At 38.8% G+C, this 208,452-nt stretch overlaps 3 protein-coding genes and 1 non-coding gene across 5 annotated transcripts; 2 read left to right on the top strand and 2 right to left on the bottom strand.

Annotated features, from left to right (window-relative positions):
- Window positions 1–23,272: 23,272 nt before the first annotated feature.
- On the bottom strand, window positions 23,273–136,135 carry LOC121895956 (vitamin D3 receptor A). Of its 2 annotated transcripts, none has more exons than XM_042409523.1 (10): window positions 135,561–136,135; window positions 133,711–133,741; window positions 51,383–51,530; window positions 49,858–49,988; window positions 34,110–34,294; window positions 31,209–31,308; window positions 28,980–29,157; window positions 26,533–26,684; window positions 25,770–25,886; window positions 23,273–24,566 (listed from the first exon to the last, which is right to left on the bottom strand). In XM_042409523.1, the coding sequence occupies exons 3-10, from the start codon at window positions 51,526–51,528 to the stop codon at window positions 24,313–24,315; spliced, it is 1,263 nt and encodes a 420-aa protein (XP_042265457.1). In that variant the 5' UTR covers window positions 51,529–51,530; window positions 133,711–133,741; window positions 135,561–136,135; the 3' UTR covers window positions 23,273–24,312. The 2 variants fall into 2 exon arrangements, with proteins under 2 accessions (XP_042265457.1, XP_042265456.1); XM_042409522.1 differs by lacking the exons at window positions 133,711–133,741; window positions 135,561–136,135 and adding exons at window positions 110,104–110,263; window positions 111,199–111,654.
- Window positions 136,036–136,107, top strand: trnaq-uug. The gene has a single exon. It is a non-coding gene; the product is annotated as a tRNA-Gln (tRNA).
- Window positions 136,136–137,337: 1,202 nt separating the features above from the next.
- On the bottom strand, window positions 137,338–171,537 carry calcrl2 (calcitonin receptor-like 2). Its single transcript, XM_042410314.1, has 13 exons — window positions 171,426–171,537; window positions 149,761–149,818; window positions 149,422–149,596; window positions 147,080–147,187; window positions 146,781–146,893; window positions 144,909–145,000; window positions 144,237–144,366; window positions 143,892–144,045; window positions 142,671–142,731; window positions 141,518–141,584; window positions 140,841–141,059; window positions 140,203–140,244; window positions 137,338–140,053 (listed from the first exon to the last, which is right to left on the bottom strand). The coding sequence occupies exons 1-13, from the start codon at window positions 171,473–171,475 to the stop codon at window positions 139,757–139,759; spliced, it is 1,566 nt and encodes a 521-aa protein (XP_042266248.1). The 5' UTR covers window positions 171,476–171,537; the 3' UTR covers window positions 137,338–139,756.
- A 1,713-nt stretch (window positions 171,538–173,250) lies between these two features.
- On the top strand, window positions 173,251–197,104 carry LOC121895924 (E3 ubiquitin-protein ligase Itchy-like). The gene is made up of 24 exons (XM_042409473.1): window positions 173,251–173,418; window positions 176,805–176,896; window positions 177,478–177,619; window positions 179,355–179,479; window positions 180,580–180,714; window positions 181,573–181,618; window positions 181,723–181,904; window positions 182,217–182,454; window positions 183,463–183,558; window positions 184,971–185,145; window positions 185,285–185,354; window positions 186,091–186,175; window positions 186,354–186,482; window positions 187,958–188,030; window positions 188,887–188,958; window positions 189,534–189,622; window positions 190,078–190,237; window positions 190,367–190,500; window positions 191,895–192,035; window positions 192,275–192,395; window positions 192,574–192,678; window positions 192,822–192,918; window positions 193,559–193,631; window positions 193,989–197,104. Exons 2-24 carry the CDS (start codon window positions 176,827–176,829, stop codon window positions 194,086–194,088), a joined length of 2,658 nt encoding a protein of 885 aa, XP_042265407.1. The 5' UTR covers window positions 173,251–173,418; window positions 176,805–176,826; the 3' UTR covers window positions 194,089–197,104.
- The last annotated feature ends 11,348 nt before the right edge of the window (window positions 197,105–208,452 follow it).

Raw genomic sequence — 208,452 nt, 5'->3', positions numbered from 1 at the left:
AGCTTATACTTTGTTGTTGGAAACACCTGTAATTTCAGTCAGCCAGAAGTCAACATGTTACAGCGCAGAGATGTAATCAGCTCTCATCTGCAGCAGCTCACCTCTCTTTGCAAAAGTTTATGTTTTCACTGTCAGCAGAATGTCTGAAAAACTTGTGAGTGAATTGGACAGAAGACTGCGAGGATTTTGCCAAAGCACACATGATTAGACATCTGGATCCGGGATTTCTGCCATTAGATGATTATCTGTTTTTAATCATAACTATGGAACAAATAGAGATAATGGATTGATTACAAATCTTACACAAAGGAGGTTTGCATGGGTAATAAATCTCACTGTGTAAGAAATATGTCATTTCATGTAACTGCAAGCTGAGAAACTGTTACACTCTGGTTTTGTACTGTTGTTGTTGCATAAAACAAAAAGATAATATATAGTATGCTGTTGAGAAATCAATCTCACCACAAGGTCCATTTAGTAGCTATTCTGGAGTTTTGAGTTCTATCACATCAGCTGTCATTAGGGAGTTTGCCCACTTGTCATAGAATTGTAAATATTACATTTTTAATTTTTATGAAACTGCTATTTTCATGGTCATGAAATAACTTTGAACCTCAACTTTTAAGCCAACATGGACAAGAATTCCTTAAAGTGATCACCCCTTTAGTGTTGTTTTATTGACTCAATTGGGTGCCCAGCAGGAGAGGCACCAGCAGCCCAAATGTGGGTCCTGACTTGTGGTTTGAAAAATATAATCCAGGAAAAACTGAATGTATTATTTTAAGATCATTTGTAGAACCTAAATGCAGCCCAGCACCATAAATGTGTCTGTCCTGAGGTGTACTCCAAATGAAGCACAGTGCTTTCTCCCTGTTCTTCTGTGTGATAACACACATGCACACACACAAAGTGTAGGCAGACATGCAGCCATGCCACGCAAACATAAAAAACATCTGTACACACAAGCGAGCAGACTGGTGGGGAAAATGTGCAATAACACATACATGAAGAGGATAACCATGAGCGAATCTACGCGGTTTATTTAGACACAAACACACACATTTTTTCCTGTGTGTCATTATGTGGTGCTCTGGGACTATTTAGCTGAGGGAACAGCTCAGTGAGGGAGTCGTCAAAACAGGAAGTGTTTTATGTAGCTGAAACATTCCATTTTTAACTCTCACACAGGCTTGCTAAAATAAATAACACACTCAGCACCCAACCTGGGAGGGTGACAGGCTGGTGTGTGTGTGTGTGTGTGTGTGTGTGTGTGTGTGTGTGTTTAAATTACCTATATGTATGTGTGCATGTGTGTATTCCTGCAGTGTGTGTGTTTTCACTTGCAATTTGTGCATTTGTGTGTGGCAGCCTGCTGTGCACGTTCATGCATGCTTGCATGTGTTTGCAAGTGTGTGTGTGTGTGTGTGTCTGTGTGTGTGTGTGTGTGTGTGTGTGCATACCAGCCCTCCCCCCAGGCACTGCAGAGGCCTCTGAGTCTCGTGAAGTCATTTCCTCTTTGATGGGGGACCTTGACTCTGTGGCTGCACACACAGAGAATTACAATCGTCTAGACCAGGACTCACTGTGGATAGTTTTAGACCAAACCTGTGGAGCCCAAAATCACATCTGGTCTAGCCTGTCATCCACCTCTGAAAATGATGGATGTGAAGCAGTTAGACTGATAACAAACTGATTGTGGAATCGATCTCCAGTGGCTGTTTGAAAGGCCGAAATCTGAGTTGATCCAGAGGCTTTTCCACTTAAAAATGAAAGGATCAGAATTATCTTAAGAATTAAGAATTACTTAAATTGTAAGATTTTCACCTTTAGAAATTAAAACCCCCAGTCCAGCAGTATGTTTAACCACTTTTTTAAAATTTTTTAACTTTTTTAAAAACACATCAATCCTCTGACCAGGTCGGAGGCCAAAGACCAGGCTCTCGACTTGCAAAAAAGGAACTCCAAGAATGCAGTTCACTTTGTTTTGAGGTTTAAAGGGCAAGTAAGTATGGATGGATGATGAAAACAGCGAGACAGATAATCCAGTGTTTGGAGAAACTGCAACTACACATTAAACTTACAAGACATACACAGTACCTGTAAAGATCGGGTGAGATAATCTCGCAAGATTTCCTAACCCAGCGATTCAAGCATCACATCATTTCTTGATTGAGCAAAGTCACAAATGAGGAGTAAACAACACAATAAAAATTGTATGTATATTAATCAAGAATGAACGAACACAGGTGTTACTAATAGCATTAACAATGGCTCTGTTCTATTCAAGTGTCCCAGTGAGCCATGACAGTGTGACAGTGAGCCAGCATGCACGATACACTGAAACTGAAGCAGCTAAATGGAATTCAGCCATCATTCATTTCATTATTTACACCTGTGCTTTTACTACAGTGTCAAAATGTCTTCCACGAAAAGGAAAATTTGTGACGACTCCTGGTGGAAAAGGTTACCTACTTCATGCATGGATAGAGCAGGTCATTCAGGCCATGGACCTCTATGGGTGAGATTTTGTCACATGACTTCCTGTCTACGGATGACCGCTGTGAGTGATTGTTGTCCACCATGTTGCTGCAGCAAGGTTCTCTTGCTCGCTTCTACCATTTAGCTTGCTCTTGGTTACATTTGGTTAGTTTTCACTTTGGCTTTTAGTTTATTTTCTCATGTACTTGGATAAAAATAAACCTTTACAAGATACAACTCAATGTGTGATGTCCTTCCCTTTTTTGGGTTGTGAAAGACTCAATTGCGGTCATATTTTCATTTAACACAGTCTGGCTGGTTCCAGTATTTGGTCCATGTTTGCTCAACTTCTGCATTAAAGGAATAGTTTGACATTTTGAGGAAAAAAATGTTTATTTGCTTTCTTGCAAAGAGTTAGATGAGGAGATTGATACCACTCACAGTGCACCATGGAGCTAGAACTTTGAGTCTGTTAGCTTAGAAACAGCTAGTTCTGTCCAAAGCTCAAAATTTTGCCAAACAGCACCTGTAAAGCTCAATAATTAACATGTTATATGTACTTTGTTTTATCCATATGAAAATCAAAGTGTAAAAACAACAAGTTGTGGCTTTGTGTGCCAGACTATTTCTTGGCAGGGAACAGTAACTTCCTGAAGTCTCCATGGTGACCTGGACTGAGCCGGGCTAGCTGTTCCTCCCTGCTTCCAGTCTTCATGCTAAGCTAAACTTAACACAAGTTCCTCCATGTATTATGTTTTCAACCACCATTGATTCTTTTCTTGTCTGGACTTTTTTCAAACTGTGTCTCAAAAAGTGTTACAGTTACATAAGATGTCAGAGACTATACCATTGCCCTTTTTTAACAAGTAAGCCTATTCATATATTACTCATATTGTGCTTACAATGGTCTTATGATGGCATATAAAGCCTTATGAGCAGCACTTTAAGTCTTTAATGCCCTCTGTTAAATCTGTGTCTTCATTCTGGGTGTTTTGATTCTATGCTCTCCTGGTTTCTGGTTCCAATCACTGCTGCAGCCTTCACACAACCACTTTGTATATCAAACAGAATCCAAACTATGTTTTGAATATGAATTTCTCCTGCAAACGAATGCAATGCACAGTCTCCTCTTAAGTTGTTTTGCACGTGTGCATGCTAGCATGTGTATTCCTGCAGTATAAAATAGTCTGTACATCTGTTTATATTTGTGTATGTGCACATGTTTCTTATTAGTCTCAGTGACAGCAGCCTGCTGATTCCCAGCCACACCCGAGTGACCGGCTGAGTGATGAAAGCTGTGGTCAGTGCTGACGTGGACATAAAGCTGCTTTTAGGCAATTTACTATAAGAAAGTGAGCAAGAATAGACATCATATCACACTTGACACAATAATTCAATAACTTATACAGTACCATACTCAGGTCAAGTATTGAGTTATGTGTTGTTTGCCTCAAATGTTATGTTATTACACTTTTTTTTCCCCAGAGTTTACCCGACATCACACCTCCCTCCCTCAGTTCACCACATATCTCCACTCTGTATCATACTAATATCTGCTGATGCCGACAAAACAACAGCAGCCAACCACAGACTAACATCCCCTTTTAGTTTCCAGCAAAATTCCTGTTCACAGTACTTACACATCTGCCCACGCAATTATGAGCAGAGATTACAGAACAACGCAGGGTGAGACGGGAAATGACCATTTCATAACTGACTGGTTTGATGCTGAGAACTGAAATAAAATTTGGCCATTTAGATTCACTTAAAATAAATTAACTGAACTTTTTTTTAAAACTTTCTTTTTTTTTTTAAAGGGGCACTCCAGAAATTTAGTACTACTTTAGAACTTCCAGCTCTAGGACTTCTGAGAGTATAAATTGGTCAAAAAGCAGCAGAGGTCAAAACATGCCGAATCCTACATTCCCCATAATGCAACTTGATGGCAGCTTTTTATTAGAATCTCCTTGCCTAATAAATACCAATTCATTCCAAAACCCAAAGTCACCAGTTTATAACTGCTTTTCTGGTGAGATAACCTGACATAACCATGATGTCATATGACATCATCACATTTATTTATAATATAACCATAGAAGACATTTACTGACAAATCTATGTAAAATCAGTGGAGTGACTGATATAAATCCAAAAAGAACGCACTTGAAAGATATGTGCTTATCTTTGAGCTGCGATATTCTGTATGGCCAGAATTGATAGTGCATGTTTTATATTTCTGTAGGAATGGTATGCAATATATTTACCTGAGGAAGACCTGTAGTCAGTGAAACTGTCAGAAATAAAACTAAAGGGAACTTTAATACAGTGTGCGGATTCTTATCCAGCACCCATCCCACTGAGGTTTTGTGAATGTGAACAGGACTACTCTGACTTATGCAACATCTAAGCACAATGAATATAAAGAGTTATAGGCTACTTACTGTTCAATACACTAAAGACATGAAGTAAAGGCATAGATCATGATAAGAAAAAGATATAGGAGACAGGGTTGTAATTTGATTTTTAAGTTGGAAAAAATTGCAAATATTCAGTGTTTAGCGGCAGGATTTAGACCAACACGGGACACTAAAACTCTCCACTGTAAGCTGGAGTAATAAAATTCTTTTTTGGTGTGTTGACAGCTTCATGGCAAAGCGAGCCTCCACATTCATTCACTGGAAAACTCACATCACTGCCTTTAAGAATGAAGAATGAATTATCAAAGGTCAGAGGTTTTGCGGGGAGGAATCTCAATCATATCAATGACAGTTGCTGGATGAGGTCCAGTGTCCACAAAGTGTGATAACAAAGGCAAACAAAGGCTTCCGCAGGTTAGCTGCAGCAAAATCCGAGTGAGCAAAACAGTTCGAATACTCGCCCACCATTCCCCTTGATGCAATCTGAGCAGGTCGCCCACCCTGCAGAGGAACAATTTCCATGAATGCAGCAGCAGAAGTAGTAGTAGTCTAGTAGACTGCCGTAGCAGACTGCATGTTAAACACAGGTCAAACCAAGAAGTCAGAGCAGAGGAGGTTTTTTCCTATCCCAGAATTCCTATCAACCCACACACACATCCTACAATGACAGCCATCGGGTTCAGCTGGAAGAAGACGCATGAGGAGAAGTGCAGAAGAGTTTTTGAGAGGGATGACAGAGATGAATCTTCCCCTCGGATTAGATTTACATACAGAACCAGAGAGAGAAAAGATGAGACAAGGAGAAGAGGAAACAGGGAATGATTTGTTTAATCTGTAAAAAAAAAAAACCCAACAAAAATTCAATTTTTGTGTTTGGTAATTATGTGATGTTTTGGTGCTAATTGTTCAAGGAAATTACAGTGCCATTAAAATGCTGAGTGACTGCTGTGGTGCTTTTCTATTGTGTCTAAAACAAGAACCAAATTGCTGTTTTCACATGCTCTGTGGAATGGAAAGGAGGAACAGAAAAAACAAACAAACAAAAAGAATAAATGAGTGATGATCTCTCTTGTCAGCTGGTTCTGTCCCAGCTTTGAGACAGTGAGACCCTCGGGAGGCGCTCACCAATCTTTAATTCCATTTCCCAAAAAAAGACTTTCCTATTTTTACCCGAGCCGCGATGATCCCCAGAGGGAAAGCACCCGCTTCGGGCCGTTTGGTTTTCCCGCAGATATGTCGTCCCTCAAGAAAACCCAAAATAAACATGTGGAAAACCACAAGGATAAATTTGGCTGCTTGTGCGGAAAAGCTTGGAGTCTCTGTGATTGCGCTCTCACATACTTTCTTAAAAAAAAAAAAAAAAAAGAAAGATAGCTGAGAGGCAGCGAGTCGGAGATGAGGGGAACAAACAGAGGAATGGAGAGAGGTGGGAACAGATGGAATTGGGTGACATAAAAAGGAAAACGGGCTGATAGGGGAATGTGAGGACTCTTGTTGAAAGTTTGAAGCACAAGTCTACACTGGAAAAACATAAGAAAAGTATACTTGAGACTGCAATATAAAAATTACCGATGCACCATATAACATGTGGGTCAATAACTGGCCTTTTCAAAATGCTCTACTCTGAGCCTGAAGCACTTCCTGAATGTGCTGCAACTGTCTTGATATTAATAAGAATTTTTTAGATGAAAAAAAGCTTGACATAGAAAGAAAAATATACTAGTGGACTGTACAATGACACAGAGAGCCCCCTACAAAAGCTAAAAATACATCTTTCGATAAGATTAACTGTGCCAGAACAAGAAAGGTTACTTCATGTCACGGGAAGATTTCCATCAGCCATTTCTGTAAAACAGAAGAAAAATGTAAGTCCTCATATTAAATTAAAAATAGGCCCTCCTGCAGTGTATTTCTGAATTCTTATTTATGCAACCTCTCATCTGCTCTATATCTCTCTATATCTGTCTTGACGGGAAACAAACACATCATGCTTTCCTACAAGGACAGAAACATCAACTGCTCTGGACGAGAGAGAGAGAGAGAGAGAGAGAGAGAGAGAGAGAGAGAGAGAGAGAGAGAGAGAGAGAGAGAGAGAGAGAGAGGCAGAGAGAGAGAGAGAAAGAGAGTTGGTTTGAATGTGTGATATGTTATTCAAACTGTAGATGAAACCACAGAAACAAAAGGAATTGCATTGAGATGGTGTGAGAGGCACTCTGCTGAGGAAAAGAGAAAATAACAAGTTCTGCAATTGGTAAGTAAAGAAAGATGTTTACTGTATGGTATGAATCCCTCCATCTGTCAGCTCCACCCAAAACTTGACCTTCTCTTCCCTAACAAGAGAGCATAACGTAGCTTAATGCCAAACAACTCAAACTGTAGTCAGAGGAATGAAGTTCTGCAGTAAATTGAGGCAGCAGAACTCTTAAATTACGCCATAGTTGATAAGATGTTGAACCTCTTGAGGAAGTATTTTGGTTTATCTTGATCTTGTAGACAGATCAGATAAACATTCCAACTGCTCACTCTGCTCATCACTGTGAAGACTAATCTGACTGTTCTAAATGCTCCTTTTTAGACTACAACTGGACCAACGCATCATCACACTTTGCGGTTTCTCAACTGACTTTAACTCCCACTGTGATTCACAGGACTGAAGTTAGTCCAACTTGATGAAACTTGGGAAAAAAATGTATTAAGTCACCTGATATTTGGGTTTTTTGCATAGCTAGGAAGCTTAATGTTATGCTCACATAACATGGTACTGTATGGTTTAATGGCCAATAAATTGTGAATATCTTAGTTAACGTAAATAATAGTGGATTTATGTGCTTAAAGGACAGGTTCACAATTTTTTAAGTCTGTCTTAAAACAACAGTCAGGAGCCCAAATATAATCATTCCTCTTGTTCATACTGGCTGTTAAAAGATCCCTTCACATACAATGTAAGTGATGGGGGCCAAAATCCACAGTCTAATATGAAAGCTGTGTGTACGAAGCTAATATGAAACTCCAGCTGTCCAAATGAGTCAAATCAAGTAGATATCTTTCAACATTCGAAGCTATTGAGCAGAGTTTCAGGAGCAGGACCACACCTCAACCACGCCAACTTCCAGCACTCCTATAAATACCACCTAAGCCTCTCCTATCATCCAAACGCATTTTGTTGATGGTGTGGTCCTTGCTAGTGAATACAGTCTTTTTAGTGCCAAAGTCGCTCTTTTTCTTACTGTACTTCCACCGCACCTCAACAGGGAAACACTGTCTGAGGAAACACAAAGAGGGAATTTGATGCTAAAAAGACTGTAAATGGGGCAGATGTCCAATTGATATGACTAATCCAGACTGCTGAAGCCTCATATAAGCTTCAGATCTACTTTTAAATGCATTTTTGCACTAAATGACTGTGTGGACATACCGTGGATTTTGTCCCCCATCACTTATATTGTGAGTACATTGAAGGTGCATTCTTTTAATAGCCAGTATGAACGGGAGGAATGATTACAGCAAGGAAAACCTCTTTCACTGTTGATATGGACACCTGACTTATGTTTTAAGACAGACTTAAAAAAGTGTGAAACTGTCCTTTAAAAGAAATTGTATCCTAGCTGGAGTAAGGAGCAAGGTAAGTAGGTTAGTGCCTCTACACTGCACGAACAAGGACTTATAGTTGCTACTTACTACATGACTGGACACTGTGAAGCTCAAGCTCTGCGCGAGGCAAATGAGGCGGTATGTGTTGATGACAGTGAATGCATCTCACCCTTCCTTGTTGAAATGAAGGTGGAGAGAATTCTGATGAGAACTGCAATGCCAAACGAAGTGTGACGGCAGTCAAAGCAGGACTGACCAGTGATGCAAAAAAGGGAGGAAGTCTGAAGTTGATTGCAAAATTCAGTTAAAAACTTCATCTTGACTTGCTGAAAAAGGGATGTAGTGGTGAGCCTCTTTACCAGGCGTGACCAAATATTTGTGGAAGAGAGAATATTTATTTTTTGGGATTCCTCTTTTGTATGCTCTTTTCCTGCAAGATTACAGAAATTAAGAAAAATAAAGTGCAGCTTGGCACAAGGTCACGTAAACCGTTGGAGAAAGCAGTTTCTCATTTAGACGTTTGCTGACGAACAAGCTTCTTGCTAGCTTGTGAGCATTGACCCACAGCGACAGGTAAGTAGAGAAGGTAACAGAGTTGCATGCAACATGGTTCTGGGTGATTTTTTTCCCCACTCTGTGTTCCCGTTTTTTCTTTTTATGATATCCTCAATGTTATATAAAAACTCAGGACCCTCCTAGATTACACAATCCTACAGGCTTGTGTTAGGACCACCAGTTTTAATTACTTCAACTTCCTTTCTGAGAAATCTGTGTGAATGGTTGCCTTACCGATGATTTCGCAGGTGACTTGATAACTAACAAGCAATACAAGTTCTTTTGTTTGCAAACAAGCTCCTTATTTCAAGAATGGCTGGAAACTGGACACATCTGGACACATCTTCCGCCGTGTACACGTACATCCAGCCGTGCCCCATCTTCTTCTTCTTCTGTTGACTTTTATGGCAGTTGACATCCATAAGTGCTGTATTACTGCCATCTGCTGGACTGTTCCTTGCCCCATCTATTCCAGAATTGCCATGGCATGTGTGAAAAGACACAAGATGGAAATATTCCTGAATGTAGCTGCATGTTTGAATAGTGAGAATCACTAGCGATGCCAGAAAGGTTTTCCCAGTAATTTACCAGGAACTATGTGTAAAAGAGGCTATTTTCTACTTGGAAAATGAGCCAGGAGCATGAGAAGACACCTGTCATGACATGGCTCCCTTTACCTCTCCTTTACACCTTTAATGAGTTGAACTGTTCATCATTGCCATACTAATGTCTCCACCTGCTGCTGTTTTCCATAGTTTTGCATTACTTTTATGCAAGGTTGCCTTCCTTTGTTACTCTGGTTATTTTGAGTTTAGTTTGGTTTTGACTTGTTTGGCCTTTTCCTTAAGCATCAGGTTTGTTTAAACCAACTGGTGAGTCTTTTTCATCTCATTGTTATTTGAAGAGGAGGGGGAGAGAAAGGAGGAGGATGAGGAGGAGCAGAGGAGGAGTGTCTGGGGTTTGGTCGTGGTCCCTTGTGGTAATATTTAATAACAAACATTAAAAATACCACAGAAATCCTTCACCACATTCCCACGCTCTGACTGGCCAGAACACACACACACATGTTCACATGAGCATGCAACCGCACACACATACATACCCTGTATACATACCGATGAGACTCTCTATCTGTTTCGCTTGCACGCAAACACACGCATGCATTCATTCACATTTACTGTGCAAAAATAAAAACACTTGTACGGTCATGCAAGCATTCACAGACACGGAGAGGCACAGCCACACATACATGTGCTCACTTGCATTTGCACATGTGCATGTACGCTGTTGCACAAATCAGAAAACATATACAACATAAAACAGTGTGTGTGTGTGTGTGACATGTATGGTGAAAAGCTGCACAATAGAAACCCTCGGCAGAACTGTCAAACACAGCTACACAAACAGTCAAAACATAAACCATTCAACACACTGGCAAATGTCAGAATGCATGTACATGCCCCCCTCTCCCACACACACACACACACACACACACACACACAGGAAATGAACAGGGACAAAAGAGTGGTGACAGAGGGCTGCCCCCAGATTAAGAAACCAAAGTTCTACTTTTTGACGCAGCATGCCTTTGAAGAGGAAAAGTGTGTGTGTGTGTGTGTGTGTGTGTGTGTGTGTGTGTGTGAGAGAGAGAGAGAGAGAGAGAGAGAGAGAGAGAGAGAGAGAAAGGTTTTGGGTTCACCACTCCGTTCCCTCGCTCCTTGCGGTTTTCACGATTATAACCCCATCGATGATTATCACCTATTAAACTACTATTATTACTGTTATTATTACTACCGCGACTCCAGTGTGTGTGTGTGTGTGTGTGTATGCGTGTGTGGGTGTGTGTGCTCGTCATGTCGCCAGTGGCTTTCTGACCTCGTCTCGAGGTTTGGTGATCCCAGTTAGAGATTCCTTTCCATCCCTCCCTCCCCTCCATGTTTCACATGTGCGTCAGCAATGTTACCGCAACCTCTCTCGTCCTCTTGCTCTCTCTCTGTAGCCCCATGATCCTCCATGTTTCAAACACCCCACCCTCTCGTTTTCACCCGACACCTCCCTCCTATTCCTCTCACTATCTCTCTTTGTCCCTCTGTGATCCCCCCTCGCTGTATGTTTGTACACTATGTTACATTTACTGTGTATAGATGGCAGGCTCTCTGAGTACAGGCCTGATTAACTGTGAGAAACAGGAGGCATAAATATAAAATGTAAAACTGAAGACTCGACTCCTCCATTTGTCTGCAGCAACAGCTGTGGATGCCGGACACTTGGCTGGAGAAACAAGAATCTTATTCACTAAAACACTCCTCCGCTGGGAAATGCAGCGCAGCACTGGGAAATGCTGATGTGAAAATGAGACAAGTAAGAAATACTGGAGGTGACTCCCTTCTGTGAACGGACCGATACATGAAGCCAATATTGGACTTTTGTTTTGTTTTGTAACATACAGCAATATTGTCTTTTTTCTTTTATTCTCTGTATTAGATATCAGATATCATCAGTGTGATGCATCTATTATGTAGCAAATGTGAGTCAGTCATAGTTTATTGTGGATTCATGTTATATTTGAAATTATTTTTAATGTAAAATTATGGTCAGAAAGTATAAGTCTGGTGGTATTCTGTATCTTCTTTTTGCAACAAATTCTGATGAAAACACCAAAGCAACAATGAATTTATCCCACTAACAAATATTGTCTGTGAATCCAAATCATGATTTATTTCATTTCTCTGTGCTATAGACCTCCGTTGTTGTCCAAAAACTATTTGGCCACACTGCTGCACTGTGTGACATGTTCCTTTATCACCATGAGCACACACACACTGTATTATATGTATATTTATATTTAGTGTTTGTTAGAGACCACAGTGCAAAAACAGAATTATGGAGGAAATACTGTTTTTTGGCATAAAAATGTTAAAGAAAAAAAAGTCCTGAATCTCAGGACAATATTTCAACATCCTCTTTCCAAAAAGTTTGGTTGATGTAAACAACACTCATGTCCAGTATACAATGGTTTTTTTTTAAATAATTTCAGGGGCGTAAGCTGAATTTCAAATTTCCCAGAGTGGTCATCATATTTCCAAGTTCATTGCAGTGTCACTGTAACATTCCAGTAAAAGAGCATCTGAACACGTCACCGTGAGCAGGATGTGACTAAGGAAGGCGAGCGGGGATATCAATAACATTTTGTGTAGTGTATATGTGAATGTGAGTGTGTTCACGCCTTGGCATGTCTATATGTGTCAGAGCTGTTTCCCAACACCACTGCGCGTAGTAATTATGCAGGAATGTGACCGTAGAGACACTTCAGACGCCTGGCTTTTCTGTCTCATCCATAATTGTGACTCTTTTTATATGAGCCGTGAAAGCCAGTGAGATAATAGTCAATCAACACACTGCGGTGAGCACCATTAGCATCTGGTTGGCGGTCGGAGGAGAACTCAATATGGGAGAAGCAGTTATTATGAAAACCACAACGAGTGCAATATAGTGGAAGTGTTGATGGCAGCTTTGCTGTAGTTTATTTCAAGCTTGAGAACACATTTATCCAACCATGAGGAGCTGTGTTATTAAAATAAACAAAAGAGAAGGAAAATACTTCATTAACTATGTGATATTAGACAGAAATGTTGTAATTTTCATCATGGGATTGGTCAAATCAAAAAATATAGAATCAAAACTTCTGCTCTCTCCTCTTCTTCTCTCTTTCCAAAAAGTCTACAGCTCTGCGTGCGAGGCGTCTTCTGCAGGGTCATATGGAGGAGATTGTCCTAATGATGTTTGGATGACTCTCATCACAGACAGGCCAAGCACTCTGTCATCCTCCTCTTGCTCACCAGACTTGGGTCATGTAGGGTTTGCAAATACCTCTTAAGCATTTGTTTCATCCATGCTCGGCGGGCCAGTCGGGTGGAGTTTGTCATAATAAAGGAAAATTAAGAAAATGTCACATTTATCTGCAATCAAAGAGATGTCTAAAATGATTATTTGACTTTAAGGCGTCTAAGCTTTCCAGCTCTGCTGAATTATTCTGTGTTTATCCTCATCTATCTGGGATTGTCCTTCTCTTTCCTTTCATGGTGCCGCAACTGCTGTCTTATCACTAGAGCAGGGGAAGTGAATGTAACATAAACAGTGATTTGTACAGCACTATTGAGTCAGCTCTAGGTGGGCATTTTTGAGTTGAAATATTGGAAACATTGCTAAAACATGTTTACTTCCTTACTGTATGTGGTCCCACAGGTCCCACTTTTGTATGTGTAAAAAAAATGACAACAATTGCAAAATCAAACTATTCTTTAGTTGATTTTTTTCCTCTCTTCACACAAATGAAGGTTGTTTAATAAGGAAATGACCATAAAACATTGTTGCCACAGCGTTTATAGGATGATTTGATGTTTTGTATGTTATATAGGCATGAACAAATGTGTTCCTTTTGTTTTCCAAAACAAAAGGAACACAGATATTCATAGACAAAAATGTACAGTATGTCATCTTACAAGTAAAATATACAGCAATGACATACCCTACATGTATAAACGTCCAATTACAGATATTCAAATGGACTCAAATGGACTACATTAAAAGAAACAACAGCAATTGTAGATACGCAACATATGAAAATCCAACGTATTTTTTACAGCTGACACCAGATAGAAGTAATGTGTCGTTTTCTGTAGCCAACAAGTAATCAGTTCAAAATCAGGTTCAAAAGCAATTTTCATAAAATTTGGAAAATCATTACATATCAAGGTGATAAAAAAAAATGTTACGAATGTTTTTTGAGCTGTTGAAGAAAACTGAAATTCTGCAGCATTTGAAGTTGGTAGAGGGAAAGCTTTGGGTGAGATTTACTGCAATTCAGACAGCATGAGTTTAGTTAATGACACAAGCTCATTATTTGGATGTTTTAATCATTTTTTTCATCTTGTTACATAATTTTACATACCATAATATATACTTTCAGTATTTGCAATTTAAACTACTTTTTGTATATATTTGCATAGAAGTTCTGTTTCTTCCTGCTAGACGGTATATTTTTGAGCAACTTTGTTGAATACAGCTGCTGCTGTCTCTTTAAGTCTAAAGTTTCATTGGTTTACTTTCATCATCATCTGGTTTAAAGGAGAAAGAATCAAATCATAGAAATATCCTCTCTCAAGACTTAAAAGAAGCCATAAAATTGGCTATACTTTTGTATGCATACTGACAAACGCGTGTGCGCACACACACACACACACACAGGCATTATGCCTACAACAGCATCTTAGCGCCCTCTGCTGACCAAAGACATGTATGTGCACCATGTACCACCATTTAAAAACTCAATGTATGTGTTCAAAATGAGTCCAAATAGCTTGCCACTGACCGCCACATATAATCCAAATCACATGATAATATGTAAAGTGACAGTGTCTGTGTGATCATGTGTGTAACAGCACAAAATAGCTTTCATGTTTGCTTCTTATTTCCTTCATAAATATCCTGCCAACAAATTGCAGATTGGCTTGAAGAAAACAACAGTTTTTGAATCTTGTTTTTTTTTAAATATTTTTTTCTGTAATTCCTGGACAAACCATGTGTTGTGTCTTTTTCTGCATGGATCTTAAAAAAAATCCTACTTTGAACTTTGAGGTGAATGGAATTTCATTTGTGGAGCACAGAAAAATTACATTGAAATATTTGAAGTATGTGTCTTTCAGTAAAAACTGTCCTCATTGTTAAGAGTTTTCATTGGAGTTACTTTCTACCAGGGAAATAATCCTAAAAACAGTTTACAGTGTGATCTGTGGATTATATTGATGAACGGGGACATACTTTCTGGAAAGAGAGATTGTCACTACTGTTGGGGTGGCACCAAAAATCTTGGAGACCGATATCTCTAAAATTAAACCAGGGGGAAATTAAACCAGGTTTTGAGCTATACAACTAGAGGTAGATGTTAATAATCTGGATAAACTGTCCTTTAAACCTGACTGTCATCCGCTTGTCTCCTTTACAGAAACACACCTCAAAACAAAACAGGAACAGACACAAGGGATGTTTTGCATCATTATGTACAGCTGTTTTATTTGTGATTTCCCCAAAACATTATCAGTATTTTACTACATACAATGCATGTAATCAAAGTACAATGGATCAACTTCAAAGAGAAGAAGAGCAAAAAGAAAACAGCAACACAAAAACAGGCGGTGATTTGACCACGAAGAGACATTGATTAAGGTCCTGTATGTATAATACTATTTCTTGTTATATAGGGCTATTGATGGTACCATCAACAGCGATGCCATGGCAACTGTATATTTTGAAAAGACAAGTTTCTGCTAGAAGCACTGAGGTCTGGTGAGTTTTACTGCATGGTGGTGTGCATGTGTGAAGGTAAAAGTACTTATCTTGGGACTCAACTACAACTTGAAAAACTTTTTTCTCTTTTGTTTTAATAATGATGAGAATAGCTCATGCTATGAGAGGTCGCAGTCTGCTGGGCATTCTTATTAAATCAAATCTGTAAACCTCTTTTTAAGAAGTTTCACTGGACTGTTGCATCAACACAGCAAATGAGAGGATTTTACTTGATAACACTGATGTAAATAAGAAAGAACAGTTGAGCTGCAGCTGGTTTAATTAAATGATTCATTTATGACCTCCAATTCCTTTATCTAAACCAGGCAGACTTTACAAGAACCAACTGTCACTGACAAATCAACCAAGGGGAATAAATATTAGCACTGAATAAAACAAAAGAACAACCAGCAGACGTACACTGACGTAGCACATCCTAGTCAGGATATGCACCTCCCACGAGCAAGCTACTGACTCATAAAACCAATACAAAAACTGAAGGAACTAACAAATGTGTGGATATGAAGAGAGGAAAAAACAGCTACTGAAACTCAATGAAACTGTCTTAACATCAGCAATACAAAGACAGATCGTCCTGCATTAAAACCCCTGATATTGTCCCAAAATAAGGCTGTGGGTTCTAGGCACACCAAGGTACAACTGAGCTGAGCAATATGTGCATTTATGTTTTTTTTTTTTTTGTAAAGACATGAAACCTTCTGTATGCACTGGATGAATTATTATTCAATGTATGTCTAGTCTATCCACCTGGCTAGCCCAGGTCTTACTATAGAGATTAGAGGTTTTTTTTTTTTTAAAAGAAAAGCAAGATGATGACAACAAATCATTTTTAGACGTCACACGTTTTGCAGAGCATTTAGAGACAAAAACACAAGTGCATCATTGGCAAAAACTGCTGGTGAGGGAGAAAGACGTGCACACAAGTGTGCGTCGTGTGTGGTGTATGTGTGTGTGTGTGTCCATCTGAGTGTGTGTGTGTTGTGATCAGTGTCTGTCTTTTTCAGTCAGTCAGTATGAGTGTGTGTGGTGTGTGTGGTGTGTGTGTGTATGTGTGCATGTGTGTTTGCCTGTGAGTGCAGTTGTTTAAGTTTGTGTGTATGAGCAAGCGCATATTTAAAGAGGTAGCAGAGAAATGCAGTCAGAGCAACAGATGACAATCTGTCTTGAATGACAACCATCCATCTGTGGCGACGGTAGAGAAGCCGACTTTATACCTACAAGCTCTCCTCAGGTTCAAACATGGGCGACGATATTTCAGTATGAGCCACAGACCTCCACTGAGGTCACTGAGATTTACTCAATAATCTGTCCACCTAAATATTCAATAATCAGTCTGTTTGTTTTCATTTCATTTTTAAGGATGCAGCTTATTTAAGTGTAAACATTTAATCGACAAATAAGCTTCCTAATATTCGTTTCAAAGGGCTTTTTGTGCTATCAATTCATAGACAAATTGGGTGTCAATTTATTCGTCCTTTCCCCAAAGGCCATGCAACAGATAACATGTTGAGGCAATTAAATAGTTGCATCATTACATATCAAATACTTTGAAGTATTTTCAATGTTAAATATATCCTTAGCTGCTGATAATTTTGTGAGTTTATATATATCTGCCCAAGATCTTCCATCAACAGCAGCTGATAGTAATAAATGAACCTTAGAAGAGCGTTTAAGTCCACATGCTGCGAGCTGAGATGTGATTCATTTGTCTCTGTAATACAAGAGTGATCACTAAAGGCTTGGTGTGTCATTCACAGCATATAGTTTGAAGGCCTGGTTTCCTGAAAGCTGAGTGCGAGCAGCAAATAAACAAAGGAGTAAGATCCAGAGTTAGGGAGAGTTAGAAGAAGGCAGAGTGCTGAGGTTGGACTGGAGCAGGTGTGTGAGACTTGGCTGGCTACTGAGCAGAAAGAATGACACACTATTTGTATCTAGGATATCTAAAATGGGATCCCAATGTTACAACCCTTTTGAGGAAAGCTACAACTAGAGACGAAATACACAGGAAACCTGCGATGCGAAAGAGAAGCTGACTGAGAGACACCATGGTGTTGGGTGGTAAAACCAGGCCACAGCCACTACTTTTTTTTTATATATATATATATTTTGGATGTTAGAAAAAGAGTGGTTATCAAATTCTAACTACCACTCCCTTTATCTGAGTCGGTATGAATCAATGCAGAGACCTCCATCCCTTATCTTTGGACACGTGTGTGAAGTTGAAAGTGTTTGCAGGGGCCTGATCGAGAGGTTTCTCGTCTGTGTGGCACCAATCCAACACTTTCAACTCTACAAAAGAACCCAGAGAAAAATTGGCAGTTTGTCCCATCAGACAACACAACACAAACACGACCTCTGGCCAAATCAGGAGGCATTTTACTACATCACTACCTGTCATTAAGTAGCTCTAAAGTTTTGAAGGCGTCGCTAAACTCAAGAAGGAGTGACCTTAAGCACAACCACTGCCTCCAGTTATCCAGATTCTCTTTGTGCATCATTTGCCTCTGAAGTGTGTGCTGATGATTAGATGCACATCTACTCATAGCCTTCAAGTTTTTAAACTATGTTCACAATGCAGACTGTCAGGTTCAATTCAAAATTGCTGACCACGTGTGAAATTCTTGGATTATTTCTATTCTAGGACGTTCTGAATTAGCCTGATTAATAAACTAAAGCTAACAGTCTGTTATGCTTTAAACCACTTATGTTTTTCTTGAATAAGAAACTTTTTTTATTCCACTGTCTCTTTTGGTCCAATCTCTACATTTTCTCTCTTTTTTTCTTTCTTTCTTTTTTTTTTTAAAGTCCGTTTAGATACAGATTTTGCTTCTCCAGCTTGTTTTGTCTTTCACTGACTGGTGCAACCTTCAGTTATGTTGTAGTTTTAACTGCTTTACTATTTAAAGGAAGTTAAGTATTTTGGGAAATACGCTTATTCACTTTTGAGAGTTATATGAGAAGATCTTTACCATTCTTTTCTCTGTATGTTAAATATGAAGCTACAGCCCAGAGACTGTTAGGTTAGCATAAAAACTGAGACCTGGGGGGAAACAGCTAGCTTGGCTCTATCACAAAATATCTGCTTTCCAGCAGCTCTAAAACGCATTAATTAACACATTATCTTTCTTGTTTAAACTGTAAAAAACAAAAAACTAAGAGTAAAACCACCAAGTTGTGTTTTTTGTGGGGTTATATGCTGGACAGTTTTTTTTGCTAGGTGCAGCGACTTCCTGAAGTTTGACTGACACGTTGAAGCTGACAAACTAAAAGAGAGTCAAACAAACGGCAAGAAAGCAAATAAAGTGTATTTCCCAAAGATGTTAAACTATTCCTTTCCCTTTTCTGTTACAAGATGCTTCTTCCAGTTTTAAGTGTATCACAAAATCACCCCAAACACCACTCAGTTAAGCTTTCTGGCTTTCTTTCTGTTGACTCTAACTGTCCTGCATGCTACAGCTAACTCAACCAATTTTCACCAGAATCATGTACCATGTGAATGAAACGATAATTTGATCCATTTGAACTCACTGATCTATGTTGCCCAGATGGAAACTGAACAAATACTGCATGATGCTTTTAGCTGTTCAAAATAATTGGAAAATATCAGATTTGTGTCACATGTAAAAGTAGAGTTTGGGCCCTTTCAGCTGCAATGTGAACATAGCTTTACTTCATGCGTATGCACACTTCAGTGGTGAAATGATGCCGAAGAGGCCTCTGATTTACTGACTTAAGATTTGTAGGCTTATCTTGAGATTTGTTGAGGTAAAAATCATCCAGCATTTGAAAAGAGAAAAGAGATAAAAAGGAATATACTGTACAAATACACAAAAACCCTTCTAAATTAGTGTTAAAATAAAAACTGATGCTTTATAATAAACACAATCATGCTGCGACAAAAAAAATATATATATGTGCGGAAGGGAGAGGTAGTATGTTTGGTTAAACGCAGCGCCAAAGCTTAGCGGCACGTCATCTGTTTGTAGAGACAGAGACAACAAAGAGACAGTACAGATAGAGAATAGAGAATGAGGCAGAGATGAGGATAAAGTGAGTAAAGCAGAAAAAACAGACAGAGTGACAGTTAACATTTAGAAACATTGGGATCCACTCATATACTGACTGGTCTACTGGCAACAGGATTCTACTGGACAACCTTCTTTATACAACAACTGGCAACTAGTTTCTGTATGTTTGAAGTCAAAACACTGCAAAAGGTTGCTGAGGTGAGAGTTTGCTTGTAGTGTGTCTGTGTGAGTGTTTTTGTGTGTTTATGTTTGGTTCCCTTAAAGGCTATTGTGAAAAGTCATCCTGTAAATTATTGAGGTATCTGTTAAATGTTTCCAGCTGAGTGAGGTTTCTGTAAGTAAGGCTACTGAGGTGGAGCTGCTGAACCTGGGTTGAGGGGAGGAGGGTTGAGGCGTGTGAGACTGCGGCCTTGTTTGGGTTCATTTGAGCACTGAGGAAAATCAGCTTCGTTGCCCAACAGAAACAAATAGTTAAAACAATTGATCTTTAACCGTCAGAACCCTTAAAACCAAGCAGAATCTCACCCCATCACCCTGTCCTGCATTCCTTTTGAAACCGATGATGTAGATGCTGATGTTGCATGTAAAAAGTCCACTTTTTTATGTCTTTCAACAACTATTCTTTAACAAACAATTGTTTTTAAAAATCTGAATATTAAGAGCTGCGATGGGAGACACAGAGTAGTGAGAAAAGGTAATGTCACACTTTGGGTTTAGGAGGCGACATCTTGTCAGTCACTGCACACACTGCCTGTACAGCACTACGTCTGCCTGTGGCAATTGAAAAATACTTTCTCTCCTAAGATCTTCTTTACAGATTCTACACAGTCTTCTGGAGGTCCGATCCAAAGGTTTTCTGGGTCAAACAGGACAAAGGAGCCATTTCTGCATTGTCTTTTTCACAGTAAAGTGACACGTCCAATTCCACAGCAGCTGTCCCACTAAATCTCAGAATGCCATCAGCCCTTGGTGCACCACAGTTTTTCCGAAAGCAGAGCCAGACTGGCTGCCAAGTTAAAGCTATGAAGAGTAATCCTGCTGTAATTGGCTAATGTAGAAGAAGAGGCGGTTAGATGGTTGTTGGTTGATGAATGAAGAGGCACGCCCATGCTGTTGCTGTGACAGTTTGCCATTGGCTAATTCCTGTGTCAGTCAGTTGAGGCAGTGTTAGTTCACGATCACTTCATTGTGTTTGACATCCTGCTTCTGGCAAAGCAGATGTAGCTTTTTTTTTTTTTTTTTTTAATTTTTTTTTTTTTTTTACACAGAGCTCAGGGACTGCCTTTTCCACTGACAATGAAAAGATTTTGCTCCACTGTGTTCCTTCCCCTCAGGTTACAGCTCCAGGTGTGACATTGCTGGACTGACAAGTCTTTTCCATTAGAAAAGGGAAGGAAAGTAGAACTGTGTCCCTTCCCTGTCCAAGCAAGAAACTGAAGCCACATACATTAGATAAAAGGGCTCCGTATTCAGTTAGTTGAAATCAAGGTGACAAGGGAAGGGGAGCTTATTCATTTGCACTGGAAAAGCCTCTAGGACTCCACTTTGCTCATCTCTGCTTCATTAAAACGATGTCCCAGCGCAGTAAGCCAAGCGCTTGCTAGACAGCGAACTCTGACACACATTAACATTGACAATCTTGAAAAGAACAAAAGAAAATAGAGAAAAAACAAAACAGATTTTCACCAAAATGAAAATATTATGGATATACTGTATAATTGTCAAAAGCTTATCGATTGACTTACTATGAGAAAGAGAGAGAGAGAGAGAGAGAGAGAGAGAGAGAGAGAGAGAGAGAGCGAGAGAAAGAGAGAGGGGGAGAGAAAAGACGTACATCCATAAGCTTGGAATGGAAAGAGAGGACATTTCCTGGTGACAACATACTGAGTTGTTGGGTGCCTAAAAACGGCTGCCAGGGAGTTGAGGATGTTCACACCGATGTTTTATGTGTAGATCGTGCATGAGACTCAGCCAGTTGGAATGCTCAACACAACCACCACTGGGAATGTTCAGTGACATGAAGCCTTTGCAATTTTAACACATCAGATCTCTGAATCCCATCACTGCACTAATGCTCGTTTCAGTAAGAGCATCATCCAAAACAAGGTTGGACCGATGCTGGCCCGTTAATAGGTGCTATGTTGGCCAGTTTTTTATGATCAAGGTTCTTTCTTGATGTTCGGTGAAACCTGCTACTTTCAGTAGAAAACACATCAAATCAGGATTTTGTTGTCATGAAATTGGTAAAATTTGAATTTGCCAAATACTGAGTATCAACACTTTCAGTCAAAAATATCAGCTTTCATAAAGCTGAACTGGCCAAACCAGAATCCGATAGTCTTCTTCAGCCTTCCCTAACACAACTCAGTAATGTTAACTTGACCAGGAATCGCAAACTCTTTCCATTCTAGTTGAATACAACATAAGAGTCCATCTCCTAATTGCATATAGTGCTGCATCTCCAGAGCATCTTGCCATCAACATTTGAATTCTCTTAGTATTTTGCCTACATTAACCTCTAACTATGTACAGACTTAGCAAGTGGTATTTACAAAGTTTGTCCACAAGGGGGTGATCCAGGCCTGCATGAGGGGTGAGCATGCACTGTGTTGACAGAAAAGTGATATGATATGTAGTGATGTTGGAAAAGTAACATCCTAAACCTCGCTTATGTGGCTGGTGTTGAAATGATATAAATGTGATAAAAAGGTATGAGGCTTGAGTTTTATAGTTAATATAAAAAAGTTCTTTCTCATGTTTTAGCATTCTGCCCCGCTGTTTAGAGCATCTGAAGGATTTCATACCAAAAACACTATAGGCTATACATTGTTTATCTATATTGCTACCATCTGTAGAATATTCACTTTGCCCTGAAAAAAAACCTTAAGGCTGATAAAAATCAATCAGTATGTTAACACAGCGATGATTCTGTCTTTCAAAATGTAGCCATTTTATGGGTATGTTAACTTTAACAATGATCTCTAATGGATTGTACGATCATGCAAACTATTTCATAAGAGGAGTTTTTAATTGAACAGATACGCTTAGGAATGAAAATCTTGTAGTAATCATTATTTCAAAAAGTTTCACTTTTAGCTTACTTATACTGTTACTGTATTTAGTATGATTAGAAATCACAGTGATGCCTAGAGCTTCAAAAACAATCTCCGTCTTATGATTGTAAGCTTACGCCACACACACCATAAACACCAAGTACACAATATCATCAGACAAACGTTTCCCTGAGGCAACAGCAGGTAGTTGGCTTCTGTCCAACTATCTAGCTCTAACTGTCTTAGCAGCAATCTAACCAGCCGAACAAATATTTTGGATAATCACTATCCATGAAACATGACGTTGTGTTTGCTTATGTAAGTCTACAAACTTCACAGGTCCAAAAAACGAGAAAATCCAACAGAGAAGTGCTTCCCTGCACTAAACCCTCAGTCAGAGCCTGTACACACACCCCCTTGTGGTCCATCAATATTCTCATATACTGTACACACATCACAAAAATAGAAGGGCTCCTCACACACTTGTCAGCGCTTTCTTGTGTGTGTGTATCCGCATTTGTCTTTTGAAAGATGACACATACACACACAACTGAGGAGGAGCCTTCAAATCCTCTACATTATACAACACTCAGAACTATTTGCTTCCATGGAAGCAACCATGTTTCGCTCTCTTAAATATGTGTATGTGTATATGTGTGTGTGTGTGTGTGTGTGTGTGTGTAAACACACACACATACATACATATATACACACATATATACATATATGTGTATATATATGTTTATATATATATATATATATATACACATATATATATCTCAGCTTATACATATCATTTAATATTTATATAGCATTATACATACATTCTTGATTTGTGAAATACCCTTTTGTCTTGTGAATGAACAAGGAATTTCAACCGTAGCGACTCTCACCATCAATCCAACCTCCTTTTCTTACTCCACCAGAGGTATTTCTTCCCACCATTCGCAAACTGAAACGTTTCCTACTTTAACTCGCTTTCCTAACTTCAGCTAACCATCTGAGACCTCTCCTTGAACATACACAGATACAGAGAGCTAAGCAGGAAAACACACCTGCTAGACTCTGATCTTATAAAGTATTTTTAAACCAGTAAGCCAAGTATTTCAGTTACATTATTGTAAGCTTAGCCATGTTGATGTTGAATATATTTGGATATCTTTGCTGTCAACAAACTGTAAATCAACAATAGCTTTTAGCTATTTAACACTAACAAAGTAGCTGTACCTCACAAGTGCCAGCATGGTTAATAAATGTAAATCTGTGTATCTATTCCAATCTGACATTGCAATGATGTGAACATGGAGCAATGTAATAAGGACCATGGTAAAAAGGATGTGGGAGTCACATCCATCCATCACACTGGGAAAACAATGTAAGGAATTTAGCAGTGATGCCCGGTAAGGTGGTGATGAGGAGTTTGTGGATGTGGAGAGATCCGTCTGTTCCAGATGTCAATGAGTCAGGATATCTGCGTGATAATGAAATGTAATACCGTACTGTGTTTGCAAATCCAGAGGTCAAAATATATATATCTGGTTATCCAAGTGCTGCAGAAATCCACAGCATATTCAGGTGTCATATCCATAAATCCAGAGGTCCAGGCATTTGAGTCTTGCTGCTTGAGGTGAGGAGGAAGAGAAGGAGTATGGCAGATGATAAAGAGGTGAAGGTTACTGTCTATCTATCTCATAATCCATCTTTCTCCCACATGTCCAGGGTTGTATCAAGGCTGGGGTTTTCTGGGGGAAAGGCGGTAAGGGTTGGTTAATCATCTTGTGTGTGTTGAGTGTGTGTATGTATGCACACATGCCTCCGCCTCTGCTATGACACCTCGCTGCCAAACACTTCCAGCACCAGAGGGGTGAGCTGCATGCTGTGCTCAGGCTGGAAGGAGAGCGAGCGGTACTGCTTGGAGTGCTCCTCGTTCAGGCTGCGCAGGTCGGCCAGCTTCTGGATCATCTTGGCGTAGAGGAGGCGTCCGCCTGGGTGGTTGACTCGGATGTAGGCCTGCAGCGCCTCTGACAGACGGTCCTGAAGCTGCTCGATGCGGGCGTGGTCCTGGACACCGGGACGATCTGTCATTGGAGGACGGATGGGATGGAGTGTAGGGTGTAGGCAGTGCGCGTATGACCATTATAAGTGAGGTCACAGTATAGAAAGGGTAGAAAAGGGTGAGGTTGAGGTGGGGAGGTGGACGGATGGAAAGAGAAAGAAAACGTCAGTCAGAAGTTTGTCTTCCAAACTGTTGTACAGACAGAATATTTAAAGTTTGCAAATTATAATTGTCGTCTGTAAACATGTTCACTGTTACACTTCATGTAAGAGAAGATACCTTGTCAAACACACTTTGATAATGAAAAAAGGTCATGTAACATGCACTTTATCATCATATTGACTTGTAATATAAATTTTCTAGAGCAGTTTTTAAGAACAAAAATAGGCACTTTGACATTGTTTTGAGTTTTGACTGTGTGTCCACCGTAGAGTGTCACCGTTTCAGGGATAAAGGTATCATGTTGTTGGCAACACTGAGCCTCAGTACAGTCATAAAATTATTGATATGGGAAAGCAAAAACAAAAAACAGGCCCAGCATTTTATGTATTCCATCACTGCTGTTGTTTTTCTTTTTCTTTATAGGATGATTATTTTGATCTTTAGCCAACAGGTTTCCTAACTTGCTTTGGGTGATTTAAACAGGTTGCTGTGTGAGTCATTGAGTGAGCTGTAGGCTACACAGCTGAATGATTTCATACTGAAGACAACGTCTAAACAAAATCGTATTACCAAGTTATAAGGAGGCATTTTGACAGTGGTCTGATTTGATACTGAGATTTACACAAATTGCTTAAATTGGGTTGAAATGGGTAAAGACACCAGTGTTCCAGTTGACGGTGTTTTTGCAAAGAGTCTCGCTTCTACCTTGGAACTACTCTTAATTTTATTCATTTCAGAGGTGCTTATAACTAAACAGCAGTGGAATAATGTTGTTAAGCACACAGTCTTTGAATGTTTTAGATAGTGAATGGGTCCGTATTATCTATTCTTGAGGTGGCCTTGTTGCTGGATGGCCTCATTCTGTGATTATGTTCATTCACTGTCACTGAAAACTGATAAACATTCATTTCTGACACTGTGCTGCAACTTAACACTTTATGTACTGAATGGAATACTTTGCCATGAAAAGCGTGGCTCAGCTGTTAATACACCTACAGTATGAAGACACAAACACACACACACACACACACACACACACACACAAACACATCGTTAGCAGTACCTGGGGAGAGCAGGCAGATGGCCATGAGCAGTACGTGTTCTTCCTCATGCAGGTTGAGTTTCTTGAGACCAACCTGGAACTTCACCAGTGGCTCCAACAGCTCCAGAGTGTGACCCGCTACACAGGACGACAGAAATGTACTGTTAATACTGCAGTCCGTTACATTTTCTTGTACTTAGGCTTGATTTATAAATGAAAACACCCTTTATACAGCAGTGGGCTTCAAAGAAAAATTGTTTTTCTCTATGTGTATTTATGCATTGCGGACAGAGAACATTACTTCCTGTCCTGCACGTGTGAGTGAATAAGCACTGAATGTGTGTTTGTGGCTGCTTTATTGCCTCCATGAAAATACCTGAAGTTGAAACCTCATAGTAATGTGCAAGTGTGCGTAGAAAAGCAGTGTGTGGGTGATCCTTGTTATATATAGTGGGGGGTGAAAGCTGCCACGATGAGCATTTTTCTGTCCTTGTGTGTGTGTGTGCTTGTGTTCACAGTCACATTTTTTTATCAGTGTGGCACTCTAAATTTAACGGAAACTTCCAGAGCATCGGGTATGCATGAGAGATGAGGAGTGTGTGAATTGAGAGCATGTGTAATCAATAAGCAAGGCCTCTTAAGTGCTGTGTGTGTAGTCATGTGTACCAGAGTCTAAACATGCTGCTCATGTGTTAATGTACAGCAGTTAAAATTCATGACACAGAGCCACTAATCCTGTTTCACTAGTTTCACTGTGGTACGAAGACAGTGAGATGCAACCGACCCTTTGTAACATCATTGATGCAGTATTTGAAGTCAGGTCCTCCACAGCTCCAGGACATGTCCTCAAGACTGAAGGACTGGTTAGAACGCAGCATAATGATCTCAATGGCACTCGACTTCAACAGAGCGATTTGGTCTTCTGCTGTCAGCTCTCTGGAACACACATACAGTCACAGATTCAGTATGAGTTGGTTGTACAGAGACAACAGCAAAGCAGATGGACACTGGAGAAAAAATGTGAGATCCAAAGGAGTTTGTGGTAAGTTCTGAAATCAATCTGGACTGTTACACATATGATGGTGGGTGTGTGCTGATAGCTTGCTACAGCAAATGTCTGTCAAGTTGTCTCCCTTGGCTGTGTGTGGCAAGTAAACACAATCTGTAAAAACACTTAGCAGTTGAAGTGGTGCAAAATAAGTGGGATGAAAATTCACTGAACACACCGGTAAAATGACCACTCCAGATAAAATGTCCCCAGAACATTCTCATTCTCAACACACACACATACCACATTGTTCCATCCTACAACAAGATCCATTTAACAGATAACAGGTATTTATCTGTCAGAAAGTTCTACTTACCCACCTACACATGCAAATGTGTGTGCCTGTGTGTGTGCGTGCGTTCATGAGGGAGCCTGATAAGCGCAGTGTGCACAAGGAATGTATTATTTGGTTACTGTAGCAACAGAGTTTCCAAACCCAGGCTTTGTGTGGCCACAAAAGCACACACACACACACACTGCACATGCAGACATCGTGTGTCTTCAGCAAACCCCACCTCAAACACTCAAGACCCCTATGTTACACCAAATGTTTACTGCACATACACACTGCAAGAAGTGGCGCCTCCTTTCAGTTATCCACCTGTTTGATCTCAATCATTTCTTAGCTATTGTGCTAAACAGAGTGCCCTATCAGTCATGATTTCTTCCGGACAAATTGCACCAGTTTTTCCAAGGAAAACATTTATATAGCTTGAATTACTGAAGTGTTACACTATATGAGTTATTGATTGAAAGTCGTGATACTTTCAAATAGAAAAGATTGTATTTTCCAAATACTCAGAACTAAGAAATTGTTTAGCAAATAGATAGAGGCAGTGTTGACAATTTTCTCTCAAGAAAATTTGTTGATGCCAAGATCTGAATTTCCTACTCAAAAGGCTGTTGAATGATGAAATTCCTACAGCTTTTATTCACTGAGAAAGTAAGGTGGAAATCAATGAGGGAGCACACATTCAGCTGAACAAGTTAAAGCCCAAGGGTACCGTGGGGGTTGGACATCAGAGCTCAGTTCATCTAAAGGTCCAGGATAAGAAAATGTCTAAAACCTTCTAGTCAATGCATAGATCTGTATAGAGCTCCAGGTTGTCATGTTTTTGCAGCATATTATAGATGAACAAAGAAATCTCAGACTCTCATATTCCCATAAAAGAACTAACAACACACATCTCTAAATATTTGAATAATATACCCATGACACACTGCAACAGGGCCAGCATAAGGAATAAATGTATATAAATATAAAGCTATCTGCACATCAACAGTTACTATGTGTTCATCTCTGTGTTTCACAGCATGAATCCAAACACACACATATGCATTATAGCCATATGGCAGATATGTCATCTCTATTCTTTTATTATGTTGTCTCTGTGTGTGCATACATTCATAAACTTATTTCTCAGCTCACTCAGCGTGTGTTTATGAAGCTACAGCCTGTTCCAGCGTATTCTTGGAAGAGCTTGTTTGTTTGGGAGTGATAATAGCATCTCGCCTTATCCAATAACATCCTGCATACACGTAGGCAGCAAAGGCAGCAAATCAATGTGCCCTGCATGTGGGTGGGGAGCTCATTCAGGCAGCTAGCCTTTGTGTACGTGCTACCGGTTGGACGCAGCAAAATTTTACCAGTCAACAAATCATTACCAGAACTCAGTAAAACAGCAGATAGCTGCAGGAGTAATAAAGTTTAATTTTCAACATGGCCAGTATTTCTGGCACCAAAGGATTATAACATATATTGTTATCCAAGTCAAAGGTCTTTCCACTGACCTACAGGTACAGGTCAGCCTCAGTAGTCTGCTGTGTGTCCAAAGAATTTCGATGTATAAGTACAATCACAGAATTAAACCAGGGCTGGAACTAACAATTATTTTCCTTATCCATCATCCATCTGCCAATATTCTGTCAAGTAATGGAACAATCCTTCTGTCTGAAAAATGTCAGAAATTTGTGAAAAATGTCCATAACCAAATGGCAAGAGCCAAATGTGATATTTAAATAGCTTGTTTTGTCTAATCAACATTGCAGAGCTAAAATTTATTACAGTTATTATCATACAAGACAAACAATAGCAGCCATACAGCAATGCATACTGCTACCCTGTTCTGATACCTCAAAATCTACCTATACTAAACTATTATTGCAGTGCATTTAGTTTGTACCTGAAGCCTGGGATCATCTTGGCAAACCCTATGACCTTCTGGATGCTGTAGGAGACCAGGTCAGCCAGGTGGGGCAGCATGGAAAGCTTTGTGTCCTCCTCACTGGAGTCTGGACTACTAGCACCGTCCTGGTACATCATTAACAGGTTGCTGAAGTTCATCTTGGTGTCCACCGACTCTGTTTGAGGAGGGGATTAGGAGACAAGAAAAGGACAGAGGAGGAAAGCAAGCAGAGGGGAGGGGCAGAGTAAGTAAGTGATTAAAAGGAAGCATTTTAAACACACAGAAATAGCAAAGAGCCGGTGAGAGGTTTACCCTATGAAAACGGGCCTCCCGTGGGCGGCCCTGAACTGGCTTGTTGTTTGCATAATCCTGTTTAAATTGATCTAAAATAAAAACCATAGTAGCTAGAGCATTCATTCTTTTGGCAGCTGAAAGCTAAGGCTTCTGTCTTTTGTATCATCATGTTGTATGCTTGTGTCGCAAGTTGATGACGATACTATGTTAAGTTATGTGCGGTGCGAAACATGGTAACAACTCCAGAGGAGCAGAGAGGCAGGTTGATAGTTCATGTCAGAGAGAGAATGAGAGAAACAGGACAGTAGTTTTGAGCATTCTTTCTGTCAGTTTATTTTTGAGCACATAAGCGTTTTGGTTTTTTTTGTCTTGACGGCGAGGAAAAGACTTGTTTGATGCTAATAGGTGAACTGTGATCCAACTTTTTTGTGGCTGTGGCGTGTGTGTGTGTGCAGAAGGCAGAAAGTTCCTGCTTGGGAAAGGATTATATTTTCAATTAGATGTTATTTCTATTCTATTTTTTTTTATATCATTTTCATTCATTTTTGTTTTAGCCCCACTGGAGATGAAGGAGTAACAGAGGACCACCCGGAGGCACAGCACCCGAGCACTTCACAACAGAGGATACAGCGTCTGCCACCATCTTTCACAACACCCTGTGAACATCAGCAGACAACACCACCCCTTTTCAAGGTCAGGGTAGGTTAGAGCTGTACAGATTTAAGGGATATGAAGCATTTTAAGATAATCTAGGATGAAGATGAAATGGTCAAAACGCCTTTGCACGTATGTGAGTGTTAAGAAATATTCTGTTCATGTTTTTTTACATTCATACTTTTTTGGATCAATATGATTTGTATGTTTATTTAGTAAAATTTGATGGGAAAAAAAATATACACGATTTCAATACTTTTATCAATTATGGTTTATGGACTTACATAACCTTTTAGCTTAGGTTGTATAGATTTTCAAGGATATGAAGCATTTGAAGACACTCAAAAAATGACAATAACAACAAGCAAAAATACCAGTGTAGGCATTGGCAGACCATTTCTATATATAGAAAAACAAGGTAAGACAGCAGGAAGAAACCACAGCCATGACTACTGAATATTGAGTGTATACAGTTTGTATGTAGTACTTTAAGAAAGCAAAACTAAACATTAAAAACACCCTATTTCAAATTTAACATCACTAATTTCTTTACTAGCATTCCCATTAGCTTCTACCTTGGTGACTACTCCTCCTTGGGTCGACTCACAACTGTTATTAAGCTGAAGTTTTGAATATAAAATAAGCAACATAAGAAAAAGGAAACTAAATCTACATTAAAACCAAATTTAGATGAGTACAAATATTAATAACATGGTGAAACTAACATGAAATTTTTTGGTATGAAACTCATTTTAAAAGCATTTAAATGACATTTTCAGACCTGAGGATATGATGCTCTGCTCCACATTAAACAGCATTTAAAGAAAGGAACAAATGTTTTTCCTATTTCAAATTGCACTCATCACTCCCCTCATCTTGGCATGTTGGTGCAAACTAACACTCAAGGTTGGATATCTGACTCAACCTTTTCAATACTAACTAAGAGCAGCAACAAGGATGTGCACTACTGTTACTTCTACTGTAGAAAGATAAATACACAAATATCTTAGCAATTCATACAAAATGAAGCAGCAATTTATTATTATGTCATGAGTTCCTGTATGCATGTTTCTGAATTGAGGAACCTTGCTGAGAAAAGAGTGGAAGAGTGAATGTTAAATGACAGCAGAGGCAAACAGTGGGTGTAGAGTTACTGCTTATTTTTGCTTGTGTTTTTAAATTAATAGATCTCTTCATGGTTATGTTCTTGGTCGAATTAACCTTGAAGCATGAAAGGGAACAAGGATGGTAGGAGAAGGTCTTGTTTGTGCAGCTCACCAGGTGAGTGGTTGAATGAGTCAGAGGAGGCATCAGACAAAGAGTGAAGGGAGGCGGCTCTGCTGGCACTGCGTGTTACTGGGCCTTCACGCACTGGAGGCTGCAAACACACAGAGAGAAATTCAGACATTAATATCCTCACTGTAGTAAATTCACAACTCAGTGCACTGCTAGGCTCCTTCAGGGTGGTGAAGAATCAAATAATGTACAAGTGCAAATAATCACCACACCAGGAGACTGTTTCAACAAGCAGAGTTAGCAAGTTACCAGGAAATCTCTGCTGAGTAAAACCTGGAAGTGTTCTTTTTTTACTCTACTACTCCTCTTTTTTTTTCTTTGAGTGATCCTGCTCTGTGAAACAAGCTCTAGAATTAAGAACTTCACATACTGTTTTAGTAGGTTACATAAAGGTTGTCAGCAAACCTAATGAAATGCACAAATGCACTATTTAAACATTTGTAACCTTCTAGCAAAATAAAATAAATTTTGTAATCCGAATGTGTGTGGGTTTATTTGTATGTTTAAACAAAGATCAATGTAATGTAGCTATGACAATAATATCATGTAGCTATATCAATGTCTGTTTTTAATGAAAATATCAATTTATCTCCTCTGCTAAGACCTTATTAAGTCTGCATCCATGTTATTTATCTTAAAGACAACCGTTACTGATCATTTACACAGCACATTTTTTTTAGTATTAATTGACTACCTAATTTTGTTAGGTTCACATTCAGTTCAAAGTGACAGCCACAACTTAATATCCGAGGGAAAAAAAAGCTGTATTTTGAGTGTGGTTGTGGCTGTCTGCACAGTGTGTGCTAGAATCCCACTTGACACCAATAAATCACAGAGAGAGGGAGAAGTGTTGGGAGACTTTCTCAGACGTTCCATTCCAATCTGTATCCTCCATCTCATTTACTGGAAGACCCAATTGTTGTGGTCGTTAGAGAGAACGCCGTCTAAAAGGATCAAGTTCGTGACGTGAAGGAAGAAAATATGACGCCTCTGGCGGGTGTTTAAATGCCTTTGGTGACTCGTGTTACTGGTGTCAAGTATATTGAAAACACACACAGGCAGTGGTAGCTGACGTGTTGGTCTGAAGTAAATATGACTGTGGTTACAGACATTATTTACAGCTATCTCAAGATCAAAGGGGTGGTGCTGACTCTCATTACTTGTACATACACATTGAAGTCCCTGCACTTCTCCACAAACGCACTACACATATGTTGAAATACCACTCATTCATAAATCTGGCTGTCACTACCAATTCTAGCAGTGTGTACAGTGTGTGATTCATGTGATCGGGGTAAAATTTACCCGTGGCGGTTTTTCAGTTGTACGTTACTATGTTTTAATAAAATATTCATGTCGCCTAGTCTGACTTTTCCTAAAATAATGTTGTACAGCACCCCCTATTGTTAAAAGTAGTGAAGATGAAACCACATTAAAAACACATGCATTCATACCTATAACCTCAACCGGGTAAAAGTTACCCGTATATGAAATGCATTTATTTACAAGTGGTTTATGTTTAGACCGTCTAAGTTGCTAGACAATGGCATTCGCTGGAGTGCGTGATCTGACAACTACGTCAAGTCATAATTAAATTATAAAAAGAGCAGAGGAGAATGACCTGTAATGACCTGTGTGGTAAAAATGCAAAGTCAAGATGCTGAATGTCTGCTCAAAGTGTGTTTTAGGGACACGTAGTGTTCAAATGAAGATGATTCAGCCTACTTACAAACATTCATTGTGTAAAACTTATTTTTAGTTCATTGATCATCCATTCATTTTTGTTTTGCCATTAACTGTTTATTGTTTATAGGCTATTTAGCCTAATTTGCCCGTTGTCTTACTCTGTTTTATTAATGGAACCAAAAATGAAATAAATATTTGCGCTATGATATTATAAATAAAAAATATCTAATGGTTACCTTAAGTTTCTTGGTGATGTTCTCTTATTCACACATTGTTGAAATACCTAAATTAATAATTGATTAGGTGAAATTGTGTGCTTGACTTTGTCATGGTGATTTTGTTGCAACATTAAATCACCCATAAGTGCGGTGGTTGTTTATTGTTATTGTGGCTCATTATTTAGCGGTTTTTAGGCTACTTTGGTAATTTAAATAACATGGTTTATCTCATTATGTGATGAATATTATTCTATAACAATGTCACACCACCCAAATATGCAGATATTTCCTTCTAATACACATTTTCAGTGTCATTTTAGACTGATTTATACTGACGGCCTGCAAAGCGATTAGTGCTCTTAAAGTTACTTATAAATTGTAAAACAAGAGGACCAAAACGCAGGTGATGATTAAACAAACTCATTTCCTGACTTTAATGCAATGACAGAGTAAATTTTTTAGTATTAGAAATGTGGTAGCCAGGCGCAGGGGTACATTTTTACCAGTTGGCGGTTTTAGGTATATAGCGATATAGCGACCCCTGGAGGTTCTAGTCTTCAGTGACATGAAGATACAAGAGGATACCACACTAAAGAACATAGTGAAGCCTTTTTTGGTGTTCTAGCTATAATTGTAGCCTACTTTAGCCAATTACAGTCATGGGTACAAACTTAAAGAGAGAATGCCAAGGCTTGTAGTGTTGTGGTAAACCACAGCAGATGTTATCCTATTATTAAGTTTTTTGTTTAAACATCAGTTGTTTAAGACACAGAAACCCATTTTAGTTTACACAGGTTTCTGTATCAGATTTTTACTGGACAATTTAGCGCTATTGCTTGATACCATGCATCAGGAGACCCTCCCTCTGTAACATCAAAACCTACTCCACCCATATTCATAATGAAGAACACAGTGATTTTGTGCCAATGATAATGAGAGCGTGGATTTGGTAAAGGAAGAAACTTTGTACTTGACTAACCCTAAAGCGGGAGAAGTCAGAATAGGAGGCATCGTAGGTCTTGTGGTGAGCTTCCACCAGGCTGGAGATGATGCGAGCCTGCTCATCATTCAGCCGTGGCCTCATTGCCTCCCTGGCTGCCTCCTCCTCCTTCCTCTTCAATATCATTTCCTTCTTTCTCTGAACCTCCTCATCTGTCAGGATGACTGGAATACAAAATAAGAGAGACAATATATTAAAATATCTTGACATAAATGGACAAAAAATCTCAGCAGCATAAACATTCACAAATACTAATAGAAACTGATGAAAGAATGAAAGATACAAACACAAGAAAATCATGTAATTTGTGTTTACAATCAACACAACAAACCACATGCCATAAACTGTTCATCCATCATGATGTGTTCAACATATGAATGACTTGTATTAGTATCAATGCAAACATTGAAAATCTGTATTTTGAAATGAGAATATTTACTAGTTTGAATCCATCAAAAAAGAACCAAAAGAAAGAAAGTTGAAAACAAGTCTTAGATTTAATCAAGAGGTAACTCCATTATCAGTCCAAGTATCACTCGATTGTAATTGATCTGGGCTCTGCTCACTGTTTCTAATTTAGTGAAAGTAAACACATGCACAGGTCCACACACTTAGTGCCACATAGTCTAGTGACACCACACTCACGGTACACACACAGAAAAACTTCAGGAGATAATTTTCATTTCATTTTAGCAGGTAATTTGGGCCAAAATAAATAAATGGATTGCATAATGAGGCCCAAGAATAAAAGAGTACAAAATGAAGTTGTGACCAAAAACAAAAGCTAAGTAGTTCTTCTGTTGTACCTCAATGACACTCAATTTTAAAAAGGGATGTTATAGTTTGCTTTCAACACTAAGTGAAGGAGCTGTAATGTAAGCTACATATATTTTTCCATCCCGGGTTACATGAACCATACATTTCTTCAGGTAGGCACACAGAAAAGACCTGTCATGTCTGCTGTCTTTTCATATGGCTGATGCGGCGGGTGTTGGATGTTTAAGTGCCTTTTGCCTTATTCATGCTGCAGGAGTAGAGACTGCATCATAGAGTGAGGACGGTAGAATGGATTAGACATACTGTTTATAGTGACTTTTTTTAGGTTTGACAACATGAGTGGATCTTTTAGGAATTGCATGCCACTTCCACACATCCTAGAGCATTAAATTGCTCCATAATCTTATATTCGCAACAGTTGTTCTTCATTACAGATTGCAACAGATTAACATAAATTTCTATTGTAAACTGACATAAAGAATGAATACTGTGCATTTAAGTACAGTACTTATATATTTGACTCTGACTCTGTTGGCCATAATGAAACATATTGTATTTTGAGATAAAATGTATTTTGTTCTTGCAATTTTTCAAACTGGCTCCCTAACAATGCTTAAAAATGTCTGCATCTTTTAAAAAAACAACAACAACAATAAAAATCAACTTTCTGCAACGTTAGCTAACCTCACTGGCATTTCCTGAAGTGGCATTACAGTAAAGGCCTACCACTGCCTCCACATAAAAACGCCTGTAATTGTGAGGTTTATCCAGGAGGTAGTGTCAACAAGTCCTATAGCTTCACACATCAATATTAGCTTGTTGCAGCAAATAACAGAACAGAACCCTGCTGTCAAAACACTGTGTGACTGACAGAATGACTGCAGCCAAGCGGTGATAAATAAGGCACTCTTATGCACTTGAGTTCTGGAAGTTCTGCTGCAGTGGAGCGCCATGCGTGAATGAATATAGCAGCACTCAGTCGCATTAGCAACAGCACCTCAGTCTATTGGCCTTTTAAAATTTTAATTTTGACTCATAGTGCAGAGTCTCTTTAATAGCTGGTATCTCAGAGCCCTCAGAGATCTACCCAACCCTTAACTGAGCAGCTGCCATTGCTCTGACTACTCCAAATCACACTGGTATGGGGAGGCTATTTTCAACAGTCAGACGGGCATTACACCATTGTATTCTGTATACTATTATGATTCAGTTAAATATGAGAACTACACACAATACCTGCAGCACAATATTTTTCTTTTAAAAGTTAGATATCTCTTAGTAGAAGAGAGGTTGAAGGACCAACATCTGGATGTTTGTTGCAGAGTGGCTATTGAAGGTGTGAAACAGGAAACCTTGGATTACAAGTAGAGCCTGAAGAGATTTTATAAAATGAAAAACAGGAGGCACAAATGTTCACTGTGAGGATGTGACATCTGTAATGAGGTGGTCTGGAAAAATCTTTTTGTGTTACATTTCTTACTACTACTCCTATTCTGTAAATAGAGCCAGTTTTACTTAGACTGAAACACATTTTAAAACTATATCACTGTCACTGTTTTAATGAAGTTATATAACATCATACATATCATAGCGTGGTTTCCTGGAGTATGCAGGTGGGGCCTCATGCATCTGCTTAGGACTTAAATCAAAAGAAAAAAAATGCAAATCATGTATGTACTATATGTGTCTGTAAATGCTCATTTTAAAAGAACAAACTGAACGAACACACCCACTAGCATACACTGTATATGTGAAAATTTCACGTACTGTTTGCACTAGTCACTAATGCATGCAGTACATTGTATTCAGGTGTGTTTGTTTACTATATGCTTTAGAGCATGACGTTTCTGTTAAGCCCGGAGAAAGAAGCAGTGAGTGTGTTATGTCATCAGCATTACACTGCTGACAACAATAGGAACACATTGCAAGCTTCCCAGCACACACAGAAAATTATACAGAGAATAAAGAGATAATAACACACCAGGCAAATGGCACAGAATACATTTAGAGCAAATATTTACTACTGAATCAAAAAAAAGATATTTGCTACACATTTCATATCATGACTGCAACAAGTTAATTACACATGGCTTTTCTTCTTCATAATGTGGCACCCTAATAATAGCACGCAGGGAACAAAGAAATGGCCCAATTCAATAACATTACAGACAATTAACTACTTCAGTGGTATTTTACAGTTATTCTTGTCATGCAGGTCTGGAACCTGGCTCTGTGGGTCACTGTAGTCACTGCTGGAGTAATGTGCTGACCCCTGAATGCCTCGGCCCATATTATCCTTTTGACTCTGCCACACTGACCGATTACCCATGAAGCGCTAAACTGTGCAGACCGACTGACAGACAGCACGACTGCCAGACAGACTGCGGTTGCCAAAAAGAGACAGGCCCAGAGCCATGAGGTCACAAAGCACGCAGATACGATGGTAAGTCTGACAGCCTGGCAGCTACAGAAAAACTGTCTCACTATTCATATTTTATAGACATCAAATTTAGCTTGATGATCAGATCAGATGATGCTATTTGTTTAGGTTTATGGGTCTGGGGTTTCCCATTTTACAGAGATAGAGACCTTGTTTATGTAGCCTAAATACGAGCTAAGTGCTCTCATATCCTTATACTGTTACTTTTTCAAAGTTTGAACAACCTGCTCTCAATTAGCCGTTTTTATGATACAGTAATATCTTAAACGGCAAATTCTAGTTTACCTGAAACCTCCTAGTACTCTTCGTCTGTGAATATGTTATCAAGTGGCAAGCAACATCTTTTAGCTAGTTTTTGTATGCAATGGTCAGCACATACTGTATTTGGATCAAAGGGATAAATAAACCAAATAAATACATACTTCCTTCACAGTAACTGTTCATTTAAGAGACCAATGAGTTAGCATGGATGACTAAATGAAATAGTGCTCAGATCATGCTCTTCATACTAAATACTGGTTGTTTTCCTGGAGGCTGTAGGCTGTAAACAACTATATTTGAAGTAGATTTTCAGTGATTGCACCCTGGATTGCAACCACAGAAGTGGCGTTACATAACCGCATGATGTGGTGATGCAGACAACAACAACAACAACAGTTTGGCTACACAGGCTTAAAAAGGCAGCTGAATGAATTGGACTGCTTAGCTAACCAAAGGATTTACTTGGCTTTCATCTCTTTTAACCCACCGTCATTAATTAGGCTTTGGCTGCTCTCCAATGTCCATCCAGTCCCATGCCAAGAGCAGACTGCCTAGAACCACTCCTTGTGGTGAGGACATCCAAGTATGCAGCACGAAAACCAATCATGAATAGGCACAGTTTGGTCAAAGTTTGGCACAGGCCGTCAAAGCAACTATTCTAAGTCCGGGACATGATTGAACCAGTCAGTCTCCAGCCAATTTTGAGCCCTGGATGGCATCATTAAGGCAGGAGTCCACAAAAAACAACAGACCATCAAAGGAACATCTTGACCACCCCACAGCACTTGGCAGACACAGAGTAGTTTACCAAAAGAAAGTTTGCTGTTTGGAAAGCGACTGATTGAATGTGGTGATGTGGTGCCCTGCATGGCAGAGAGGAGCAAAGAAAGAAAGAAAGAAAGGAAGAAACAGACAAACAGTGAAGGGGTGGTGAGAGGGTGTTGATAAAAAATAAGGGTTTGGTCAGCACCAGTAATGCCAGAGACACTGGCAAAGAGGGAAAGTTGTGGAGGCCCAAGGTTCACAGCGGGCTTACTCATTAAAAGGCCGGCCGACCAGCTAAACACATTGGAGGGTGCTTACTCAGATTTGGTGATTTGGTGTCTGGCTGGATTTGGTGTGTGGCCAATATTTTTCCACTATTGCTCCGGGGGTGTGATCTTCAAGAAGTAAATTTAGGTCAGTCAGGCGTCAGGGTGTCCACACATACTGAGTGTGATGCAAAATGGCTTATCAACAGATCACCATGGAAATGTGCGTGTTGCCAGGATGATGTGGGGTATAAACATTAGGTGAAACTAGATTGTGTCTATTCAGTTTTTTTGGTGTGATAAAATTGAAAAAACCTCTTTAATTTATGTAGGCTTTAGTCTAACCAGTAATGCACCTGCTTCTTATGAATAAATACTTCAGGATCCTTCTTCATGTGCAATTAATTTGCTGCTAAAAGCTTTGTTTTTGGATGCACATACACCTACCTCTGACATGTTTTGGTCCATCTAACTACAATTTGAACATCTGGCACTTCTGGTAATTCAGGTGTAAAGGTTGTTAGAGAGACAGAATACAAAAGACTCAGAGAGAATGAAGAATATGAATGAGGGAGGCAAATGGAGGGCAGCACTGCAGGAGACGCTTTGCCACTGAAAGACACTGAGTGCGGGAATTCAATCATCTAAAGGCTGAAACATTTCAGAAACCCTCCTGTGATTCTAATCCTGTTAGATACACACCCACACAAACATAGAAACATAGCAAGCATGCAAATACACTCACACACACAATTGGGGGGGTATTTTCCTGGCATCTCTCTAACCTTTGTCAAACAAGGACAGCGTAGGGGTGTTTACTCTGCACTCAGCTGGCACAACTCACAGAAGACACACACACACACACACACACACACACACACACACACACACACACACACACACACACACACACACACACACACAGCTCTAATCTGAATGCTTCTGAAGCTTAGACAATGCTGCAAATATAAAGAGAGGACAGCGTATGAGTACTACTAGAAATATTAGGTCCACTAATACTAGATATACTAGTATACTACTAATAGCAATGGATTATTTGTTTAGTCTTATCAACTGTACATTAGGAAATTTTAATGAAAATGTAATCTCTTTCAAGAAGCCACTCGGAAACAATGATATAAATCTTTTTCTAATTATTCTGTTTTAAGCAAAGTCTTTTAAAAAAAAGTTGCAGTATTTTAGTATGAGTACACATATGCCACCAGTGTCAAAAGATACCGTACTACAATTAAAATACAATATAGCCTACATTTCTTCAGGATACAGACAAAAGTCCCTTTCCAAGCTTGCTGCATCTGTCAGTGCAGTCAAAAGATTCATACCAAGACTGCTTTTATTAAACACACAAATAAGTGACTGTTTTCCATGAAAACAACATGTCAGTAGTCTGTCATATGAGCAACTTAAACCGGTCACAGGACCAAAGGCATACTCCCCAATGACAAACACAAACAACAACATATGCAAAGACATGTGTCTTATTTATCAGCATCACATGCTGGTATGTATGTGTATCAGGGGTGCGCAAAAAATAGATTCACATAAGAATCGCGATTCTATATCTGCCAATTCAGAATTGATTCAGAAATTCCAAGAATCGATTCACATTTTTCAGTCTTGCCACGACGCTGTTTTCCATTTTTTCCTGACATAAGTTAGCTCGCTAAATCCCATAGATGGCGCAATGATGTCATGCGGGTTTTCACCCAGGCCCAACTCTGGGGGCAAGAAGGAAGTGAAGTGTATGTCATGGAGAGACCACGAGCAATGGAGCACTTGACAGAAAACAAATACAACCTGCTCAATCAGCAATGAAGGCAATCATTTGAACATATTTTGGATTTTACTATCTCGAAGGAGAGAAGGAGCTTGACAAGACTAATGCCATTATCAGGTGTTGCAGTGCACCTCCGCAGGTTTGTGCGGTTGTGGGCTTATTTATTTGTAACAGTCAGAAAATAATGTTTTATTGATCTGATTCACCAGCTTCCTCACTAACGTTACCACCGCTCCCTCTCCTCATCCACTCTAGCTCGCTCGTCCACTGCTTCTCTCGCTCTCTCTCGTCTTTTTTAAAATGAGTCAGGAAGCTGTCAGCAAAGCCTAACTTTACTTTTTAATCAAACGAAAATAAATGTCCTCCCGTCTTTCTAGTACTGTTTTTGTCTTCCCTCATCGGAGGGTTGTACAGCATTACAGTTTGCATTTCTCCAAAAGTTGATTATGGTTCAACTTTCTCACTGCTGCCCCCACCCCCGCAGCTTAACGCACAACCATCTGCTGCTAGCTGGTTACCTGATGATTGGAATGAGAAAGTCATTTTCTCTCAGTAAAAAACCTAGTCTCCTTGGAGCTTATGACAAACTGCCAAAAACGAACCAACGAGATACAGCAGTGACACAAGTGTTTGAAACAACAGTTCTGTATATTGAAACAGTCAATAAAATTCAGTAAATAGCCAAACTACTTTATATTCATGTAATAAATATACAAATGTCAATAAGATAGTTCTCTGCATGAGAAATTAAGAAATAGAAACTAAATCGGTTATAATAATCATCTGCTTATAGTGATCAATTTGACCAATCTAATCAATTTTCTTGTTTGCACTTTGCAGCTAAATGTAACGGGCAGCTATTGCTTATTTGATTTTGTTATTTGAAGTATGAATTTAAGTTATTATTTGGTTTTGCACTAGGCAGTTTATCTTTGCAATCATTTTTATTTTTGTATTAAGTATTCATTTGACCCTTTGTCTCAGGGCCGCTTTGGTTTCCTGTTGACTAAGTGGACTGAAGGAAAATAAATCTTACTCAGGTTGACATTGAGCAGCAAATGTTAACATTTGATTCAGTGATCTTTTTTATTTGAGACCTATAAAAGTGTCTACTGCAGTCAAATGGAAAGAGTTACTCAAAACATCAATCTAGAATCAAATCTATGAATGTATTGAGAATTGATTTAGAATTGCGAATCAAATCTATTTTGAATCTCGAATCATTTTGAATCGCGAATTGATTGTGAATCGAATCGTGATCCCAAGAATCGGAATTGAATCGAATCATGAGATTTCCTGAGTTGTGCACCCCTAATGTGTATGTGCTCTATGTTCAGACCAAACTCCAGCTGAGAAAAAAAACACACTACAGTTATTGTGAGGCTTTCAGCTTCCCACCAATCAATGCTCACTGCCACACCTTCATCCTGGCCTAAGCATGTATTGTAGCATGTAGTATGTAGTAATTACTTGAGCACATTAGCTATGTTATTTTATCCACACAATCAAACTCACTCACAGAACAAAACAAGGATGCACATACACAAAGCAGACACAATGATATGGATACACAGGCTTTTTCCTGGCTCAACCATGACCTATTGAACCTAAACTTGATTTATATATGTTTCCTAGGAATAAAGAATGTCACCCGGGCCAGGTCACGAGCAAATGCACAAGACCTAATCTACACACAGTGAGTGGAAGTGAACTTTTAGTACTTAACTCACTTCAAATTAAATCCATGTGTCTATACATTCTAAAGGTTGACATGTTTTTTTGTGTCTAATGACACATGATTTATGTGGAATGATCCACGTGTTGTAAGTACAACATTTGCAGTTAACATTCTACAATAAATAACAAAAATAAACATTTTAGAAATAAAATTTGTTCAAGTCTAATTTTTTTTTTTACTTTATTTTTATTTAAAGTTTTCTGATTTTTGCAGACAGTAACACAACATATAGAAATATTTGAAAATTCATCACAAACAATGGTTTTATACAATAACAAACATGCCCATTTTTCATAAATCAAATCATACATTCTATACGGTAAGCCTATAGCTCTTTCTTGTGTTCGTTGTTGATTATATGTGACCACTGTTCATTTTGTCCAGTTGGAGGATATGAGCTGCTTGCTCTATTGCTACTAAATCTATATACTCTTAGAACCAGTTAGACACACTGTAACTGTTCATCTTCTGTATTTTACAGTTCATCAAGACTATCTTACAGCTACATGCAGATGTAATAATAATAATAATTTGATTTTACATTCTATAGTTGTTTTCATAGTAAACATACTGCTGGTTGAAGGGAATGTGTACATTTAATATGGATGAAAGTAAAAGAATTACATCTTTAATAACCACTTTACATCAGGGCAAAGCCATATCAAGTGCATGAGTCTGCCAAAATCACCACAGCCATGCCAGCAAATTTCTGAAATAATCTGATTAATTTCCTTTATTCTACATGGTGGTTTTACTAGAATGATTAACAAGATTGCATGCATCCAGTAGATACCACTGTCTCCAAAAGTGATATGCACTGCATAAACTGAAGCTGTTGAGAGAACCAGGATATAAATGACCAGTTTAATGCGAATGAGAGCACAGATGTATGCATGCTTATTTTAAAGCTGCCTTGTGCTTGTTGCACAAGATTTAATGAATGTAACCCGTGGATATGTAGCACGTAACATTTTGACTCAAATTAGACACCAAACACATACAGTACCTGCATTCTTCAGACGAGTGCAACAGGAGTTAATTATGTGTATTATGCTTTTAATGTCAAGCGCTAATTAGCTACTGTATCATTCTGCTACATTTCTTTTCAGCCTGATTCAACCTTTGCAATTACAGTGAGCACTGATGCAGGATTCTTTATTTTAAGTTTATTATTGCAGAAATGCTCAGCTTTTGTATAAGCTGTACAGAGTACATAGACAAAGTAGCGATATTAGGCAGGGCGCCTATAATTCTCTACAGTAAGTGCAGTGGCCTTCCTTCACCCCATGAACCTGTATACTGGCTGTGAGAAACAAAGAAACAAACTAATTTATACTGATAAGAGTCTCTCTCTCCTCCCGCTTGCTTTGCTCTCATCTTTTCTCAATGAAGTACAGACACTCCAGTGTCACGGGGCTATTTGTGGTTAACATGGTTGTTTTCAGTCTGAACCCATCATCTCTGTTTCACACACACACACCCATACATAAACACACACACACACACAAACACATACACTAACACACACACACACAAGCACACAGTCTATTTGTGAATGAAATGTGGGCCAGACCATTGTGTGTCTCTTTGAAGACAGAGAGCCATTGTTGAAAAGGACTTTAACCCACAGCTTCCTTCCCTCTCTCTCATTCCCTTCTTGTCATCTAAAACTTGACATGGCTAGGATGATGCAGTGCTCCCACTGGTGGGTTAGTTTGCTGAAACTGACTTGCAACCCTGCTATGAGAGAAAAATGGTACTTCCTCACTATTTTACAATGAAAAAAGAGGCATGCAGGGCTGCTTATGTAATAACTACTGGATAATGTGATTTGTCAACATACAAAAGAAAGTCCCCCCTCTATGTTAGTTATTATGAACCAGTTGTGACAACGTGTCATTTTGTGTTAACAAAGGGTGAAGTGATGTCTCATTCTCCCTTCAGAGGCCTTTCTACTCGTATTACTCCCTGGTACTGTATGAATAACCAACAGGATTAAGAGCAAAGGATTGTCAAACAGCCTTTCAAGCAAATAAGACAATGCAATTTCAACCAAATGTTTTCAATTAACAACATCTAAACTGCAGTGATAATAGACCCATCTTGTAGGATAAAAGCAGGATTACAACACACTACCTGTTATTTGCAGTTACTATTTGACCCAAGCCTCAGTGTGCCATATGGTTCAACCTTCCTTATGCATATTCAGTGCTGTCTGTCTCCTTGTTGCAAATCAGATCAATTTACAGCCTGCCATTGATTCTTTTGGCTCCTGTTCCTTCTGAATGTTGATAAATATTAGATTAAAAGCTATGCAAGCAGGAAACTAGTTTACTGCTAGCAACAGCCAACCTTACACTAATATCTCCAGGCAGTTCATTCATCTAAACATTACAGAGCTTTAGGTCACTTGTGCAACTCCGGTTCTCAAAGTAGTATGAGTGAGATGTCTCACAATGGGATAGGCCCCCCTGCGTATTCCTCAGAAATATGGGTGTAATAGCACATGTATTCGTCCTGAACCATTCGGTACAGGATGTTAGGTTCAGTACGTAACTTTCCTCAGTTTGGTATGCTCAGTGACCTAAACAATTATAAAATAGAAAATAGTTTAATAATACTCTTACTCCAACATGCGGAACAATAATTCTAGAGCATGAGTTCCACCTGAAATATTGTGGCAGCGCACCACTTAGCTGTAGCATGCTCATGTATGTATGCTAGCCAGCTTAGCCAATGTAGTCTGATTACCCTGGTTACTCTGTAGTGTCATTGCCGTCAGAATGACATAACACTGGCCGAGTACATCACTATTAGTAAAATATGCTCCATTTTCTCCGTAGTGAAACAATACCACGTCTCCCCGTTACCCTCCCCTCTCTGTGACGGCTCACTTTTCAATCTGTCTTTGAGTGAAGCTGTTCAGAACAAAGATAAAAATATTTGGTTTCTGATGTGGTCAGACAGCACGTCGTGAGAACCAGATCTAAGAGAGGAATATGTAGTTAAAAAGTATTAAAGTAAAAGTAGTGGTTTGGTCCCTCTGACTGATATATTATATATGACATCATTAGATTATTAATACTGAAGCATCAGTGTGTAAGCAGCATGTTACTGTTGTAGCTGCTGGAGGTGGAGCTAGTTTTAACTACTTTATATACAGTTAGACCATAAATCAGCATAAAACAGCTGTCAGCAGGTGTCCTGAATCCTTGCAAGATGTAGAATACTTGTTTTCCTTTTCCACTACAGCACAACTAATCTGTTTCAGTAATAGTTTTGGCCAATGAGCCAATTGTTGGATGTTTACATTTTTCAAAATAAAAAACAAAATGTTATTTTTTACCTTTTTCTGCTGTACCGAAAATGTACTGGATCGTGAATTTTGTGTACCGCTACATCCCTACTCAGAAGCACTTATCTCATTACACCAATGCTGACTAGCTGGTGATTGCAATGTCCATGTCAGGTGGTTCCACCTAGCTTTAAATAGCTTACACTACGACACATCCGTTATCCAAAATAAGCACCTCTTCTTGCTTCGCCCCAATAAGAGAGTTGTCTGGTGGGATATCTCACTCATACTACTCTGATGGAGGCTCCCGTATTGCCAGACAGGCTTATCTAAGCAACCACCAACACCCAAACAGTAGTACTCTGTTCCATCAAGGGCCCTGAGCACAGTATTGCGTGAGTCACACACAGAGCAGAGACATCCACTCTATAAAACCAGACAAAAGTGAGGGGCAAAGACCAGCTTGCCTCTGCACAAATGTCCTGAATGGAAACCCCTCAAACAAGGCCCAGGATGTGGCCAGACCACAAGTGGAATGAGCTTGCAGGCACCGGTGGGCCTGCAAGCTAGAGCAATCGCCCCCACAACCCAGTGGGAGAGCCGTTGCCTTGTAATAGGTTTTCGTATATGGGGATTGGTTCAGGATACAAAGAATTGGTCACTTCCCGAAATCCCTTAGCCTGGGACAACATGCAGGAGTTGCCCCAGCTGTTCGCACAACTGTTGATAAATCTCCACCAGCCAGTGGAGGAGGATTACGGGCAGCCATACATGAGTGAGCGTGTCCATGCCGAGAGGTATGCCTAACCCTCACATTGAGAAGAACAGCGGACACTGTGCATTTTGTCTTGATGCAAATAGAGTCCCTTCTCTGTATAAAGGCGTGCCCCTGGACAGCAGATCCACCACCAGGTTCAGGACTACTGAGACATGTGTTGCTCTCAGAGAGTTGCTTGCAACTCCATAATATCAGTCTGCATGTCAGCGTGTGTAACTGACGGGAACACAAACCCCCCTGAAAACTATATAAGCTCCCGTTGTCATGTTGTCTGTTCTCACCAGGACATGGTGCCCACTGAGAAATGGAAGAAAGAACTTCAGGCTGAGAAACACCAACAGGAGCTCTAATTTATATGGGACTGGCGGTAGTGGAGAGCCTTGTCCTCTTTCTTCTTGGTCTCACATCACTGCTGCATGGAGGCCAGGACAGTGCTGAAAATGCTGTTGGGCACCATCGGTTTGTCTGTCGGACAAGTTTGCCAAGTTGAGCCACCTGGCTCTTTTCTGCAGCACCCTCATCCCCATGGACCTGCCCATGGCCTCGACCACACAGCACTGCACACAGAGGCAAATGTCCAGTATGCCTGGTATGCCGCGAGCATAGAGGACACGTTCAGTACCCTTACTGCCAAAGCCGCCGCTCTGTAGGCCCTTTCAGTCATGGCAGACTGGAAGTGGTCTGCTTTCAACAGCAGTGTGGGGTTCCTGCAGGACGCTGTCGACAGCCATGAGTGGAGGTGGGCTGCGACAAGCAGCCATATGGAGCAAGGCATATGGAGAATACCGAGCTTCTCCATGCCCTCGAAGTCCAGGAAGAAGTGGCCCTTTCACAAGATAAGACCTCATCCAGCAGCTAAGGGAAGACTGGGAGCAGCTGTCTTGCTGCCCTCTTGCCCTGGGGCAATTTCTTCCCTTCGTAACGGGATCTGGTTACCTCCATCACTACTGAAAGCCAAGGGATGTTCAGCCTGGATGCTGCACATTTGCACATGTCCTGCATAGCCATGCTGGGGACAGGAGAAGCTGGTGTGCTCTAGTCCCCATCTCAGGAGACAGACCCAGCTCCAGGCTTTGCAGCCTGAGTGGGAGTGACAAACAATTCTTCTGATATGAGGAGTTCCGAGGTGTCCTCATAGTTCAGTTCCACCATGTCTTCCAGAGGCTGTAGCGCCGTGGCTAGGTCCCGCTGTGAGCCCCAGCTAGCGCTACTGCACGGCCTGGCATCCATGTCCTTCCCTCCCTGTCCCCATTGTCGACATGCATGTCGCCAGCAGGCAGGTGAAGGTCGTTACCTGACAAGCTAGCTTGGCGTGCAAACTGTTGTCTAAGACTCTGACAGTAAAGCAGGCATAGTGCCTGCATGAATGGGGATTTCGATGGCCAGCCAGGCAAGTTCAAGCCTGAGGCGGCACTAGCAGACCTGGTGTGTGTCTTTGCTCAAGATTTTGTTACTGCAGTGGCAGAGTCAAGTCCTGGAGTCTCTGTCTCCTCTGGTGTGAGGTAGGGTGACGTCCATCTTCACTAGCAGGTGTACTAACGGAGAGGAATGGGAAATCAGCTGGCGTGCTAATCCCATGGGAATCAAGCGTCTCCCCAGTCTGCTTGGTGTGCGAGGGTGAACGGAGCAAAGCACTCGAGCTACCGTCGAAAACCTAGCCGTGGTGTGGCTAGTTGAAGAGTACTTCGGTTTATGGTGAAGGCCAGAGAGTTGAAGCGTATCAAGGTAGCTAGCGTCCGGTGACAGAGTGTTTAGCCGAGATAGCTTTGTTCTGTGGACAGTTAAGCTACCTATATTAGAAAACAGAGTGCGATATTCTCTGAAGCGAGAAGAGGTGTTTGACTGATGCCTGCGTTGTAGCGTAAGCTATTTCAAGGTAGGTGGAACCACCTGACATGGGCGTTTCGATCACCAGCCAATCAGGGTTGGCATAATGAGTTAAATGCTTCTGAGGAATATGCGGGGGGTATATCCCAAAGTGAGACATCAAAATGATTACTATGAATGAGAACTTGCATTTATTGAGCTTTCTTTACTTACACAGAGCATTGAAAAAAAGATCATGTAATCAATGAATGTTACATATAATAATGTAGTAATGATGATGCCTAATAAAGAGCATCAATTAAACAATAGCAGTAAAATGTAACTAGTAAAGTAAAGTAACAAACAAAAGAATATCATTGTCTGAATGTCTGTAATACAGTATTTGGGTGAGACTTATGGAATTATATTTTGGGTTTCTTTTGAATATTGCATTGATTTTAATACTGAATTATAGTGGAAGATTTTTTTTTTACTTTGTTGTCTTAATTGGCAGCCAAAATGCCAGAAATATTTAAAAAAAGAAAAGCCCTTAGGTGAGCCAGGCTTTACATACTTATTAAATATGCTGCTATAACATCAGCTACATGTTTTCTATCTGCACTGTGAGCTGCCTTCCTCTAACTGGCTTTATGTGTAATAAATTCGAGAAAATGTTGTAATTTGGCATCAGCTAAAATACTGTCCTGTCAAGTGTAAAAAATAAAAATAAAAACAAGAAGTCAACTGTATTTCATTCAGCAATGGCTTGCTTTTCAAGCTTAGCAATTTTCCTGAAGCAGCATCAGAGGCAGCTGCTCTACCTCGGCTGCATAAATGAATATTACATCAAAGGAACATCAAGGGGAGGCAAAGATTTTACATCCTGCATTAATATCATCCTCAGTGTCAACCTTTAGTCTTATCTATGCTAATTTTATAATATTCTTATCTTCTTGATCTATTTTATAATGAAACTTAATTCTTCTACTGTTAAACATTTGTGTACATCAGAGCCTCCACAAACACAAGAACACAAATTGTTTTGCTTTAGCATGATCGCAATATGTTGATGATCAGCTGCAGTAATTCATTTCTTTCATAATCAAATATAAACAAAAAAGACTGATTGGTATGGAGAAAGACATTCAATCTGATTCTCTGGAGATTAAAAATCTAAAAGATTCTTCAAACACTTTTAAATATATTTCAATAGGGTAAGATGTGAATTTAAAGAATTTGTTTTCTGTTTCAAGAATTTTCATCATGTTCATCATGTGATATGACCTAGATAGTACTAGATCCGTCTCAAGTATTGTCACTTGCCTCAGAAAATGGTCAGAATGAAACTACATTGGAAATAAGTTAAATGAACTCATCAGTCTGGGTTCAAGCTAATTCTGTTTATCAGAACACAGTTAAAGCACAGCTGCCAACTCCTCACATTATAAGATCAAAACATTAAAGAGAATACACCAGCAAATTGTTGAAACTCAAATATTTGCAGTTAAACGTGTGTGTTACCATCTCAAGCTATACTACAATTAATCACAAGATTATTATATATACATGTATATGCATTAATTGCCTTGAATGCGAGAACCCAATGCAAACACAACATGCATGCACTTAGACGCAAACACAAAGCAAAACCCTTGTTATTTATTGTTTTTGCTTCATCATCCATGGAAATGAACTAAAAATCATTGCTCATGTTTTGCCACTCTTCATATATTTTCTCCAAACGTGCTTGCTGGCTGGAACATTGCTTCTGTAGAATATCAGAGGTCAGAAAGGTTAACTCACACTCTTTCATCATGCCGATGTCAATGCAGCGTTTGAGACGACAGGCCTGGCAGTGACGCCGGTTGTCCTTGGTGATGGTGCAGCTTCCATTAAACGGACAGGTGAAGGAGGCTTTACGCTTCATGCTGCGCCTACAGGAGTGAAAGATTAGATTGTTTAGATTCATTTTACACTCATTTAGAATAATTTTTCTCTGTCTGTGGTGGTTAAAATTGAAGGGTCAGAGGGAGATGGCTTTATGCTTACTGCTCCACATTAAAGGGATGTAATAAGCGATAGAAACACGTTATTGGTGATAATGCAACTTTCATGGAAAAAAAATTCAAATACAACATCTAGGTGCATTGTAACCACTTATTATAACCACTTTAATGTTAAGCAGTCGAGATAAAATGAATGCTCTTTTAAATTAATATTTAACTATAACCATAAGCAGTACTCTCAAATTTAAGAGCAAGCATCACAGCATGAGTAATACACTGCCCAATTTATATTTACACTTATTGCAGGTATATGGCAATAGTAATTATTAATTAACATCAGTTTGAACAAGCTCATTCCAGACATGATAAATATCACTGTTTGTTTGAAGTGATGGTGTCTTTATTCTTCTCCCTTCAGCTGATGGGATAAAAATGTATTACAGTATTTCATCAGTGAATCCAATTTAGAAACCCTGATGAGTCAAAGTAAGTATGTCTGTGTCTATATCTATGAACACCATTGAATAATGTATGTTGTTCTGAAAAGAACAATATAAAAGAATAATATACAGGAGCAGCAGAAGGTGGAGCAGCATCTTCACCACCCTAAGCAATGCATCTCCTAACAAAATTAACATTATTGCATACACTTTGCAGTGTGACCCCACTGACATCGGACAGTTTTTACATGGGTGTGCAATTAAAGGGTTAAAGGGTGTTCAAATTAATGTGAATAAATGAACTCTGGTTAGATCGCTGACTAGCTTGAACTATAGTTTAGCAGTTTACTAATGTTGCATAGCAACTGCAGGCAGCCGGGAGCTACTTTCAGTGTTTTGGGAAGTAAGAAAATAGTATGTGACTATGTGTTTAATAAGTTATGCATTATTGTTTTAAATTTATGTGAAACTGAGAAGCCTTCAGCAAAAAGTATCTGCAATATTTCTCACAGACAAGTTCAATTCCTTTCAGGTGCTGCCTGAAAGTAAAAATAAGCCTCGTTTTTTTAACTGAAAAACTGAACAAATACTGACTATTTGTAAGTAAAGACAGTCATGAAATATGAAATGTACAGATTCAGTTAAAGGTTGGAAGAAAAATCACTGTTAAAGCACATAATGCCCAAACTAAAGCAAATAGGATTGCATACTGAGAACAACCCTTCACATGGAAAGGCTGCTAATTACACCTCATCTCCCCACAGAAACACAGACACACTTTTCCTATTATCCCATCACCTGACACACTAACACACAGACTCCAAAGAACCTTGACAGCAAAATATATGGCATGAGCAAAAACAACGCTAGGATGACACTGACCTGAAGAACCCCTTGCAGCCCTCGCAGGTCATGGCGTTGAAGTGGAAGCCGGTGGCCTTGTCGCCGCACACGCCGCAGATCCGCGGGGCGTTGCGGTCGAACTCGTCCGGTCCGACCACCGACGTCGTCACCGTCATGGGCTCCATCACTGAAGAGAAAAAGAAAAAAGAGAGAAGATATTAGAGCCAGTTTCTGACACGCTGATGCCTAAAAAGTGTTACTGCTGGTCCGAGTGAAAGATATAAACACAAAAAAATTTAAAGATGTTCACTTTGTGCATCCATGGTTTTCACCACCCACGAACGAAGCTTAAAAATCAGTTTGTTTTCCTCTTGTCGTGTGTTGTGTGAAAGTGTTTGCTTAGAGTGTGTGCTTGTTGGGGAGGTGTGTGTTTTCCTCTTATACCAACAGGTGTTGGGCTATTAGCATATTTAGCAAAAGGCATTGACAGCCACACTCTGCATCTCGCAGCTATTGGCTGAGTGATTCAGCAGACACAGGCGCACACATATACACACATACAAATGCATACACATACACAGTTTTAAGAATTGTGAAATTACAATATTAATGGGAAAGAGAACTAATGGCAGAAAGAGGGCTATTTGCCAAAGGCTAAGAAATGACGGATACATTTAATACTGCCAAGATGAAATATTCTCTACAGTGCTCATTTTTCCACACACACTCACACACGCACCATCTGGCCGTCCCTTATGAAATAAACAGCAGTAGAGTAACACACACCGACAGGCCAACTGTGAGCAAACTAATCCATATTAATCTGTACAGAAAGTGCCTCTGTCTAAAGTCGGATTTAAGAGGTGAAGATACTTTAAGGAAGTCAAAAAAAGGAGAGGAGGGAGATGATGGAGGATGAAAGGAACACTGTACAGTATGTAGTAGGTTTATCAGTGGATTCAGGTGTTGACCTATGCAGCTTGTGTATAATATGTTCACATAGCACTGACAAACACACGGTGACTGAGTCTTCAATTATATCTTAATGCATATGCTGATGCGAACTGACAGGACTGCATAAACCCCTTTGTAAGACCTTAGAGTAGTAGTTATAGTTGCCTTAAGTCAGTTTTTGATCATACTGACAAATAACCTATTTGATATTTAGGTATGATGACTTAATCTTTCATTTAAAGGTGCTGTTTTTATCAGTTCTGACTGAATAAAGCTTCGGAAAGTTCTGAAAATGAATAATGAGGGAGCATATGAGGTGAGAGGATACCTAAATACAGAATGTGGAGTGAATCCTGTTTGGTAAGATTACATTAATATCAACTACAACTAACCCGGGTCCACATTTGTCTAAAAGTGTTAAAAACTATTAATATGATGTCATTTCTGTTAAGCAAGTTTTGTTTCAGGAAAAGGAAAACATGAGTAAAGCAGATTGATTTGATGAAAGAGGCAGAAGTATTAGTGATGGCTTTATTGGTTAGATTTGATGTTCATGCCTTCTAGTACCGGATGAGGTTGCCGTTAAAGATTCACTGTTTTCCAGGGAGATAATGTTCATTTCATCAAGTTTTTTAAGTTTAATTTGGACTTCGGTTTTATTTATCTTCACTCAGACAACACCAGGGAACGATGAACACAGTGTAATCATATATTAATACTACTCTTCTGTATTGGCTTATATGTCAAGCCAACACTTGAAACATGCTGAACAGAAATGTGTTAAAAGAGGTCTGAGGGAGAAATAAAGAGATAAAAGTCAAAATAAAAAACTGCAGAAGATACAAAGGAAATATTCAAATGTAACAGAGATGAAGAATAGGAAATGCAATCCTTAGTATGCTTTAGAGATCTAGGGCCTGTAGACAAACAACACTATGGAGAAACCGTATGTGCGAGAGAGGGAAAGGTCATGTGAGGGGAAGACGACCAAATGAAAGCAAAGAGGGGAGGGGGTTCACACAATGAACTTAGGCACAGCGGGGAAAGCTGTCACGTGGCTGCAGATGGTGAGTCGACGTGTGTAGAAGTAGGACTCCGATAATGTCAAACCAGGACAAAGTGATAGGAGGAACCGGTGCAGAGGATGGCGGGAGAAATAATGAAAGAGGGGAGAGGGGAGGCAGGTGAGAGCACAAGTGAAAGATGGAGACAAATATAGTCAGACTCCATTAGCTCTCATTACATCTTGGCTAGTTGAAGCTTCAGCACCGGTTCCCAGGAAAATACAGACACACATATGCACGAGCCAGGAAGCATCAGTGCCATTACCCAGTACACACAACACCAGGAGAGCAGGACATGCGGGAGTATCACCTTAATGCACGCTGACCATCTGTGTGTGTGTGTGTGTGTGTGTGTGTGTGTGTGTGTGTGTGTGTGAGGTTCACATGTAAGCAAAGGGGGCTGTCTCATTCACAAACATAGCAGTGATTTCAGGTTACAGTGTATGTCGGGGCGGGTGTTGAGTGCGTTGACAGGGCACACAAAAACAAGACACAGACCATTATTCATAATGTCACAAAAAAAAAACAAAAAAAAAAAAACAGCCTTTTGAATAATGAAAAAACTGGAGAGAGTGAAATGGAGTAACAGCATGTCGAACATCTCGACAGACCTGCACAACCAACAGCAAAACAACCTTTCATTAGTGGTGCTGATTAACAGCGGTACGATTAGGCTCCAGGTCTGTAATTAACAACTCTGATAATATTTCTGCTTTAATCACTTCTTTGTCACTCTTGTTTTCCTCTTTATGTGTTTTCTCCCACTTATTTCTCATTTGTAACACTGCTTAATAATTAGCACTTTTATTTATTCATAGTCAGCATGATTAATTGGTAGAGTAAAGGCAGAAGGGGTAGCTGCCAGGCTGATGGGTAATTCCATCTCTCTCTCGCTCTCTCTCTCTCTCTCTCTGTGTGTGTGTCTCTCTCTCTCTCTCTCTCCTAACCACATTTGTTTTGCTTTAAGAGAAGAAAGCCATTAGTATCTTCATAATCTCTGTCATCATCTTTTTCTCTTTAAAGGACAGCAGTCAGGTATAACAATATGTTAATGTTAAGACGCAGAGTGAGTGTGTAATTATAAGAGAGACAGATAATGTTCTGGTTATGTTGATGACTGATTTATATCACATATTTTTATTAACATTCCTGATTAGGCAATATAGAATAATAGAACAGTCAACCCAGTGCAAACTGTTATTTGAGATAAGGAGGTTAGTTTATCCAACTGATTCAATTTGACTAAATCCAGGCTGTTGCAGTTTATTTGTGTTAGTTTATTTAGTTTTTAAGTTTATTTAGATGCTTAGGCACCAGTTAATATGACATTTGTGCCAAAAAAAACAGATTCAATTGAACTAAATTGGAAGAGACATGATACACAATGTTGTTGGACAAAACAGAGCTCAGCTGTGGATAATGGATTCTTCGTGGATTCATTTTCATAAAATCAAAAGTGTTGGTGTCGACACTGGAAATTCAATGTGTTACAAAGCTAAGCTCAAACAGTATGTTATAGGGGTACAAAAAATCCACAGTTCAGTATATACCTCAATTGTAAGGTCACAGTTTGGTACAGTTTCGGTACAGCAGAAAAAAAAAGAAAGGTAGAAAATAACATTTTGGTCTTTTATTTTGAAAAGTGTCAACATCCAACAACGGCTTATTGGCTGTAACTATTACTGAAACAGTTTAGTTGCTGCAGTGGAAACTATTACTGAAACAGTTTAGTTGCTGCAGTGGAAAAGGAAAACAACATTTCTTTTTCTTGCAAGGAGTCACGACACCTGCTGACAGCTGTTTTATGCTGATTTATGGTCTAACTGTATATAAAGTAGTTCAAACTAGCTCCACCTCCGGCAGCTACAACAGTAACATGCTGCTTACACACTGATGCTTCAGTATTATTAATCTAGTGATGTCGTAATATATCAGTCAGAGGGACCAAACCAGGGATACGCCATATTGTTTCACTACAGAGATAACAGAGCATATTTTAATAATAGTGTTGCACTGGGTCAGCGTCATGGGTCTCTTGTTTGTCATTCTGATCGCAGCAAGGCTACCTTGGCTAAGCCAGCTAGCATACATCCATAATTATGCTACAGCTAAGCGGTGCGCTGTGAAACGTTCTGGGTGGAACTCGCTTTGACAGTAATTGTAGTATTTTACGGTACAAAACATACCAAACCGAACATCCTCTACTGAACAGTTCTGGACAAATACATGAACCATGGTATGTTACTGACTCACCCAAGAAGAACTTGGGGTCAGGGTTGGCCAGCTGACTATCCCAGGATGCCCTGTTGTACAACGTAGAAATGGAACTGTCATGTTTTGTCGAGCTTAACCCACCACTGTTTACCTTGTATTCCCTGTTACAGCCTTGTGACTCTTATCACTCACTGCACCTACAGTCCTTGCTGGTGTTGTCGCAATAACAAAATTCAATGTTCTGTCAATAATGTTGTACAACACTGAATACTGACTTTTGCAAACTTTCAGAGTTTTACCAGCTTTAACTAAATGTAATCAACAAGATAAATCCTACTTGTACTCTGGTATAAATAAGTAAAACACAAAAGGCTTAACTACACAATGTCCGGACTTTTGTTGTACTACAACATTGTGAATCAAATATCTCAAAACTTAACAAGAGCATCAAACAGTCCTTTACAGTAAACTAGTACAGGAGCAGCATTTTTTTTCTTGTTTACCAATGAGACTGCAGTCAATTTTGCACTATGAAATACTGGTATCCATGTCATATTTCTGGTGTCATGGCAACACCAGTCCTTTCATCCTCGCCTGTGTCTCATTCCACAGTTCTCTGTTTCACTCCTCTTTTTTTCTTCTCTTTAAGTTTCACTTTGCTGTTTGTCACTCCATTCCTTTTTCCTATCTTGCTCTCTATCCTCAGCTGTAAACACACTTGTCTGTGACGCTTCTGAGAGCTATGTGGAGCGGGCTACAAGACAAGTGACATCTAATGTCAACAGATGAAACATTTAGTGAGAGAGATAGTCAGGCTGGATTACGGCAGAGTCGCTCTGTCTGTTTTCGCTGATGCTGATGTTATTTTCCTCTCTGAAGCGGTGAGCAGTGCAGCTGAGTGCCATCTCATCAAGTTAAAATTCATAACCCCCCCCCCTATAGCATGTAAACAACAGGTCCCATGAGGCGGACTATTAAGACCCCATCACCATACAGTGTGTGAAAAAAAAAACATTCAGTGAAGGATATTTAGCATTCCTTATTGATTCACTGAGGAGAATAGTTTGCTTTTCTGTTTCCACACAAATGAAATAAGAATGTATTTCATAAAATGTATCAAAATATGGTTCTTAAAGCATGTTGAAAAGCAGCGAAGCCATTCAAGCACTCAAACATAATAACATCCACCAGTAATGGCCAAAACAACGCTGTGGTACACCTGTAAAAGTTATTGCAGGGGTGCTCGCTGCCCACCATAAAAACATGTTTTTAGTTCTTTTTTAAAATTGAGTAATGCATCATATACTTGAAAAATTACATGAAAAACAAGCTCTGCACTTACCCATTGCACATTAATGATAATAACAAAGGATTTTACTTTGTTGAAATATATTTGCATAATTAATGGCAGTAAAAAACTGTTGATACGAAGTATTTGGATAAGTAACTTCTTCAAAGTGCCAAATATGTCATATAATGCTTTTCATGCTCTTTGAAAGGATTTGAAAGGAAAATTCTTTATATTAGTTCATGACAACATATTTAAAGATATAAAAATGTTTTTAAAATACCAGTTACTATATTAGCAGCTCTCTTGAAACCAATAATTAATGTATTGATGCCCAATAAACACTCCCTCGGTAATCACTGCATTGGAAAGTTCTCTACCAACATAACAGAGCCCACCCAGTCCAGTTTACAATAAGCATAGAAGTTGTTGTACCTCCTCGAAAAGCTCCATGTAGTTCTCTTGTGGCTTTCTGTCTGCTTTACTTTTCTCTTTCACTCCAGCCCCTCCTGTGCCCCTTGGAGGCCAGTCAAACTACTGTGCTGCGTTTGTCTTCATGCTTTCCTGCTATCATAAATCTGATGTTCCAGTTTGCAAAACCTATACAGCCCAGGAGCTGCTAAAACAACATGACTGCCTGGCCGAGGAGGAGGACAGAGGAACATGCCACATGCTATGTAAGAAGAATCAGTATGTACTGTACATACTGTATGAAATAACTTTAGGTAGGCTTGGATTACCAGCTTGTGTGTGTGACTGTGTGAGAGGCTTTCCGTTAAGTGGAGCATGAGGTGGACTTATCAATGTATTGATTAACCTGTGCCAGTACCATCAAATATCATCATCATGATTGAGCATTTTGTCACTACATCACTGAGACCCACCTTGATGATTAATAGAGATCTGCTGGCTCTTAACCCGTATGTGCTGTTTTCACAATCAGAGGAATGCTTTTGGAAACAACAGGCCGACCAAATTGATTATAGTGGATTTTGTTGAGAATAAAAGCATCAAAGTCACTGAACAACAAATTGGATCAAATCAGTATGGTGTGGACCACACTTCAGTGGATAAAAGGTTTTTGACCATTTCTACTTTGTCTCGATAACTGCTCTAATAGAAGAAAATTGGCCATAATATAGAATGGAAGTATGTCAAGAGAAACATAAGCCCCAGGTTCCCTTTTTATAATATACTGTTATTAGTGCGCCATATAGGAAAATGTCCATCATTGATTTAGTATTGAACTGTATTTCAGTGCTGTGAAAACTACATGAGAAGACAACATTTTTTTGCTATGGAAATCTGACCAACCAGAATCCAAAACAGACTTATTTCAGTCATCTTGTGGCTGGCAAAGTCCTACATTGCTATTTAATTAAAATACTACTAGTACCCTGGTAGAATCATTTGGACTCTACCACTTAAATATCCTGTATCATAAAAGCAGTAAGGGAATGTTTGGCATTCTTGTTTGACTTGTCTTTCCTCTAATATCACATGTTTACAGAGTGGCCATGTGATGCTGAAGTGGTTTGAACTTGGCGGCAGGGCAGCCTAGAGGTTGGAGAGATTGTCCGTAAACTGAAGACCTGAGTGACACACCAGCAAGCATGTGCACTGCTGTAGTGTCCCACACTGCCAGCTGCAGGGCTGCTGCTCTGTGGATGACCTTGACCTCTGACCTCCCAGTGGAGGTGGCATTTCCCAACAAGGATCAATTAAATATTGCACTGTTGTTTGAAAGAGGCATGTCTAAGAGGAAAGAGGGATTAAGTCGCCTTCTGCTAAATTGTTGACTGTTATACCTACTGATTATGGAAATTTTGCGTTTTGGGAAGTTTACTGAGAAGATGAAAAACACATACTATACTTAGAGATGCTTAGTCCAGCAAAAACAGAATATACATCTCCTGAAACAACTCTCTGTTAAAGATCTTCATTCTATAGACAATTTGGTGAAATTCAACCATTGTAGTTGCAGTATGAACCAGATAGATGTCCTGAGTCCTGTAATATTCAAGTACAATGTAAGCTTAGTTGAAATTAGTAAGCAGTTTCAATGTTTGACAACTGAAAGCATGCTTGTATTGATTACATTTACAGTCTGTTGAATTTCAAGAATTATTTCTGCAGAAGTTCAGACATAGAAAAGTAGTGGAAGACAAGTCTCCTCATCCTCCCTACTCTCTTCATTACTACATTATATAAGTCAGGCTGAGTTGGTCAACACAATACTTTCCACTAACATTTCTTGCTCTCTGTTTCCACTCTCTTCAAAGCTCAGCAGTAATCCGGTACTGTCCAGTCCTGTATAAGGCTCAGTATAGGAGGGTACCACAGGAAATGGAATCTATTGCATACAGAGGGGTTCACTCTATAGGCAGCACAACAGGGAGCATGGCCTACTTTTACCACCAGCTGCCTCACAGTGGGCCTCACTAACAGCTAAGCACCATACACTCCAGTCCAGTACAATACAACAAAGCAGCAGCCGGGCCGGAGCTTAACACGCACACACACACACACACACACACACACACACACACACACACACAGAATCCCACCACTCAAAAAGCAAACAGCCGCTCCTTATGTTTCATCTAATGATGTTACACAGAGAGTTTTAGATCTGTCATCTTTGGTTTGACTTTTCTTCTTTACTCAATCATTCCAAATCACTGGACAGTCAAAAATCACAGGTAAAGTTTTGTTTCAAAGGGGTAGATTTTCTCCTTGAACTATAGTGAGTTCGTCCCTAAGTATTCGATTCCTGTTTGGCTCCATAAATCCTGGACATCAAAGGTAAGGTAAGAAATCACAGAGGAGTAGCAGCATGTGAACCCCAACAACCCACTCTGGGTCCAAACCTCAACATGGGACACAAAGATCAAAGCCAGAGGTTTTTTTCTGGCTCAGTTTGTACCCAACGGTGGGTTATGGGAGAGATTAAAGTGGGTCCACAGGTATGCTCTGAAAGCCATCCTAAATCCCTCTAATCTCAGGTAGGCTGAACAAAATACTCTAATTTGGATTTAGTGTAGTGGAAAGGTCACTGCAGCATACTGTAAACCAGGCCTTGTCAACTAGCGGCTCGCGGGCCGAGCACAGCCCTTTTGATTTTTTCTAAGGCCCGCAGGAGGGTGCATGCAAATCAGGCTGGCATGGTAAAAACATTTTTATTTTCTTGTGTTTGTTTGTTCAAGGGGACAGATAACTGTGGTTCACACTCCAACATAGTAGGTGGCGGTAAGGTGCCTTAACGCTGGTTGCCACCCGCCATATAACGGAAAAAAGAAGAAGTATCACACCTGCTCCGTACCTGCCATTTGGTCACTCGGTCAAGTTGCGCCCTGGGCTGGCGGGCTACAGAGAAACTCACGTTAGCCAACAGCAATCTTCAAAATGTCTCTGTTGAAGCTAAAGAGACGTAAAGTTGATTGTGAAAATCGCCAATTCCAAAGCGAATGGACTGACAAGTATTTATTCACTTTGCCAGCCGCAACAACTAATAAACCGGTGTGTTTATTGTGCAATGAATGCATTGCTGTAGTGAAAGAATATAACGTGAAGAGGCACTACAAGTCAAATCATGGCTTGTTTTCTGCCAGGCTCGGAGGAACAGAGAAGAAAAGTACAGGGACTGCTAGCATCTTTTCAGATGTCAGGTGGCCCTTGGTCGCTTTTGCACGGAACAAGAGCCATGATAGCATCCCTGCGTGTAGCCTGGACACAAACCAGACAGAAGAGCGTGAACTGGATTTACGAAAAGTTTGCGTGTTGGTTACTGATGGCACTCCGGCTATCATCGGTAGCGTGCAAAGGCTGGTGGCGAGGCTATCAACTACTCAACATATGCAGTTTTTACACTGTGTCATTCATCAGTCTTTGCTGTGTGCAAAGCTCAGTGGTGATCTGAAAAACACCATGGACACTGTTGTGAACATTGTCAATTTTTTTTGATCAACCTCCAGCCTGTAACATCGCCTTTTCCGTCAGCTACTTGCTGACACCTTTGCTGAGCACACTGACTTACTTGTACATAATGACGTCAGATGGCTCAGCAAAGGAAAGGTTCTGGATCGTTTCTGTCAACTCTGCCAGGAGATTGTGTCTTTCCTTTGCACATGTAAACACAAACGTGCATCAAACCTCTTGGAGCGCATGTTGGATGAACAGTTTATGGCAGAAGTCTACTTTCTGTGTGACATTTTTGGACACTTGAACACTTGAAGTGCAGGGGCGGGAAAAATCTATTGCTGATTTGGTTGAGAGGCTTTGTGCCTTCAAGACAAAGCTAATGATTTTCACAACTGACCTAATGGTAACAAAATTGCTGCACTTCCCAGAACTCCGTGCATTCATGAGCACAGCACCTGGGGCACACATAATGCTCGCCATGACAGACTTCATGACAAAATTGATTGAGGACTTTACTGAGAGATTCCAAGGCTTCAGCATTCCCACTGAGGTACTGCAGTTTGCTTGTGACCCGTTTTCCATCAAACCATAGGCAGACTTCTGTGTAAAAGCAAAAGAGGTAATGTCTTGTATTGATGAGAGCATCTTTCAGATGGAATTGGTTGATGTGCAGTCCTCCTTTGCTTTAAAACAGCACTTGCAGTCTGAGGGAGCAGTGGACTTTTGGTCTAAGCATGTTAGCCAATATCAGTACCCCACAGGGAAAGTGGCCTTGCTAATACTGACAATGTTTGGATTGGAGTGTCTCAGGATTGCCCTTACTACTTCTGAGCCAAACTATGTTGAAATAGCAAAATCAAGGCAGTGTCATTTCTCTCACTGACTCAAACAGGCTCAAAATGATAGAAATCTGATTTGTATGGTAGTTGTGTAGTAGTAAATCACCTGATTGAGGCATGTAATGCTCTCTTAGTGAAAATAGTCTGGATTCTGTTTTACTGTTTTGACCTTTAACAAATATGGACATGGACCTGCTATAAGCACCATATGTCTGCTTGGAATTGTTTTTGATAGTATCATGAACAGGCCCATTTATTGTTAGTCTGACGGCTACTGTTTTATTATGTTCATCTTGCATTTAGCATTTATGGATATGGACCTTTTTTAAAAGCTCCTTATGTATGTCAGTGTTGTTGAGGATATTATAAACAGGCCTACTTACTGTTAGTCTGATGGATACTGTTTTACTACATTCATCTTGTTTTCTATATTTGTGGATATCGACCTGTCAGAAAAACATCTCATCTCTCCTTAGATTTTTAGATGTTACTTTTTGCCCTTCTGTTTCAAGCCTTGTAACCATAGCTTTCCTACTTTCTGTATGGACTAGCTGCTGTCTGGAATTGATTGTAATGATACAATTAAAAAAGTGAGAGAAAAAGGACGCACATGACTAGTTTATTCCATGTGGTAGTATATCTATTAACATTATACTGTAAGTTATTTGTAGCCATTAATTGACAAAGTATTCTGTGTGGCCCACAGACCCCCAGTGATTTTCCTGTTTGGCCCACTTGCTATTGAAGTTGAATAGCCCTGCTGTAAACAATATAATATAAAGTAAGAGATATTTTAACATAAGGGCGTGTGTCCATATAGCGATTTTCTCTGGCAGAAAAGTGCTAGCACGGCCCTGGGGAGCACTGGGATGAAACACTTGTGCGATAAGAGAAAAAAAATGCTGACTTAAAGCTACGTTAACAGAGGGTTGACTACATAGCTAACAACAAGCTTACAACATGTAGGATGATAAAAGCACAACACTCACCAGCAACATTCAGTGTCCGGCCAATCTGCTCCCACAAATGGGCTTTTCTGTCTTTGTTATGGTGGTTTCTGTCTGACATATCATAAAGCTCAGGATAGACAGACACAGCCAGAACACAGTTCTCCTCCATTTTCTTGGTTACCAGGGTGACAAGTCCTGCCCTATTTAATATATGATTGGTTGCCTGAAAAGGAGCAACAGTGACGACACCAGCGCCGTTCTAACAAGTTCAGAGAATTTCATCTGGAAGTGCTCGGAGTGGTCGCACAAAAAAGTGCAGCACTTTTTCTCTAAGCAGCCGCATGCTGCTGCATACACTCTTTCCTCACTGGGAACCACTGAAAAAAAGATTCTGGCGCTCAGAAAAAAAATGCAATATGTATACAAGCCCTAAGGAAAACAACAATACAAAATAAAAATGTAAGGAATGTAAGGAGGACATGTACAAGAGTGAAACATGAGCATAATGAACTGTGAGAAATCATACATCCATTGTAGTTTAGTAGTGTATGAAGAAAAGACACAGACACATAATTGTAATCTGTGATTTGTAATCCAGGAAGCAGCAAAACAAGACTTCTATGAATGTCAGTATCAAAAGGCTACACTGTGCTTCAGCACAGTATGATACAATACATCAGGATCACAAGGCGTCAAACATGGACAAGAGAGAGCTAGCTCTGATTTTATCCAACCAGACCAGATGCCTGCAAATCCAACAAATGAGCCTGAGGCCATTAAAAGGAGGAGGGGGTTCCGAGTCCATTTATAGCGTGGTGGGATTTGTGTGAGTCTTTGTGCATGCATAGTGTGTGTGTATGTGTACGTGTGTGTATCAAGTCTGTTTGAAAGATACTAATGGGATGTCCCAATTGGCTACAGAAGCATGCTAAACAGATGGACTGATGTGATTGGTTGGTATGTGGCGCACCCCCTGACGCTTGAACACACACACACACACACACACGCAAACACACACACACACAGACACACACAATTCTTAACGATCACAAGTGTACTGTACCATATCAAACAAACATACACTATCCGCATGTAACTGAGCCCTGGAAATCAGTGAAATCTTTGTCAAAGCCAACACAAAATACTTCAAATCAAAGAGGGTGGTTTTATGTTGTTTTTTTCTAATCTATTCAAGATCACTACAGAAATATATCTTGCAAATTATCTAGAGAGTCATATCCTGACTTGTAGAAGCATGTTTGTGATTACAGCTTCCAGACTCTGAGTCATAAAACATCCAGATGGTTGAAAACATTTTTAAAGGTGCTGTTAATTCAGTCCATGCTAATTTGAAATTATTTCATTCATTTATCTTCTACTTGTGAACTTCTTCATATATTATTATAGCTGTGGCAACAAAGTCATAGCTTTGCTGACTCATCTGCTCTTATCAACAAACTAACAGTGTAATTGTGATATCAAGTAATGCTATACATATTTTAAAAATGCCCCATGTCTTCTTCTGTCCTGATGAACAGTCCACAATCAACACATAGTTACTGTATTTTCACTAATAGTGGCCGGGGCCTTTATTTACCTCAATTGCACAGGGTACCAGGCCTTTATTGGAAGCAGGCTTATATCAGAGAGAGGCCTTTATTCCTAATTCGCTATGTTTGATAAGTATATTTGCTCATATTTTAGTATGAAGCCTTCCTGTTTTCTGATCTGCTTCCGTTTGCTCTGTTAGATTTTTGTTACTGCATTATGCTATTGATAAAATTAAATGCTCATGGACATAATGCCTTCATTTCCTGACTTTTATTGTGAAACATTACACAAACATTTCAATTTAACTTGTGTGAAGTATGACCGGTCAAGTACCGGAGGGGGAATATGGCCAGTGTCACATAAAAACTTAACAAATCTGAGGTAACGTTACGCTGGATATAAACATTAATGGCCAGTTAACAGCACAGCCAAATATCAAATATCAATCAACTGTCTCTCTAGCTACAAGCTAACTTTCTTCCTCCCACCTCTAGCTAGCTGTGCTCTCCTCTTGTCAGCTAACAGCAGCTCATGCTTCTGTCTTTTCCAGTATCTGATTCTTATCGGGTCAGTGTCAAAATGTCTTGCAGCTTTCGCTCATTAATTTTCCTCCGCATATTGCAAAACTCTCTCTTTGAATTTGACCAGGCCGGCCTTTATTTGTTCATGTCAACCACACCCCCAGCCATTATTGGCTTTCAATTGAATACCGGCCACTGTTAGAGAAAATACGGTAATTTACTATCACAGAGGACTAAAGAAACCAGGGAATATTCACATCTGAGAAGCTGGAACCAGATAATTTGGACATTTTCCTTCCTAAAAAATGACTCCAAATGATTAATCGATTATCAAAATAATTGGTGATTAATTCAGTAGTTGGCAACTTATCGATTAATCAACTAACCATTGCAGCTCTAACTTACATACTTTAGTGTTAACAAAATATCTCAACAGTCAGAGGTGAGTATGCACATCTTTTGAAAACACAGATATGGATAAAAGTGATGTCACAGGAATATACACGTGAGGCCAACTTGACACACTTTCAGTAAATACATTTTCAATCTATCTAATTCCTAATCCCACTCATCCATATATGATTACCATCCTGACTAAACTCTAATGCACATGTAACATAATGCCCCTCAGAAGTTCATTAGCTATAAATACTCTTCTCTAAGGTGCGTACCTTCATTTTTCTCAAACATACAACCACACTCAACACGCAGCAAAACCAGAGCAGGTTTTTATCTTCTTCACACACACCCACTCACCAGCAGGAAAAGTGCTGAAGATGCTGCTAACTGTCTGTGTGGTGTGTCAGTGTAAGTTAGTGGGAGGGTGTTTTATACAGGCACTATAATGACAGGGGCTGAAGGAAGCTGAGCTGGGATAAATACAGGTGGACACTCTGGCTCACTCTCTCTCGTTTAATGGTGCAGGTGGAGGCACACAAACAGGCACGTACATGCACACACCTCTGTCTCAAACACACACAGGTTCTAACACAGGAACGGTCGGAATAACCCAGCTGTGCAAACGGATAATATGTTAATGAAATTAAATCACACAAACACATACACAGGCCTTGTGGGTGTACAGTAAGCACTGTCAGGACTTGGGAATATGAAAGTGACAAGCCCATCAAAATATATTTACCTCACTCATCAGATTAAAAGCACCAAGAAAAACAGTGTGTGGGCACACACACACACACACACACACGGGAAGAACTGTTATATTTTTGGCATCTCACAGGCATCCCCTTTTGAGGCTTTGGGCCAAAAGACATGTCAGACAAGCTCCCTTCTCCTTTAACATCACCTCCACCCACTCCTTTGCTATCTTCTATTTCCTCAGCCCAGTTCGTGTAGCATTTTTAACAACTTCTGAATTCATTACAATCACAGGACAAAGTGTCTACCATACATACACACAAATAAATATAACCTTAAGACATTTGAATTCCGTCCACTTACACTTTAGGGGCCAATAATCAAGAGTGATATTGAGGTTAGACAAATACACTGCTTGACAATACATCTGGCCAATACTGATTCCTAAAAAAAACCTGATCACTAACTCAAAATTGCTCACTAATGATCTAAGTAAGTAACTTTGTTCTTTGGGTGTACATCAGTGTCCAGTGATGGCTTTAAGGCACTGAAACAAAAATCACAAGTCATTTTGATCTTTTCTGTCATGAGGTAATCAATCCTGATTTTTTTTAATGTTATTCACAAGAGATTATGTGCACTGAATTTGAAGTGTGGCGTCTGATTAGATTGAAATTCCATCTATTTGAGATGATATTCAAATCTGTTTTGACCCAGGCCTGGCCTCCTTCTGTGTTCCCTCTCCTGCCGCCAATCCACAACAGCAGCTTTGAACTTTAGACCTTGTTTTCTAGGCAGAGGATGAAAACGAACAGGCCGTCGGGCTGTTGGCAGACTGACAGGGAGACGGGGAGGGAGGAGCGAGAGGGAGAGGGAGAGACAGAGAGTAGCTTGTAAAGAAAGGAATGAAGTAATGAAAAAAAAATTAAGGCGGGAAGGAAGGAATGAAAGGAGAGATGGGAAAAAGGGGAGAGAGAGAGAAGGATTGAAAGGGTGAAGAAGGAAAGAAAAGAAGGCGGATTGGGGGGAAAAAAAAAGTCAGGTGAAGAAAAAAACACAGAGCGAAACAAGGAATCTAAACAGAAAGATAGAAAGAAAACACGACTGAAGAAGAAAATTAAGAGGCAAGAAAGTGAGGAAGAAAATGAGAAAGTTTCCCAAGAGAATAAACTTTCCATTACACATTACATGAGCTTTCCTCAAGTGCCACCCTCAGGCCAAAGTGTCAGCTTTTGCACACAGCATACGATAGTTTTCCAAGTGTTTGTGAAACTGTCTTCCTAGCTTACAGCTGTTTCTTTATGATAGATTTGTACGGTAAAACGTCTCTCTGGACCCGAGGGTGTCACGTGATCTGCCCAGCGCTGGTCCTGGCATCTTAATTGTGATGGCTTACGGAGAACTGAAGCTGTAATATACCGAGTACAAAGTATATACACCAGAGAACAGACAACATATTTCTAGCACAGAGCCCATTCATCTTCTAAGTGCATTTTGTTTTTATCTTTTCAGTGTTAGAAGAACATAGAGGGATGTGAGGTTTACACACTAAAGTGGTCTGGGCAGAAACCCAACCAAAAGATAGTTTACATAATTCAGTATAGTACAGTTCTCACCTGTTTACATTATTTGTAGATCATACTTTCTTTATGTTTACACTATTCTGCTTCATGTAATACATCCGAATAGCTTGACAGCATTTTGCTTTAATTAAGGAGAAACAAAGCTCTCTTTCTCTCTCTCTCTCTCTCTCTCTACATGCACGCAGAGATCATGTATGATCGATACATTCTTGTCGATTGCTGACCTAGAATATGTGCATAAGGGCAATGGGACACCAGCTCATTGACTGGACATCACGTTAGTTGAAGCAGAGTCAAAGCAGCTTGCAGAAGCGAGCCAGATGCAAACAGACTGATAATGATGCAAGAGTCCAATGCAAAGTTAACACATTTCTGATTTCAATATTTACCATTGTTCAGCTGGTTACCCCAATTTAAGACTGAAATATTTCTGATATAAATTCAACACTCGCAATAAAAACGTCATCTTTTGCTTACAGTCGAGGTCTGACTGTTTTCAGCTGTTACTATTATACCCCTGTGTTTACTGCCAAAGGGTAATTTTGATGTGTAACCCCTTATGTCACAACGCCGCTCCACCAGACACCTCAAGTTAATATGCTAAATGTTGTACTCCCAAACCACACAGAGAAGCCACTGCCCTAGTGTCGAGTGAGTCTGAATGTTTGAAACCAGAGACGATATGCCGTTTAAAATGGCCTGATTAACACCATTATGTCTGTTAAATTCTATCATAAAAACAATGTTTGTCTAATTTTAAAGCTATCTCTACCCTCCCTCAGAGGTGGGCCGCATAAAACAAATAATACATAAATGCAGGCTGTTTTTCAGGCCAGATCTCTGATCACGTCAAACGTGATCTGGTGGACAGCAGACAGAGCTGCTGGTGGTGAGCATTAGAGACACAGAGCACGGTGATTATTTTCATGTACGATTACAAAAGCCTTAAAAACTCCACATTCAATGAGTTAATATTCATCTGTTTCCAGTTAAATATATAACAAACAGTATCAAATATGACCTTCTCCTACCTAAGAAGCCCACCCACTACTTCCTCTGAGAAACATTTCCATCACGTAAAATATGGCTCAAGCACACACTCAAACTGATTCAGAAGTCAAACTCCAGGATAAATATTTTCTAATAACGTTAAGATAAATTATTAGTTATTTTCTATGAGGATCTGTACAAGCCTTTCCCCAAAGGAAAGGTGAGGGTCGTGGCAGCCACATTCAGGCGAGAGGAGAAGCTGTCTGAGCATTCATCCAGTGAAGCTGTCCGGACAGAGAGCTTCTGTGTGGTCTGAGTGTGTGTGTGTGTGTGTGTGTTACAACAGCAGCCTGCAATGAGTGGCTCAGCAAAAGCAACTGGATGTGTGTATTCATCTTTTCATGAGGAACAACCAAATACCAAACCACCTAGAGTAATGAATATTACTCTAACTACACTCTATTACTCTAATTACACTTAGGGATAATCAGAGGAGGAAAACAGAAAAGCTTGTTTTCTACACAGCTAAACTCTCACAGCCATTTACAGATAAACACACTAAACTGCACAGAAAATGCTTTATATTACCATTTGATCTAGGCCCGATGAAACAAAAGAAAGCATTATGCAACGGCCACGTAATGTAACACTGCAAAACACACCGCGACAAAATAAAACAATGTTCAGTTATTTCCATTCACATTCAGTGTTACTCTAGCTCAAGTTCTAGCCCATACGTTGGCAGATTTGGCTTCTGTATTTGGTCTCATAGAGCCAAATGAGTTGCAGCTAATTTCAAAGTATTGTTTGTTATATACATACATTTGTGTTGCTTCTCTTAGTGTCTGCCAATTTATTATTATTTTCTAGTACAAGTTACCATTTGATTGAATTTTAATGTTACCCTCTGAGAAGGTATTTTATTGTTTTATTATTTAAAATAACAGTTATCAATGTCAACCTTACTATTGGAACATTATTTACTGCTTATATTTCCATTGCTGTTTACAGAATGGCAAAGTCCAAACCAGTAATGATTTCAGAAAAAGGTCAGTCTACTACCCACCATGTCTTGGACCTGCAGACTGAGTGACGCCCTAGTCCTGGCCAACACAGCCAATATGATGTAGGCCACGGACCTCGCTGGCTGGATCTGACTGCTTTTTCCTGCTGAAACCCTCTCGGCTCTGTCTATTGCTTTGAGGAGTAGAAATACTGTATGCAAAGATAAAGTTACTTTCTTGAATCCTTTTTTTTGTTGTTGTTGAAAGATGCCAACGTGTATCTTCTCAAATTAGTACATATTAGGTAAAAAGTGTACAACTAATGAATGCTTTGCTTGTTGGGGCTATTGATTGTTCTGTCAATGAATTCATCATCAACGGCATAAAAAAAATCCTTAAAAATTCCAAATATTGTACCATTACTCTAAAATAATGGCAGATGCACATCAAGTTAGCAGGAAGGTGTCTACAAATAGTTTGAAGTCCAACGTTTCAAATGAAATGAATTAGAGGAAAGAATAGAAAATGCTAAAATTGTGACAGTAAAGTTGCAGGTCTGATTGATGCTGCCCACATAAAGTCGAAAACTAAGTCAATTAGTTGTTTGTTTCAGTTCTGGTCTGGTTTGGTTTTGGTTAATTGTGTCTGTTTCATCAATATGCCTGCTGATTTAATTGCGAAACAAAGAAAGTAATCATAACAGACGATGCCCATTAAACTACTCTAAATTCCTTTGCTGGCATATCCTGTCATGAGTCATACATTACTCATGAAGCGCAGGTTTATTAGTCCGCTGTTAAAAACAAAACAACAACAATTCCATTTGCTATGATAAATTCTGAAAACACATACAGTGCATACATATCATTACCTCTTTATTTGGCATATTCAATATGTATTTGTTTTGCTGGTGACATCCCAATGTCCTTCCTAAAGCAAAATAACAATGCTGCTGATTGAGATTAAAACCTTTTGGGTCAAATCTCAGAGGAATAAACAGACTTAAATAACAAAGGCAAATAACATGTGATATAAAAGCAACAATATGACACATGACCCAATCCAGCAGCATTAGCAGCTACAACTGACCTTATACTACTATGAGAGCTCCCTCCATTTTCCTCCCAGCAGCCAAACACAGTAGCGTACAGTCAACATTCCTCCAGAAAAAATACTGCTGGGTCCAAAGGTATAAATCCCACTTCACGCTCTTCCTCTACCTTCCTTCCTCTGGTTTAAGTCTCGAACTGTTTCGATGATCCCTGCATTTATTGATACTCCCTACGCTCCCACACTTCGCCTCTTCCTTTACACCTTGACTATTTCCTCCCCACTACTCCCACATTACAAATAATTTCCCTTTATTTCTCTTCCGCTCTCCCCCACCAGAAGCTTGCATATTTGATGCAGCAAAAAGCAAATGTCGCCTGTAGCTATGTCAGTGCTGACATGGAGTGGGGGCAAAGGGCCAACAAGGTGAAACCTGAAGGTAAATGGTTAACCTGATAATTGGGGTCAGCGGGGTGAGGGCAAACTCCACAAATATAGCACGAGCCATCACTGACATGAGGAAAGAGTTTAAGGAAGGGAATGAGGGGAAAGGGGGAGAGAGGAGGGGAATGGAAGTGGTGACGGACGATGTAGGAGGTTAAGCACAAGAGAAGGATAAAGATGAAAATTTAATAAAAGAGAGGGAAGAACTCAAAGGCAGGGATGTGCAAAGGTAAAGAGCAAATAAGGACACGGAGTAAGCAAATGAAGGAGAGATGTGCATGAGGCTCAAAACTGGAAAAACTCACAAAACAAGCACCAGATTATAGTCAAACATCAAAGGGTAACCAGAAGGGAAAGAAGGACAGAGAAAAGACACAACTAAGGAAAGGAGGAAGGAATACAAGGAAAAGAGAGAGTGAGAGAAAGCAGAAATAAGGAAGAAAAATAAAATAAAAACAAAAGAAAGAAAGAAAGAAGGATTCCCTGAACTCAGCGGGAACCTGCCCAAAAAAAAAAAAAAAAAAAAGCTCTGGGCAAACATTCCTACACTTCCAACAGCACAATAGCCATAATCTCAGTGAATGTACCACAGCACTGTGTGATGTCATCAAGGGAGCGCGATAAAAGGTTATAAAAGTTCAATGAGACTGTTGGTAACTGTTTTATAACCTACAATTCAATTAATTTTCCAAGAATGTAAAATTAGAAAAATGTGGTAGACAGCAAAACAATGGCTTGATTCAGATGCTTAGAGGCAGACGTAGATCTTTGATGTAGCATTCATTACAGCCATTTTGAATAACTTTGAATACCACAACTCTTTTATTGAAGCACGGTAAAACGTGGCAAACGTGTTAACCTGTAGTTGCCTGTTTACACATTCAGCAGACACCAGTATTATCTAGACATAACCCAGCTCTGCTTCTTTGGAACACCAGTGCCATGCCAACGTTAGATCAAGCTGCTAATGAGCAATAAACTCATTAGAAACAATAATGATAACATGAGACAAATTTAGTAACAGATATCACTGTAAACATTTCCAAAAGTCACCTTTGGAGCCATATGACCTAAATAATAAAGTGGATGACAGGTCTGGTGACTCCTTAATGTTCATAAAATTGGCCTTATAAGCTAAGGGTGCAAGCCACATGACATTGGAATGCTGTAGGCCAGTGAGCTTTAGGTATTGGGAATTTCCTAAGCCTCAAATAGCCTGAGGAAGTAGCTGAGATTAGCCATTTTAAATTAAGACATACTGAAGATAAAAGGGCATATGAAATATGGCATGGTTGAAAGCTGTTCCTCTGTATAAAGTATGTACAACTTATCCCAATGGAAAAATTCCAACAGATTTGATAACTACCTAATTTACTCTGGTTGAATTGAATTTAAAATTCAATTCAAACATTTCAGTAACTGAACTGTTTAATATATCAGTGATGTGTGGTTTTCCAATTCCAAACATCCCATCTGACAGTGTTTTTAGCAGTATATTAGCAGTGTTTTCCATATAATGATAATATTTTGACATCTCGCTCAGGAACAGCCACAGCAAATTATTTTATGAATTAATGCTGGATGCAGTGATGCACTAAGTTAACAGTCAAACATTTCTTGTCAATCATGATTCATGAGAAATGATTCTAGAGAAATATTTTTAAAAAAATGCATTATCGTTTACTAAATATTGTCTATTAAATAGGTTACTGCAGAGTTTTTACACCAGCAGGTTATCTGTGAATAACCAAAGGCTATTGATTCAATTAATGAAAGGGTAAAGTATTCCAAAGCCTGACATAATGACAACTGCTACAGATTATATATTAATGTGGCTTTTGACAGAGAGAATGAGACTGCATCTAAGATAAAGTTTAATTAAAGGAAAGTCATTTTAATTATTAAGCCATGAACTAACCATTACTAGCCTTAAAGTAACAATTTTCCCTATATGGATGTACCATCATGCTGTTGTGAAATGAAACCCCATTTTCTGTCAAAACTTGCAGCAAAGTCCAAAAAGCAGAGTCCTTGTGATTTCATCACCTCTTTGCGGTCAAAAAAAGTGAAGCCTTTTCTGCCCTCTGCCAAAATCTCCATGTCGAAGTAAAAAAGGCAACAGGCCAAAACTAACATATTAGCTCATTGAAATGTAAAGTGCTTAATGTGGCCAGACAGCGCTCAGAGGGAACCTTCTCTCACTTTACTGGCAGAACAACCTTCTTTTTAGCATCCAAAACAAACTCATCAGAAAACAGTTTCCTTTGAGCAATATCAAATGGTTATTGGACAATTGCTCCATTAGCTAAGGTTTGTGTGGCATATCTAAAATATTTAGAATTGCAGCCTGTTGCTAAGATGAAGGCCTACAGCACATATGACATAAAGAGACATCTTGCTAAAAGCATCTCTTGCTACTAGTTTCCATTTAAAAACAAAACTGAAAGAGGTGTATGTAGGAGTGACTCAGACACTTCAATGAATTACAACACATACTCTCTGTTAACAGAGTATGTTAGAGCAGTTGCCAGTTACTTTAATTGACTGTAATGAGAAAGACTTTTGTCCAGAGCTAGCACATCTTATGACCACTCTCATTCTAGAGTGTGTTTTTTTTTTTTTTTTTGGCACAAAACAGATTTTATGCCGTCTTCTTTTACCTGCTTTTACATATTTGATGGCTCTACACTTTCCCCAAATACAAAGAGTATGTCATGAAAAGTATAGCTGTCATATTGTCTGAAGTTGTATTTTAAATTCTTAACGTTGAAAAAAATGATGATGCTGTGATGTGATAATAAACTGGAAGACTAGGTTGTTGACTGTAACCATCCGTAGATCCTATTAGTTTTCTGTGGTTGCGTTGAATGTTAATATCACCTTCATGAATTACAGTGAGGATGCCCTGGTCTGAAAAAATGAACTATCACCCTACACTTGTAATCAAAACAATAAAATCTCTATTGGAGCATTTTTTGCAAGTTTTAGATTACATTTTGTATTAAGACTTAATAATAGAAGGATCCTTTAATTTCCCACTTTTGAGTTGGACTTTGAAAGCTTAGTGCACTGTGCTTTTTTTGTGTGTGTGTGTATGTGTGGTGGGGGGCATTTGTGTAGAAACCACTAACAGCCAAAAGTACAGGATAAGCCCACCCGGTATGCAACACTAGTCCTTAGATGCCTTCATCCTCTCTAAAGGCAGAAAGGTGATTTCCTTTGTGTGTTATTTCTATGTGTTAGTGGGAATGGGTTGTGGGTTGAGGATAAAAGATACGCACGATGGTAAACATACTCACACATAACTATAATTCGTATCACTGATGTGCCAAAACCTGATTCTATAACTCTGTTTTAGGGGTAACGTTACATGTATTTGTCCTGAACCATCACCCTACAGACGTTACGGTTCGGTACATGCAGTTGAACAAAGAATACGCTCCATGACCTAGACAATTACTGTAGTTTAACAATCCACTTACTCCAATGTGCGGAACAATAATTCTAGAGTGCAAGTTCCACCAGGAACGTTTTGGCAGCACACCACTTAGCTGTACCATAATCATGGATGTATGCTAGCCGGATTAGCTAAGGTAGCCTTGTTACCCTGGTTACCCTGTAGTGTTGCTGCCATCAGAATGACAAACGAGAGACCCATCACGCTGACCGAGTGCAACACTATTATTAAAATATTCTCCATTGTCTCTGTAGTGAAATGATACCGCACCTCCCCGTTCCCCTCCCCCCTCTGTGACGGTCGGCTTTTCAGTCTGCCTTATAGTGAAGCCAATCAGAACAATGATAAATACATTTGATTTCTGATGTGGTCAGACAGCATGTTGTAAGAACCAGAGCTGAGAGAGAAAAATGTAGTGAAAAAGTATTAAAGTAAAAGTAGTGGTTTGGTCCCTCTGACTCTGACTGATATATTATGACATCATTAGATCATTAATACTGAAGCATCAGTGTGTAAGCAGCAGGTTACTGTTGTAGCTGCTGGAGGTGGAGCTAGTTTAAACTACTTTATATACAGTTAGTCCATAAATCAGCATAAAACAGCTGTCAGCAGGTGTCCTGACTCCTTGCAAGAAACAGAATACTTGTTTTCCTTTTCCACTGCAGCACAACTTAACTGTTTCATTAATGGTTTCCGCTGCAGCACAACTAAACTGTTTCAGTAATAGTTTCCGCTGCAGTACAACTAAACTGGTTCAGTAATAGTTTCCGCTGCAGTACAACTAAACTGTTTCAGTAATAGTTTCCGCTGCAGTACAACTAAACTGGTTCAGTAATAGTTTCCGCTGCAGTACAACTAAACTGTTTCAGTAATAGTTTCCGCTGCAGTACAACTAAACTGGTTCAGTAATAGTTTCCGCTGCAGTACAACTAAACTGTTTCAGTAATAGTTTCCGCTGCAGCAACTAAACTGTTTCAGTAATAGTTTCCGCTGCAGTACAACTAAACTGGTTCAGTAATAGTTTCCGCTGCAGTACAACTAAACTGTTTCAGTAATAGTTTCCGCTGCAGTACAACTAAACTGGTTCAGTAATAGTTTCCGCTGCAGTACAACTAAACTGTTTCAGTAATAGTTTCCGCTGCAGTACAACTAAACTGGTTCAGTAATAGTTTCCGCTGCAGTACAACTAAACTGTTTCAGTAATAGTTTCCGCTGCAGTACAACTAAACTGGTTCAGTAATAGTTTCCGCTGCAGTACAACTAAACTGTTTCAGTAATAGTTTCCGCTGCAGTACAACTAAACTGGTTCAGTAATAGTTTCCGCTGCAGTACAACTAAACTGTTTCAGTAATAGTTTCCGCTGCAGCAACTAAACTGTTTCAGTAATAGTTTCCGCTGCAGTACAACTAAACTGGTTCAGTAATAGTTTCCGCTGCAGTACAACTAAACTGTTTCAGTAATAGTTTCCGCTGCAGTACAACTAAACTGGTTCAGTAATAGTTTCCGCTGCAGTACAACTAAACTGTTTCATTAATAGTTTCCGCTGCAGTACAACTAAACTGTTTCAGTAATAGTTTCCGCTGCAGTACAACTAAACTGTTTCAGTAATAGTTTCCACTGCAGCAACTAAACTGTTTCAGTAATAGTTTCCGCTGCAGTACAACTAAACTGTTTCATTAATAGTTTCCACTGCAGCAACTAAACTGGTTCAGTAATAGTTTCCACTGCAGTACAATTAAACTGGTTCAGTAATAGTTTCCACTGCAGTACAATTAAACTGGTTCAGTAATAGTTTTGCCCAATGAGCCACTGATGGATGTTTACATTTTTCAAAATGAAAAACAAAATGTTATTTTCTACCTTTTTTTTCTGCTGTACCAAAATCATACTGAACCATGACCCCAAAACCCAGATACATACCGAACCATGAATTTTGTGTAATGTTACACACCTACTCTGTATTATGACACAACAATATAACAGAAAACCTCCCAAAAAACACACAACTCAGTGAAAAGACACATTCATTAAGACACGCGTACATGCTAAACCAATATATGCCTTCCTTATTTTTCCCTGCTGATTCCATTTTCCTGTCATTGACACACTGGACACGGTGATGGGCTTGTGTACAGCTGCCAGCACCTTTGTTGAGCAGGTAATAATAGTTATAATGGCAACATTAAGCCAAGTATCAGTTTATCTTCCACAGGCAGTATTGTGTGGGGGACTCCTCCCAGCTCGTCTAGACTGCCAAGTATGCAGGTGTAAATCAATACACTCCATCCGACCAAACACACACACACAAAGTTCACATTTAAACTTCGCTGGAATCTGAAGTGTATTCAACAGCATGCTCTCAGCACTCTTTACAACAGTTAAACAAACATGCGGTTCAACTAGAAAATAAACAAATAGATAACACGGGGCAGACAGAATCCTAACATATAAGAGCACTGCCTCATAAAAAGTAGGAGATTGTGATAGCGGACATGGGTCAGGGTCAGAGCAGGGGTTCGGATATAATAAACTCAAGTGATGGATCTTGAGTCTGTGCTTGAAAACAGACTCTTTCACATTCCCTGATGTGGCTTGGCAAGCTGTTAAAGGAGAGGAGCTCTGAAGGAGAAGGGCCTGGCACACAGTGAAGCAGAAGGGCCTCTTACTGAAGGAGAAGAGCCTGACTTTTTCAAGATAATAGGGAGTGTTAAAAATCCAGCTGCTGTTGCTCATAAATTTCAGTTCAAACTGCTGTATCAGACTCGATTTTTTTCCTAGTATTTGTTTCCAGTTTTACCATCACTGACTAAATTCTCATGTAGTGGGCGATTACTGTAGGCATGAATGATTAATAGTCCTTCAAAAAATATAAGCTCCAAAAAAACTGACATCATATGACATAGGAAGGCGGATATAAACATCAAATGTACAGTTACATATACAAAAGGGTGTATGACATACTTAAGCTTAATGCAGAAAGTAGGGCAAGGACAACAGAGGCTGTATATGAGATGTACGATAAAGGACAGTGGAATGTGGGATGTAGGACACAGCATTTGTGATGTAGTTCAGATAGAGGTGCACTGAAAGGTGGATACTATATTGATACAAGGGAGCGTCCTCACTATGTTGCAGACATCAAAGACAGCAGCTTTATCTTGGGAGAGGTCACAGTCATTTTCAGATTTACAACAACAATCCTGGAGTGTAACAACACAGGCTTTGATTTCTAATGCCTCTAATCCAAACATGTATCACAGCTGAGCACATGGATACCTGATCATTCACATATAGGCCCTATAGGGAATAAGAATCAACTATCCAAACCTTTTAGCCCAAAGTAGGTTAAAGGAGAAAGAAGCAGAGAGGAGGTGTCCAGTGTTTACTTAAATAAAAAATGTGTCAATCTCTCACTGATGGAATGAGTGACTTGTTAGGTGATAATACAATCCATGCAAATACCTGCTGTGCTCTTATTCTTTCTCTACATTGATGGCTAGGCTATAAACAGTATTTATAGATGTAATTCTGCACTTACCACAATACCACTTACTTAAGATTCTGCACAAAGAAGATGGATACGTTTGCTATCGGTAAAAGTCAAAGCATGCATTTTTCTTTAAGGATGTGATACTTTTTGGGTTATGCAAAACAAAATATATTTGTATTGGAGTTTTCTTTGGTTATCTCTGGAATCGGCAAATTCTTATTTCTCTTCCCCCTTGTTTGTAGTTTTTATGTATCAGAAAAAAAACTCAGTATTTCATTTTCCCAAGGTTTCTTATCTATTCATTTTTTATGTTTTACGATGTAATTGTTGTAGAACAAGGTAGTGAGTCATTGGGAGAGGACACAGAAAATGCAGCATGAGGTTCATAAGAGGACAAGGTAAATTGATCCAAAAATTACAAGCTGCCTTCCCTAAAGGAAAATACTTCAAAAATAGCATACAAAAGAAGCGGTTTCAATGAGTAGAAACTGAATAAAGAGGAGATGAGGAGCCAGCTTGTTTACAGTTGGAGTTAAGTGTGTTTGTGTTTCTTCACGGCGGTCTTGTCAAATAAGGCTTGTGTGTCATGTGACGGATGAGCATTAATGAACACAGAATCAGCTGATGAGTAATCTGCCAAGAAATAACATGCTCGTGTTCTGATGACACTTTGCTCATTTTGAGGATCCATGGTCACAAAATAGGTTGGCAAGAAAATTCATTGAAGTTATAAAAGGTTGTACAGTGCATGTACAAAAATCCACTTACTGAGTAGTGGATATCTATCTACCGACAAGTGACATATTAAAGGAAAAAACAACACGAAGTGTCTTAGTAAGATGTTGGGTGTTCTACAAGTCTCTGAACTCTTCTGGAGGGGTAAACACCATTCTTCCAAAAGATGTTCCCTCATTTGGTGTTTTGATGATGGTGGTGGAGAGCACTGTCTAACATGTCAGCCCAAAATCTCCCATAGGTGTTCAGTTGGGTTGAGATCTGGTGACAGTGAAGGCCATAGCATATGGTTCACATCATTTTCATACTCATCAAACCATTCAGTGACCCCTCATGCCCTATGGATGAGGGCATTGTCATCCTGGAGGAGACCACTCCTATCAGGATAGAAATGTTTCATCATAGGATAAAGGTGATCACTCAGAACAACTTTGTATTGATTTACAGTGACCCTTCCCTCTAAACGGACAAGTGGACCCAAACCATGTCATCAAAATGCCCCCCCCCCCAAAGCATAACAGAGCCATCAGATTCCTTCACTGTAGGGGTAAAGCATTCAGACCTGTACCGGTTTTTCCTTTAATTTGTCACCTGTATGTATGTACATATGTATATAGCAGTGGAGGCTGGTCCGTAGAGGCAGAGGAGGTTGATCCTCCTCTGTTTTTTGAGAGGCAAGAGGGAGATCAAAATATAAAAAAGAATATTTGGTTGAAATAAACCATTACCAATTCTCATATTTTTTCTCTCTTCTTTGGAAAAAATCCATTATTGAAACTATTGAAACTGTTTAAAATGCTTCAACAGCGACACATGCAAGGCAGGAGGAGAAAGAGCATTGTGTGTGAAGTGGTGGTGGGGGGCAGTGGGGGAGAGTGGGGGGCAGAGGAGGACAAGTGCCTGCTGTCCTCCGCAGGGCAGGATCTCTTACATCAATTTAATGTACTTCATTGTTTTTCATGCTAATCTATGATTGGCCAAGACACGTAAAATGACGCTCCAAGGGAGGACGTCCTCCCTAACCAATTAACAACCAGAATACAATATTGACATTGCGTTGGTCCAATGATAGTTTCCAGATTTCATCTTCAATTCTCTCCACTGTAAGGCAGAGTAGCAGCAGTAGATAATGAGCAGTAGATAGCTCCCTGCATAAGCAAAGTAACAGTTGGCTTGTTGTAGAAGCCTGGAGAACTCTTTATACATCCATGGAAGGACTGTTAAGGACTGTTGTTAAGCAAACGGGAGAATGGATTTGGACTGTGCGGCGCAGCAGTGGCAGGACGCCACTGGGGAGAGAGAAGCGACCGGAGAAGCAACTAGGAGAGTTAGCTTGTTTGTCATTGTTGCTAATGATAGCAGACTGCTTAAGCAGCAGCCATAAAGTTCTGTTAACTAACAAACAAGATGACCAACAGCCACAAATGGATGTTATGACATGAATACTTCATCACTAACATGGATTTTGAAGAGCGAAGATCAAACCAGCATCTAACTGGTCCAAAGTGACATTTGCAGGTACGTTTACCTGCTGTGCAGCTGAGCAGCTAATTAGCTAAGTAGCTGCTAACTGACGTTAGTGGTGTACTTTTCCCCAGTGAATGTTAGTTTTGTGGCTCATTAAACAAGCTGCAGGACAAGACGTGTGTTCATGTTTCTAAGTTATCATCAAGTTTTGATGATGTGGACAGAGGCTGTTTCATTCACTAACATGTTTAAAAGAGGAAGGTATCATGCTTCATATTGCAATTTAATTTAACAATAATTGAGCATTGAATATTTTATATATTTTAAGATTTTATTTAAACATTCGACATCTTAAATGTTGTTTTCATTTAAGACCATGGGCAAAAGTTCCTTGCTGTAAGTGTGTTATAGAATTTTTTTTTTTTGCTGATACTAAAAATGATCCGAACTGTGAGTTTTGTGATTCGTTGCACCCCTAGTGTTAACATGTCAGCTTTGTAGATTATATTTTGTATGTCGTGCACATAGATAAGAGTGTGTAAGTCATGTACTTGACACATGCATTCATACTTTCTGATTTGAACCTACACTTTTAGATAACAGTCATCAAATGTTTTTACAAGCAATCTTAAAGTTACAATATTGATAGCATATTGCATATCGGGGCAATTCAACACACTTACAACCTTCATATAAATACCAAGGACCACAATAAACTCCCAAAAATATAAATACACTCACCGGCCACTTCATTAGGAACACCTGTGCCATCTAATGCAATCCAATACAATAGCTCTGCCATAAATTCTACATTTACGAAGCTTATACATTTTCAGTTTTCAGCACATTGCCAGAGAGGTTATAATTCTACTTCTACTTTTGAGGTCATAATGGGTGGTGTCGGTGTACTGGGGTGCATTATATTGAATGGTGTTCCTAATATTTTGTCCAATCCACTAACATTTGTCCCAAGGGAGCAAAATATTAGGAACACTTTTCAATATAATGCACCTGCTCATAATTCTGCACTGTGGATGGCAGTGCTAAAATTTCACACGATCATTAATATCAGTGGGCTACTAATGATTTTCACTCATACACTGTGCGAGCACGATAACACCCTGTGTTATTGTAGAACTGTTTTGAGTTATCCTCCCTGTCCTTATTTTTCAAAGGACATCTAAGTGAAAGGTATTGTTATAAGAGTAGCAAAGCTGTTTTAAGGAATAGGGTAGTGCGTAATGTGTGTGTGTAGCAAGTGTGAGAGAGAAAGTGACGTGAATGTGAGTGGAGCAGAGGAAAAGGTTAGCACTAAGTTGTCAATACGGCAATAAATGTACAGTATAGGCTACTGTGTGTCAGTTAATAAATGCTGCAGCTTCTCAAAACCATGAAAAGTCTCGTCTATTGTTTCCCCAACTGCTGGAAAAGTGAAGGGGGTTAGCCCTGAAGTTAGCAACAATGGAATAGCCTAACCTGACCAGGCTCACTAAAGGTGGACTGACCTTTAAGGTGGTGCAGCTATTCTCATTTTAGTGTCAATCTCAGCCGCTCTTAAACAGAGAACGGAGAAATGTCCATCTACTCAGTCTCTTCCAAGTCTTTGCTTGGTGCCTGATCATGTTTATTTGTTTAAAAGTGTGTGTGTTTGCCCAGGTAATCCTGAATAATTGATAGTTGTAGTATGCTGCAATCAGAAATGTATTACTATAGATAAAAGATGAACATCGTCCTTCACAATGGCTCCCACTGTGAAATGCCGGCACATAATCTTGGATGAGTCATGACGGGAGAAAAGTGGTTACAGTGCAGCAGCCAGGCCAGAGATAAGCTACTGAGATAAAAGGAGAAACTCTCACAGGCAGCTTAACGGAGTGCAAATGGCCTCTTGAAAGAGCTCCTGCAGACCCAAACACAGACATAAGCTTCCATTCAATCCCTTATTATCCAATTCAATTCCGTTCCATCTGTCTTTTGATTCAGTTCAATACGATCTGCCGCTAATCTAATACTACTCCGTTTTTTCCTATTCAGTGTCATAGAGCACTATTCAAAAGAGGTTTGAAGGCTGGCATCTTCAACACCATAGTCTGTCGATCAAGCACAGACCCAGCAGGTTTCTTGTAAATGAAATATTCACTGCTTCCATGAGATCATTAAGTTAACTTTTCTGGTGTTACAGCTGAGCTCTGTTTTAACTGAATACTGTGAATTACATTCTAACAGCATCCTCAGGAGACATGTCACACCATTAAGCAGCACACTCAGTCCTGTCCACAGATTGATGGGCTTTCCTTTTCTAAATGTCATAAATTGTGAAGAGGTTTTGTGGACTCTAGGGTCATGAAATAAGCTGTAACTCTAAACTACTTTTTTTTAAAGATTATTTTTTGGGCATTTTCACCTTCTTTGGATAGAGAGATGGGCATGACATGTAGCAAAGGTCCCCAGCTGGAAAAGAACCAGGTATGTTGTAGTTATTCAGCTACCAGAGTACCCCAAATGTGTCAAACTTCAGCTGAAGTGAAGACATGGAACTTGCCCTTCATGCAGTTGCACACAACCTAACAACATAAATTACACATGGCCTGTCATAGCTGATACCAAATGGAAAAGGTTCTGTACTGTTTCGGCCAACACTTAAACACTGTGAAGTTCACCACAACATCACCACAACCTGCTGCTGTTTGATTATCAGCTTATAGAGATTCAGCATCATATGTATGGCATGCTGGCACAGGGAAATGAAGCACAGCCATTAGGTAACTCCCAGCAAAGCTCCACCCAACTTCAACAGAAGCAGAGGTTGAATTCCCTAGATTAACTGAAAACACTTGTATTTGTAGGGCCTTTGAAAATCTCTGATGCCTCTTCATCAGGATATGGAACCTGTGCATTTTTGCATTTCTACTTGTACAAAGTTCAAGAAGAAAATAAGTCATGAGGGGAGAGACAGGGAATTTGTCTTGTAAAACTATGAGCATTTCCGCAAACCAAATATTTTAATCTTGTGCCAAGTAATTTCACAATACATTTTTTGGTCTATATAAAGAGGGAGAGGAGGGTTAAACAGGGACAAGTCCATGCAAATGTTTCAAGTTTAACCACAGTCTGCCCCCATTATAAAATTACACCAAATGTGAAAACAAAAAAGAGACTCTTTTCCACCCACTACCTGGCATCCATTTATGAGAGAAAATAACAGGGCTTAGTGGAAAACAACAGTGTCTAACAGAGAAAATGACTCATCTCTCGCTCCATCCCTCCATCTCTCGCTCTCTCCCTTCCTCTTTTCTAGTTACCAGCTCCAGCACATCCTGTGCATAAAAACATAACTTAACTTGAATGAGAACATAGACACCAATACTGTGCACAACATGTTGCCCTCTGTTCCAAGAACTGGTGGGGCAGACTGACAAAAAGTTGAAGAAATAAACACAGTGTACAAATGTTAAAATATACATGTGGTGCAAACTAAATGTTCTTAATAATATTTTCAAGTTCTTTTAAAATTTGAAAAATGGAAAAAAGAGGAGCACAGAAAGAAATAAAAGACACCAATTTTCAAGCCTATGTCCATGTATTAGTCATAGGGGTGGGATCTATAATGTCCACATTACTTGCCAAGGTTGTCTATATAGCAGTAGCAGCCTACTTTGCTGACGTCAATAATGGATGGTAGAAGAACTACAGGGAGACTGATATAAGATTCCTTTTCCTCTTTCTTGTAGGAACCTTTGGGGTCACATCGGAGCCAAGCCAGCTAATGAAGTTCAACCGCATTTTGAACCGCAAAAATGATATGTGCACAGAGGATATTGTGGATTACTACATACATTTTATAACATGTTGTCAGTTGTCACTGCAGAGGAGTGGCAACAAATAGAGGGAGAGGCTCAGGCTGCTCTGGCTAATTTAGCCAAGGTAATAAAGCTTGGGCTCCAACTCTAAGCCGGTGCTACAGTGAATTTTACAGTGGATGTTTACAGATGGTTTTGTTGTTTTGTTGCGCTGAGGGCAAGTCAGTGTTTGTAACAGTGGGAAGCTTGAAACATTCTTAAATGTTAAAGTAAAAGAAACAAACAATGATGACTGGTAAAATAGATCAGTTCATTTATGGCCAGCAAAGTAATAATGCAGTAGTAGTAGTAATATGATTTATGTTGTGCTTATGCTGAGTGCTAAAAGTGTCTATCAGGTATCCGGTTAGAAGCACTATCATGGAGACATTAATTGGAACAGTTAATAACACCTGATCTGACTATTTCCATCAACATCACAAACACTCTACCGCTCACTGGTTGTTGTGTACATGTCTTGATAGACAAGCACAGATGCCTGCTTTCAGTAGGTAAATAAGAAAAGGGCTCAGGCTGACTGGACTGGGAACCTCTTCCACAATGCATACTGGTACATGCAGTCATGGTGGGAGAGTAGTGAACAGGAAACTAGCATAATTCTCTGTCACTCTGGCACCATACATCACCCATATATCAAAAGCAGTATTTACTAAGAAATAAGAGGAGACAATGAACATCATAAATATAACTAATTGTTTAAGCTGAATAATAATAATATCAGTTATTTGGCAAATGCTGTACCAGCTATTTTATGAGGAAACCTATAAACTGTACTATTTTACAATTAAAATATTTCCTTTAAGAATCATCATTTCCTCTCTGCCCCAAATGTCCCATCTTGTAAATCATGAAGAACAGACCTTGAAGGGAGTATACAGGCCACTCTAAGTCCGTAACTGGTATTTTCAAATCTCAACATGATAGTAACAGAGGGTCAACAGGCTGAAAAAATGTGTGTGTGAGTGTGTGCACCTGTGAGTGTGCATGCAAGCGTGTAAAAAAAGCACTCGCGAGATGCTTGTTTATCTCAATACTCTACTTATATTAGAGAAGTTCCTGCAGATTGCAAACAGCAGGACATCACTGCATGTGTGTGCATATGTGTTTACAAGTGCATGTATGTGTTAGAGGCCCCTGCAGAGAAAGCTGCTCAGCAACATGACTCCAGCCTCGGCTGGTTTGATAACTCCGACTTTGCCCTTGTCAGCATCCTCGCCTCTTGGACAACTAACATGCAGTATTTTGGGGGGAAGATTGTATTCTCTGTTTGAAAAGGAGGGAAATAATACTTTCCGTCATATTGAGAAAGAGAAAATCTGCAAAACAGAGCAGGAAGAAACAGGATTCGCTCCGTTTCCTGTAGGGTTACATGAATTTTGAGATGCAGGTTTTTCGATCACTCGAGCACCTCGTCATATTTTGTGTGACCAGGTTAAATCGAGGACATGATATAGGAGAAAGGAATGAAAACACAAGATGAAAAGGAATTGTTTTGCCAGATTAGAAAAGCACATCCTTGAGTAATTCTGTCATCCCTCAACCGGAGAAATAGAGGCCTCACAGTTAGCACACCGATAACTTGGTCCAGAGATAATCTGTTCAAATTATCATGTTCAAATTCAAATTTCAGACTGCAACTTTGTTTTCTAATATGCATTAAATATTCATAATTGTCTGACTTTGGCTCTAAATGCATACTTAGGATGATATGATGAGATCAGAGCAAATACGAAAAACTTCTGAAATCTTATAGGCTAATTTTATATCAGTAAACACCACCATGCTTTGCCAACCAGGTCAAAAAACATGCATGTGAGTGACAGAGAGTGATAATGTCCTTTAATTGCTCCTATTTCTATTCTAGTTCTCTATATTTCTCATTTATTTTTAAGACTGCCGAAAGAAATGCTAGTTTCAAATCATGCTATCCTGTGTGTGAAAAGTCTCTAGCATTACTGGTAACTAGAATTTATTCTGATCTTCAAATGACTTTCCTTTGATTGAAACGGCCATTCCCTTCCTGAAAACATAACTTTCTTTTTATAGGTCAACCGATTAATCAGTTTGGCTGATTAATCGGTGCTGATAGGATGTTTTACAAACTATCGGATTTGTTGGAACTCGGCTCCGTTAGTGGCCGATGGCTGCGCAGCCTCCACCGGTAACATGGGGATGTACATCACTGTTTTGCATGGAGGCTGCATATACAAAGTCAAGGTTATCAGGGGTTTCCCTACCATTATAAGACTTAGGCACAGCGCCCAAGTGTTTTTTCACAGCGCCTGAGACAAATGAAAAGAAAAAAAAACTATGCTGAGCGTTCTCTACCACGTTTCGCATTAGCTTCTGTCTTTCTCTCCTCTGCTCCTTGTGTTTCACTGAAGGCAGGGCTGAGCTCCTCACACGCACAAACACACACACACACACACACACACACACAGCGAACAGCAGAGCAGAGAGGCCGGTGGACACAGTGAACCAGTTGATGGCAACGACGCTTGTGTCTGTAACGTTAAGTGCAATAAAACCTTTGCAAGTAAAAAGCAAATAAGCGATTTAACAAACCACCTGTTCAACAAGCATGATCGTGCAGAAAAACAACATTTTCAACTGCTTTGTCCACAGTCTCCCATCCACCGACAGTATGTTTTATACAACCACAGCTCATTTGTTAAGCTAATAGTGAATTGTTATGAAAAAGCTCAAATGAAAGTTGTCTGTATGTAGTCTAACTGTTTAGCTTAGTTTGCCACGTATCTTAAAATGTGGCAAATTCTTGTAAACATAGCTGCTGGCTGAGACGGCAGCCCCCCCCTCCCAAACCAGCCCCTTCCTCAACCAGCAGCAGAGGGAGGAGGACAGAGGACAGGAGGAATGACTGATACTGACTGATGTCTGTGTTCTTCATTCTTTCTAAACTTCACAGTATTTTGATGTCAGGAATATTATTTATTTTGCTGACATTTTAGATTGTTTCCGGTGAGATATTTTTGAGTTTATATAGAGACTTTATTATTGTAAACATTACTGTTGCTGCCCTAGAAACAGTATTTAATTGTATTTAAAATGTAAATCAATTCTAATCCTGCTTTGAATGCATTCTTTTAAAAAAAAATTATAATTAAAAAAAACAACAAAAATTGTTTACTAATGAAAAAGAACCGGTGAAAGTATTGATACAGAAATGGGCTGAGAAGAGTATGGATGAGATCAAATTTCTAATAAAATTAAAGATTGTTCAGTAGGAAATGACTCAAGGTTAATCTGCTTTTTCCTGCTCCAAACTATCATTATTATCTCAGCCTTTAAAAGTCCGCTATCGGTCGACCTCTATTTTTTTTTTCAGGAGATGTCTTGAAGTTGTCCTGTCTGCCGCTGCCTTTGTGGAGTATTTTCCTTGACGTTCCTGCTACCTAAAAGCAGGCCGAGGAGAGAAAAACTACAGGGGAGAGATGACATTACAGATAAAGACAAACCCTTAAAGTTACACAATAGTCTCACCAGCCAAAACTTTAAAATTTTCGCTATTAGACCACAAATACATAATGACATGTACAAGCAACTGTCAAAATAGGATTTGTGAATCAAGTTTCTGGCAAAGCCATCAAGTACACATCTGTCAAACATGTGAGCTGTTTTTTAAACAGGCAGTCTGAATCACCACATATGAAAGCAGGATCTGATTCTGAGTGACAGCTTCAACTCCGCAGTGACCAGCACAACTGTAAACAACTGAAGTGTGACAGACAAAGACAAAGTGTATGTGTGCAGACGTTTAGTCGTGTTTCAATCTGTTTTCTTCATTCATGGACTTATGTCAGTCTATAATCACATGCTTGTGTACGTGCGCCTTGAAAGGAGCCGAACGCTCTGTATTTCCCAGCCAGGCATGAGATCTTCACCAAATCACTACATACAAACAGAATTGCAGAATGCAAAAACCACAACCGACCGACACCATATGGAGAGTAGGGAGAGAGGAAGAGGAGAGAAAAAAACAAGGGAGGAAACTGAAGGAGTACAAATCATTACTGTACCTCTGTTTAGACTTGTTGTGGCTGTTGTTTGTTGCCTGGTTTTTCCTCTCTGGGTAAACTAGCATACATCCTCGGAAAACAAAACCACTGTGTGTATACATACACACACACACAGACACACACACACACACACACTTTTGTTCATTGGAATGAAGCTGTACGTTTTCTTAGGCAGACAAACAAAACGCTAGGGCCGTACACACTCTGAGCTGTTCAATACCAAGATTCAACTGTTGGCTCCTTGTATTTTTTTCCATATAGACTACCTGGCAATCAGAAAATCCATTAGCCTTAGCTTCAGAGATGATTGAAATTAATGACATCTCTTCTTCAAGGTCTTCTAGGTCTATTTATGTATTTCTCTTTAAACATAAAAACTAATAGAGAGATCTCAACAAGAATAAGTTAACATATGAAATTGTTCAAGATTGGATTTATTTTAGATAAAAATAAATACAGTGGGCCTGAAAATTTTAAATAAATTCAGGCGATTGTCCGCTTTGAAATAATAACTTCTCGTCTTCAACAGAATAGGCTTATAAGACAACTGTATTTCTCTTTAAACATAATTAAGCACTTGCAATTTAAGATTTGACTGACAAAAAACAAAAAAAACAACTACTCAACTTGAAGAATCTCAGTCGACTGAGGGGTTCCATACAGATATTCGGCGAAGCCCTAAAAAACACCAGCTCTGCTGCTGTACAGCAAAATTCAATCGGATTCAGATGTTTTTGATCGAACACTTGAAAATATGTCAGTGTTTCGCCGCCAGGCCAACAAGAACCCCCCCCCCCAGGCCAAAAAATAATTTTTTTAATGTCAAAAATGACGCCAAATATCCATTCATTCGCCAATCAATAGCGTTTGGGAGCCTCTGAGCAGCGCTGTTTCGAAACGTGAGACAACCACTCACTGTCTCATTGCCTGGGAAACTCCAAGTAGCGTAACTCCTTTTAAGGAATAGGGCAGAGCGTAAGCGAGTGAGTGGTTAAGCGAGAGAGCGAGCTGCAGAAAAATAACGGTGAATGAGAGCGGATCAGAGGAAAAGGTTAGTAAATTGTCAGTCTGGCAGTAAATGTACAGTACAGACTACAGTGTGTCTGTTAATAAATGCTGCAGCTTGTCAAGACCATGTAAAGTCACGTCTGTTGTTTCCCCAACTGCTGGAAAAGTGAAGGAGTTAGCTCCAAATTTAGCAACAATGGATTAGCCTAACCTAATGACGATAAACAGATAAATAGAAAACGGTCCCCCCAAACCGATCGACAACACCCCACCCCCCCAGCCAGGCCAAACCACTGAACCTAGGGGGAACACTGCATGTCATTGCTAGCCAAAGTTACCAGGTTGGGACATGGAGTTGGGATCACTGTGGATTAAATGTATATTTTAAATGAGCCACATCATTGTTCAACAAAGTATTGTTTATCATATTACTCCTTATGTATGTAATTTGATGTAAAGTATGAAAGTTTGAACAATTCATGGCAGCAACAACCCCAAATGGAGCCACTGTCAAGGACAAGTCTCTTTGATTGATTGATTAATTGATTTTGACAAAGCCAAAAGCAAGGCTAACAATCCACGTTAACAGTCCATAACTTTTATACATTCAGATGAGGACCAAAGAGAACTGATCCTTATCTAAACAGCCAGTAGTGACGGCAACCCTATTCATTAGTGCATCAACACATTTAATGTCAAGAGAGACTCCTCAAAATAAAAGAATAAACACTCAATTCAAAGAAAAATGTGTAGGGAAAAAAAACCTGCTAAGTTACAAGGTATTCATGGAATGACAGTGTTATGTAACTGACGCTGAATCTAGTCAAAGCTGCCAGCAGGGAGGCTGGATAGAGAAGAAATGTGAGCCTGAGCGGAGTTTGGGTTCTTGAAAGGGTTTATTTTTTAATTCAGTTTACTTTATTTGTGACTGTGGGTCCATATTGAAAAAAAGTTAAATGAACTCATCAACATCTTAACTCATACATACGATACCTTTGATACTTGCACATTAAATCAAAAATATGGTCACAAGGAAAGCACTGCCATTGAAAAGAATTTCCACATTTTTCTACAGTAGAATACAGTAACGTGGTATTTTGTGTGTAGTTTTGGCGATATTCACCAAAGCATCAGTTATGATATTCTCTACCTTTTCCAATCTGACACATGGGTACATTTATGCTACATATGAGTGGAACAACAAAATCTTTAATCACAATAGTCTCTCTTTGTATCATTAAGTCTCTGCATACAGCTCTTTTCATTACCTATCTAACAGTACAGTAAAAATAAACCCTGAATGGCCTGACCTTCATATCATGTTTCTCTTCTTCTCATTGGAAGACCATTGTACAATCTACAGTTATGTCAGCAATTGATTATGGTGAGATATATATATATATATATATATATATATATATATATATATATATATATATATATATGTATGCTTCTCCCTCCACTATGAAGCCTCTTGACTGTGTGCATCACAGTGCACAGCGCGTCATCACAGCTTATAAATTCCTCACTTATCATTGCATCTTATACAAAAAGGTGGGATGGTCCTCTTTAACTAACAAAAGGGAGCAGCGTTGTATTCATGCTCTGCTGCAAAAACTGCCTTGTTACTTCTGCTCTCTGGTCACATATAAATAGAGTACTTATAGTGTCAGGGCACAGGACTTTTTAACATTAGCTGCAGACAAATGGCATGTGCTGCAAAAGAATTTGAAGTTACATTCTCTAGTTTCACTTGTCTTAATGTGAAAATAATGTTTAACGTGTGTCTGAATTATCTGTGCTATCTCTCTTGAAAAAGAGATCCCAATCTCAATGACACTATCAGTTTAAATAAAGGTTTAAAAAAAAGCTACACACGTCTTCTTGGGCTTTCACATCAAATGTGCAAGTGCGACAAAGTGCAGAGCAAGGCCAGTAGAGTGATCTAGAGATTTGGGGTCTCGTCTATTTTTTCCACGTTTTCAGCAAAAATAAACAGAGAAAATGATCTGTTGACAGTCATACTGACATAATACCAGCAACATTACACCTTTCACTATGGCGTCAGTGTCTATATCTGTGGAATATGTCACAGACGTGAAGTGTCACCACTGCAGGTCAGCCTGCACGGTGCCCGCCGGTGCAGGGAGCCTCTCTGGCGGGGGAACTCCAGTACAGAGAGTCGGTATATATTAGTTCAAACCGGAACTCCTGCCTGTTGTTGCACCTGCTTCCAGGCGGAGATTTGGTGTTGTTATTTTCCTTATTTGTTGTCAGTTTCCCTCCTGACAGTTTGAGAGTTTTGTTTGTTGGAGTGTGTTTGGCTCGTTTGGTGAACTTGGCATCATCTGGAGGGATTTTCTTCACTTGGAGCGGTGACAGCGGGGGTTTAACTGGCAGAATAGTCAGTTAAACCAATAATAAAAAATACCCGTCCTGTGTGAGGAGTGTTTGTGGCTGATACAGAAGTATCCCCCAACCAAACCCCATCATGCATGTCAGAAAGAAAGTAGCTTTCACTTCTTCATTTATTTATTTTTAATAATTGAGCACACGCTTCTTAATCTTTTTCTGACTACACTAAATATAAATTAAACTCATAATTAAATGATATGAAACACTATTGTCACCATTGTTTATGGCCATTATCAAAGCCAAACTCTATGTAGAAAGATAAGAGTTGGCAGTAGCAGCGCCAGAGGTAAGCTGTGTGGCCCAGGCATAAGGCTTTGATACTTCTCTGTCTTATGTGAGGGATACCAAAATTAACATTGTGATTGTGCTATCAATTGATTAAAATATTTAATCTTGATTAATCACACGCCTGTCCATAGTTAATCATGTAGGTAATCACACAAATTAATCGCACATTTTTTTTATCTGTTCGAAATTTACCAGACATTTTTCGATTGTTAATACTCTTATCAACATGGGAGTGGACAAGATATGCTTGCTTTATGCGAATATATATGTATTTATTGTTGAAAATCCATTAACCACACAAACCAATGACAAAGACTGTCAGAAACCCTCACAGGTACAGCATTTAGCTTTTAAAAATATTCTCAAATCATAACTTATGGCAAACTCAAGCTCAACAGGCAACAGATGGGCACATTGGCCAGCTAAATTTTCCATTACTTCAGTACTGATTAAAGATCACTCCCTGGATCCCTCACTTCAAAAGCAAATCACACAATGTAATTGTGTCCAACCTCACATGGGAAAAATAAAGGCTCACAAAAACATCCCCTTGTGCTATGGGATAAAAACAGGATAATACAAAATAAAACAAGCAATACATAAAGTGAGCAGGAAACAGTGGAAAGGGAGTATAAGAAAGAAAATGACTTTCGCGATCCCAATTATTTCACGCAGACCCTCCACAATGTTAACTGGCCTGCGAGCTGTAGCCATACATTAGGTATTGTTGTTGAAAGCTTGCTGCTTGTAGGTTTCTCCATGGGTTTCCCCACATCAGACGTGGTTTGCTGCAAGTGGGATGGTTTGGGGCTAACGAGGCTGTCTGCATTAGCATAAACTGTGTGCTGAGCCACAAAGCTTATGTGGCTTAGGCCGTATTCACACCAAATCAGGCAATACAGGAAAAACCCTCCCATTCATTTGAATAGAGGTTTTGCATTAAGGCTGTGGAAGTGGGGTCTGCACGGGGTGCAGAAAAAAAACACGGCAGCTGTGCAGGAATAAGTTGAACCAGAATCAACTTTTGGCGAAACGCAATCAGACATCACACTGCGGTGGCTAATTATATAAGCCAGCGATCAGACTGATTAATGAGGGAGTACAAAGACGTTACTAGGACAAGGGGAAGACATCTCTCTTCATTTAATAACGTTAAAAGTAAAGTTAGGCTTTGTTGTCAGCTTCCCGACTCATTTTAAAAAAGAAAAAGAGAGCGCGCGAGCAAGCTGAGAGGACCGACGAGAGAGAGAGAAGTGGTGGTCAAGCGAGCTAGAGAGTGAACGAACAGAGGGGGCGGCAAAGCCGGTGAATGAGAGAAATAAAATGTTATTTTCTGATTGTTTCACAGCAGTTACGTTCTAAAGCACAAATAAACAGGCCAACACCCCCACACAACCCTGTGGGAAGGTGCCGCGTTGCCGGATTTTTCCCTCTTCTTCTTCTTCTTGTTTTATGACAGTTGGTAAAGGGGTTGTTGTTGGTGCCTTACTGCCACCTTCTGCTCTGGAGTGCTGCTCAGACAATAGACTTACAACCTAAATCCCTGTAACAGAACCTGCGTTACTGGCATAAAAAAATGACTGGCATTGTAACAAATTTGCGTTAACGTGTCATTATCGTGTTAACTTTGATAGCCCTAGATTGTTTACATTACAATGTAGTACACAGCATCCTAATTAGCAGCTCAGCAGGATTATGTGCTGCACTTCATTCCATGCGCTACCTCGCACAAACTATGCACTCGTGTGTTTGGTGTGAAACCACTGCTGTCATGCAGCCACCTCATAGCGTCTGTTATTTCAGAATAAATGAAGTCAGCATCATCAACAGTAAACTTTTTCCTGTGCACAAAACTGAACAAGTCATAGTTCTGCTTCCGCCATAACAAAATGTGTGGTTTCTGTTACGGTGAAACTTCATATCTGTAGGTGTTCTTTGCAACTACTCAGGCCACAGGTTTTATTACACATCCTGACTGTTTTTGCTTTCCGCTGTTAGATTAGCTCTGTCCAATGGCATCCGTGTTGTCACAAAAGTTATTTTCATTGTTTGCTTCACTCTGGTGCAAACAATTTCCTTTCCTGGCTAAGGTGAATTAAAATACCTCACCTCCCTGCTGCCCCTGGCTCCCAGCCAGCTGAGGGGCCTCTCAGCCTGACTGATGGGGACTGAAAGCTTCTATCTTACTCTGGCTGAGTATCACTGGGTTTCCTTCAAAGGATCTTTGAGCAATTTCTGGTGAATCACAATAGAAAAACATTTTTATAAGCAATACGTGACAGCATTTTCATGCTTGATTAACGCTGATTATTGCTTTTTGTTAATAATGAACCAATCGTCAAGTTGTTTTTTGTAGTCTGTATAATACATCCTCTGAGAAATGCATTAATCCTTCCAGGTGATTTCTCTGCCAGGCATCCTCACTCCCTGCTTGCTTTAGGACTTTTTGTCTTCATTCTGTTTTTCAGTGAGTGAAAAACATGTTCAGTTGGACTGAGGTCAGATGACCTAACTTGACCAGTCAAAAACATTCCACTGTTTGGCCACAATAGAAAAAAACTCATTGGTTGTTTTTGCCGCGTGTTGAGTATCATTGTCCTGCTGCTTTGTCATAAAATTCAGAACTGTGCATAATTAAAGGGCTACAAGTAGGGCTGTGATGATAACCGCATTACTGCAATACCGCAGTCATGTGATGCCTACCGCCGGGTTGAGCTCATTACCACATGTCATTACCGCAATTTTTTTTTTTTTTTAAATGCCACAACCGGATGGAGATACGTTGGAGAATCTGCGTTGCTTCGGCTTGTTCCAGCCACCAGGCTGCGAGACCAAGACCCGAAATGCGGCAAGCATCCAAGCTAGGCTAAAGGCTAACCCCAGTTTACCAGCTCCCCTGTTTATCTTCCTCGCCAACATCCGCTCCACTAATATACTACACTGCCTAAGATTGTTTCTGACCTCCTGGGGAGAAATGACAAACTGCTGTGCCCTTATCTTCACCGAGACGTAGCTGCATGAGTGTATCTCGGCTATCCAGCTAGCCAGGCTAAACGCTCTCCAGTCGGACAGGATTGCTTCATTGCCTAGTAAGATCTGAGGTGGTGGCCCGTCTGTGAACAGTCTCACATTCATACGGTTCAAACTGAGGTTTCAGTTTCAACAGTGAATTAAAACTGCAAATGTGCTAGAACAAAAACCAAAACTATGAAAATGTGTCACCATGGATTCCATTCCACTGTTTTCATAGGAAGCTCATTTATCCTCATTGCCAGCTGACTGAAACAAATGCATTTCATTCTTGCTTTTGTAACATTTCAAATGTTTGCTAAAGAAACTCACAGTTGGATGGATTTTTTTAAGCCGACAGTATAATCTGGATTTGCTGTTTTTTCAGACTCAATATGATGTTTCACAGGGTAACAGCTCATCAGCACACTGGAGCTGATTACTTTTTTTTCTCTTCCATATCATTGTCACACCCACAGCGTCCTCACAATGTCCACTCTTTGTCTTGCCCGCCAGTTCAACCCTCTTGGTTTCAATGCTGCTTCGAATTATGAATGGTTGGAGAAAGACATTAGAAATGCATGGATTGTTGTTTTTTTTTTTTTTGTTTCCACCACAAAAAAAACAAAACAAAACAAAAAAAAACCCCTTCAGTTCTAAAACATAGATAAACAAGAAAATGGAGGTTTTGGCAAGAAATGGCTGCTGTCTTCCTGGGCAGTGACGTAACACGGTGAAATACTGGAAACAAGTTCTACAGGCTTTTCTCCTCATCATTACAACCCTTCAAACTTAACTATCCATAGGAAAAATACTGAAACAAACTGTGTCACTATACCCTACTCACTATGTTTGAAATTAATTTTGGTCACTGGGTCTCATGTGTTTACTGTGGCTTATGTTACCCATTTAAGCAACCCTCCTGACAGCAAGGCATCTGACATAGGCTAGGTGATATTTAATCCTGAGGCTATAATACCACAACTAATTTGCATGCTTTACATGCAGGAGGATTCATGCATAAAGAAACAGTAAAAACAAACTACTTGTGACTTTGTGAAAAATGCTGGGTAACCCTCTGAAGTAGCTAGGTTTGACAGTGTCTATCGAGCAGAGTTAAGAACAAAAGGAACCTTCCTGACCGAAAGGACACAATTATGGCCATATGCAAAAAAAAAAAAAAACACAACAAAACACGCTACAAACACACTCAAACAGTGAATCTGGCCAGAGAGAGTGGGAGGAAGGACAGAAAGAGAAAATCTGAGAAAGCGAGAGGGAGAAAAGCAGTGATAGAGGTAAGTGGCAGGAGTTGATTGGATGAAAGCCAGGGAGTGAAACTGTAGATAGTGTGGAGAAACAGTGCGGTTACTGTGAAACAGCTGTGTCAGCTTTCAGCGTACACACTGGACACCTCATGCACACACAGCATGGTCAAAGTCAAACACGTATGCATTCTCTGTAATGGCGTACACAAGTTATGGACACAGAACACACACACACACACACATACATGCTCGCAATGTAGCAAGGCTGCCAGATACAAGCATGTGACATCTTGCACACACCCACAACCACCAACATTGACATAAGTGTCATCCATCCACTTCCATCTTACTCCTGCTGCTCTGTTTTGACAGCTCCAAAAAATATGACACACACACACACACACCATCACATAGAGACAGGGACAGATTGCGCAATATTTTCACCCATCCATCCGAATTTGACAGAATACTCCCAATGTGCCATGTAAACAAAGGATGGATGGTGGATGAGTGAAAATGAGAGTCACCCTGGTAAATAGGCCATCTGCGCTGCTCCGGTCTAATTTTGGAAAGACAGGGAATGAGTTCAAACAACTGGTGTCAAACTCCCGTGAGTAGCCAGAGGGATGTCTGTACAGTAGAGATCTGACCTGACACAAATACTACGTGCACTATGTTACACTTATTTACATGATTAGAAAACTTCATAACAACAATAAATACAAAAAGGATACAGTTAATGTTAAGCGTTTACACACTCATTCAAATTTTCTTGATTTTATTGCCTTGTGGCCTGAAAGGTAAACCAATAATGTCACTGTGTTTGCCAAATAATGAAATAGTAACATCACTTTAGAGACGTGTGTGTTGATTCGATGATTGTAGGGCCTGTGGTTTTACCTGTTAGGCCTCTGGACACAGGTAAAAAAACAGGAAATGTAATCTTATTTGTGGGGTGGTAGCCAGGTTAACAAAGAGAAGAAAAAAAAAACTAGATATTTATAGATGATTAATAATCTGTGGTAGTGGCTTTTTTTTTTTTTCCTTCGTTTTTGTCTCCGTTTGTGTGGGCCAGGAGAGGATCCCTGCCTATGACCATGCTCAGTCGCAGCTGCAAGTAATAAGTAATTAGGAATGATGACAGTTTATTTCCTTTTAGTGTGGCTGGAGTCACAAGACTGCCAACTACACACACCAGCAAGCCTGTCAGGAAAGACAGCATTTCATAGAGTGCTCAGCAGAGGTGGGTCATATGGCCTTAAAATAGTATCACAACATTGCATCAATAATGAACTTTAAACTAGCTTTACTCTTTACTTAGTGCAGACGGGTGAAACGTGTGTCCAGCTGGTGATTATTAAACTAACTTCGGCGCTGTCGGCTCTCCTCTGAGCTCTCTAAATGAGAGTGATTGACTGCACAGTTAGTCTCTATTCTTCCCAACTTGTCAAGATCAAGAATGTTTTATTTTTTTATTATATTGCGACATGCTACTCTTATTACCGCAATATGAGCATACAGTGTCATGATTGATCAATCGTTGTCACCTGAGCTGAATTACAGCTTGTGGCGATTTGTCTCACAATGTAGTTACTAGATGACGCAGTATGTTGTGTACCACCTCTGCTCTTTTTCTCCCGAGGATCATGTATCAAACCGTTTCCACACTGCTGAAGTTGTCCATATTACTGACTCCACTGCAGGGCCAGCAGCTGCTGTACATAGCAATAACGTAAAAAAACAACAATATGGCACACCCCTAGCGCTCAGTTTTACGATGACGATATGCTCATGAGATCGGTCTTGACTGCCTGAGCTTTCTTTTACTCTTCATGTTAATAACACCTGTGTGCACTGCTCCCTGCCAACCCTGTGTATGTGTGTGTGCTTCTATGGCTGTGCTCTCTTCTTTTGTTTATTGTTTAATAAACAAAATATCCAATCAGATTCTTAATAATATATTGAAAGTTTTTACCAAACTTTCAATGTATTATTAAAAAAGCTTCATTTCTGTCCAGTTTTTTCAGTTGCTGTGTGAATGATCTAAAGAAAGGGAAGCATGTACACACACACACACACACACACACACTACAATACACAATGTAGTACAATGTAAAGTTGCGTCATTTTCCTGAATGATTCAGACAGAAAGGCAGGGCAGCGTGCGTTAGAAAGAGGGACTACCTATGTTTTTCTCATCTGCTGCAAACTCTGGGGCATATACGACAGCCACGATCAATGTAGCACTGAAAGCAAATCTGACCCAAGCAGACACCGGCTCCTGCCAAAGGCAAACAGTCTTAAATGCTACATGATACTGCGCACAGTAGGAAGGAAAAAAGGGAATGGGATAGAGCAGGACAGAAAAACCATAACAAGGAAAAAAAAACGCAGTACGCATTAAGAGGGACAGAGAGAGAGAGGGAGAGAGTGTGGCCGAAGAGAGAATAACAAGCGTAAAATGCTGGCAGTGGAGGAGAGAAAGAAGGGCAAATGACAACATGTGGAAATGAGGCAGAGACAGACTGTGAGGGGAAGAACGAGACGCAGCATGTTTAAAAGGAAACTGAGACGTTTACAGAGTTTTAATGCTACCAGGAATCTGATTTAAGACCAATTTAGGGGCTGAACCAAAAATACTAACAGGGAAAGCTGTGTTGCATTAACCCCATCCTGTATTCAAGTATGCAAGAAAAACTTACCAAGACCACCTGAGGTGAAGTAATAAAGACATCAGCATAACAAAATAAAACCAACATTGCTGCATGTCCGTTTGTCATGTTTTTGTTAAAAAAAAGTCTGTATTGCTTATTTGCTTTTATTCCCAAATAAATATTAATGTGTATCAAGAGTTTTCCAATGGCACTACTGAAGATTCATTGCAATATTTACAGTATAATTTATTTATATTTTATTATATATTACTGACTTTAACATCACCATGACCTTTATGTAACACTACTGTATGTACAGCATGTTCAGACAGTATTCAGCACAGAAACAAGTCATGGATCCAAACACCAAAACTCAAAGCAGGAAAATCAAATGATTAAAACCTTATATTCCCTTTTTTCATATTGTTCCTGTGTTGTCTGATGATGCAAAGTGGAGGGGGCATGACACTGAAAGCAAAAAGAGGAGCAGGTGGTTGAATTCTGTTTTAATGATCATACAGCCCACATACACAGAGCTCGGCTTTTAGGACTATACTTGAAGGACAGACGTAAAAATGAGTGAAGCAAGAATAGAGAAGAGACGGTGAAGTAAAGAGCAGGGAAAGAGAAGAAGAGAAAATTGAACGGACAGTTATTCAAAAAGATGGGTAGATCCAGCAGAGTAAAGGAGGTAAAAAAAAAAATACATAAACATATAAATTGAGATATGAAGAATGAGCCAAGCTTTCTCCTCGTTTAACAGATTTACAGAGAGGATAAAGAAACCAGGTTTCAGGAAGCCAATTTTAAGACTTTCCGAGACATTTGTAATTCTGCCGGGACCTGACTTTAAGACCAATTACAAATCTAAAACCGGACATAAAGCTGTCAAATCTAGCTTGTCTCTGGTAAATACAGAACATGATGAAACTATAAACAGAGAGGATAAGAAAGACCATAGGTTATAAACAGGCTTCCAGACTGCCACCATTTAGTCAAATTTATATGAATCCTAGAGACAGTTTTGAGTGTTTACAAGTGGCAAGGAGATAAAAACAAAACAAAACAAACATTTGTACATTAAGTACATGTAAATGTATTGGTATTGGTATTCAGGTACTTGTGACAGTTAGTCTGGAACCCAACGTTAAGAGACATGACATCCTGCAGTGTTTAATAACACAGACTGGAGACTCTGTTCTGGACTTATCTAATAAGTACAAGCAGTACAGTGATACTTGTGATTAAATGGTGAAAATGGGATAGCTAAAGTTTGTATATAATGCTTACAGACTTAAAAAAAGACCCACAGGAATGATAAATAGCAAGAGACAACTAAACCCAATTCTAAAAAGTCTATGTAGATCATAATATAACATGTAAACAATAAAGCCATGACAGAGTGTGTGTTAAAGGCTCAGACCCAGAGTGAAAGTGTTATAGCTCTAAGTCAAAACATGCTTCGTCCTATCCTGCTGGCTTTGGCCTGCTGCTCTGCATTTACACTGGATCTATGATGTGTATGTACACGTGTCAAAAGGATGTAAGCAGACGGAAGTGAGAGAAAGACAGTGAAGCATGAAATATACTCGCCAATCGTAATAAAGGATATTGACTTTAACCACATTAGAGTGTGTGTGTGTGTGTGTGTGTGTGTGTGTGTGTGTGTGTGTGTGTGTGTGTATGCGGCACTGTGCCCGGTCATCCACAACACTTTTGGGTGGCCAATAGTCCCAGAAAGAGATGGGTGGAGCCTTCTGTGGGGGGCCTGTTGAGTTACAACCAATCCCCCTCAGTGGGTTTGTCTCTCCCTCTCTGTGCTACAGTAGCATCAGGAAAGAGAAAATGAGGAATGGAAGAGGGGGGGGTGGAGGCTGGGAAGGAGGGTTAGCTTCTCACTGAAACCCCCTTTCACTGGGCCTCCACAGACAGACACAGAAAGAGTGAGTAAGAAGGAGACAGAAGCTGAATCTCATTTGCGAGTGTTTTATGTTTCCTGCTCACTCCGGGGCAATTCCCTGCAATATCCAGAAATGTTAAAACCCCCTTTTGGAGGATATAATCAAATGATGACCGTCACACAATAACGTTAATTTCTTCCCATATTATTATATATTGTTAAAATACCATCAACTCTCTGCATTTTGTCAAATTGCCTGTGAATTTAAAACTTCCAGCTAATTGTAGAAGGTTACAATTTATCATATACGTTATGATTTTTGTTAAACCTGCACTAGTTGATTTTTTTTGGCCACTCTGGGGTAGAGAAAGCAGCATAAACACGACTTTGACATATTATCGCCTTATAAAGTTGTTGCGGTGAACGTGTTAGCAAACAATTGCCTATTTGCCACATCCAGCAGACCAATTTTGCAGTACCAACTCCTGAGGGAAATATCTGGCTCTTTAGCTGCTAAATGCTCCACAATTTTCATTAGCTAGTCGCTAACTTTGTCTGGCGCATGGTGGGTTTATCAGAGAGTAAAGCTGAGGGCTGTAAAACTACAACAACAAGCTTGAAAGGCCCAACAATGAGTTGGTGAGTGCTCTCAGTGGCTTCCTCACTACGAGCAACACTTTTTTACATTAAACACAGACATCTGATCCATTGTTATATGTTATTGATTAGTGCAGCTTTAAGTCATGATCGCGGTGCAAAAATGCTGACTTTCTTGCAACTCAACATTACACAGCCCCTACCACTCACGCTGGACTTGATGCTCGGAGTTAAGGGCAGTCTGTCACTCACTATTCTCTCAGATCGTCTACAGAGCAAAGACATAAATACCTGCATGGGCAGACTTTGGTTACCTCTTGTTTAAGACCTGTGTTTTTGTTTTTTACAGTAACATATCAAGGCTTTTTCCCATGACTTTTATATCATGGCATACAGCAGAACTTCCATGAATAATGTCAGCCTGGGTTGTTCTTTAAATTTGCCAATGCTACTGAATATCTAGTTTGAAGATATGAAAGTTTGAAAGTCTTGCTTTTGGCAATTTTTTATATAATGAATAAATCTGCCAACCTGTAGCCAAACATTTCACGCCTCTGGCTTAGGCTTGCTGCGGTGGTCGATGTTACCGGTGTTACACGGTGTTGGGACATACACCAATTACATGACTTGCCCACCGCCCATACCATAGTTTTGCTTTTGTCTATAGAAACGAACACATTCTTTCATTTTCGCGTATCAGAGCCCATGTTCATCAACTGAAAAAACTCCAACTTGTAAAGTATCAAGTGTGTTATCGATACTTATTCGGATGAGAGACACAACAATTATAAACTGACTGTCTGCTCCGGGAGCGTCTGCAGCAGCAGCAGAGTCACAGCAAAAAGTGGCAGAGTGAGACGTCTGTTCTCCATCCTGCTGCTGTAAACAAACGTAACGCTAGCTGTTAGCGGGCAGCTACTCTCATGTCTCCAGGTCTCGGTGCTTGTTTTCGGCAACAACTCTCCCGCTGTCTGCCTGCTCAGCCTGCTCTCGGTGTGTCTGTCTCTGGATGGCAGGCGAGTTCTGGTTCTAAGTGGCGGTCGTTCTCTGGCTCGTCCCTGTCTGTGTGCGCCACAGCCCGGCTGTACACGGAGGATGACCTGTTGGCAGCAGCCAGAAGCCACTAACTCTTAAATAAGGGGAAGATCTAAACTAAAAATCTAATGTTCAAGATCAAATTAAGCGCTCTACGGATGAGTGTCATTGACGAATATCTTATTTTGTAAAATGTCATACCGGTGTTGTCACAAGTTTATTGGTCGGTGGGAAAATTTCCTCACCATGGCATCCCTACTCTGGCTGACTTTTTCAGGAGCTTTTAGAATTATTATTTTGTATTATACTTTTCAACTTCTCCTGGAGTAGGGTTGGGCAATCCATGTATGTTTTTTTCAGACAGTTTAAATAACTAAAATACATGCCTTTATATTTCAGCCTCATTAGCATTCTAAGCATCAAAGGTGATGCAAATAATTAAGCTCTAAAAGGGTAATTTGTGTGGCATGAGGGGTGGCAAGGGAACCACCAATGCGGGGCTTAATACTCTAACAATCTGTGCCAGCGCAATGTCCTACACTACATGAAAAAAAACCCACTTTCAGTGCTCCACTGTGGCTTTTCAAAAGAAATCACATCGGTTAGAATTAGAAACACAGTGTTCTGATTGCACAACATCTCTGGTTTTCACTTGTTGTCTTTCAGTCAGGAACAAGTTAAGCAGAGGTAAAAATAATAAAAAAAAAAAGGTATCTGGGGCAATGTGATATGTTTCTTGTATCAGGTCTTTACTGTGCTGCTTCCACTTATAATTTTAGGACTTGGCATATGTTGCTGTCACCTGAACACCAGTCCAGATCTGCTGTCTGAGTTACCTCTGCAAAGACAGACTGATGGTGATTTTGGTCTCTTGGTAAGCATTTAAGCTGTTCTCTGGCCACGTTAAGCCTCGCATGGACCTGCTAAAAAACAAAGCGGGCCTGTGCTTTATCTTGAGTCAGACTGGCAGGTTAAACAGATGCTAATGAACACAGTATACCGATACTAGAAAGGTTTTGCAATACCCTTCCATTAAAAACGGTACTATACCCCATTTTATTAGTACCAGTGCTTTAAGAACGACAGTTTTTCAATAAAAGCCATATTTCCTATGAGTTGCGTTGATGTACAACGGCGGGGCAGTGTGTGTGTGCAGCGCTCTGCTTCCGCTTCCTGCAGGCATAGTGGGCGTGTCAACCCTTTTTTTTTAAGCTTTCATAGTGACAGAACGAGAGGCATAGCTGCAAGTACAAGTGCTTTTTCCGACCGTCCACAGCTTGTTCACAAAGCAGACACACGGAGGAAAATATGGCAGACAAAGCCCGTCTGTAAAAGTTGTTTTAAGCCCACATAGACCACGGGAGAAAACACGTCCAACTTAGCAAAGCATCTCGCCGACAGACATGCTGACTTGTTTAACAAATTCAAAGAGCGACAGGTTAGCCAATGTGATAGATAACATAATTACATGCTTCAAATATAAGTCAAATGAGTGTGATTTATTTTGTGACAAGCAAACTTTTTTCACCATCTGAATTTGACAAGGCAATTGAAGGCATAATTTGGCTTTAGCTTGTTAGCCAACTTAGTATTGTGGCAAACCCAACGTTCACACTGGTAACGTTAACTTTTGCAAGCTGCTAAAAATCAGTTTTATTACTATACTTTTCCTGATGTTTTAGGCTTTTGCCAGTATCGTATCAAAGTCATAATTTTGGTAATGTGACAACACTAATGTGAAGGGCAGGCTGGTCTCAGATCTGTGCCTGTAGGGATAGCTTGGTAATCACGGCAAATATTCAGTAGACCTAGAACTGATTCAATTTGCATAGATTTGGTTGGAGTGATTATAGAGTGGAGTAGGGAAATAATTCAATTCATGCATTTTAATATTTCACTATCCCTGGGCACATCACATGGCCTAGAATGAATATGTGCATTAAAACACATTGTTCAAAGCTATAGTACATTACTTCTGCTTATCACATATTCGATCCATCTCATCCTGTAAATTACATAAAATTAAAATGGCCCTAAAAGAAACCTTTCATAATCAGACAGGCAATGAAATTCAATAAATAACAAACTGTATCAGTGCACTATATCATCAAAAGGCTTTATATTTACAATGGTGAATGTATTCTTGGCCTCATGAGAATTGAAACTCTGACCTCGGCAGTGTTCGTGTTGTGATAAGCTCCCCCAGACCACAACCTGTTGCATAAACCCTGCGATCTCTATGCCATTGTTTACCACCACCGAGTCATTCAGATGGTGAAGGCCAAGAATTTGCATTTCTGTAAGCACTACTTGTATGGTAGCCTGTGACCTTAAACTGTGAGTTGAGCCGCTATTGACGTTTATCTCGCCAAGCCCCTTAGGGGCTTCAAACAAGACCTAATCACACCAGCCACAACACCAGAGCCTCGACTACATTTATGTTGTAGCTACACAATTACCTCTCATAAGGAATCCATTAGCCCCTGTTTAGCACGTTCACATTAAGGAAGCAGGGAATAGGAGGAGAACGTGGCTGTAGGAATAAAGGAATAATAAAAAAGGAGTAATCTGTAACATGTGAATGTCACAATGTGAATTTGCTGATTTATTCTTTACAACCTCTGGCCAGTTCATGAAAGCTTTTACATTTTGCCATTGTAAACTCCTAGTGTCTGGTAGGTCTTTCCTAGGGGAAAAACCTCTGCCACACAGGGAGTTATGTGTTTTGTTTGTAATAAGCAGAAGAAGAACTGGTTAGTATGAACACCATGGTTTAACAGACAAAGGGAAAATTCAAGAGAAAAGACAACAGAGGGACTAAGCTGTTTGAATGACAGGAGAACTCAGAGAAGTGCGGAACAGAAATACTACAGCAATCAGCACTTACAACAAAGGACACAAGAGAGACTGCAACTAATGATTATTTTAATTATCAATTAATCTGCTGATTATTTTCACAATAAAATCGATTGTTTAGTCAATAAAACATCAGAGAACAGTGAAAATAACCGTCACAGTCATCAAATTTCTTTCTTCCAATAAATTTACTACCACGTCAGACCAAACGAAGCAGCAGATTGTCACATTTGGGAACCTAGAGCTATCAGATGTTAGGTGTTTTTGCTTGAAAAAATGACTTAAATGATTAATCGATTAACAAAACAGTTGCAGATTAATTTTCCTTTAAACTGAATCAACTAATTGATTCATCGACTAATCTTTGAAGTTCTAGTGAGATTATTGCTGGTCATTCCTTTTCAAATTCATCTCTACATATCTGTAATTGTGTGGCATATCATTTGTTCTACAAAAGATATAATAAAAAGCCGACGTGTGGGTCATGTCCTCTCGATTAAGAGGATATGTAGTTAAAAATCCTTGATAGCAGATGCTATTGCTCCCTGTTGAGATTATGGTGGAGAGGAGGGGAAAGTCAGGCAGGGAGGTACGACATGAAGCACTAGTGTTCTGCAAAAGACACATTTTTTCCTAAAACATCCTTCAGCTAAGCCTGAGCCTCCGTCTGTGACAATAGCTTGTGACAAGGAGGGACCATCTACATCTGAAGGCAGTACAGATTAAACTGGAATCAGTATCCAAATATTTGTCTGAACTTTGAAAAACCCCTAACTACGGTGTTGATTCAGGGCAGGACCTTGCCAAACCACCATCCCAGCCTGCTATGCCAAATATAAATAAATCACTGACTGACATCAATATGCCCTGAAACAATGACCAACTCTTGTCACATGTAGTTGACAGACAACCGTATCATCCATCTATCCAACCCTTGCATATACCCACCACTGCACTTGTCAATACTGGATCTCATGAAAAAGGCTGTATGCACTGACACTCCACCCCCAAACCCCACACCTGATGCTTCAAGGACAGGCTGAGCAGTAGCTAAATAGACTGTTTACCAGATGAAATGGTGGGATATATAATGCCTCTGTAGTTTTCAGCAATGGAACAAAATTATGATTTTAGTCTCTCGAGGTGAAATGATTAGTCTACTAATCAATTAGTCGATAGACAGAAAATTAATCGGTATTTAATAAATAATTAATCATTGTAATCATCTGTTTCAAGCTTCCCAATTGCGAGAGTTTGCTGCTGCTTTTTATCTAACGTGACAATAAACAATGAATCAACAATTAATCAAGAAAATCATCATTATCAATTGACAATAAAAATAACTGTTAGTTGCCCTACTAGTTTCCAGCTGAAAATAATCCTTGTACTCTAATTGCTTAGTGAGGTTTGGATAAAACCACAGTTTACAAAACCCAAAATGTCTATAAACATCAGGGCAAAGACTTGTTCTGAACATTTGCTCCTAAGATTACTTTCAACAAAATAGAAACTGTTCAAAAATGACGGTGTCCGTATTGTTATAAAATGTGACTGCAGAAATCACTCTGAAAGCAAATAAGAAGCAGTGCTGACTTTAAACTCCATGAACTGAACAAAGACACTGGAAACATTTTACTCATAGCAACAAAGTGTGTGGGTGTGTAGACCTGTAGGTATTTGTGTGAATGTGTTATGTGCGTCTATGCACACGTGCACTCCATATTGCCGGGAATTAGCTTACATTTCAAAATAGTGTGCTGCACCTTGAGGCCCCCATGCATCTGTTATCATTTTACAACCTGCCTGTAACTCAGCAGAGTACAAACCTCCTGAGCACAATGTGCTCCATGGAGCACTAGGTGTGGGTGAAAAAGAGAAAAAAAAGATTCACATTAGAATTGCGATTCTTATCTCCTACGATTCTGAATCAATTCACAAATGTCAAAAATCGATTTTCTAAATGTTAGTTAATAACGTGATGTTGACAGAGCGAAAAAGGTCGAACTCAACTGCAGTGCAGCACCCAGTCTACAGCATGCACACACTAGAGTTATCATCTTGTAGTTCATCTCCAAAAAAGGCAGCCGTTGCAAGCATTTTTTGATTTAATGACTAAACAATTACCTTTGCGAGATGAACGTGAAGTATATTGTGAAAACTTTCTACGCCATCACTCAGAGACTAATGTTAGCGGAGCAGAGCAGCGAAACTCCAGCAGTAACAAAAAAGACAAGCTGACCAACACACACTGCAGCATTGAACAACATAAACCAACTCTGCGGTGAAAAAAATAACTCAGTGCTCAGTCTGTTTCACCTCAAAAACCCTGCACCTGCTCAGCGTCTTGGACAGCGATGTCTTTTACCGAAGCTAACGGTGCAGCAGAGAGGCTGCTCTCCACTACTGGAGACATGACGTTAATAACAAAACAGTGGAGCACTCCGCCTCCCCCTCAGTTTGTTATTCTCATACAGGCAGGAGACTGTAAGATGCTTTCAAATTAATTCATTCATTAATTAAGGCAGTTAACGTTTTAAAATAAAAGGCTGTGGACCATTTATCTTATCTGCTAGTTATGTTTTATATTGTATTTCAGTTGACTAAGGACACCAGTGAATGGTTTGGCACACAGTGTCAAACTGAAAATAGTGCCCCTTTTTCTATTCATTCAGTCATGGATAGGTTTTCAATCGAGAATCAATTCTGAATTGAATTGGAAACCCAAGAATCCGAAATTGAATTGTGAGTTTCCCAAAGATTAAAACCCATACTAAGCACCTCATTACAGAAAAAGGTCCTTTGTATCCCACTGAGGTAATAGGTGGGTGTGAAGAACCTTTAGATGAAGGAATCGACTCAGCAAAGTAACAGAGTGGTTTTTCTTTTCATGACAAAACCTCTCAACCTCCAGCTCTTTGCAGATTAATATAACTGTGATATGCTATATGTTGACTCTCTCAGTGCACTATGTTCATCTCCTAGGTGGCAACAAGAGCAGGTGACACTGAGAAACATAAGTCTATATTCCAGACAGCATAATACCATACAATCTTGGCGATAAAAGGTTTTGGCCCAAGACAAGTGGGAGGTAAGTGACCAGTGAATCATGTTATTGCAGGGTGTAACATGGTGTGTTTACTCACAACAGCCCAGTAAAATCACAATGTGCCTAAACAAGGTGAAAACAAACATACAAATGAAACGAAACCACAAAGTGGCAAACAACATGTCCTTTAAAGCTGGAGTGCAGGACTTTTAGATATAAATGCCCTTGCCAAATGAGTTCACATAATGCTGATTAAGTCAATCACCACCAGGTACATCTCTCTGTATTTCACAGTATACCAGAGTTTTTAATCTGGTGTCTGTGGCGACATTCCCGTACTGGCGCACCGTGATGCGTTTTATGTTAACCAGCAATGATTGGTTTGCCAGAGCTGAAAGGCGCCCATAGAGCATGTGCGCCAGACACTTCCAGCAGCGAAGCCAGCTAACTTCCACTTTAGCCCTCCACTAAGTTGAGGGATAAAATCATTTAATTGTGCGGCTCTTCTAGACTTCCCAAATATTATTGGACCGAATGGATCAAATTTGGATAGTGAAACGAGTCATTATGTGGGGGTTCTGATGCTCAAACAATTTATCCACCATTTTACAGCCGCAACAGTAGCATCGGGGACCGGCTCGAGCATGTACTTATAGAACTTACATCCAGGTAACTACTATTTACTGTCACTGCCAGAGGGGGGAGACAAAAGTTCCACACTGCAGGTTTAAAGAATAAAACATTAACTTTCTAATCGTGTGGTTCTCACACACGGTACATAGTCTTTCATAATATTCAGCAGAGTCAACACTACAAAAAAAGAGACTGGAATAGTCCCTGTAATTCAAGTTCAGCACCACAAATAGATCATCATCTTCACAGACCAGTCCAGATATATTGTTTTTACAGTGCTGAAAAAGGGTTTAATACCTAGTTGTACAGCTGTGTAGTCTAGAAATTAAATATAAAATAGTGTTAAAGCAAATAAAAATTTTTGCTTTGGGTTATGTCCACCTAATGAATTTATATATTTTCAGGTTTAGGGTTTAATAAAGAAAATAGAGAAAGTTAGATCACTCCACTGGTACCAAAAATCTAAATCTAAAATCAATAAGATTAAACTACAAATAGGGAAAAAAAAATCTCATCACACAAAACTTCTACTACATAAAATAAAAAGCAGTTTAATTTCTCCTCAGCAAAGGGAAATGTGTTCAGCTTGGGTGAAAATAGGCTACTTAAAGAAAGAAGTCCATTATGTTCACACTTCAAAACAATGCTACTCTTTCAATCAGTTTAAAATAAAACAAATTCCTACCTAAAAATCAGGACAAATTGTTTTGTTTGATATTCAACCTCCGAGTGAAACACATAAACTGGAAACTCATTAAATAAATAACACTTAATGACAGGCAAACGCCAAGAGAAATGTGATTTAAAATGTCTTCACAAATTCGTGCAAAAATGTAGGAACAACAGAACAGAATAACTTTTCAACCCAATACAGTCTGTGGTTCCTAACAGTCACAATACAGCATTTTCAGTAAATTGTTGTGACTGACTGAAGTCTATCCGGATCTATTCTACTCCAATCATCTCCATGCTCATCTGTCCCTTTGTCTTCCCCGCCTGCAAAGAGGAGCACCCTCCTCCACATCAAGAGACTGACAACCTCCAGGAAGCAAGACATGCAACACCTCCGTACACTTCTAAAACCACATCACAGCACTCATCGGCCTTCCAGTGTTTCACATGAAATCGCGTTTGCAATCATGCATATTCATTTAATGCCATGTAATAATCTCCATTTCGGTTTGTTTCCCCTTCGGCGTTTGTGAATTTGCAGGGATTTGCGCACTGGCCCTGCTGCAGGCAGGCAGGCATACACATGTGGAATGTGGAGGGAAGCACCCGCCTATAACAATAACACCACACACAAAACATAACCGGGAGGGACACGGCCTGTGTAGAAGTTGTGCTGAAATGCGAAATGCCATGTGGCCTCTCCGCGCGTAAATAAGGTATAGCATGGAAACAAAGAGAAAAGCTGCATGATTTTTTTTTTTTTTTTTTTTTTTTTTTTTTTTGGCCCATGTGCAGCAGCTAGCTCATAACGCTAACCGAGTGCATTTCTGTCACATAATCTAGCCAGTCAGTCCTCTCTTACCTGATGTGGCATATCAACCTTCACTTTGTGCAGTAGTAGAGGCAGAGGGGGCCCCAAATGTTGGAGCCAGGTCGCCAAATTTTCCGAGCCAGTGGAGTTGAAGGGTGGCTTTTTAACAATTTCCCCACGCTGAAAAACTTTTCCTCGGTATAAAACAAAACTGTCAACAGAGAAGAAAGGAGGAGTGAATTAGGCAGGCCTATCTAACGGTCAGTCTCGGGGCTGGGAGCTGGGTAACGTTAGCCCCGATGACGTCCCGTTATTTCTTGCATGGACACACTGTTACGCCAAACGTCATTCAATAAATCTGGCAATTCAATAGTTGCTTTGCTAAAGCAGAGGTAAACACCAGAACAAGACTTCAAGACATTTCGCCAATCATTTCAGGTCTTCTAGGAAATTCGGCCAACAAGTTACACATGATGCAACACTTCATAAACAAAACTTTTTATAATTATAGCTAATTGTTCACACTTCTTGCCACTCTCCTGCGCTGCCTATTGAGATTGAAGTTAACATGTCGGTTAGGATATTGACCGAATAGAAGAAAAGAATCCGAACCATTAGTGAAATGTCTTAAGTCGTGTTACTAGATTTGTACATTTGCCAAAAGGCACGGCCATATTCAGTTGCCACATTTCTTAAAAGGAGTTTCGCCGTCCCCTTTCCCTACACATGAGAGGACATCACCGGGGCTCGGACACTGGCTAACAACAACGCCATCAGCCCCAGCAGTTGATATACGAACATGTCATTTAATGTTCACACACCGTGGACATTATTGCGTTACAGTAGCGGCGCGGCTGTGAAATGGCCTCTCTACAATGACATTACGCCGAGGCTGAATGGATACATTGTTTGTGTCAGCGGCATGTCAAAATACTGCAGCCCGCTAGAGAGCAATAACAGCAGCTAACGCTACGTTAACAGCAGCACACTTTACTGGCCTGAAAAGCGCGTGTGCCACTCGGCCTGAAAGCACTTCTCAGAAAAACGAAACGAAAAAGAGCAAAACTACAATGCTATTACACTGTTGCAACACCTTTCACTACAAGGGGAACACCGTAAGGAACTGAAAAGTGCAAAATAACTTACATTAGTCCATGCGAAGAGCAACGTAAGCAGACACTGTGTTAGTCCAGTTTTTTAGATCTGTATCAACATAGATGGACAGCGCTTCTCCATAGTCCCGCCCCCACATTTTAGCAGTCAGGCATATCTATACATATATATAATCCTCCCAGTGTCCAATCACAGCTCTCCACTCGGTAATAGTGTTGGTTCCCATTGGTCGAGACGCTTATCAGTCTCGAGCTGAGTCTCCAGCTGTCTCCCTACCATATAGGGGTGTGTCGTGACGTAGCAGACAGCCTGATATATAGTAAACAATTTCGTCCAAAATAACAGTTAATACAACAAAACAAATCACATAATTACACAGAAGAAAATAATTTATCATATATTCTGGCGCTCGGGATGTCCAGGGCGTTTTCTTGTCTGCAGAAATGGAGACAGAAGAGATGGTGAGAAATGTCACTGAAGTTATTATCATTTTTGGTATATTTGTGTGTGTGTACATTTGTGTTTAAGCATTAAATGAACTTTGTCACTCCACATATCTCATTGTAAATTATTTATGATTTACTTATACATAATATATGAAAGTTCCAGCATCCTCTCTCCTCTCTCTGATCTGTCTGTCCTGGAAACTGGTGGTAACTGATAGTATACACATACCGAGAACATAAAAGGTCAGTGAAAACATTTCCTCTAACCCACTAACTAACTTTGTCCATAGCGTATAGCGAGACATCAGAGCTAATTTGTCTGCTTGGTGGAACACTTTAGAGGGATGATGGGGTCCTGTGGTGCTATACTATGTCTCCCCTGGGGGGTATTATTATAGCTCTTCAATCACCACAACAACGACTCTGTAATTAGGAATGATTCTCTTCTTATATTAATTTCTTGTCATTTCCTTGGATGTGTCAGTGCATTGCACCAGCCTGGGGGAGCTGGACTTAGGAGTCTTTTTTCATCAAGGGTATGCCAACTGAACTTTAGGCCATTTGTATCTTACAAGGATCTAACTTATGACCTTTCAGTATCAAGAAGGTCTGTGTTGGCAACTAAGTAAATCCATAACTTGCCATTTCAGGCTATAGCCAATGATACATATGAGACAGGCAACATTAGCCCTCTCTCACAGATGGAAAAAAGGCAACTTGAAGCCTGCTCATTGGTGGCTTTGAGTTCTCGGTGAAAGGATTAGAGTGTTTCAAAGCTTGCTTTCTGTGCTTTGTGAAGGGAGTTTTAAAAGCTATTCTCACCATGTGATATATAGTATAGCTTGTTATTTTTACATATCGAATTAAAGTATGTTGTGACAGTAACAGATCAGAAACTACTTCATGTCATCACACAAGCCCAGCTCTTGGCTCTCTAAAGTAATGTGAATGAGTTCAGAACTAATGTTGTTTCATGTATAAGAATACTGTTTTACTTGCTTCTCTGACTGGATAAGGTTGTTGTCAGGCAGTGGAGATGTCTTCATCATGAGTGGAGTTTGTTACATCAATATGATTATCACATTTGGCTGCATGGGACATCTACTCTGGCTAAATGTTGTAATTTCTTAAAATGTATGTGTATTACTACACTTTAGTATACTATACTATATTCTGTTAAATTGTACTATACTATGCACTATACTCTTCTAAATTATTCTATATTACACTGTTATATACTATACTTACTATAACATTATACTGTTGTATTGTACTATACCCTATACTATACAAAACTTTACTATACTATACTATACTATACTATATATACTGTATATCATACTTTTTATACTTTATTATACTCTGTGCTCTGTGCTATACTATACTATACTTTATTATTATTATAGTTAATCTGCATACTGTTATAGCATACTACATATACTATACTCCATTATGCTCTTATATTGCCCTATACCCTACACTACATTATAATGTTAAACTAGTGTCTTTGAGTATCTTGAAAAGCATTCTTTAAATAAAATGTATTGTAATTATTATTTTATTATTATACTACACTATACATTACACTGTTATACTGTACTACAGTATACTTTACATAACAAACCACTAAAAGGTTGTAACTTGTTAAAGGGTCAGTTCACCCAGATCAAACAAACAAAACCCAACATATTGTATCACTTTTTCACTCACAAACAAAATGCCATTACCTCAATTGTATTGTGAGGCAGGTACCTCAAACCCTGGGCAAATAAAAATAAATTGATCACATGGCTAGATACTACTACTGGTAAATGCCAAATGTGTGTGTGTGTGTGTGTGTGCGTGTCAGAGAGAGAGAGAGAGCGATTTGGGTCAAGTGACCCTTTCTTTTCTTTTTTATTCTTTTGTCCAAGCTCTCTGCTTCTAACGTTAACGTCCTTGAGGCTAATTGGGACTAATCAACTGCTGCAATCATCATGATGTTAATCTTGTAAGATTGTGCTCTAAGTGCCTAAATATAAATGTCAAACATAAATGGTTACAGGCAAATATATTACAGTCATACAATGGTAAACATGTAGTTTAACCAAGAGCTGTCATGGCTTAAAAACCTTTCTAACTCCATTAAATGCACAGCGTGGTTCTGTATATCTCACACCTGCCCATCCCCTCAGGGTCCTGTAACATTTTTTTCTTTGTGCTAAAAGCCTCAAGTGTTAATGACCATCAAACACAACGATTTACCATTATGCACAACAAGACAACAGTGTTGACTAGGTTATTATAGACTGAATATACAAAACGAAAAAGTAACCATATGTGTATACACTGTTTATATACTCTATATTCAGATGTGTATGTGTGCATGATGTTTTTCCTTGCAGCCTGCCTGTGTGTGCATGTGCTGGAATCTAGGCCATCCCTTGTGGCTTTGTGTCTGAGAGGCGGATCAGTCTATATGAGGGGCAGCCAGGCATATGGGCGTGTTTGTGTGGGAGCATGCGCACACAGGACTACATCCCTCTGTGTGTGTGTGTGTATAAGAGAGAGAGAGAGAGAGTATATACTGTATGCGGTGTCTTGGTTGTCTCGGGGTGTTTCCACTGTGCAAACACACATCAACGTAACAGGAACAGGAGGCACTCTCACTTAAATTGTACATACACAGAGACACACACGTTCTCTGTAGCTCTCTCTTCCTCACTATCTTCCTTCCCGTTCCCATACTCCATCTCACTTCAACGCCCCCCCACTCCCCACCCTACCCCCCCCTCCCCCCCAAACCAACCCACACACACATACACACTACTCTCTCTCCCACTCACAGGGTGAGTCTAGGAAACAGCTGGAAAAGCAAATAGTCGCAGGCAGGCCGAGCCCTGGCCCACTGGCTCTCACACATGGCTGGACCTTTACTTGGATGAATGCAGTCCTCACACTGATTTTTCAGCTGCAGTCAAAAAGCACAAGGAGAGGCGCAATTGCACAAACCTAAAGGAATGCTGCAGCAGTTGGCAAACACACTCTTTGATCAACTCGCAGTGTGTGGCAAGAAGATTGGTAGCAGTGTCATCCTCGTGTGCCACAAGTCTCTCAGGGATATTTTAGCAGCTACAGCCACACAGAGGATCACACAGTCCAGGGAGGGAGTTGTCGCAGGAACAACCAGGCCCTTCCTCGTCCCCCTTTTATATTTTTATGCTCCTCAGCTCGGCCTCTTCTTCTAACTCCTCAACAATGTCATCATCATTTTCCAACATCAATAAACTTGACCCATATTCACAACAAATGTGCTGCATTCTTTCCAATCAGACATGAGTGAATTTGATAGCTGAGCAAAACTGGAACATGGGGTCAGTAAGTCAGCAAATACTGCACACCGCATACACTAAGCCCTGTTTTCGGCTGACAGTCTACTTTGATTAGAATCCATAAGATTTGAGGCCATGATATCACATGTTTTAAGTGTTTGAGTAAGGATTACTTGCACATTTTGTAATAGATTACATTAATATGAAACTGAATTAAATAAATAGCGGATTGTACGTCTTTATCACTTTTGTTGTTTTCACTTTATCCATTCAGGGGACGCAGTTAAAAAACAGTTTAACCTGACAGTGAATGTGTAGCATGTGTATGGGTGTGAGCTCCCAAAATCAAAAGGATAAACAGAGCAAAACAGAGCAGCATTCAAGATGTTGTCCATTTTGCCTGTAATGTACAGTACCAGTCACCAGCACTACAACCACTACTACAACCTGTCCCGACTACCTAATGATCATTTCATCTGTCAAACACTGACACGAAGCCACACATTGTGTCATTGCACTTTGACACATTACAAACCCAACGAGTATTTAGCTCATGTACAGCAGACATCACCTGTTGGACGCAAACCGCCATTGACTATCTGTCTCTCTTGTGGACACCGCTCTGTTCTAAATCCCAAGATCAACGGCACAATAAAACAGAAACTTTTGACCACCACGATCCCACTGACTCTGCAGTCCACTTCATGGAACATAAACACCAAACCACAGATTTTATTTGTTTGAAACCTTTGAGGCCAGTCTGTTTTACTTCATCATCACACTACTTTTATTTCATCTTTTGTGTTAGTTCCCGTACTTGTGCTTGTGGTGTGCTTGTTTTGTACGTATTTTTATTTTGATTATTCAGTTGGTTACATCTTATTACTATCATGCGGTTGGTTGGGTGCTCTTTAAAGTTCATTGTTATTCTTGTCTTGCACTGGCACTACTTTAGAGCTTTTTTTCTTTGATTTTCTATTTAATCTGTCAATATTTATCAAATGCCAAAGTCATTGTGCTGATGTCATTCTTCTGTCTTTCCTGTTTCTAGGGGCATGTAAGCAATTATGTGTTTGACATTTCCTGAGGAAGTGATGCAGCATAAATCACCTGTGTAGACCACACATTAAGCCTTTCTCGAAATTTCCTTTCACTTGTGCACCCTCGGAGCAATTAAACATGTTTCCATTTGTACTCAAGGGGATTCCACTTTTTTTTCCTTTGCTGCAGATCCAAAATAAAATCTGACTAAATACCAATACATGTTGCGTTATATCCACTTGGCCGAAGGGGGAAATATATTTGATGGATTATTTCCACTCATTTTAGCTCTTCAGGAAGCGTTTAATGTGAAGTGGCTGGGCTGAGGAGAGGATACACACCCTGCGCAGACGCTTCGAGTCTGACTGAATACAGCCCACTGCACAAAGCTACAGTCATAAATCAGCTCTATCATAACACACCACCTGTGTATAGCAAGTGTTAGCAAAAATAGTTTCCGTCAGTGTCCCTACCACTGAAAAGAACAAAACAGTTTTTCATGAAAAAAAGAAATGGAAGATTATAAACTCCTTTTTCTTTATCCGCAGAAAAAAGGAACACGTGGAAATACACTACTATTCTACACATTTTGGCTGTGGTTGGCAGTACTTAACCCAAACTGATTCTTATACTGTATCTCACTTATTTTGAGTTGGATGAGTATGCATGAGTGTTTCTATGTTTTTATTAGTTAATTCATACAAACATGTTAAATATCACCAAATTTTAGCCTCTTTAAAATACACACACACACACACACACACACACACACACACACACACACACACACACACACACACACACACACACACACACACATATATATATATATATATATATATATATATATATATATGTATGTAATTATCAGCCTTCCAGATTTAACCAAGCGGAACTCTTTCTTCATATGACCAAATGTATGCAGACAGTTAAATGAATTGTATATTGTATAATTGTATATCCTGGACAGAAACAGGAGACAATCGTCAATGTTCTCTATACACAACAATAAATCTGATAAAGAGCACATTTTCAAAGAAAAAAGTTGTGGAATTCCTCTAAATTGAGGGCTGATAACAAAACTATGAACCAAGTTCAGTCTATGCTCTTACAACAATGACACAATAGCTGTGAGATTTTTTACTAAAGCTGCATCTGAACAATGTTGAAGAATGGAAAAGGAAAGTGTCCGGGCAGTGGGAGAGTTGACAGAGAGGAAGAGAGAAAAGACAGAAAACAGAGGGAGAGGCTGCAGACTGCAAACGGATGAGACAATAGACTGCCGCGTCATCGTTCGACAACCCTGATCAATGTCAGGCTGTTGCACAACACCAAACCCCCCTCTCCTTTTGTCTCCCTTTCTTGCTTCATTTCTTACTGCCCTGCATGCTTTCTCTCTCTGTCTCGCTCTGCTCAGTCCACACGGCAAGAGTAATTCTTGCTGCAGCGAAAACAAGAATCATGGAAAACTGCTACAATGTGGCATTAATGATGACGAAAAGCTTAAATGATTCATGTTATCAGTATTCAAATTGTTTGCAGTTGCTTAAAGTTTGCCCGTCTAGCGTTTTATTTCATTTGGTCTTTTTCTCATTTGGGGAGAGATTTAAAGAAAAATGACAGGGTCAGGGTGACAGGGTCAGGGTCTGCCTCCTTTCTCTGCTTGCTGTTTTCATTCCTGCCACCCTTCCTTCTCCCTCTGGTCCCTCATGACCTCTGCCCTAGTGGGATTTGCCACAAGTGGTGAAGAGGAAGCCCAAATCACAGCTTCAAATTAATCTGTTGGTGATTGGAAACACTGAGGATCCCCCACCACAACAAACAGAAAGGAATTGCATGACTTTTGAAAACACAGTTGAAATTCCAGTTTAATTGGTGGGCTCTTCTACACAAAGATGTCTCAATTTTCCTCTTTATTTATCTAGTATCATCCTCTCAATACATCCCTCATCATGGAGTTGATCCCGTGTTTCATATGACGGTGTAATGTAATGCTCCTCAGGCATTGCGTCAGAACCCAAAATGGATCCTCACATGACAGGAGTGCCAGTGTTAGAGGCCCACGTCCCGAGACGACATGCTCAGCAACTGCTGCTATAATATAAACTTCATGTATAAAATATGAGGATTGCCTTTTTAGAACACAGAGCAAGCAGCGCTGCCTGGCAGGGTAAGACTTTTTTTTTTTCTGAATGCATTTCTGAGTGCCCCCTATTTTTGATTTTTCGTGGAATTTTTGTCCACTTTTGATTCAATTTCAGTGAACTATGAAATCATACACTTTGACTCCATACCGGCAATTTCCTACCACTGAGATTTCTGTTTTTGTGTCATGTACCACACATCCCACACTTGTTCCCCACAGCTGGAAACTGGGAGCAGGTCTCAAAGAAGAGAACGGTGCCATTCTCCTTTCAACCACTTCAACCATTCTGTCTTCAACCTACCATTGTGGAGGGTTTTTTTCACCATATTCGCTATTTTATTTTTTGTTGACACAGTGGTTTATGTTGGTCGGCATTTCCTACCACAGCTGGCTCTTCTTCTGTATTCTGTGTGCTTCTTGTTTTCTCTGCCATTTTTCATGCACTGAAAAGTATCACCGGTCACGTTCACATATCATTTAACAGTTGTCAAGTTTATGTTTTCATATTTGACATACGATCAAAGTTTAATATAACAAGAGACATTTTGCCTCTTTCATGTTAAGTTTCCACTGAAATGTTTTGGGCGTTTTATATTTCAAGGATATTTTTCTCCGTCTGATCACACCACAACACACACACACACAAATCAGCCACAGATCCTTATTTTCTAGGAATTAGTCCCAAACACTGCTATTTCCTATTTTACCATTTTCCAAAGCGCACAAACAAGTTCCTCTTGCCACTGTTAACAACAAGAGACAGTTTCAGTGCAACCACTATGGATTACATTTTAACGTTACATTTATTCATTTGCTAGACGAGGTACAATAGATGTCTCAATGCACAACTTTCCCTGGTCGTCATGCATAACTCAGTTTTCTAGCATGACCAGTAGTCCATTCATGAGCAGACGCATGTGACACAGATCACAACATCCCAAAGCACATGCTTAGCTGTAGGGGTTAAACCCTAGAGCACCGAGCATGTGACTGGACGATCATACATGTGGACAACAAAGCAAGGGCGGTGATATGGATTGTTATTGAATGTGTATTTATGATATATTACTGATACTTATTGCTCATTAGCATCTATTAATATTAATCATATCAATCCAGCTGGTACTGTTTAGCATTGGCAACATCGCTTTTGGTTCTATACCATTGAGTTTGAATTGAACTGATCTGACCTGATTTTTACTAAAGCTGACCTGAATTGAATTGAACTGAATCTCATTTGAGTTGAGATTCCACACTAATATCAACAAATATATCTGTCACATTATTTACATGTGACTTTGCTTTGAGCCTGTTTTGCTTTGTAAAAGAAAATCATTAATCTCCAATAGTGATTTTTATAGCTTGAAACAACAACAATTTTGATAATCAACTAATTATTTATATAGTTTTCAAGCCAAAATGTCATTCTCTTGCAACATTCTCTGGTTCCAACTTTTCTAATGTGAGGATTTGCTGCTTTTCTCTGTTTTATACAATTGTAAATTGTATAAAAAGTGTTTCAGACTGTCAGTCAGACAAAAGAAGGCAATTTGAAAACCTCACCTTGGTGTAGTTATTGGTATTTTATACAATTTTCTGCCATTTTGCAGATGAAAGGATTCATCATTTAATCAAAACAATAATCCATAATGAGAATAATCATAAGTTGCAGCATCCACCTTATTATACCTTATGACTTTGTTTAGCACTTCCCAAACACTCTGAAACTTTCTGATTGTCCAGCAAGAGGAATGAAAATGTCTTTTCTTCAGCCTATGCATGTGTGGGAGCAGATGGCAATTGTGTGTCTTTAAGTATACTGTTTGGATGGAAGGATGGATGCATGATTGCATGAGTTTGGTTTTGCATATCAGGACATCTGTGTGTGTTTGTTTATGGCTGAGTTGTTGGCATTTTTCTACAGGTTAGCCCTGGAGTGCTGAGGTTATTCCCCTGCTCTGCCTTTGGTAATACCCCAGTAAAATACAAGCTGTTTTAGATGTTTTGTTCTCCATCCAAAACAACAGGTGCAAATCTGTACAAGCTCAACTGCTTTCTGCATTATCCTGCATAATTTGCCCAGAGAGAGGGAAGACTTAAAAAAAAAAGTGCAGCTCTTCTCCAACTGCACAGCCAAACTGAAGACTGTATGTGTGTGTGCACAGCGTGTGTGTCCCCTGAAGTCACATGTGCATATACGTTTGCGTCCATATGTTTACAGTTTGTGAGAATCTGTGTATTTCTGCTTTGTGTGTGGTGTGTGTGTATGTGCATGTGTGTGTGTGTGTTTAGATCTCATTTAAAAAAAAAAAAAAAAAAGGAAAAACATAAACTGGCAACCCTGACCATACTGCCTCGGAGCCAGAGTTATACATAGAAAATTACACACTGGTGTGCCAACCCCTCCTGACTCAAGCCTGCAACAACAGGATACAAAGAGACACACAGACACTTATAGAAACAATTCTCCACACAGATGCATACATTAGACATAATATAGTACATGAAATGACAAAAACAAGATGCCTATTGATGCAATGTTCTCTCCTTATTTTGTCAATAAACAAACAGCACTTTGCCCTTTACATCCTGGCGTCATATTTACACCACCGATGAGGGTCTGCTGCTGCTGCTGCTACGTAACCACCAAACTGTTACGCAATGCAAGCCGACCCGATTTTAATTTTTTAAACTCTGACTTTTAAAAAGCTGTGAGGTAAAAAAAGGAGAGGCAGTATTGTTGGAACTCTCTGGGCAAAGCAGTAAGCTTCCTGACATGCCGGGCATGGGAGAGGGCAAAAGGGAGATGTTTGTGTGTGCGTGTAAGTGTACTTGAGTGACAGGGAGGGCAGACAAGCTCAGTCAGTCTGTGAATACATGTTTAAAGTGATCTTTAAATGGACAAGTTTTAGTAAAAGCAATTGAGAGCTGAGGGGAAGTAAACAATAAGCTCGTGTGTAAAAGTTTGACTAATTAACCTTCCTTTTGAAATGTGTGTTCTGACAATTTGACTGAGGAGAAAGAGTAGAAACAGGACTGGTGAGGGCCCCCTAGACAGCACTGTAAGCTCCCTGACCTGCCTTGGGTAAATGTTTGACTAAGAGAGTCCCTGCTTGCTGTATTTGTTGCACGCTAGTGTGCAGAGGAGGCCTGAGAAGGGGAGGAGACACTGATGTCACCAAGAAATCAGACACTGGGATAAGCACGCACAGAATTTACCTAATCTGAACTTCTCAGAGATTCCTATGTTATTACTTTATGTATAGCCGCACATACTGCACATACATTTTTATTTAGTGGTGTGTACTTTTGTGGTTTCTTATTTACTGAATCATTCCCTTATGTACTTACTCACCAATTCACTGTACACTCACTCTTTTATGTGTTTATTTACTTACTTATGCACTTAATTTTTTGCTCACTTACTGTATGTACTTAACTACAGCAACTGTGTACTTATGTTTGCATTCACTTAATACTTACATTATGTAATTACTCGACTGCATACTGGACTCACCCTCTTTCATCAATTATGTGCTTCCTTTTGCTCGTCAGTTATGTATTTTCTATAATATTCACAGAATGCACTCCCTCATTTACTTATTACCAGTAAGTCTTAATCCTCTTGGCTACATACCCACTGATTCATGTGCTCAGAAAATAGAAAAGTTTGCAGTGTGTCCCTCTGTTATGTATATGTGTGCTAATTTCTAATTTATCATGGTTGAAAGAGATTAGGTTAGGTTATTTTGAACCTAATTCTTAAACTGTGCAATTATTACAAGTTTCTCCCAGTTAACAAGAGCATTTTAAAACTACAGTTGACAGTATCTTTGCTTTCCATTTCACTTTACAGGCTATAACAGGCAGAAGTAACTTGCTGTGGTTACTCTGGTTTGCTTTCAATGGGATGAGATTGACAGGAGGTGGTTCCTGAGTTAACCACTGAGAATGTTTGTTATTGGTTGAAAGATTTATTTTGGAGATGAAACTGGACACACGGTGAATCGGAAACTTCAGCTTGTTTTATTTACCCCTCCAGTCTTTTCTCAGCTTACAGTGTTCCCAAAAGTGTGGGCGGTGAATGGAGCTTTTTGGAAAATGTATGTTTAGTGCCAGATATTAGCGGCACGGTAAAAGGAAAGGGACACCTCTGCTGCACACAGAGTTGGGGTTAATTAAGGTTTCATTTTTGTTCTAATGTCCCAACAGAGTGGTACTTCAGCTGACCTCAGGAGCACTTGTCCTGATTTGACTTTCAAGTGTCACATCAGGACAAGCATGAAGCATGAGTGGAAGTAGGGTACAGGCATAATCTGGGTAAAAAAGACAGAGGCCTACAGTAGCTGAACAAAATTATATCCAAAATATACACAGTGAAAAAAAAAAGTGAAAAAATCATAAAATTATTAACAGAAGTCAGTCAGTGAGGCAGAATGCAATCGAAAATGTAGCCCTCATCTGAACTTAAAATAGCTCGGAAGGCACCTTAAATAGTCCTCATTTCTTATTCAGGTGCGCTTTGAAGTGTCTCTTGAGGTTAGTACTGTTCCCTCCAGCTATTTTATAACCATGCAGCTTCTCTCCCGAGATGACAACACACTCACTCCTTCTTTGGAATTATAAGTGAAGTGTGTCCAAATATCAGCCTTCCAAGTCACCATGCACTTTATCCCCCACCCTCTGATGTTAGCCAAGCTCTCAAAAATGTAGGGTGTGTAGCTCCAGCACTGCTGGTACTGCAGGTTCTACAGGGAAGAGGAAAATGTGGGCAGTGTCCAGTGACGAAGAGGCACAAATAAACATGATTGCTCGCATATAAACATCTTTTATGGTTTAATCGGCTGTCATCAACTCTTGTCTTTTACATAGATTGATTTTATACAGAATATAGTTAGTTGTTTGATTTTAGCCATGCTAGCAATGTGGCTCTAGAGATGGCAATGTTAGTCCACCACTTTGGTCCAGACTGAAATTTGTCAACAAATTGCCTTGAAATTTTGTAGACATTCATAGTCCCCAAAGGATGACTCCTACTAACTTTAAAGCCAGCAGCAATTCAGATTTTTTACTTATCCTGTAAAATATCTCAGCATCTACTTATTGGATGGTCATGAAATTTTGTAAAGCCTTTATTTGTTCTGAGTGGATGTATCCTAATGACTTTGATCATCCACTGACCTTAGCGTCATCAGGAGGTTAACATGTGGTTTTGTGTGAAATGTCTCAACAACTTCTGATTACCGTGAAATTTTATACAGACAATATCCCCTTAGGGATTAATTGTAACAGCTTAATGTCCCACCTAGCACAATCATCAGGTCAAATTTTTAATTTGTCCAATATGGTTTATGGCCCAATAGGCTACCTGCAAACCTAATTATATTCCCAGCTGCCTCAACTGTACTAATTAGTGCAAATTAGCATATGTTAGCATGCTAGCACGTTAACCTAGGAGAAGACTATGATAAATATTACCAGCTAAATATCTGCATGCTAGCATTGTCATTGTGAGTGTGTTACACTAACATGCTGACGTTAGCATTTTGTTTGTAGCACTGTGCTTAAGAAACGCCTCAAAGAACTGCTAGCATGACTGTCGACTCTTAAGTTGTTTATTGCCAAATTCCACTTTTCTCTCCTCATTATTGTCAACAATATTATGAAGACTTTAGTCATATTGAAAATTTTCATAATCTCAACATCTTCTTTGTCTTGGCAAACAGGTAAATGAAAAACATTTGTCACAGTTTTGACAATAAATCACCAAAATATGGACAGTTTATTACCCATGGCCCAACACAAGTCAAGAAACCCAATCTGCTACCCAGTGTATGTTCTCCTGTTGATCTGGATCAGTTCCTACATACTTATGTTGTTTTACCATGTGATCACTCCACCACAAAAAGGGTTCTGCTATGAGGCAACAAGCCCAAAACGTCATTTTCATTTTTCAGCCCTATGGTGAACCCTTGTTATTAAGAGCACCGCAATGTACCATGTATATTATTGGTGTCTCCTCCTGCTGTGTCTTTCCTTGGCTGTACACAGTGGCCTGGTTGTGACTGTGACCTCACATGCTCCGATTGAATCCTGCAACCTGACTTCAACCTGGCAGAAAGGCAGGGACAGTGTTTATGTAACACACACAGCCTCAGATTAGCACCTTTGGACCCCTGCCCCCTTCTCAGCCCCACTCTTATAATCTTTCTTGATCTCAGTTTGACACCTCTCTCACTCTCTCTTATTCCGTGGGCAGGATGTGGTCACATGGTGACCCACATCTAATGATTATTTTTCACACCGACTCTCCACCTGCTGGTCACTCTCCTGTTTTCTTATCCCCTCTGATTCTCATGCTTTCTTACTGAAGACCAGGGGCCGCCCGTGGCATAGGCCACACAGGCGGTTGCCTAGAGCGCCAAATAAGGGAGGGGGCACCAAATGAGTGGGACTTGTTTTTCTTTTGTTTTTTTCTTACCAACAGGTGTGCTTGCTTCTTTACAGCTTTTGGAAACACACACTTGTTCTCCCTTCTTGATGTTTTTCCTCTCTTTTCCCCATTAACTTAAATGGGTTTTCATCTGGTTTGATTTTCAAAGCCTTACTGGTTGGTCAGTTTTCGCCTGACAGCCATCAAACTTCATGTGCTACCTCAGGCCATGTCATGTCGCCAAACACTTGATTGAATGGCACCTTGAAACCCCCTTGCCTTTTTGTCAGGAGGACTGGGAGGATTCTGTCTGGGCTGGAGGTACCATTGTTGCATGCTATTTTAGTGTGAATTCATTTTTGAAGTTCTAGGACCGGAGGAACTATTGTTGCACTTTTTGGGGGCTCCAATCTAAAATATCACCTAGGGCACCAACATAGTCAGGGCTGGCCCTGCTGAAGACCACACTCTATATGTGTCTTCATATACAGAACTGTATATGTGCAATCACGCACACACATACAACCACCCCCCTCTTTTTCCCTCAGTCCCCCTGGGCAGTGACTGGCCTTTTCCTTCAGTGTTTCCAGATATTCTCCTCTTCTCCTTGTTCTTTGTTGTTCCCTGCATCATCTCGCCCTCCTGCCTTTCTCTCCCTCCACAGTGTTTCACATGCAAAGTCTCTTCACAGCGATTCTGTCACATGTGATCTAGTCACTCAGTGTCCTTGCTTCACGCCTGCCTGGCTGTGGTGAGAGCCACCCTGTGTAAAGCAATAGAAAATAATCAATTGAGTTGTGGTGGAACAACACACCACTGCCCATGAATCCTATAAACTCTTATATATGATAATTAACATGATACTCAAAGATTAAGCTATTTACTTAATTTTGATCTTGTGGTGGTCATAACTACTGTCAATCCAGTTTGACTGAGACAATTTCATTACTGTTACCTTGAGTTATCAAACATTTTGTGTTTTTTGATTGCTGCATTGTTGCTTAAGAGTTTATCTTGGCTAAGTCTGACTGTCTGAACTTCAGTCACAGTTGGACACAGGCACGGTGTGCCCTGTTATAGACAACATTTAAAAAAAATCACTGACAGTTAAGAGGAAAAGTACTACAAGCACTACAAAATTGTAATGTGTTATCCTGAGAAGACTAATTATAAGCAATAATGGCCACTGCATTTCTACTCAGACATTGGTGCAATATCACTGAGGGGACTACAAGGACGTTTCAGCTACTAATCTAATAAAAACATGATAATGGAAATACAACATTTCACAAGAACTCACAATAAATAATCCTTTCATCACCGTGTTTAATTTGTCCCAGGACTGTCCTTGGTTCCTGCATGGCTGCTTGCTGTCACACTAGTGTCCTGTATCTCTGCTCTCTTTTGTTCCAACTGTCTCATCTTGTTACTTTTTCTGCTATAGACAATATATAGAATAGAAGGTTGCAGTGGTTTTTTAGAGTAGCATTATTAAGTGCTTAAAATTGGGGTCTGAAATTAACACCTGCCAGCACACAAAATAATGTTAGCAGTTAGTAACCAAGTGTTGAATGAAACTCTAACATCTATATATATATTAACTTAATGTTAATGTTAACTTAATACATATCAGATCTGCAGTTACTGATCATGTAGCATATAAGAACCTGGAAAATTAGTTATATAGGTTAAAATTAAAAATAATAAATGCATTAGATTGTTTTGCAGGGTGCTCTTTGATTTAAAATTCAAAGGAAGCATATATAACTTTTGCTGAAATTATTATTTTTAGATAATGGCTCACTGAATATCCTTGCATTTCCCATGACTCTCTTGAGTCAGTCGATTAATGACATCGTCTTCAGGAACCATGAGTGGAGCAGGACCAAAAGTATGGATGTGCTTAGAGACAGATACTGTGCTCTAAGATGTCGCCCCATTCATTCCAGTGAAAGTTGGCACATACTGGGCACATATGCCAAAAAGCTTCTTCCACATTTTTGGGACTGTAGAGGAAGAATATTAGACTTCTTCTCTGGCTGAGCCAGCTGACAGCCGTACACATGCATGGCATAAAAATAATATACTATTCTGGCCTTTGAGTCTGTTTAATTTTAATTGTACCTGATTGCTTAAATTGAGAGAATACACAATAATTTTTGGCAGGTTGTGACACTCAGAAAATAATATTATGAATTGTCAACAGGAAAAATTCTTCTTGGGCCCCACAACATTCACGCAAATATCAATTTAATCACAACAATTACAGCCGTGATTTTGCTCTGGATTTGGCTGCATAATGTGCAACAATAATGATATAATAAACTTAACAAATTATAGATTAATTCTCGTGTTTTAATGCATATGTTGCAGTGGATACAATAACTCACACTGTGGTTTACTGAAAAGAAATCCATCTTAGCTTGTGGAGATTTAGGCTTCAGGTTTACAATTTCAGCAGCCAGTGATCCAGAGTTAATATTAAATGCTGATCATGGTTATAAACAATGGCCTCTTTTTTCTTTATATTGAGTTAATGAACTGAAGTGAACAGATCATACATTATTAAAGAGTCTGATAAGAGAGAGAGGACAATATGCAACAAAGGTAGAAATCAGCATAATTGATGTCATTATGTAAGCTCTGTACATGTCTCCTGTAGCACATTATGCCACAGAGCACCTACAAGAGGAATTTAAAAAATACTGTGGGAAACTTTGAAAGATTTGTTATTTGATAGCAGACAGGGGAAAGGGACAGAAAATGAGGGCAGAGACCAGAAAGAAGATTTCAGTATCCATGTTCAGTGTCAAAGTATTTCTTTTACATTGTCTAATTTGTAATGTTTGACATCCAGGTGAAGCTCTGATACAAAATATTGTCCCATAGTAAATATGAAATGCGTAAATACCTGCAAGTCCCACAGCAAAATGCTCTCCACTATCATTCATGAAAAGCATTGTGTATGTAACTATATGCAATAATCCATAAGGTTAGTTTTATGAACTGTTATTTTATAACATCTGTATAAGTACAGTCATTGTAGTATGCCATAATATAAATCATTAAATTAATTACAATAAATTGTAACCACATGTACTTATACAAAATAATTGAATTAGACTTAGTGTAAGTGTAATACACACATAATTTATAAACATTAAATTCTAACCATATGTAAAGAATAATAAATGTCCCTAACAAGGTGAGGTTTTTATGAGCTACCTGTTTTAAATTTAGTTTCAATCTCAGTCAGCCTGACTAAATTTAATCGGAGTCACATACTGTACCAGGCACAGAAACAGGCCTGTGACCTATTCTGGTACCCGAACAATATTTTAAGAAGACACGCAGTTCTGTAACAGACAGCTGCAAAACACATGGCTGTTTCATCCACCAAGTGAATATAAATAAATAAATAACTATATATATAAAATTATATAACTATATAACTATATATAACTATATATAACTATATATATATGTATATATATATATATGCCTGGAGCAGTGTTTTCATTTGTTGTGGCCTTAATTTCTTAGGTGCCCTATTTTTGCAGCATTAAATTAGGTGCTAAAAAGCCAGGAAACAAAAGTTAGTGAGAGAAAGAGCTCACATGAGAAGAGTAATGACCCAAGGACAGAGAACATATTTGAATCCAACAGTGTTTTTAAAAAAATATACTTTTATGGCTTTTTGTCATTTCTCTTACTCCATTAAAAGCTGATATTCTGCAGAGAAAATTTTACAATTGACTGAGTACATTGTTGGGAAAGTGAACATTTTGTGTTGGGGGACACAGACAATTTAACACCAACTTTTGATTGAATATCATTAAATGAATACACTCAAATCAGTGTCTGTCCTGCTAGTTTTTTGTTAGTTTTGTGTGTTGACATTTTACAGATGCAAGACTTTTATCCACCAGCATCATTATGCATCCTCACACTCCAGGAGCCACTTACCAATGGGAGGCTCGCTCCAAAAAGAGCACTATTCAAACACCATGCAACACAAACACTGCTCATTCATTCCTGCGGAGCAGAAAGAGCTCTAAATCTGTCTGAAGCTGTGTTTTTGCTCCCAGACTCCCTCCAGGTGGGACGCCTCTGATAAAACCCACAGACTGCATACTGTACCGAGGAGAACTCCCACAGACAGGCTTATACTGTAAGCAAAAACTGAGTGTGTGTGTGTGTGTGTCTGGGTATGAAGAGGGAACAGCAAGACTGTCTGACAAATAAATCAGAGACATAAGAGAAAGCAACTAAGGCAAAAAAAACAAAAAAACATAATCAAATTAAAGATAATTAAAGAAATTCTCACAACTGGAAGAAGTGGATCTACAGTTAAGTAGATAATGTCGATTTTACCATTGTTGTAAGGTATACCACAATACATGATGAGTGCAGGGTTTGGTCACATGGGAGATGGTTACAAAAGGACAGCACAGATGAGATTAGTGATGGATATCACAGCGGTTAACTTGTGAACAGATGACAATTGTTTCAGAAAGCCACCATGACCTTCTGGGAAAGGGAAGCCAATCAATGTTGCCTTTCCCTCCCTTGTAGCCACACCATCACCAGTGTATACTACTGTAAATACTATTGCCTGCTGATTTCAACAGTGAGGCTGTGGTGTGTTGAGGTACATTACACTTTTTTCAGATTTCATCTATGAAAATAACCAACTGGACTTAAAAAATGAAGAAAACCTGCAGACCAGTTGGCATCAAGGGCACAGACAGAGAGTCCAGATATTAAGCGTTATTCCCAACTTTACTGTACTATATCACATTTCAAGTTAAACTCAATGGGTGAAGATAAAGATCCATAGTATTTAAAGGGAGTTAAAATATCTATCTGGCTACAAGCCATTATGGCAATACTGCTGCTATTGCATTGGCTGAAGCTTGACGCACAATGGACACAAAGACAGAATACTTCATGATCCCCTCCCGACATGTATTAAGACATGTAAAATACTTTGCTTGGAACAATAATGATGTGTGTCTCTTATGTTTTTTTCACAAGAAAAGTATAATTACCACATTAAAATCCTTAAAATGTCCTTCTCCCTCATTAAAAAGTCCAGAATCTATGAATATGCAAATATTTTTCATTTCAGAAGTTGAACTGCAAGACACAAGATGTCTCCTACTTCACTGTAAAGTTTCATTCTCAGTGTATACTGGAGGCTTCAAGTTTCCACATCACACTCGTGTAACTTGAATATTAGACCACGATTGGCTCCAAATAAGTCATGATGTCACAAATCAGCCTTCAGTCATAATGTCACAAATCATGCTCATAGGCCTGCCCCTTAAAATCTGATTTTCAGTGACCACAGATAAACTTTCCACTTTCAGCAGATGAATGTGAAAACAAACTCTGCACGTACATCATTCTGCACAGTGAGGCTCAAACATCCAACTGTAGGAACAAGCAGAAAAACATATTTTTGAGTGGAAAGGGACTTTAAAGGAACAGTTGAATATTGTGGGAAATATGCTTATTCACTTTCCTGCCAAGAATTAATGAGAAGATTGTTACCACTCTCATGTCTGTATGCTAAACATGAAGCTAGAGCCAGCAGATGATTAGCTTCAGTAAGCATAAAGACAAAGCTAAAGAAAGCTCCTGCACGTACCTCCCTGTAAAACCACAAATTGCTGTTTTACATTTTGGTTTCTGTGCAGATTAAATAAACTAGATCAAATGTGTTAATAAGTGAGCTTCAGGTGGTGGTAGTCAGTTTTTGTTGTCTTTGGACAGACTAGCTGTTTCAAGTCTTTATGCTATACTTTAACTTCAGTGATGAAGTTTTATATCTTGAATTTTACATCTGCTTGACGGCTGAGAGTTTAACAATACATAAAAACCACTAATTATTTTTGGCCAACCTAAAACCAAAATGATGCAGGTCCCTTCACTACTAAACTACGCAGAATCACTGGATCACTTCACCTGAAGAAACTCCTCTCTCAAAACGTGAAAGTTCATTCTTAACCTTGGGAATAGTAGCTTGACAAAATAATGTTAATCTTGAGTCATGATCTAATAAATCTTTCCAAACATTTACAATGATTTCTATTTTACTAGTTCCAGTTGTAATAATTTGGGTCCCAACATCTCAAAACTGTCTCAGAGGCTTCTACCCTTGTCTTGTCTTGTCTGATTGGCTTAGAAAGTCTTGGGCTGTAATCCATGCCAGGTTAGGAAAGGTCAGAAGAACATTACGTGTTAATCGTCTCGTTTTAGCACTTTAAGACTTCCTTGTGGCCACACACTTCACTGCAAGTCTGTGGTGACTAAAAGCCCCTGATTAATGTCAGGATTTCAACCAAGATTAAAGATTTTCTATTTTTATTCCCCCAAAATTACAAGAAGTCAGTGTTTCCTGTTGGGGTGGAAAAGTATCTGGAGCAGCATTTAGACCATCATGAGACATTAAATTTCCACTGAAACACACAGTAATGAGGTTTCTTTGAGGTTGGCTGCTCCTTAAGGCAGGGTGTGTGACCCCCTGCAACCATTCAAAGGGAGGAAAACTCTCAGATACTCTACTGCCTTTAAATAAATAATTAATCCAAAAAAAAAAAAAAGAATCCTTCATCTATAAACAGAGTCTACTCAAAACCCGTCTCATTGTAGATTTTACACACATTAGCTGTACCAAGGTGGAAACCTCTGTCATATCATTAGTGGATGAGATGACTGTGAACCAACATCTAATATCTATTACCAGGCCAGAATCATACCCAACACATCATGGAACCAACGCATAATCTTAAATTTACATTTTAAGCCTAGAGGTATGGCAATTTTGTTCTGCCGGTTGTCACTCTTTGGTTCAGGCTAAAATATTTCAACTATTAGATGGATTGTCATGATTTTTTCTACAGATATTCATGGTCTGCAGAAAATCCTACAGACTTTGGTGATCACCTGACCTTTCCTGTAGTGCAACCAGATGGCCAAAGTTTTCACTAGTTCAGTGAAATATCCCTACATCTACTGATGTTTCTTTCCAATAATTTAGTTAATGACAAATACCTGCAAAACTACTGATATTCCCATCGGCCTAAGCTACTTAGTTACTGTGATTAGTATTGTATTAGTAAACTAAATGCCAACATGATAACTTTCCAAGGATATAAAATCTTGTGTCATAGTATTATAAGCCTTCAGACTCGTGAATGATTGTTTCAAGGCAAGGCTGTTTTCAGTCTGACTGCTTGCTTTGTATTGTTTCATGGAAACTATAATTGCAATAACATTGGAAATCTTAAAGAATTTTGTAACTGTGTGTAACATCATGATAAACGTAATGGTTGTAGCCCAAACAACACACATCTGAAGCCATGATCAACTAATTGATAGAATAAAGTAATGAGAGAGAAAACCGAGATAGTCAAAGTGATTAATCATGTTGTTTGATGCAAAATATTATTAGCATCAAACAACATGATTACTGTTTCTACCCACTGACATTGTAGCAAAACTGTTGGAATAAAGTTTATTGTAACACTGATTAACGCTGGTAAATCAACTACCATTCGGACAATCAAGTAGCTGAAAAACCTCATGGGGTCTTAAATATAAACCAGTTTCAGTGAACATAATTTCAGGAATCCAAATTTTTTAAGAAGAAAATGGGCTGAAAGGATCACCATAATACATTTAACAAGCCTTTAAAACCATTTATGGTTGTCACATCTTATCATATATTTACTATGGAAAATCACATTACTTTTGTTGCCTTCCTCCATTCCTTTTTTTACTGTAATTGTCTCAAGCAATACTGATGAGGCTGATGCTATTATCTTAATGTTCCAGTCTAGGATTAAAAGGATATTGAAAATGACTGGCATGACTTTCAAGGCATGATTTCAAGCTCTAGCTGCTGCACATAGGCCTGAAATGCTGATGCTTCAGTCTCTATTAAACCAAAGAGAGAAAAGGGTTCTTATACATTGCGTATGTCTTTGGATTGCTATTTTATCTTATAGTTGTTTTACTAACACTATATGCTTCATTCAATGTTACACTGTTAATACTGTAACTTTTCAGTTTTCTGCTGCTGTTATTTTATACTGTATACAGTATGTTCTAAACTCACCCACTTTTATATTATTTACACTTTACAAGTAATTTTACTAAATATGTTCTAATGTGATAACTGTCAGTTGCATTTATCCATCTTGATTCATTTTATTCTTTGCTGTAGATATTATTTGCTGCTGCAACAAATATCTGCACAAGAATGTGTCATCCCATCTAATCCAAAGTAATCTGGTGATCAAATCTGTAGATATCAATAAAGTTACTATTATTATTTTTAAAAAGGTAACCTGACTTGTTTGTAACTGATTCCTTTGGCTCTCCTCCTAAAATGTTTCAAGTCAACATAATCTGAAACTGGACTAAAGGGAAATCCACTGACTCCCTGTGACCCATTGACCCGCAGGATGCTTGAGTCTTAGTCTGTCAGGTTTGAGACAGTGTAGCAGCGACCCTGAGCCAATACAGAAATGCCTCACCACTTGATTGACCGAAAACCTGCGGACCAGTGGGCGTAAAGGGTGCGGACAGAGACTCCAGATATTAAGTGTTATCCCCAACTTTATTGCACTATATCACATTTCAGGTTAAACTCAACAGGTGAAGCCAAAGATCCACAGTACTTCAAGGGAGTTTGTACCAAATTATCTATCTGGCTACAGGCCTATCTATGATATGTGATGCAGAAAAATAAATGCCATATACAGTTTCATATATAGTGAGTATCAAGTGTATTGCAAATGAAGAAGAATGTGAACAGAAAACCAGATGGATTTACTGAATATAAAATGAAATAAGGGATCAAGTGATAATAAGACATTATTAACTTTCTTTTGTATCCTAATGTGGCATGCAACACAATCTTATCTGGGGTCTGGTTGTTAATCAACTCCTATTAGGCAAAAATTGAGATTATCACTAAAATAGGATTTAGCTCAAATTAGACAGACTGGGATTACAGGAGGGGGGTGGGGGTGGGGGTGTGGGGGGCAGAGGGGGCAAGGGGGGTTAGACCGATTTACTCCTGTGTGTGGATGTGTGACTAAGTCTGTACAGCATGCATGATGTGTATCTATAGGTTATATTCACACTTGTACTCACCAATTTTGCCCTCTTTGAAGCCTCACACCATCTGTCAGGGACACGGAATGTTGGGAATCAGGTTATTAAAGTAAGAAAATGTTTCATCTATTTTATCTATCAAGTCTGGCTGCCATAGCCTGCTGCTACAAGGCCATATTCAAATTTCAACACTGTTCTTAGAGACTGTAATTGCTTTCCTTGTGGCCTTTCATAATTCTATCCGAGCCATATGTTAATACACTTTTACTATATATATATATATATGTATAGACTTGTAGTGACTTGAATCATTTTATATCTTTTATTGCAGGTAAAATGATTTGCTGTTGGCATGTTTTTAAAGGGGATTGATTGTTTTGGATCATTGTGTGAAATTGTAAATCACATAGGTGTTCTCTCTCATGCTGGGAGACTGAAAACAAATAGCCTAGTCATACAATACATTTCTTTGTGTGGTTGACTTATACTTCCAGCATATGGGGTATAGGTTAACCCAACAGTGACATTCTGTAAAATCAGACAGCCTTACATCTCCCTGGATTGATTTAAGTCACATTCCTGCATCCAAAGTCTAGCAACACATTGATTTACCACCAGTCCTTAGATAGTCAAATGTGTGTGTTTGTGTGTGTGTGAGTGGTCTGTCACAGGCTACTTTTGGGGACAAATTTCAGACTTAAGACCAGTTAATTGGGGACTGCTTGTCCAATATGGGACAAAAACCGTGTCCCCAATTTGGAAAAAGCTAATTTTTGGGTCAGTGGTTAAAGTTAGGGTTACGGTTAGGCAAGTAGTGGTTATGGTCAGGGTTGGGGTAAGTCTCCAGGAAATTAATGTAAGTCTATGTAATGCCCCCAGAAGTGACCATGATCTGTTATGTGTGTGTGTGTGTGTGTGTGTGTGTGTGTGTGTGTGTGTGTGTACTGGTCTTTAATGGGGCTAAAGGAGCGCTAGGCCAAGTGGGAGTGGTCTGCTCACGTGTTAGGGATTGTGATGACAGAGCTGAGTGTGTGTCCGTAAAGCTGTTAGTATAGACTAAGCTGTGGTACATCAGGTTAACGTATCCTCACAGCACCTCTCTGTTAAGCTATGGGTGGATGGAGCTGTATGGAGCAGGCTTACAGCCATAAAGACAGAAAGAGAGAGAGGCTGAGCCACCGCACTCTGTAATTATCCACATCTGCACAGCAGGGGCAAAAACAATCACACTTCTTTGCCTGTAACGCAGAAATTCAGCGACTGTGATAATCTGAATGTATTGTGGAATAAATCGGATAAAACTTTAACCATCCCCATAAAGGAAAAAATGTGGCATAAATAACAGCGGAGCCATATAGAGGTAATCAACATTTGTGAGCGTATAGACATAGTCTGAGTAAAATATAAGAACATGTAATTGTACCTTGAGATACATCAGGACAGGAAACATGACACTGTCATTGACTTCACTATACAACCCAAATAAAGTGCATTAGTTTTGTTGAAATTATAAAAAGACACAACACAGATAGACAGATACATACAAACACACGCATACATACATACATTGATCCTCTGCTGCCCCCACGTGGCCATGGCCTGATCCACAGTGGGTAAAATTATGACATAATGTAGACAGAGATATAATACGCTTTCTTCTGTCTGTCTCCCGTTCTTATTCCTCTACATTTCTTCTTCTCTATTTTTATTGACCCTTTTACTTTATTTTAGTTTTAACTTATTTGACTATTATTATTGTTATCTTTGTTAAGGTTACAGTGTTAGTTGTTCAGATTCAAGAATATAAGTGTAAATACAAGAGCAAAGATGAGGTATTTCCCTCCATAATATATTTCTCTTCTGCTTTTTTGAACTTGTAAAATACTTACAAGCATAAAGATGCAAGTGAAGCATAAAGAAGCAAGTGGTCCAAACCACATCAGGTCACCGGGGCGTTCCGTCGTTGTGTTCGAAAAACGTGGCGTTTCGGCGATTAAGTACCGGATACATTAACATACATTACCCTCAACATAGAGCTAATTTAAGCTTCGGTATCTATGAGCTAGGTAGGAATTAGTTAAAGAGGGTTTTATGCCTACAGACTCAACAACACACCCAACGAGCTAATAACAGGTTTACGGAGACTGACCGTTGCACATATTAGCTAAAGCCGGCTAACGTCATTGTCAGTGTTTTGTAACGGTAACTGTGTCGTTGAACTACAGCTCAAGAAATCGGAAATTATAGCGGTTTACAATTTTACGATGTAGACAATTGCCGTACACAATTTTATAACGCTGACAAAAGCTAGCTCAGGATTTTTTCAGCTTTATAGATAAACAAGCCAACATGGCGGTACCATCTGGTCCCATGGTGTAATGGTTAGCACTCTGGACTTTGAATCCAGCGATCCGAGTTCAAATCTCGGTGGGACCTCATCCTTTTCCTCCATGTGAAATAGTGTAGCAGCAGCGTACTGTGCAGGTTTGCATGTGCATACGAACAGCAATCGCTAATACAAAGCGACGGCACAGTGGTAGAGTTTATTTATTTGTGCCTCGCCAAACAGTTTTCTTCACATGTTGCCCAAATGTCTTCTGGTTTAAAAAAGAGTTCCTTAAATAATTCCAATATACCTTTAATAGATTTCATAGCAGGCAGTTTGACAAGCCAAGGCAGGAAAGCAGGTGAAATGAACAACATTAATGATGGCTGAATTCCATGTAGTTTTTCCAAATTCAGGACCCTGAAAAAGCTTTAGGAAGCCCCTGCCCTTTCTGGTCCCATAAGTACTGTATGTAGAAGTAGCAATAACACAATGTAAAAACTCCAGTAGAACCCTATATTACTGTTGGTTAGTTTGGTAAATTGATCTAAACTGAATGATGAAAATCTATCTGCAAAGTAACTAGCAATACTAATAATAATCATACTGTGGCACAGATTAAATACATTTCTGTCTGAAATACAACTCACACTGAACATCACAGGTTTATTTCAAACAACTTTATTTCCACTCGTGGATGGCAGTCATTATTAAAAATATATATACAGTAATATGCTTGAATTGAACATTTCTTTTGATGTTTTATTGGAATGTTTCTCAGATTTCTTTACAAATATGTCCATGACAGCTGTTTTCTCTACTGGGCAGCATTGGCACAAGTGTACAGGGGTCAGGTCCCTGTGCAGAATCAGTTGAGAACCACGGCTCTTTAACAGAGTCTTCTCACATTCTGTGTTTTCTCACCTCTTTTGTGTTTTATTCCCCATGCATCAGTGTAGCCTGTATGCACACTGGAACACTTGTATTACCAGTATGTTGTGTGTGGGTGCATCCTTGAAGGACACATATTTGCTACCAGCTCACTTTCAAACAGAAGACTTGCTCAGTATTCCAATGGAAACTTGAAAAGGTGCTGGCACTGAAGCATGCCAGTGTGCATACAGCACGTTACATAAGCAATGGAAAATACGTTCAATAATTTCTCCATAGAGTGGCAGTAAATTATATTTGTGCATTTGAAAAAAAAAAAACATATTGCAACAATAATACAGTCCATTAGAAATAATATTTTAGAATTTTAACATCCACAATAATAACAACACAGAACATTAAGAAGCATTAGGAACACTATTATAATAAAGACATGCCAGTTCTTACAACTGTCTCCTTCCCATGCTGACTGAAGTTAGAAAGAGATAGAAAAAAATATTTATTTCAGACCATTTATACACTAACGTGGCACAGGCTTGTTCTGTCCTATACTGTATTTGTCACAGAAACATTTCACAATGGAATTCTAAATGGGTCTCCCCTGTATTTTCATCCTCAGTTTTCAGTTTATCAGAGCTTCATATTAGATTAAGATTTCCTGTCATATTGCAATAAAATTAATGTCATAAAAGCAATAATGGTGGTAAATTGCACCAGGAGAAGAAAAAACATGAGCAACATATTCTCACAATTTAACTCCAAGAAGTAAATCAGCTGGACTTAGAGGAAGCTCAAAAGTAGGAGCAGACTCCTTCAAATGCATGTTTAGCTTTTATGTAGCCAGGATGTTATACATTATGGAGATATGTCATTATTACATACAAATCGCCACTGTTTTATCTCCTACTCAGCTGACTGAACTGCTCTCATGGACCATAAAAGTCAAAAGCCCTTTGCCCTCATACTACATGAGGTCTGTTAATATGTCATAAAAGTAAACTTATAACTAAATGTGTGTAGCAAACACAGTGACCATAAACTTTAATAAAGTTTATCTTTACTATTATAATGTGGGGATAATGTGTTTCTTTTGTTCAATGAACTTAACATTAACATTATTAACATTAACAAAATTGAAATATAAATTCTGTTTTCAACATTACTGCCCTATAAAGGCATCTACAGAAACAGTAAAGTTTACAAAAACAATTTAAAGTTTTCAAGTTGGCTGGAAAACGGTGTTACAAAAGAATGTGGCCTTTTTAGGATTGGTTTTACTTTAAAAGAAATCATACAACCTATATAAAACCTAAAAGTCTTTTTTGAATATACCTCACAAATTCATGGGGACAATGTAGGAACCTATAAAAAATGATTCCTTCTTGTTAGTTGTCCATTTTAACTACTTTATTCAAGAAAATTAACCTTATTTTTTATTATTTAGTCCATAGTTCTCATACAATAATAATTGTATCTCTGTTTTAGTAGGCGTCTGTCTCTCCATCTACTATGTATATTTATATTGAAACCAATATGGTGAATTGATTTACAGTTTAACACATTTAAACATGTCATTTAAAGGTAACTTAACCTCACTTAATCATATGAATTCCACTTGAGTTGAAAGATAAGATGACAGCTACTGTCCATAGCAGAACTTTAGCTGGAGTTTTGTTTGTTTGTTTGTTTTTTTTTTTTTTACATCAAAACTGGATTCAGCTACCTCCTCATTTAGTTATATGGAATGACAAACTATATTACCAGATGTGAAGTCATTAAAATTGATCATTTTTAATTACCGATAACAGCTTGGAAAAATAAATTAAGTAAATTTACTTTCAGCATAGTTAACCCTCGTCATGGCTTGCTCACCAGCTAGCTTTAACTTGATGTAGTTAGCTCTCTTGCTTAGCTGTCTAGTTTGAGAGTTAGCTCTCTGTGACAGAGAGTGCAGTAAGGGTGAGCCCACAGATGACCAAACCTGAGTGTAGTTACAGCAATTTGTTGTTGTTTTTGTTTGCTCAGATTGTGAGCTAAGTTTGTGAGTCTCCAGAAATCCTATTCTGGTCACATAATTTTCACCCAATATGTAGTTACTTTGCCTTTGTAGGGCAGATTAGTACAAAATCAAACCTTTCCTCTGACTGAGAGTAAATACTATTTCTGTTACATGTCATCAGGAAATCTGAAGTGAATGGGAACCATGATTGTGTCACTTTTGTGGTGTCTCATCCTGCAAACGCAATGATTCTCTCGGTGTGGTTTTCATTCTCGGGAAAAACAGCATAAATGGGGAAGCTGGCTTTCCAGGGGCCAGTGATGATTGTATGATCTTTCTTAGATAAAAGCATGTAAAAGAACATGTGTGATCACATCAGTAGGCTATGACATTCATTGGTCACAGTGGTGCACAGGTAAAGCATTCATAAGGCAGATTACACAAACACACACCTCTGCCTCTGGGATATCAAAATGGCAGGTTTGAGATTTGCACCTCTCTCTATACTTACAGGAAATACATGATTAAAAACTAGGAAAACAAACAATAACTGAAATACATAAGTGGACTTAATTCCAGCAACAGAACACATGTACACAAAATCCATTATTATACTAGGATTACAGAATGACACCATGATATAAATGATATTTCTCTCATCGGTTCATATGAGTCCATAAAGTGGAGATGTTGCTGTAAAATGTGTGTGAACATCATAGGTTTTTTAAGTGCTCTTCAGAAATTTTATACGCTTCCCAATCAGTGAAACTTTATTGAATTCACCTGTAATCTCTCTTTAGACATCTGTGTCTGTGTGTAAGTGAGTGTGTGCGTGTGTGTTCGGCACCACAAGCATCACCTCGCTGCTCTCAGATGTAAGTGGTCTCCGACTTGTTCAGTATGTCCACCTCCCCGTTGGTGCATGTCTTGCTGTTCTTTTGCTGCCCGTTGGCGTCTTGCTGCACATTAGACAGGAAGTGGCTGTTATCCTCTTGTTCAAAAGGCGCACCGGGTTGCTCTAAGCTGATGGTGGCGCGGCTGGTTTCGGTAATGGAGGAGTTGGTGTGGTAGTTAAAGTGGTTGTTAGCGATGGGTGTTTCTCCCCAGCCAGTCTTACCCCAGGCAGACTTCCACTGAGCCCATTTCCTCTGCAATGCTGTTTGGGCCTGGACAACAACAAAGATAGTCAGAAGAAAAACTGGTATCTTGCATAAAACTCAAGAGTTTACATTATCTAGGTTATGATAAATGACCTAACAGAAGTTAGTTTTCTAGCAGTTGATAGTATCTTTGAAATATTACATCTTTAACGTACCTCAGCATTGCAGAAACAGAATATAATTGCCACCAGGAGTCCCTGCAAAGTAATAGGTCATAGATTTAATATTCATACAGAAATAGATATCAGTCAGTGAAATCCTCATGTAAACAATAAATGCAAGTTAAACGGTAAAATCTCTCAGTTTTTAGTTTAAAACTGTGACAAGTGAGATATGGCTTCTTTCTCTCTAGTTGCTGTGAATTTGAAACTGGCTATCACAAGAAACCTGTTTTACTAACACTAATAGCAGCAGGAGCAGCCGAATGTCTAATTTCCAAAAGTAAGGGTGCAAATAACACTTCATTATTCAAATTCAAGAGCAGAGAGTGGCTCTATCAAACACTGGAGTGCTCTTTAGTTTGATGCTGTTGCTTAATGAACATGGAAGGAGTTTAATTATACTTAATACCAGAGAAAGCCTTTATGCAAAACACCAGGTCTGACCAGAAAATTGAATATCTTACTAACTGAGATATATTCATGATGAAAACTTGCAGATTATTAGCGTATAATTAGTTATAGTTAACCACAGGATTTTCTTTAATACAGCCATGATTTGAATGAGCAGCATCAACCCTTTGTTCAAACTTTAACGCAAGTTTTTTTTTTTTTTTTTTTGTTGTTGACTGTACCTGGAAGTGGCAGAAGATATTTACAAAGAAATCATAGATGGCCCGGCTGATACGTCCCTCCGGCCTCCAGGGGAAAAGGATGAACTGGACTCCCAGCAGAGGTATGAGGATGAGGGTGGCTCTTACTGCCTTCATGTAGGCGGTGGACTCAGCACAGTGGGTGTCCTTCAGCTTGGTGATCAGAACCCGGACGATGTTCAGGAGAAAGAAAAAGTTCACCTGGATAGATTGAGGGTGGGTGAGTGAAATAGAGGAACAATTTTAATTTTACTGCATATATTTGACTTGAGTTGATGGGAAGGCAAATCTTTGCACAGTGTACCTTAATTCTTAAGAATTACAGGGACAGGCCTCATGGTGGCACTATAACTATACCTTAAAATAAGGTTGTGTTTACTATAGTCACTATAATACTGTAGTTTGTCTCCTATTTCGTCTTTTCCTATCCTCAGTATGTCAGTTGAAAGGAAAAATCACTGTTTTTCATCACAAAAGATCTACATCGCCCCTGTGTTTCACCATTACAAATCAAATAAAAACACCTGAATTAAGGGTCCAAATATTTAACTTCTTTCACATCTCAGTGGGATAACAATATCAGAACTGTTTGGTATATATATATATGTATATGTGTATTTATACATAATGTATACAGTATACTTTTATTAATTACTCACTAGCAGTGCAGCTTGAATGGGCCCATGAATGATGTAGACCAGGTGAGTGTTTGCGCTGATCCAACACCTGAGACAAACACACAGAGGGAGAAAAACTGAAATTCCTGACACCATTCCTGTGGGTCTTTTACATACGCAGTGACATAAAAAGCCTGAGGGCTTAGTGAAAACCTGAATAATTCATCGTTTGTACTACACTCTGCAAACAAAGAGCTAATGCAAAGTCCCCTTGATGTGGCAAATCAATGCCTTTCAATTCCTCTCTGAAGTCTGAAAGTGATCAAACAGAGAAGAAGAAGGTCACAGGAAGGAGAGAGCATGAGAAACTCCACCCTGAGGTTATGTTACAGGAGGCATTCTTGGGACTTGGGCCTCACAGAAGAAGTACAGCAAACATGTAGATGTAAATTATGTTGATGACATCTTGGACTAGCTGTGCGCCACCAGTTTAGTTCATATATTATCTATTTATATTATATATTATCTTGAAAACAATAATCTAAGTAAGTTTGTTCCTCGCGTAATTCAGTCAGACATTTACAGGTTTCAACAGATTTTGCGGAAAAGAATCTGTTGTTTGAGGGAGCTCTCAAAGACTCTGAGCAGCAACGAAGATTCTGCTGGGAGAACTGAGCCTCCTTAATAAACATACATGAACATAAATGTAAGGCAATCAGCAACACCGAAAATGCCACATAAGGAGGAGGTTGAGGTGGTGGAGGGAGGGAGGGAGTGGCATTGGCATGAGCGTAATATTGAAATATGAAATCCTGAAATACTTTCCACATTGACCTTTTTAAAGGTTTTAACTGTAACTTTACATGGTACTGTTTGTCTGTATTGTTAATTCAAACCCAATATGCATACTTGATTGCTCCCCTGCTGTTCTTTGAATATGTTCCTCCATCAATACACATTAGAAAAAAAGTATGTGTCATTTCCATTCAAATTAGTTTCATGATAATAGTATGAATACTGTACTGATATCTGATCACGGACATATCAATGAACAGTTCTACTGCTGTTAAGTGGATAATCACCAATAAAATTAAATTATTGCCCAGATTAAAAAAAGAGAAAAGAAAAAAGGAAGGAAAAAAGAAGAAAAAGAAGAAATGAGTAAAAATTAAAAAAAGAAAACAAAACATCTTACTTGTCATTAAAGAAGAGCCCACGAGCCACAGCATACGTGATGGCAGGAACGATGGGAAAGCCTTACGATAGAGAGAGAAGACAGAAATATCAGAATAACAGCCCAAAGCTCCACAGTCATGGACAGACAGCGTGTCATTTGCGTGTCAAGTGACATTTGCATGTATGTTAAGGCTACATGCTGTTTAATGTGCTGAAGCTCAGCAGCTATTTAGCTATCTAGCTTGCTTACTGGTGTGCTTTTCCCCGGTGAAGTTGGACTCCAAAAGATCTGTTAAACATTTTAGGAAATACACTTATTCACTTTCTTGCTGAAAGTTAGATGAGAAGACCAATACCACTCTCCTGTATGTGTAGCAGGTCACTCCTTTCTTTTCTTCTTACTCTATGTAACTTACACAACAAGTGGCTGTATGCATTGTCAGTTTAAGAAAGCTGAAGTCACAAAGTTTTCAGCTACTGTATCAGCAGCAACAGCAGTTCTGAGTTCAAAGTAAGGGTGACACATAGGACATGTATCGTGCTCATTTCAGCAAGGCTATTATATGTACAGATATAAAAAAGACCTGAGCTGTAGAGAGACATAAAAGAGTCCATGACTAATACATGAGAGCTGGTTGACTCTCCAGGCAGACCAACTGAAAGCCTGGATGACAGTTTCTCATGAAAAGCCCACTTATCTCGGCACAAGTACATCAAGACTCCAGGGTTACATTTTGTGTTGAAAAATGGTTGAATGTTCTCAGCGCAACAAAAATATTCAAGACTAAAATAAAGGCAATTGAGGATAGTTCCATACATCCAGGTGTCAGCAATTTATTAGAAATGAATGTTTTGGCACTTTAAAGACTAACATTACGAATAACCTTGAAAACCATGTCTGTTGAGAATAATTCAGTAACTCTTCACTTTGAAGTGGTGCTCATAGGCCATTACAAAGCATCGCAAGTGCATTGTACTGTAGCATCTTGCAAGCGAATAATCAGAGCGCTACCTACAAAATGCAACTATAAAGCAATCCCTTCATTTTCCTGATGATTATATCATAAGAAAAATTACCCTATTATCAACTATGTAATCTGCTTTTAGAATATCCTTGTACAATATGACATTGAAATGTTGCTGTAGACATTGTTTGAAGCCATCTTCCCAGTGCAATTATAGGCCTGAAAGGCACCGAAAAACACAAGAAATGTAGTTGGAAATGATCCTCCTGACTCACCCCATCCCAGGACGTAGTACCAGATGAGCTGCTGCTCGCCTACAAAGACAGCCACTATGATGAGCGTGTGGAGGTAAATGCCTTCACACAGCATCCAGAAGTAATTGGAAGTGGACGTATACTGAGTCAGCACAGCCAAAACCTTACAGCTCACCTGCCGGAAAGGAAATGGCAAGAATAATCATAAAATTATCATCCACCTACAATTTGAGCATAATGCACTAAGCCATAGGTTATAATGCCTAATTTGCATACCGTTAAGCACAATTTTAATGTGGGGGAAATTATGCAAAAAAAAGTATAATTCATTATTATAATGAGATCAAATATAATCCATTGACTCACAGGGTTGCTGGCAATTATGGCATGGTCATTGGCCACAGTGAGCGAGAGCCACATTATAGTAACGATGGAGTTCAAGATGAAGGAGAGAAACATGTTCTTGTGGAGGGAGATTCTCTGGCAGCTAAGACTCCTGAAAGAAAAACACAGACATACAGAGGGAAAGGATGGTTGAGGTTACTTTATATTTTTAAAGGCTGATAGCAATACATTTGAACTAAAATTGCCAGTAGTTAATATTCTGCACAGCATTCAATATCAAGTTAAATTTGATCATACAGTTTTCCTGCCAAATAATCACTCAAATAAAGTAGATTTACCATTTCCCTCACAAATACATTCATTAGATTTTTCACAGGATGGTAAAGCCTCTGAAACATTTTCATTATTAGACATTCAAACTCTTCACTGACCCCCAGTGTTGTATTGGTCTGTTGTACAGTTCATAAGGAACAATAGTATTCTTCATCATATTACTAGGAATTACACTGACCATGCCAGTTGTGATTATGACATAAAATGTCAACATTGTTGCCATATCTTGGTCTACATACAAGCAGCGTACACATGTTTCTAGGCCTTCATACACACACTGTTTCTCTAAAGGAAAAACAGAAAATTAAAAAATAGAGAATATATATGTACAAAGACTGAAGAAGAAAAGTCATGACTCACTTGAAGCAGGAGAAGATGATCAGAGAGATGATCAGGGAGACAATAGACAGACCATGACCCACCATGGCTAAGTAGTAGAGACTGATGGCAAACTGCAGGGAAAGAACAATTGATTCATGATTAAAATAAATAAGTTCATAGGTTATTCAGGATAGTTATGAGTGTTATATCATCATCTTTTCATGTATTTAAGTTGCGAGCCAGCAGAGCAAAGCAGGTACAGTGCTTGCAAAGTCCCTATACAATATGTTATCAAAAGCACAGTCACCTCTTTGTAGCATAAAAGAGAACAAAGAAAACATCTGTGGAGGGAATATAACTCTTTTGGGGAAAACAGTAGAGAAAGTGTTTCCTGAGTGGCCATGACTTTAGATTCACTGAAGAAAATAATTATATTGTTGGCCAAATGTCACCGCAAATAACTGAGATTCATGGAACAATGTCCAAGGACTCAGACAGTCTTTACACTCCAGAAATATCTGTGTGCGAAGCTGTGAGCTTTGCCATCCTCCAAATCCTAAATTACCTGCATTTAGATTTAGACTTTTTGATACACCTCTAATGAAATTAAAATGATTAATCAAACATCAAAAACTGGTTATGATATATAGCTGGTGCAGTAATCCCTGTATCTGCTTCAACATTTCAGAGAAGTTTTAGGAATTTTCCTGTGACGCAAACAGTAAGTGTGGCATCTCCAAATTTGATCAAGAAAAAAAAATCAAGCAACCACACGTAACAAGAATGAATGAGAAATATGTTGACACGAGACCACAGGAACATAAAACAGCAGCGTTGACAATGCCCCAGTACAGGTGAATCAGGGCTAGTAAATTAAATTCACATGGATTTCAAATGTTTCTTTTGCTAACCTCTGATCCTTCCTGGTCAGAGTTTTGATGGTTTGGAGGTTTCAAAGAAATCTGATTCAAATTGCTCTGCTGTAACTTAAGCAAAGCATGACAGACTCAGCGTTAGTTTATAGTTTCCAGTGTTCATGCCCAATAGTGGAAGAAGTACTCAGATCTTTTACTTAAGTAAAAGTAGTGATACCACAATGAAAAAATCAATTACAAGTAAAAGTCCTGCATTCAAAATCATCTTAAGTAAAGTACATACGTATTGTTTGCTAAATGTACTGAAAGTATCAAAAGTAAAAGTACTCATTATATAAAATGAGTGTTATATTTATCATACATGTCTATATTATTAGAAGACTAATACTGATTCATTGATGTGTACATGTAAGCAACATTTTAATGTTGACTAACTTTAACTCCTCATACTGCTGGATAATCTTATCTCTAATAATGTCTATATAATAAACAGATCATATATTTTACATATAAACTATTGATCTGAAAAGTAACTAGTAACTATAGCTGTGAAATAAATGTAGGGGAGTAAAAAGTTACATTCTACCACTGTTCATGCCACTAAGTCCTCACTTCATTTTGTTATGCTCAGCTGTCAAAGCACTTGCAACTTCTGACTATCAGATATCAACATCTGTCACGAAGCCTTCTGGTGTTGTTTCCTGTAGTCGGTTCAGATAACATTTCTGGATCACACCAAAAGAAATGTGCACTGTTGCACTTTGTGTTTGGTCCTTTCACAGTTCACACACTGTAGACTTCAGTTAAAAAAACAAAAAACAAAAGAGCCAAACTACAGGTGGAAACAGGGTGAAGGAATCTCTAAGCATCAGCAACTCGGAGTTCAAACTGGCGCCTCAACAGACAGGATAACTGATTCATCAGATTCAAAGGTGGAAACATGCCAGAGTCTGAATAAACTGTTCCAAACACATCTGATGTGAACAAATTCTTTGAAAACATTCCATACACAAGAGTTTGACTGCATTGTGTTTACCTTGAGTTTGTCTTTGGTGTAGATCTGACACTGTGTGTAGTTGGTCCAGACTCTGTTGCTCTCTGGGTGGTGGAACCACTGGCCGTCAGAATTACATACTTTAGTAACTTTCTCTGTTGAGGACAAAGTTATGATTTACAATTATTTATGTGGCATTATGGTTTTATTTTGTACAAAATATACAATTAAAAGGTCATTGTAATTACCACTTAGAAATCGAGAGACCATTCATTGGTGTTGCTCTGTGATAGCGCGTTTGCTTGTTCTTACATGTGTGAGTGTGTGTGTTAAGGCCTCACCAGCAGGGTCAAAGTCGAGAAAGTATTCAGGACACATCTGCATGACAGTCCCCGGAGCTGTATCCCCCCAGCACAGCCAGCCGTCCCACGTACGGTTACAATACGTACCTGCAGAGGGCAGTAGACATTTAACTTGCAGAGCTTGCCAACACTACACATTAGAGATGTGAGTATGTGTGTGTGTGTGTGTGTGTGTGTGTGTGTGTGTGTGTGTGTGTGTGTGTGTGTGTGTGTGTGTCTGTGGGGAACCGTAATATTGAAAGAACAGTTTTAATTATGAAGCCTTCTATCTCAAAAATGCATGCCTTGGTCTTTTAACTGAGACTTTAATGTAATTCTGCATACTGCATGTGGAGCCTCTTGATAAGGAGCTAATCAGACAATCCCAAACAGGTGCTGGATGAGAAATAAGAGATGAAAAAGAGCATTATGTAGCCTTTTCTTCCACATCTAGTTTCAGAGTGAGTAGTGAGGTAATGCTTCATGCTTCAAAAGACCATCTTAGCAGTAAAACTGTTGGTTTAATGTTTCTGTTTTTGTTTTTTTTTGTCTCCATCTCTAGTGCAATGAGTTAAGTCACATTATGTTCTGTTACGGTCCTGCATTTTCAGTTGGCGTTATCAGTTTCTGTGGCTGACAGTGTTTGTCTGTTCAGCTGCTGAGGCTACAATATTCTTGCTTATACCAACCACAAAGTTCTTCCTCTGTTCAAATCAAAGATGATTCCTCCCGTGTTTCAGCTACTGCATGTTTAGATTAGTAAATGTAAAATATGGTGTCCTATATTATATAAACTATGATTTTTCTCAATTATACTGACTTATACATGCAGTAAATGACAATATCACTGTATACCTTCAGTACTTATGATGATGATGGTCACTGACAAAGCAAAGAAATAATAGGTTTGGACTGCATTTTCTTCAGGACTACTTATATATCTCTTTTAGTTTTTGCACAATGAACATTTGAGTGTATTGTAATGCATTATCACTCAACACATTAACTATAACAACTGTGTAATGCTGTCAGTGACTCACATGTCAACAGAGAATCATAAAGGTAGGTACCTTTATACATTTTTAATAAACTTCCTGACAGAACGAATCACATAAATTATCTATTCAACATAAAAGGTGCACTACACTTGGTAAACTGTGCGCTTTAAGTGTCTCACCACAGCTGGCCTTCACAAAACTTGTCAACAATAGACGGAAACCTGGCGGTACCAGGTTACACAGTGGCATGTTGGGAAGCAGAGCACAAAATAACATTTCAAAGGCAGTGCAGTACTGAGCGGGAGTAACAGGCACTGAGAAAGAGACAAAGGGCAAGTTTCCTTTCTTTCAGACTCACATCCTCCTTTTCTCCCTCTCTCTCTTTTAGTATGTGCACATACTTGTTACTGTAATAGACAGAACAACCAGTAATGCTTATATCTAAATCTGCATGTCACAGTGATACTAAATGGTATAATGTTTACCATGTTCACCATCTCATTGTAGCGTGTCAGCATTACCATACATGCCAAATAGTGCCAAACACAAAGAATAGCTGAGGTCGATGGGAATGTCAAGCACCAAAGTATTGGACACATTTAAAAAAAATGTACCTGCTTGTGGTGCTAGAGGAAAAGTCAAGGATCACCAAAGTTATTGCAATGAAAAAAGAGAGGAGTACCAAATTTCATGCCAATGCATCGTACAGCTTTTAGCAATATACGACTACTAGATTTGCACTAAAGTACATTCTATATTTTAGTGTATTACTACCATTGTACATTGTATATTCAATACATTTCAGAGTTAACATTATAGTCCTATTTTTGGTTTATATTCTCAGTTTACTTATATTTTTATGTGAAATCAAATAGTTATTGAGGTATTTCAGTTTAGACCAAAGTGTTGGACCGACCGATCTGCAGAGCCATGCTGCTAGCATGACTAAAAATGTACACATAGTGGCTTTAAGTTGACATAAACCTTTAATGTGATCAAGTGATTATTGTAGTAAGTATCATGCTGATGTGGTAAAAGCATTTATTAATTCTTCTGAAAACATGCTTCCATAAAGAGTGTTTTTCATTTTTTGCCATGAGGATCATTGACAGGTACTTGACCCTTGTCATACTTGACCCGGCTTTTTATTTTTTTTTAGTTGTGGTGTAAGTGATTACATTTGCACAGGGAATGATTTTATTAAAACTGTTAAAAATGTGATTAACGTCTTGTCTGACACTTGCCAGAAACAAAACGTGTTAATACCATTAAGGAGATGACAATCCCAGCTGGATTTGTTTTATCACCTGTGAGTAAACGGAACAATAGGTATAATACTATCACCTTCATCTGTACGTGGTGGATCATGGATTATCTTCAGGTAGCACTCATACTGAGCAGCCAGGATCTGGTGTCGGGATGTTCCTGGTACAGTGGATATGTTACTGAAATTCTCCTGCTGATCCCCCACCGTCTTCTCAACAGTCACCATGGACCCCACATCCTCCGACTGGGACACCTGGGTAGTGTAGTCGTCCAAAGATTTAGATACTGTATATTAGAGCTGTTACAACGAGAAAGTTAATCTACAAATAAAGTCAACCCCTCTACATTACATGTAATTTATCTCTGTTGTGTTAGATTCAAATTTTACATTACATTACATCACACAGTTGTACTGACCTCTGTGCCCAGCACCAGTGCAACTATCAGTGCGAGGGTTAGGGTCCTCCACATGTCTCTAACAGGGAAACAAGAACAAGGACAGTGCAGTTATTAGACAGTTTTACACAAAGTTTCTGAGTAATCATGTGATTATATGTGAGAGGCTCTAATTTACGGAAGGCTCTAATTTGTGAGATGCTGTAATTACATGTAATACTTAGAGCCAGCTAATGTATAAAAGCTTTTATCACTGTATTTTACTGTGTAAACAGTATAATTCCATACTAAATAAACAATATGAAAATCTTATATATTCAAATTCAAAATGGAGGTCCATTAAGAAGGGAATCTGCAAATTCCCTACAAATTTGTGAGTGAATGGCTTTACAAGGGTCCTTGTGTATGTTTATTTACAGTATGTGCATTTTCTAATCTATCAGGACAGGAAGGTCATGCTCCAGCAGTCATTCCTCTCCACTGTCCACTCAGGGTCAGAGAAACAGATGTGTGTTTATTATTATTTTTGGGCAAAGGGGCAGCAAGTTCCCTTCAGTGTTTCCTCTATAATGAGCCAACAATGATGAAAGGGATACTCAGCATAAGGAGACATAAGAGAGAGAGGTGACAGTGGCAGAGTCTGTAAAAACCAATACATGCTACAAAAAGTGTTTGATGATGGGAAACATGATGGGCTTTATTTACCCCTGAAGGAGGAAACCAACCACAATGTTCCTGAATGTTTGGACCTCATGATCAGCTTGAAGTAATATCTTTGGCAGTTAAAATTTCTCATTTTGTTGTCAATCACAATATCAGATGCTTATTTCTGGGTATAATAAAATGCAGAAATGTGTCATATGTACCACTGTGCATTTTCTTGACATGGCCATGCCTTCATCAGACATTGGAGATGAAGGCAAAGGACAATCTCAGTTTCAAATGTGGTAAGAAATGCTGCCCTCTCGATGAAATTGGTTCTATTGGATTTCAAGTTTATGTTGTTCAGACAACATGCTGGATGTTCAAACAACAGTCTTCGGAATTGTTTAAGAGCAAAGAAGTTAAACCTAACTTTAAAGAGTGTTTTTTTTTTTTTTTAGGCAAATGTATAGGCTATGATCATGCATATTGAGAATTTTTCTTAATGAAATGGTGCAGTCATGGTGCAGCCATCAAGGCTTTGAAAATGGATTTATGTTTGATACAGTCAAACTGCTAGGAAAAATGTGGTTGGGATTTAATTGGTTAAAGACAAGATTGGTAGCCAGTGTGTATGTTAATAGCAGTTACAGTTCAGTACAGCCCATACCAAGAGGTGCTTCTGTCATCCCCTGAATAATGAAAACATTTTGACAGTTGAAAGTATGGGAAAGAGTGAAGAACACAGGTTAAGGAAAAAAAAAAAAGTGGGAAATGTTGTGCGTCAGTGGTGTGAGGGTTTTGGGAACCAGTGCTTTAAATAGACTCAATATGGAAAAACATCTTTCTATCTTTCTTTCTTTCATTCTTTTTCTTTCTTTCTTTCTTTCTCTCTTTCTTTCTGTCCTTCCTTCTTTCTTTCTTCCTTCCTTCCTTCTGTCTTTTGTTCTACTTGCTGTACCTGCTCACATATAGAAAGACACGCAGGGAATTTAGGGCCCTTATAGTGGGAAAAACAAAACAGCCCAGATTGAACTCAAACAGAACATTTGAATAAAAGATGTTTCAGTGAGTATTTAAAGCATAAATGAATGCATAATGTTCAGTGATTTTGTGTAATGGCTCATACCCAAAGGGAGAGATGTGCAAAGGTTGTACGGAAGTAAGCTTTTTTAACTCACCCCTAACACAAAGTTAATTATTAAAACATTTGCAGTAAATAACTTCTCACTGTTCAAGAGTTTAATATTTATAACCTTTCAGTAACTGCAGTGACTCATGTTTTGATGCGGGAAAGGCACAGAAAGTTCCACTTACGGAAAATATTTTTTTGTCTTCCTTCCACATAACACAAGCTGACCCTGATTGTGCTAGCTGCTGCTGAGGTCTCCGATTGTATTTTTAACAGTCTGTCGCGGTAAAGTAAAAACAAAGCTTCAATACACTGACATGTTTCAAAGTTTGTGTGTTATGCTGTCTTACCAAGATGAGATCAGTAGGCCTATTTCATCTCTGTGCATTCAATCCTGTAGCTCCTGATGTGTTAACAATGGAAGTCGGAGGAAACAGCTAGCCTAGCTCTGCCAAAAGTGCATTTCACAACACTCAACCTGTATTATGTACATCAGTGGAGGCTGGTCCATAGAGGCAGAGGAGGTTGATCCTCTATTTTTTGAGAGGCAAGAGGGAGATCAAAGTATAAAAAAGAATATTTGGTTGAAATAAACCATTACCAAATCTCAGTATTATTTATTATATAAATAAATAAATAAATATATATATGTATATATAATTTATTATTTTCTCTCTTCTTTGGAAAAAATCCATTATTGAAACTCTGTTTAAAATGCTTCAAAAGTGACACCTGCACGGCAGGAATAGAAAGAGCAGCGTGTGTGAAGTGGTGATGGGGGGCAGTGTGGGATAGTGGGGGGGAGTGGGTGACAGAGGAGGACAGGCTCCTGCTGTCCTCTGCAGGGCGGGATCTCTTACATTGATTTAATGTACTTCATTTTTTCCCATGCTAATCTATGATTGGCCAAGACACGTAAAATGACACTCCAAGGGAGAACGTCCTCCCTAACCAATCAACAACCAGAATACAATATTGACATCACGTTGGTCCAATGATAGTTTCCAGATTTCATCTTCAATTCTCTCCACTGTGAGGCACAGTAGCAGCAGTAGATAACAAGCAGTAGATAGCTCCTTCCATTAGCCAACACAACTGTTAGATTGTTGTAGCAGCCCTGAAGGCTATACATCCATGGAAGGACTGTTAAGGACTGTTGTTAAGCTAACGGGAGGATGGATCTGGACTGGGCGGTGCAGCAGTGGCGGGACGCCACCGGTACAGTTCAACCAGGAGAGTTAGCTTGTTTGTCATTGTTGCTAATGATATCAGACTGGTTAACCAGCAGCCACAAAGTTCTGTTAACTAACAAACAAGATGACCAACAGCCACAAATAGATGTTATGACATTGATACTTCATCTCCATGATAGAAAGAAGACGACATCAGATAATGTGAGTCATATACAGCTTCTGTCTCTCTGTCTCTTTGGTCACTCTGATGGTTAAATGTCTCTGTGGCTGTTGTGTGAATTTATCTCCTTAACCAGAATACAGCAGAGATCATATAATGTGCTGTGGGTAGTTTGCTTGTTGAAGTTACAGTGAGCAGCGTGGACTCACTCATTCTTTTGGAATTGATACAGTTTTTAATTGAGTGGTTGTTGTGTGATTAGTGAATGAGTGTGCAGGAGGTCTGGCTGCTTGTTGTGACAATTTCTTTAGTTCTGTGGCAGGTGGCACCGAGCGGAAAAAGGGGAGGTGCACTAATTAGTGTGGTTTGACAAGATATAAGGCTAACTGAAGGAGGAACGGAGGTTTTTGCTACTGTTGGTTCAGGCCAGTGGATTGAGGGAGGTGCACACCTCAATCCATGCTAGCATGCAGGGAAGGCAGGAGTGCAGGAATGACTGGTAGGCTTAACGCTGTTTTGTGTGTGTATTATACTGCCAGGTTGGAATGTGTGTGTGTGTGTGTGTGTGTGTGTGTGTGTGTGACATTTATTGTTTTTGTATATTTCAGACTTGCTTCCCTGCTGGGTTGAAGGCGGCTGGTAGTCAGAAAATAAATGGACGTACCGGGTATTTTAAAAGTTCAGTCATGTAGTTTTTGACATTTAATTAGTATATATTTTAATATTTGTGCAATAAAGTGTTTTTAAGATTGTTAATATTGTTTTCTCCTGCAGAACATCAGTGGCCCACTAGCTGCTCTTGCCGTGGGTTTATTTGTATTATTTGTTTGTTTGTGTTTTTGGGGGGTTTTCTTTTCTGTCTAGTCTGCTCTGGCAAGTGAGCTGGTAGCCGGCTAAAAGATATGGGTATTGCCCTTGGGGCGGACAAGTTTTCTTTTTTTCTTATTTTCGTTTGTTTGTTTTAACATCAGTCTGCCTGGTGACATTATTCAGGTTGAATCCCAGTTACGCAGTCAGGGCAGGCTTAAGGTGTGCTGTGGTTGTTAGTCGGTTGCAGTGAAGATAATCACGTGTGCCAATTTGGAGTGTGTTAACTCACCTAGTGTGTAGGACTTATTGATTGCGGTGTGCACTGGTGTGTCTTAGTAAAACTCAGCCCCTGCCCTGTTAGTGATAGCTGGGAAGTTAATTGGGAGGAAGTTAAAGTGGGTGAATGTAAAATCTAAATCTGACTGTCTGTAATAAAAATATTTATACTTCCTTTTTTTGTCATTTCTCATGCTAGTGACTTGTAGTGGGTGTTACAGTTCGTTTTTAATCTGAGTCATATATTGAGTAATAAGCTTAAAGTAACTTAACAAACTTAGTTAACAAACTGCTGTAAGTACAAGTCATGGACAGACAGTGTGTCGCTAACAAAGATTTTGAAGAGCGACGATTGAACCAGCATCTAACGGTTCCGAAGCATAGATTGTATAAAAATATGGACGTAGTGACCGTGATTTCACCCGTTGGTTTCTGAAGAGCGGTTTTGAAGCTCAAAGCAAGCCGCTCCAGCCTTCGCCATCTTGGCAATGTGTGACGCTGCCTAACTTTCAGCCAATCAAAAATGGGCAAAGAGGCGGGCCGAATGGCTGAAACAAGCCACCTAGTGGCTGGCGGACCTGTCACTCATTATGCATAACTTTACGGCTTAATAAAATTTAAACGGGTGAGTTATAAAAAATTCACCCCTCGTACAGTTGTCATGAAAGGAGAAATTAGTTATAGAGACCAAAACCGTTTTTTGTACCAGGCTGTAAACATGTTTATTTCTGCTGTAAAGTTGGGCATTTTAACATGGGGGTCTATGGGGAATGACCCTCTTTTGGAGCCAGCCTCAAGTGGCCATTCAAGGAACTGCAGTTTTTGGCACTTCCGCATTGGCCTCATTTTACAGCGCCAGAGGTTGCCGCTTGGTCCGAAGTGACATTTGCAGGTATGTTTACCTGCTGTGTAATGTGCTGCAGCTAAGCAGCTAATTACCTATGTAGCTGCTAACTGACATTAGTGGTGCACTTTTCCCCGCTGAATGTTAGTTTTGTGGCTCGTTCAACAAGCTGCAGGACAAGACGCGTGTTCATGTTTCTAAGTTATCATCAAGTTTTTATGAGTTTTAAAAGAGGAAGGTATCGTGCCTCATATTGCAATAATTGAGCATTGAATATTCTATATATTAATTCTATATTCTATATTTTATTTAAACATTGGACATCTTAAATGTTGTTTTCATTTAAGACCACGGGCAAGAGTTCCTTGCCGTTCCTTGCCGTAAGTGTGTTACAGAATAAATGGAAAACAAAGTTTTATTTGTCTCCCCCTTCTTTTTTTTTTTTGCTGATCCTAAAAATGATCCGATCCGTGACTCAAATCTGTGATACGATCCGAACTGTGAGTTTTGTGATCCGTTGCACCCCTACTGTTAACATGTCAGCTTTGTAGACTATATTTTGTATGTTGTGCACATAGATAAGAGTGTGTAAGTCATGTATTTGATACATGCATTAATACTTTCTGATGTGAACCTACACTTTTAAATCTGTGAATATTTTTAGTATTCAATCTTTTTAGTATTCAGCACTGATCTGTTCCTGTATCACATTATAAGCTTTGTGGTACTTTATATATTTCTGTATACTAAGAAAATACATAGGAAACACGTGTAAATCATGTGATATCTTGTCTGTTTTTGATGAGAACATAAATCTGTTGTCACAATAGAACAATACTATAAATTTGAATTTCACTTTGTTGCTAAAATGAGCACTTCTTTGTTTAAAAACAATATGTATATGCTTAAAGAAGCAGCCTTTACACCACTCAGGAGTTTTTGTTTTTCAAAGCAAATTGATTTATTGGCACATAAAATTGCCCCCACCCCTCCAATTTTATCAGGTGGGGGACAATGATATAGTTTGATGCGGTTTGTTGTAAAATTCCATGTTGGTTGTCCTCCTGTCCTCCCCAATTTTTTGAGTCACCAGCCGCCACTGATGTACATGTTGTATGTGGATAGTTAACATGTAATGTTATCAACTGCACCTGTGATTTTTCCAGCTACTTTATGAAGTACATTTCCTGAAATACCAGAGTGTTCTTTCAAAGCTGAATAGTGTCATTACCTCCACCATGGAGTGGGAACATTGGCTACATTTTTGCTGATTCTGTTGTTCTCTTTTCTTTCTAACAGAAATTAGCTTCTTTTTTTGCTAATTTGCATAATTCAATTTAACTGAAGAATATTTTGCTTGAATCCTGATATCCTGAGGATAGTCTGGCTCCAGGAATACCAATCAACTCAATGGCTTGTCTGTTAGGACAGATGAGTAAAGCCTGAGGGGTTCCAGTCCATTCTTTTAATAAGGAAACTGGTTTGTCTGGCAACAGAAGAAAAGCATAACATATTAATCTAGACATCATAATTCCTAATTCCAATAAATTGATAATCCAACAATGATGGTTTAATTTAAAACACAAGTGTTATCTAAACATAGGAATGAGACAATAACTTAACCACTGCTGAAACTTAATTAATACCGCAAATAACAAATAAGCTAGTAAAGTGATCACTGCATTTTAAACCTCCAGACAAAGTAATTTCACATATCATATTATACACAGATCAAACTACTGAGGGATGAGGCATCCACATGAGGTCAGTCAGCTTCTTTGTTGCCAGAGGGTTTGCCACAGGTGAGCTGGCTGCCTACGTAGATTCTAGGGCTCCACCCATCCAGGGGGAAGTTAGACAGGTAGAGGAGGGTTAGAGTGGAAGCTCTAGCTCTCTTTTTTCTTTCATGACATTACTACTTCTGTCACTTTTCAGGTGAACAACGAAGTGTAAGACTTATAAATGCCTTCCAGGACAGCCTGTCTGTTTTAACTAGAGTGCTGTTTGGTTTGGACTTTGTTACCTTCACACAGAGCCAAGTAAAGTGTTTCCAGCAAACCAGCTGGTGGCTGTACCTTCACATTTAATGCTCATTGATCTTCTCATCTAACTCTTCACAAAAACGCAAATAAATGTATTTCCCAACATGTTGAACCATTCCTTTAATACCGCTTGGTGCTGCAGCTTCCTGCACCACCCCAAAAAAGGTTATGGTATTGCTGACTCTGCTAAGATCTAATGTTCTTTTTTTTTCTATTGAGTGAGTAAAGGTCTGAATATTGCATCCCCACATGCACAAACATATATATACTTATCACACACACATATACACAATAAAACAGAACAAGATAAAGATGAAACACATGGTACCTTAAAATTTATGGATGCTGGGTGATTTGCAGCTACACTCGATCTACAGAGCTTTATAAATTGAGCTCCATATGTTATGAAATTGTTTCTCTTTGTTGCTGTCCTCTGACATTGTATTGTCAATACTCAAGTAATATTTCATTAATTTTTTCCACTTCTGAAGTGTAGGTGCTTCTTGGTCCAGGTATCATCATTTTGGATTTTTGGATTGAATATTGAGCAGGTCTTCGGACATCAAGCCAATTTGTTTTTGCGTTTGAAACCAGAAACAGAAGTCACAGGGGTTTTTCCTTTTTTCATTTTAAACCAAAAACGAAAAACAAAATCACATGATCTATTCCTTTTTTGTTTCCCAACAAAAATCAGTGCCCCTTGTTTCCAGCTGGTGTGATTTCTGCAGCTCTATCTCTAATAAGCTACCACCCTTTATTCTGATATAGAATATGTCTTATAAAAATCCTGTACAAACTCTTCTGATTACTTTCCAAGGTGCAACCTGGAATGTGAATGGATTACGGGAAGGCATAAAAAAAAAAAATCGTATATCATTTGGGGAAACTGTCCTCTGACATTGTTTTTCTACAGGAACTTCACTTCAAAGCAGGGCAGATAGAATACATTCAGAGGCAATGGGTGGAGGAGGCCTTTGAAGTGGCATTTACCTCTAGGAGTAGGGCTGTGGAAATACTAATTAACGAGAGGATACCATTGTCTCCCAACACGTAGATATCTATGGCAGATTCCTAATAGTTAAATGTGAAGTGTTTGGAGAACTCTACACCATTATTAATGTCCACAAATCTCCCACCTCAGATGTCTTTTTAAAGTACAACAGGGATGATCATATTAAGGGGAGACCTAAAAAACATATTAAGTTCTTATGATAGCTCAACCAAAAACAGGAAAATCAATCCACCAAAAAAATTTCTCTCTGTAAATGAACTGCAGGATATGGAGAACTTTACATCATAATACAATAGATAACACATATTTCTCACACCCTCAAAATAGTTATTGTCAAACAGATTACTTATTTATATCTAAGACAGGCCTGGGCAGAGTACTATCAGGTAAAATTAACAACATTATGATATTGGATCATGCTATGGTTATATACATTATATCCCCCAAACAAAATACATTGCCTCATAGGATATGGAGAATGAATAGGAAATATTTAATGGATACTGAATTTTTGAAACATATTTATTTATTTATCCAAACCATTGTAGGTGGGGTAGACGCTCAGAGCAGGCCAGAAAATGGTATATTTTGGGATGCATTCAAAACATACATAAGAGGAATAATGTTAGGGGTTTGCAGCAAAGAGGAAAGCAGACTACAATAATGTAATAAATAAATTGAGGGAACACATAAATGTTTTCGAAAAAACACAAGATGTCAATAGCAAAACATTAACCAATTTACAGGAATTAAAATGAAAACTGGACAGCCTATTACTCAAGAAAGCTAATGACTTTAGACATAACTCCAACACACTTAATTATATTTCAGAATTTTTTTGAGAACCTATATACATCAAAAATAAAAGAACATGACTCTCTTCCCTTTCTTAAAAATAACTTAATTGGAAATTCTTATCAGTGGAGCAAAAAAGGAACTTAATAAGGACCATACCTGTGCAGAACTCATTTTCTATTAATAATTTTCCTTTAAAAAAAAAAGCTCCATCATTTTGGTCAAGCATAAATCCTCTTTTTATAGAAGTCATAAATTCTGCCCCCAAAGAAATCACACACTGCCACAAACAATGTACCTAGCAACTATTTCTGTAATACCGAAGCCAGGCAGAGATTGTGATTAGTTTAATCAACTCTGATAAAAAAAATATTACTAAAGCCATAAATAACAGACTAGCACAAGTCTTACCAATATTATCCATCACAATCAAAACATGTTTATACAAAACAGAGATCAAAAAAACAATATTAGAATGTGTCTGTCTTTAATATAGTATGCAAAGAAGTATAAGAAAGATTTAACACTAATGACGGTTGACGCAGAAAAAGTTTTCGACCGACTTGAATGGCCTTATCTGTATAAAGTGCTAGAGGTTTATGATTTTCCAGTGAAGTTCATTAATATGATAAAAACAGTCTAAGAAAGGCACGTATATATATACAAATGGAATTCTTTCCCTTAAAAGTGCAGTGTGTAGGAGTTAGTGGCATCTAGTGGAACGGACTTGGCAGAAATGGAATATAATAAGTATAAGTATGTTTTATTTACTACATAATCACCTGAAAATTAAAAATGATACCTCAGTACTTTCATTTCAGGAACTAAAGAATAAATATGAACTAAAAGACATAGAATTTTTAAGTATATGTAATTGAAAAACTGGGTAACAGAAAACTTCACCTCACAAATAGAGTTTCAACTGAGATAGGGGAAATTCTAAATAAAAGGGATAAAAAGAGATGATAAGTAGGTGCTGTATACAATATTCTTACCAAAGCTGAGGGCAATGAAGAATTGATACAAAACATATATAACAAATTGAATAAAGATCTTAGTATGGTAGATGCAAATAAAATAAAGACCTAATGTTCATATATGTTTATAGTTATCTCTTAATTCTGTATAATGCAGTTCAATTGTTATGCTGTTTGGATTCTTTGAGAGCTCCCGCAAAAAGCACAGCCTTCTTCACCAAATCCAACCTTCTAACCATGTACAATGGACTGCCTGAATGGATCTCTTAAAGTAACTGACAGAAGTGATAAAGTGACCAAGTTTCTGTGTCAGAGAACCAGAAAGTTGTTACTCTTGCTGCTCACTGACAGATCTGATATGTAATGCCCCTTGGCATTAGACTACCTCTACTACTAATATTAAGTGTCAGCATAGACATTTCACATTTGGCTTTCTGTCTCTGCCTCTTTCTTTCTCTCTCTCTCTCTCACACACACACACTTGATACATATGTATACAATGCATTAATGCTATTCTAAATCCACTGTATCAGAAATCACAAACCTGGCATAGTATGCTGAGCCATGTTTGTACTGTCTGTCATCTGAACTTAACACTACAACAAGCCAAACCAGCACATATATCACCCTCAACCTGGACCCTGCCTTGTGCAATAAGGCCTTAGATCTGATCTTTAAATCATTTCCTTCCAGCGAAAGACAACACAACCCTTCTGTGACTTGTAACACAACACCAAAACACATGTATGAATCCAGGTAAAAGCTAAGCTAATCCACAAGTCATCGATGTTTTGTATATGTGTTCCCATCTTTGATGCTTAGCACAAATTGCTGACCTCTTTTCCCTTGGACTGCAATTTGAATTTCTGTAGACGACAACCTTACACAGAGACACACACAAACACCCACAAACATTCATTTATAATTACAATTTCCATTCAATAGGAACCAAACAATGAATGCCTTTCTATCTGTTATGTACACATTTGCCTTGAGCAATGTATTGTTCTCGATTAGGACTTTGTAAATTCAAGGACACACGAACTCACACATTAGAATACCTTGGCAGTGCTCGCTGTAATACCATTGTCACCAACGGACACTGTGTACAATCTATCTATGAACTGCAGCCAAGCAGTTTGGTCTGTCTTTGTTTTGTGGTTACAAAAGGCTGATGCATTTGTCACTTCCTTTGTCCCTGTCTGTTTGTCTTTTATTTTGTCCAGGGTCATCACCTCGAATTATTCATCCAGGTGATCGGGAGCATAAAACACTGACAATATCAAGTGGAGAGGATGCAGACACACACATTTTAAAATGCACAAACTCTTCTCCTCTGTTTTTTTCTCTCCTACGCCGTTGTCTGTCAACCTCTATCTCATTCCCTCAGTCTCCTGTTGAGTCTGTATGTGTCCTTTATGCTGCCCAGAACCTCTAGGAATATATCAGGATTCTGGGAGATTGTCTTGTTGGTGAGCTCAGCTCTGGAAAGTGTTGAAGACAAAGACACCAAAATCACTCATGAGTCAATTACCCATACGGCTGTTGTTTCTGTCTTTCTTCTGTAGCCAGTATAATAAGAAATCAGCTGATATATCCAGGATTACTTTAAAGTAAAGGTCCAATGATCTTCAATATTTTTCTTAATATCAAGAAATGTTAAGTATTGTCTGGTGTGGCTTATTCCTCTCTACCATAGATCTCCGTTGTTGTCCAATAACTATAAAAACACATCAATCAAGCATGATTCTTCATTCTGATGAGCATGGGCACTATAGTTTATTTTATGTCAACCATACATAGCCCTGCTGCTGGAAATACTCTCTAGAGCACCAAATGCATATTAATCCGCCACTGAAAATAGTCCCCAAAAAATGCAGTATTTACTCCTGTTTGAGTAACGTTGATAATGACAGTGCCCAGCTGTTTTAGGAAATTACTTTGCCTTTTTTAAAAGTGAAAAGTGAAAGTATATATATTTGTAACTTGCTTTTAAAGACTTCAGTGGGAATGAACTTGGGGCTGAGAGCCACAGACAGGCTGAGGAAAACGGAAAGTATTGAGAGACAAACTCTCAATACAGGTTTTGGTCTTTTCATGGAATTTGTTGACAATAAGAAAAATGTATAATGTATTTTGCAAACAGGGAATGATTTGTAGTATTTTCTCTTACATTTTCTGTTAATCATTTTACAAATCCCAACACATCATTTAGTTGTGTTGGAGATACTACCAGTTAACTTTCTGGTTAATTATTCTTTTATTACTATTTAAGTATAATAGCACCATAGCCAATGATCTACAAGTAAGGCATGAGTAATTCTTTTGTCTATATTAGTTGGTTGATCTCCTAGTAGCTTAGTGTATTCCTTTAAAGGAGTCCTGATTTCTATCTACAGTATGATGTTTAAATGTCTGAGAGCGGTCATTATCAAACTGGAATGTTAGGTTTGTTTTTCTGGTAACAGCTGCAGAAACATCACTGAGCAGTACACCACGTGTAGGAGACTCAAAACACATAATGAAACAATAGAATAGAAAGGAAAGTGTCAGACAAAAATCAGTTATTGAACTGTCAGTTCATCTGAACAAATTGGAAACACCATTACTTGTTTTGTTTTTATGTCACACTTAAACACATGCAAAATTGCCCCATGGTATCAGCTACTGGTAGCTATAATCGTAAAAATATTAACATGAGAGTTAGCCTTCAAAAACCCACATCAGCCCCTATAATTCCAGTCTTCGGTGTTATACAAACTGTGAAAGCTATTGCCAGGTGCTGAAACCAACCGCTGAGGTATGGCGAGTGCTGGAAGAGCTGCAGCAGTAGTGTCTCTTGGCAACCAAAGCGCTCAAGGTAAGTGATGTTCCTAATGAATGTGTCCTTTTTGTGCATGAATCACAGACCTTAGTTTTGCAAGCATACACAACACTGAAAAAACCCTCACAATTAGTGTACAAACATTATCAAATGAATGGTCTAAACTTCTTCTTCACAAGGACTTATGGCAAAGAAGAGGAAATTCTGAAACAATTAATAAGTGATTAAATGTCTGTCTCTGTAATGGAAAGAGGAGGGAGTGTTTGAGCCTTGAAGTCTTTTACTTTATATTTAGAAAAATTCCAAAGGAGACAAACCACGACAGAGGAAATTAAACACACATTTCCTGAGAGAAACATTCATACGATTTATTGAGATCATACACAGGACAGGCCAATGCCAACAGTATTATAGGGTGACTCGGATTTGCCTATATGACGGTGAGATGCAGAGGGATTTATTTTATATTTTCTAGGATTTACTTCTTATTGGTTGATAAGCTATGAGGTTCAACATGAAGAATGTCTATTTGTGGTAACAATATGTTATCACAAATTTTGTGATAACATATTTATCTGATAAAATAGGAACTGTGCTTCTCAATAGTTCATCCTGAGGCACATTAGGACATAGTCTGACAGACTATAGCCACTCCTGGCAGCACACAACAAAGTGGGAGAACAATATCAATAATTTAGAAATAGCTTTCCTGACTAGGAGATATCTAACAACAATCATGAATGTTGCTTTGGCTGGCGTTCCACTCTTTCATCTCTTTCCAGTGTTTAAATATCATCAGTCTGTTAGTCAGTCAGTTATTTACCATTGAATGGCTATAATTTTTTCACTTTCTCTCAACCTTGCCTCTCCCTCTAAATAAATTTGTAATTTCCTACATTTCCCAGAATGCCTTTGGACAACATCCAAAGAATGGTTACTTATCATTTAGCAGTATGATGTACAGTGTATGTACATGGGCACAGTACTAGTGATTGTAACAGCAGAACAAGACTTTCCAGTGGGGGGAAATGTGAGAGAGATAAGACGGCATGCCTCATTGCCTCCTTGCATTCTGGTCTTTTGAGGTAACTGTTGGTTGGTATCAGAAATACTGTACAGTAGGTATCTCTGCATATATCACTCATTACTGCAGATGTTAAATGTCTTCGCAAAATGGTTGATTGCTCTTAGGATAAATCTTAAGGTGCTGACAAAAAAACCTGTTTTAGATCACTGAAACACTTTTTATCAAATTTCACTGTATTTGCTAAAAATATCTTATGTTATCTATGTTTGCGTAGAATCCGCCGGAATGGGGAAAAAACGGAAATGTATGGTTTTAGAGTAAATTTTCTATCTATCTTTAGTGTACATTTATGTCATTTATACTTTTTTGAATCCTAATCTTCTTGATCCGATTTGTTTGAGAAACACTCCACATCCTTAAACCTCGCTGTGAGAGTAACACTGCTCTCATGGGATCACGGGTCATCAAATGGGATGATGGGAAATATTGTTGTTTTGCTACACCAGATTTAGGTTTATTGGCCCTTGCACCCAGTTAAATGAACTGCAGATGTTGTGTGACGTAAAACAGAGTTTTGTTCCGACCCCTGAGGTCATTACTGCCTGAGGTATGAGCAGCAGTAATTTAAAAGACAGCCTTTATTACTAAAAATAAACTATTAATGCATATGTTACCATTGAGAAATGTACATTTGTCTTAACACATGCAGTGATTGCTTTTGGGAAGTATTGCAATTAATTTGAGAAAATCCAGACACACTTTCTCAAAGAACCAAGGATATAACACATGCTTAAAGAGGAACATATTAAAAAGCTACACTGAAAAAAAATAAATTCAGTGAAGCTTAAAAGGACAACCTTTACAGCAAACAGGTAACCGGAATTCATCTGCTGCAAGAGAGAAAAAAGATTATGTTCTTTTAAGATACCAAAAACAAACACCACTCAAAGAACAACTACAGAGTGTGGCGCTACAGATGGGAGTGTTCAACAGAGATAAGATAAAATACCAGAAACATAACACCAGGCTGAAACCAGAGGGACTAAATATACACAGCCAATTTCTCCAGAGCTGATCAACTACGAGAAACAGTGCATTACTTAGTCTGTTTGAATGGTGATGCAGTGAAAGATTTGGTAAATTATAATCTCCAGGCATTTATTATGATATGGTAAACAGCCGTTGCTGTGAGGAAAAGTACATTACGTTTCAACAGAACTGCAACCACAAGCTCCAACAATTACTTTCATTATCCATTAATCTGCCGATTATTCTCTCAATTAATCTATGAATCATTCATTCTACAGTATGCCAGAAAATAGTGAAAAATCATCATCATCATTGTCGTCAAATTGCTTGTTTTGGCCGACCAACGGTTCAAAACTGATAGATATATATTCGATTTGCATATGAAAAGAAAATATTTGGCGTTTCTTGAAAAATTACTAAAGTTATAAATCAATTATTAAAACTACAATGTATACTATTAGGGGTGCAATAAAGGGGGGCCCTTTATTATGTTTCAAATAAACTAGACACTGCTTTTTTCATAACGGGACACCAGCCAAAAAGGTTGCTTTGGCTAATTAATCTTTAACAATTTGTGGTATTATATAACCTTATCCTGTTTTTTAATGTAAAATCTGAAAAGTAACTAGCAACTATAGTTGTCAAATAAATGGAAATGTATAACATTTCCCTGTGAAATAAAGTAGAGTAGAAGTAAATGTAAATGATCAAGTACAGTACTTAAGTAATTATACTTGTAATCCACCACTGTATACTATAAATTCACCTCATTCAGATGTTTGTTCCTCCATCTCCCTTTCAATGTTAATTTCATCTTAAATTTCTGATGAGAAAGCAGCTAAATACAATTATATGAGCTTATTCAGTTGCATCTTTCTTTACTGAGTCTGTGAAAAATACTCACTGTGTGACATGTTTTTCATTTAGTTCATCAGAGTCTGTGTAAGATTAAGGACTGAATTTCCAATGTTATAGTTTTCTCTGGTTCCTCCTAATAAGCTGCTCCAGTTGACCGTCTTATAGGTCAAACTGTCAGAGCTCCTTCTTGTAGCTATACCAGGGACCAGATAAGTGTGTGTGTGTCTGTTGGTGCATGTCTGTGTGTATCTGCTCACACATTATTCCTACTTATTTATATTCCAGCAGGGGATCCGGAGAACCGCGGAGAAGCAACACAAACCCCAGGAGAGTGTGTGTATGTATGTCTGTATGTGAGACGAGGCAGAGGAAGGATAAAGGTTGAGGAGGACGCTATTATCTTCCTCTGTCATCCTGCAACCACTTCCTCTCTTCACTCCCCTCTCCTCTTCTAAACAGCCCAACAGGTTAAAAATAAGCCATTGTTATGAGTACACAAAGGGACATGGGAGGGGCTTTCATATTGAGGGGACACAGTGAACATTCTTATAGCTTTTTAATGCAAAAACACAAAGTCTCTGTTAGACATTGAAAGGTGAGGAATTTCATTATCACCAAATCAAGTCAAAAATCTTAATTCTGAAGATGGTGCTGCGGACTGTCTGCACCAAAGTCACAGAAATCATAGTACTCACCAGCACTGAAATAGAGTAAGATCGCCCAAAAGTGTCTGATGCTCAAAAGACATCAACATGAAACTAAATAAGCACATATCTTTCAAACTTCAAGTTAAAATCTTGTTTTGCGGCTACAGATGTCATCATATTTTCAAAGTCTACGTGATAACTGATGGAGAATAAGTGCTGTAAAATAGACAATTCTCAAAGCAGACATTTTGACTTGACATAACAGCAAATGGAATTCAGCGATTGTTAAGGATGTTTCACGCATCAAAACATCTGCTGTGAGAAAGGTCTGCAAGCAAGAATCACAACATATCATACAATAATACTACAGGTTATGCTTAGACATAAAGCGAAGTAAAATATGGCCCCCTTATCTCTGGTGGCTTTCAGCACTAGAAAAATAATCAGGAAAGCCAGTGTGACCGCACATGACTAGATGTGAAGATACCAGTTGACACAACAGACACCATATAGTGTGTAGCACAGTGCAAACCTCTGCTAGTGCTTAGAGGGAGAAGTTTACAGGCATCTGGATATGGTTTGCTTGAAGTCGTCTCTCTATCATGTCAGGCAGCAAAGGAAAAAATGACCTGCAGGATGAAAGTCAAGTCATCCATAGACCCAAAGCTGTGTGGACTTTGGATTCTTTCTCGACACTACAAAATTATTTCAACATTTTGTCTGACCTGAGCTCTAGATTCTCATTACTCCATTAATTATGTTAACATCATAGCTTGTTAAGCTGCATTAATGGCCAATAGGGAGAAGACAAAACTAAAGGAAGTAGATAAACAGCCCTGTTATCTCTTTATGAACTTGTGATATCTAAGGTTTCAGTATGCGTGAACAAACTAGTTTGTACAAATTGTCATCTGAAATTGTCTAAAATAGCTTGTACCAGTTTCAAATGCTCTTTTATATTTCTTTGTGGTCTCGACATAATGAATTGCAGAAATGGGGATAATAACAATATCTGTGACAAGGCTGTCTAGTGGCCATATTTATGAGAGAAAAAAAAGGAAATAGGGCGGCTGTTCATTTCCTGTTTCACAACCATGAGTCAACATTGTTTTCTTTATTTCACCATGACCATGATCGTCCCCTAACCACTGTGTGGTTACTGTTGTAACCATAAAGAAGGTCTGCTAACTTTAACAAAGTACTTATTCTAACCCAAACCATTATCTTGCCCTAAACCTAACCAAGTCCTTTTTGTGGCTAAACCTAAGCAAACCTAAACCATAGCATTGTCACATTAAACATTTTTTTTCCAATAAGGGGCGTCAGATCAGAACACTTATCTTAATGCGTCATACTGGAGTGCATGAACCAACAACATATTTTGTTGTTTAACTTGACTTGACTTGAGGTGCAAGTGTTCGGACAGTCTCACCTCAGAAGCATTCATGGTGTTGCACTCGGTTGTACGCACAGAATAAACATTGCTTTTTCGCTAAATCAGCTGCCTATTACTACTGGAAAAAGGGTTGACGAGAGCCACGAGATGAGGTGAAAGAGGCTAAAAATGTCCTTGAAAGTTGGGTGATAATTCTCTGTAGGTTCATCATAATGGTCGACCCCTTTCACATTATACATATTTGTAACTGAATCCATGTAAATATTGAAAATATTTAATAATTTTTTAATAATTTTTTTAAGAGCAACTGCTTTGAAATGCAACACAGATATAAAACAAACAGAGTTCTAACCAACTATGTAGCACAGTGAGAACCAACAACCAGTCTGTTATGCAATGACCACAAGCAGGTTCAGTTACAGGGTGCTTGAACCTGCAGGCAGGGGGTGACTGAAGAGAGGGATGCACTGCGCTTTTAAAGAACAAATGTTTTGAATGCAGTCTCAAACTTAAACTTTGGTACATGAGTTGATCTGCACACAATATATTGTTACTTTTCTGTACATCCTGCATCAGGGTCTGGGGCTCCGTACCCATTTTCCACCATGAGTGATTGCACATTTTCTGTCCAGCCCACAGTGTTTCTGGTGAACTTCTGTGGAAAGTAGACTCTTAACACTGTCTGAGCCTGTAAATAACTTACGAGAGCCAGCACACTAGCAGCACCAGGATTTACAGCAACCAAGCTGTCCATGTATGAGTGATGACGGACTTGGTTATTTTCCCATAGCTGGACCCCAAAATAGCTCCTCCATCTTGGAGCTATGCCATGCTGTGTCTTTTTTTTTTTCTATTTGCATGTTTTGTCCCCGGGGCTGTAAATGTAGAACAGGCAGTTTACAGCAGAGAATAGACTGAGGCACTCTTCCCAAGACATGACCACCTTCCCATATCCTTAACTCCTCTATCCAACCAAGGCAAGCTTTCCCACCAGACAGCTGACTGCCAATGCCTGTAGGCTGTGCTGAGAGAGAAGAAGTTCATCACCAACACAACAGTAACCGTGTCAGGTCTCCCCTACCTATCAATCAGTGTGGGAGCCAGCATGCCCTGACACAGTTCTAAGATATGGTCAGCCTGACACCACATTCACCACTGAAGCATCTACTCTGTTTCTTTTACTATCCCATTTCTCATTTCACATCACTGAGGTCTTTCCTTAGTTTTCCCCTGAGAATAAACAAATTCTGTCTTTTTCGTCTCTAGCTCTCTTTCTCAACTTACACAAATAAACACAATCACAAAAAACTTTTCATCAGTAAGATGGTTTTCATTATTAAAGCAGTCTTGAATACCTTAAGGGAGCACTCAAGTACGAATATTTATAGCTTTATAACATAAAATGAACATGGAGAGGTTGGTATTGTTCATTAATACCATTAACACAAACATGTGATGAGAGTTCTGGCTTTAAATCTTCAATGTGCAACTTGTATTTGGTCTATTGCAATTCTAGTGGAGTCTTATCATTTGCTATCATGCAAAATGACAAGAAATCTTTGCCCCTACAGCCCCTGCAACTATTATTTACATACAGCATACAACCCTGACATGCCAGTTATCCTCCACTAAGCCTAAAATAAGAACAAGTTTTTTTCAGGTACTTGGAGGGGGGGACTTGTTGGCTTGTTTGTGTTATGAAAGAGGGGAGGACGGGGGAGCGAGTGGGGGATTGGGACCAAAGTAGCAGCTAAAACACCTATTAATACACTGATAGCTGCCTGGCAAGAGCAGGCTGTTCCAGCCAAAGACACACTGGGACACTGGAGGGGTGGGTAAGGGTGACAGTTTCCCATGGACAGATGCATGGTCAGACTGCAGAGTCTAGGAATCATTCTGAGGAACTCAAAAGTCAAGTAAGGTGCTGGTCTGAGATCAATGTCTTGGGTGTGAGGATCACAACTTGGCAACAGAAGGTGGAGGGACTCAAGGGTATTCCTGTAGACACTCCACTCCAATGGAGCCAATTATAGATCAAAACACACAAAGCACACATGGAAATAGCCTGTGCTGGTGAAATAAAAGCTGCCTACCAAATTTTGCAGAGGCAAGTACATGGCTGGGTGTGGGGGGGATATACAGAATGGACATACAGAAATGTATAATGTAATAAAGAATAGATATACAAATAAACAGTATAGTGTTTCATGTTGCTTGTTGGATGTAGTACAGCAAGAAACATGAAATTACCTGTGAGGGAGCACAACTCCGCAGAGTTCACTAGTGACCGCTTAAGTGCATACATGTAAAAGTTAATGAAAATTAGCCAGGAGAAATGCAAATTCTTGGAGAAAATAACAAATCACTTGTCAGTGCATCCAGCTTACTGGGCACAGGTATATGGTAGCTAGGGACGAGAGGATATAAGATTTTACCTTAAATCAGGATAAAACACTCAAGATATTTTAACTGTGGTGAATTTTCATTATTGGGATAATCACGAATATCCTCACATGAGCATGACTATCCTCATGAGTGTCTTGAAAAAGCTGTCTAGCTCATTAATGTTCAGTCCTATTGATTTCCTGAATTATTTTGAATTGACATTTGCCACAATGGGAGAGCCTGCATCTTTCCAGTCATTTGGCACCATGGCTGAAGGCACAGATTGTGAATGCTTGGATCTAAGCTGGATAGCTAGATTCTTTTTATTAATGGATTTTTTTTTCTCTCATTGTGATTATCTACTGGGTGTTGACAAGAGAGTCTGAATCTGTCCTTGTTTGTTTTTCACTAAAAAGGATGTTCACAAAAAAAAAAGATATGTGTCCTATGATGCAATAAAAATGAGTTTCTTAACAAAATATAAGGTAAAGTCATTCAAGTATGTTTTAGTACCATTTTAAGAGTTTTAAGCATATTTTGATGATTATTGGGATAATATCGTTAATCGCAAAAAGGATGTCAAAAAACTGGATGTCAAATAGAAGAGATACTCTGCCAGTGGAATCAAGCTTCCTTGTTTGATTTCCACTTTTTGGTTTGTTCATCAAACTGCATGAGTCTGAAGTGAGTTAAGTTTTAGCATCTTTTTGATTGTGAATCATTTTAAATGGTTTCAATGGGAGCAAAAATGCTCAGTCATTAATATTTAGGTTTCATTTATCTACATTTTCTAAAATATTGCATCTAAGTTTACACAAAAACTCAAACTCTTCAAACACACCTGCATTAAGAGCTGCTGTATTACAAACTCATTACAGGTGACTGAACCTCAAACGATGCTAATGACAGGAAACACTATAAGCTGCCGGTAAATGACTAAACCACTGCAATATGCCAGTCTTTACGGTCACATATCAGTCACTTTTAACTCTATGTTGACTTACTGTGGGCTTATGTTTTTGTTGGCCAAGGACTCATCGGCCATCTGCTGTGTTTCAAAGCATGTGCAGAGAATTTCACTGCCACTCTATTCTATTCTATTTCTATTTCTATTCATATGCTACTTAGAATTGCAACTGTAGAAGCAGGCAACAAGCCAGCTCAGGGTGTGACCTTCCCTCAACCTGCATTCATCCTCTATGATATACTTTACAACACCATCAGAAAAAACACAGTTATAGTTTGTCTGTGGCAGTCAGTGGTTTTGTGGTGATAAGCCAACTCAGTCAACTCAGTCTGATCTTGGGGGCTCAACTGTGAATTTGTAGATATCCTAACGTACTGAATGTTGTGTTGCACTTTGTTCTATGCTTTCACTACACATTTCCTATAATATTCTTACAGTCAATTAACTTTTCTTGTGTTATTTAGTATTAGTAGTTATTATATATGGCCTTAGTATCATTATTTTATTGACCGTTGCATCGCCATAGTTCTTTTACATAACGGTAAAACTGCATCATCTCCTCATTTCACACGACCACATTCAAATGAAGTTTCATACAGCCACTGCAATAAGTGACGCTTGCACTATTAAAAGTATTTAACAGAGAGAAAAACAGAGAGCTGTTGCTCACCTTTGCTTTGAGTGAGCTGTCAAACCGACTTTTCCTTCATATATCTCCATGCTTGCATGATCCGCGCAGAGAAGTGTCTCATGCTGCCCTGCTGTCAACACTGAGCGACCCACAGCTGAAGCCGGGCACGTTCACAAATACACATCTTCCTGTTATCACTTTCAAAATAAAGTGCTCACATGGGAATGTTTTGTCTGGAATAATACAAAAGTAGTAAACTGATAGAAATGAGACCAGGGTCCCCCATCTGATGAGGCTTTTGCTTTAGACGTTTTATTATAGAACTATATGAAACCCATGACCAAAATAGTCATACATTCTGTCATTGTGTTAATTATGGGGGGACCCTGGATCCCACTTTGAGAGCAACTGTAGTAAAGAACCAAAGTGAAGTTTAGGGACTATTTCACAGCTCTATTCATGTGTGGTTAAAGGATTTCTATTAGAATTTTTGACTTTATTTTTGCATTGAAAGAGTTTATGGAAATGTTATATTAAACTTTTTTTTATAAATACAGTTAGAGTGACACCTATCACACTGCAGATATATTTCTCAAATGTCCGATTTAATTCCCAAACAACTAGCAAGCAGCATTTTCAGTGAATATGACTGGGACATAATGAAAAGATAATATGACAGGAACTGAATCAAAGGAGTGAACACTCCTTATAGTGTTGATGTTTTTATTTTGATGGTAAGGGTTAACTTCCAGTATCATCCTACTCCACTCTGACCTATAAAATAATAAAGATAAACAGTCTAATGTTTTGTCATTGTTTCAAAAAACTGCTGTGACTTTATCGTTTGAAAATCTTTATTGATTTAAAGTAGCAGACTGTGGTAATTTGGCTGTGAAGTACAACAATGCCATCTGTTGTTGACTGGTGGAAGTTTAATATCTACCCAATACAGTGAGTAGCAAAATCTAAAAACAGCAGAAAACAACAGGGATGTATATGTATATTATAACAGTTGATTTGGTGTGATCGTCCTACACTTGTGACAGATTGAAATGCGGTGCTGCCTTCATCTGCAAACGTTTTATCCAAGGGCAGCAAGAACAATGAAACAGGCAACACAGTTTTGTAACCTGACTATGGATGATTTGAGATTTTGTAGTTTACGTCGGCAAGGATGTATTTCTGCACTTTAAAAGATTATGGGGTGTTCATGCTTCAACCAAAAATTAGACTGCATATTTTTCATAGCAATTCCATGGAATAACAGCCGATTTACGGCTACAATACAATATTGCAAGGACCCTAAATGCGCTGATAACTTGTTAAAATTGCTGTGTCTTTTGGGCAATCATCATATTCACAAAGTCAGATTTCTTCAGTTTCTTCCAAACAAAAGCTTGTTTTATGTTGAACTTCAGACATTCTATGATTCTGTCTGCAGGGTATCTAAAAATAAAAAAAGCTTTGAAGACATCATCTCTCATCTCATCTCTTGAGAAACATTGTGGACAACATTGCCGGATGATTTAAGTTGGTTTGCAATCATGCTTATTCACTTTACAACGTTATATTTATTAATTTTTCTCTTTTAATTTCTTTACCATTATCTTTTTACATTGTACAATTTTATTTCTGTTTGTTCTTATGATAAGTTTGTTTTAGTTTTTTTCTCTAATACTTCCTGTACTGTTATTTGTATCGTAATATTACTGTATTTTAAATAAAGTTGAAAAGAGGGCCTCAAATCATGGATATATTTCAATAAATGATTAATTATAATAAATGCGCCCCATGTTTACTGACCGTTAATTGGTCCATCCTGCTCCGACTCTGGTCCAATCAGAGCGCACAGGGGGGAGTCGCGTATGCCCCACCTTGTTTCGGTCACGTGACCTGAGCCTACGAAGATGGTGGAAGTTTCTTCTTCCTTGAAGTGAATCCCCGACTTGAAACCCAAACATCCTGTTCACCGAGGGCTGGCAGTTCACTGCGGCGTTAACACTTTGGTATCACAGCCTCCTTTCGGTTCCGGGTAAGCGATAGAAACTGGTTACTAGATCTCTCGCAGGTGATATTTATCCTTTTCACAGCTGCTGGACTTTTGGGATTTCCAGCCTGCCATGATGATGACCCGAGCTAGCAGGCTAGCAGTTAGCCGGGGCTGGGATGGCAGCGGGGCTGTCAGAGCTGGTGGCCAGCTGACATTCAACACGTACTCAGCAACTCCTGTGACCACCCCGACACTGTAAATATACATACTATTTAGCGTCAGTGCAGGTTATCAGACACCCAGGACCAACTGTTCCTCACTGTCCGGCTAAATAAGTTAGCGTTAGCTCGTTATTCAATGCTAGTTGGACTAAATGATGTAATCTTTACCAACGCTTATTATCTTAGCGTACCAGACAGAGATAACGTTAATAATTACAAACAGGAATATAAGTAGTTAATTTTGTTCGTCCTCAGCTTTGTATGGAGAGAATAGTACGTGTAACTCAGTTTAATATCTGCTATTTTAGTGTTGTGCTCTTCGATAAAATTCACAATGGTTGAATATCCAGCGAACTGCTGTCAAAATGAATTATTGAGATTATGGCACACGGTTTTTTTGTTTTCTCAGTGTTTCTTAACAGCAGCTGTTCTGACTGCATAGCTTTGCGTTCATACATAATTGCAGTTACGTGGGAGAAACAGACAAGCAAAGAGGAAAAGAAACAATGATATTTTTGTCACAGTTATTAGTCATCCGCAACTTGGCAAGGTTGTTGTTTTTCTTCCAGTTTGCGTCCTCTTGTTTGTTGTTTTCCTTACAGGCAATATCATATTTTTAGTCATCTGGTGACTGAACAGGGAGGCTGGCTGCAGTTTTCATGTCTGTTTACTTGGTTGGCCTCCTTTTCTTTACGGGAAATGTTCTGGCTATTAATAATCCATCACAATATCTCAAACGTAATTTTCTGGCCTCCATGACACATGTAATGTTTGGTGTTCATCAGAGGGCCTAGTTCACAAACAGATCAGACTTTCACTGTTATTCATGACATGTAAGCTATTGGGGTGAACTGCCAAAAATAACCCATGAATAATGAATAATTTACCTAGATGGTGTTAGCTTTTAGGGTTCATATTTTGGATACCTAATGTGTAAATCTTTCACTACTTTAAGTGTGAACACAGGTTGATTAAATGAACACAGGGCTCTTGAGTTTGTTTTGGTGACATGCACCATTGTGCACCTCTCAGTCATGGGGTTAATGGTTAATCTGGAGGAGTTCACAAGGTCAAGGAGTTCACAGCCTAGAAAAATACAAGTTCATCCTATAGCTAATGAAACTATTGGCTGTCTTTAGAGATTTTACTGATCTTTAGAGAGCTTTAGGTCATATTGCTCCAAATGGGCTGTTCAGGCACACAACACCCGAGATCATAAGAGATCAGAGCTCCGCAGGCAAGCAAATTGAGCAATTTGACCTTAAATTCAATTTAAAATGCCCCACAGACCGGCCAAACACAATTTAACTGGCCTTTGGATGATGTTACTCAGCTGGTTAAAAAATCCAAGTCAAGGCAGGTCATTGTAGAGTTTAATATTCAGCAAAGGCCTTCATCTATGAAACTGAGTCAGTCTGCATGCAAGGCTGCAAAGTCAGCAGTTGCAATGAATTATTGACAGACACCAGAGCAGTAGCCAAAGTGAAAGTTTACCCAGGAGCTCCTCACTTTCTCCTGCTCTACCATGTGCGAGATAGATGGAGGGAAATGCATTATTCAGTGATGCGTCGAGGTAACGAACCAGATTCTAGGAGAGATCACAGGACCTGATTTCTGATGTTTTGCCAACGTTTCCCTCTCCTTTTCCTTTGATTGACAGTGGTCCAGCCTAGTTGGCATTGGATCTGTTGACATGTCTCTTTTTTTTTAAAATTGTCAAGCAAGATGACAAACATGATTTGACCTGTGTGTATGTTTTTTAGAGGGGAAATTATTCCCAAAACTAATTGATGCTTTTGCCAGTGTGTCTTGTAAACATCAGGTGTTGCTGTCAGTCTCTTCAGGCTTCTTTCTAGAGCTGCCAGTTTACATTGATGTTTTTAAAGATGGACAAGGAACAATCTATCACAGAAGAGGCAAAGATACCAATTTCAACACAAGTTACATCTTCAGTAGTGAGCTATGAATAAGCAGAGCAGCAATGATTATAAGCAGTGTTTCCAAATTATTTAGTCAGCGCACCTTCCAGGGTTGTATTTGGCCCTCAGACACACATTGTGCAGATTGGATGTAGGGCTGAAGACACTGGAGTGACAGTAGACGATGGTGAATACAAGCATCATTTCAGAGTTCAAGCCTGACCTCTGTCTCCTTTTATTACCTTTTGTGATGGTATAACTATAACGGGTAACATTAACAGAATGCTAAGCTTGTTTGAGTCAGTGTTATTTGTTGTTTGAGCTACTGTCAGTCTGTTTTCCTAATGCAAATATCAACCATTGTGATAATGCTGTTTGGTGTTGGTGAGGACAGATTCCCAGAAGGGAAGACAATTTATAAATGCAGCATCTATTAAAATTGATTCTGCAGAGAAAAGTTGTTACATTACATTATGTTAATTTGGCATTTTTGTCCAAAGTGTTTTTACAATAACTACATTTAACCAATAATGGAAAAAGCACGAGACTTGTATAATATTAGTAATATTTCACGTAGCTGAGGGCTACATGGGGTATTGTGGAAGCTCAGTGAGCTGACCTGGTTTAGACTGGGTAATTACTGTCTTTCTTGTTTTTCTTGTACTGTGAATACAGCCTGGAAAACAAATGAAAGATTGCTTTATTTTATGGCTTAAAGCTGGTTCATGCTTCAAGGAGAAACAGATTTTTTTTTTTTTTTTCCTGTGACTGTGCACAAAGTTTTATGTGCAAAGTCAAATGACATGAAAACAGGCCAAAGAAATCCACATGAGATAATTAAGAGGCAATAAGAAGACCATAATTGTGTGTCGTTCATGCTAGCAGCATGAGGAGATACTTGTTTTGATGATGATTTGCGTCATCATACTCTACATTGTCAACTTCTAATTGTGACTGACAGTGCAGTATAATGTAGTCATTATTATGTTCCTGAAAAATGAACTATACTTACTTTTGGAAAATGGATGATTATTGGAATAAATCAAATCGAAACTTAAGTTTTGTTATGCTTAAAGCAATAATGTTGTTTACCTGTTTACTGTAAACAGTAGCAAGCTTTGGTCGGGGTTGTTGGTAAAAACATAGTCATTGATACAGATCTGTACTATGTTTATGTTTTATATGTTAATAGTTTACAGTGTAATTTGTGCAAGTCTTTCATATAGTGGACTAAATATACTTGATCCAAATTATGTCATCTGTGTGTCTATGTGTCCTAATGCTGCAGGCCTGCATCCCAGCCCTATGTCATGGACAGTGGAGTCACCAAGTCGGGCACTTCTAATGGGTACCCTATGAAGGCACAGCTACAAATCATTGGTAAGTTTCTAATATTCATCAAATTGATCGAAGGATCAAGTACAAATATTTGGTTATTTCACATGTTTTCACGCGTCACACTGTAATTTTTTGTATATTTTTCTGCTTTGTATTTTTTAACATTATTATACTACTTCTGTTCAATAATAATAATAGTAATTAATAATAATTAAAAATTAATGACGGCTGAATTCCATTTAGATGCTTCAGTTTCAGGGTCCTGGTATTGTTCATGCTGGCTCACTGTCACACTATCATGGCTTACGGGGACACTTGAATAGAATAGAACAGATAGCCATTGTTGATGTTATTAGTAACACCTGTGCTATTCTACTGTGACAAGTCAAGATGTCTGTTCTTTTTTTTTTTTTTTACCAACCACACTGCCTCTTCTGCCAAATAAATTTTGCACTGCTTTTAATTTCAACACAGTCATGTTCCTCTTTTCTGCCTGAGCTTTTCATTTAAAAATGTGTGTTACAGTGTTTCTGTGTTCTCAAATTATTTTTGTCTGACTTTTTCTTTTGGTACCATCATGACTGACTGCTGCTCTGTCTCTTCTCTTTATCTTCCTGTTTCAGTGCTATCAGCAAAACTGAAAGACAACAAGAAGAACTGGTTTGGTCCCAGTCCTTATGTAGAAGTGACGGTCGACGGCAAATCCAAGAAAACAGAGAAGTGCAACAACACCCACAGCCCCAAATGGAAGCAGCCGCTCACTGTGTGAGTCAAAGTCACATCACGACTACCACACCCATGTGAAGTTTGATTGCATCAATGAGAATCTGTTGCTACTCATTAAAAAGAGATTTTACTCCAAACAGATTACAAACAACAAAAATTAAACAAATTATTAGTCACCCTAATGTGTTATATGTCAACAGTCTGGTATTTCAGTATGGCAATACAAAAAAAAGCTCTTATTTACAAAAGCTTCTTTTCTCAGGTTTGGCTCCAGCACAGATTTCATGTGTGTACATGTTGAAGTTAAAGTTTTACCTGCAAGAATTTAAAGGGAAATATCAGCACTTAACATGTTTTGAATTATAGGCTGTACAGACATCTAAAACTATTGTCCTTTGTCACCAAGCTATAAATTTACTGCACAAACAATATTGAATGTTATTAAAGAAAACTAGTAGCATTTTTCTTAGTGTCATCATAATCATTGCTGAGAAGCTTAGAAAGAAACCATACAGCATATAGTTGTCACTACCTGTGCTGCTGGGTAAAGAGCAGCAACACAAATGCACAAACACTTGTATAACTCTGTTGATGGTCTTGGTGTAATAAACTAAAGTGGCTGTTCATGAGGTAGCTAACATTCCCTGGGGTTTAAGTGATTCATGAAACCAGTGTAGTTATTTGGGCTTTTGCTTTGCTTTGACGAAGAAGCATATCATGAAAAATTACGGCCAACTGTAGTATTTGAAAAACTGCCCAGATCATTTTGAGTTTCTCCACAGCATTCAAAAATAGACTTCCCTATAACTGTGTAAAATTGCTGGTGGAACATATGATCTTTATCAAGATGTCTTGCCTGCAGATGTATTCTTTCAGAATGAGTCAGCAGGACTTGGTTTTCGGGAAGGATTTTTTTCTGCAGTGTAGCTCTGAGCTCAGGACAATAGTGTGTGTTTTAAGAAACAATATGCTGTCCTCCTGTGGTTGGCACTTACAAGTAAAACGTCTCACAGTGGTGAGAGAGCGTGTCTGGTTAATTTACAGGAATCCTGGTTCTAAACATATACTGTACCTATAGAGCACTTGACTTCCTGCAGTCCAACACATTCACACATCGGATGTCTTCTTTATTTTAGCCTGTCCAGGATCTTCTGGTATTCACAGTGACCTTCTTAATATAGAGTTCCTCTCTAGTTTCTCTTTGGCCCATGAGGGCAGAGTTATTATGTAACAGGTGTTTACTATAGGATGTAATGAGACCTGAGCCCATGTGTCCACAAATGTTTTTTCTTGGGGGCGCTGAGGGTGCCAGCTAAACAACTGTCATAGTGATGGTTATAGACACTCGTTATCCCTGAATAGCTTCTGAACTTCATTGTCTGTTGGCTGCTTTTTACGACATCACAGACTTTTGCTGCTCACTACCAGCTGCTTTCACTTTTTACCTGCCAAATATAGTTTTGAAAAGAACCCACAAACAGAGGTGCAGCACCTACAAAAAGATCAATACATTAGAAAAACATATTCACTGATTTGTATTATCAGCATTTGTTGTTGCTTTGTTCACCTTTTGTAAATTGTGGTTGAGTGTAAAATAGCAGATTACCAGATTCCTGATTGAAAAAAGAGAGACTGCTGAGCTTGAAATAATGATTAATAAAATGTTGGTGAAGCCCTGACAGTAAGTCCCTGGAGGGCTTTCTGAAACCAGATCCAGGCACCGCTCTTTCTTTCATTCAGAAGCATCGATGCATTGAATTGTTTGTTTCAACAGGATTGTGACTCCGTTCAGCAAACTGGTGTTTCGCGTGTGGAGCCACCAGACCCTAAAGTCGGACGTGTTGCTTGGCATGGCCACGCTGGATGTCAGTGACACACTCAAGTCTAACGATATGAAAAGTGAGTGTATGACACACACTATATATATATATATATATATATATATATATATATATATATATATATATATATATATAATCTGCTATGTGAAACTGTAAAGTAGCAAATCAGTGCTGTTTTTCAGAGTTTAAGTGGAAAATACAACATCATTTTTATTTTATGTAGGCAGTCTATAAAGTGGTAACACACTATATTTTTTTATTTGATCACATTTTGGTGGAATTTCCTTGGTCTTCTTGTTGATGAAATCGGAGTTTCTGAGTGCCTCCCTGGTGTGGTACTGAGTTGATACAGCTGTGTTGCATCAGTCAAACAAAATGTAACAGTTAAACAGATTTATTTATTTTAATGAAACTATTTGAGGCTCTTCAGGCCTTTATTAAAAATCAAGCAAACCTCAAATAGAGTATTTCAAAGCACTTACAGATGTGGTTTATTGAACTTTTTCAGGGTAAAAAATAAATCAAAAAGGCGCTCCACTTAACATTTCTGAAGGAGCCGGCTGCTTTTTCCCCTTTTGCCTGGTACTGTAGATTTTTGAGCTGTTAAACTTTGATTTGTGTCTCATAAAGACTCCATTCAGTCTCCTGCTTGGTCATTTTTTTCTGCATGTACATTGTCAAGAAGTTTTAATGATAATAACTCTGGATGCAAATCACATGTCAAGAGCTGATTGATGTTCCATGTCAGAGCAGGAAAGTACACACTTTGTAATTTAGATTACTCTTAGATTTGAACATATTTTGGGTTTGTTACAAATGAGCCCATAATTTTCTCAACAAGAGCAACATTCAGCCTGAACTGCAGAATTAACTGTTAAGTCTTGTTCCTCTAATTTACATCATTCCTGTAATTTAAACTATAATGTCTAAAGACTTCCCCAAGTTGCCAAGAAGTGACATTTATAGGTAAAAATGGGAACTTTTGAATTTATTTTTTTAAAGTTAATAATCTTTGTTTTAATTTTTTTTACCTTGCTTCACAAATCAAATGCACCTGGTCACTAATTTGGTTATGGCATGCCTGCATCATTAATAGCAGTTGTTATATTTCACTTGTCTTTGTCCTACTCTAACCGTCTTTCTGTCATCTTAATGTAGTCTCTGAGGTGGTGCAGACCTTACAGCTGTGTGCAGACAGAGACCAGTCAGATGTGGTAGGAGACTTGTCCGTCTGCTTGGACGGTATGACTGTTGACCCTGAGATGTTTGCCACGGCTGAAGCCGACCATCACAGTGAGTCAGGGCTCACCGAAGGGCCACAAGCCAAACAGAGTTTATTTGAAAAGTATGCAGGCTTGATTTGAGTATGTTTGTAATTTTAACTGTAAAAGATGCAGTTAATACAGATATATTACTGCAACTGTCAAGTTAAAAACTCTGGAATAAGGAATAATTTCATGCAGCTTTGGCTGGTTGTCAGTATTTAGACTATCTTGCAAAGAGACACTGCTTAACCTGTGAGTAAACATAAAAAATCTGTTCTCCAAATATACCAAGGCTTCTTTTTAACTGATGATGAACCAATTTATACAATTTTTATGAGAGAGCACTTCTCCTAACAGCTGTGGCGTCAACACTGCCTTGGCATTCTGTTAAGGTTCCATACAAAGTTACAGTACAGAACACATATAGCATCCTGAGTTGTTTGCCACATTGAAGACTAATCATAAAAGTGATCTTACTGAGATACTTTGTACATTTAGAATGAGCCATACACAGACCATCAAAGCTGCCTCTCCATTTCTGGCTGTACTGACAGATTACAAAAGTGAACCTTGAATTTTGGCCTGATGCTACAATGAGAGCCATATGGGGTTTTTAAGGAATATGTCTCTGCTATAACATGCAGGCATATGCAAATATTTGTCATTCTTTCAGTGTAATTGTTTTAGTTGCTTGAAGTTCAAGAATGGAATGTAAATTTGCATTTTTACTTCTGTTCTTGGATTAAATGATGTTTATTTGTTATATATGAGGTTTAGTACCGTCATATTATACACGTTTTTTTGTCTGTTTAACTGGTTTAGTTACAGTATTTGTGATCAGGAATTCATATTTTTGTAACATTTATGTTGTCTGTTTTTGCTTCAGCTACATCAAATGGGAAATCGCAACCTAATGGGGATTATTCCATAAGGTACAACACCTATTCCTTCTTTGATTGAGCTTCACTAGTGTCACATATCTAGCTTTAGCTTTTTTCCTGCTTTATTTACCTTCTTCCACCATCCCTCCGTATAGGCGGAGTAGAGACAGTTCTCCCGCTGTGGATGGTGTAGAGCACCGGCCTTCTCCCGGTGGCCAGAGGTCAGTGAAAAGCACTGGGTCTCCCTCAGTGTCATCAGGGGGCTCGCGGCCCCTCCGACCACCCAGGCCCTCCAGACCTCCTCCTCCAACCCCACGCAGACCCACCTCTTCACCAGGTCAGACATTTACTTTCAGGTCTATTCTAGAGGCTTTTCAACAAAGGTCAAGTGCTCTTCTTCTTACCCTCAGGCTAAACTAGGGTTGAGTTGAGTTGGGCCTTACTGAGAATGACATTTTTGTATGACCAATTTACTTAAATGTGAGCCCTATTGACATGATACAGATAAAGATAAAGAGCTTTGCCATTTGGTTCATCTAGATGAAAACATGCTGAGACTAAATCTTTCAAATATTTCCATACCTGCAATTGCTGTCCTGGTCTAAGGACCTAAGAGGGAACTGTCAGTGAAATCTGGTTCTTTCTTCAGCATCTTCCAGCAACGGCTCTGCACCAGCTGATGCCAGTGATGGCCAATCAGGTTCCGACACACCGGTGCACTCAGGACCCTCATCGGCCTCAGACGCCAGTCCTTCTGCAGGCTCGGACAGGGACTCCACATCAGCCGCTAGCTCTGTACCCACAGCAACCAGACAGCCAACCAGCAGCGTCACGCCTGCTGTCAGTCCTAGGGTCCCTGCAGTCAACCCTGGGCCGCTGCCCCCCGGGTTAGTTCTCGTTTTGTTGTCTTTGCAACAGGGCTGAGGAAGGTTTTTATTAAAGAATAATCAAAATTACAGTTTTTTGTGGGGTTTTTTTTTCTCTGCAAAAATGTTGCTAATGGAGGTCAATTGTGGCATTAACATGGAAGAGTAGCAAGTATTATCCAATCTTCCAATGTCATGCTGAACAATTATAGTATAATAGCTTCCTGGACAAACAGCTAATTTTATGTTTTGCTACTTTCTATGATGGTTTGAGACAAAAACACAGAGCAGTGACAGAGCATTAACTACTTGTTTCATCAACACAAAGTTCAAGAAAGAAGCATTGGATTAAGAGGAGGATTAGTGTGTTGCAAAGGAATTGGGTCGTCTTTGAGCAAAAACTAGAGTCTATTGAATCCTTGCCTACAGGGAACATGACAAGCACTTCAGCCTATCAAAAGTACAATGAGTCAAAGTTTAATGAACATTTATTTATCCTGAAACCATCTGTGGATTGATCAAGTGTGTGCACATTGACAGCACAAGGATGTGTGTCAATGGAGTGGGATTACTAGTAGGTTTGTTTTAGATATCGCCGCAAACCTTTATTAAAATCTATCAGAAGATATTGTGCAGGCACCAGTGGCTGGAGACATGTTTTCACACCATATAATTGTTTATATGAAAGGGTGACATGTTTGTCTGAAACATGAAACTGTGTCTTGTCATTGATTCAATCTTTGAGTTTGTCACTTATTACATTTTACATTTTTACTGTGGTTGCCACTAACTCACTCTTTTATCATTGCCGTCCTTTTCTTTCTGTTTCTCTCTTTGGTTTCATTCAGACAATCATTCCTTAAATACCTGTTGTAGTGTCGTCATTGTGACATTCACTGGCTATTTGCTTCTTCTGTAGTAGGATGACTCATGTTGTAATAGCTGTTTTAAAGCTTTATATAATTTAAATGGTCAGAGTTGTGAACCATTACCTAACATTGTCAATTTTATTGCCATTGTTTTATCTAGATGGGAGCAGAGAGTGGACCAGAACGGCAGGTTGTATTTTGTCGATCACGTGGAAAAGAGAACAACGTGGGAACGCCCTGAACCACTGCCCCCTGGGTAAAAAGTCCTCCCCGTTTGATCTTTCTTTTCTCAGATACAGATAGTAGTTTTCTTTCAGGTTTCTAGGATTCTAATCTATTTGTAGATCAAATGAAACTGTCTCTTCATCTTCATTGATATGGTTACTGGATTCTGGCTCAGGCCCTGTTTTAATATGCTGATTACGCTGTTAACATGTTTTGTTAATTACCTGTATCTGCCAACTTAGACATTTGCAATTTGTATTCTCACACAAATCATCAAAGTGTGTTGGCTACATGTGCTACACATGTTGGCAGAAAGACAGCACTGCATTTGATCAGTCACTAGTTTAAGGTACCCTGTAGAGTTTTGACCAGGAGTGGGTTTCCATTTGGTTTGTTTCTCAGGCTCTGCCAGCATGATTATGAGGGCATTTGTGTATATACATGTGCACGTGGATGATAGTTCAATACTACAGTTCATAGCCATCATGTACCAGTAGAAGGTAGGAAAGAAGATACTGTAAATATGGAATCAATGCTTTTCAGTAAGTTTCAAAATATTCAAAAGATCAGCTTCACAAATGTTTATGAAGAAGGAAATGCGCATTTGTAAGGCCTCAATGATATATACAGTGTGACGAGAAACAGTGAATGTAAACACAACTGTTTGTTCACAAGAAAACTCTACAGGTTACCTTGAACTACCTGAAATAGGTCAGTGTATTTATTTGGCAAGTATTGTCGCTTGACGACAGGCCTCTCTGCTATTGCCTAGAATCACAACAATTTAAAATGAAATCTTTCATTTCTTTAAATTCCTGGTTTTACCAGGGCCTCACAGTAAACTGTGGTTCTCTATGGAGATAAACTTAAGTCAATTGTAATTTCACAGGCAGTTTGTCAGTGTTCCTTATTTCTGTAGTCTTCAAATTCCACATAGCAGTGAGGTATAAACCCTGCAGACTATGTTGATTTCGAAAGTCACACCACTAAAGCCTCTGTATTTTTCTCTGCATTTTTAACTGCAGCAGTTAGACCATGTGCCCCCCGTTCATCTTCCACATTGATGAGTTACTTTACACCTGAGCTGTAACACATTTACTTATCCAAGCTTTATGCACTCCCATGTTTAAACATGTACGGTAGGGTAATGTGGATCCAATGGTTCACGTCCACCATAGCAGTATATTTTAATCCTGCTTGTCCTCCGTAACCTTCCTCTTTTTTCCGTCATTTTTTAAAAAACTTTATTGACATAGCTGGTGTTCAGATACATTTTTGCCAGTTTTTTGTACAAAATATAGATTTTTAAAATGTAAAGTCACAGTGATAAATTAATTGGCTTAAATGGTATCCAATGATTTTATGAAGCTTTAACTTTTAGCTAGTCTATCTGTAATCACTCTTTCTTTCCTCCACTCTGCCCTTGTCCCCTTTTGTCTTCAGCTGGGAACGCCGTGTCGACCAGATGGGGCGAGTCTACTTTGTTGACCATGTGAAGCGAACCACCACGTGGCAGCGCCCCACAATGGAGACGGTGCGTAACTACGAGCAGTGGCAGCATCAGCGGAGCCAGCTGCAGGGCGCCATGCAGCAGTTCAACCAGAGGTTCATATTTGGGGTGAGACTTCCTCTTTGTAATGTGATGCGATGCGGTGATGAGGGCTCATCAAATCAACCATCAAATACAAACACTGTAGTTTTCCTGTAAGTGCTTTTCTTAAAATTCATATTAATTATTCTCCCTCTCTGCTGTGTAGGCGCAAGAGCAGGTCTCAGCCACTCAGAATAAGGAGTTTGATCCTCTCGGGCCTCTTCCACATGGATGGGGTAAGATCTTTAAAGCTTTTCAATTTAAATACAAAGACTCTTGAGACAGTACTTAACCTGTGACAATAAAACATTCATCTGATACCTGAGACAAATTTAGCTCACCTACACTTTGTTTAGTGATTTTTATTCAAATGTACTTATGTGTGTTAAAGTGATATTAAGTGCCAATGACATTTCCTGTAAGAACTTAATAACACTCAAGAAGTTTGTAGTTGGTTTAAGATAAGTAGCTGTCAACAGTGAGTTCAAAGCAGCAGCTGAATTTGCAAAGGTAAAACTTCTGTAATTACGGAAACAACCCGGGGATCCCACACAATTCCACACAGGTGAGACATTGCATGTGTGTGTTCTCAACAGGAAAGCTATGTCTTACGTGTCTTCCTTTGCATCAAAAACAATCACTTAATTTCTCAGATTTTGACCAGCAATTGAGCTGATATACTGCATTTGTTGCTGGATCTGTGGACTAATCTGACTGTTACACAACTGGATTATCCTCATCTGGGACCTGTTGGCCAATACTAGACCTTGATATCTTTCAGTGGACCCTAGCTGTTAGCCTCTGAGCTGGCTTTTTGTTTTGCAGCTCTGTTGATACACAGTTGTACATCCTAATGTTTGCTGTGGGACTCATTTGCATTGTTGAATATCATTCTGTTAAACTCTGTCCGTCATATATCACTACAAGTTTGATTATACACTAATTGATTGTTACTGTTTGTGTTTTTTTCAGAGAAGAGAACAGACTCCAACGGCAGAGTTTATTTTGTACATCACCCTACACGGTCAACACAGTGGGAGGACCCTCGAACACAGGGGTTAGTTTTTGTGTCTTTGGATATTCTACTGGCATCATTTCATGCATATCATGCATATCAGATGAAAATATAACCGTGCTATACTTGAGTGTGACGTAGATTTGTTTGCTGTATCTTTTTTTTTTAGCGGCCCCTGAAATAATCCACTTCTAAATGTTGATCTAATCTTATTTTTTAGGTTGTTGAATGAGAAGCCACTTCCAGAGGGCTGGGAGATGAGGTTTACTGTAGATGGTATTCCTTACTTCGTCGACCACAACAGGAGAACAACCACCTACATTGATCCTCGCACTGGAAAATCGTCACTGTATGTCCTCCGCCATATTGTTTTCTACTTTCTCACAATATTGACACTTTTGAGAATCACATAACAGTATTATTTTGTTACTTAAAGGGGCATCAAGTAATCTGTGACCTGACTTTATTGACTTTGGTTCCCAACTTGTAGAAATGAGAAAAATCTACGAGTTTTGAGCTTCCAACCACTGTTTTTTCAGACACAAGCAAGCTAGTTAGTTAAGCATACTCAACAGAAACAACTAATGCAGAAGCAGTGTATGTTCATGCCAAATACTGGAATAATAATACTTTGTTTTAAGAATAAGGCCTTTGGTCATTTATCTTTAGTAACAAGTAGAAAAACCTGATCATAGCACCATACTCTATTACTGAACAGTTGCAGTTTTCAGTTCATTGTGGAGCTTGGAGCAACTTCAGTGATCTGTGTGTGCTTTTATTCTAAAACGGGCAAGAAAATTGTTTTTAAATGAATAATTGACTGAAAGTAGATGAGGTGATGCATCATATGTTTCCTGGTTTCAAATGACGTTCTGGGAAATGAGGAAATCACTAATGGGTCGAAGCAGATGAAGCAGGTTTTCAAGAATTGGGTACATCAACAAAAATTTAAATTACAACAATGTGTGACTGAACATCTGGAATTATTCATTATTATGGATATTATAATTATAATTATTATAAACTTATACATTTTTTAGAGGGACTTGATAGGGAAAAAAGAAGAGTAAAACACATACTAGTCACTCCTTTGTAACTGTTATACCTTGATTACATGTTGCATGGAGACACTGTCAAATTCTGTGTTTAGTCTGTCTAGCACTTCTGCATGCCAGAAATAAATGAGTGATGAGTGTTTCCAGCCAGAGAATACCACAGTGTTTGTGCTATAATGTAATGAATTAACTCATAAAACTGGTATTAAGACAAAATATTTTCTTGATGCTGATAGGTATCTAATTCTTTCATATTTTCTTCAATGACATAGTATTTCCTATTTTTGCTTAATTTATCTTGTATTTGAAAATTCCAATTTTTTTGTAATAAATTTATATTATAAATTTATATTTATTTTATACTTACCTGGTAGTTCCATTTCAGCAAATATTTAGTGATATGAGTCACTGTCTGTGAAATCCCTCTATTTTTAGAAACTGTTACGTCTTTTACGACTAATGGGTTATCTAGTCTCTTTTGCTTTCCTTCAGTGTTATGCTTTCCTTCAAATGTAACACCTCAGTTGACTCATGATAACAACTTGTGAGCACAATGTTACTTGAGAATACTTACGACCTTACTGTGGTCCGGTTGCAGTAGTGGAAAAACCAGTTTGGTGAACAAGGGATAAGAATGTGACAATACAAACTGACAGAAGTGGTAACTTAATGGCTGAGTAACCTCATAGAATAAGATACATTTACATTTAATATACTTTAAGATATGAATACATATTAAAAGTCTATCTCTGCTTCTGTTCCCTCACAGTGAAAATGGGCCTCAGATCACCTATGTTCGAGACTTCAAAGCCAAAGTACAGTACTTCAGATTCTGGTGCCAGGTACGAGTCATAACAGTGCACAGACTGACAGGATTACTGTTTAGTTATTCTAATGTAAAGGACACTTTCAGCATTGATGACAGTAAAACCTACACACTGTGCAATAACAGCAATGTTGCAAGTTTGTTTGATGTCACACTTTGGCAGGTGGGTTCATTTTATGTTGTATTCTGATGATGATGATTTTTGATGGAGTCTGGTCACCAACGCAATAAATTGGTCTGTGAGACTTGTCCACTGAACACCATTTTTGATTGACAGCTAAATATTTCATCACATTTTCATCATGACAGTTAAATTTTGTTTGCGGCGGGACAAAATTTGCACAGTATAAAGGGGACTGAAGTCATCCCATCATCCGTCAGGATTGAGATAATTTATTGTCTACAACACCTCAGTTAATCTTCAAATTTTGTTTATTCCTTATTGACAATTATATAACAAATTGAATTTAAGTACATTTAATATTAGGAACTATTTAACTTAACAGATTTTGTCTGAACTTGTGGAGTCCTTTTGTACCTATTATATATTGTATTTATTTATCATCAACATAAATTTACCATAAGAGAATATGCAATGTGTTTGTTCTGTATCTTTTTTTGTTTTCATACCTTGTTGTATACGAATCATCATAATACTTGGAGCAAAAGCGTATACTGCATTATACCCATATACTTCGTAAACAGTCTGTGATTATACATATAATGCTGTATGTCTTATATACAGTAGTGTGTAGCAACTATGTCCCTTCAGTGTTAATTGCATTTTGAATGAATCATAATCTGGCAAGTGAAAGCACAACTGAAAGCACATTTGATGGCTAACTGCTTCTGACATTTCCCCTTTCCTCCAGCAACTGGCGATGCCTCAACACATCAAGATCACTGTTTCCAGAAAAACGCTGTTTGAAGACTCCTTCCAGCAGGTAAAGTGACCCGCCCCAGCCACGCAGTCACACACAGCTCACTCAACTCAACATGTGCTTTTACACTCAGAAAATGTGCCTCACCTACTCCACCTCTAAATGTTGAGTGCCTCAGTCAGTATACTTCTCCAGTGGAATTTTACATTAGTATAATTACCTCTTAAATAAAACCAACGTAATGGTGCCTTGGGGTCTCAGTGTGAAGAGCGTGAAAAAATCTTACAAGGCCTTAATGTAAGGCCAATATAAGGTCTTAAAAACATAACTAAAATGCAGTTATCAGAGACTTTATTTTATGAATAATTTTGACTATTTATGTCTTTCTCTCTCATACATCAGTGATACTTTAGACAGCTGGATTCATGTCATTTCACATTTTATTACCCTTCCTTTCTGCAGTTTTTTATACTTAGCATAATGTGGAATAAGTGCAGGGAGTAAAAATATGAAGCAGATTAAATTATTTGATCACAATATTTAATGATCATAGGGTGAACTGACTTTAATATCCTCTGTGCACTCAGTTAGGGTCGTGTAAAGTAATTACATCTATCAACACACTGTTTCTGTTTTAGATCATGAGCTTCAACGCTCAGGATTTGCGAAGGAGACTGTGGATCATCTTCCCTGGAGAAGAAGGCCTCGACTATGGAGGCGTCGCAAGGTAAGTCCCAAAATTTAAAATAAATGGTTGTGAATGTGCGCTCTCCCAGGATTTAAATATCTAGTGTTATGTTTATTGCTTTGGCCTATTACTCACTATTTAGAAGAATTATTTGGACATTTTGTAACCTGTCTTGCCAGTGATTTTGAGGTTTTGCTACTAAATTCATTGGAAATATAGAAATATAGTCTACCACAACCTCTACAGCAGAAGTCTCCTTTAAATACTTTTTGAGATAATGAGGCAAGAGGCTGAGCTAGACTGTTGGTGTATACCTTCTTGATGTCTGTATTTATGTCAGCAGTTGCTCTGATGTATTTGCAGCATTTCTTTTAATAATTTCACCCCTTTTATGTAAATCTACACTGAGTGGAATGCAGTGCTGAACCCCATTTGTGCCGTTATTTTAGCTATGTAGGGTCCTTTTCTCATTTCTGTCATCTCCTCTCTTTCAGGGAGTGGTTTTTCCTGTTGTCCCATGAGGTGCTGAACCCCATGTACTGCCTGTTTGAATATGCTGGTAAAGATAACTACTGTCTCCAGATCAACCCTGCCTCCTACATCAACCCTGACCACCTCAAGTATTTCAAGTTCATAGGACGCTTCATCGCCATGGTTTGTCATTTTGTCATGTTTTGGACTTGTATTAATTAGTATGGCAAGAAAGATCATTGCAGGAGTAGTTTTGTACTGCTCAGAGAAGAATTTTCCACACAGCAACTTGTAAAATTTTCCATCCCTCAGGCTCTTTTCCATGGAAAATTCATCGACACAGGTTTCTCACTGCCATTTTACAAGCGCATCCTAAACAAGCCGTTGGCCCTCAAAGACTTGGAGTCAATTGACCCTGAGTTCTACAACTCCCTCATGTGGATCAAGTGAGTTGATCAAATTGTCTTGAAAGTGTAGTAAAACTTCAAATAGTATCAGACAGTCCTGACTACTTTATACCATTGTGCTAAATGCGTTGCAAGTCAGTGCATAATTTGATTTCCTGATGTCTCACTGTACTGTAGCACAGAGATGACTCACAAAATGCAAATCCAGGTCAAGGTTTAAGCCTTTGACTTGGAGTCTGAGTTAAGTCTGTAAAGTCATTCACACTTATAACAACAAGGCTATTTGTAAAAATGTCACTGCTCATGAATTGCAGATGAAGAGGCAGGGGTTTCCAGCAGCATATCAAAGTGAATGCGGGTCACCTCACCTGAATAAAGACCACCTTAGCTAACATCTTTATCATGATTGATATAATAAATTTAAATTTAACATCAGTGTAAAAAGACTATCAAACAAAAAAGGCCATAAATCCAATGAGGCATCTGTTGAGACCATTATCTAGTAACTAGGATCTGTCTATTTCAGCTTTAGGTGACCTGAGTTTTTTTTTTACAATTTTCTTGGAAAGTACAGAATACAACTCAAGCAGCCACAGTCAGGGGGGATGTTTGAGGAAAAACTCATGGGCACAAGCAGATGTCAAACTTTTTTTTTATTTATTTTTTTTTAAAGTTTGATAGTCACACATTTTACCCAATACCATCTGCGCTGAGTTGTAGTTCATTGTAAGGTCGATATTGACTGGTTGGACTCTACACTGGACTGGTCTCTGGCAGATTTTCCATCATGTATCACACATCCAGAATACAGGTTCTGGCTGCAGCTAAAAAACAGATGAACTTTTGATACAAAAAATTTGATCCAATAATTTTGTATCTTTTGTTGACTGTGAATTTGTTTCTCATATAGTAGCTGATATTAGGTCTTACTATCTTTGCTAACCAGTTTCCCGGGGAAAAATCCTGAGAAGCATTTCCTGAAAACGGCATGTTCAGTAGCCGTGTCGCGTCCCTGAGGACTGCTACTGGGACAAACAGCTGGATGAGACGAGTCAGCAATTATGTTTTTAGTACACTAAATAGTCCACTGTGACGCATTAAAGGATTAGAGGTTGAAAAATCTATAATCTAGTCCTACAATATAAATAATATACAATATAAAACATTGTCAGTGAGTCCAAGTTGAATATGAACTCAAGAAGACAAGAAGCTGGTACTGAGTCAAGTTCTCCTTATAGTAGTATGTAGGGCTCCAAGAAAAAACCTTGTTATGCGTGGTATAGTTTTTGAGCGTCTGATATTATATGAAGGATGAAACCAGAAAGTCTCTCCTCAGCGACAGCAAATGGGAGAAAAAGTGAAAAGTGAGACAGGTAGATTGACACACTGGCTGTTGTAATAGTTGTGCTGTAATTGTTCATGCTGCTCTTTAGGAATAACAACATCGAGGAGTGTGAGCTGGAAATGTTCTTCTCTGTTGACAAAGAAATCTTGGGGGAAATCACCACCCACGAACTGAAACCAGGAGGAGGAGACATCCAGGTCACTGAGGAGAACAAAGAGGAGTACATCAGGTGAGTTTCATCCAGATAAGATTCAGTCATTTCCATCCAGCCTTCTTGATTAAGTACATAACAATTCACACAGTAGATTCTATGTCAGGTTGATTTCACACATTCCTTAGACTAGAATGTAGTTTTTCTTAAAACAAAGCACACAATGAACCTAAGTGTTACTGTTGTTTTGGTGTTTTTGAGTTTTTTACAAGATGGAGTGTAATATCTGTGTGTTCTTTCTCTGTCTCTGACCGCAGGCTGGTGGCAGAGTGGAGGCTGTCCAGAGGAGTGGAAGAGCAGACACAGGCTTTCTTTGAAGGCTTTAACGAGGTCCTCCCACAGCAGTACCTGCAGTACTTTGATGCTAAAGAGCTGGAGGTATGGATGAACAGGGAACTGTACTGTTTACATGATACATGATTTGGGATGCGGGATGCACAACATCTGGATTGCACGTACTGTACTGCACATTGAATTTGCTTTTTAGGAAGATAAGCTGATTTCACTGTAAAATAAATAGAATGAGTCTTTTAATATAAACTTGTGTGTTGTACAGGTGATGCTGTGTGGTATGCAGGAGATTGACCTGGCAGACTGGCAAAGAAACACCATTTACAGACACTACGCTCGCAGCAGCAAACAGATCATCTGGTTCTGGCAGGTCAGTGTGCACCAGCAGTAGTGATGTATTGAAGTTCAACTTTTCTACTGTGATCTACAGACACACTCAGAAAAGGAAAGAATATAGGTGTAATGACTTTGTGACTTTAAGTGTTTTAACCAGCATACTCCTTTTTCCTGCAGTTCATAAAGGAGATGGACAATGAGAAGAGGATGAGGCTGCTGCAGTTTGTCACTGGTACCTGTCGCCTGCCTGTAGGAGGCTTCACTGACCTCATGGGTAATAATTACAGCAACATACTGTGACCATTTAAAAGTGACCTTGACACCCCCTGAAAATGTGGTTTAACTTCCCACCTGGCAGCAGTGACCTACAGCTGTACTCCAGGACCCCATGATATCACTTAGGGTTGATTACTGTTGGTTGGTGCGGTTACAGGTGCAACAGAGTACATTTCTGAACACACACATCATTGATTGTGAGTGCAGTCAGAGGTGAAAGAGGCTTTAAACTTTCAACTAGAGAGGGCACCAAAACACTGCTTTTAATCCCCAATGCAGATAAAATATGCATCTAGGGTAGTGTTTGGATAGTGTGGGCGTCTCCAAGCACACCTGCTATTTTGATTCATGGTGCAGTATGTGCAGCAGCACAAAGTGCAAAAGGGTGAGTGGTGGTGAGTTAATCACAGTGAAGCAGGACAACAATATCTGGACAAATTAAGAGACGCCTTCTGTAGGAAATTATAGTGTCGTCTAGATGGTGCAGAGTGGCACCAACAGTGAACCGTTTCAAACTGAGAGTGTAGGGCTAAAATGTTAGTTCCAGTTTTTTCGAACTGTCATATTGATGATGGTGTAATAAATTAACCATGATCATTCTAACTCCCACTCACTTGTACTCGTGTGTCACCTTATAGGAAGCAACGGTCCCCAGAAGTTCTGTATTGAGAAGGTGGGAAAGGAAAACTGGCTTCCCAGAAGTCACACATGGTGAGTTCATGCAAAGTAGAACCTGCAGTAGATTCACTCAGTGGGAGTCAAGCCCCTAAAGTTACTAAACTAACTAAGCTGTGGTCACAGCAAGCCTGTTTGTAGAGTTTATTGTTGGAAGCTGTAGTATTTCCTGCTTTATTTTGGATTGTTTGCTTGGTTAGTCGTTAAAAGTGGGGACATACTGAAGGAAAAGTCCTTATAGCTTATAAGTATTTATATGTATAAGAGAAAGTAGTTCTTCATAGGCCAAATCTTAGTCTTGTTTGATGCTAATTCTTAGCTGTTTTTAAGAGTTGTTACCTATGAAAACACTAGAGAGTCCAGGCTGATTAATCTTTTATTTTACTCTCACAGCTTCAACAGATTGGACTTGCCGCCCTACAAGAGCTACGAGCAGCTGAAGGAGAAGCTGATGTTTGCCATCGAGGAGACAGAAGGTTTCGGGCAGGAGTGAGAGAAACCAGGAGGAGATTAAATAGTGGGTGCAGGAGTCTGAAGGAATAGACACCACCAGTATTCAAATCAGGGAGCCTTTTCAGAATAGGCGGGTGTTTCATATGTTTGTGCTCATGCATGCATGCACCTGTATGGTACTTACATGGGTGCGGGTACAAGACTGTTGCCTGCATGTTGTTGCGAAGGAGCTGGCGTCTACCCTGCACAATACGCTCGCAGCGGGCCTCTCAATTCCTGATTGGTACCTGAAAATTTAGTATTCTTTGAAACCAAAATACAGAAGCTGCTCCTGTTTCTCAGAACGTGCGGCAAATTATGCATGGGATCCTGTAACCTCACCCTTTATGACATCTGTTTAACGGGACAGCAGTAGTTTTTCTTCCCCACACATGTGATCTTGTAATGGAGAGCAACAAGGCGGCCTCAGAGTCAGTGTCAAAATCTCATAACCAGAAGGGTCACAGGTTCCAGCAGTCATGTCTTATCAAGGTGTCTCTGACTACCTGATTTCTTCTTATTAAGTTGCTCTACATTAAAACATCAGCTAAATGTCAAAGTGTTCAAAGGCAGGATTGAGAGGGTTAAAACAGGGTTAAGTTTCACCAAAAGTCAACTTTTTTGCTCTAAGATTGTTTGTTGCATTAGAATGAGTTTTGCTCGCTTTCAACGTCATCCACATCATTGTCATTTCCCATCATATCCTTAAATTTCTCACACTTTTGTCTGCATCTCTCCTCATGACTAAAGTTAATCTTTAAATTGAACAGTAACACATGACAATATAAGATGATAGGTTTGACTTAGTGGATCGACAGTACTTTATGAAAAGGAGTTATCCAAATTAATGCTAAACTACAGGCAGTCTTGGTGCTTCAAAGATATTTGGGAGACATGCTTGATATAAGTGAAGAGTGAGAAACAGTTTTGTATTCCTAGCTCTATAGTATTTGATCTGTGAACTGCTTAATGATTGTGAAAAGTGTTGTAGCCTCCAATATTTATAGTGGTGGTAAACTTGGAAGACTTCAACAGAAATTAAATTGACCCTAGTTTTATAGGGCCAGAGCTTGTGCGCTGTGATGCAGGATGGGATTTAGGAGTATTCTGGGAGAATCTTATAAGTTATTCATCTCAATCTTATGTCAACGGATTTTTTTACACCTTCCTTCTTTTAATTCATTGGGTGGACTAGTGGATTTTCCTGAGGAAAAATTCAGGGAATGAAGTGAGTATTTTAAGATGGTGTTTGATGTGTTCAGTAATTAAGATGTATTTGATCTAATGTATCAGAACCTTTAAAACCTCAAAACACAAGTGGAAAAATACCAAAATGCAAGTCAAACCAAATCAATTTCGTGTCAGTTTAGGTAAAATCCTAAATGGCATTTAAAATGCAAAACTCAGAAAGAAACTCCATGTAGCTCCACTTACACATGTAGCATTTTAAGGTAAGTGACAAAGCAATGGCCACGGTTGTATGCTTAATACGTTATACTCAAAACTTGCAAACCACAAAGTAAATAAGAAAAATAAATTAAGCTAATATATACAGTATATATACAGTATATATAGTAATTGTAAAACCATTGTCCAAAAGATGTGATAAAACGTTTGTCTCCCCATTTATGCTGAAAGGAACATTAACTGAACCACAGTCAGAATTCCTCAGATGTCATCTGCAGTTTTCAGTTACATACGAGCAGAAGTACTGCTTCAAAATTAATTTCAGCACACAATGAAATAATACCTGTGTCTATGTTTTCATTTTTTAAGATGTGTTTGAGATTTAATTTTAGGTAAAGATTCTGTCTGTGGTGTTGGTCATGGGTCACTAGAATAGTAGATTTTGGCCGTTTATGGTTCATGAATTACAGAGGTGTGTGTACGGGGTGGGGGGGAGAATAAAATCCAAATGCTTAACCAATGTGGGATCCAGTTGTATACAGAAACACTCCTACAGTAACATTATAACTGCAAACACTGGCTTGGTTTGGTTTGACTGACATTACACAACATCTGATCAACAGTAACAGAGTTTAAGAAGATGATTAATCTCATTTATCTAGAGTGAATGAACGCACCAGGTGGTGTGGTTGCTCGTTTTGGAGTGTTCTTGTAAATTGGCATACTGAAAAGACAGGTTTGGTTACTGAGAAATATTGGATTCTGGTGTTGGTCTGACGAAGCACAGCACTTTTTGAAAATTTCCCTCCACACTGTGGTACATCCAGTATTGGTTGTCTCAGTTCAGGCTCTTTGTTTCCACATGCATGGTGAGGTACTCTTTGGTGTTTGCCTTATTTCCACCCTCAGGCATGGGGCATCTTTTTTAGCAGCTTGATGCCAGCAGAGATGATTGAACATGTAGGCTTTATGGCCAAATTAATACTTAATACTTAATACTGACTGGCTCTGGTCAGTCCTTCTTGACCCTGCTGTGGAAAAGTAACCAGACCAGAAGTCTTTCTGAAGAAACTGCACCAGTGTGGAAAGCTATAAGTCTTGAGCTGATGACACATGGCCAACATTTTGATGGCTAATTGTGACTTCAGCAGGGATAACAACTACTGAGACAAAGTCAGTGTAGAAAAACTGAGATTTAACAAGTGTATCATGATGAAAAATTGATTGGTAAAGTTGCCTATTTACATTTTTGCCTCAGATTGTTACCCCTAATGCAGACTGTTGTTGTTATCTTTGATCACGTATTTAACTCCCAGGGACATAGTAGTTAAGCAAATATGTTGGCCTAAATATCATAATTCACTGCTCTGTTCATTTTTCTTTTTTGGTCTCCAGAATCCTCCATGTATACAACTAAACCACTGTCACTCTCCTGTATATGAAAACAAGTTGTAAATGGTGTCAATAACAAATTTTCTTTTGTAAAAGAAAGGTTTTAATAAGAGGTTTATGGTAACACTATATTTTCTTTTCCCTGTTTAATTTCTGATGTACATGAAAGATGTGTAAAATAGAAATTGTCACCTTAATAAATTAAATCAAAAATGTGAGTCTGTTTGTGCTTTTGATGGATGAATAAAAGAACTGGTGTGAGTGTGAAAGACATTGGGCCCTATCTTACACTCGGCGCCAAGTGTGACACAACATACACTCATATACAACTGAACATGTGGTCAGTATCAACGTTTTTGCAACTTATCAGACACATTGATTTATGGAGACCCTTAAGTCCAAAAAGGTGATTATGTTGTGGGCACAAAACAATTTACTAAAATGCACATGTGTGAAATATTTAAATCTTCATTAATCACTTACAATCACTGAGAACTGTAGGCTGATGACTTATCAGAAAGTGTGAAACATTTAGCCCTTTATTAATGACTTAATCAGTGAATCGTTTTAATGTTTTAGTGTATTGATGGATGGGATTGAAAATTCTCTCAAACTTTGGCCACTAGAGGTCAGGAGTGCACAGTTTGAAAGTGGTGTGATGAAGTTCACTTATGAATCTGACAGTCTGAATTCATGTTGTCGAAGTCCAGCGAAGCTTTCATATCCAGCTGTTTCTAGTAGTGAAGGACATGAATATTATCAGGATACTGAGGCTGAACTATGGGCAGAAATATGTGTCACTAGAAACTGAATTTGAATCATTTATATTTGAATTTGAATCGCTCAACTTGAATAATTGCATTAAATGCTGAATTTGAATCACATTGTCTGAATTTGTCTTGTTTAACCTGAATAACTGCATTGAAAAAAGTTTAGAACTGAATTCCAGTAAACTTGAAACTGAATGTGATATTATGAAATTGAATTATTTGTTTGAATATCTGTATTTGATCTTCATTCAAAATTCAACTCTATATTTCCACATGCAATTCTCCTACTAGCCCCAAACCTTTTTTAACCCCACTCAGCACAGTCATTCATGCGAATGGTCATTTTGATACTATGTTGCTCATGGTGATGTAGTTTAGATATAATTTAACTAACAAGCAGTAATTAATACATTGTAATTAGCTTAATGGAGCTTGTATAATATTTGTGTGTTTCAATCTTTCTTTACAGTTTCAGGGTTTCTATATCGTTCAGATATTTTTTTTTAAATTCTATTGGATTATAAATTACTTTTCAGTGATTGCACAATGTTATTTTGTACTTTTGTACATTTTTTCTCATATCAGTGCTATTCCACAAATAAATTATATTTACTATTGAAAATACAAACAAACTGAACTAATGAGCAAATGGGGAACAGGTGACTGGACACAAGGGCAGGCTGGGAGCTGATAGGCTGAGGGAAACACAGGGAGCAGGGCAGGACTGATGAGACTGATACGGGGCAGGTGTGGGGAAGACACATGAACACAGGAGGAAAACAGAGCAAACAGAAAACCAAAACCCAGAAAACATAACCAGGCTCGAGAAGGCCCCAAATGCCAGCAGGCCAAATGCAAACAAAACACACTGCACAGAGCCAAATGGGCTGCAAGAACTAAGAAATGCAAACTCATACTGAATCAAGTGAAGGCAAAAGCACTACTTAAGCTCTGCATGCTCTCATATACACAAACTCAGGAAATCAACCAATGCACCTGCTTGTCAGGTAGACAGGTTGTGTGTGAGGACTGAGAAGGAAACAATGTATTCAGTTATATTTAGGGAACACTTTTTTTGGAACATACTCGATTCAATTTTCTTTATATAGCACCAAATCACAACAAAGGTCATCTCAGGGCACTTTTCACATAGAGCAGGTCTAGACCTACTCTTTAATTTACAGAGACCCAACAAGGGTTTTTTTATTAATATTTGTTTCTTACAAATATTTTAAAATTTATTTGTTTTCAGGAAGAAGAAAAAAAACACGTCAAATACCAGTTCACAGGTCCGTTACATCACCATCTCAGTCTCTCTCCTCTGCTCCACTGTTACGTCTATCAGCAGGTCTCAACGAGGGGAATCACCTGGAGTTGGGGGTGTTCCCCAGAGATAAATCTGAGCTACTGACACATGCAAAGTGCTCCCAAGGGACTCTCCATGACCTGTTGTTCCCCTTCTCCTTTCCACAAAGTTAGGTTGTAAAAACTAAGCAATAAATGAAAAGTGCAAAACAAGAATTACCTTTGAAGTTCTTCCCTACACATTACACAGTGTGCTGTCTCTGTGTTATGGGTGTATAAATAGGCAGAGGTCTGTCTGCACTGAGGCAATGAGGAAAGTTTTAGTTCAGTAGTCAGCGCAGTCGTCTATGATCTGGGAACTCCAGTTTGAGACCCAATGTGGGGACCTCCTTTGTAAGATAGTTTATTCATGTACGCTTATTGTAAGACTTTAATTTTCTAAAATTAAAAGCATAATAAAAACAAAAACAGGATTTTTAAGCCTCTTTCCACTTTTATTCAAATACAAATACAAATAATTTTGCTGCCTCAACAAATACAGATACAAATACAAATACTGGGCTCTCTGCATACCCCTAATATATAGATAAAAGTAAAGAAAACAGTTTCAATAAAATACAAACAACAACAATGACAATACAATCATTGATCTTAATCATTAACATATTAACACATCGTCAGCATCATCACTAATAACGGTGATACATAAATTTACAGTGTTAACAAGTGCCAACGTCTGAGTCTCTTTTTGTATGATGTCCATTGTTCTTTGTCTTTTGCGTTCATTTATTTTAATACATCAGTTGTAATAGTAGCTTGATGAAGGACAACAGCACGCCTTGTTTTCCATATTTTTGTAACTACTGTACATGTAATAGTCCAATAAAATTCATAATGTGACCATGGCATTTTTTTTTTTGGGAAACACCATACATTACTGCACTATAATTTACAGTTTCATCCTCATTACAGTTGTCAATAGGGCACTTTTCAGTTTTAACATAACAACACTACTTGACAACTGCTTGGACTGCTAGTCTCCCAACTGAATAAAATTGAACTGAACTAAATTTTTAATACATACCTGTCAGATTCATCTAAATTGCCTGCAAGGCTCTCGAGGGGCAGATCCAGGGGGCACGGCTGGGGACCTGCGTCGTCATCTAATTAGACAATAGTGTGTCAAGTAGTATGTCATACATTTTGCAGTTTACAGTAAAAATCTGTAAGTATACCACTTGTGAAAAGTGCAACTTAACAGTAATATACAATTTACCGTTAATTTACATTGCTTTTGGCAGTATTTTGCTGTAAATGTAGAAAATAACAGTTTTATGCTGTATTTATAAAAGCACCAACATGACACTGTTGATTTTGCAGTAAATTAATGGCAACCCTACATCTGGTAAGTACACCAGAACACTACACCAGCCCCATTGGCTGACAGTCCTGACGACTGCGTCCAGAGGAGGGACATCCTCTCCCTATAAAAGGGATGGAGCAGCATTATCTACTCATTCAAAACAAGCACACCTGTTATTTGACGGTAAGTGTTTGGCAACTTGTGCTGCCAGACTTTTTACCATTTCTTTACCTTTTTTTTTACAGTGTAGTCTTGGGTCAGAAATGGCAGATATGTGAAATGAAATGCTTGTCAGCATTCACACTAATTATGCTGAAAAAACTATCATGACCTCACTGGACCCCAGAAAGACAAGAGAACAGTTTGTGGAGCTTGTGGGGATCCAAATAAAGACTAAAAAGTAAAGAGTCTCCCATAACTTCATTACAGAAATGCTCACAGTATATACAAGAATGTGTAAAACTGCAACAACTGACAAAGGCACTTTAATTGTTCATCTGCACACCCAAGACATTACTAATATCCTAGTATAACATAAAAACAATGACCTTGGTATGTACACAGTACACTTTCATTCATACTTAGCATGTAGAGAGTATATTTCTTTACATACATTTCTTTTTAGTATACAAGTGATTTTTTTTTTTTTTTTACAACAATTTCATTTGTTTTTAGTATTGATTTAGATGTTTTTATTTTAACTATTTCATTTATTTTATATAAACACTGAACAACTCAGTGTAACAGCAATTTGCAAATTTTTGGTTTAAAGATGCCAAAGTTTAAGATATAGCCCTCATTACTTTATTAAACAACTCATAAGTGATCAATATTTATATTTATTTATAATGTCAACTTTACTGTGATATTGTAGCAAAAACAGAAAAGCTGTTATACATATGTGTATGCAGAGTAGAAAATAGCTTGTTTATTTAAAGGATGGGTTCATAAATGTTCAAATCTGTCTTAAAACAACAAGGAGCCCAAATGAACACTGAAACAGGTTTTTCTGGCTATAATCATTCCTCCTGTTCATACTGTCTGTTAAAAGATCTCTTCATAATGCACTTATAATGTAAGTGATGGGGGACAAAATCCACAGTCCTCCTTCTGTATTTAAAGGTTTTTAGGGCGACTCTTCAGTTAGGTTTTAAGTGTATTTAAAAGCTGTCAAAATGAGTCAAATCAAGTAGATATCGTTCAACGTTAGTCTTTTTGGTCCCAAAGTCCCTCTTTTTGTTATGACACTTCCACTGCAGCTCAGCAGGGAAACACTGTCTGAAGAAAAACAAAGAGGGAATTTGATGCTAAAAAGACGAATGTGGCAGATATCCATTTGATATGACTAACTCAGACTGCTGAAGCCTCATATAAGATTCAGAGAAATTTTAAATGCATTTTTGCACAAAATGACTGTGTGGACACACTGTGGATTTTGGCCCCCATCTTTTAATAGCCAGTATGAACATAAGGAATGATTACAGCAAGGAAAACCTAGTGAAAAACTGTAAAACCTCTATACTTTTAGGGAAACATCAGTGTGCTCAGCGGGTTCAAGAGATGAACTTATTTATTCAATGTTCAGTTCAGTTGTGTTAAGTAGAGTCCCATCCTAAACTGTACATTAATGGTTACAGATGTGTGATGTGCCAACTCACCTCCATGATCACATCTACTGGAGGAGAGAGCCCAGCAGGAGCCAGACGAACACCAACAAGGTAAAACCCTTGGCTTTTGCTGTCTGGGATGCAGACAGTAAATGTGTGTATCCTGAGCTTGTGGTTATTTGAAATAATATTTTGAATGTTGTCTTTAGTTTTTTGTGTAATACTTCATAATTTTCAGTGACTATAAGTGTAATTGTCCATAACATCAGTGAATATATGCAGGCTACATATTATAAAATGCAGGATTGAGGGAAAATCAACACTCACAGTCACATGGGGTGTCATGTTGGTAACACTGGGACAAGCATGAAACCATGCACCTTGTCAGAGGTTACCAACAAATGTAGACACTAAAACTGTCTTTTTGATGACATCTAGTGGTGGAAGAAGTACTCAGATCCTTAAGTAAAGTACCAATAAAGCAATGTAAAAATACTCCGTTACAAGTAAAAGTCCTGCATGAAAAATCCTACTTAAGTAAAAAAAGATAAGTATTATCAGCTTTTTGTAGTTAAAGTATTGCAGTAAAAGTAGAGGTTTGGTCCCTCTGACTGTTATATTATTATATATGACATCATTAGATTATTAATACTGAAGCATCAATTTGTAAATAATTAAATGTGAAATATTGGATCATCTGATCATTTATTGGAATGAAACAATGTGAGTTTAGAGGGAAAAATCATTATTTGGTGGAGCTGTTAACAACTCATAGACATCTGAAATGTGACCCTGACCACAGGCTGCTTTTTGTCAAAAGCCAAAAAGGTTGGAAACCACTGGTTTCATCTTTAACAATGTGTTGTATTTTAAATGCTTGTTATATTATCCATTGTGTCAAATCTTCATCTGAAAAGTAACTAAAGCTGTCAAATAAATGTAGTGGAATAGAACGTACAATATTTTCCTCTGAAATGTAGTGGAGTGGAAGTATAAAACAGCATCAAATGGAAATACTCAAGAAAAGTACAAGTACCTCAAAATTGTACTTAAGTGCAGTACTGGAGTAAATGTACCAAATGACAAACCTAGAGCCCGGTTCCACTCCAGGTTTCTTCCCATTAAAGGGGAGTTTTTCCTTGCCGCTGTCGCCAAGTGCTTGTTCATGGGGAAATGTTGGGTCGCTGTAAAAGAGTACGGTCTAGACCTGCTGTATGTGAAAAGTGCCCCGAGATAACTTCTGTTGTGATTTGGCGCTATATAAATAAAATTGACTTGAAATTGACTACTCAGTTACTTTCCACCACTGATGACATCTAGCATGTGTGACTGTGAAACATTTTTGTAAAAGAGCATTCATGCTCAACAAATCTACATAAACCAATTGAAATCATTGTTAATCATCAATTATTTAAGTTTTACACTAATACAATACACTGTGACCCTCTATTTGACTTGTAACACTTCTTGAACAACAAAGTGAAAATGGCAGTGTTTGCTATCACTGAATCAAAAAACATTCTGAAAAGTTATAAAACAGAAAAAAAATGATCACTCAGTTGTTTTATGGGTCATTTGTGTCACTTTAGAGTTCAGATTGTTTGCTACTTTGGTGGCAGCTGTGTGTCATGTTGCATTCAGAGCTGTTGTAATTCTGTCTTTGTATCCTCTGAATGTACGCCGTGGATCACAGTGGACTGAAGGTTACATCAATGACTCAGTATTGCAGCCCTGAAACTCATTCAGCAGTGAGATAAGTTGAAGGTAAGATTTTCATCATCAGTGATGAGGTCAAAACATTATAGGACCATCCATGATGTGGCCCTGCAGTCCAAGCATTACCCAGGACAAGCACAGGAGATTACACTTCCTCCTCTCCACTGTTGCCATGGCAGCCAGTCACATCACAGAGCCAAGTTGTTAAGATGTGTTCCTGCTAAAAGAAGTGTAATTTCTCGTATTGTGCTCTCTCCTTCCCCTGGCAGCAGCAGTTGTTTGCACTACAAGCAGCTGACCCACTGATTGTTTGTCCTCCTGCAGGTCTTCATGCGCTGCCTCGACGATGATGTAGCCTATTGTTCCGCCGACTATATGTTTGGTTCCCCTTCGGTCCCTGCTTTAAGTAATCAGTAAGTTTGATGTGTCGCTGCTGCTTTAGAGACCAGTGGGAGTGGTTGTATGATATCCCCAAATGTCATGGAGTGGAAGTGTGTGCTGGAGTGTTACAAGTCTGATTTCCTTTATGACTGCAGTCAGTGGGGGCTTTTAGATTGGGCTCTAGCAGGTCCAGCAGGAAATAGTTTAGTTGAGGTGGTAAGATCCCCACACATCTGGCCTCAAGATCAGTTTAGTTCATTTAACATTTATTTGTACAGGGACAAGTATATAGTATGAACTAATGCCATATACCACAGCATTTATATCCTAAACTAATTTGCAATGCCTATCCCTAGATGTGCCTTTAAAATACATAAAACTCAACATTAAAATATATATGGAACTGCAGTACATACAGAGCAGCACAAAACACAAACAACGATACCATAAAAGTTTCATAAAACAACAAGCACCAGATCACTCATGACTACATGACTGAACCCTCTTTAAAAACTGTTACAATTCAAGTTTACAATTGAGTACTAAATGCCTTTAACAACAGACACATTCATGAAATATGTGGCATTTGCTGTGTGAAACAGCAGCTCTGCTATTTTTCCACAGTGGTTCATGTTTTAGTTCATGACAGTGTTTTTTCATGTTTTTTTCATGTCTTTGATTCAGGTCTACTATAAAACAGCGGGAAACCTTGAAGCTCTTAAATGTCCACCAGGTGGCACTAATCTGTTAATTAGGTTATTATGGAATGTGCTGCAGTGGCTCCTAGTGTTGCTAGGAAACAAATTACAAATCCTTTAAACCTGGGTGAAGTGTTGCCCTAATGAGTTTTTATTTCTTCTATACTCAGTTATTCTGAGTCAGACCAGATTGGAGTCATGATGCTGATACTACATCAAATTTAATGTGAAATATAAGCTGCTTGTTTCACTTATTTAAAACACAATCTGGAAAACAAATATAAGCAAAAGTTTATCCCTTTCAACCTTAAATCAAAGGACAGACAAGAAATTGTATCTCATCCTCAAGTGTCTCTGTGGTCATTAATTCACATCTTATTTTGGGGGATTTTCTATTTTCATCCTGTGGATCAAAAACATTTCTTAGCTGGATATAAAACATTGTTGGGTGATATTTACTTTGAAAAGACCAAGATTCAAGATTCATTTATGATCATTTTACAACACAAGACTATATATATACAGAAATGTGGTACCTGTCATCACTGCCAGCTAATTTCAGCACCCTAATGATAAAATCATACACTAAAGTAAACTAAATGTTAGCATGCTACGGCACACTAAAGTGTACTTGCATCCAGACTAGTAAATAATGTACTTAAAATTGGAACAACTAATTTTGTACTCAGATTTTACTACAATTAAATTTCACAGAAATGTATTTATTACAAGTACATTATATTTCAATTTAACTTAAGTGTGGTAAACTTTTAAGTATTTCATGATAGCATAATATTCATATACTTTCAATCTGTTTACAATAAGTACACATTTATGTAAATGTTCTTGAAACATACAATATTTCATTACATTTCAAATACACTTAATTAAAATCATTTTTTCACTTGGGCAACCTTTAGATAAATGTTGCTGCATAACTGACTACTGAGTCTGCTGATTCATGAGTATTCTCTACTTATTCTACTGTATGTTTATCATTCCCCATTACCTTGTAATTACCACTTGTAGCCACAGTAGCCGTTGTTCAGCAAAAGTTAGTCTCACTTAAAGTAGCTGATTTCAGATATTAACTCAAAAATATGAATCCAGTACATTTGAATCACAATGACTTTTAATCACTTACTTACATGTAACATATTGAGGACTTGTTACATGAAGTCTCTGCCATGATATATAGGCTTCTAGTATTCCTTAATTATTAATAGTCTAATCATCCAGTTCGAGTCACCTCTGTCTGTGTAACTAACAGGCTGGTGTGAGCAAGAAGAGACTGAGGGAACAGGAGAGCACCTCCAGAGCCCTCGAGGAACCTCCGCAGAGAAGACTCCGTGAGAATGCCGCTGTCCTGTCAGAGAGGAGCCCCTGCCCCCAGCCCTCCAACTCTTTCCTTCAAACTTTTAGTTAATCTAATGTTTTAAAAAAAACAAAAACAAAAAAACAAAAACAAAAAAACCCCACACAAAATAACCTCACTATATACACAATACAAGTTCATTCATTCTTAGTATGTAGACAGTATATTTGTTTACATACATTTTTTTAGTATATAGATAAATCTCTGTCTGCCATGCTGCTGCTGCAGCAGCTGCCCTCTCTCCCTCTCTCTCCCTTTCCCCTTCAGACAGCTGTTCATTTGGTTTATTATGTTGCTTTAAATTTATTCTTATGCCTGGTTTTGCACCTTACACACACACATCCATCACTCATGCACACTAACACTACTGACTATACTGACATACACACCCCACAACTTATTAATCCTTAATTGGTATTTTAATTCACTCAATTTGGTTTAATTTGGATTAATAAAATATTTTTTGTTAAAAATTAACACGGGTGTGACTCCCTTTTGTTGTGGCCACTTAAACCAGGTCATAACAGAGCTGTACTGAATTGAACAGAATGCAGTCAAAGTGGGTATAACTAAATTAAAATAAATAAATCAGTTCCTCATATGAAATATTGAAATGGAAATTGTCTGAATTTATAAATACTTGGGAATTTGGCTTGATAGCAGTCTGACTTCTAAACAGCATGTGGAGCAACTGACACAGAAGATAAATATAAAAACAAGGCTCCTGTATGGTAATAAAGCATGTTAATAAAGCATGTTACTGTCTGGAGGACAAGAAAATGATCAGTCAACTATCATACCTGTGTTTGAGGAGTTATGTTTTATTCTCATGCTGCTCGGTCTGCCTTTAAACAACTCGATACAGTTTATCATCGTGCTTCTCCTTTCATTACAGGAGCTAAATATCATACGCATCACTGTGCACTATATGAAAACGTAGGCTGGTCCTCACTAGCAACAAGAAGAACTACATTCTATCATTTTTATTTATAAACGTCTCCTACAAAAGCTGCCTCAGTATATCACTGCACTTCACAAATCCAAAACCACGGCTGACTAGAGAGGATCTAAGGTCTGTTTAACTCTAGTTACCCCTCGGGTAAACACTGAACTTGGAAAGACGCCTTCGATCACTGTGCACCATATAAATGGAATAAATTACAGAGGATTTAAAAATGGAAATGTCTTATCCCACTGGACCATTTAAAACTTTTAACCTGTTGTCTATTGTGTGCTGTATGTCTTTGTCCTTTTTGTTATGCCTGGCTAAGCTTGTTTTCTTTCCCTCTGTACTCAGAGAAGTGTTCCATCAACGCAGGTAAAGAAAGCTGCGCTTACTTGAAAAGGCCTGGCTAGAATTAACGTCAACTTTCACTTGAGGCTCAGGCTGTTCCACTAACGCAGTTTAGCTGCGTCTACTCAACATTAAGTCTAGCCAGACTGGAATAAGCTTGAAGTGTGCGCGTGCATAGAGTACATAAGCAGCCCAAAACAGTCGCTTGTAGAAAAGACAATACAATGTCGCAAAAAGAAGAGAAAACTAGAGCAGTGTTCTTCTCCGCAGCGGAACAAACCTGATAATAAAACTATATGAAGAATATAAAGGAGTTTTCACCAAAAAGGCCAATACTACTTCAATTAACAAGGTGAAGGAGATGGCTTAGCACAAAATTGATGACAGATTAAATGCGCACCTGTAGGCAGGTAGTAATGGCCTAAAGGTTAGAGAAGTGTACTTATCACCAGAAGGTTGATGGTTCAATCCCCGCATTCGGCTTGGTGAGTCTGGGTGGGGAAAGTGAAGAACAGCGCTTGTCCTTGTTCATGGTTTTATCTTTACTTGTTAATAAATGAGCATTCAGTAGTAGGCTATTGCCCTTCAGATCAGTGTGGTTATAGATAGATAATATCAGATGTATAATTAAAATGACAGTGTCGGCAACTCAAGAGAACCAACTTACCAACATTATCATCTACTCTTTGACACATTTTCTCTCATAAAATGTCCATTAACAAGCATCAATGAAAGTTAAAAGTTAAGTTGCAGTTGGAGATAAAGAAACTGAAGAAGGATTTAAGTACAGTCGAAACCGCTTAGTGATCACGTCTGTCCGAGTCAAATATCACTATAATATCATAACCTTTTTTTTTTCTTTTTTCTCATGCAGAATACCATCTAATTGGCATCTGTATATTTATTACCCTACATGAATACAGAGTTACTAAATTTTATTGACTGTTTCAAAATACAGTATGCTACAGCTGTTTCAAACGCATTGTGCACATTTTTGAAGCAGCAGGCTCTGACTTTTGTCAGTGACAAGTTCCTTCTTTTCCCCGGCGGCAAACAG

Source organism: Thunnus maccoyii, chromosome 4, assembly GCF_910596095.1.
Source record: "Thunnus maccoyii chromosome 4, fThuMac1.1, whole genome shotgun sequence".
Classification (NCBI taxonomy): Eukaryota; Metazoa; Chordata; class Actinopteri; order Scombriformes; family Scombridae; genus Thunnus; species Thunnus maccoyii.
This window is presented reverse-complemented; position numbering and strand designations above follow the sequence as displayed.

What these genes read in the sequence shown, in the direction of transcription:
- LOC121895924 (XM_042409473.1), top strand. Translation starts at nt 176,827, where the DNA reads ATGGACAGTGGAGTCACCAAGTCGGGCACTTCTAATGGGTACCCTATG. An exon ending in ACTTCAGATTCTGGTGCCAG is followed by an intron (nt 188,031 to 188,886) that starts GTACGAGTCATA and finishes CCTTTCCTCCAG; the next exon opens with CAACTGGCGATGCCTCAACA. An exon ending in AACTCCCTCATGTGGATCAA is followed by an intron (nt 190,501 to 191,894) that starts GTGAGTTGATCA and finishes GCTGCTCTTTAG; the next exon opens with GAATAACAACATCGAGGAGT.
- LOC121895956 (XM_042409523.1), bottom strand. Translation starts at nt 51,528, where the DNA reads ATGGAGCCCATGACGGTGACGACGTCGGTGGTCGGACCGGACGAGTTC. An exon ending in GGCTGCAAGGGGTTCTTCAG is followed by an intron (nt 49,989 to 51,382) that starts GTCAGTGTCATC and finishes TCACTCCTGTAG; the next exon opens with GCGCAGCATGAAGCGTAAAG. An exon ending in CTCATTCAACCACTCACCTG is followed by an intron (nt 29,158 to 31,208) that starts GTGAGCTGCACA and finishes CTCCTCAAACAG; the next exon opens with AGTCGGTGGACACCAAGATG.
- calcrl2 (XM_042410314.1), bottom strand. Translation starts at nt 171,475, where the DNA reads ATGGAGATATATGAAGGAAAAGTCGGTTTGACAGCTCACTCAAAGCAA. An exon ending in TCCACCACGTACAGATGAAG is followed by an intron (nt 147,188 to 149,421) that starts GTGATAGTATTA and finishes TGCCCTCTGCAG; the next exon opens with GTACGTATTGTAACCGTACG. An exon ending in CCATTCAAGCTGCACTGCTA is followed by an intron (nt 141,060 to 141,517) that starts GTGAGTAATTAA and finishes CAATCTATCCAG; the next exon opens with GTGAACTTTTTCTTTCTCCT.